At 43.9% G+C, this 284457-nt stretch overlaps 24 protein-coding genes across 38 annotated transcripts; 12 read left to right on the plus strand and 12 right to left on the minus strand.

Annotated features, from left to right (window-relative positions):
• The first annotated feature begins 335 nt into the window (after positions 1–335).
• Positions 336–5899, plus strand: LOC128304686 (uncharacterized). Its single transcript, XM_053041894.1, has 5 exons — positions 336–356; positions 4515–4582; positions 4656–4856; positions 4928–5056; positions 5128–5899. The coding sequence occupies exons 1-5, from the start codon at positions 336–338 to the stop codon at positions 5897–5899; spliced, it is 1191 nt and encodes a 396-aa protein (XP_052897854.1).
• Positions 5900–24251: 18352 nt separating this feature from the next.
• Positions 24252–42512, plus strand: LOC128301858 (protein wech). Of its 3 annotated transcripts, none has more exons than XM_053038509.1 (6): positions 24252–24438; positions 26165–26557; positions 38336–38549; positions 38631–40746; positions 40840–40992; positions 41070–42512. In XM_053038509.1, exons 3-6 carry the CDS (start codon positions 38350–38352, stop codon positions 41238–41240), a joined length of 2640 nt encoding a protein of 879 aa, XP_052894469.1. In that variant the 5' UTR covers positions 24252–24438; positions 26165–26557; positions 38336–38349; the 3' UTR covers positions 41241–42512. The 3 variants fall into 3 exon arrangements, with proteins under 3 accessions (XP_052894469.1, XP_052894470.1, XP_052894471.1); XM_053038510.1 differs by lacking the exon at positions 24252–24438 and adding an exon at positions 25314–25432; XM_053038511.1 differs by lacking the exon at positions 24252–24438 and adding an exon at positions 25955–25974.
• A 14516-nt stretch (positions 42513–57028) lies between these two features.
• Positions 57029–69954, plus strand: LOC128300891 (aldehyde dehydrogenase family 3 member B1). Of its 8 annotated transcripts, none has more exons than XM_053037133.1 (10): positions 57029–57403; positions 64005–64048; positions 64182–64240; positions 64577–64979; positions 65309–65703; positions 65777–65974; positions 66278–66393; positions 68391–68526; positions 68638–68788; positions 69488–69954. In XM_053037133.1, exons 1-10 carry the CDS (start codon positions 57055–57057, stop codon positions 69497–69499), a joined length of 1863 nt encoding a protein of 620 aa, XP_052893093.1. In that variant the 5' UTR covers positions 57029–57054; the 3' UTR covers positions 69500–69954. The 8 variants fall into 8 exon arrangements, 7 of the variants coding, with proteins under 7 accessions (XP_052893093.1, XP_052893091.1, XP_052893090.1 ...); XM_053037131.1 differs by lacking the exon at positions 69488–69954 and adding an exon at positions 68917–69204; XM_053037130.1 differs by lacking the exons at positions 66278–66393; positions 69488–69954 and adding exons at positions 66753–66868; positions 68917–69204.
• Positions 69955–71607: 1653 nt separating this feature from the next.
• On the plus strand, positions 71608–72339 carry LOC128304577 (nucleoside diphosphate kinase 6). Its single transcript, XM_053041778.1, has 3 exons — positions 71608–71813; positions 71890–72050; positions 72147–72339. Exons 1-3 carry the CDS (start codon positions 71614–71616, stop codon positions 72203–72205), a joined length of 420 nt encoding a protein of 139 aa, XP_052897738.1. The 5' UTR covers positions 71608–71613; the 3' UTR covers positions 72206–72339.
• Positions 72340–72599: 260 nt separating this feature from the next.
• On the plus strand, positions 72600–74436 carry LOC128302502 (NSFL1 cofactor p47). The gene is made up of 3 exons (XM_053039339.1): positions 72600–72830; positions 72909–73048; positions 73118–74436. The coding sequence occupies exons 1-3, from the start codon at positions 72729–72731 to the stop codon at positions 74052–74054; spliced, it is 1179 nt and encodes a 392-aa protein (XP_052895299.1). The 5' UTR covers positions 72600–72728; the 3' UTR covers positions 74055–74436.
• Positions 74437–74713: 277 nt separating this feature from the next.
• On the minus strand, positions 74714–76162 carry LOC128303492 (PRA1 family protein 3). 2 transcript variants are annotated; one of them, XM_053040465.1, is made up of 3 exons: positions 75843–76162; positions 75212–75681; positions 74714–75146 (listed from the first exon to the last, which is right to left on the minus strand). In XM_053040465.1, exons 2-3 carry the CDS (start codon positions 75648–75650, stop codon positions 75010–75012), a joined length of 576 nt encoding a protein of 191 aa, XP_052896425.1. In that variant the 5' UTR covers positions 75651–75681; positions 75843–76162; the 3' UTR covers positions 74714–75009. The 2 variants fall into 2 exon arrangements, with proteins under 2 accessions (XP_052896425.1, XP_052896424.1); XM_053040464.1 differs by having other exon boundaries at positions 75212–75685; positions 75843–76161.
• Positions 76163–76286: 124 nt separating this feature from the next.
• LOC128302079 (uncharacterized) lies at positions 76287–78817 on the plus strand. Its single transcript, XM_053038804.1, has one exon. It carries the CDS (start codon positions 76566–76568, stop codon positions 77862–77864), a length of 1299 nt encoding a protein of 432 aa, XP_052894764.1. The 5' UTR covers positions 76287–76565; the 3' UTR covers positions 77865–78817.
• Positions 78818–79187: 370 nt separating this feature from the next.
• Positions 79188–82031, plus strand: LOC128301061 (RNA polymerase II subunit A C-terminal domain phosphatase). Its single transcript, XM_053037371.1, has 4 exons — positions 79188–79408; positions 79582–79867; positions 79931–81353; positions 81419–82031. The coding sequence occupies exons 1-4, from the start codon at positions 79188–79190 to the stop codon at positions 81964–81966; spliced, it is 2478 nt and encodes an 825-aa protein (XP_052893331.1). The 3' UTR covers positions 81967–82031.
• On the minus strand, positions 82020–82781 carry LOC128301064 (28S ribosomal protein S17, mitochondrial). Its single transcript, XM_053037374.1, has 2 exons — positions 82610–82781; positions 82020–82545 (listed from the first exon to the last, which is right to left on the minus strand). Exons 1-2 carry the CDS (start codon positions 82715–82717, stop codon positions 82186–82188), a joined length of 468 nt encoding a protein of 155 aa, XP_052893334.1. The 5' UTR covers positions 82718–82781; the 3' UTR covers positions 82020–82185.
• Positions 82782–83050: 269 nt separating this feature from the next.
• Positions 83051–86702, plus strand: LOC128301063 (polyadenylate-binding protein 2). The gene is made up of 5 exons (XM_053037373.1): positions 83051–83190; positions 83394–83482; positions 84675–85216; positions 85287–85397; positions 85975–86702. The coding sequence occupies exons 2-4, from the start codon at positions 83402–83404 to the stop codon at positions 85327–85329; spliced, it is 666 nt and encodes a 221-aa protein (XP_052893333.1). The 5' UTR covers positions 83051–83190; positions 83394–83401; the 3' UTR covers positions 85330–85397; positions 85975–86702.
• LOC128301062 (SAGA-associated factor 29) lies at positions 86674–88079 on the minus strand. The gene is made up of 2 exons (XM_053037372.1): positions 87860–88079; positions 86674–87801 (listed from the first exon to the last, which is right to left on the minus strand). The coding sequence occupies exons 1-2, from the start codon at positions 87896–87898 to the stop codon at positions 86974–86976; spliced, it is 867 nt and encodes a 288-aa protein (XP_052893332.1). The 5' UTR covers positions 87899–88079; the 3' UTR covers positions 86674–86973.
• Positions 88080–88425: 346 nt separating this feature from the next.
• Positions 88426–92391, plus strand: LOC128302153 (uncharacterized). Its single transcript, XM_053038902.1, has 6 exons — positions 88426–88983; positions 89066–90132; positions 90225–90428; positions 90518–91250; positions 91328–91488; positions 91579–92391. The coding sequence occupies exons 1-6, from the start codon at positions 88930–88932 to the stop codon at positions 92162–92164; spliced, it is 2805 nt and encodes a 934-aa protein (XP_052894862.1). The 5' UTR covers positions 88426–88929; the 3' UTR covers positions 92165–92391.
• A 731-nt stretch (positions 92392–93122) lies between these two features.
• LOC128305362 (mitochondrial thiamine pyrophosphate carrier-like) lies at positions 93123–97973 on the plus strand. The gene is made up of 2 exons (XM_053042761.1): positions 93123–93274; positions 93679–97973. Exon 2 carries the CDS (start codon positions 94603–94605, stop codon positions 95524–95526), a length of 924 nt encoding a protein of 307 aa, XP_052898721.1. The 5' UTR covers positions 93123–93274; positions 93679–94602; the 3' UTR covers positions 95527–97973.
• Positions 97974–98647: 674 nt separating this feature from the next.
• On the minus strand, positions 98648–112366 carry LOC128305361 (palmitoyltransferase app). Of its 2 annotated transcripts, none has more exons than XM_053042760.1 (10): positions 112189–112362; positions 110910–111225; positions 107646–108180; positions 107207–107552; positions 107009–107120; positions 106722–106876; positions 106495–106616; positions 106290–106419; positions 105682–105766; positions 98648–100352 (listed from the first exon to the last, which is right to left on the minus strand). In XM_053042760.1, exons 3-10 carry the CDS (start codon positions 107801–107803, stop codon positions 99121–99123), a joined length of 2340 nt encoding a protein of 779 aa, XP_052898720.1. In that variant the 5' UTR covers positions 107804–108180; positions 110910–111225; positions 112189–112362; the 3' UTR covers positions 98648–99120. The 2 variants fall into 2 exon arrangements, with proteins under 2 accessions (XP_052898720.1, XP_052898719.1); XM_053042759.1 differs by lacking the exon at positions 98648–100352 and adding an exon at positions 102578–105123 and having other exon boundaries at positions 112189–112366.
• A 755-nt stretch (positions 112367–113121) lies between these two features.
• LOC128305903 (actin-related protein 3) lies at positions 113122–116121 on the minus strand. Of its 2 annotated transcripts, XM_053043538.1 has the most exons (7): positions 115996–116121; positions 115665–115921; positions 115374–115554; positions 114541–115309; positions 114382–114464; positions 114231–114314; positions 113122–114159 (listed from the first exon to the last, which is right to left on the minus strand). In XM_053043538.1, the coding sequence occupies exons 2-7, from the start codon at positions 115706–115708 to the stop codon at positions 114064–114066; spliced, it is 1257 nt and encodes a 418-aa protein (XP_052899498.1). In that variant the 5' UTR covers positions 115709–115921; positions 115996–116121; the 3' UTR covers positions 113122–114063. The 2 variants fall into 2 exon arrangements, with proteins under 2 accessions (XP_052899498.1, XP_052899497.1); XM_053043537.1 differs by having other exon boundaries at positions 115665–116043.
• Positions 116122–116410: 289 nt separating this feature from the next.
• Positions 116411–117130, plus strand: LOC128304464 (MICOS complex subunit MIC13 homolog QIL1-like). The gene is made up of 3 exons (XM_053041655.1): positions 116411–116519; positions 116609–116759; positions 116841–117130. The coding sequence occupies exons 1-3, from the start codon at positions 116512–116514 to the stop codon at positions 117054–117056; spliced, it is 375 nt and encodes a 124-aa protein (XP_052897615.1). The 5' UTR covers positions 116411–116511; the 3' UTR covers positions 117057–117130.
• Positions 117131–117235: 105 nt separating this feature from the next.
• LOC128300944 (proliferation-associated protein 2G4) lies at positions 117236–121783 on the minus strand. Its single transcript, XM_053037206.1, has 5 exons — positions 121462–121783; positions 120785–120882; positions 119407–120021; positions 118591–118723; positions 117236–118198 (listed from the first exon to the last, which is right to left on the minus strand). The coding sequence occupies exons 1-5, from the start codon at positions 121553–121555 to the stop codon at positions 117909–117911; spliced, it is 1230 nt and encodes a 409-aa protein (XP_052893166.1). The 5' UTR covers positions 121556–121783; the 3' UTR covers positions 117236–117908.
• Positions 121784–127184: 5401 nt separating this feature from the next.
• On the minus strand, positions 127185–136695 carry LOC128301860 (uncharacterized). Of its 2 annotated transcripts, XM_053038512.1 has the most exons (5): positions 136472–136695; positions 136140–136407; positions 135987–136060; positions 134326–134586; positions 127185–128320 (listed from the first exon to the last, which is right to left on the minus strand). In XM_053038512.1, the coding sequence occupies exons 1-5, from the start codon at positions 136523–136525 to the stop codon at positions 127268–127270; spliced, it is 1710 nt and encodes a 569-aa protein (XP_052894472.1). In that variant the 5' UTR covers positions 136526–136695; the 3' UTR covers positions 127185–127267. The 2 variants fall into 2 exon arrangements, with proteins under 2 accessions (XP_052894472.1, XP_052894473.1); XM_053038513.1 differs by lacking the exon at positions 134326–134586.
• Positions 136696–145216: 8521 nt separating this feature from the next.
• On the minus strand, positions 145217–155592 carry LOC128302792 (E3 SUMO-protein ligase ZBED1-like). Its single transcript, XM_053039644.1, has 5 exons — positions 155456–155592; positions 155107–155377; positions 153763–153839; positions 145302–146285; positions 145217–145222 (listed from the first exon to the last, which is right to left on the minus strand). Exons 1-5 carry the CDS (start codon positions 155507–155509, stop codon positions 145217–145219), a joined length of 1392 nt encoding a protein of 463 aa, XP_052895604.1. The 5' UTR covers positions 155510–155592.
• A 10393-nt stretch (positions 155593–165985) lies between these two features.
• LOC128304167 (uncharacterized) lies at positions 165986–168572 on the minus strand. Of its 2 annotated transcripts, none has more exons than XM_053041321.1 (4): positions 168354–168572; positions 167999–168254; positions 167211–167272; positions 165986–166861 (listed from the first exon to the last, which is right to left on the minus strand). In XM_053041321.1, the coding sequence occupies exons 1-4, from the start codon at positions 168405–168407 to the stop codon at positions 166196–166198; spliced, it is 1038 nt and encodes a 345-aa protein (XP_052897281.1). In that variant the 5' UTR covers positions 168408–168572; the 3' UTR covers positions 165986–166195. The 2 variants fall into 2 exon arrangements, with proteins under 2 accessions (XP_052897281.1, XP_052897280.1); XM_053041320.1 differs by having other exon boundaries at positions 166175–166861; positions 167999–168275.
• A 2044-nt stretch (positions 168573–170616) lies between these two features.
• On the plus strand, positions 170617–172971 carry LOC128304146 (uncharacterized). Its single transcript, XM_053041289.1, has 4 exons — positions 170617–170821; positions 170900–171176; positions 171903–171955; positions 172306–172971. The coding sequence occupies exons 1-4, from the start codon at positions 170768–170770 to the stop codon at positions 172969–172971; spliced, it is 1050 nt and encodes a 349-aa protein (XP_052897249.1). The 5' UTR covers positions 170617–170767.
• A 46342-nt stretch (positions 172972–219313) lies between these two features.
• LOC128301373 (uncharacterized) lies at positions 219314–222234 on the minus strand. The gene is made up of 2 exons (XM_053037815.1): positions 220345–222234; positions 219314–220279 (listed from the first exon to the last, which is right to left on the minus strand). Exon 1 carries the CDS (start codon positions 221863–221865, stop codon positions 220831–220833), a length of 1035 nt encoding a protein of 344 aa, XP_052893775.1. The 5' UTR covers positions 221866–222234; the 3' UTR covers positions 219314–220279; positions 220345–220830.
• A 17587-nt stretch (positions 222235–239821) lies between these two features.
• On the minus strand, positions 239822–241926 carry LOC128303814 (uncharacterized). The gene is made up of 2 exons (XM_053040885.1): positions 240908–241926; positions 239822–240837 (listed from the first exon to the last, which is right to left on the minus strand). The coding sequence occupies exons 1-2, from the start codon at positions 241911–241913 to the stop codon at positions 240725–240727; spliced, it is 1119 nt and encodes a 372-aa protein (XP_052896845.1). The 5' UTR covers positions 241914–241926; the 3' UTR covers positions 239822–240724.
• Positions 241927–244298: 2372 nt separating this feature from the next.
• On the minus strand, positions 244299–248380 carry LOC128302793 (uncharacterized). The gene is made up of 4 exons (XM_053039645.1): positions 248203–248380; positions 247900–248140; positions 244745–244821; positions 244299–244346 (listed from the first exon to the last, which is right to left on the minus strand). The coding sequence occupies exons 1-4, from the start codon at positions 248251–248253 to the stop codon at positions 244299–244301; spliced, it is 417 nt and encodes a 138-aa protein (XP_052895605.1). The 5' UTR covers positions 248254–248380.
• Positions 248381–284457: the final 36077 nt, after the last annotated feature.

Genomic DNA, 284457 nt, shown 5'->3' on the forward strand with positions numbered 1-284457 from the left:
CCAATGCTGGATGCGCCAGTACTATAGTAGACCTCGACCAGTGCAGACGGTACATAAAGAAGAACGCTAGTGTTGTGGTGTTGTGCTCCTCCCCGAGTACAAAGTATTCACTTCCGGTTGAATAGGTCGTGAACGTGTTCGTCGTTCGGTTGGAGAACTATCGAAATAACAGAGCAAAGCAAAACAGTTCCCGGCAAGTTCCATTGAGAAGTGGAGTGATACTAGACTGAGCTAAGAGAAAGTTCTAATCAATTGACTGTGCCTAAGCTGTTGTAAGGAAAGAGATTATCAGGTTTGGTGGCTAACTGATCGTAACCTAGCAACCACTGCAAACGATGAAGTACCTAGTGTTTTTGGTAAGCATTTACTGATATACTGTGTGATGGTTTAATGACTATTGAAGGTGCACAATATTGCACGCAGTTTAACAAAGAATGTATGCTTTGTATTGTTAATGTAATAGGAATAAACATACTGAGCGTTTTGTCCACGATCATTGGAGTGATCAAGGTTCTAGAAAAGCTGCTGCTAAAATTCAAAGTAACAATCGAAGCATGTGTTTCCCGTTGCTGTCAGTTTTGCTGTTGCAACAGGTTGCAACCGCAAGTATTCCAACCACGGCACACTCACACAAGCGAGGACTTCCCAGGAAATCTTCCTACAAACGCGGCGGGTGTGAGAGATTTTCACCGGCAGTTCCGAGTGTGCCTAATAATTATGCAAATAGTGTTCTACTTTCCGCGGCCTGCGACCCAATCCGGGAACCGAACGAACCAAACGCACCGTACGTACGAATGGGATTTATTTCCATGGGATTTTTCAACCCCCTTGCGTCGATTCCGTTCGTTCGTACCTCGTCGTTTTGTCGTATTGTCGAGGTTTCGTATTGGTGTCCCATTTCGGTTTCGGGGACCTGCAAGAGAAAGTTGTGTATCTGCCTGGTGGCACTGATTCTTGAGAACGGTGCGAATATGACCAACGAACGAAAAAGCGTGTAGCCATTGTAAGCCCAAGGTTTTCAACCGAGTGTGCGTCATCATGGTGATTTTCGAATTAATTTCTTTTTGCGGATAATTTTTCACCCCTTGGACGGTAGTATCACACTGCTCTAGATTGCTGTAGCTTTGGGTTGAATGCTGTTGCGCAGGGAAAGATGAATGGGCATAAAGTTTATTTTCTACCGCGATCATCAACGGTATTTCGCGGTATCGGTCATGAACGATATGTCAAGTGTGTACGAACTTCATCACTAGCCCCAAGTTCGTCCTCAAGCCTTTATAACACATGATAACAGTTCTACGACATCTCTTCAGGCCACTCCGTATTAGGATTGCCACATTCTCGCAATCATCGATGGCAGTATATGGCGTTCCGGTTCGGGGTGTATCGTTCCGCACAGTATGCACAGAGGTCTTATGCAGGTCTGAAATGTGTTTGTAGGTCAGCCTTTTGCCCGAAGAACTGTTAGCTTCGGGTTTTGCGTGTGTGCCTGTGTGAATGATGAGGTGTGAGTGTTTGTGGCTGTTTTTTTCGCTTTGCTATTCGCTTTAATTGATGAACCTTTCCTCAACGTATGGAGTGCATATTTCCGCACGCCGTCTCCTCCCGTACACGCATGCTGCGGTAAACAACGGGGTCCGGTTTACATACAGGTTCGACCCAGTAATGAACAAAAGTCGATCGCGCCCTGTGTAATGTGTGGACTTCTTTCCGAACGATCATCATCGTACCTTCCCACTGAAAAAATCACACGATGCGGACACCAGACACTAGAGCACTGGTGGCGCATCGTTAGCACGGAAACAACATTCTAATCGGTTCGTTAATAGATAATCAACCTTTGAACCGAAACCAAAGCGAAAACGGTGCTTTTCGAGCCGAAAAAACCGTTTCGTATGTCGAATCGATGTTTTCGAGCATCGGGAAAAATTACATACAACGCATTCGGAAATAACAGAAAACGAAGGAAAAGAGACAGACCTAGATAATGATGAGTGTATTTCGGAGGATGAGAATTTAATGAAAAACCATGACGAAACGAATCAACTAGAGAAAACGGGCTCGGTTAGGTTCGTCGCCTGCTTTGTGCCTTGCGGTTTGAGGAAGAAAAGCATTGAAGTCTTTTGTTTCGAGCGCTAGATAGCAAATGTACAGTTTTTGGTGCTTTTTTCGATGGCGATTTAAATATCTACACTGGTGTGTCCATCAACTGAAGTCTATCGCCTTCAAGTTGATCAGCTCTATCAATTTATAATTGTGATCTTTCAAGTTGCTTCCCTTTGTTTGCGGAATTTCAACGCCAGTAGAAAGCATTCTAAGTGTTTAGACTCGTGCTAAATCTTACAATCAAGTGCGTTAAAGTTGAATACATTCAAAACACACGGAGAGAGTTAAACAATCGTTTTGTTTGTGTTTATCGAGCAGGTACTTCCTACAGGTACACTTACCACTTCGGAATATGTAAATAAACAGCTGAGCTCCAAGAAGAGGGCTCCATGCAGGAGAAGAAACAGTAGAAGTGCACCGGGGTTCTGTGCCCATTTCGTGTAGTTGCCTTCCCCAAATAAAGCACATCCGTCGTACAAAACGGTCTCTCGCTCGGGCAAAACGGGTCGGAAGAAATGGATGGACTTAAAAATGGAACAACGCCATTACTCACGTACACATTCCGATACATTCCCGTGCTTTAAGGTAGTGTGCAGGTTTGGATTACCAAACACATGTGTGTGAGTATTTATCATGGATCGTATGGAAAGTACTGAAAAAGGCGCAAATCGCACGTGTGTCGGATCGGTACAGTGATGAGTGTCGAGCCACTGCTGGGGGAGAGTCTGGAAGCACCTGGTTGACCATAAGATTAGCATCAGAAGTGGCCTTTTCAGGGTGATCTTTTCTGCCTATTACTCGATCCCGGTCCGCGTCCATGCTCCCGGCTTCAAAATAGGCCAAAGAAATCGGGGTTGATATACTAAGAGTTTTTCCACCCATTGGCGCGTTATAGCTTCTGAATGTGGCAAACGCAACCGGTAATTGTATTGGCCGATACTTGCAACCAGCGGAAACGGCTTCCGAAGAGGTTCACCCTTCATTGAATCAGGTTTTGTTTGTGTCGCAAATCGTGCCTTGCAATTAGCCTATCATCGAACCCAGAAGTACTTTACTCGAGGAGAAATAAGCCGGCAAAAAGTGGCAGATAGAACTCGATTGAAAAGGAAAATGTAATCTATATGAAGGCAGTGGTGGAACCACTTCCGGCATTTGCATTTCACTCTCTGTCTCTCTCTCTCTCTGCCGACTCGTTTGGTATTAAATTAGGACATGATGAAAAATATCTACATGAATTGATGGGCTACAAATGGACATTTGTAACGGCATTCGAATGAATAAGTCACAAGCTTTTGCAAGCAAATGTGACGCGCGACGCGATAACCGCGGTCGTATTTTGTACTATAACGGCATCGGGTGTCCCACCATTTGCATATGTTCCATTTTCACACAAAACAATTCAATACTTAACAGCATCAGTCCCAAGGCCAGTTTTGACACTCAGTCACCAGTGCCCGGGCTGTGGTTTTCTGTTTCACATTTGGGAAATTCGTTCCGCGGCCTCTAGATTTCGGAACTGAAAGTGAAGTGCATGCGAAACTTGAGCGGTTTCTGAATCATAAGATCGCTTTTCTGCTGTTTTCTTTGCTTCGGCGTTTTTGCTGTGGTACGGTAAAATTAAGCAAACGAGCCACAAATCGATAAGAGATACACAAATTTCACCCTCGAACAGCAGAATGGCCGTAGAAAGTGGTTGTGCTGCTGCAGCAAACGTTTCCCATCCTGCTCGCCGTTCGCCGTTCGGAATTATCACTGTGAAACGTCGAGGAAGTTACAAAGGCGTGAAATGGTATTGATTTTCGAATGCGCGAAATTCTGGGGAATGTTTGGTTTGGAGAAAGAAAGAAAAAAAAGACCCCCCTTGCGCAAGGTGAGAAGTGTACAGCGGGGGAAATCATTTGCAACTGCTGACTCGAGCTCTCAATTACAAACCGGCTTGATTGGGCACCTATCATCACCACGTCATCTTAAGCTGCAGCAACGGATGCTGCTGATGACGGACGGCAGATGATCGTTGAACTAATTTGCCGGCATCTTGGCGATAGCGATTGCCACTGCCGAAGCCACCACCACCACCACCGCTTGCAATATTATGCGCCAAGCTAATTAGGGCACTGAAACAGAGAGTTTCATTGTAAGCCTTTAATTCACTCTTACGTTTAGCAGCGTATCCCGTGCATTAACGATAAAAGGAGTGAATTTCCCTTTTTTCCCCCTGATGTTGTGTATGCGCTGGAAAGTGGATAAAAATCTGGCCAACCAGTCTGCGATGCTGCGATCGTTGCAAATGATAAGACACATCAGTGTGTAAGATTGTTTTCTAATGTACTTTTCGAAATAGAAATCTAAGCATTGAACGCGAGGAAGCTTGCTCAGTATACTAACAATTCGTTTTTGTTTTCTCACAGCTACTGTTTGGATGTCAAGTACTGATCAGGGGCGATGAACTGTTGGACTCGGAAGAGCCTCCAGAGGGGTAAGTTAAACGGCAGTGCACAGATGGACAAGGTTTTTAATTCGTTCTGTTTCCATTTCGGTCCGATTCGCAGCTACTATGCGTTCATAGAATCGCCCTCTGCTGTTCCGCCAAAGGTTCGTTCGCCACCGTACACGCACATCAACATTGAGTGTAAGGAAGCGACCAACCCAAAACCCTACGTATCCGCAAACAATTTGTGCGGCGATTTGAACAAAGGAAAGATTCCACGCAATCCAATGAAGCAAAATGTACTAGGCGAACCATACCCGTTGTAAGTGTTTTGTGAAATTGTGTTTCGTTGAACCAAATCAGTTGAATTTTCTGATTCTTGTTTCACTTCAGCGAGTTAATCCGTAACCAAACGCTCAAGTTCCTGTCCAAGACATTGCCCGTGCTCAAGGCAGATGATACGCTACCGAAGGTAACGCAAATCATTCCCGATGAACCCGTGGATCAGTTCGATGATAATGGGTAAGATTGATCGTGTGCTGCGCACAGATCGCCGGTTCCCCTTTTTCTACATCGGAATGTTTGTATTTTAGCATTGGTCGCCGCATGGGGAAATCCATGCGCATGGAGGAGGAACGTCGCACGGAGGAGGACGCCCGGGCGCCGCGAAAGTTCTGCGATGGTGGTGGTGTGTTCTGTGCTTTGTACCGTGCCATCCAAGGAGAACCGATCAGCAGCAAACTGGTAGCGGAGAGGCGTGAAGAGGCAGCCGCCTATCCACCGCCACCTCGTTACGAGGGACCTCCTACGCCTTGCCCGGCCAAGGTCGAGTACGCAACGCCAGTGTTTGCTAAAAACTATCAAGGATCGTGGCGCTACGTAGTGCAAATTCCCTACGAGGGATACTTCACGCAGACGGTAGAAGTAACGCGCTGTTTACAAGCCCGTTGTCACTACCTCGACGGTGGATGTCTTTCCTCGCCACGTTGGGTCAGTTTGCTGGTGGCGGAAATATTCTACCCGAACGCGGAAGAACAGTCCACGGCACCGACGACGACCACCACAACGGCTCCATCGATTCAGGACTTCCAGGCATACCAGCAGTATCTGCAAAAGCGTGCCGGACTGCCGACGGACAACGTGTACGAAAGTGGCCTCAACGGAAGCCCACAGCAACAGCAACAGGCGCCAACTGCGGCCGCCACCACGGCCAAAGCAAACCAGCACTGCGATGGTCACGATGAGATCGGATGCTTCCAGGTGCGGCTGTACTACGACTGGTTCCTCATTCCCGGCTCATGCAAATGCTGGCGACCGGACTACTTTGCCAAATACGTGCGAAAACGACCATCGCCGGATCTGTAAGACGGAAGGTCCCGCTTATCGGATGCTCTAGCGATATAGGGTGAGATCGCGCAGCGACCCGTAAACGAGTCTTATAAATGCCCTCAAACGAACGAACTGACTGACTGACAGGCTGGCAGATTATTTATTATTTATTTCACTAAAACTCCGGTCTCCTGAGACGAGAACGAGATAGATTGGTGGGCTTTGACTGCAATAATAGTAAGACTGGACAAGCAGCAGCACGGTACGTCACCCATTCCTTGCTCCGGGGAAAAGACAAATCTGTTAATGGCACGAGCTGCTGAAGTTGCTCGATAAACTAACACAGACGTCAATGAATCGGTTGTGGTGTTCTTCTACTACATCTTTTAAACTATACTCTCGGGGAAAATCAAAGCATACACAGAGCTGCGCCCTTAGCATTTTGTCCGGCGCGCGTCCAGTTGCAAACGGAACGAATGCTAGCATTTTTTGGTCTGCTATCGCTTCGCAAGGTTAGCTATGCATTGTAGCACGGTTTAGCTATCTTGCTAACAACAAGCCTGTGTGTGTATCTGGTCGTGAGACAATGCTCCTGCTAACCTTGTGGATACGTCTTGCGCCAAAAAAGAAGAAAAAAATCTAAAAACAGCACACTTACGCACAAGCACACGAACACATACACACATTAGCGTTACTTTTACTATGTAAATAAGACGTAAACCCTTTTTAAAATATGATCGTGATTTTTTTTAAATAAATGGTTTATGACGTACAGAGAAGCATTGTGTGCACTTTTTTTTTTATTTCGTTAGAACGGCCTGGCCGTATCGACTTATTTTACCACGTAGCCGGATAGTCAGTCCTTGGTACGGGGGATTGGTCCAGATGGGATTTGGTCCGGTCCGTTCGTGTGAAGACCGGCTCTGCTACCATCATGCCACCGGGCCGCTCCATTGAGTGCATTTATTTATAGTACAAATGAAAATCTTTAACTAATAATGTTCGCTCGTAAGTATTGGTTACTGCAAAATGAAACTGACTTACTTACTTACTAATCCGTCGCTACCATCGCTTCGTAGCCTTGAGCCGATGCAGGAGTCTTCAAAATCGTTCACGATCAAGCCTCTTCGTATTCACATCTAGTATCCCGGGTATATTAGCGAATGCCCTCAATGCGCCATCACTACACCTCGATTTGGACTTATCACGCCTCCTCTGTCCAAGTGGAGATCGACCAAAAGCGATGTCATTCTTATGACATGATCACTCCACAGGAGCCTGACGAAACTAATTCTCTGTACGTAAGTGATTTCATCGTACAACTCATAGAGCTCACCAATATAGTGGCTTCTTCATTGTCCTTCCACGCATACGGGGCAATGCTAATTTAGACGTCAATATAGACCCTACACTGGTGCTTGAGGGCTCGAGCGCAGGACCAGTCATCTTGTCTCGAGTACAGCGGCGGATCAAACGGTAGGCGGTCTAAGGAAGATCTAATTAAAAAGGTAGAAAATTAGTTATCCTTGGTTAGATAATTTTTTTTTGTTTCATTAGCTATATCGGCCCGGTTACACGGCTACGCAATAGAAGTATGCAGTGTATTCAAACTCCTTCTTCTTTATCGGCACGACATCTTTAGGATGCTTAAGCCTACCATTTCTAGTTTTTTTTTAAATTTATTTACCCGTAGGATACGGAGGTTTGGTGGTCCAAATGAAATTTTTCCGTGGTCCAATCTTGTACAGACCGACTGCGCTACCAATACACCATCTGGCCGCCCCGTGAACCCTTATATGCCCTTTTACTTCAACCTATTCATGTATTCTACTTCTTGAACGGGATTTTTTCATCTGTTCGTAAATGATCCTACCGTTAGATGCTAGAATAGAAACCATGCTTATTTTCACTTCCGCAATATTCGCAAGCTATTGCCATTGCGATACTCGTGGTGTGGTATTGTTTTCTCTCCCCCATTGAACCGTGAAAATGTCCAGCCTACGTGTTTCGAAACAGTATTGTGGTGGAGTATTGTGTTTAGTATTTCGATTGTCACAATTTCTGCAATTTTGCAAGCCGGTAATGATGTTATAATTGACACAATCTGTCAGTATACTACGACAAAGCTAGCATTGTCATAGAATATGAATAAAATCATATTGCAATGATTAGAACTTTCTTTTCCGTTCGATATTTGATACTTCATTGTTCTTGGAATACCATTTCTGTCTTTCTTGATTATTACTTATTCAAAGCTGGATTGTAGGTTCAGCTTATGTCCACCCATCCCAAACTGTCCATACACTTCATCATATCCCCGTGTAGAATACTGTTCAAACTACATTGTTGTAATCTCGGTAACATTTGCATCGTTGTTAGACTGAAATTTCCAATTCTAAATCCATACGGTTTAAGATCATCACTGCGAAATCGTTGATCTAAATTAAAAAAAGAACACGAAAAAAGATACTTGAAGAAATCAATGCACACAATTGTTTTCAGATTTCCGATACCAGGAGAGCATGGTTTCCCAGAGGTGACATCTGCAGCTTGGGACAAATTTGCCCATCACAATTGCTATTGCATACTATCAAACACGTGAGAACGATCGCTAATAAGTAATATTAATAAAACGGAAAGCATCCTTCATCTCGTTCAAACTTTCCGTCGGTTGGTACGAAATTCTATACAAACCGATTTTTTCGATTTCCGATACCAGGAAAGCATCCACGGAAGAGGTAGCACCTTGTACAGCAATTTTGGTCGAAAACCGCCGAAAGGTATGCAATGTTTAAACACTAACTTTCCCGTTGGTCGTGAAAAATTTCTTCGAAAACTACCAGTTTTCGAATGTATAGTACCAGGAGAGCATCCACGGAAGAGGTAGCTCCTGGTACTACGCCGTAAGGTATGCAATGTTAATACACTAAATTTGCAACCAACTTTCCGCCGTAAGATATGCAATGTTTATACACTAACTTTGCAACCAATTTTCCGCCGTAAGGTATGCAATGTTTATACACTAACTTTTCATACAAACCAGCTGTTTTCAGAATTCCGATACCAGGAGAGCATGCTGTTCAAGAGGTAACATCTTCCATCTCCCTCCCCCCCTTCCCACCCCAAGAAGGCGACCAAGATGGCGGACACAAGATGGCGAACAACATGGCAGACCCAAGATGGCGGAAAATATGGCGGCTAAGATGGCGGACAATATGGCGGCCAAGATGGCGGCCAGGATGGCGGACAAGATGGCGGACACAAGATGGCGGACAAGATGGCGGCCAAGATGGCGGACAAGATGGCGGACCAGATGGCGGGCAAGATGGCGGACAAGATGGCGGACAAGATGGCGGACACAAGATGGCGGACACAAGATGGCGGCCAATATGGCGAACAAGATGGCGGCCACGATGGCGGACACAAGATGGCGGACAAGATGGCGGACAAGATGACGGCCAAGATGGCGGACAAGATGGCGGACAAGATGGCGGCCAAGATGGTGGACAAGATGGCGAACAAGATGGCGACCAAGATGGCGGACACAAGATGGCGGCCAAGATGGCGGACACAAGATGGCGGACAAGATGGCGGACAAGATGGCGAACAAGATGGCGAACAAGATGGCGGACAACATGGTGGACAAGATGGTGAATAAGATGGCGGACAAGATGGCAGCCAAGATGGCGGACAAGATGGCGGCCAAGATGGCAGACACAAAATAGCGGACAAGATGGCGGACAACATGGCGGACAAGATGGCGGACAAGATGGCGGCCAAGATGGCGGACAAGATGGCGGCCAGGATGGCGGACAACATGGTGGACAAGATGGCGGACAAGATGGCGGCCAAGATGGCGGCCAAGATGGCGGACACAAGATGGCGGACACAAAATGGCGAATAAGATGGCGGACAAGATGGCGGACAAGATGGCGGACAAGATGGCGGACACAAGATGGCGGACAAGATGGCGGACAAGATGGCGGACAAGATGGCGGACACAAGATGGCGGACAAGATGGCGGCCAAGATGGCGGCCAAGATGGCGGACAAGATGGCGGACAACATGGTGGACAAGATGGCGGACAAGAAAGCGGCCAAGATGGCGGACACAAGATGGCGGACAAGATGGCGGACACAAGATGGCGGACAAGATGGCGGACAAGATGGAGGACAAGATGGCGGACAAGATGGCGGACAAGATGGCGGCCAAGATGGCGGACAAGATGGCGGCCAAGATGGCGGACAAGATGGCGGACAAGATGGCGGACACAAGATGGCGGCCAAGATGGCGGCCAAGATGGTGGCCAAGATGGCGGACAAGATGGCGGACACAAGACGGCGGACAAGATGGCGGACAAGATGGCGGACAAGATGGCGGACAAGATGGCGGACAAGATGGCGGACACAAGATGGCGGACAAGATGGCGGACAAGATAGCGGACAAATTGGCGGCCAAGATGGCGGACAAGATGGCGGCCAAGATGACGAACAAGATGCCGGACAAGATGGCGAACAAGATGGCGGACACAAGATGGCGGCCAAGATGGCGGACACAAGATGGCGGACAAGATGGCGGACAAGATGGGGGACAAGATGGCGGCCACGATGGCGGACAAGATGGCGGACAATATGGCGGACACAAGATGGCGGACCAGATGGCGGACAAGATAGCGGACAAGATGGCGGCCAAGATGGCGGACACAAGATGGCGGACAAGATGGCGGACAAGATGGCGGCCAGGATGGCGGCCAGGATGGCGGCCAGGATGGCGGATAAGATGGCGGACACAAGATGGCGGACAACATGGCGGCCAAGATGGCGGACAAAATGGCGGACAAGATGGCGGACACAAGATGGCGGACACAAGATGGCGGCCAAGATGGCGGACAAGATGGCGGCCAAGATGGCGGACAAGATGGCGGACACTAGATGGCGGACAAGATGGCGGACAAGATGGTGGACAAGATGGCGGCCAAGATGGTGGACAAAATGGCGGACACAAGATGGCGGACAAGATGGCGGCCAAGATGATGGATAAGATGGCGGACAAGATGGCGGCCAAGATGGCGGACAAGATGGCGGACAAGATGGCGGACACAAGATGGTGGCCAAGATGGCGGACAAGATGGCGTCCAAGATGGCGGACAAGATGGCGGACAAGATAGCGGACAAGATGGCGGCCAAGATGGCGTACACAAGATGGCGGACACAAGATGGCAGATAAGATGGCGAACAAGATGGCGGACAAGATGGCGGCCAAGATGGCGGACAAGATGGCGGCCAAGATGGCGGACACAAAATAGCGGACAAGATGGCGGACAAGATGGCGGCCAAGATGGCGGACAAGATGGCGGACAAGATGACGGACACAAGATGGCGGACAAGATGGCGGACAAGATGGCGAACAAGATGGCGAACAAGATGGCGGACAAGATGGCGGACAAGATGGCGGACAACATGGTGGACAAGATGGCGAACAAGATGGCGGACAAGATGGTGGCCAAGATGGTGGACAAGATGGCGGACAAGATGACGGACAAGATGGCGGACAAGATGGCGGCCAAAATGGCGGCCAAGATGGCGGCCAAGATGGCGGACAAGATGGCGGCCAAAATGGCGGACACAAAATAGCGGACAAGATGGCGGACAAGATGGCGGCCAAGATGGCAGCCAAGATGGCGGACACAAGATGGTGGACAAGATGGCGGACAAGATGGCGAACAAGATGGCGGACAACATGGTGGACAAGATGGCGGACAAGATGGCGGACACAAAATAGCGGACAAGATGGCGGACAAGATGGCGGACAAGATGGCGGCCAAGATGGCGGACAAGATGGCGGCCAAGATGGCGGACAAGATGGCGGCCAAGATGGCGGACACAAAATAGCGGACAAGATGGCGGACAAGATGGCGGACAAGATGGCGGACACAAGATGGCGGACAAGATGGCGGCCAAGATGACGGACACAAGATGGCGGACAAGATGGCGGACAAGATGGCGAACAAGATGGCGGCCAAGATGGCGGACAAGATGGCGGACAACATGGTGGACAAGATGGCGAACAAGATGGCGGACAAGATGGCAGCCAAGATGGTGGACAAGATGGTGGCCAAGATGGCGGCCAAGATGGTGGACTAGATGGCGGACAAGATGACGGACAAGATGGTGGACAAGATGGCGGCCAAGATGGCGGCCAAGATGGCGGACAAGATGGCGGCCAAGATGGCGGACAAGATGGCGAACAAGATGGCGGACAAGATGGCAGCCAAGATGGTGGACAAGATGGTGGCCAAGATGGCGGCCAAGATGGTGGACTAGATGGCGGCCAAGATGACGGACACAAGATGGCGGACAAGATGGCGGACAAGATGGCGGCCAAGATGGCGGACAAGATGGCGGCCAAGATGGCGGACAACATGGTGGACAAGATGGCGAACAAGATGGCGGACAAGATGGCAGCCAAGATGGTGGACAAGATGGTGGCCAAGATGGCGGCCAAGATGGTGGACTAGATGGCGGACAAGATGACGGACAAGATGGTGGACAAGATGGCGGCCAAGATGGCGGCCAAGATGGCGGACAAGATGGCGGACAACATGGTGGACAAGATGGCGAACAAGATGGCGGACAAGATGGCAGCCAAGATGGTGGACAAGATGGTGGCCAAGATGGCGGCCAAGATGGTGGACTAGATGGCGGACAAGATGACGGACAAGATGGTGGACAAGATGGCGGCCAAGATGGCGGCCAAGATGGCGGACAAGATGGCGGACAAGATGGCGGCCAAGATGGCAGACACAAAATAGCGGACAAGATGGCGGACAAGATGGCGGCCAAGATGGCGGACAAGATGGCGGACAAGATGGCGGACAAGATGGCGGCCAAGATGGCGGACACAAAATAGCGGACAAGATGGCGGACAAGATGGCGGACAAGATGGCGGACACAAGATGGCGGACAAGATGGCGGCCAAGATGACGGACACAAGATGGCGGACAAGATGGCGGACAAGATGGCGAACAAGATGGCGGCCAAGATGGCGGACAAGATGGCGGACAACATGGTGGACAAGATGGCGAACAAGATGGCGGACAAGATGGCAGCCAAGATGGTGGACAAGATGGTGGCCAAGATGGCGGCCAAGATGGTGGACTAGATGGCGGACAAGATGACGGACAAGATGGTGGACAAGATGGCGGCCAAGATGGCGGCCAAGATGGCGGACAAGATGGCGGACACAAGATGGCGGACAAGATGGCGGCCAAGATGACGGACAATATTACCATATGACGGACATATTACTTATTAGCGATCGTTCTCACGTGTTTGATAGTATGCAATAGCAATTGTGATGGGCATATTTGTCCCAAGCTGCAGATGTCACCTCTGGGAAACCATGCTCTCCTGGTATCGGAAATCTGAAAACAATTGTGTGCGCGGCTACGGCATAGTGGTTTTCACAGTTGCCCAGCTGATTCTGTCATTGGGCAAATTTGTCAGAATTTTGTCAACTCCAGTGGCACATATTAATGTGAATTTCGATCGTTCGCTTGATTTTCGCGTATTAAGTTTGATGCTCCAATTTTAGGTCGGTTGTCCGTGAGTCAAAAAATCCAAGAATTTCTGGGCCGATCTCTTCGCTCATTGCGAAGACACTTGCGATCATTTCGTCACATTTACACTTGCACATCAGTATGAAACACACTATGTGCTCCTCAGGCACAATTTGATAGTCAGTAGCAAATTATAGGGATACAACACCACAAAGCACTCACTAATTTTTGTCAAACAAACTGAGTTTTCAATGCAAAAACCGAGACCACTTTCAGCACGCTCGACAATGTTTTAGCAAGACTATTATGATAGGTTCTTCACTAAATACATCGTTTTTATATCAATGCATACTTGTTTTCTTCAAGTATCTTTTTTCGTGCTCTTTTTTAATTTAGATCCACGATTTCGCGGCGATGATCTTCAACCGTATGGATTTCGAATTGGAAATTTTAAAACAATTTCAGTCTAACAACGATGCAAATGTTACCGAGATTACAACAATGTAGTTTGAACAGTATTCTACACGGGGATATGATGAAGTGTTTGGACAGTTTGGGATGGGTGGACATAAGCTGAACCTACAATCCAGCTTTGAATAAGTAATAATCAAGAAAGACAGAAATGGTATTCCAAGAACCATGAAGTATCAAATATCGAACGGAAAAGAAAGTTCTAATGATTGCAATATGATTTTATTCATATTCTATGACAATGCTAGCTATGTCGTAGTATACTGACACAGTGGAGGATCAATCCCCTTGGAGGCCCAGGGCGGAATTATAGTTGGGGCCTCTTATTTTAACATCGATGCAGGAGGGAAGGGGAACATTGAGGGGACTTGGAATGAGACAAGGCGAAAAGCGCAGTAAGAAAGGGCCTACTCCGCCTACCGTCTTATTCGCCGCTGGGCCACCCCTAATCATCTTTTTCAAATGGTCCGCCAGGGCCATCACCATCTTCGATTACAATAACGGAACCGGCTATATCACCACCAACACCAGTTACCACTGTACCTGCACTCTTCTAAATGGAGCTACAATCATACGTGCGCCAACTTCGAGAAGCTGCACGTGGTGGTATTTACAACTACAGCATTCAAGGAGCACTTTGCCATCGAATTGGTTCGCTCGCAGTGCTTCCGGGATATTCGCCATGCAACACTCAGTTGCAGCGGATACATGAGGACACAGTATCAAAATTCAATGATCATTGTTTGTGCTTTTGGGCAAACCAGATCTGTTCATCACCGTAACTTGTAATCCGAGTCTTGATAACAGGAATATAGTCCAGTACGATTTGCAATACAGAATGAGCGAGTTACTAAGTTGTGAATTTCGATTCTTTTATTTATTTGTTATTTAGTGGATTGTTTAACATTGTGTATCCCATTAAGCAAACAACGCAAATTTTATTTAATAATAATAGTAATTTGTGTTATGCACAGCCGGTTAGATTTGCATAGCTTTTAGCATTTGAAAACTAAAATCAAGTCAAGTTTTTGTGTTGAAAGACTACCTCCATGATCAAACAAACATCAGCAAAGTATCGAAAACAAAGTTCCCTTGCGTACAACTCAGAGTTCTATTGCGTAGCCCTGAAACGGGGCCGTTAAGCTAGTCTATATATAAACGTTTGTATGAGCTAAGGAGAACCATAACGCCACTACTTGGATCACATTTTCTACGATTTACGTACATTTACGATTCCTGATTTGTCCAACGCCTTCTACGATTTTTCGCCCAAGGTATAGTTTTCAATCGGTTTACTTCTTCAGTAACAATCATCGAATTTTCTTAGAAACCTGTTTCGCTCATGTTGATGTTTTAGGCGATGAACAGAAAAAAACGGTTGATTTCTGTGGTGAGCTCCTACTTACTAAACTTTTTCAACAATTGATCATGTTTTATAGCATTCTTTGATCCATTAGGTGCAGGGCCACGAGAGTTGCCAAAATGCTGACAAATTTGTCCAATGACCAAATCAGCTGGTCAACTGTTAAAACCACTATACCGTTGCCGCGCACACAATTGTTTTCAGATTTCCGATACCAGGAGAGCATGTTTTTCAAGAGGTGGAAAAAAATTTTCGCTGCAGGTGAAATAACCTGTCCATCACTATTGCAATCAATAATTTGCCCATCACTATTGCATTGCCTACTATCAAACCCGTGAGAGCGTTCACTAGTTTAAGAAAGATGCTGTTTTCAGATTTCCGATACCAGGAGAGCATCTACGGAAGAGCACCTAGTACAGCAATTTTGCTCGAAACCGCCGAAAGGTATGCAATGTTTAAACACTAACTTTCCCGTTGGTCGTGAAAAATTTCTTCGAAAACTTCAGTTTCCGAGTGTATAGTACCAGGAGAGCCGCCAGGAAAACCGCCGAAAGGTATGCAATATTTCAACACTAACTTTCCCGTTGGTGGAGAAAAATTTCTTCGAAAACTACCAGTTTTCGAATGTATAGTACCAGGAGAGTATCCACGGAAGAGGTAGCACCTGGTAATTTTGCCCGCCTAAAGGTATGCAATGTTTATACACTAACTTTCCATACAAACCAGCTGTTTTCAGATTTTGAATACCAGGGGAGCTTTTTCTTCAAGAGGTGACCCTCAGCCACTCAGACACCTGAGCCCCTGAGCCCCTGAGTGCCTGAGCCCCTGAGTTACTGAATGACCGGCACTGAAAAAAGGCCGTTGATTAGCCGTCAGTTAGACGTCAATAAGCCGTCAATTAGCCGTTAATTAGCCGCTAATTAGCCGTCAAATAGCTGTCAATTACCCGTTGATTAGCCGTCGATTAGACGTCGATTACCCGTCAATTAGCCGTTAATTAGCAGTCATCTCCAACCTCGTGTCACCCCCCACCTCGTGTCACCTCCCCCCTCGTGTCATCTCCCCCCTCGTGTCACCACCCACTTCCCACTGGTCACTACCCACCTCCCACGGATCACCACTCACCACCCACGTGTCACCACCCACCTCTCACGGGTCTCCACCCACCTCCCAAGTGTCACCATCCACCTCCCACGGGTCACCACTCACCTCCCACGGGTCACCACCCACCTCCCACGGGTCACCGCCCACTTCCCATGTGTCACCACTCACCTCTCACGAGCCACCATCCACCTCCTACGAGTCACCACCCGCCATCTTGGCCGTCATCTTGTCCGCCATCTTGTCCGCCTTCTTTGCCGCCATCTTGTGTACGCCATCTTGTCTGCCATCTTGGCCGCCATCTTGGCCGCCTTCTTGGCCGCCTTCTTGGCCGCCATCTTGTCCACCATCTTGTCCGCCTTCTTGGCCGCCATCTTGTCCACCATCTTGTCCGCCATCTTGTCCGCCATCTTGTCCACCATCTTGTCAGCCATCTTGTCCGCCATCTTGGCCGCCATCTTGTCCGCCATCTTGTCCTCCATCTTGGCCGCCAAATTGTTCGCCATCTTGGCCGCCATCTTGTCCGCCATCTTGGCCGCCATCTTGGCCGCCATCTTGTCCGCCATCTTGTGTCCGCCATCTTGTCCGCCATCTTGTCCGCCATCTTGTCCACCATCTTGTCCGCCATCTTGGCCGCCATCTTGTCCGCCATCTTGGCCGCCATCTTGTCCGCCATCTTGGCCGCCATCTTGGCCGCCATCTTGTCCGCCATCTTGTGTCCGCCATCTTGTCCGCCATCTTGTCCACCATCTTGTCCGCCATCTTGTCCGCCATCTTGTCCGCCATCTTGTGTCCGCCATCTTGGCCGCCATCTTGTCCGCCATCTTGTGTCCGCCATCTTGTCCGCCATCTTGTCCGCCATTTTGTCCGCCATCTTGGCCGCCATATTGTCCGCCATTTTGTGTCCGCCATCTTGTCCGCCATCTTGGCCGCCATCTTGTGTCCGCCATCTTGTCCACCATCTTGTCCGCCATCTTGCCCGCCATCTTGTCCATCATCTTGTCCGCCATCTTGTCCGCCATCTTGGCCGCCATCTTGTCCGCCATCTTGTCCGCCATCTTGTGTCCGCCATCTTGTCCGCCATCTTGTGTCCGCCATCTTGGCCGCTTTCTTGTCCGCCATCTTGTCCACCATCTTGTCCGCCATCTTGTCCGCCATCTTGGCCGCCATCTTGTCCACCATCTTGTCCGCCATCTTGTCCACCATCTTGTCAGCCATCTTGACCGCCATCTTGGCCGCCATCTTGTCCGCCATCTTGTCCACCATCTTGGCCGCCAAATTGTTCGCCATCTTGGCCGCCATCTTGTCCGCCATCTTGTCCGCCATCTTGGCCGCCATCTTGGCCGCCATCTTGTCCGCCATCTTGTCCGCCATCTTGTGTCCGCCATCTTGTCCGCCATCTTGTCCGCCATCTTGTCCACCATCTTGTCCGCCATCTTGTCCGCCATCTTGTCCGCCATCTTGGCCGCCATCTTGTCCGCCATCTTGGCCGCCATCTTGTCCGCCATCTTGTGTCCGCCATCTTGTCCGCCATCTTGTCCACCATCTTGTCCGCCATCTTGTCCGCCATCTTGTGTCCGCCATCTTGGCCGCCATCTTGTCCGCCATCTTGTGTCCGCCATCTTGTCCGCCATCTTGTCCGCCATCTTGTCCGCCATTTTGTCCGCCATCTTGGCCGCCATATTGTCCGCCATCTTGTGTCCGCCATCTTGTCCGCCATCTTGTCCGCCATCTTGGCCGCCATCTTGTGTCCGCCATCTTGTCCACCATCTTGTCCGCCATCTTGTCCGCCATCTTGTCCATCATCTTGTCCGCCATCTTGTCCGCCATCTTGTCCGCCATCTTGGCCGCCATCTTGTCCGCCATCTTGTGTCCGCCATCTTGTCCGCCATCTTGTGTCCGCCATCTTGGCCGCTTTCTTGTCCGCCATCTTGTGTCCGCCATCTTGTCCGCCATCTTGTCCGCCATCTTGTCCATCATCTTGTCCGCCATCTTGTCCGCCATCTTGTGTCCGCCATCTTGTGTCCGCCATCTTGTCCGCCATCTTGTCCGCCATCTTGTCCGCCATTTTGTGTCCGCCATCTTGGCCGCCATCTTGTCCGCCATCTTGTGTCCGCCATCTTGTCCGCCATCTTGTCCGCCATTTTGTCCGCCATCTTGGCCGCCATATTGTCCGCCATCTTGTGTCCGCCATCTTGTCCGCCATCCTTTTCCGCCATCTTGTCCGCCATCTTGGCCGCCATCTTGTCCACCATCTTGTCCGCCATCTTGTCCGCCATCTTGTGTCCGCCATCTTGTCTGCAATCCTGGCCGCCATCTTGTCCGCCATCTTGGCCGCCATCTTGTCCACCATCTTGTCCGCCATCTTGTCCGCCATCTTGTCCGCCATCTTGTCCGCCATCTTGTCCACCATCTTGTCCGCCATCTTGTCCGCCATCTTGCCCGCCATCTTGTCCGCCATCTTGTCCGCCATCTTGGCCGCCATCTTGGCCGCCATCTTGTCCGCCATCTTGTGTCCGCCATCTTGTCCGTCATCTTGTCCACCATCTTGTCCGCCATCTTGTCCGCCATCTTGTGTCCGCCATTTTGTGTCCGCCATCTTGTCCGCCATCTTGTCCGCCATCCTGGCCGCCATCTTGTCCGCCATCTTGGCCGCCATCTTGTCCGCCATATTGTTCGCCATCTTGTCCGCCATCTTGTCCACCATCTTGTCCGCCATCTTGTCCGCCATCTTGTCCGCCATCTTGGCCGCCATCTTGTCCGCCATCTTGTGTCCGCCATCTTGTCCGCCATCTTGTCCACCATGTTGTCCGCCATCTTGTTCGCCATCTTGTGTCCGCCATTTTGTGTCCGCCATCTTGGCCGCCATCTTGTCCGCCATCTTGTGTCCGCCATCTTGTCCGCCATCTTGTCCGCCATCTTATCCGCCATCTTGTCCGCCATTTTGTCCGCCATCTTGGCCGCCATATTGTCCGCCATCTTGTGTCCGCCATCTTGTCCGCCATCTTGTCCGCCATCTTGGCCGCCATCTTGTGTCCGCCATCTTGTCCACCATCTTGTCCGCCATCTTGTCCGCCATCTTGTCCATCATCTTGTCCGCCATCTTGTCCGCCATCTTGTGTCCGTCATCTTGTCCGCCATCTTGTCCGCCATCTTGTGTCCGCCATCTTGTCCGCCATCTTGTGTCCGCCATCTTGGCCGCTTTCTTGTCCGCCATCTTGTGTCCGCCATCTTGTCCGCCATCTTGTCCGCCATCTTGTCCGCCATCTTGTCCGCCATTTTGTCCGCCATCTTGGCCGCCATATTGTCCGCCATCTTGTGTCCGCCATCTTGTCCGCCATCTTGTGTCCGCCATCTTGTCCGCCATCCTGGCCGCCATCTTGTCCGCCATCTTGGCCGCCATCTTGGCCGCCATCTTGTCCACCATCTTGTCCGCCATCTTGTTCGCCATCTTGTCCGCCATCTTGTCCGCCATCTTGTCCACCATCTTGTCCGCCATCTTGTCCGCCATCTTGTCCGCCATCTTGGCCGCCATCTTGTCCGCCATCTTGTCCGCCATCTTGTGTCCGCCATCTTGGCCGCCATCTTGTCCGCCATCTTGTCCACCATCTTGTCCGCCATCTTGGCCGCCATCTTGTCCGTCATCTTGGCCGCCATGTTGTCCGTCATCTTGTCCACCATCTTGTGTCCGCCATCTTGTCCGCCATCTTGTCCGCCATCTTGTGTCCGCCATCTTGTGTCCGCCATCTTGTGTCCGCCATCTTGTCCGCCATCTTGTCCACCATCTTGTCCGCCATCTTGTCCGCCATCTTGTCCGCCATCTTGTCCGTCATCGTGGCCGCCATCTTGTCCACCATCTTGTCCGCCATTTTGTGTCCGCCATCTTGTCCGCCATCTTGTCCGCCATCTTGGCCGCCATCTTGTCCGCCATCTTGTCCGCCATCTTGGCCGCCATTTTGTCCACCATCTTGGCCGCCATCTTGTCCGCCATCTTGTCCGCCATCTTGGCCGCCATCTTGTGTCCGCCATCTTGTCCACCATCTTGGCCGCCATCTTGTCCACCATCTTGTCCGCCATCTTGGCCGCCATCTTGTCCGTCATCTTGGCCGCCATCTTGTCCGTCATCTTGTCCACCATCTTGTCCGCCATTTTGTGTCCGCCATTTTGTGTCCGCCATCTTGGCCGCCATCTTGGCCGACATCTTGTCCGCTATCTTGTGTCCGCCATCTTGGCCGCCATCTTGTCCGCCATTTTGTGTCCGTCATCTTGGCCGCCATCTTGTCCACCATTTTGTGTCCGCCATCTTGGCCGCCATATTGTGTCCGCCATCTTGTCCACCATCTTGGCCGCCATCTTGTCCACCATCTTGGCCGCCATCTTGGCCGCCATCTTGTCCGCCATCTTGTCCGCCATTTTGTGTCCGCCATCTTGTCCACCATTTTGTGTCCGCCATCTTGGCCGCCATATTGTGTCCGCCATCTTGTCCACCATCTTGGCCGCCATCTTGTCCACCATTTTGGCCGCCATCTTGGCCGCCATCTTGTCCGCCATCTTGTCCGCCATCTTGGCCGCCATCTTGGCCGCCATCTTGTGTCCGCCATTTTGTCCACCATCTTGGCCGCCATCTTGTCCGCCATCTTGTCCGCCATCTTGGCCGCCATCTTGTGTCCGCCATCTTGGCCGCCATCTTGTCCGCCATCTTGTCCGCCATCTTGTCCGCCATCTTGTCCGCCATCTTGTCCGCCATCTTGTCCGTCATCTTGTCCGCCATCTTGTCCGCCATCTTGTCCGCCATCTTGTCCGCCATCTTGTGTCCGCCATCTTGTCCGCCATCTTGTGTCCGCCATCTTGTTCGCCATCTTGTCCGCCATCTTGTCCGCCATCATGTGTCCGCCATCTTGTCCGCCATCTTGGCCGCCATCTTGGCCGCCATCTTGGTCGCCATCTTGTCCGCCATCTTGGCCGCCAGCTTGGCTGCCATTTTGAAGGGAAGGGGGGGAGGGGGATGGAAGATGGTACCTCTTGAACAACATGCGCTTCTGGTATCGGAAATCTGAAAACAGCTGGTTTGTATGAAAAGTTAGTGTATAAACATTGCATACCTTACGGCGGAAAATTGATTGCAAAGTTAGTGTATAAACATTGCATACCTTACGGCGGAAAATTGGATGCAAAGTTAGTGTATTCACATTGCATACCTTAAGGCGTAGTACCAGGAGCTACCTCTTCCGTGGATGCTCTCCTGGTACTATACATTCGGAAACTGGTCGGCATACTTTTCGGCGGTTTTCGAGCAAAATTGCTGCAAAATTTCACTCGACCCTCGGGAAAGTTAGTGTTTAAACATTGCATACCTTTCGGCGGTTTTCGACCAAAATTGCTGTACAAGGTGCTACCTTCTCCTTGGATGCTCTCCTGGTATTATACATTCGGAAACTGGTAGTTTTCGAAGAAATTTTTCACGACCAACGGGAAAGTTAGTGTTTAAACATTGCATACTTTTCGGCGGTTTTCGACCAAAATTGCTGTACTAGGTGCTACCTCTTCCGTGGATGCTTTTCTGGTATCAGAAATCGGAAAACAGCTGGTTTTGTATGGAACTTCGTACCAACCGACGCCAATTATAGGGATACAACACCACAAAGCACTCATTAATTTTTCTCAAACAAACTGACTCAAACAACAAACTGTTTCCAATGCAAAAAAATGAGACCGCTTTCAGCACGCACGACAATGTTTTAGCAAGACTTCTATGATAGGTTCTTCACTGAATACGTTTTATATCACTGCATACTTGATTTCTTCAAGTATCTTTTTTCGTGTTCTTTTTTTAATTTAGATCAACGATTTCGCGGCGATAATCTCCAACTACAGTACTCTACAAGGGGATATGATGAAATATTTGGACAGTGTGGGATGGGTAGACATAAGCTGAACCTACAATCCAGCTTCGATTAAGTAATAATCAAGAAAGACAGAAATGGTATTCCAAGAACCATGAAGTATCAAATATCGAACGGAAAAGAAAGTTCTAATGATTGCAATATGATTTTATTCATATTCTATGACAATGCTAGCTATGCCGTAGTACACTGACAGATTGTGTCAATTATAATATCATTACCGGCTTGCAAACTTGCAGAAATTGTGACAATCGAAATACTAAACACAATACTCCACCACAATACTGTTTCGAAACACGTAGGCTGGACATTTTCACGGTTCAATGGGGGAGAGAAAACAATACCACACCACGAGTATCGCAATGGCAATAGCTTGCGAATATTGCGGAAGTGAAAATAAGCATGGTTTCTATTCTAGCATCTAACGGTAGGATCATTTACGAACAGATGAAAAAATCCCGTTCAACAAATAGAATACATGAATAGGTTGAAGTAAAAGGGCATATAAGGGTTCACGGGGGGGCCAGATGGTGTATTGGTAGCGCAGTCGGTCTGCACAAGACAGGACCACGGAATAATTTCATTTGGACCACCAAACCTCCGTATCCTACGGGTAAATAAATTTAAAAAAAAACTAGAAATGGTAGGCTTAAGCATCCTAAAGATGTCGTGCCGATAAAGAAGAAGGAGTTTGAATACACTGCATACTTCTATTGCGTAGCCGTGTAACCGGGCCGATATAGCTAATGAAACAAAAAAAAATTATCTAACCAAGGATATATAAAATCCAAGGATATTTTCGAACAATTTTCTACCTTTTTAATTAGATTTTATGCTATAAATTAACTCTGCTGCTAAATTTCCAAAAATCGCACAATCGGCACAAGTTGTTTGGGGCCCCCAACACGGCGAGGCCCTAGGCGACCGCCTACTCCGCCTACCGTTTGATCCGCCGCTGGTTGAATGTAATACTCAACATTTTACCAAATAAAAAGACTAGTATTTTCAAGTTTTCAGAAAAGAAAAAGCTCATCGTCGAAAAAGTAAAGTTGGCTGTAGTACAAGATGTAATACAGTAGTAAAGAAATATACAACTTACTTCTATTTTATGAATATCTATAAAGAATTATTTCTGTCTGTAGTTGAATAGTTCAAATATCTGTACAGTAGCGCTGACCATCTTGCAATCAGCGAACTAAGGCTAATAAAACCCAGAAATGAAAAGAATAGGACGAATGCCACAAAGAAGTTATAGGTGAGGAGTAGTAAACCTCAGCAGATTCGAACCACACAATTAAGTTTTGTGTATCTGAAAGATCTAAATCTAAACGAAAAGTTCTTCAAACGTTCTTCATAAAACGTTATACGCTGTTCCTACCCATATTTGGGTTATGCTCTATGGAAATCTCTATGCACGGTTTTGATACGGGTCAAAGAGCTCTTAAAAAGCGACAGAGTTCCGGGCCGTTTTAGCGGGCTGTCTGGGAACAATTTGCCGAATAGTATTCAAATTGGACAATGCTGAGGTTTATATTAGTCGAAATAAAATCGAGGGTTGTGCGTTTGTTTGCTGTTTGATTTGGAAATAAATTTAAATAAATAAATAAATTTCCATTGAAATTTTGATGCTGACGCAGCATTTAACCGTGTTTACCATTTGTTTAGTTAGAGTGTTGAAGGATTACAACTACGGCACAAAATCAATTCACACGAAGAGAACCCATTTAATTTTTTACCAGTTAATGTACATGTACATGTAAAATTTATGCGAACTAAGAATTAATTTGAATCATTTTTTAATTTACCGTATTCGTTCGTAAACTCGCAATCCTGAATACGACTTTGTTTTTAAGCAAAACCCGATAATCCGGGCCGCTCGAATATGCTGGCCCCTTTCTCGGACCGAAAACAAAACTCATAAAGCGAGGCGGTGCTTTTGACAAGCAAAGAATTGTTTTCCTTCATTCATTCGTGATCAAACGCTTCGGAAGGGAGTGCCACTGAACCGGTGGTGTGGTGGTTTTTTTGTGTCGTAAAAAGTCCGGAAACGAAAAGACTGCTCCCGTAGAAAGGAAACTCGGCAAACATCAATGAAACCGGGGATTAACAATGTGTTTGGTGTATTATTTTGTGTTCTATGTGTAACCATCGTGCAAATGTGACAACTTGACGGCAAGAGGTAATAATAAAATCGGTAGTACTCCAACGGCACGGACATTTGCTGGCTTGGCGAACGAAACTCCATTATGGTCTCTTGGAAGGGTTCCCTTGTTCTGCAGCCCCTGAATGCGTAAAGCACATGTGTGCGTTTCTGGTGAACCTTTTGCTTAAGCAAAGGCTGAAATTGTGTGCATCCTTTATGTTTGGCTTGATGATGCATGGCGTTCGGCCACAGCGTTTAGGAGGATGATCCAAACAAGCGTGTAGAGTGTAGATAGTGAAAATAGCACGATCCACGGCTAAGAAAAAAAGAAGGCTTAACGCACGAACGTTTGGCCAATGTATAACACGCAGTAAGGCACAGCGGAAAGAGGCAATTATCCGACACTTTTGCTGGCCAGCGTAAGGGAAGGCCACGCAGTGTGTGTGGTGGTGTGTTTGCGTTTTCAGCACGTCCCGCGTTCCCGTTCCGGCGCCCGTTACACCCGGTTCGCCTAACCCTAAATCCCTCTCTCGCGCGGTTGCATTCGCTTTGTGTGCCGGATGCATTTCGGGATGCATCGTACCCAGCACCAACGGACTAGTAGACGGATACCATGTGCACCAAGAGCATTGCGATGCCGATGAGCGAGAGCGCAGGAGAGTATTTTCGTGCTATATGCTGCTGATTCCGTGGGATTACGCCGTTTTTTTCAACCGTACAATTTTATCTCCCTGGCAATAGACGGAGAAATCTATTTCGTCATCCATTTACATCGAGCCATCGCACTGTGGGGATACTCTTGCTGTCCGTACCCCGGACACGACGACCATTTTGAAACGCAACGATCGTACGGGATTGCATTGCAACCGTCGACGTTGCCCGTTTACTGTTCGCCTTTCAGATCGGCCATCGGGCTGAAGAAATCGCGATTGTTAGTGAATTGGGAATTCCAATGTTTCTTTCTTTGGTTGTTCCGCTGCAGAACATCTAAATTATAAATAAGGTATAACAAAGTTTCGTGCAGTGTGAGGTGAGTAATCGAATCGGAACAAGATACAAAATTTGGCCAGTGAAATGATTAACAGAGGAGGAGCCAGGAAACGAGGTGTACAAACTCATTTTGTTCCCATTTTGTACCGTTTTTTTCTTCTTTCTGCATTTTTTCTCATGTTTGTTAAGTAAATATACCCAGTCGTTGGTTTCGATGTCACTGCGTCACAAGCGAAGAGTGAGTAAAGAAGAGACACCCCGGTACGAGAACGAAATCCAAAGCCCCACAGGCCGGGTGCGTGATAACGCAGTGAAAGCAAACCGTTCACGGGGTGTGCGATAAGAAAACAAAGAAGCAAAGGACGAAGAGGAAAACAAAAAAGGAGCAAGTGCGCGTGCGACACATTTGAGTAAGTTGCGCCGATACACAGCTACGAACAACACCGACAAGCAACACTCTCTCGCGTCGGCGGTAGTTAGTGCGTACGTTTTTTTCCCTTCTTGTTTGGTTAGTTTGAGTTTTGGTGCCGCGCGAAGCATGAGAGCGTGCCGAGTAATGGGTGGACGGTATGATGAGAATTGGTAAATGGAAAAAAGTGAAAGTGCAGCACGACCTGATGGCAGCCATCGGCTTAATCCCAGCATCCAGCTGGAAATTGACCTCCTACAACCCGCCATACTTTTACTTCAATGCATCCCATTTACGCACGTGTGTGTAGGTGTGTTTGTGTTGATGTAGAATACTAACCCATGTAAATCATTCTTTCCGCAGTGTGAAAAGAAAGGAGTAATAGCCGCGTAAAAAAAACAGAATCAACGTAGCAGGAATGTGATAGAGAAGGAAATAACACAACCGAATAAAAGAGACGGGGGCCCGCACGTTACAAAACGTGCGCGCAAAAAGTGTGAGTGAATTACGCACGTGTGTTTATGTGTGTATGTGTGTGTGTAAGTGGTTTTAATGTCGTGGATCTTCGCGGTATCGGAGATTTATCTGTTTTTGTTCGGCGTGGTGTATGCTGTACCGCTGGTGCTTTTTCCACAACCTCGGCATCGTTTAAGCTTGTTTGTCCCCGTGCATTGATCGGAAGTAGAAGGAATCGAACCCAAGAAGCAGAGAAAAGAAACACTCAACAGGAAAAAAAGCAAACTGTCGAAACAGAAGGTAAGCGCCAATAAAACCGAAATACCTAGCAGTGGCAACTTTAATTATGCGTAAAAAAGCGTTGCAAATGTGGTTCACCAAATAAAAAGCATACTATGATCTGCTTTAATCACTGACAAGTTGCCTGGGGAACAACGGGAATTTCTCCTCACGTTTTGCACAAAATATAGATGTGTTAGTGTGCCTGTTACCGCTACACCACTGATAAAGTTTCGTTCGGCTACACAGTCCAAAGAGTGAAAGTTGTGGGAAAGCGATTGTACAGCGCAAAACAAGCACACCGGGAGTGAATGTGAAAAGTTCACAGGCACACCGCACAGGCAGACAGTGAGATTAAAACCTCACGGCAGGCAAAGAAATTGTCCGCGAAGAGAAACCCGTCTCCACAGTAAGACGTTCTTTTCCGTCCTCTACAGCTCCCATCGTTTCCCACGAACCAGTTCCTCCCACGACAGAAGAGTTGCTTTTTTTTCATTGAAAATTGTTAAAAAAAGCGAAATGCAAAGAGACTGGCCTTATTTCCTCCAAACAAAATGATGCTACCATCACGCAGCAGCGTTCAATGCTTAGTATTGCATGGATGTTGGCCAGTTTTTTGTAACAATCTGATAATATAATAAAACGAACAAATAGATTATTGAATTGAAGTTTAAGTTAAAAGCTAATTTCTCCAGCATAGAGCATGTTTTGTGGAAAATGTTGCTGGAGAAGTGCAAAATCTCTCTGCAAATTAACGGCCTGCTTAGATCGTGCCTCCCACTAAGTGGCTTTATATTTTTTTCCATGCAGTGTAATAATTCACGAGTAATGATTTAGATGAGACCATATTCACAACCTTTAACGTGCCAATACTACACCTTGGGATCTCCTCAATAATGTTAGAACCATAACTAAGTGCTCACTGTCGTTATGACATTATGAAAATGTAACTTTATGGTACCCAAAATGATTACACATGGGTCAAAGGAAGTATTACCTATGATTAGCTACACCTTTTGCGTATCTTTGCGAAAGAGCTCGAATAACATTACGGAAAACGCGTACATCTTTTAACACTATACACGAATCAAATCATTGTTTGATATCTTTATGTGACCGGAACTGCCGAATTCACAGATTATGTGTCATCGTATGAAATAAGTGATAATCGAATGTCGTTATCTGGTGAATATGATGGAAAGGGTAGAAATTCTGAAATACTGAAGAATGGCCTTATCGTGTCTAACCACGTGGTATTTTTTTTTCAATAATGCTGCATTACGCTGCAACGACTCGTAATAGATTATACCCAACTGGTCCCACCGAAAACATTGAAATTGACCATCGTTGAAGTTTTGTGGACGTCCTTCAAGCGGACGGTCGGCTACGTCGAAATCCATATGTGGTTGAGGCGACGAAACTAATTGCGCCACGTTGCTCTACTTAGAGAGCATTTTCGTAAGCTGGTTAACTTCTTACTAAATACGAAATATAGCAGTTCCCGCAAATGGCGATTTTTTATCACAAAATTAGATATTTTCAAGGAGCGTCATACGGCATAATCGCCCAATGGTTATTACTGGCGAGTTATCTACACAAATAGCTATAACTTAGTTGCACACCTAGAACGATTAAAACAGCTATCAATAAATAGTGAGGTGAAAGTAGAGAAAGAACATCATTCAACTAATTTTCTGTTGGCGTTCTTTCTGGTATCCACAGATTTACGCCACAAAACAAAACACAAAACATCTCATTTCTCAACCGTTCGCAAACGCACTTATTTTCCCCCCTTTTAGCGTGTGCGACGCAAAAGTTCAATGACCCGGTTTCTTCGTTGTTGTTTTCTTTTTTTTTTGGTAGAACATAGCATCCCTACAAATGACGACGGTTCTTCGTCCAAGATCCCCTAAGGACATTGGTGCGCGCGTCCCGAACGCAAACAAATCAACCGTTGCTGTTGCTGAATACAACAGGGGGAATCCTTGTGGTACCATCTCAAGAAACGATCCCGTTCCACTGGCCGGGTTCTGCCTTTTCCCCGTCCCCTGGATGAAAAGTCCCAAAAAAAGCCCATTCCCCTTCGGTGCGTGTTCCATTCGGCGTTTTGCCTTCAATTCTTCGTTCAATTCCTTTGCAACGTTCTTTTGCGCATCAACATTAAGAACCGTGGGCCCGGAAGACGTTTCTGGCTTCTGTTGTTATTGAAATTTCCACATTTTGCGTTGCGTTCCAATTTTCTCGCTTCTACTCGCGTATGTTCAGTTCGTTCGTTCTGTATATCCGTTTCATGCTGCGGATGTGTATAGAAAGTAGTTCACTGGTGTTGGTGGTGTTGCTGCTTGATTCAATGGTAAAGCGGCGCCGATGCTAAATGAAACGACAATCCCTCACAAATCGCTTTTCCTCCCCCAAACTGTATCGTGCTATCGCTAGGGCAAAATGTCCTTTAGGGTGTTTGCTGACTAATACCCAATGTTGTTAGGACGGGTTTTGGTGGGTGATAGCATGCTGATCCACGACCATCTCTTTAAGGGTCAATGTATCCTTCAATCCTTACCGAAAGGTTCAACAAACTTTCGGCAACGACGTTTGATTTTCGGCTATTTTCGGCAAGGTGAATGTTCCACATTTTGCCGGTGGGTTTGACTTGACGCCCCATTCGGTTCGGCTACGGCAGAAGGGAGGAAATTATACATATTGTTGCGGACGCATGCGTACGGCACCAATAACAAGCAGACCCAGCACACCAGCGACAAGCAGCGATATCAACCAAAACAACCCAAAATACACCCCTTTTGCGACAGGGAACTTACGTTGATGGGCAGAAGCATATTCGGTAGTAACGTGCACGAAACACCGATCGAAGATGGCCGGAAAAAAAGGTGTCCATGTGTTGGTGTACGAGCATCCAGCACGCAAAGCGGAACAGAACAGTAAACAAAAACAACACAACCAAAGAGAAAAAAACGGCTCCGATAAACAGTTTTTCGGTCTGTTTATGACTGTTTCCCTAAATGTGGGATGATAAAAGTGAGGGAATTTTCCGCACTATCATACCATGTCCAGTCCAGTTCATGATTTTGGTTAGGTTTTTCGGCATCAAATTATTTCTAGTTTGGAGTTGTAGACTAGAGCCATTGTAGGCCATTGAAAGAAGTCCGGACCTGTCATATTTTTACTAGTTTTGGTTATGTTTTCAATACATTTCACATTGCCACATTTTGTAAAGCTTTATTTGTGCTTATATGCAACCAAATTCCATAAAATCCTTTTTTTGGCCAATTTTGAAGGGATTGCTAATAATGAGGTCTTGATAAATTTTTACCTTAGTTTTATTTATTTATTTAGTTTATTAAGTAATGCCTGCGTAGTGACTAAACATACAAACTTATAGCTTAAATTACTTAAAATTAAGATTAAGCCTGTATTAAGAGAGGATACTTTTGGAAGGGGCTAAGAATTAAAGAGAGGATCGTAACAAGGAACGAAAGACGAAGTGTGAAAGGTGGAAATCAAACAAGCTAGACGATGAATTAAATGCACGTACAGTACGCAGCAAAGGATGATTGCGACCAACAGAGGTATGGCGTAAAGGCATAAATAAATTTCAAAGTTTTACTCTTTGCGAACATTTTCCATTTATGGGATTATTAGACTGGGAAGAACATGTTGGTGACTGCTGCAAAACCACTCGAACCGTTCATTCTTACCAAGGTTTGGCTATCTGGTTTATACTATTATTATTATACTATATTATTCTAATAGTTTAATCGCTGATGGTCCGTGCGGTAACTTCCATTGATATCGTACCATTGATATCGTTTTATTACCCTAAACCTAAAACAATTCCATCAAAATTACAATAACCGATCAAATAAACCGCCCCTATGATGGATGAACGCCTGTTTGCGGCAAATAGTATCCGATTTTTGAATCGTGCTTCATCTAGTATTGGACATCATAGCCAAAACAGATCGTTCGCAACAAAAATGCATGTACCATGAAGTGAATTTCGGTTGCAATGTTGTATTTGCGTATTATGTATCGTCAATGCACTTATAATGATGCTCATCACTGTGACATTTAAGAGCATTCATTGCAGAGAAATAATAGACGAAGAAACAGTTTTCCAATGAAAAGAAGTGACCTTCTCACTTTCCCTCGAAACGATTCTTCCTAACCAACTGTAGTGCGTTATAAAGTATATCGAAAATTCCGTTAAACACTAGATGCATGATAAGCGCGCCGTACGGTGTTGCGTGTATGTAGGTTGCGTGCAGCGAGCCTTGAGAGCCTTGGCACATCCTTGTGCCTCCGGGACACAAATTACCTGCTAAGTCAGCCAAGTTCGGTAGTATTCCTTGTTCCATCAGGCTCACACACACACACGTGCACATATGGTTCATTACCAACTTATTTATGCTGTGCCCGAATGGTGGTCGGGATTGGTAATGCCGTCATTCGCTTTTTCGCTCGTACTCCAAGAGGACTTCCAAAAGCGAAGGAAGATAAAATAGAAATAAAATGGAAGGTAAAGGCACAGGCACCGTTCAAATTCACCACTAGCCAACAGGCACAAATTTATCCAGCAGCAGCAGCAGCAGATGGTTCTTCTTTCGGCGTTTGGAGCGTCATACATAAATTTGTTTCCCCCTTTGTTTCATTCTTTTATCGTTTCGTCGTTTTTATTTTTCTTACCAGCGTGTGGAGTGGATGTTCTTTGGCTTTTGGTTGGGTGCGTTAAATGGTTAAGGTCCGGAGAACAGTTCTATTCTTGTCTAGTTTCGGTGATTTTCTTTATAATAGACATATCCACATTGTTCATTCTATTTGGCAGTGTGAGAAATATAACAAAATACTTTTTAGAACATTAAATTTAGGTGAATACTTTAAATTCCTTTAAACTTCTGTAAAGCAAAAACGGTGAGCAATGTACGGTTTTTAGGTAGCAGAAATATTGGATTGCTCCATAACTCATAATCGTGGCTTTCTGCTGTAAATCAAACAATGTCGCCAGATGTTAATGCGGTTTGCAATGCACTTGCAACACATTGCATTCTATGTGTTATCAAGATGATGGGTTGAAATGTTGTTGTTTTGTGATTTTGGATTATGTTTCTTAAAATCACGAGAACGCACGTGAACGACCGAATCGCGGTTCGTACAGAGCTATACATTTTTTTTGTTATTTTGGTGGCAGACAAATACGCAGATGATGATAGCGAATTACCAGTTGACCGGTTATGGCGGTCGCTCTGCACTGTACGTGGTGAAACCAGCGGACAGGAGACGGAAAATGTGGATGCAACTCCCGGCATAACAACATATGCATCGTCTAGAGTTGCAGCTGCCGAAAGCTAGCAGCAGGTTGTTAAATACAGTTCAAAATTGGCAGCCAGTTGCAAAATTGACCGATGGTGATGAGCGGGAGTGGTGGTGGTGGTGGTGGTGGAGTTGGTGGTACCAGTGCATCCCCAAGTACATCGACTGCTGCAACAGAAACGTGCACAACAAACAGCAGATGTTCGGACATTTGGGAGCATATTATGAGAAACACAGCCGGTCCCCACTCGCGGTCAATAAAACCTTAACCTTTGGTGTAAAAACTCTTAACCGTTGTTCTTAGACAATTGTTGTGGTTCAATGATGCCATATCAGAATCTATATATTGTTCCAATATATAACCCACTATTGGAAGTATTGTTTTTCTTGACACATCCCTTTTTGAGTAACATAAATTTGAGTCATTTAAATGTGTTATGTGGTTCAATTTTGTAAGGTTGCATTTATTGAAATGAGGCCAACAGGGTTTTACAACAAATAATATATGGCGAACCCTTCTAAACGGGAAGATAAAAGAAAGATATTCGGGAAGATAAATAGTGAAACACAAATGTTTAATAATAATTATGTTCAATAGTAACTGTTGGAATTACAATATTTTTTATTTAAAGCAGAGGTGAAGAATTCGATCTATGTATGAAAACGGGAAAGGGAAAGTTTTAGGACAAATGAGATTTTAATCTAGTAGCCATAGAGCAAAGGAAGAGAAGGAAATGAAGTTCAGTTAGTAACCTCATCCAGAGAGGATCAGACCTATAATAGATCGAAGTTCAAGTTATTAGTTAAAAATAAAGGCAACACTAGAAATCAACGGAAGGAGTTTGGATTTGTTACAAGAAAAAAGTTTTTCGTGTTTCAATACTAATCTTCCGGTTTATCTTACAGTCGTTTGCCGGTAGTTTTTGGCTCAAACGCATGAATTTTAGTCTCATGATCAACAATTTTTGGCAGTGAGCATCAATTTTTATACCTTGATGCACAATTTCTGCCGCAAGTTTTGAAGTAAAGACCAATTACTTAAATAAAGTAAAGACCAAAGTCGCTGGCAGACAATTTAAATGATTACAGCACCTGTATGGAATATTTCATATAAAACATGAAAAACAATTAAAGTTGATGTTATGTTTAACCGTTTAACTGATGTTATGTTTAACATAATCGAATACAATTGAACATAATACAATTGGAATTTAAATCGATTCTGAGCTGCGAATTAAAATAAACGGTTGCAAAGTTATTTAGATTGCAAGTTTAAACACTTTATTCACAATACATTTATTTTTATTTATGAATAAAATAAAAAAGCAGTGCATTCCGTTAGATATTACAAAATTCATGAATAAGCGACAAAAATTCGTTACTCGAAGACCTGATTGTAAAACCCTGTATTGCGTTTGTTTGCCATATTTATGTAATTACTGTTGAACTAAAAATTGCTTCAGTTAAGTAAATTGTGTCAAAATGAACACATGGTGCGATTTATTATCCCTGTTGGTGGTGCGGAACTGTTATCCAAAAAAAAACAAAGAAAAATAAACTCATAAAGGGAGCAGCTGCGCGCGCGAATAATTGTCGCCATGTGCTCCTCACCGGTCGGTACGGTGGAAAAAATGTATGCATGTTTCGCTTCCCTTTCGCGCCCTTTTTATTTACGCTTGCACGGTCGTAAGCGTGTTTTGAATGAAAAGAACAAGCGCGCACAGTTTCAGCAAATGTTGGTTTGCTTGTTGCCCATTCTTGCGATCACTCACAGCAAGGGGTCACTGAGCGGATCGCAATTCAACGCGCGTTGTGTTTATCGGCGCTGATCTGTTCACTCTCCACCTCACAACATTATGTACGTTTTCTCTCGTTTTGGACGCTTCCAGCAGTGGCCACAGCAAACAATTGCATGTGGGTGACGACGTGTCCCAAAGCACAGATATCTGTAAAGCCCGTCTCTTCTTTCGATCATTTTCTCTCTCTATTTCTCTCTTTATATCTTACTCTCTCTCTCTTTCTTTGGTCCTTTTTCTCATTCTGACGCACATTCATCTTTGGGACTACCTCAACATTTTCAATGCTCGTACATTCCACCTCCCAAAAGCAGCATATGCAACTCGCTTGCTGCTTTGTTGTCAATTTCTTTCTACAATTTTCTGTTCCTTTGTGTTTATTCGGGGCATTTCCTTCCCCCATTTTCGTGTGCCCACCCCTGGTGGTGCAACCTTTTTCTTCCCTCACCATCATCACCACCACCACCACCTATTTTATTTCACAACCGGCCGAGATCATGGGTATTCCTGAATATTGTGATATCTCTTACCTTCGCTTCTAGGTGATCCGCAGCCTCTGGTGATCATCCTCCAGCGATGGGATGTTTTGGAGCAAAGCAACTGCAAACCGATCGCACCAGACCTGTTTTTCTCCAGCGTTTTTATTCGAATTTTCTTCCATCTACTTTTATTCCTCCTAACCTTTCTGTCTGCAGTTGCGTTTGTTGTGTGTGCGAGCTGTGTACGCTTTTGAGTACCGTTCCGGTTTTCATCACAAGGTGTCCTTGGGTGGTGTAGTTTGTAGCTTCTTTTTTGTTGTATGTTTTGTCTCTCTTGTTTAGGGGTCTCTCTTGCATACAGGGCGTCATCGATCGGCAGTGCGCATCCTGGATGAATGATGGCCATCTACGGAACTGGGTTTCATGTTGCTGCATGGGTTGGTTACCATCGAGAAGGGCGAATAAACGGGACCTTCTTATTGTGGCCACATGCAGGATGTTTCTGAAACATATTAACTCGAACGAACCGCAAGGAACTTTCTCCAAAAAAATACGCTTCTTTATTGTTTCTTCACATGATTCGCATAAGAAACGGTTTATGTCAAGCTGAAGGGGAACTGCTTCGGTTTGCATCGATCAACTTTCGATTATTGGAGGTTGTTTTGAGTTGATGCATGCAGTATTATTCACCATCTTGGCACTAGTAAGCCATTGAGAGGACATTAGCAAATGATCAGTTGACATCAGTATTTGATGAAATGGAGGGTACGTAGTTATGGTAGGTTGGGTTTAAACCACAACCACATTCATTCACATCTCTCTCAATCTGATCGAATCCAGTGGTGGAAAAGACACAATGGGTTATGCTTTCATGGAACCAGTCAGGTCATAGGTCAATTTTCATAAATTTATAACGGGATAGCAACCAGCTCTTGCAAGTGTGTGTGTGTGTGTCTTCCCCCTCGGCACATTACGGGTGAGCGGAGTGGGCTTAATGCTACAAACTGCCGTGTACTTGGGTTAAGCGGGTTCAATTGTTGTCGGTTGTGTGTAAGAAAAGGAAAAAGTATGTTCTGAAAGGAAAAGGAAGTCATTGCAAGCATAAAGTATTATCCCATGGGTATGATCTTTCATTTTTCCTTCGTTGGAGTCTTATGAAATGCGTCGGTAAATTTTGAAAATAAGCAAAAAACAAAGATGTACTAGTAGAAATATATTGTTGTCCGCATAACAGAGCGAGGTTAGAAACCGTTCACATAAGAATATTAAAAGTAATAACAGTTCCATCCAGTAATGTACCAGCATATGAAACAGAAACACTAGTAAAGAATGCATGCAGGAAGATTGTTATTGCAACTAATGATCATGGACGCTCGGCCCACACGTGAGCGAACCCACACACCTTGGAGGGAGCTCCACGAAAGGCATGCGTTCTGCTGTGCACCTTAAAACACGAAACCCAATAAGCGGATAGAAATAACAATCAGTGGAAGAAACAGAAGAAAAAAAAACAATGGAAAAGTAATGCGGGTTGATGAAATGAAATCCACACCGTATCCCAAATGCCCATTCCAAGGATGCGCACATCATCCTGAGCGCTCGATTACCTAGAACCCGATGCACTCTTCAACGGCTCATTCGCTATGGTTTCTTGGTTTTAAGAGGCTTTCGGTGGTTGAAATAAAACAAAAACATACCGCATTTGGAGAGAGACATGGCAGGTAGAATACTGGTCCACCGCCACCACCGCAGGCATTACGGTACGTCATTGTAAGGACTGTTTCGTCGGTAGGACATGCAAGCAGTATGTTCAAAATGTGTTTGTGACGGATTCTAAATATACCTTTGTTTCAGACACACTATAAGCTCACTTTTTTATATATTTCACGTATTTCAGTGAAAAGATTTAAATGCTGGTTAAGCTAGAAGATAACAGCTAGAAGAGATCGATACAAATTTTGTACTGTTGTGATGAATGAATGTTATGAGAAGTGTCATCTTTTTTGGATCTTCCGATTGGAAAGATCCGCGAATTTCGGTATCTCATTAAGACTCCAAGATTTCTGGACTTATTTTCGTATCACCGACAATACCACTTTGTACGAAAGTGGTAGAAAGAGAGCGGTTTGGTTGAAATTTGAAATGGTGAATATGTTTAGAATAAAGTTTGTGATATTGCTCAAAAAATAGCATGATGAAACTAATTCAATCGATTGTGATGATGAAAGATTGTGAAATGAACAGAGATTCAGAGCCATTCATTCGACTATAAGATTCATTCTGACTCATGAATTTAAACCAGAACAGTACGAAATTCGCACTACGATCCTTGATAGCAACAGTTGCATATGGTACAGCCTGTACTCGTATAGCAACAGAAAAAAAAACCGAGAACCAGAACATAGCGATCAGGCGATAACAACACAGCATTAAGCAAACATGGGGCAAACTTGAAGGCCAACAAATGCCCAGAGACCCAATAAAGTGATGCTACATTTGCTCATTCTTATTTTTCCTCCCGTTTCTTTCGACCAGCAAATGCAACGAACCAAAGCATTTTAATGATTTTACTTACGTACACCGGATCCTATTATGTTCATGCGGAACAATTTTAGCTTATATTGCCAAAGGCTTCGTTCAACACATAAACGGAGGTCTCAGGGTGCCAGCGGGTCGTACACCGAAACGGACGACCGAAAGGTTGCCCGCGCCATAGGACGAACGAATTCGTGCCAAATCGCTACGAATGTACCATCGATCCCCCTGTACCGATCTCTGAAGGTGGTTGGGCCCATCTCTGCACGACGTCGCAAACGTCAAAAAGGGCGAGATCCGTATGAAATTTAGAAAAAAAGGAAATAAATCGGTCGTATTGGACAAATGCAGCTTTGCTAATATCGACACACATTTTATGCAGTTTCCTCTGTGTGCCTTCTCGTGTGTTGAAGGATAGGTTCAGGGGTTTTTTTTGTATGTTCTCCTAGAAGAATGTGTAAAAGCGACGCAAACGATGGGGAACAACCGAGGAGAACAGCAGTAGCAGAGAAGAAACGGACCGAAAATGCATCGTGTTAGAGTGATTGCATACACAGGCTCTTTTTGCTCTTCGCCATCCCGAAACATAACCGAACCATATGCCGTCGACAACCCCTGAGGGGTTGTGATTGCCAAAAGCGTAAGATGGTGGGCCGGTACGGTTGTAAAGTTCTTATAAAAAGAGTGCGGAGTGAAATATGCATACATGTCGCCGCTAGCTTTACCATCTACACGTATATACCTCTCCTGCGTTTCATTTGTCACAGAGATGGAAGGCATAGAGTAAGCAAAATATTCACTGGCTTATGAAAAGGCACAGGAAACGAACCCATGCCTGCCTTCCGCGTGTTTCCTTTTGCACTTAAAGTCAACTATAGCGAAGGAAAAACGGTTAAACTTCATTGTAAATCAAATGCCCTTATTGATCCTTCAGTTTGGTGTTCATTGTCCTTCCAGGAAGGAGAAAAAACGCAAAACTCTTCTAATGCTTGTAGGCATAACTTCCTTCCTTCGGCTAAAATTTTCGTCCACTTCTACTACAACCAAGTAATTCTAGTTCGCGTGTTTGAAGAAAATGAGTTTGCTTTTATAAAAAACAAAAAACTTTTCTTTTTACGCAGCAATAATGTATTGATTAGCGTGGTAGTAGTGAAGTTTTTGAATTTTTTCTCAATAACAAAAAAAATAATGTTGGCTGCGTGTAAAAACAATCCCAAACACCGTTTCTCAATGCATGAGCGTTCCATTTCCGGTGGTACACACATATCGACAAAGGAAAAGTGAGGTTATGAGTTATTGAGTGAAAGATGACACTCGGGTTCGGTTTCGGTACAAAGTACTTTTCGTGTTTCCCTCAAACCAACTAGTGATGGATGGGAAAGTAGAAACCTTATTTATTTTTCCATTTTAATTTTGTGCCTAATATTTCATTTTCCTGTGAGACAGCAAAGACACATCAGTGTAATGAATTTTTGTTTATATTTTTTGTTTTATTTTTATTAAAAATCTCACATGCAGGACTATGTTACACGATACGATGTTACACGCAAGAACTCCTTATTTATTTTAAACAAATATTTACTGCTCGATTCATGTAATTTAAACAATAATATAAACGAACATACACTAACGAATTCGATCATATTTGCTTTACTTTCCTACAGTATAAAACACGATTATGGCACTGCTATCCAATGGTGCTTCTTCGATGCAGATAACAGCACAGACGGCCAACGGTGGTCCGAACAGTGGTGGCCCCGATGGCGCAGGAGACTTCAACTCCAACGATCATATCTTCTTTTCAAGTCTATTTAACGCGTTGCCGTGCTGGGATGCACCGCACAAAACGAGCTCGGGACCGGTTATGGTTCCACAAAGGTAAGATTGTTATGAATCCCTTTCGCAAATGGATGTTTCATTAACTTTTGTTGTGTTCCTCATTTTGTTTCCTTCCCTTAGCAATAACAACACTTCGCTGGATCGTGATAGCATAAGTATTACGGAGGATATACTATTCACCAATGTTTTGGGTGCAATCGGTACGGGCAGTAGCAGTAGCGGCAGTGGAAGTGGTGGACCGCTCGGAATGGGCCATGTCGGTATCATCGGTTCATCATCCAACGGTCCAAACAGTGGCGGGCATCTCGCACATGTGGCAACCGCTTCAAATGAACTTTTCGGTGTGATAGGGTCCACATGTACGAGTCATACCCAGCTTACCCCGGGTACTTCACCACAAACCAACTCATCCAACGGCAGCCATTGTCCCTCGTCCGTAGGTGCCATCTGTGGGCGATGTGACACACACGCCTCGAGTCGCTGTCTTGATTGTAACGATGTGTTGTGTGAGGATTGTACACTACTGCACGCAAAGAATGCCTTCACGAAGGATCACTGCATGATTTCGATCAACACAATCTCACCGATCGGTTCGGCACCGTGCATGATGCAAGGAAATGGCCTTAATAGTAACGGTGGCGGACCCTCAAATGGGCCCATTCCAGGAGTCGCATTGTCCGAACCGCATTGCGATGTACATGGGGAAGTTTTGCGCTATCTTTGCGAATCCTGCAAGAAGGTTGTTTGTCAAGAGTGCACCCTGTGGGACCACAAAGATCATTCGTGCATTCCGGTGGCAAACATTTCGCACGGTGCGTCTGAAAAGATCATGTCGATTCTGGAAAGTGGAAAGTTGGGTACGAAATACATCAAGGCCAGCATTGATCGCGCTGTCACGTATTCTCAGGCCGTGGAAAGGGATGCAATGGAAGCGTCGGCTCGCATACGTAAGGCTATGCGCCACTTTATTCTAGCCGCTGAAGATCGCGAACGCACACTGCTGGACCGGGTGGACAAATTTCGGCAGCAGAAGCTAACTTCCCTGTCCGATCAGATGGCTGGTTTACGTGCCGCCCTGGCAGGGTTATCTCAGACGTCCGATATGCTAACGAAGGCCCTGGACTCCGTATCGGTGATGGGCAGCATGGAGATTGCGAAGACGCTCACAACGGGCGAAAGCCAAATGGAACAATTTGCGGCTATGTATAAGAATCTGCAACCAAAAGAAGAATTTATCACATTCGTGGCCCCAAACTTTGAGCTGCTGCAGGAAATTCGAATGCAGGGTGATGTGATGCTGGTTGGTCAACGCAGTAATTCCGTGTCGTCGAATAGCTCAGGCAATGCGAGCATACAGGGTCAGACGGGACCGAATTGCGGTGGTGGTATTAATGCGAACAATGGTGTCGGTGGAGTCGGTGTAGTGGGTTCGATCGGAAACATTTTAACACGGCGCCCAATTGTTCGCAGTACCACACCAGCGCAACGCATCGGTTCTTCAACGTGGGAACCGATGGGGAAAGGACCAGGTGGCGGTTCGTCCGTTCTGGGGTCCTCTCCGACGTCTTTCGGTATTGGTCCAATCCCTGGAGCTCCGATACTCGGGCAGTGCATTCCCGGTTGCAACAATCATGTAGCAGCTAAGTCAGCCGTTGGTCCCAGCCTTACGTTCGGTTTCGATGGCCATGAGGATGGACAGGTGTCGCGTCCATGGGGTATCACCGTTGACAAAGACGGACAGATACTAGTGGCTGATCGGCGCAATAATCGTGTGCAAATATTCTACCCCGACGGTATGTTCAAGTTAAAGTTCGGCTCGAAGGGTACGGCAAATGGTCAGTTTGATCTACCGGCCGGTATTTGCACGGACGGACAGGGACGCATCATTGTGGTCGACAAGGACAACCATCGAGTGCAGGTATTTTCGGCCGGAGGACTGTTTCTCCTCAAGTTCGGCAGCTACGGGAAGGAATGTGGCCAGTTCCAGTATCCGTGGGATGTAGCAGTGAATACAAAGGGTGAAATTTTAGTGACAGACTCACGGAACCATCGGATTCAGCTTTTTAGCCCCGATGGTCTATTCATTTCGCGCTACAGCTTCGATGGGGTGAATCACAGTCGTTATTTGAAAGGCCTGACGACTCCGCGTGGGGCTTGCTTCACACCGCAAGGAGATATTATCATATCAGACTTTGAAAACCATCGTCTGCTGCTAATCGACGCGACTCTTTCAAAGGTATGTGATCGGTTTGATTAATGTTCAATGAATGTTCAATGATACGCTATATAGTAGAATAGTGGTGGTAATGATTATCGTTGTTTATTTCAGGTACTTGCTGCAAAAGGACACGAAGGTTCAGCAGTACACGAGTTTAGTCGACCATCGGGGATTTGTTGTGACGATGATGGGCGGGTGATTGTTGCTGATTCTAAAAATCAGCGAGTACTGGTGTTTTCACCTCAGTTGGAGTTTCTCTGGGCGGTAAGTTATCCTTCATACAGAACAATCCTTACAGTGCATTTCATGATCATCCCCTTTCTCTTTATCGATTGATGCAGGTGGAAATACGTCCATCGTCGAATGGTTTACTAGCCATAGGCATGGACGAAAAAGATCGCCCCAGCGATGTCTCTTTGTTGCCAGATGGTCGACTCGTAGTCATGGTTGAAACATCACCGGATGCACGCGATCAGTGCAGTCCGCAAAAAACATTCATTCAAATTTACTAATGTATCGTGCCATCTAATCAGGCACCATGCTATGTGACCGGAGCAATATGAGCAATATGCTTTTCGAAATTGAGCATTGGAACCAAACTGCCAAAATATTGTTTGATATAATTAGTTTGCTCTATCACAACTCCTACTTATTACTGGTGAGGCTCTTAAACTAAGCATATAAGCACAAAGTGGCCGAAACACTGCAGTTGGAAACTATAAAAAAGATAGAACAAGTTAAATTCTAAGATTATATGTACCGCAACGCTGCTACCTCAAAACTCGTTTGAATTAGTTGTTACTACCGTGTTTTTAGTTTCGTCTGTTGGTCCTGGGCGACATCTCTTTGTTTCACTCTCACCATTCTCCCGAGCTTTTCGTGTGGGAGGTGATTGCAATGAAACAAATTTGAATCGTTTTGTTTTGGTTTAACTTTTACGATACAAATCCTACCCGAGATTCTGAAACCTGGAAGCTTAAAAAGAATTTAAATCAGAAACCGAAAAGTACAAGGAACAGTTTTAATAAAGCGACAAACGATAATGCATACGCAGCACGAGAAATTGACGAAACTAATTGTAAACAAAGCGATGCAAAAGGAAACAAGGCATACGTTTACGTTTCCTTTAGCCATAAGCAGTTTTAGGTTGTTTGTTAGGTGTAAATGAAATTATTGTCTTCAAAAATAGCAAATATGGATCAAATCTAAATGCCGTGGAAAAAGTGAAGAGATGATGATGCATCGTAAATATAGTACAATTTTAGTAATAGTTACGCGCCTAGTGGTGGACATGGCCATGATGAGGGCAAGCGCATTCATTGTGACACGCCGTGCACGGCACGTGTCTTTTAATTTGATATAGATGGTTTTTAATTTTCAACTTGTATAGTATAGAATGTGAATGTTCGCTAAGTTTTATCCTCTCCAAAACGCAGTTTTGATGTTTTAGTAGCAAATTTCTTAGTCAAGTCCTATAGACAATGCGTATTTAGACACTTATACAGCTCTTTTCGATACTTTGTATCTGGAGTACATAGGGATAAAGAAGAACAAATGAAAGTAACGCAGGCGATGAAAATAATTCAAACGTATATTATGAATATGATTGTAATTTATACATTATACTGAAGAACGCTACACATTTTACTCAACAAGACTGAACACTGAATGATGAACGATGAACGAGCGTCTTGAACAGTTTTTTTATATGTGTACATTGCATTAAAAAAATATGGAAACCGGAAGAAAAAAAAACACTCATATCTACGCTCACAATCGCTAAATATGTAATTGTTCCCATCTGGGTGAACGCATGACGTCAGTCACTATTTTGAGTAGTAGAAGTAAAAAGAAGTTCAAACATTTTGCATCGAAAAGAAATCCTAATTTTATCCAGTCGTAGCATAATGTGCATCCCACCAGCGTGTTTTTTGTTTCGTTAAGACTGTGGCTTTGGCTTGTATGTTGTTTGAATCTGAGTCCGTTTTCCTGGTTTAATTGTTTAAGTTGTTTAGTACCGACATCAAACACAACTATTTAGAATTGTGTTAGATAAATATTTCTTTTATTCTATTTTGCTTGTAGGTTCTAAACCAGTAGACTGATCATTTCTGAATGTGTATTTTTTTACTAGTCCAGATGGGACAGTTAGGGCACGATCGTGCAAAGATCACGATTGAATCTTTTATGTCTAACATTATCATATCGTTTAGTGTCTTTTGCCTTGACTTTATGTATTATTTCACACCTATGCGCCTGCGCGAACATTGTTCGATATTCTATGTGGAGCGCTTTTAACGTATTTAAGTATTCTTCTCATGTGTAGTGTAGTCGGTTTCCATTTGTAGTCAATTTTAGAAGTATTTCTGTGTTTTGTTCTGTTGCATCGTAATTGATAAATGTTTATGCACATGCTTTGTTCATGTGTAACAACCGGTTTCACAATTATTTTAAACATGTCTTGTTAGCAGCTAATAGTATTGTTTTATTTTTTGGACAACTTTATTCATGTACGAACGTGTCCCAGTCAAAAACGAAACCGTACCATTTTTGGTTTTCTAATGTTAATATCCTCTGACACTATTTTCTTATTTGGCGAATTGGTCATTGGATCACAAGATTTATTATTACCACAAACTCGGATAGTCTATCATCATCTGACACTATCGAGCTACAGAGAGAGGTAAACAGCTCGGTGTTGGATTACATTTTATTTGTGTACCGTTGCTTAGTGATTGAGTATAGCATGTATTGAAATACCGTCTAGCCAATGATGCTCAGTTCCAAGCATTGACATTAGTAGTAAGTTCGCATCCAAATACAACAAATGAACCGTATTGTAAAGGCTCGTTCTTATCAAAAAGATCAATTAAATTGATAAGCGACAGCACATTGAAGATCATATCTTCGAATTGATCAAACTGGTCGAAGGATTCTTTGAATCTCTACAACAAAACGATGTATTAAACAAGCAAGGAGTAAAGAAATGTAACATACTTCAGCTTTTTCTTAAGCGGAAGCAAAGTAAGATACTACCAGCAAGTTGTTCAATGTTTCGAATAATGTATAGCGTAAGCTGAATGTAGAGTAAATTGCGTTCATTTATGTATGCTTTGTACTGCAAGTGTGAAAACACTGTTCGGAATAATAGCTTAACACTAAAATACGTCTATTTTAACAGATATGTAAGCAAAATGAAACAGCAAAAGAAATGAATTGCGAAAACAGCTACCGATAATATACCACTAGCCACAGCTCATTGAAAATGACCAAAACACGGCGTTTCGAGCTACACCTAAATATATGAACACTTTTGGGTAGGATGTAACAGCCAAACAAAAATACATGTGTACACGGAGTAGGAAACTCCTTACAAAGTGTTAAACATGATAAACGGTACAAATTTATCAATAGTCTCAATTTTCAGTTCACGTGAAATCTATTTGAAAATAAATTACCACGAATATGAATAGGGACAGAAAAAGAAGCAAATATTGAAACAATGAAATTACCCTACCAGCGAATGGGTGAATGACTTCTATTCCAAAAGCGGAAATGCAATGGCAATTCAAAACTGCCACCATTTCAAAAGTTGTGATTTTGTAAGCGAAACCAAGTAGTGCAGACAGTAAAACGCGGAGAAAAACTACTGTGACACGAAAGCTACTGAAAGTATTTTGACACACAAATTAAGCAAAAATAAAATCAAGGAAAGTGATTAGACTGCAAAGGCAAAAGGACAAATGACCACAATATGGAGGAGAACGAAGTGGAAAACATAAATCCTTGCGGTAGTGGGAAATGTTTTCCAGCTAGCTCGTTGTGCTACAAAAAACGGCGCAGAAGTGAAACGAGAAACACACTAGCTTCAGAACACACCCCAACAACCGACGGCAACAACACATAGATACAGTGCAGTGAAACAATTCTCTATGAGAGAGAGAACAGCCTAAAACATTTGGCAATATTTTTTTGTTTACGTCATCGGTTCTGGTGGCATCATTAAAAACTGTAGCGTTGATAAGTTCAATCAAGAAAAATCGCTATGCGTGTAAGCGTACACGTTGCATGAATGAAATCTTTGCCCAATGAACGAGATGGTTGATGATATTTTGCAGCAGAGCACAGCGAGAAAGCGCGCTATAAACAGTAATCAAATTATTAGCAAAAGTTGCCATAAACATGTAAGGAACCGAATAATGCGATAAAACTTTATAACAACAAAAAAAAAACTAACGCGGAGTATATTTTATGTACGCTAAAATAATTAAAAAAGACTAGTGAAACAATTGCAAAATGCAGCATTAGCAACATTGAGAGTAGTGCGCGGTGTCTCAACACAAAAAGGAATGCAGAAAGGAAACAAGGAAAAAAACTGATGAAAAACATAAAAAACTTGTGACAGGTGAGGCTAAGATCTCCATAAGACAAAGAAATCATTTGATGAACTTGTGAGCGGACTAAGCTATATAAGAACGTTAGAAAAATTGTCTTTTTATATATTGGAAATATGTTTTTTTAGCATAGATTAAGCAAAGCTCATTGCTTTTTATTCTTTATACAACGTGCATAAAACGATATGCTAAAAATCACAGGCTAGTTTATAAAAAGAGTTTTCTTTTTAAAAACGCTATAATTCCAGTCTTTCTTAAATTAGCACGTAAAAATAACTATCGCTACATAAGTAAACGGTGTGCTGCACGTCTAAAACTGTGTGTTTAGTGAGAACTACAAATATGTAACATTAGGCGTTTCGTACGAAGAGCGTTTGTGTGAGACAAAATATTCTAAAATTTGGCTATCCCCAGAATTATTGAAAAAACTCTACAGATGCCAATGCACGAGCAAACTTGCTCTCTTGCTTTCTTCCTATCTCTCTCACTATAACACTTAATCCCTTTCTCGCAGGGTGTTTGATATTTCTTGTGTGGAAAGTATTGTACACTAACGCTTAATATATACATCAGAAAAATTATATGTTGAGATAAGAAATCCAATTCTAAATTAAACAAACTTTATAGTACTACCACTGTGTCACGCTTTATGCGTTGCTATCGGAAACCATTCACTCAGACTAAGCTTTGTCCCTACCGCCCAAAGGTTGTGTATGCTTTGATCAGCAATGAACTTAAACGAAACAACAACGCATCAGAAAAAAAAACTCGTATTAGACTATCAAAAAGGCTGCCCAAAGCTCATGCTTTGAACCCAAAAACATTCAAACTGAAGCATCTAAACAGCGAACAGATAACAATTAGGTTGACTGATCGAAACAAGTAAGACTGAACACAATTCGAGAATTTTGTGCGTTTTGTACAGAGGCGTTTTGTGGCATTTTGCATTTGATGCGTTGCGGCGTAGTATGATCAGCTAAATGAAACTACTTACACTCTCACACGCAAGTACACATAGCCCACGCAACACTTTACTTCTCAATACTTAAGAACACCATACCTCAAAAGCAGCAATAGATAAAGCTTTTTTCCCGATCGTTGCATTACATGTTTGGTTATTTTAATTTCCATGGTAACTAATTTGGAAGTGGCTTACTATGTCTGGCTTTCTTCGGCTTTATTTCATCCGTAGCTGGATAGTCAGTCCTGCGTACGAAGGATTGGTCTGGAGGCTTTTTTGGACCGGTCCTGTCGTGCGAAGGCTAACGCCGCTACCAAATACATCACCGGCCCGCAAAGCTCTACCGTTGCTATCTTTAAGGATTGAGTTCTATAGGCCTCTCTGGATACTCTAGAAGTTATGTTTTAATTTTACTCTAATTCTCACCTGCGTCCAGATTTTGCTCGAACTTCGACCGAACTCGTGTTCCAGCAGGTTGTTTCTATTCGAATAATAACAGTATAAATTGAAACTGAAAATTACTAAACACAACACTCTCAATAACATTCTTGACAACTAGAACGGATTTTTCTCTAAACAAAAAATCGAGTAGCAGGAGTAGCGCATGAAACACATACACATACAAATTTGTGTAGGAAGTAATCATAGCATACGATTGTGTTCGTCAAATTAGATAATTAATCGTAAAATAATGATAACGCATACTAGCAGCAGCATGTGGCTATAAACGAATATAAAATTAACAAATGTAACTGCGTCAAATAATTCCTTTCGCGGGATTTTGCGAGTATCATGTAAAGGAACACGTATAGTTATATTTTTTACAACTGTATTCAAACGTAGCGTATTTACATACGCCATTTATTATCAGTTAAATTTGAAAAGAGAACTCGTCATTTTCGTACAACACTCACACATTAATTGAAAGTACAGTTGACCAACAAAACAAAATCGATTGCGTTTGCTCTGCATCGCCCAGGCATCGCGAAACAAGGAAACAAGAGAAGAATGTAAAACACAAGCTGTTTGAAAAAGTACAACCTTAGGAAGATGTAAGAATAGTAAGCAATAGCAAACAACAAGTTTTATAAAAATTAGGACAATTCGATCGATCGTGACGATAATATATCTGTGTAAGGTAAGATGCTATGAACACGAAGAGACACCTATAAAATAACACATGCAAAGGAGTGGTTACCAACGACTGATTTATATAAAGAACGTAAACTAAAAACAAAACAAAAAGAAACCATTATGCATGCATTATTGGCACGCAAAAAGAGCAGTACTACTTATATACGAACTGAAGCAACAAGCCAATAAAATTAGCTTATCACACTGCAGACGAAAATGAACTACTATAGCCACATAAATGTCCGTACAACGGAAGAAAAGAATACAAAGAAAACAACCGCTGATAAAATAGCCGTTAAGCATCACAATCTTCTCCGTAAGCGTAATCGATTCACCAAACCGTTCGTTGTTTACCATTAAAGTTCGTGTATCATCACATCATCACATCATCATTGTCATCATCACCCTCATCATCATCACCATCATCATCATAATCATCATAAAAAAACGCTAAAACTTTCATATAGCAAGTTGCAGAAGCGAACAAGGGACGGGTGCGCAATGTTTCATATACTTTTCTTCGATTTGACGCTAGCTTTATGGCAACAACAATAGCAATTGTAAAACCAGTTCCAATACCGAAGGTAATTTTTATAACAACACCATTAGCATTAAAGCGAAGAAAATAAACCACCGGAAAAATGTACTGTAGATCAAATCGTGTTGTGTGCTGTTGTGTTGTGTGAGAAAATAGGATAAAGAAGCGGTTTTCGCGGGCGGATGGGTGGAGTTTTTGGGTGCGGCACTGAACTTCACACGACAGGATCGGTCCAACAACCCTTAATCGGAGCCAATCCCAGGAAAGAATAATCAAGCTTCAAAACTATCAAGGATTCTATTGCGCGGTTATGTCATGTTTGAAATGGTGGCCTACACTGACTCCAAGTGGACAAACAGGAACACTTTTAGCAGTGGAGGATCGATCCCCTTGCAGGCCCAGAGGGCGGAATTATAAATGGGGCCTCTAATTTTAAAAACGATGAATTGGGGGGCCGATTGAGGTCCTTAAAATGAGGCAAAGCTAAAAGCGCAGTAAGAAGGGGCTCCTGAACTCACTTTCAATCATCCCACGGGTAGTTCGCGGTCAAATTTCGCCAGGGGTCTCTTGTGGTACCCTTCGGGGCTCCCTCTAGCATAAGGAGAGGCGGTCTATGTATGCACCCTTTTACTACTACACGTTTTTTGGGGCCCCAAACACGGCGAGGCCCTAGGCGACCACCTACTCCGTCTACCGTTTGATCAGCCATTGATCCCTTTTTCTCAACTCAACCACGAATCCGAAGATCAAACTATTTATTCTATTAAATAAACTTTTATTAAACACAGAAAAGTACTGTCCACAAAATACTTCATTCAAAACGTATTTACGTAAAAGCGTTTAGAAGAAAGCGTCGCCAGCGTAAGTGGATGATTTTTGCTGTTTTGTGAAGGTAGTGTAGCGAATTCCCACATGGTTATTCTTCTTCTTGATGACAATCTTTGTTGGGGGACAACAGAGAGCAAAATGGAAAGAATTAATCACCGTTAGTGTTTAGTGTCCAGCTCACAAAAGCTAGAGGAGCACACGGTCCTCTCAGTCGTCGGTGCATATTATTTGTAAGCGCTTTTCCTTCCTTTCGTCGAAGTCTCTCCGCGCATGCAATCGGACCCGCCAGAATAGACCGGTTTTGTGATTTCTGACACCAAGAGAGCATCCACGAAAGGAGATGACATCAATCTGATCCGCACAAGGATCCGCCATGTTTGTACATGATACATCGATATCGCTTGCTCACGTTATCAGTCACTGTGATGCTATTGATCAATTAGAGATCTTCTACGATTGGCTATTAGTTACACATACTATCAAACAAGGGCCCTCTCCGGAGAGCGATCGATAGAGTAAATAGCTCAGGTGCTGTGGCGAGAATTCTCCGTCTCGTTTCATCCATCCAGTGCCTAAAGTGCGCGTCATAACTGTACTGCAGTTAAGTTTTTTAGTTATTAGGAGTAGGAAACATGGAGTGACACTAGTTTCGAAGACATTATGTATTGTTTATTGTTCGGTTATTTTCCAATATTCATATCTCTTGTCGTCATGGAATGTCCGGGGGTTTGAAAGGATTCCATACATAAATATATTCCATAAATATTCCACATTGTTATTTCCATAAAAATAATCTTGTGTATAGTTATGGTACGCACTGTGCTGTTTGGACGAACGGAAAGAGATGAAAGATCAGTTGACGGATCATGCGCTACGATCACTAGAGGGAAGGGTACAGCTAAATGAAATGATACCACGTGGTACGGAAATTTGTGCTACCTCTTCGTTTGGATGCTCTCTTGATGTCGGGAACCAAAAATTCCATCGTTTCTGAGCGTTTTCGACGGACGGATCGGCGCAAAATACGAAAGAGACGCAGGATCCGTTTTGCCTTTTCCCCCTCACTCTAATGCGTTTGATAGGAATGTGTGAGGAATGTTCTTTTATAAACCTTAATTTTCACATTCCGGTCACCAAAAAAATGAATTTATGGTAATATATGGGTATGTGCCTTGCCTTGTTATTTACTATTATTTGTTATTTTTGTTATTTTTTGTTTATTCACAACTATGAAAGAAAATAAATGTTGCATGGTTTGTTGCTACATGCTATTCAGTGCCAGTGCCAATCTTCCTATCCAAATTGCTAAACACATTTGGATTGGGTAACATTGCCAACCGGTACGATGTGTTTACCAGATGCTGTACGCAGCGTCACTACGCGAACTGTTCCGTCCTTGCCAGGATGTGCCGAAATAATACGCCCCATTGGCCACAAGGTAGGATGTATGTTGTCTTCTTTGACGATCACCAGTTGGTTTTCTTTTAGGGATACTGATCGACCATTGCAGTGCTTGGCTCGCGCTTGCAATTGCTGTAAGCAAGTGAACCGTAACTCCTTTCATGCTTTCAGCCTGAATGTAGCAGCAAGCACCATACGCCACTCTTGATGCATCTGCGAAAATGCATCTGCGGAATGCATAAATCACGCAGTGATTCTAGTGAAGAGTGAAACCTTAACCATTCATGCTGTAAGTGCGATGGGAGTTTCGCTATCCCAGTCCCATACCTTTCCATCCTTCTTAAGCGACCATAGTTGCTGCATGAATAGTTTAGCGACGATTATCGTTGGACCCAGCAAGCCGAGAGCGTCGAAGATCTTGGCTACAAAATTATCCGCTTTATCAATCCAGATGACAAAACACTCTAATGCGTTTGATAGGAATGTGACACCGACAGGCAGACGTGATTAATGCCATTATGCGAGAAAAAAAAGCTGGCCAATTCCGGGGCATTTTGTCCCAACTTTAAATTTCGCGAGGGGCCTCTTGTGGTACTCTTCGGGGGCCCCTCTACCATTGGAGACTGGGCCTATGTATACAACTACTACACACATTTCTTGGGGTCCCCAACACGGCGAGACTCTAGGCGACCGCCTACTCCGCCTACCGTTTGATCCGCCGCTGACTTTTTGTCTCACACTACAAAACAAATAACAAAACTAATGCTGTTCTAAATATAGCGTGTGATTTTCATATACATTATTCGTTATAAAAACATGATATTAACCATTTTCTTACAAATCATCCTTAGGGATGGAATTATCAATCCGCTGTCCTACTTCCACCGTGTCAGCTGTTATTTTTCTCACGCTATTCTCAACGCCACAGCAATCATCAAAATATGATGAGACAAAGACATTTATAATTGTTCTTCGTAAATTTTTTTTTTTGTGAGTGTGGGTTAGGTGGATATCAAAGCCTTGAAAACTTCTGTGCCCATTTGCCAGGTGGGAAAGCTTTCAATATGTTGAATATTATTCAACGGTCGATTCAAACGTGACAACTGGTATCGACCGTTTGGCTGTAGAGGGCGCCACTTCGAGCGGAGCAACCGATCGAGCCGAGCACGCCCGAAGTAAAAAAGATCTACGACCAGGAGTAGAGGAATCGATAAAGCTAACCCGACGAACGAGGACGTGATTTTTTAGCTCCACAAATAAAGTGTGCTAAAAGAAGTCCTGTTTGTGCGTTTTTATTATGTTTGTGCATTAGTGTTTTACGTTATTGAAAGAACGCTGTTGCTTGTCGCAACAATATGTTTATTTGATGAAAAACCAAGGGTACGGTTGGATCACATCTATCGCCCTTAAGGTTGTACCGGAACAGTGTGTGGATAATGTGCAATAGCTCGAATCAACACCCCACAATACGCCATCCCGAAATAAATCATAGACGAACTCTTTTTCTTGTTCCAGGTTTTATTTGTTTGTTCTAGATCAGGGGTCTCCAAACTTCTCAGTCTACGCATTGGCCGCATTGGTTGAAATTGCCGTGGTTGGGGGGTTGAGAAAATGTTGAGATGTTGAGTTCCTATCGTTTGTTCAACTGAAAATGTACTCTTTATATTAGTTTTTTCGTGTTACTCCAGAATTTGGCAATACAACACATATGCTACCCAGCTTGAATTGTGCAGCATCATGCGTATTTGCATTGAACGATCACCAACAAGTAGAACATTTTTATTACCGTAAGGAAGCGTATGTCATTATTTATTGACGATACTAAGCACCCTGAACCGGTTGAACTAGGTTCCGCATGATGTAATCCGTTTGTAGTTGCTCCTGTGGCAAAACGCAACAACACAATTATCTTATATTGACCACAAAACCGTAAAGGTTTGTCTAAGGGATGTAATTATCGAACAGAGGCCGAGGTTCAAGGAAACCGTAGAGCACTGGAGACAAAGCCGTGATTCCATATATATTCATATCATCCATGTGATGTCGAATATCACAATACATATAGCAAGTGTGTAAATACCTACACACTTGAAGAGCTTTTTACCTCCAGGGTAAAGACCAATGATTGAGTGTCTAAAGTCGTATAAACCTAAATAATATTGTTTGTATTATCAATTTTTGAAACGTTTGTATATAATGTTTGTATACATGAGTCAGTTCTTAAATCCCTATTGAAAGTATTCTCTTTAGTTGTTACAGTTCAATTAAAGATATAAAATATAAGTAAAAACCACTATTAGTTTCCTTTACACAACCTCCTATCAGGAGGCCAAATTTCAAATGTGAATCCCTATCTAGAAATCTGACCCTTCTCACTTAAGACGGTTACTGGTAATTACCCACGAAGTGTTTAATTTTAGACTCAACCTTGACCTACACACGCACCATACTGATAGTAAATTTGTTGCCAGGGGTCGGCAAATTTTTCAACAAATGTGATTCCATGCAATATCATTTTTGATTCCGCAGGTCAAATTGTAAGTACAAATATTTCCTTTCCCGTGATGCAGGCACCGTGTATATTACGCAGAATTTGTAATTTTTCTTATCTAACAAGTTTGTTGTAGTTTTTGTTAACGCTTTCTTTCAAAATGCCTTTATTTTCCATGCCAAAATTATTTTCCAGCGAACAGTCATTATTACAACCCCCAATAGATTATACTATAAAACAAGTAAAAAGTATAAAAATCTAGAAATGGTAGCTTAAGAGCTCTTCGTGAGATATCAAAACTTTTAGTACAGAAAAATATATAATGAAAATAACATTATAGAAAACAGAACAAATATAATGATACCATTTATAAAAACATATCATCTTATGTAAAATTAGTTCACCTGTTTTAGCTTAGCTTAGAAGCATTTTCATATGCTCCGGGACTAATTTCAAAACATTAGGGTTTTCATAAAACTCTCTCTTTAAACTTTTTTTGTACTCTTTCTTTATCATTAACCCATTTAACGCCGTATCAAAATCGTTCAAGGCGTTTTTCCATGGAGCATCAACCAAAGCCAGGTAATGTAACGCAAAACGCGTTAAAGATTTCTATTCTAATAATTGGTATTCCGTCTTCTTGACGTAACGATTGACTAGCTAGATCATGGTTGCTGTAACTGATTTACTCGACTTGTTTTTATCAAGTAAGCAGAGAATAAAGCTCTTGCTCTCAACCGTTGGGATGGAATTTAATGCCGGTCTTTTCGTGTGAGCATTCGTCACCCCTACAGCCTACACCTCCATGTAACGTGTTCTTATAGTTACAAAAATTAAATAATGAACTAGATAAGGTCTTTATCCAACACGATCCTCTTTCTACACTATAATTCGGAAAGTGTACTAGGAATGCGTAGAAAAAGTATTCAATCATGATCAATGATCATATGCGGAACAAAATGAGGGAAAAACTTGCAAAAACTTTTTCTCAGGATCTCATGATACCAAAACTAATAAAGTTAGCTGTTTCTGAAGGGTTTTCACTCCATCGCAGAGATTTCAACGAATGGAAAGAGATAACCCTTTTAAAGATAATACTACGTGTAGTAATGAACCGAAAAAACAGCATTTGCCGACCCCTGATCTAGAGAATCTAACTAGTTTAGTGGAATGCTAACTTTATAATTCTTTGTTCGACGAAGACTTTTGTTATAAGAAAAATATTTTATTTATTTTTAATTTAACAAATATTAAGTGATGCGTTTGTTTAAATGGAATGTTTATACGATGCATTGAGCCTGTTCGGGATCATTTGCCATTAACCAACTCAAGGCCACTCAGTACAAGCTGCATCCAGTGGAAGAGAAACAATTATATTCGGTATTGATTGCCGCCTCTAACGAATTATGTGGGATGACTGATGTCGATGCGCAGCAGTTAGCAGATAGAGGACGAAAGAGACAACAAAGACCGGTCGCATTTATACGGCAAGAATACCAATGACAATGCGCATTGTCTCACGCTCATTTATCCTGCGTTCAAAGCGCAAAAAAGGATGACATAAACCCGACACACCGCTAAGGCGATGACTTTTAATGACACCTAGCATAGTGAAACTTTTCGGTTTTTTTTGGCTAAGGGTCTCATTTTACTGCCACCAACTTGTTTTGTGAGACTTTTTTCCATCAAACCATCAATCTGCCTAACCTGCCACATGCAGCAGTCTTTTTCTTGGTGTTTTGGAACCCATTTAATACTTCTAATCTCTTACCTTGTGCGTCCGGTCTAAGCCAACGACATATTTTTGTAGGAACGTTTCAGCTTGTGTGCCTTTCCTGCTGTCCGTTTCGACAAGTGGTCGGTGTTAAGTTGCTTCCGTTCAACCAAATACACTCGAAAAACGCAAAACCATTGCCGGTCAACACCAATGCCTTCTTTGATGCATATCAATGTAACGCTAGCCTTCCCCGTCAAGACGCTTGTTGCGTGCTGAACGAGCATAAGTAAAAAAAAAACAAAACCCACCCGAAGTCTAAGTAAGCGTTCGTTGGATGGGAGAGAAAAGTGCAAGCATGACCCCCTGGAGGGAAACAGAGAGAGAGAGAGAGAGTGAGAGTGAAAGAGCGAGACAGCGCGCACACACAACATTGGACTTGAATTTCTTTTTGCCATTCATCCGGCCGGGGGGACAGACTCGGACCGGGACCAAATGCGATGGACCCCGCCGACCTACGCCGCTCTACGATCGTGCGAACCTGCTGCGGCTTTCGACGATGGAGAGTTTCGGGCGTCACGTCAGTATCATCGTCGATTGCGTTTCAAGTGGTTCTCTCTCCCGTGACAGTGCCTGTGGTTGGGTCTCCGAGACCCACGTAAAGCAGCACGCCTGCTGTGCCTAGATGCGGTTGATACAAAACGTCAACGGAAGATTAAATTAGTGCAAGGTTGTTTCATTATTCCTAGTAGTTTAAAGTGCACTTGTAAAGAAGGTTTGCAGCATGCAATGATGGAGATATCGCGGTCGTCGAACTTGTTGGATAATTTAGCTACTTGTGCTCACCCGTCAATCATTCAGCTAATGATTATTCAACATAATTAGGCGTCTTTTCTATCGGAAGAAGGCGAATGTAAGTGAATGGTTGTTGTATTTACAACACAGAACTGAACCCAAATCCCCACCTGCTCAATCCGTTCAGTTGCGATGGTGATCTAGTGTTGCTTTGCTTCGGGAAACAAAGGCTGAAATCAACATCAAGTGTGATCTTTGCTGCAAAAATCTACGCAACTCAGACGGCATTTAAAGCGCGTAAGCGCGGCAACAACCAACAACGTGCACTCGTCAGTGTACGCGTGCTGTACGCAAGTGTATGTGACGATCGGTGGGTGAGTCGAGTAAATTTGTATACTTTTACCCGTTCCGCAAAAAAAAGAAAAAGAAATCCATGGTGAAAACAAGGTTTGGGTTTTGCTTATATAATAACAGATTTCGAAGCCGGTAAAGGAATGTTTGCTTTTGGTAGTATTACTTTCCTTGCTACAATTTGCTTTGTGCTTTTAGGCGTGCCTCCATTTTTGCTGCTGCTGAATGTTAAATTTAGTTTAAACATAAACCTTTAGCAACCATAGCCTTGATTCGCTGTTATTCCTGTAAAACATCTCAATGAAAACGATCTGTTTGTTATTATTAGTTTCATAGTGTTATCTATCACTGTCATCAACGCAAAGTTAAAAAAGTGTAGGCAGCGATTAAAAATTTAAAATGAAATCTTTGTGTAACTTCTCTGTATATTGTACAACAGAAAAGTGATCAAATGGTGTGCTGGGATGTGTAAGTGTGTGTTTGCTTTATCTCTCAAATATTGTGCTTCGGCCTTGCACTAACGGAAATGATTAACTTTTCCAGTTGGCTTAATGTTTATAAATATTTATTTGTGTACCGAATTGTTGGTGTGCTTGCAGCCGCAAAGACTTTAGTGTAAAATACAACAATTTAAAATGTGTTAATACTGTATTTGTATTTGTTGGACCAAGCTAAGCTATCATTGTTATATTTTTGATGTGTCTTAATTATATCACAACGATAAGACACTTTTATCTACAAGATTTATGAAATAGTTGAAAAAAATCACAATTGTTTGCTTATTTACATAGCGAAATAGTTGCCTATTTTGTGCTTTTTTACGTTTCTTGTTTAAATTATAGATTTATCAAAGCATACGGTGAGCAGGAAACATTTTCGAGAACATTAAAAGCAAATATTATTTCCTCTAATGATGCAATTTTTCTGAAGTTCCTATTGCCATTCTAATAATTAACAAACAAAATGTTGTGAATAAAGTTATTGATCTCTGTTGGGAGCAAAATCTTTGCTTTTGCAAGAAGTGGAAACTGATGATTCAAGGTCGTATCGTATTTTCATTCAACTTAATAGAAGAGTTCTACAACGCGATGACAAATGAGCGGAATTTATTAATTATTTACATAATAATTTCACACCTTATGAACGAATGATATCAAATTTGCTTCCATCGGTTCGAAACGATGGTTTGTGTGAAGAGCGTAAAATATTCAACCGGTGTGTCACAAATACAATGCCAATAAAAATGTGCCGTTTCGCTTCGTAATGAAATAATACGTTATGAAATGAAATTTTACTTTTTGAAAAGTCATACATACTTCACATTAAAAGACAAAAAAACGATCATATACATCATCCAGCATAGTGTTATGATATGTTTCAATGTAGTCGATTTAGATTAATACTGCTGAAAGTTTTTTCAGCTTTATTCAACTGTCCGTTTATTTTTGGCCCTTTCTGGCCTTACATATTTTATTCATGCTTTATTTATTCTGCTTTTATAATTATTTTTCACAACTTTAGTAAAGTTTAGAATCTTCCTGTTACTGTCGTACAACAACAATGGATAAACCCACCTCCGCTTTGAGTATTGAGTCCGTTTATTTTTGGCCCTTTCTGGCCTTACATATTTTATTCATGCTTTATTTATTCTGCTTTTATAATTATTTTTCACAACTTTAGTAAAGTTTAGAATCTTCCTGTTACTGTCGTACAACAACAATGGATAAACCCACCTCCGCTTTGAGTATTACGGAAGAAACGCGTCTCTTTGGTGAAGTCCCACAGGTGCCACAGGTCACACTTTCTGGTACAGAAACACCTCTAACGGACATTGCCGAAGAAAAGATACCGGAGCTGATGGTCAACTCAAACGGAAAGCATAATGATCAGCATGATAACAAAAGTTCCGGCATAGGTAGCACCACCAGCAGCGCCATGAATGTGAACCTGAGCGTACACAAAGGCGATGGTTCACCTCGAGATGGTCAGGTTTTGGACGAATCCAGTCATGTACAGCAACTCGATTCGATGAGCACTGTTGTGATCGATATTGAACCTACAGCTGAAGGTGAGTGTAAATATTAAAACTAACAATATCTTTTTAAAACTATTAATTAAAGCTTGTGCGATTGTTAGTGTTAGTTTGCGTTTGAAAGTTTGACCTCAAATACACAACATAAGGTTAACTGTAAAAGTTGAAAGAAGTAAGTACCGATCGTTGTATATCAAATCCGGTGTGCATCTCCCTAGCAACGGCAATGTGATAAGGTTCCTGATAAAAATAAGTCCAATATGGTTTTGTCAATGATAAATGAAAAGGCAAAATGAACAAGAACATTGTAATAATGTATAATGTATAATTTTTCATCCGCATTATCTTACATATTACGAATTTACTGAATTTACGAATAAAAGCGAAAACGATGATTCAAATTGGGTACAATGTTGTTCAAATATTTTGAGCTCATTAAATTGAACAAAAATTCTTATATCAGAAGAAGGAAAATGGAGAAGAATTGTTAAAAAAAAACTAAAAGTCACGTTTCCATAGAGGAACATTAATCTATCAGAGTTCTTGAATCTTTTGAGAATCGAATCCTAACTCTGCACTGAACATTCATATGAATTACTCTTCTTAATAGTTTCATTAAGCACATCACATGTTCTGATCATTGTTTTTACAATCCTTGTCCTTCTCTTTGCCCAATTAAAATTGCTACATTTTCAGACAAATGTACTGTCCATTAAGACAAATATCCAGCACTACCACCTTGCATTCACTCCTTTTATTGCTAAACTTGTACGTCAGTGAAGAACAGGTTCTGAATTAAGTGTTTTGTCCGGATGTTGGGAACCAATTGTTTCTAGCCTTTTGTTCCATTGTTGTTTCTAAAAATTAGGTTGTTATTAAGTAATGAAGTATAGGAATCTTTAGTTTTCCAAATCTAGACGGAGAATAATCACCAAATATTTCCATCTCGTACTGAAAGATCTAAATCGATGCTTCTTAAACCCAAGCGGTATCTTTATATTTTTGCCACCATGTACGTTGCGATCACATTGCCGTTTGATATCCAACGTACGTCGGCGAAAACGTGAATTTGTTGCTTGGGTACGCCCAACGAAAAAGCTTCGCGAAAGCTTTCGACTCCATGATTGAAAGCTTCTTGCTTTCAAATCAATTAACACGCTCGTGTTCATTATCAGACGTTCACCAATCGTTTCCATTTTATTGTTAAATTAAATTGAACTATTACAAATGAAGATATAATACCGGGTACTAGAATGCATAAACCAATCGTACGCTTCTTGCTAATTTGAAGATTACATTCAAACAATTAGCTTTCATGCATTCAAACAAATGGCGAAAGGCTTGTGTGTTTCGCCGTATACCACATTCGAATCATTTACCACAAAATAGCAATTCTCTGATACGTAATTGATTAGTTTTAATTATCATTTTCTAGCCATCCAACGCACGCTTAACTTACCGGCATTAACGTCCAACCGCGCATCAAAGAGAATCGCATCGATTTGTACGCAAATAAGGTTCGCCTCATTCTGAAAAATGTATTATTTCCTTGACTCTCACTACACCCCCACACACATGCATTCGTGGTGGTTAAGCTTCAGTAAGTCTGAAAGTGAACACGCAATAACGCAACAAGCCCTACTCCATTCGCGGCGAGGAATCATCATCGCGCGCATCGAACCTCTCGCGCTCAGCAGTTCGGCTGTGCAAGAGCGTGTGCCTGCACACATATTCATTGCACGTACTTTCGCGGCAGTTCGGGGCCCGTAAGTACACTTACGTTGTAGTTGTAGTTGCGTACTTTCGGTGAGTGTACAATGGGATCTGTGTGTAGCGTACTGCAGCTCGCAATGACGACCAGTTTTGTCCCGTTCGTTCGCTGGAACAGAAGCACAAAGAAGCTCGGCTCCGAGGTTCGCGCTTGCATTCCGTGAAGTTGTTCGTATTACATTCAAATTGGGTACCGTACCGTGTGCTTTGAGGTTAGTGTTGTTCGCTTTGGTTTCAACCAGTGATTATGGAGGGAAGAGGGGTTTAAAGTTCATGTGTACGGGAAGTTTCACATCGTTTACTGTATCGCTGTGAAGCCCCAAGTCGCTAAAATACAACGAATGCTTTGATATCCCGTTTTTCCTCACGCAATGTGCAACACTGTTGTTGTGTTTAGTCCCCATTCGTGTTCATACCACTGGAAAGATGCACAAAAGTGTTTCTTCTAAGAGCCTGCTAATGTGTAGCTTTTATAATGCAATAAAATAAATGGCGCAAAAGTTATTTGAAAAAAAAACACGGTTTACCGGTGAAGTATAGTGAAGTGTTGCTAGGGTGAAACAACACTTGCTTTTTTTAAAGCACATATCCACGCAGAAAGTAAACCCACCCTATTCCGGACAAGGATCAAGTGATCAACAATCTGAGCTTCGCAGTACGGTGTCGGTGTTGGGGGAAGTTAAGTAACCTTCATTCGAGTACGCGCAACTCACACTCTCGTTGAAGATGATGACGAAGCAATGGTAAAAGCAAAGTAAAAGAACTGTCCACAATCCACAAAGCTGTCTGCCCTTCAGCTCAGTGTGTTCGTGTGTGCGTACATAACAGTTGGCTGGAACGGGAAAACGGCCCTGCCAAGGAAAGTGTCGATTGCAAGCTAAATGCCGAACTGTGCAGGGACGAGATTATTTTGGTTACATGATGTTGTAAAGAGGTTACAATACGTGCGTTTAATTTGTTGTATTCACATCTGTGAACACCATCGAACAGCCGTTCCGTAGCTAAAAGTTGTAGGAATATTTGTCTCCAAGGGGTATACATTTTTCCCTCCGTCATGATTTTGTCCGCAAACACTTTTATATCTTATCGCATTACTGGTCTATCGGTTTTAATCTTCCCTTTACCTATGTTCTGATCCCACGTTCCCTCAAGTAATCGTTATCGGGCATAATAATTTGTGCGCAAAAGGCGGCCGTATAACGATTTCACAGCAAAACCTTCTCCGATTAATGATTCCGCTTACGTCCACGAGCTTGACCTGTGGACTTTCGAACCCAACCGAGGAGGGTGTAAATAAGTCCAATCATCGTGGCAAAGCGTTTTTCCTCCGCTGTTTTCGGTTGTTTTCTCCGATTTTGGTGATCGGTGGTTGGTTGGTGATCATTACAAGAGGCAAGCACAAAACAAGCAGATTTTATTCAACGGTTAGTGATTTAGATGTGCAATGAAAGGAACTATATCAATTAGGTTATGGTTGTGAGTTTGAATGCCGGTGAGAGTAGCACTAATGTAAGCATTTCTCCCTTATATGTATTGTTGACAATCAGTCGAAAACTTTCTTGGTGACTCGAATTAGTCACGCAAAAACTAAACCTTCCATTGGAAGCAACTCAATCTGTTCAACGCTCAGCACGTTAAACAATAGAACCACTATCAACGATGACCTTTGTCAGGGCCCCTTGTATCAAAAATTCGACAATTCATGCAATCGCTTGCTGGATGACGAACAACACGAGCGCCCATACATACTTTCGCATGTGTTTGGGGAGGTTGTAAAGCACATACATACATCGGGATGATTACGAGACCTGTCATAACATCGGTGGTGTAGTTGGCCGTTATTGACCATTGACGACAATTGTGGACGCGTCTCAGTATGTAGCGAGTGGACCAGATTTTACACATACACATACAAGCTCGTTGGGGCAAAGTTTAATGGCATCATGAGGCGGTGCTGCAAGAGCAACAGCCGCAGTTGCAGTAGAGCTGCACGATAGAATTACGCTATCCAACGTTTATTTTCAATGTGCACCGTTTGTTGATTTGTTTGAACTAAAAGGATATAAAAGAAGAAAAAAACAGCAAATATGATAAAAAAGGTCCTAATGAAATCAGTTAAAATTAATTTACCATTCCCTTTACTATTGCATTTTGTTTCTTGAGACATGATACAACCTAGTGCCTAAGTGCTTAAGTGCTTAGTGTTTAAAGATTCTTTTGAGAAAAGCCATTTATATCAATTTCTAATGAGACAATTTTTAAGAGATTCATAAATCATCATAGCTTGATAATTGGATGGATAATGGATTTATGAACCCTTATAGATTAAATAGAATCAGAACGGTGCTCGCAGTTGGAAAGTTAGTTCTACTTGGGTTATTTAACCTGCATTAAAATGTAATCATAATTCCTTGGGGAATTATGGATCTTTGTAGATTTAGGAATCTATTGAGAGAATTTCTCGAAATCTCTCGGAATTCTTAAAAAATAATGAATTCTTACAATAGTGACTCTCAGTAATAGGTTTTGTTCAAAGATTAATTCAAATCCATGGGTTTGAATCAGATTCACCTAATACTAGATATAAAACGTTAAATGTAGACAAATACAATGTCATTAAATATTAAAAATGTTCTGATCGTGCTGAACTTTGAACACGTTTACACGATTGAACCAGTTTGTTCAACGTGCAGTTGGGCATAACTGGTTATACCTGTGCAAATCTTATTCCATTTTACAATTTTATTTCTTGTTCTGTAATATATTCAACAATATTTTGCATGAATGATGAACGTTGCTACCAATTGAAACATCTCCATGAGCCGGTTATGGCTGCTTCGTTTTTCTAATTTTCGGTGATTATGCTTATTCGACGTGACAGAATCGGGGAGAGTGAATACACACAAACGAGAAATCCCCCCCCCTCCCCCTCCCACTAATACCCTCCACCTCCCCCCCCCCCTCATCACCAGTGAAAGATGATGATATTCAGGTGTGCTTCTCGATGTGTTGAAAATTTGCCACTGAAACTAATTAGTAGTCAAAATTTACAAACACAATTTTGAGACTCCGTAGCACTAGACCATGCAAAACGTCCCCCCAAACAGTTACAGTAGATAATTGGCGAAATCTGCGTGATGTGCGAGTATGCGTCCCAATCGATAAATAAGTGTCTCAAGAAGCAAGAAAGAGGTTTTGTGTTGCGCTTAAACAATGCGTAAATTAAATGTATGCCTTAAATTACTGTTCATTATCCAAAATCCTCCAGGAGCTTGGTGCTTGGAGCATGGTCTTACGGTTGTTTGGTTAGGAGGGGGTTTAAATTCACATCAAGCCACCATCCACCATCAAGCCAACGTAAGTCTTTGGATGTGTCAAACCGGCAGCCAAGGTTACGCATGAATATGTGTTTCATCGGATTCGAATTCACGATCGCACTATTCCAGTGGCTTTTTCGATGGTCGGTTCGATCGCGCATTGAACAGACGACCCGTAGGTAAAACGCCGCGTAGCTCATTTTTTACATAACGATTTTTTCCTACCCAAGATGATTGCCCGCTCCTCTTCCCTTCCTACCGACCGATGTGTTTCCGTAATGGATGTCGGTCGATTACTTGAATCTACGTTATGGTCGTCGTCTTCGCCGTCGGGGTTGATTGTTTCGCACCGCACCTTCTACAATACCGGTCCACCACCTTGCTGGAGGAACTAATTGCTGGATCGGGGCTGTAATGAGTGTGTTTGGTGAAGTGTTTTGTGGGCTCCTGTCGTTGTTACCCAACGGTGTCGATTAACGCACTCGAAAATAAACCCATGAGTGTATATGTGAGTGGTGCGGTATTTATCGTGAGCGTGTGTTATAATTCCACCTTGTGTATTCATTGGAAAGATTGTTGAAAAGATCTCCCATCTCGTAATACTAGGGAACATGAAAAAGAAAATTCGTAACTTTGAAATAAATGGAGAGCGAAAAACTTACTTCTACTCTCGTACAATGTGACCATGAACTAGTGATTGTAAATTAATGCCTCGTCTGGCACAAAGGAGATCGATTAAACCTGCGGAAAAAATATGAGCAAAATGCGCAAATCTTTCCGGTATACTTTGCGCTCCACCCGTTAGTGTATCTTGTAACGGACGGTGTAACTTGCGTACCGTACGCACACTACGCGAAACCAACAAAGAGCGCGATAAGAGTTTACATTTGTGTGCGTGCCATCGAGAGGCGAACATGGACAGTCGGTTGTTTTGACATTTGTAGAAAAACAAAGCCCGGCGTCGAAAAGTAGGTTACCGAAAGTAAAAGCAGGCGTAAATTCGGAAAGCGCATTGCCAGCGGTGTGAATTTCGTACCAAAACTGTACACGGTCCGCAAAGAATATTACGGTCTTCTGCACAAAAGGCCAGAACAGTGTGAATTGTGGAGCGTAGTGGCAACAAGAAAAATAAATATTTGCGGTATGGAGCATACTTCACTGATGGGATCATTATAGAATCTACGTTATTATCGATTTTTTCGCATGGAAAGAGTGGAATCCTGGTTTGTTCCCCTTCACTAACTAATAAGCGAATGTGCCTACTATGTTTCTCTAACATACATTTTGCATACTTTTAGCGTGTGTACCACAAATGGTATTCAAACAGCACATCTATTGCTCATCATTGTACATTCAAAGGAAAATCCTTCAATTTATTTGCAATCGCACGATGTGCAATGAAACATGTGCATGCGACGAAAGAAATTCGATTAACCTGGACTTTGTTTTGAGTTTCGTGGATGTTTGTTTGTTTATTTCATTACCCCAAATTGCCCATCGTTTGTTTGACAATGCGTAATTCGTTCCGTTTCCACTTTACTCTTTTGCAGGAGGATCCATCGTGCCAAATAATTCCAACATGAGTTTTTCAGACGTACGTATAGCTATGAGCTTCCTGTTTTGTTTAAAATTTTTCTTAGCCGAAAGGAGCAAAATCAACATCAGAAGATTTTTTTTGGTTATAATTTCACACCCAACTATTACGTGTTTTATGTGCGTACACACAGGTCGTTCAGCAGCTTCGAACTACATTCAACACTGGCAAAACGAGAGATGTTGATTTCAGGTATGCAACCCTCACTCGGGCGGACAATTACGTACTCGGCATGACTCGGCATATGCTATGAAGTACATTTTCATGCACATTTTTTTAAATTATTTTTCACTTCTTTACGAGTCTTTGACCTTCAAAATTACTGTATTTTCGAGTGTACAACTCTACCTTTTGTATCCATAGTTTTTTTTTGTCGCAGGAATGGTTTTGCGGAGATTTCGTTTCGATTGAAACAAATTTTTCAACAAGTGTTCAGTTTACATTCGTTACATTTTACAAATCTAAATATTATAAGATTTTTTTGGGAAACATTACCAAATTTTGAACTAATCAATGCGCCCTTTACAGGTTGAATCAACTAAACGCACTGTTGCGATGCTACGAAGAAAACACCAACGAGATGGCGAACGTGCTAGCAGCGGATCTCCGCAAGCACAAGCAGGAAGCACATCTGCTCGAGATTGAATTCATTCTGAACGATCTTCGCAACACGCTGTTCAATCTGCGTGAATGGGTAAAGCCGGAGAAGCCCGAGAAAAGTTTGGTCAATATGATGGACGGTGTGTACATCTACAAAGACCCATTTGGCGTGGTGCTGGTGATCGGTGCCTGGAACTATCCGCTACAGCTTACACTGGTACCGGTAGCTGCGGCGATCGCTGCCGGAAACTGTGTCGTAATTAAACCGAGCGAGGTTGCATCGGCCACGGCTAAATTTATTGAAGATGTACTACCGAAATACTTATCACAGGTGGGTAGCCAATTTCCACATACATAAAAAAGAACTAAATCTACGTAATGTATGCAGCCTGTAGTGCACTACATGTTTCGCATTTCATACTAGTAACGAACATCCGCCAACATTGTGCAACAGAACGGCGATGTTACCTTCTTTATTTTGTTGAAAAGGTAAAAAAGGCACGAAGGGATGTAGAAACCGGTTAATATTGTGTAACCTGTTCCGATTCTGAACGCACTTCTGCACAAAAGCCCCTTTGCTCTGAGTGTTGCTCCATCCAAATATGTACTTGGAAATCGATTACATTACTTTTTTGCACCCTTCTCACTTTCACATTGCAGGATTGTTACAGGGTAGTGAACGGTGGACCTAAGGAAACAACCGAGCTGCTAAAGGAAAAGTTCGACTACGTATTCTATACCGGTTCCGGGCGCGTGGGCAAAATCATTCATCAGGCGTGTAGCGAAAACCTGACGCCCTGTACACTGGAGCTCGGTGGCAAAAGCCCTTGCTATCTTGACAGTACGGCCAATATTGCAATCGCTGCACGACGCATCTTGTGGGGCAAGTTTATAAATGCTGGCCAAACGTGTATCGCGCCCGACTACGTACTGTGCAGCAAGCAAGTACAAAAGCAGTTCATTGAGGAGGCCCGTAAAGTGTTGAAAGAGTGGTACGGTACCAATCCGAAGGACAGTCCCGATCTATGCCGCATTATCAACCAGAACCATTTCCAGTGAGTGATGATCGGTCGAGCTATTGGTGAATTGGTTTTGTATGTTGTACGATTTTTTTTAATTACTCCGCAGACGACTTACATCTCTTCTCAAGGGTGCCAATGTGGCTATCGGAGGCGAAACGGATCTGCAAGATCGCTACATTTCGCCAACCATTTTGATCGACGTGAAGTCTACCGATCCCGTGATGCAGGATGAAATTTTTGGCCCTATTCTACCGATTCTGAATGTGGACAATGCATACGATGCTATTAAGTTCATCAACTCGAGGTATTGAAGATTGCCGACGCTTGTACCATCGATCCGCATACCATTATTATTGACACATGTTTTCCATTCTTGTTTCATTCCTTTACATATGTTTTTGTTCAATTTTGTTATCATTATTTGACCATTCTTGTTTTGTGCTGCTGAATTCCTGGCGTTGCTCAATGTCGGTTTGATCGGTTAATATTGGCATTTTACATGATGGATTTTGTTGAACAATGCAACTGGATATGCAATTTCCATTATTGATCATTATCTGTTTGTACACACATCGACACTTTGTCCATTTGTCCCCATTGCATCTAGACCACCGCCACTGGTAATGTACATCTTTACGCTAGATACCAAAATTCAAGATCTTTTTGTAACCGGAACACGCTCGGGTAGTATGTGTCTGAATGATACGATAATGCAGTACGCCGGTAAGAATCTAAAATTGGATTTCAAATTACGCAAGGGGGTCAGGTTTTTGTCTGACTACTTACTGACTGATCTGGAAAGCATTGTTGGTGGAGGTTAATACATAGATTCAGCACTACAATTTGTAGTTACTCATTTAGGTGTTGGTATTTATCCTTATGCAGTATAGTTTACTTTCAGTATTTGTTTTATCTTCTTTGTTTGCATTCATCATCGGTTGTGGTGTTTAACCTTACCTTTGTTCAATGATGTTTTTTTATTACCAGCTTATTGTAAAGCCGCCTTAAGCTTTCCTGAACTATTTAACTCATGTTTATACGGTTTTTTTATTCTGCTAATTCCGTGGTTTTGGAATCGCTAGTGACAAACCTCTCTGCTTGTACATCTTTACCAAGAACAAACCGGACGTACGTACGATGATAGAAAACACCTCCAGCGGAGGAGTTTGCGTAAACGATACTCTTATGCATTGCGCAGGTTAGATTACATGACCTTTTAAACAACCTGGTTACAGTTAAACAACAAACTACTAACAAGAAAAAAAATGCGCTGAAAGTTTTCTTTTCGTTTTAGAACTGAATGTGACAAAACTACAATTCACAACATTCCGCTCAATCATGTTCAATGCAATCAAACGCTCAATGTTCATTGCTCGATTTGCTGTTGAGGGCTGTTATTGTTCAAATATTGCCAAGAATGCATGTTCCGCTCTCATTCCCAGCACAGAGTGTTAAGAAAAAAGCAAGATTCACGATTCGCTTAGCCTAAACCAAAATATTGTAAATTTTCGTTCTAGAGAAAAACCATTGTGTATGTATCTATTTACTGAGAACATCAAGGATCGCGATACCATCATAGCAAATACTACCAGCGGTAGTGTTTGCGTAAATGATACGTTAACTCACTATGCAGGTCAGCTATGAAGAAAACCGTTCGATTTCGATTTCAACCATATTTCAGGAATCGTCATTTTGCTGTTAACGTCCATAAAGCGATAAAACAATCCACAAATTCGTTCCAACCGTAATGGGCAAACTTCATTACTGCTTCGTGTTTTTGTGTGGTACAAGATGCTTTTTTGTGCGTGGTCTACAATACCGTTGTGTATGTTTAATGGATCGTTCACGTACACAGCTCATTTGCTTCTAATTTTCAAGAGCCAGACGGGTCATAGATGTTGCTATAATATGTTTAGTAAATGAAGTTTCCTCCCATTTGTGCTTATCCAACAGGGATAAACCGCTGAGCATTTACATCTTCAGCGAAAATGAGATGGATCGTAATAAAATTATAGAAAACACTTCGTCCGGAGGCATTTGCATTAATGATACGATGGCTCACGTTGGAGGTATCTTATTTATAACAGTTTTTTAAATCGCGTGCCATCTGAATGTGTGTACAGTATACAAACAACACAGCAAAATGACTTTATTATTCTATTGTATGAGCAACATACATTCGAAGTAAACAATGTACATTTATATAAAGGATAAACTTTCAGCGTAGTTTTTTAAAGGTTTCTTTATAAACTTATAATACAATAATAATCGATTGTGTACAAAATATGCAAAATATCATTATTTAATTGGCACTTTACACTAACAACTTTTTAATCCCATTATATCGCAGCTTATAAAATTTCACAAGCAAATTTTTGTTAATTTAGTATTAGTAAAAGTAAATGGCGCAGCTTATTTTTCATGATATCGCATGAATTTTTAAGAGTACCTTTAGTGTCATAAAAAAATTGTAGGTTATTTTTGGTTTATTGTAATGCGCAAAAAAAAATTCGGGAACTTTCGGGGACTGATTTTAGTCAAAATTCAAAAATCAAAATCAGCGAAAAATCAGAGAACAATTTAGTTATTAGAATGTTACACAAGTCGTAATGCTAACAAAATTTTGATTCGTAAATTAGATATATGATTTTAGACACTACAATTATCCGTATCGTTTCATTCCTTTCCTTACACTAATGGCTTTGTTTCATTTCTACCAGTTGAAGCATTGCCATTCGGTGGTGTTGGCCCTAGTGGTATGGGCTCGTATCATGGCAAGTACTCTTTCGACACATTCGTCCACAAGAAGAGCTGCTTGACGAAAGATTTCAACCCAATCGGCGAAAAATTGGCGGCGTAAGTTGTTTGGCTGAATTAATTTGCTGCTAGTGACAAAATCCGTTAATCCACATCGTGTTGCGTTTGTAATTTAATCCCGATTTTATTTCTTTTACTCGTTATTTTTAGTTCTCGGTATCCGCCATACTCTGATAGTAAGCTGTCCTTCCTGAGTACCTTGCTGAAGAAGCGTCAGGGAATCAACTTGCACTTTTTGCCATATCTGCTGATGTTCGGTATTGGCGTTGCCTCGACCCTCGTGGTGAGCACCCTTCTGAAGGTAAATAATCCCATCGCTCTACCAAAATGACCTAGAGACATCAGGCATCACTAGTGGACAAACGATAAACAACTTTTCGATCGCAATATAGCACCGTTGTAACGTCCTATCTTTGATCCCTCTTTCAGCGACGTTTGAAATAAACAGCCACCCTCTCCCATACGGAGACGCAGACGGGTGTTATATTGGGGTTTTAAGAAGAACGGTTACTTGAAACAATAATACGTTGCTCCAAACGACATTGCTTAAGATTTTACCACTTGTCTGATAGAAGATATTGGATTGCGGGTTCTGTATTTAGACCCGTGCTTATCGAAAATAATGTATTCACACACAAACACTCGCAACATTGTACGCAAATTTGCTAAAAATAATCAGTACTGTATTAGGGATACTTCAATAAAATTTGAATATTTTCTGTACATGAATGTTTTATTTTACTATTTGTAATTGTAAAATTGTAATGGAATATTGTAGAAAAATTGTATACTTGAATCTTGGGAATATGTTTTCTTTTTGCATATTTTAGTGGTATGCAAAATAGCCTAATGTCATTTCGTTATTTTTTTCTATTGGAACTAATTAAAAACCGTAAATCTTTAAACTAACGAATCTGACGACAAATATATGATAACCTTAAACCTTTTATTACTGATTGTATACTTACTTCCTATTCTCCATTTTTCTTTACCCTTGCAGGAAGACGATTAATGAGCATTCCAAAAATGAAAATTATCGAGACTAAAACATGGTGCCGCAAAAACAAGCTCCGGCAACATACTATTAACGCATACTGGAACAGCGTCACGAGTACGTGTCATATTTCATGATTTTTTGTTTTGTTTTTATATAGTAAATAAGGTTTTCCTTGCAAACAACACACATTGTGATGGGATTGTTTCAACACCTTTTGTTCGCAACCGGTAATGAAGGTTGATGGCGAAGTAGCAGAGAGTGCAAAAAGGAGAAAAGGATTTTTTTGTTTTACGTATAGTGACACAAATGCTTTACATCGTCCTTCGACGATGGAAAGCTCTTTTCTACTACACGACATAAGTTTTAAAAACGGATCACAAGAAGCTAGATAAATGTTCGTCAAACATGAATTCGAACAGCACAGGATGAAATGTTGGGTTCAATCAATAAATGTTGATATATGGGTAATTCTTAAATCGTTGATGTTGGGTTTGTTTTAATTCTAGAACATGTTTGGACATAATTTTCGGAAGTTAGTGTAAATAGAAGCGGTCGTTTTGAAATATCACAAAAATGTAAATGTTTCGGGCTGCGTTTTGACGTTAACGAAACATTTCAGACCGTCGTCACATACATGTCACATCAACTGTGGTATTCGTTGTTTGGTAAACACGTACCGGGTAAAGTAAATTCCCAGCATGCAAAAGACAGCCGGACGGGCTAACATTGTCGATTTACGCTACACAGTTCAAGAGTGCACGTGTTTTTAAGGCGTTTTTACTGCATTATGGTAGGCAATTTTATCTTATATGACTTTAAGAAGATTTTAACTAATTTTACAAATACGTTTTATTAACATTCAGACGATTTTTCAACTTTTTGCAAGTTTTAGCCCACCTTCGGTGGCACTGCTATTGTTGATGTTGGTACCTTGGGCAGCATATTGGTTGTCACACCTTCACCAAGAAGAAGAACAAGAAGCTCACGTAAACAACATGAGAGAAGTCGCTGCAGAAGCGAACCAATTTTTTCTGCAATTGTGTGAAATACAGTTGTTTCCATGCAGAAAATAACAGTGAGGAGTCTTCTGCAGCTTCTACCCTTGCGAATAAAGCGTCATTCGCTTCTGTATCACTACCATGTTCGTGCAACTGGTTCCACCGTCATGATCATGCTGCCGGCAGAACCAAAGGAATGGATGAAATTTATGTCGTATGAATGTGCTTTTTTACTATGCTACAGGTTCATCCTGTATCCGAAGAGGTCCTTAAACACGTAAATGACCCTGTTACATCGTACAACAGCTCCAGTGCCATCTTGCAGTGGTTAATACGGGTTATAATTTTCTTCAGCGATACCGACCTCTGAATGTGCATGTGATATTCTGCGTCATATCACATGCATGTAAAAGAGACATTATAATCGCACGAATGGTTTGCAAGCAGAGTTCTTGCTACATAATATTTGCTCTTATAATGTATTTACAATAGTTTACGCGACGATCACACGAAAACAACACGAGACAAACTCATGACGGTAATGATGATGCTGTTCCACAGGAATCAATGTCTGAAAATGAATGTTAAATACAGACTATTTATACCGCCATTAAATTCAGGAAATACTTTTCGCTGAGGCCGAGGCTTCAACGAAACCAAAATACATACCGACCTTTTACTGCAAATTCAATTGGTGCATCTAGCGCAAATTCATGACGAAGACATACACCGCAGTGCATATTTCGCTTAACTCCATCATGGGTGCTTTTATAGCCCTATATTAGCCCCCAATTCAACACAGACGTAAAAGACAAATATATAACACATTAGAGATTCAAACACATACAATACGAGTTCGATTCTAAATATAGACAGTAAAATGATTGGGGGATGCATAGAAGAAAAAAAGAACTGGTAGGGAATGGTGGGAGAGGGGCAGGATGGAACCGAAAATTTTGTTTTTGGCAGCGTTGCCAATTTTTTGGCTACTGCAAATGTCAAAACCTGCCTTAGCCATCGTTATTCGGGCGCCCGACGGTACCAATTTCGGGCGCCCTGCGGGAGCATTTTCGGGCGCCCTTTCGTGTGACGTTTGGAGCTTGGGTTCGGCTTCGATCAATCAATACAAGCATGATTACTTTAGCAATTTTTAAACCTCATTGCCTCAAAAATCCTATCGCTTATGAAACAATACAGCAAATGCTCACCGCCAACGGATTGAAGGTAATTGCAAGAAAACGTATAAGTCTTTCACGTTCTGAAGCGGAGAAATTCTATGAAGAGCATAGGAACAAATTCTTCTTTCGCCGGCTTGTATCTCTTATGACCAGGTTTGTAGCAATAAGAAACAATTTGAAAGAACTCACCTTGATGATTTTCTGTTTCGTCCGAATACATGCTTTACAGTGGACCTTCGGAAGTCGTGTTGCTGTCGGGAAATGGTGCAATTCAGCAGTGGCGCAATTTGATGGGTCCTACCAAAGTTCTCAAGTCGGTTTACACACATCCGGAATGTATCCGCAGTTGTTTCGGTTTATCGGATACACGAAACGCTACACATGGCTCGGGTACAACAACCTTATCTTTCTGAAATTGATCTGTCACTTCGGTAATTACTATTTTCGTATAATTACATTACATTTTGTTCGGTAATTACATTTCAGATTCCGAACAATCGGTAGTTGCAGAGAGAAAATTCTTCTTCGGCGACAGCAATGTATAGCATCCTGAAAGTGTTATTTCTAGTAAGGGTGTCACCCTATAGTCATGTACATACAAACTATCCAATAAACTAACGCATTTACATAATAAAGCAGCAGCTAAACAGAAGGCACTAGCCAAATATTGTAGATTATGTAGAGGAAAAAGACATTAAAAGTCCGTGTTTGGGCTGACACATTTGCTAGTAGAAATATATAATAACTGTGAGAAAAACAATTTTTTATCATTACAATGATAACTATCGACTATCAGCTGCATTTTCTTTTTATCTAAATTCGACAAATCTCCAAAACGCTGAGCCCTTCGAGTTTTGAGCATTAAACTTTTGATTATACACACACCAGTAATGTCACTGCAGAATGACAAACATAAATGCAGTTGTTGCTAGTTTCCGAGTTTGTTGCGTACGCTTTGCAAAATATATTCCGCGAAATAACTTTACACCGCATCGCAAACACGCGTTCCTTTCATCGAACAGACAGATACTTTAAGCAGAAAGATATAATCAACACTTTAAATCCAAGATGTCCAGCAATAATGAGCAGGTGAAACAGTTCGCACAGATTACCGGTGCATCGGAAGAAAGAGCAAAATTTTTCGTTGATGCAGCCAACGGCGAATTACAGGTAAAAAGGCAGTGGATGGTAATTTCAATATATGTTATACCGGTAAGCAATCTATATCATGGACCCGTTTTGGTTTAGGTTGCGCTGAGCAACTTTTACGAGGGAGAAAACGATGACGCTGATATTTCGGACGAGGAGAATCCTCCCGCGGAGCCGTCGATTCAATTTGCTCGTGCAGAAAAAACAAAGGGAAAGAAAGCGCCCAAACCACAGTCAAAGTAAGCTATTCGATTTTCTCCCTGAAAAAGTTTATTGTACTGACCGGTGTGTATATGCTTGTTTTGTAGCATTGCAACCCTGCATACACTTCATTCGTCCTCGTCGGAAGATGAAGAAGAGCAGGGCCAAGCATTCTATGCAGGTGGTTCGGAACGTTCCGGCCAGCAGGTGCTAGGTCCACCGAGAAAGAATCCGATCAAGGATTACGTGTCGGAGATTTTCCGATCCGCTCAGCAGGGTAATTTGGAAACGTTTGATCCGTCGGATGAAAGCGGTGGTTCTAGCTGGTCACTTTATGCCGGTACCGGATACCGTCTTGGGCAGACGGAAGACGATCACCAGGAAGTTGCACCTCGTGGAGCACGGACAGCAGCTAGTGCGCAAAATTTGGAAATCGTAACGCTTACTCTGTGGCGTCAAGGATTTGTAATCAACGATGGCGAGCTTCGTTTGTACGAAGATCCAGCAAACCGGGAATTTTTCGAATCCATCACCAGGGGAGAAATTCCGGAGGAACTCCGTTCGAAGGGACAAACGATGTTCCGTGTAGACTTGAAAGACAACCGTCACGAGGAGTATGTGAAGCGTAGCAAGCCGTTTAAAGCGTTTGGTGGTTCCGGTCAAACACTTGGTAGTCCTGTACCGCCTATGGCAACGGCCGGCAGTAGCAGCAGTGGCAACAGCAATACTACCAATTCCAGCAGTGTAGCCGGCAACAACGAAGAAAATGAAAAGCGCGCATCAGACGAACTTGCCCTGGACAGTAGCCAACCAACGACGATGCTCCAGATTCGATTGGCCGACGGTAGCCGGCTGTCAGCACGTTTCAACCAAACGCACACAGTTGAACACGTGCGCCGTTACATTGTAAACGCCCGGCCACAATATGGGGCTCAGAATTTCGCCCTCATGACAACGTTTCCCAGCAAGGAGCTAAGCGATGGTGCGCAATCGCTAAAGGAAGCCGGATTGCTGAATGCCGCAATAATGCAGCGATTGAACTAGTTTTGAGAGAAGAATTTTGGAACAGCAGATAATAAGCTTCATGAAGATTTTTTCCGCAGCTGTCGTACCGTGGCATGTGAGACTGTCTGCCCCCTAAATAACACTATTATTAGTATTGGTCCATTTTGGTGGAACAGAAAAGCTTAGATTTATTAATTTTGATCCAACAATGAATTCATCTCATTTTCCCCTACATCGTGAACGTGATAGATTAATCGTGTTGCCATTGGCGACATGTTGCTATTCATTGTTTCCCACGCGACAAGATGCATGATGACGAATGCGCAGCAGACCAATTCCCTGATGTTTGAGAAACAATTGTGATAAATCTGATGGAAATTTGTATCGTTGCAGCTTGTGGAAATATACGATCATGACGATGAACGGGAAGATGGCATTTGTTTTTGTTTTGTGTGATATTGTACGGTGACGCAATACCGGATAAGTTCCACGTTACTCAATGTAATTCGAGAATACGTGTTTCTTCTCAACGCGGTGCATGTGTATGTGAATCAAAATTTTTAAATATGTGTGCAAAAACTTCAAACATGATCCAGCGTATCGAACAGGAACCATCCATCTGATGTGGCCGTTTTTGTTTCATAATTAACTAATTTGTTGGTATTTTTGTTTATTTTTTTCTTACTTCATTTAAGAGCAAAAGACAAATATTATCGATCGATACATTCTGTTTTTTTTTTGACTAGCAGCTTTACAAAGGGACGTGTAACAATGGTATCTTCTTTTTTGTAATTCCATTCATACATAGCAACGGATCCATTTTCGATCAATGAGTGCTTTCTTGATTGAACTTTTGCAAATATTAATCGTAAAGGTGAAAAATCAAAATCACCATCCAATCCAAATCCACGCAACTCATTGGAGAAAAGCTGAAAAGCACACATTCTCTGTTCGTAGAACCCGCAATACCGAGCCCGTCCAAATCGGTATTTGCTTAAAATGCCGTTGGCATCAATCCCATTGCTTCCAGAAACTGTCCCATCGGTGATTGCTTCACGCCAACGATTTCCACTGCATTGGTGATTTTGTTCTTAATATTCCTCAGCCGCAACGATGCATGCACGAAAGTAACTAAAACGAAACAGTATTATTGATTATTGTCCGATTAGCTGAGGGCAGTGAATAATGATACTTACGCGAGAATGGAAGCAGTATGGCAAATGCCACAATCAGCACGGAGTCAAACAGGTACAGTACCAGGTAGCTGCCGGCAATGGTCCCAGCTAGTACGACCCACTTGTTTGGCTGCTGGTTTGGATCGGCACCGACCGAGCGGCGTGCATCCTGTGCAAAGAAGCGAACAAACACGTACACCAGCGCCACAATGATCGTCAGTCCAAGCAACACCTTCATCGGGTGGATCAACCCAACGAGCAGAAATACAGCGGCACTCATCAGGAAGTAGTTGGTTTGATAGTAGAGCAAATTGTTCACCACCCGGTTGCCCCACTTTTCCCAGTCCTGAAAGTTGGGTAGCTGAAAGCGAGCCGATTCCAGCAGGAAATCGCTTAGCGAACGAAGCGGCGCCAGATGCAGATTATCCAGCGAACCCGATCCTTGCGCGGTAGTCGTCATCTTGGGAAGTATTACGATGTACTGGGGATGGCTTTCTTATTTCCAACAAAACAATACAGCACACAGTAGGGAAACGAACAATAAAATTCGGGTCGCAAAATCCAAAGACAAAAAATGCAGTCACACTTAGAGAAAGTGTAGCTAAAAATATCACTCCCAACGCTGGCAGGAAACGTATGATGATACACTTACCAATTGAAAAGAGGTTCTTCTTCCGTTTATTATTGCACGCACCGAGAAAAGCCCACCGAGTTTGTGCACAAAGTTTGCCGTGAGTTGGTCGTTTAGAATAATTTGACAGAATGATATCATTCTTGTTTTGCACCGCAAGCTACACTTCGTGTGGATGAATTGTGTACGGACGCATATTTTCCACGCCACGGTTGGTTGGAACTATATTGGGCACGATAGCCACAAAATGGCTATTATTTAAAGAAGCTCCAAAAATTGTATCTTTTTTCAATACCTTTCGTCGAGTCTATTCATTGGAGATAATTTTTTAACCCCTCTAGGCGTTGAATGCATCGGCTGTTGTTTTGCACTACCGTGTCAACCCGTTGTCAGCTGTCAGATCCCGAAATAGACGCAGGATTGGAGAAGAGAAAAATCAAAACATAAATAACAATTTTGCAGGGTAAACGTACCGTGCGTTGGACGCGTGTGGTTACTTCGTTCGTAAATTGGTCGTACCGCATCCCATGCCCTACCCTGCATCGATGGGTGTATTTTGGCATTAAAGTATTGAACTGAAGGATCCAAAGTGTTGATCCTATCGGCGAAAAATTTCTCACCATTCAGTAAACGTAGCAACTATCGTGTGGAAGGGCCGTAGCAACGACGAGCATAAATCGAAAACCTCGTAGAAAACGGTGTTGCGTTGCAGCTACGCATCATCATCTTTCGCGCTTTACCGCAATGCGTAAGTACCAGCAGCTGGCCCTGGTGCTCCTATCGATAACGTGCGTCGTGATACTGTTGGTGTACAAAAGCGAAAATAATCGACTAAAGTATGTGCTCGAGGTGGTCAACATTTTCGGCCGCAATGATGCGGCTAGTTTGATACGCATCGATAACAGTAGCCGTTTACATAGCTCACCATACGATTTCGACAGTCCGCTACCGGCGTGGCAGCGGCTCGGGGATGGTTTCTACGTGTATTCTTCGTTCTGGCAGAAAAACGAACTCGCGGCGGGTGGAACCGTCATCAGTATAGCGGTCGGGCTCGAACACGCCGCGGTCAACTTCAAATGTCAAATACAGCACGGCACGGGGGATGTCGCTACAGGAAAGCTCCATTTTGTGCGTCTAGAACATCCGACCGGTTCGGTCAAAGCACCCAATGGTGAAGTTTTTGTGGTGTACAAGCTGCTCTGCAAGGTGGCGCGAGATTTCGGACAACCGACGGAAATCATATTTACCGACACAACGCAATCCAGCAAACGGTACATCCCGCTCCGGGTACTGGAGAGCCGATCGGTACAGCAAAGGATGACCATGACGGCCTGTGTTGATATGAGCGATTATCTGGAGCTGGAGGAAGAGTTCCGAATGCCTGCTGCTGTGCTACAGTACTTTCTGCACCACCAAATAGTCGGCGTGGAAGATTTCATCGTTTACAATAGTAATGCGTTAAACGGAGCAACCACATCACTGCTGTACAGTCACGGCATCAAAATCAACCTTTTGCCATACAATTTCCCCTTCGATGTGGCAAACAAGCAGCAGAACCGCTTGCTTATCGAAATGGACTGTCTGATGCGGAACTACAACGCGGCCAAGCTTACCTTCGTCGGTGCCATCAACGAGTACCTGTACCCGAGTTCCCGGCTGCGCGTGAACAACAAATTTCTCAAGTACGCTTCGAAAGTTTCCAGCGACGTGTCCCGCTTTGCCATCGCAAGCCGATCGGTGTGTATCGATAAACGGAAGAAAATCTTCTCCGACAACTTGCTGTATGATGTGGATGCTCATCTGAACGCACCGAACGAGCGGCCGTTCCATGTGTCCAAACCGCAGGACTACAACCGCACAGCCGGAACGCCGGATTTCGTGAAAACGCTCGACGTCGATCGAGCCATGATCTTTGTCCATCGGTACGGGGGAAAATGTAACAGCAAAACGAATCTACACGACTGGACCACCAGCCTGCAGCCTGACTTTTTACAGTACTTGACGGATGTTGGCCGAGAACTGAACAAACTTATCTTCCGATAAGTTATGTTCCGAGATGGAACCGATTGATTGGTATAACTGTGGTAGTAGCGAGGTGGAGTAAAATAGTGTCGATGAGATTAAAAGGGCCGTGGTGATATATTTGTACCTTTCTCTAGAGGCCACAGTACATCAGAAATGGCGAGGCACGATATAGGCTATTTGTAAAGACGATTCGCTCAAAATGGTACGAACGAATGGGAGTACAGAAAAATACACAAAAACCCGACAAATTACCAACCTGGTGGGCTACACAATTTCTGACGGTTTCTTCCCGTTTTCTCATGCCAGAATTTGATTAAAAAGTTCCTTTAAGTAACCCCATAGCATTATCTCTACCGAACACGGAATTACAATAACACAAGGCGACTAGTATGCTAGATGGATTATTAGTTCTCACCTAATAATCCACGTGTGTCGTTAATATATTAAAACGGTATCTCGAATTCAGTCGATTATTTATTCGGCCTCTGGAGTTGCCAGGGTCAATCAGTTCTTACACCATTCACACGTTAACATTCATGGGAATTTAGGGATATCAAAGCTAGAACCAGCCTATAAAGTGAATGATAGATCTCGGTAGGCAAAACGAATAGCTTGTAAGTAGTTTGTAGAAATAACACTATTAGAACAGCGCGACACGCGCAATGCGTGCGTCAGCAAAATGGTACAGTTTTTATCGACAACTAAAAAAGAACAATAATTATTCAATCAAAAATCATCTTCTACTTCTCTTTAAAGCAAACCAAACCAAAACGAGTTGGATGTTATCTTACACACATGTATGCATTAACGACATCCAAACGATATCAATTTATTGCATTTTTCAAATAAAAGTTGAGCAAGAATCTATGAGAATCACAAATTCACCTTAAACTTTTGCATCTACCACATTGAACAGCATCGGTAACAATTGTAAGGTGCACCACAAAGTCGTCCTGAAACTGTGGTATCCCCAAAATTAATTCGATGGAAATTAAGCCTAGTCATAATAACTGATTTCTATTCGACACTCTTTCTATTCGTATTCGGTAAAAAAGTTATCGATTTTAAAACATAAAGAAACAATATTGAACAACCGTCGAAAGAAAATCCAACGGTGACACTTAAAAATAACTGTGTTGCCTGATCAAATAATAAACCTGATATCAAAACGCTGCGAATTTATGAAAGTGTTTTTCTGGTTGCTAACCGTAACAAAAATATGCACATCTCATTCAAGGGTTATAGGAAAATGGGGCATCTGACAGGATAGCTGGCAGCACTGTCATAGCAGCATGTCACCACTTCATCGAGCATTCTGGCAGGGGCGAAAAGTGACAAAAAATGGCCGATCCAAATCAAAACATCATTTGCGCTCCGGACGATTGTGCGATAAAAATAAGCAAATGGAAAGTGCGCGAAGGATTTCCGGTGACCAATGGCAGCATTATATTGTTCTACGAGCAGCTGGATGGTAGCGACAAGGAAGTGAAGCGGTTAAAGGCCACACAGAGTGGCGTTGTAAAGAAGCGCCTAGCACGAGAAGGCGCAACCGTGGCGAAAGGGTAAGCGTACCATCCGTCGATTATGCGGATCGATGAAATCGATGAACCGTTGTTACACGCCGTGTGTTGATGATGTGTTGGTGGCGTAGTCGCAGTGGCCGATTGGTTTGAATTGGCGCTTGATCGAATGTTATTGTTGATTTTTGGTTGCATGGTCGACTTTTTGTTCGCAGAAAGCCGGTACTCGAACTTGGACAATGCAGCCATATGACGGTTATAAAGGACATGTGCGCCGATTGTGGCGCGGATCTGCGTCAGGATGAACCGAGCAGCTGCTCGAAGGCTTCAGTACCGATGATACATTCCGTGCCGGAGTTAAAGGTGACTGAAACGTTGGCAAAAAAGCTCGGTCAAGCCGATACGGAAAGGTTGCTGAGCGATCGAAAGTTGGTGCTGCTGGTGGATCTTGATCAAACGCTCATTCACACCACGAACGATAATGTGCCAAACAACTTGAAGGTAAGAAGGTTGCTTTGATGGTTGCTGGTCCATGCTAAAAATGGCTTTATTCGTTTATTTTAGGATGTATATCATTTTCAACTGTACGGCCCAAATTCGCCTTGGTACCACACGCGGCTTCGCCCGGGTGCGCTAGAGTTTTTGGCAAAGATGCACCCATACTACGAGCTGCACATATGTACCTTTGGGGCGCGCAATTACGCTCACATGATCGCACAATTTCTGGACAAGGATGGAAACTTTTTTTCCCATCGCATTCTATCCCGCGACGAGTGTTTTAATGCGACCAGTAAAACGGATAATTTGAAAGCGCTGTTTCCGTGCGGCGACTCAATGGTGTGCATTATCGATGATCGGGAAGATGTGTGGAACATGGCGTCGAACTTGATACAGGTTAAACCGTACCATTTCTTTCAACATACCGGCGATATCAACGCACCACCCGGCATGTCGAAGAACGAACTCGATGGCAAGGGTGTAGACTTCAAGGAGCTCATGAACCAGTCGTTAAAGGAGAAAAAAGCCAGAGATGCAGCAGATCAAGAACGGCCACCAACGCCGAAAATACAAACGCAGGAACAAGGTGGAAAACAACAGTGTGAGAAAAGCATGCCCGAGCATGTGCTGGACGACAAGGTTGAAGAAGAACCGGCGGCGATGGAGACGACAAAACAAAATGAAAAGAGTAAAGAGGATGAAGCGCGTCCAGAGGCTGAAAAAGCAGACATTTCTATTACAATTAGTAAGGAGGAGAAGGAAGGCGATAAAACAGAAAAGAAGATTATTGTAAAGGAAGCAAACGAAGAGCTGCTATTACACAAGGAACTGGAGAAGGATACCGAGGAGCAGCCTGCACATATGGAGCAACAAAAAGAACTTCAGACAAAAGATGGCGTAAAAGAAACTTCAACCGAAATCGATAAACCAGAAGAGCCGCCAGGTGAAACTGAGTGCTCAGCCGGAAGTGCTGCCAAAGAAGAAGATAAATCTGCCACAAATTCCAAGCAAGAGAAAGATTTAATCGAAGTGGAAGATCCAGACGATTATTTACTTTATCTCGAGCACATTTTGCTAAAGATCCATAAAACGTTCTACGAAGAGTATGATAAAACACAAACCATGTCCGATCTGAAGCAGTTAATACCGACGGTAAAGGCGCGCGTGCTGGTAGGGATGCGGCTTTGTTTTTCCGGTCTCATACCGAACAATGTAAAGCTAGAGCAAAGTAAGGCGTACCTGATAGCGCGAAGTTTGGGTGCTGTCGTAACGCAGAATCTGGAACCAACCACTACGCATCTGGTTGCGGTTACGATCGGTACCTCCAAAGTGAACAATGCTCGTAAAAGCTCAAAAATAAAAATCGTCACCCCCGAATGGCTGTGGTCGTGTGCGGAACGATGGGAACACGTGGAAGAGCTGCTGTATCCTCTGAAGGCATCAAATCCCGCCAAAATGCGTCAACCACCACCACACTGTCACAGCCCAGGTAAGAACCATCCATACAGGACACACACAGTTCGGAAATAATAACGTCTGATTTCGTTCAATTAGAGCATGCTGTGAATTATGGAACAATGGCACAGTCACGTGAAGAGCCGAAGTTTATGGACACAGTAAATCCATTGTTAAGCTTTTCGAACGACGATCTGGACGCAATGAACAACGATTTTGACGACTTTTTCGAATCGGATGATAGCAGCAGTGATGACGAACCGGTGGACATTGAAAACCCGCCAATGGAAAAGTCACTGCGTAAACGAAAACGCGTCGAAGAGATTGAAACCAATCGTGGGCGGCACAACATTTTCCGAAAGCGCGCAGAGGAAGACGAGGACGAACAGAATAAGGAGGAAAAGAGACGCATCCTGAAGTACGACAATCCCGAACATAATGACGAAAACAGTCAAACTAATGCGTCCTCAGATGATGAAGATGAAAGCCCGAGCGCAAAGTTTCGGCGTGGAGAAGATTTACCATCCGACTTGGATATGGGGTCCAACAGTGAGGGAAGCAATGAGCCGATAGACGACGTTGACGATGGAGATTGGAATATGATGGGAGCGGCACTGGAAAGGGAATTTCTAGGCTTGGATGAATAACTTAATCAAGGAGCACTAATTGAAGTAAAATGAATACAAATGAACTCGGTAAAGTCTCGGATAAATGCTGCAATCCTGTTTTTTTTCAATTCGATTAGTTTGTACTACAACCATTCTTCCGAATTTATTTTCACCTACACATCTTATTATTAGACTACTATTACTTTATTTGTAACGTACCACATATTCACATAGGATAGCAAAAGCCCACGTACCACATCACACTGCAAACGGTTGATCTTTGCCATCCTCGTGGTACTTGATGTATGTTTCACCATGAGTAAAATCACGTGTACCCTCCAACCGACCCCTTGGAGGGGCCTTAGAATAGTCAAATGCATTCTTCGATTTGCCAAACAGTCGGTTGGCTTCTTCAATATCTTCGCGATATTTGCCTACGACCACTTTCTTGCCTGTGATGGGATCGGTTATATCTCCCAAAGGGTATACAATCTCCTCGATCGAATGCGAAATGAGACGGGTAAGTTTATTGGGCAATTCCTTTATCAACACGATATCACCAGTTTTGCAACGCTTGTCTGGATCGTGGGCAAAGTAAAATTCGTCCTTTTTAAAGTACTGCAAAGGGTAAACGGAAGGTAAATGAGCATCGAGATTCCTTATGCAATCTCTATATGTTTACCATGTTCAGGTTACTATCCAGTTCCATTCGCCGCACGCGTATTTTGGATGCGTTCAATTTAACACACGGGACAACTTGTCCCAAAAGCATTGCCGCACGACTTGCCATGATTTTAAAGACGCGAATCGCGCGAGTAGGAGCTATCTGTAGAACCGGGTTGTTTTGTTTTCGGTCCTCGGTAATTCTTCCGAGGTTTTAGTCCGGATTGTCAAAATCGCGAAAAAGCAACGTGCTTTCAAGGTGAATAGATATCAGTATTATGATCCGATTTTGTTGGAAATTTGGCACAAAAATTTAATGAACATTGTAAAACTTTTTATGTAAAAGCATAATCTACGAAATAAGATCATAAAAAGGTTTTCTATTGCGTTTTGATAGGAAAAGCATATAGTTGTGGTTTGACACCCTTGAACTGTCAAGGCAAGGCTGTCAAAACCAACAAAGCTCTCATTTCGTGCACGTCACTCGAAATTGGAACTTGATCACAGCCAGTGGTCGTGTTGAAAAATCGAATTTTTTCAATTATAATAACTTCCTTTACATTCCCATTTATTCTCGAAGAATAGCAGATTAGCATTAAAGTAAGTGCAGTGGTGGTGCAATGCTGTAAAGCCGACAAAGCCGATGAAGCGATCGAATTAATTTTTGCCAACGAGAGGGCCGCCATTTTGAAGTAAAAGGCGGCGTTACCGCTTCATGTGCGGCTTTACTGTAGTGTGGGCAGCAACTTGTTCGTACTTGAATTAAACTCGTATTACAACGTACATGTTTATGGTTTTTGCAGACTCCGCAATGGCTGATGATAGTTTACTAAACGACTCCAATCTGGCCACGCTTGGCAGCAACGACGATGAAGCCGAGCTCCTGATAGAGGTAAGTGTTGCCCAATGAACTAGCTAAGGAGTCATTTTTTCATCTTCCTTTATACTGCGTTGAACCGTATCGAATTGTGTCTCTTCTGGAATGACAAACACCTCAAAAGGTTTTCTATTCTTACCTGTAGCAGGGTAATCAGTCCGACGTACAGGATGGTTTAAATAGGAAAATGATGGTACTTCACCGCCTTCCCTTTCCTTGTGAAACCTATCATTTATATTAGCCAGTACGGCCCGCGACGCTATTGTTAATTTCAATCAAAATTGTAATATTTTCTAACCATTGATGTATACATTATTGCCATAGTTGATTAAATTAAAAGGCAGCAACCAATTCGGCCTGCGGGCTGAAAAGTTCTAAGACCCCTGATTTATTACACCCTAGCGCGGTCACGAAAAATCGTTGTAAGATAGATAGATAGATATATAATCAGTAAAACAGTTCCATCCGTTTTGTCATCACCATTCTTTTTATAAATATTCGGGCAGGCACTGACAAGCGATTACTGCAGATCAATTCTCACTTTGTTTAGTTATTAGTGAATGCAAAATTAAGAATTATTGTCGATGTAACATAAATCACACGGTAATTCAATACACTAGACAGTATAAGTTTGTGTATCGATTACGGGTTTCCTTTGATAGGGAAAATCATCAGCTGATAATAATACAGCGAAATAGATAAGAAATTACAAGAATTATGATAGGGTAAGTGTACAGTGGAGCAATTAGTCAGCATACAAACGATTGGAACTCGTTGAAGGTGTTTCGAAGGTGCAAATTACGTTGTTTTAACTAAATATGATGAAAATTACATTTCTCTCCTCAAATAATGCTAACCATTTAAACCCAGATTTAACCAGCATTAAACATAGCAAATTTAATGATAAAAAAACACTTGGAAATGTTCTATGGTACCACCTACAATGGTTGTATGGTTCCTATTGTGGTGGTATTGTGTACCAATAGGGATGATTTCTTTTGTTCATCACTCTATCATTAACACTTTTCATGCAATTTTGTATGTGGTATAAAATGATTTATTTACCAAACTTTACATTTCAAAAAATCACGTTGCATTTTAATATTATAAACATAAATTTTGATAAATGTGTTGTGGTGTTTGAATCAGTGTCCACTCTCTGGCGTATCAACATAAAAACGTTTTTTCTCTTTCTGATTACTCTTAGGACGATTATTTGAAGGGTTCGGAAATGCAAATCGACCCGGAACTGGAAGCCATTAAGGCACGAGTCAAGGAGATGGAAGAAGAGGCGGAAAAGTTGAAGCAGTTACAATCAGAAGTCACGAAACAGATGACCTTGGGTTCGCCCACCGGATCGACACCCATGCTAACGGCGGAGGAAAAGGCCGAGGTGGATAACCGTTCTATCTATGTTGGAAACGTCGACTACGGTGCGACAGCTGAGGAGCTGGAAGCACATTTCCATGGATGCGGAGCGATCAATCGAGTGACGATTCTTTGCAACAAAGCAGACGGTCATCCGAAAGGATTCGCATACATTGAGTTTGGGTCGAAAGAATTCGTAGAAACTGCGCTCGCTATGAACGAAACACTATTCCGGGGCAGACAAATCAAGGTGAACCCAAAGCGTACTAACCGCCCAGGAATGTGTCAAACTAATCGGTTTCCACGAGGTGTCCGAGGTCGTGCGGCCAGAGCTTCGAGGGCCTGTTGCTACGGAGCACACCGTGGCACCAGAAGGCCTATGTGAGTAACACATCACCCAACAAACGAGTATCATTGAACTAACTTGCAGCAATTTTTTCTTCTATTTTAGCCGAGGCTATCGAGGTCGTGCCAATTATTACGCACCTTATTAATTGGTGATATTTTCTGAATCTAGAAGTATAATCACTCTAGCTATTAGGAGCATTAGCTAAACTTAGGGGTAAGTAGAACTGTTATTATTATATTTCCTGACCACCTCGCTTATACCTTTATTCGACCCTATATTTCCGATAATTTTGTATTTTAAAACTTCTTCAAAATGAGACAGTATCTTAACTTCTTTTATTAACTTTAAATTGTTTAAAGCCTTGTCAATAGTAGTTATTAAATATCGATACGTATGTGGCTTTTAATCGTCAACTAATTCTCATCTGATATTTGATGCACAAGTTTAGTTTGTGTGCCTGTAAATTCTGACTTTTTAATTCGTAGAAAAAGCTGTATATTATGTTTTAACTCCCGTAATGATGGATTGTGTATTTAGTTCTTTCGTTCCATTGTAATTCGTTACCTTACCAACTAGTTCTAGATCAAATTTACCCGTATTAGTTAGTTGGATGTGATTATACGTAAAATTTTCTTCTCTCACACATCATTAGTGGCACAATAATGTAGTTTTGAATGCTCCTTCAAATCATAGGGTTTTGTCTACATTCTCCTTCACCCAATTTCTCATTTGAGTAGTGTTGCTTTCTTGTTTTTAGATAAACATTGCCCTTTTTATCTAATTTTTACAGATAATAAAATATATATGATATTTTTCAAAAAACATTATTTGTCTTCATCACAACTCGAAAAACGCGCTTACATTGCGGCCTTAATGGCCGCCCCTTGTGAAATGCGCAAAAAAGATGCAAACATATTCAATACACCCACGATCGCAGAAATAATGTTTTTTGAAACTCAGTGCAGCAGACTTCGCATGGTGTGGAAAAAGAGTCAAGGCAAAAAAGATGTGCAAAATTGCAAAAAATAAACACACATACACAAACACCATGGCTAAAATAAAAGGAAAAAAGAGCAGACTGCGCATAAAAAAGAAAAACCATGAAAAAAATGATTGAAGCACAAAACAAGCCCTGTTCAAAAGATGATATATAAAAGAAATGCTAATGAGATACACCATCATCGGAAAAAAACAATCATTAAAAAAGGACAATGGTCCAGCAAAAGTCCCACTAAAAAGAAATGGCGCGATGAAGAAACGGAAAAAATGCTAAAACAAACCCCTAAAAATGATAAACACAACCCTGGAATACAACCAAAAAGATACAAAGAAGAGCAATATATACAAGATGAATCAACAGAAAGATGCGCCCTGAACTGAAGAAGATGAACAAAAATAAAGAGAATGAATAAATAAATTTTCGATATTTGTGTTGCGTAGTAGTACCCTCGAAAGAAGTGTGAATCTTTGATCTTAAGTTTTACCTATTGATTTTATATTTTTATTGTGTATGTTATCGCACTAATGTTGAGCTTACGATTAGTTCTCGTTATATATAAATCTAAAATGGTTCGTCGTCGTACATATTTTCTGCTACAGATTCTTGTCTCACATGTACGGCTGCAGTCGCAAGAAGTGTGCTAGAAGTAATAGCCGCATTGCCTGTCCCGGAACTGCAGTTCGTTACATTTGGAAGGTGTCCAAAGGTCACATTTGAACAGGAAGCCGTGCTTAAGCCGTTAGCACCTTGAGCATGGATAGACTGCGAATGTACGTGCTGTTGCGGTTGTCAAGAGGTTGTCTTTTTATTCTGCTTAATAGCGATAACATATCGCTGCGCAACCAACAACGGCGGCGAGTATCCGTCCGGGTATGTTGGATCTTCAAACAGTACTTCGTATTCATCGTTTGCCGTCTGGGGAAGTTGGTTGATAATGGCCTTATAGAAGCAAGTGGTTTGCGGGTAGAGTGCCATCACGGTGGTACCTTTGGGAAACAACGCCTGCCCGTCGGTTTCTGGATTAGCGCGCATCAGTGGCAGTGGCACGATTCGGCGACGGCTTAGCACATGGCGATCCTTTTGCTCTTCATCAATATCATCCACTTCGTATTTACTTGTGGAGGATACATACAGTACCACCTCGGCCAGAATCCAGTTTTCTTCGCCTTCCTCGCTCTTTACCAACGCGGCCACCATGTCACCCGGTTTGGCAATGTAGCTGCTATCTGCGGCGATGGACCCACACAGATGAGGAATTTTTTCTCCTGGTTTGCTGACAAAGAGCGGCAAAGTTTGAGCCGAAATCTGCAGCATTTTCATTAACGCGCCTCTTCGAATCGTCTCTTTGTTTCCTGCGTTACGGGCCTGAATTCTACGTTCATTGCGTATGTTTCTAATGTCCTGAATCTTCGATAGGGCTTGTCGTATAAGGTTTTCCTCCTGCAGCGCGTCCTGCAAGCCAACTTTATACAGCGTCTTGAGCTTATGGTTAAGGGCAGGCGATTTGTCTTCGCTTGCCATTTTGGTCAAGCGTATCACGTTGTTGATGTTCGTTTCATTACGTTTGCGTTCTGTATCTATTTCACAGACGAGAGATTTTAGCGACTTCAGCCGTTCCTGCAAATAATACAACGAGGTAAAATGCAAGGTTGGTGCTACAATGAACGAAACATACCTGCACTTGTAACATTGCCTGTTCTGCTGTTAATGGCATGATTGGGTCGGTTTATTTTGGGCTGTAATCGGAAAGGCAGCGACACTTTTTGCAATATACACTAAAATCGAATATATAGAAAATTGCAATCGAGAAACATCAAATTGCGTCCAAATTCACTACGTTAGCGGAATAATTCAGGAAATATGGAGCTATCTTTGCTTGCGCTATTTGTTTACAGGTTCTCTTTGCCTTTGGTATACGAAATGAAACTGTTCGAAAATGTGACAGCGTCGGATAAATGCCAATTGACGCACGCTTTACTATACATATTTCATATTTCTGCCTACAAAACGATTAGAACAAATGTGTTTTAAGAACATGGGGTATGAAGGGATTATTTTTTGTCACAATATTTTATACATTAATAGCAATGCAAAAAAGCTTCGCAATTTTTAGAATTTTCACGAACATGAACCGAGATTTTTGGTGTCACACACTGTCCGTTGTCTTGAAAGGTGTGTGTCAACCGTGCTTGATAATCGGGCTGTGATGACAGCGTATTTACGTTTGTAGCCGCAGATGGCTTAAACGAAGACGCACTTTTGTCTAGCTTAACTTTCTCCCTAGGGTAATAATAGGCTGCATTGTTCCAAATTGTGCGGTTCTCTATTCCTATTTGCAATTGAGTTAGGTATTAAGTGTGGTTAAATGAGCATTTGCGATGGACGCAGATCTTTAAAACGTGTAATTTAGTTCCTCATGGGGGTGACGTAGAACTTTACACACGTACACACACACATACATACACACGATTGAGATTGAACCCGCGCGCTAGAGTGGCATCGGTTTAGCGACATTTTCGGTATTGCGCGCACGCAGTGCAGTTGCTTAATGTGAAGATTTTCGTGATCATGCCGTTAATTGAGTGATTAGTGCATGGTAAACGTGGTTATTCTGCGACATGGTTGTTGACGGCTAAAGACCAGAAAGAGAGTTGGTTCTGATACACTTTCATTAAATTTCAGTAAATGAAAGGTTTTTTGTTCTCATCACATTAGTTTTTTGTGCATTCGTAAGTCGTATCAAGAATGATCACAAAGCTAAGATTGAGTGATAATACTTCTTTAGGTGATATTGGCACAGTAAGTATTACTCAACCCGGGGTCAATTCGCAGAGCTCATTCTTATCTTTTTTTTTTTGGACGCATTTATATCATCCGATAGCCGATAAGCGAGTGTGACACTAATACCGGAGGAACATCCTGTGAAAGTATGAACAGAGACAATCTCTGCCCCAATGACCAACAATCGAATGATTGTGGCACATATCTACAAAGATCCAATCGGAAGAAACCTGTGTTGCCTGGTTCGCTTCTTTCCGACGACAGTTGTAATGCAGTTGACAATATGCTTGGTATAGATGGCGAACGGCCACAAAAGGATTGTGAGGAACCGGAACAGAATGCTGACCTTTCGTTTAATGGTAAAATAAAATCGTTGACTAATCCCAGTCATCCACTGACGACTCCAATCGACGGCTCCAGTACGGAAACTGCTCCACAAGCGGCCGATGATGGTTGTAAAAGTGATTTGCAAACGCGGGAGGACAAGTTCAACGAATCATTTGAACTGCTGACGAAGGAGAACAATTCTTTAATTCATTACAATAACGAAAAATCGCCGGATTTGTTCGCGGACGATGATGATGATAATGATGATGGTGTGGTGGAAAGTGGCACTGGTAGAAGGAATTGTGGTTACCAGGAGAAGGAAAATTATGATTATTTGCATCGCTCATACCAACGCGTTAGTGGAGTCGGAGCGAAAGAAGCAGACTGTGAAGATGAAACCACCACGGATCGGGTTGACCGTATTCTGTTGAAACGAATGAAGATGTCCTTAGCAGGCATACCTCCACCACCAGCCTTAACCTACTCCGATATTGATGTTGGTACCATGCTTACCATCTATCGGAGCAATGTGGAATCGTGGTTAGTGAAAAACGTGTTACACAAGAACGATAATGGTGGTGATTGTGAAGCTGACAACAAACAGCAGCAGCAGTGTCTCACTAAACCAACTCATTCGACTGACGACCTAGCCAGCTTGAAATGGCCCGAACTGAAGAAGCATAGAGCACATGGACTGCATTACAATCGGTCGAGGGTGTCTGAGTCTTTTGAACTCTTAGGTTTAAAATACATAGAGCGGTACATAAGCGCAGAAACAAGCTGTTCTTTCAATATGACTATTATGCAATCGAGCGCCAAAAAACGAAACCAACGATTAAAGTAAGTGTACGGAGAGGGTTGCAAGAGATTCCACTATGTGATCATTTGTGTAGCCAACGGACTGATCTTATGTTTTTTGTTCCTCTCTCTAGACTGTTGAACCAATCGCCGGGAAGACGATTAAGCCACCTAGCTAGACGCAGGGCTACGTTTTCGTCTGAAAGTCTACTTAACACAAGCGGCAGTCAGAGTGGTAGCATAGTAAGCGCCGGAAAAGCTCCCATCAATGCGGGTGTACTGAGAAGACTAAATCCGCACCGTGTGTGCAATAATAGACAAGTGCTGTTAGATCCCAAGTAAGTTCTTTTGCATTCGCATCTTTGGTGAGCAAAACATATGCCTTACCACTTCACATTTATATTTTTTACTCTCGGTTTTTTTCCAGAAAATCAGACAATCGAAGGAAAAATAAAATTAAAACGCCCAAACGTCGAACACCAGGCGGCAGGAAATCCCCACGTCGTCGTACACCGGGTTCGTCGTCTAAAAAATTATCTTTGCTTCGTACTAGTGCCGGTAGTAAATCATCCACCCAAGTACATGTTCCCGCTACCCGTGAGTCATCCAAACGAGCTCTGTTCTTGAGCCCACAGAATAGCGGGCCGTCGTGTTCATCACGCAACGATGATCACCCTTCTCTCGGTAGCAATAGCAAACAAACGAACCGTTCGATATTTTCCGAGGCTCGAATGTTAAAATCGAAACGATCATTATTTTCCCAACCGCTCGGAACAGCGGAAAATAATTGTGAGTCGACATCTAGCTCAAATGTATGTAATGTTCCGTCCAGTACGTCTACCAACACGACATCGACCAAGCGACGACGCTCTTCCACTGCTGATGACAATGGTGTAGAAAATGCGTGCGGCGAGCGGACGGAGAAAATTCGGCGCATGGAATCTTCCGGTTTAACGGAAGAAGATTTGACGCCACGCTCGCTGAAGTTTGCTCGTAGCAAAAGTTTCTGCGTTGGCTTGCAAAGCATGACCCTCCCTTCGGCGGGATCGATCGACTGTGCACCGGTAATCGGAGGAAAATCATTAATTCGTGCGAATTCGGAAATATCCTCTGCAGATGGGCCACGTCCATTCATTACGCTGACGGAAAACCACAAAAAGGTGAGGAAACTATCGCCACTGTCTCACAAATGCTGTTAGGGGTACTCTGATATATCTTGTATCGAATATTATTACAGAAATTACTATGGGCTGTTTCGCAAGCACTTCAAAGCAAGCAAATTTCAGCAAAACACGCACTTTTTAAACAACATGCCTCCAACTTGGTGCGTGTAGTGAAGCGACTGTTTTTAGAATTTAATGATCAAACCATTAGCAGTACGAGCGAGAAGCTGCTGAAGTAAGTATGACGTTTTATACTCCCAAAGGGGCAAGACATATTTGGTTCTTGTTTACAAATGTGATATTTTTTTCCGCTTATTTCTAACAGGTTAGCAAACAAGCATGTGTACGAAGTGATACAGGGTAAAAGTGTGGATGATATTTATTTCCGTGAAAAAACGCGAATCATGAATGCACGAAACATGCCGAAATTGCAGGGTTACATCGCGCCCGAGGAATACGAACTGCGCAAGTTGAAACGGACGACTAGCATAACTTCCTTTGACGGATCGTCCCCATTCGATTGTTCGTTGAGCGTTAGCCAAAGCTGTCTGAGCCAGAGTTCCATGCTATCGCAAGGTAATTCTTTCGCCGGTTTATCACAACTGTCGCAAACAAGCAGTTTCGGACGCACCGCACATATGAAGCCTGCAGCATCGACCGGTAGCGTTAATATGGTGGGCCTAAGCACCACTACTACTGCATTGCGCGAAAATGTCGACAGTGAGCTGCGCCAACGCTCCATAAAAAAGCAACTGCTCTTCTCTGGGAAAGACCAGAAAAACGTTAGTCCTTTCCGGACGGAAAAGAATTTGACCCTGCTGGGAAGTAACGTGAATACCAACAAACTGCTGGTCGGTGGTTCGTTTAATTCGAGCATCATGAAAGCTAAGCGACAGATTTCGTTCGAGTAGTGTATTTTTGGTGTGTGGGAAAAAATAATGAACAAGAGAAATGTATGGTTTAGGCGGCCCCCTTAGGGATGCCATAGTGGCCTATTAAACAAGTTTAAAAAGATAGTGACTTGTCGTAGTTGTGTGTGTGATGGTTTAGCATAAATGAACGGCTATTACAAGAAGTAATGTCCATTGAGTTTGTAATATTATTAAGGGTTTCGTGGGTGATCGATGTGTAAAATATTTTTAACAGCAATAAATTTAAACAATGTTCTCTAAATTTCAGCAGCCGTGTTTATTGCAATGATCCTCCTCCGAGTATTTTTTCTTGTTTTCCCAAATTGGTGCAATTCATTCGACCTATCTATCGTTGGATCACTCTAAACGTGTGAGGTGTGCTGGTGACAATAGTGTGATGCTAACAACCAACAGTAGACGATCATGATCCTTGATCACATGTGAAACTCTTGCAACATCTGAAACATCTGTGAGAAATGGGAATTCTTGTTACCTCTTCTTAGGGTGATATTTTGCTGTTCAAAATAACTAATGCTGGAAAATATGACTCCAACGAGCCCACTGGGGTCAACTAATGAGCTAACGAGCTAGTTCACCATTATGAAAAAATCCAACCGTCCATTCAATTTTAAATTGCAATGCACAGTGCTCGTCTACAATCCGAAACTTGATGTGAGATGTTTGTTATAGTTTGAAAGTGATTTTTATAGATTAACTGGTTTTAGCTGAGTGTAATTTATTAATACTATCCTCCCTATGAGTAAATTGCACAGTTGGTGTACGACATTTCAGAGTGCGGTAGTTGTCAGACTTCCGGTCCAATTAAACCTCACATTCCATCTTATATGTCAGCTGTTTCTAAAGCTGTCAAAGCAAACCACTCGTAAACAAAACGAAGCAATTCTTCGTGCGCAGTAGTGCAGCTTCCTGTGTAATCCTCAAACACTTATACACCGGACGCAGGCACGCTCATTACAAGAAGAACCCGACACAACGATGGATGGTGGTGGAATTGTTTGCCTTCGCGCGATTCATTAAATTTGACCGCGACCTTGCGGTTTTTTTCATTGTTGGTGAGATCGACGAATGAACGTACACCGTGTTCACAAGGTAAGCGTAGAAAAGCTCATAGGAGGGGAATGTGTCGATGGGCAAACGTTTACGTAAACACGTACGCCCTGTGGTAAAGCCTTTTTTCGCTCCAAGTTGTGCCGTTTGTTTACATGGTGGTTCTCTGGGACAGAAAACCGGCTACGCTTATGTCACACCGAAAGGGTGTTGTTGTCTTGATTCAAACGGCGTGTGAAAATAAACTCGGCTGTGCTATTAATAGCGACGCACATGGTGAAAATGTTGAGTTGTTGTGATTGTAGCAAACGCGTCAGTTCATCTAAAAAAGGTGTCTATAGCAGTCACGAAAATCACAGCATCGGTACTGTGTGTACGAGGGCTTTATTCTAATAATCATGATAGAGAAGGGCATTCACGTATCGTTGTTATTTTACTCATTTTAGGTTAAAAGATGCGTAACCTTGAAGTGGTGGTAAGCAGGGCTGCAGTGCACGTACAGAGGCGCTTAGTGTAAGCCACCTGATAGTGTAGAAGGCGCACACGCAAGCGACATTGTAGTCCATAAGAGCAAGAAGTTAAAAACAAAACACTCACCATAAGGAGCGCTCGGAATCGAGGATGAACAAAAGCTTGCACCGTCGGTGGAGAAGACGAGCAAACGGTTGCACGATTGCACCTTGAAACGTGAGCCGATAATGGTGAAGGTGACAAACCACCCCCACTCATCCCATTCAACGAAAACAAATCAAATGAAGCGGGCTTAGTGAATTCGGCAGTGGAATGGAAGTTTTGTCCGTGCTGTCGCTGCTGTTTTGGCGTCCCAACGAAACTAAGGTTGTACTGCAGGTGGTGCGGTGCTGTGGTGGTTACAAAACCATCAACAACAACAGCAGCAGCATCTAAATTCTAACCTCGTAAACGAACTAAGGCGACTACAGCGAATAAGACGAACGTGAAAAAGAAGGTGGTGATGATATAACACCATCACTGTACGGGTAACCCAATGTGCACTATGTGAAAATTGGTTGGAGCTCCAGAAAATTGTTTGGTGCTGTTCGGGGAATACGTTCATCCGGATTAGGAAGTGTACTTTTGATGTGCCTGTGTGTGAGGGAAAAGAAAAGTAGCCAAAGAAAACGAGCGTACATGTACAAGGATCGTACAGGGCGCAAATTTTTACCTTTGTAATAGAAACGTAATGATGAATACTTTTTAGCAAATGAACCATTATTATGAAATGTGGCTATTTTGCGTTTGAATAATACTGATCAAACGCGTGTGTCCGTGAATACCACCGTTCCGCTCGTTGCGTAGCAACGCACCAGAGAACGTAATCGCATAAAAGATAGAACGAGAGCGCAAACATCATGGATCGTGACAAAAACGATACGTCGTCAAATTCTGGCATCGCAGGAGGCTTTGCTGGGTGCATAACACGCTTCATCTGTCAGCCGTTGGATGTGCTGAAGATACGCTTCCAGCTGCAGGTGGAACCGCTCAGCGAACAGCACGTAACCTCGAAGTATCGCACCATCGCCCAATCGACCCGGTTAGTGTATCGTGAAGAAGGTCTTCGTGCTTTCTGGAAAGGCCACAACCCCGCACAGGTGCTTTCGATCATTTACGGTGTGGCACAGTTTTCATCCTACGAACGATTCAATCATCTGTTACGAACGGTCGACACCTTTGAGCGGCATCAGAGTGGTCGCAACTTTGTGTGCGGTGCATTGAGCGGTACGTTCGCTACCGTGATTACATTACCACTGGATGTCGTCCGTACCCGACTGATCTCGCAAGACCCGGGCCGAGGTTACCGCAGCTCAGTTCAGGGGCTGAAGCTCATCTACACATACGAAGGCGTACGCGGACTATACCGGGGTTTAGGTCCGAGCGTGCTCCAGATTGCACCGCTTACCGGAGGCCAATTTATGTTCTACAACATCTTTGGCAGCATGTTCCGGCAGTATTTCAATATCAGCGCGAACGAGACGCTACCAGCGATCGAGCTGTTCATTTGCGGTGGACTGGCAGGGCTGTGTACGAAGCTGCTCGTGTATCCGCTGGATCTCGCCAAAAAGCGTCTACAGATTCAGGGCTTCGCTAAAAGCCGCCAAACGTACGGGCGACACTTTGTATGTGATAACATGTTCAACTGTCTGTACAATATCGCCAAGCAGGAGGGCATGATCGGACTGTACAAGGGACTGTATCCGGCGCTGCTGAAGGCGTGCTTTATGTCGGCGTTTTACTTTGCGATCTACGATGAAATGGTGCTGATTCTGAACCACTGATAGTAGGAGACCGCCTAAGCGCAACTAGAGATAAACTTCCTCGTCATGCGTTCACTCCCAGACGGCAATGTAAGCGAATACTCGATTCGAATACTTGATTAGAAGACAAACCACCCTGTCATACGCTTGTCTTCCAGTCTCCAAGTACTCAGGCAGGTTTATACATCAAAACACGGGTAATTCTAGGGGAAAAAACAGGAATCTACATATCCCTCCAGAAGGTTGAACGTATGGGAGGGATGGCAGAATGTCTAATTGATCCCAGTGAAATGCGCGACGTTCCATATCACACTTGACATGCAAAGTTGTAAACACACTTTGCCCAATGGTTTGTCCCAATTTAGGTGGGCCGTAAAGAAAAGTAACCGGGCTTACAAAACATATGGAGCCCGTTTGTTCCAACAATGCTTTACTGCTGTATCGAATAATGCGATTTCACGCTTCATCACGAATTCTATCCGGATTGGATATAGTTTAGCTAGATGTTAAGACAAGGACATACACTCGCCGCAATTGCCTAATATGCCGCTTTATTGGAGTTAGTGGACGTGATCAGAATAAAGAGATCCCCCACGCTAGAGTACGGGATAGTTTGACACGCATCGGGACAAATGACAGGTTATGTACTTACACTTTGTATCGTTTTTTGAATATCGAGATTGTTTTAGTTCCTAATATCTGATAGCTGTACGGACAACATGAGATGATTTCGCTTTGTTTATATTTACGTGTCCGTTGTATTCAGCGAGCCCCAGGAGTAATTACCTCAGGAAACGTTTACGTTACAATTAAGTGTTAAGGTCCGTTCCTTCAGGCAAAGATGAAATGGCAAATGCTCAATAAGGAAGAGTAGGTTAGTTTGTGTTTTCGAATTTATATATCCAATTGTTTGGTGCTTTAATTTTTCACGTATAGAAATGTAAATGTTTTATTCCCTCATGTTGATACATTGGCAAGGAACTATAGGCACAACAAGGAATAATAGCAAACGAGCAGTAGTAAACACACCACGGCACTATACGCACACCACCACATTACATTGTGCAGGCTCCAGTTGTACATATTGTACGGCCACAGTTGGCCACACCGTGACAAGCAAACAATTAGTAGATGAAATTGTGAATGTAGCGCTTTCGGTGCGCGCGCCCGCGGCCTGTATGCCAGAGTAAGATTGCTAACATACGAATACGAACTATTAGATAAGTATTTAAACACGGTTTTACTGGTAGCTGGATTGAAACGCAAACCACGTAAAAAAGCAAAAAAAAGTGATGAAAGGAACTATGAAAAATGTATGTGTTTGCTAATCCTAAAGAGACTAATGTAGTTGGAGTACGACAATAAAAAGACGTTATTATAGTCAATATCGCAATGTAAAATTACACTCGCTCGCCCCCCCCCCCCCCTTCACAGTTCAACAAACTTGACTGCGAAAACAATAGTCAATTGATTTGCGTACAGGGTTTGGGATAGAAAGTTTGTAGCGCTGTTGAGTCACGACTACCTAAGATAGGGCGAAAAGAAAAAAATTGTTCGGAGGAACCATTCCTGGATTTGTTAAGTTCGTTAATCATGCGCTCTTCGTAATCTAAACTACAGTGTAATTTAGTTTAGATAATTTCCTTAAAATTGATTAGTTCCGAAGCTCTTAAACTAACTATCGTTGAGCAACCCTACACATTGATCTTGATTGATGAACCTTTAACAGTAGCTATTATTAAGCTATTAAACGGCCAGTTTTTCATTTGCATAAATCAAGAGATCATGTTCTAGCAGGACGTAACACTAAATCATTCAACTTTTAAGTTGTATGAATGTTCTTTTGCTATCGGCGATCAATATCGCAGTGTTAGCAAACCTTAATTAATCATCGATGTTACAGGTAAAAATTTTCCTTTATCTATTTTTAGACGAATAAGTACTCTGTTGGTCAAATTTAACGGTTTGAAGATCCACTATTGGTCATTTGTTCGTGGATCTTTTGGTAAGATCGATGATGTCAGAGGGGAAAAGAGATATCAGCAAGCAAGACTCGAATGGGGTATATCAGTTATAATTTAGTGTTACGCCTTCCTTGGTAGTGTTCTTCTAGTATCCGGAAAGTTGAAATCTTGAATATCAAATCAATTTTGAGGATCAAAGAATCAAATTGAAAAAGTTCCTTTTTTTACAGACCAACATCTTGGAACAAAAATACTACTCCTGCCTAGATCGTCTGGCATATAGATTCATGAGCTAGCTTAATGAAAATTTCTTTAGGAACAGCTAGCCCGCGGACTTATTTTAGATGTTGCGAAGTTCAGCTGGATGCTAGTTTAGCATGGTAAAATAATGTCTGAGTACTGTGTCCAGCTTTAGGTAGTTACGACTGCGCATAAACTTAATATAAGGTCGAATGAAGATACATATTATCCTTAAAGAAAAGAACTGGGCGAAAATAAAACTAATAATTAGTAAACACAATCTTATCCTGTACATTTTTTTTATTATGGTTTATGATCAAACATATAAACTTAATCATTGAACACACACACACACACCTGTCTCATTCAATTTTCACTATCTCACTCTCTCTCTCTCTCTCTCTCTCTCTCTCTCTCTCTCTCTCTCTCTCTCTCTCTCTCTCTCTTGCTTTCACAAACAACAATTGGTATGTTTTCAACAATGTTGCATTTAGTTCACTTTTGCTTATCCCTGTCAGTACGGAAGTTGATCCTCGAGTTTCGCCCCCGTTGTTCGTATGCATCTTATAACAACACCAAAATATACATCCTATGGATTAGTGTTGTACAGCAGTTAAACACATTTTTTTTCATTCTCCGTTTTCATTTTACTCCAATTCAAATCGTTGTCTTACATCACTCTAGCAATCGGTTGAATTCACACAACCATGTAGTCATCAATCAACTTTACCTCTCAAGCGATACGACATTGGTTTACCATCCCAAACATGCAGCTTAAACCCAGAAACAAAGTTTGAATGTTCGCATTCTCTTCAAATGGTTAGTAACAGCAAGCGAAAAAGTGTAAAACATGAAAGAAATAGAATGAATAACGGAAGAGGATGTAGAAATCATTCTTCTGATTTTCTTTTACGACACACTAGTCGCACAGGTCTATCATCTCAATTCTTCTATCATATTGTTGCAGCTGGGTTGTATTGTTTTTTTTTGTAATGGCTCATTTCGAACCAATGTATTGAGGGGAACGCTGTAGTGAAACGTACGTGGATGGTTTAAAAGGATAAAACGGTGTCTATAGCAACCAGAGTTTGATCGTTACTCTGACTAACCGCTTTCTATTTGAACTAATTTTGCCAACTGTATCTACACTTTTCACTATGCCCATAACAATAGTAGGCAACGGTATTTTTTAACAAAATGTACCAACGTGTAAAATTTGACACATTGGGGGTGTTTCTTGCGGCTTTTTTTATTTGTTCATTTGTACCGAACAGTTAGTTTGGCGACGGAGTTATTATACTTCACCATTGTTTAGCGCGTTTCGTACTTGTCACGAGAAGGGCCGTAACAAACGGTTCTGGCGCATCGGAATGTACATTTCTTTGGGACGGTTTTTACTCACAGCATCCTACTACACGATGGCTGTTTTTACCAAGCAGGACTGCGAATGGTTTCCGATCGAGCCGTCCAAGCTATCGAGATCGAGCGCCGTATCGATCATTGTGGATTCCTGCAGCAATCGCATTCGGCTCGCACTCGGCGATATAAACATCGGCGATTCGCCATGGGTGTTGTTGCTATTGTTGTTGTGGTGAGTAGACGAGGATCCACCATTACTAGCCATTACATTAGTCGTCGATAGGGAGGATGCTATTGCAGGCGTGATAGTGATTGGTACGGTCCCGCCGGAGCTACTAGACGATTGCTGAATGATTACATTCGGATCGAGCGTTTTGATGACATTTTTCATCTCGATCGTAGTAATCATAGTTTGCGGCTGCTTTACATGCGGTTGTTGTTGTTGCGGTGATAATGCTGCCGTACCTCCAAGACTTACTGAGGAGGACGGTAGCATTTTCGTCATAGTGCTTATGCCTTTCGCGGTGGCAAAGGAGCTGGACAGTACCGGATCGTCCAGATCGAGATCATTGCTAATAAACGAAGAGCTGAGCAGCTGCGATGGATCGTCTAACGCTAGATGATGATGATGTGCATGATGCGTGTGCAGTTGTTGCATTGCAGTTCCATTCCCCGCAGGAACAGTGGACAGGTCCGGAATGGTTTGACCACCGACAGCACCGGTGACGTTCGAGTAAACATGCTGATAGCTACCGGAACCAACGGTCGCAGTAGTAACGTCCACCGCGGAAACATTGCTACTTCCCACACTGGACCGTTTGGGTGACAGTAGACCAACGGCCGACCCGGACGGAGAAATTTGTGCCGGTGGCACATTGCTGTACACATTCTCGTGCCCACTAACGCTACACACCATCATAAGTTCACTAACATTAATAATTTCGTCCGCACTTTGTATTTTGTCGCACTCGCTCATCATCATGTTCGAATGATGATAACTAAGCTTGCCCTGTTGGCCACTCGTCTGCCCGTTATTTGCACCGTTCGTTACCGATTCGCGAAAAAGGTTCGTGTAGCTGCCCGTCAACTTATTGCTAGATTCATCCGATGGTACACCGTTGCCTCTCGTTTCAAGCTCCATTCCATCTTCGTCGAGTAGTACAGTTGTGGTTGTCGTATCTTCTTGGCCAACGATACCAGCACCACCAGATAGCATGGAAACATTGCCAGTCGTAGAAAGGGGCGCTTCGTTTTCTACCAGATGCGCCACACTGTTGGATTTATCTGCATAAGGAAAGAAAGGAAAACAACAAATGAGCAAATTAATAAACACAAGTTTTTAATTTACAATAGCAGTCTCTGATGATTAATTTAAGCGGTAAAGATAAAATAAGATAAACAGATTAAGTAACATACTCAAACGTAAAATACTGACTCTTAACAAAGTAGCGTTGCAAGAGTTGTAAACAGTAAACGGAAAAGGTTAGAATAAAACAAATATACAAAGGAAGGACACATGCACAAACAGTTACAAATTTCAACCCAGGATGATTTTCTGCTAATATTGACAAAATGACAACCGAAATCGGCCACGCTACTAAAATCGAATAAAACAGTTTTACCTACGAAAGAGGAAAATCTCAGAAAACACAAATAAAGCAACGAATCACTAAACATTGCTGCAATATGCGCGTATATGTTTAACTTTTTTTTAAATTTACATAGTTTAATAATGGTAATTTAGTTGATTTTTTTTAAAATAGTTATTAGTTCATGATATGTAATGATTAAAATGAAAGTATCTTTTTGTATACTTTAGTTTTGTTTTTCTTAATATCTAATTTTCGAATGGCGCTTGTCGGTTTAACATTTGTTTTACCTATTCAAGCTACATGAAATGCTTTATTTAATTTTGGTATTCTTTTTCTTTTTGTATTCATATATGTTTTTGTAGTGCAATCATCTGATTTCCACTGCCAGGAACTATCCCCGAAAATATCTGCTAAGAATAAAAAATTAAGTACTAAAAAGTGAACTATAATAAATGCAATTCTTAACTTATTTAAACATGATTTTCTTTTGAAATGAAATATTAAATCAAACCATACAAAAAGCTCTACGCCGTTACAACAGCACAACGAGTGAAGAAAAACAAGCTAAATGAAACAAAAACAAAAAAAATATTCCCTTTTGAAGCAATAGGAGTGTATTAAGCTATTTAAGTTATAAAATAATCATCGCACTAAAAACAAAAAAGGTGCAAACGGAAGCCATTTTTAGACAGAGCAAAAGGTACATAGTGGTAAAAACGAATCTGTAACTTGAGAAGTTTGGAACAAAAAGTGAGAAAAATAAATGTAGAATAGGAGGAGCATATTTGCAATTGAACCGTTTTGGAGTTGTTTTATAAAAAAAGGTCGTGACACTCACCGATACCCAACGCAACACGCAAAACACTGATAACGGCACCGGTTTAGTAAATTAAGGCTCGGGACAAAGTGAGAAGTGCGAAAGTAAAGAAGAATGATTGGCTTGAGAATGGTTTGTTCCAATTGTGCGCTCTAGCAAAATGAATCTCAACCAATTGCTAAGAGAAGACGCACTTTACTGTTGCTTTGGTTATATTAGCTATAGAAAATTCTGTAACTGTTGTGTGTTGTGTATTTTGTGAAATATTGCTATATCTGTTTTGAAAAAAAAATTTCAACATAGTAATGCACTATTGATGCAACATGATTGATTTTGTTTCATTTTGTCTACTTCTATCAGAGCGATTATATTTAGGTCATTTATTATCGTTTCTGATAAGTGTGTTATACTAATTTGTGTAAACCAGTTTGATTCGCGTTCTGTTCTTTTTAACATATTTCCTATTAAGCGCATGGAACAACGCCACGTAAGGATGTTAGGGCTGTTTTATTTATTGTTTTTCTTAGTTGAGATACTGCACTAAACGAATGATTCAAGCTGTTTACGCTAACAACGCATCTGTATATGCAACAAAGCTAATAAACAAGTATTTATAAGCTACTTTAAAATAGTATTCGTTACTGACGATGCTTATCGATCTAATTCATTCAACGGTAGAAGTGTTTTTGCACTTCCAAACAAAACTGTTTACAAAAAAATCCTCAAATAAAACAACTCTGTCGACTTTTGTAGCTGGAAGATCTTGTAACAATGGTCAGGTTTTCACATTGTATTCCTTTAGAAGGAACTTTCATAAATCTAACAATTTTTATATGACATTTTTTTACCACACGACGCTGTCCTTTAAAAGGCGTGGCGAACCTTTGGTTTTCGTATCACAAATATACAATAACTGTGTGTGTATGTGGTTTCTCTTTAAGAACAAAACGATGGCAATGCTCTACGTAATTTGATCCTGTTCAAGATATTTTAGAAATTCTTTTTTGTACAAAAAATACAAAAAGAAACAAAACCAGAAACAAAACATACGACGAAACAATTTGTAAAAGAAAAAAAAAATATTACAAGCATGACTTTGATTAGAAAACAATACTTGAAGAAATGAAATGGTGTGTTTGGTGTGTGGTTTTCTTACTAGCGAACAAAGCAATACTATAAAATGAAGCCAAAGTAACTCAGAATCTCTTTCAGGAACGTTAAAATACTACTTTTTGGTTTGGAAACATAAAACCGTAACAACCGTTTGCCATCATTTAACAGACCAACTAATTGGTAACCTTTATTTTCGAGCAGGAAATAGAATGATAGTGAATGACAGCACTAAAGTTAAGCCAAAGTTTAGAATGTTCGAACGATTGATACATTTTTAGGATTCTTGTAATTTTTCCATCACATTTTCTTAGCCTTATGCATATTAATACCACTATGTGGGGCTTTGATTTGATAATAGATGCATTGTTTTATCGTGAATATGATTTGATCTAATCTTTTCAATTATAACTTTTAAAATACAAAACAAAAATTATTACTTGTTCTTTTTCTTTTTCTCTCAAATTTAAACATACAAACAGTATGTTATTTGATGTTGTATTATTATTAAACTCTGGAGAGCTCAATAAACTATAATAATAATAATAACTAAGGATAAACAATACAATAAATTTTCACTTTTAAAATATAACATTTTCTTATCAACACTGTAAAGTGATAATAACAGATTCATCGAGGAAGCTAATGTTCTCGACATAAAAAAAACAATAGTACGTCATTGTGTTATATACATACCAACAGAAAAATAAAGGAAAATTCCAACTGCATTTGTGACAAACACACGGTACAGCAAAACATGTAATATGACAAATCAATGTGTCCAAACAACAAAACCAAATAATACAAGCATGTGCCTGTGTAATGAAGCTGCGCTAGAAAGACTAAAGTCTTGACTTTTCCATTTGCAATCGAGTGTTTTCCTTTGCGTGTCCGATCAAATGTAAATGAAATTGGAATACGGTAGCGGAGAGCATTATGTGAAATTATAAAAAATTACAAAACTAAAAATGTAGTATATGCTAGGTTTCGTTCGTAGCATCCTCATGTATCGAGTTGAGATCAAAATTGTTAAATTGATACTCGAAAACGTTTGAGAAGCGCTGCTTGTCGCTTCCGCCACGCCGCTGTACGTACGGACTATTATTACCGGTATTGTTTCCCATTCCTCCTCCTCCATTTCCTATTTCTCCTCCGCCTCCTCCGCCTCCTCCTCCTCCAGTACCACCTGTTCCTTGTCCACCCATGCCAACTCCGCCAACTCCACTTCCACCACCATCACTCCCATTCATACCGTTCGTACATTCCACATAAGGCGTACTGCTGCCACCTAATGTACTGGTCGCACTTAGCATGCTGCTCCGATTGCTTGACGAAACGCAAGTGTTCGCACTCCAAAAACTGGGACTAAATTGGCTAAACGAAAGAGCCGGTGACACGGGATTGGTTCCTGGCCCATTATTACCAAATGTAGTTGGACCGGTCAAGGGCGACTGCAGTGCCAGTGGTGGTGTAGGGGATTGGGAAGATTTAATTTGATAAGATGGCCTGCGGTAGAATTTGGTGTATCCACCATTTTGTTGCTGATGGTGTCGATGGCGATGATATGCCCCGCTAGTGTGTTGTTTGCCACCTCCGCTCGTTTTCGAATGTAGCATCGGATCCAGCTCACTGCTGCAACTAGGACTACCACAGCGGATCGTCCGCGGGCTGTTTGGGCACGTGTGTGGCGTAACATTTTGCCTTTGCTGTACCTGTTGTTGCACCTGCTGTTGGTGGTGGTCGGAGAGCGTAGTGATCGTATCATAACTTGCTAGATACGAACCGGATCCCGAACCGGATGGGAGCAGATTGCTTCGACAACGTCGATCAAGCGATGAGGTAGCGGAGGATGTCGAATTGGACGATATGGTAGCGGTCGAAGCGGAGGTGGATGAAGAACCGCCCGACGATGACGACGAGGCTGACGAATCCTTTAGCATTAATCCGTTACTGTACGGAATCACGATTGGCGGCGGTCCGTTGGCCGCCGGATTGAAGTGATTGTTTAAGCTGTTCATACTACTATCGGGCACATTGCCCAAACAGTATGGGCCCGAATTGTAAGTGCCACTGCTACCGTACATCGTTTGCTTACCGTCTTCAAGCGGATGATGCTGATATATGGGAAACTGTAGATCATGAGAAGATTTGCGAATACCGATCGCTCGATTTCGATGGTACGGATAGCGGGGTAGCGTCATGTTCAAGCTCATCATATGCAACGGTTGCGTTTTTTGCTGTAGCAGCTGCTGTTGGGAAACACTGTTGGCTCCATTCGGTGTCAAAGGATGTGGCACATGTTGTGTGTTGTGAAGAAACTCAGATTGGCTCTTTAGCAGCGGCATCGGTCCACTACCGATACCACCTCTCAGCAGCACAGTGGAGGGCGATATTCCACCACCGAGAGATGACCCTAGTAGCTGACTCTGATCGCTGTAGCAATATGTGCTGCCAGCACCATTACCAATGTTTGTCCCGCTGACACTATTATACTTTGACTGTGGTGCAAAGTATTTGAAATTCGTTGGAATCGGAACTGGTGTGTCGGAAAAATGATTTGCCGGTAGCAACGATTGCAATGATACCGTAGCCGTACAGGAGGAAAGATCGTACCCGGATCGATCGATCGGTGTTTGATCGAACGTCGCGTAGTTGTTTGCGTGGTTCGAGATATTAGTAGTGGTCGTGGAAGATGGCAACAGTTGGCGTTGTTGGTGGTTGTGGCGATTGCGGAAAGACGCGTTGTTAGAGGACGAGTGGTTGATGGTATTGTTGTTGGAAGTGTTATGCGAGTGATTGAGATTGAGAAGATTGCATTTCACCGAATGGTGGTACGGATGTGGTTGTTGCGTTTGTTTTGGCGAAAGGTTCACGTAAGATAAGGATAAATTATTATATTGAGGTGTAGTTTGTGATGAAGGTTGCAGATGGTTCGGTGTTGGAGGATGGTTGTTTAAATTCGTTTTAGTCGCAGTATTAGCAGCATTAGCAGAAGTTGCTGCTGTTGCATAGTTCGAGTTAGTTACATTCAGATGGTTTAGGTTAGTGAATGCACCGTTGTTAATTGAAGAAGAAACCGGTGATGTCGACTTACCGTTTTGTAAGTTGTCGTAGCTGCGCTGCCGGTACACTCCATTGCCACCTACACCTCCTCCATTGGTTGCGTTTTGAAATTCATGCTAAAAAATAGAAATGTAATTAGGTACAGTTCGGGTTACATTTCTTGTAATGATATGATTATAATACGTTATAATGATAACGTTATGATGTTATAATAACAACACAGTGGCAGAATCAGAATTTTTACTATCAGTACTAGCACTATTATTAGTTGAGAGTAGCGGTGAGAAATGTTTCAAAAATTGAAATTGAACTATGTCACTCTGGATAAACGGCCTGGAACGGATCGGAATAACGGATCATTACATACCCTACAAAGATTACTTCTTCATACAAAACACATCCTTTACAGAAAGACGAATAGTCAAATTAACACTCATTTTATCACTTTGATTATAAATTAATTAGTCTGTGTTTTAATGTTTTAAACTATGTTTTTGGAAAACCAGATCCATAAATGAATAAATAAATCACACAATTAATACATTAACGGGCAACCTCACATCCTGGTTGGTAGAGCTAATGAGTACTAAAAATAATATGGACACGCTGTACAATTAAGTAAACAAAACTTCAACTTACATCCATACTGTAATGTTTGTTCAGTGTATCCATTCCTGGCTGCATCACAACCAACGGTGGTACAGTGGCACTATTGTATTTATCTGTCGCCTGCATTTGCGTCCGATACTCGTCCGTAACGACACCGCGTCTAAAATAAATTGCAAAAGCCAATGAACCAAAAATGTTCTTACTCCCGCCGAACGAGTGTTATTCAACGCCTTACCGATCAATCAGCGAGGGTGTTATCGGGCCGCACAGTATGTGAAAACAGTTTAAGCAAATGTTTCCCTGCGAATACGGGTTTATTGCCTGTTGGCCACCCTTTGAGCTGAATGAACCTTTTATCTGTGAACAAGACAATAAGGAAATGGAATTGTAGTAAAACGGTACTTCACAAAACAAATCGCACACCGTATTATGTTTGCCGGCAGGGTTTGTTTAGATACCTACATCTTCATTCGTTGTTTGATCACTCGTAGTAAGGTAAGTGTGAAATCCAGCCAACCCGATAACAGACCACACCGAACAGAAACAAATTATCGCTATTATCACACTGGAAGGAGTCCGCTTGACGACGTCAATGAACTGGGTATCTTCCTTTAATACTGTGTTGGATTGTAAGGTAAGTTGAGATGAAACATATAATGATTAGTTATTACCGACATATTTGACACCGCGTGTAAGAAACATTGATGAAGTGATTGGGTATGAACTGATCGCAACACAAGGACACTTACACATTACTATGTGAGTCGTTGTGCAAGAAAATATGAATACTGCTAGGAATGCCAACGAGACGATGAACATGTAGAAGAACCGATAGTTTCGCTTGCCAACGCAGTTGCCCACCTACAAGAAAACATTCGGAAATAAGCAAACCAATCGTAATTACTTCCGGCTAGACAAAAATTTTTTCGTCGACGCGTAATACCTACCCATGGACAGTGATGATCGAATCGATCAACGCAATTATCACATAAGCTGCAGTGGGAGGCGCGTGGTGGTCGGAATATTTTACACGTAAAGCAATATTTGAGCTTCACCGTTTGTCCTTTCACGAAGACCTCCTTGGTGCGAGGCGGCGGCCGATAGGTAGGGCTGTTAAGCGAGTTTGGCACCTCGATCTGCTTCTCAATGTAAGCCGCCTCGTCCTGTGAAGCACGCGGAATGATGCCAGGATCACTGAAAGCCGTCCGAAACAGGGAGCTTAGCGTGAAAATGAACAGTATACCACCGATAATGGGAATTGCTGGCGTGATTCGTTGTGCCAGAAATGGGCAGCTGCAAGCAAAGCAAATTTAAAAGAAAAAGAACAAAAAGAACATAAGTTCCTCACTCAGACTTTGGCTTCCAGAAAATCGACGCTAAACTTACTCAAACACGAAAAATAATCCACTGGTCGCGGTAATCAGTATGACCGTGAAGTAAAACACGCCCGAGTTTGGTGCCGTCATCAAGTATCCATCGCAGAAGAATTTGTTCCGACCGGCAAATATTTCCCATTTTTTCGTCACCTTCTGACTCGGAGCCATTTTCTACGTTATGAGTTCGGCCGTTTTTGTCTGCGTCTTGCGTTACTATTGTCAGGCCCGGATAGTTTCCTACTAATAACTATCTTTTATCTCCAGAAGATGGAAAATTCCCCGGTTTTACATCACCTTACACACAAACCATATCAACTATAGGATTCTTGATGATCAAGTCACAATGTTGCTAAGCAATAGTTTTTTCTTCTGCATAGCAATAACAATCGTGATCTTTCTGCAGAATGATTCAGACGTCAATTTATTTTCCTGCTAGGATGCGTCTTCTATTTTAAAACAGGATCGGTTGTTTGTTGACTACTATGGTTCCTTTCGGCAGATTTCTTCACGAACATGTCTAATCAACTATAGTTTACACTACATTTCTGTAATCAAAAGAAAAAAAAGTGAAAAAAGAATTAAAAACCAGCTGATTCACTCACCACACGAGGCGTAGTCGTGTGCTCTCTCTTCTGACTATTAGCTAATATTTAATCATAAACGATAGAATATAATCTAACAACAATGGGGTGGTGGTGATGGATATTTGTTTTTCCTTTTAGCGTGTTTCCTTGCCCCTCTAATCTATGTCTCGCACCAATTCTACACCTGTGTTAATTTATATGGTCTATTTTAAACTTAACCCTGCTGTGCTATACTACGCTGTGTTCAGCATATTTAACGAAATATATTATTTTTAAATTTTTCATAACTGGCATTGAATGAATAAACCATCTGCATTCTATTGTTAGCTCCGTTAGATCTTTTTTTGTGGTCAGTTTTTTTCTCATTACTGCACAATATAATTTATTAAATTACGATTAATACATTAGTCAATTTAGTTTAATTAATTTTACTCTAATTATTACAATTTTGTACTCCTGATTTTAGTAGTTGGTATGTGTTTAAAGGTAATATAGATAAATAAATAAACCCACGAATCGCTGCGACCGATGTTTTGGTTAGGGTTTTGCCATATGCCGACTGTGAACACAAACCCAATTAATAGACCACCGCATAGTCTAATCAAACGAATCAATTTTAAACGCATTGGACAGTATTTTAACTTCGTTATGATGATAGTTCCAGTGCTTCTTATATTAGACATGGACACACACGCATTTGTTGTCCCGCAACGTCCTGCAGAGCCAAAACAGAGCACTGCTTTCGGTGGAGCTAATCTCGACTAATTTAGCCATTCGTAACGGTACAAGAGGCCCTAAAACAGCACTGCAAAACCATTGCGTCAACGAATATTATTGTAACGCAATAGGAAAAAGACAAAATTAGAAATATTGAATGGATCATCTTTAAAAGGCTAATATCGTGAGGTTCGTTGTTGATATATTATAAGTAAAATTTACCTTCCAACCTTTAATTTCGAAAAGAAGTAACTACATAGCACAGCATTTGTTTGAATAAACTACTACATTTCAATTATTGCTTTCCGGACAATGAAACACAACATTGTACTGTACTAATCGTAATATCTCCTCAATAGGCATGGCATCATTGTTGATAGGCATGTCAATATGTACCAAATTGAAGCATTCGATAATAAGTTTAGTATGACATGTTCAAATTAGAATATCTACTCGAAACATACGGAGTATGGCTGGCACCATGGGCAAAAGAGCTACGTGAAAATCTTGGCAGCTTCGCGGGAAGCAGCACGTGACTATTTTCGACACCTTTCGCTAATTACACGATTTTGTCATTGAATCAGCTATAGCTTCGATAGCATATCTCGGGAAGTGGGTTCCTATATGGGCAGAGCCTAACAATTGTCAGGACGGAAATACTATTTTTATACGCTTGATTTTCCAAAGTACGTTCCGAACGAAGGGTATTGTTTTCCGTGCACCAACTGCACTGATGTTTGTTGATAGAGGGGAATAAAAATCCTTTTCAATCAAAGCAGGCAACATTCGAAAGCACAAAATTCCACTAGCCCATGTTTTGCCAATAAAAATCAATTGCTGTTCAGGTCGATAGGAAACGATAAAAACTTATTTTGTCCGCCATTATCTTAACACATTACTCATCATTTTTGGGGCAATAAAACAAATGCAGATAACGAAGAACTTATACACGGATGTGATAACGATAATGCGACCCATTACTAGGCGCAGTAATTTACAAATAACTTCACATTACCCATCAAGCATGTAGGGGCTTCAACATAGTTCGAAATGATAAGCCTTTTTTCTTCAACTTTTATTTGGATTCGATATCTTGTATTGATAACCATATGCCCAATAATCCGACATCGCCGATTAAACGTACGTGACGTGCGGAATGTGTGATTTTCTATATATTCAATTGGCCTGCTGTACATTTGGAGAACTTGAACCAATATGATGATTTCCTTTTATACATTTGATTATAAACAGTAAAGAAGAATGTCGGAACGTCCACAAGGAATAGCAAACAATGCTGGTTATTATCGTAGTTAACTATCTTCATAAAATACCGCGACCTTATTGATGTTGCAACTAACATCGACGTTGGCAGGAAGGAAACACAATTTTGCCCTAGTTTATGCAATAGGCACAAGGATCACACAACAACCGGGTCACAGAGGTTTTTTCCTTCATTGCTGGTAACTCTCATAGCCACCTAGTTAGCAACCAGGATCAAATGTCGACGATGCCTCCGAGCAACATCATGGAAGAGAGGAAACAAAATAAAAAAGATTCTAGTCGAAACCTTTTCTTCAAAATCTACCTTAGCTACATTTCAAGAATTTATGGATTTTATCAATTCAACTAGACTAAGATGGTAATGTTACTTTTTCCACAGTTTGTGTGCAATGCTGTGCCTGCACTAGAGCACTGCGTTGAAATGGAAAATTAAGTGAAATGAAAGAAACAAAAAACGTGACAAGGTTGTACACACCGGGGAGCAATCGATATAACTAGGCAGCGCAGATGGGCTGTGATAATACAACAAATATACGAAAGACGAGGATAGCAACAATAACATAGCATTATGCTATGACTCATGGAGGCATGCAAATAAGTAAACACATCAATAAATGTGTAGGTCACATCAATGATTTCTAAGGCCAACGGTATTGTGTTTTAAGTTGCGGGTGCGAATGTGTATTCCTTACCAGTTTTAGCAAGCCCATAAAATAAGCACGCAGTATAAAGAGGAAAGATGCAGGATGACGAACCGATACGCCAAAACGCAGCACAGACACAAACACGGCTAGATTATTCAACTACACTTTTTCACTACACAAATGCCGCAGCATGCTTTTCTTTTTTACAGGACACACTACATCCGACACGGCCTACTGCAAACAGTCTGCATTAGAAACCGCCGGATGCGGTTCGTTTAATCGGCGCACTAAAAAAACACATTCTATTTGACGGTTGTCATCACTCATCACTGGGGCACTGTGGACGAGGCTGGAAATAGACGTGCTTTCACGCAAAAACAGGAGCTACAGGATCTGTTTAAACTTCGGAATCTCTAATGCGTTTCGTTCACGTCGGAGGTCCTGGTTGAGGAGGGATCTTGACTCACAATGGCTATCGAAAACGTTATGCTTTATGGCACAAAAAGTTAATAAAGGTGTTAAGAAATTAAAGCAACGAAAGAAATAACTTTTGGACGATCCAGTCCCCAATAGCAGACAGAAATGCAAAGTTGAAAAGTAACGACAACGTAAATGCTGTATGCCTTTGTATGTAGTGGAAAACAAAGAGGGGCGATTCGATAGGAATTTGCAGCAACAGCCTTTTTATCACTAGTGAAACGCACTCGCCGCGACACGCGTATTGACCTTCGATACACAACTTTGCACCTTCTCTTTTGTTCTCCAAATCCACCACCTCCACAACTCCTCTTTGGTGGCACTAAGTAAGTACAAGCGATTTATTTCGCCACAGAAAATAGCGAATAGACCCCAAGTCAAAAATGACACTACACAACAGTAATAGCAAATCGCACCCAATTGAACCGTGTTCGAACTAGAACGTTCACGCACAGAACGCAAAGCGGAACACCACGCGTAGTGGGCAAGGTTGCAGATTGCTTGAATTTTACAGTCGAACACTTGTGCGAAACCTTAAAGCGTCGTACGCTCACGGTGTTCTACTTATTGTTATTACTCCTTACACGAGATGTGGAATGAAGTGTACGTGCGGCGGAACAGACGATATGTCGCTTCCGAAGATTCAATATTGTTCACTGTTTTCCAACGCCGCCGTCGAAACGTATTAGGCGAAAGTGGCAATACATGGATACGGGGATTACGACGGAACTTCACGTGTTTGTTGCTTTTATTGCTGCTGTTAGTATTGTTCCCCTGGTATTCGATTCGATTTGAGCAGCCCACTGTCGCGATGGAACTAGACAAAAGGTTGAACTAACTGATTAATTACCAAAGAACGCTTGGCTACTGCACTCGTACATAGACGCGCTCACTACACCGCACATTCCCGCACATTCGAACCATCTTTACACTGGATTCCAGCAGGTAGAAAGCGTCTAGAGAGCAAATTTGTCTGCAATTGTTACCAAATTCTGCTGCAGCTTTCGGGTCGCGATCACCATACATGGAAGAGCTGATGACAGAACCAATCCTGTTATGTTGCACACAGTAGGACCATCGTTGCGTGTAGGAGTGAAAGAAGCAGCTAGCTGCATTACATGTGACAGCCAAGGTGTATAAAGAGCAAGTTGTCCGAAACTTTCGATGCTGGTCGACGGATTCGCTAAACCCATCAAAATAAGTGGAAAACAACCAGTATTTTTCGTTCGTTGCAAAATTCCACAGTTGATGGACCATTTATTTATACTTCCAGCCAGATTTTACGGAATAGATACATATTACAATAGATTACATTTCATCATTCTTGCAATCTAGTCTAGGGTTCAAATGACTAAAACGGCCGAAATGAGAACCAGAAACATGAGGTGCCAAGAACTACTCGCGTAGTTAAAAGTACAAAATTTATTAAAATAAATGTTTATTGCTATGATTTACCTAAAAGGGTAGGTTTTGTATGTGGCACAGCCGTTGAATTTAATCATGCACGAACCATGCTGCTCATAGTATTATCATGCGAATTGTAATGATAAGAAAAGATAAGATTTCATTTTAGCCTGTAAAATCACTTCGATGAGTGCGGCTACTTATATGCAACAAAATGAAGCAGATATTACTGATGGATGGAAAGCACATAAAATTATAATTTCATACTAAGCATACATATTCGAAAATTTTACAACAACAGAGTTGAATAATGAATTACACAATACTTGCATGATTCCACTTACGGTATCATGTGTGAAAAGTACTTACATGACAACGTGTTGGGCCGCAGTGAAACAAAACGGCTATCTCCACTATTTTCGATATATACGTTTACTAGTGATCTGTTTAAACGCAATGAAATAAGGATCGTAACGTAACTTTATTATCGAATTACGTGCATTCATGTATTACATTTGCTGAAAACTAATTCCACCAGAGCGAAAAAAGTCAGTCTTCAGACGAGCGAATCTTAATACTCAAATTAAGCAACAAATGATGAACGGGTATGTAAAAAGCGCACAATACTGTCTATTCCGATGGAAGGTATTAATTTGTTTTGTTCAATGTTACAATACTAGCAGGTCGTTCGTACGCTATTGCTTTGTTTCTCTACCGATGTTCTTTTTTCATGAAGGAAATTGTGTTTAATTAATCCGAAAATAGTACAGTAGCTCACATTGGTAGTGTGCATTATTAGCGTAAACAACGATTTTTGGTAATCCATTTTCGGGATGAGTCTATTGCACCAAAGAAATTAAGAGAAATGGACACGTTCCAAAAATTGCAAAATGGAGTTTTAATTAGGTCTATGAAATAAATGCCCCTTGTTGCACTGTTCGTAACTATTTATCCTATTTTGTGAATTAGTTTTCTTCGCAACGACAGACGACAGCCATGGGCTACACAGAACAACACATAAACTAATCGCAAAGCGTATACCTTTTGCACAACGGAACTCGATCGAGGAAATAAAGATGGTATAAAATAATAAATGTTTAAAATGCATCCATATCGCGGACTTACTCTTACTTTCGCCAGTTTGCACTCGAAGCAAATTGACGTAACGGGGTTTGCATACGGGGATTACTTTTGGTAAATAATGTTCTAGAACAGACTTGAAGTCCTTTTCATTCAACGCTGTGGTTCATTTTACCCACCACATTCGACCTTTCAATTACGTTAGATGGGGGGCCGAAGGTATTCACATTTTGCATTTCGTCTATGTCATGGTTCCGAACACCGGATTGTGACGGCATATACCAGGACCATACTCTTCGTAGGCAGCTTTCGTGTGACACACTTGATAAAATTCAGGCTGAGGCAGAGAATTGAAAGGTTGCATGAAAATATACTCCATATATGACGGAAACACAAAGAAGTACTTACCGTAGAGGCTAGCATACTGCCCCCGAACCATACGGCATATCGCTGCATATGATGGGATATCACCGACACATCAATAGGTTTTGGCTAAAACGGTTTTACAATTATACATTATCTATTAGTACCATTCTTACCAGATTGTTTTGTACCCTACCTTTATTCTTCCTTCGCTAAGATTTTCACTAATTCTCAGCCTGGCATCAACACTGCGCTTAATATCGCGTTGCAAGCGACGTCCTAAACGAGTCAAAGTGAAAGCAATGTGTGACAAGAAATTCTAAGAAAGATTTTTAACAAACAGCTGCATATTTACCAAAATCACGGAACATGGTAGATCCACCGCTCAGCACAATATTGTTGTACAATGGTCTTCGCACATCAATCGGACAGTTTTGTATGACAGTGTCCACGATCTCCGACAATGGGGTCGTAAAGTCCGGATTCGAAAACTCGGGATGAAAGAAAATTTCCGGCCCCAAGAAACGCTCATAACCGACGTCCACACCGAACGGTTGCTTCGTAATGGCATTGATGCCCTCGTAGTGGCGCATCCACTTGGTTGGTTCCGCGTCGTACTTTGCAAACTCTTTCGCAATGTCCGGACAGATGTAGCTGTATCGCTCCTTGATTGCTTTGGCCGTCTCCAAACTCTGCTCGGGTGGAATACCTACCTCACGCTCACGCAGCAAACTCTGAATGAACGAGGTAATGTTGCGACCCGCAATAGGAATGTGCTTGATGCATGAACCGATTACATATCCTTCCGCCACGGGAATAACGTGTGTCACACCATCTCCACTGTCCACCACGATTCCGGTTAATGTGCGTTCCTCTACTGGCCGGGATGCCCAGCTGGCAGCCAGAGCTAGTACGGCCTGCACAGCGATGTACAACCCCGGTACGTTAAACGTTTCAAACATGATTTCGGCAGTGTATTCACGATTTTCCGGCGTGTTCAGCGGAGGCTCTGTTAGCAGAAAGTGGTGATCTTCCGGTTCTGCGCGAAGGTACTTGAAAATACATTGCTCCAGAAATCGTTCCATCAGGTCCCAGTCTTCGACCAAGCCATGGCGTACCGGGTACTGGAAAGCGCAAAAGATTGCATTAATCACCATCTCGATCATGAACAACAATCATGACTCATACCTTTACAGAGTATCCGGTCGCATCGAATGCTTCATCGCCGATATAGAAGTCCAAGTCTTCCACTCCCTTGGTCACACGGCGAGCGCTCTGATCGCCCACTTTGGCCGACTCTTTGATCGCAATAGCGGATGGGATGATAAATTGTGGTTCCTTGTTCGCCGCAAAGCCGAGTTTTGTGTAGCTGGAAAGATATGAAAACCATCCGGTTATCTACTACACTCATTGCTAGACACCAGGTACAGATTAGCTCTTGGTTACTTGTCGAGCCATATCACGGAGGATGACACATACCCAGTTCCTACATCGATCACACAAGCAGGAAGTCGTCCGGTCATTATTGTGCACTATTGTTTTACACCCACACGCAAATAGATAATATTTTTAAGCGAATGCTATGCTACTTCTTTCGGATACTAGAAACAGCCCATTCGCATAGAAATTTTTACAACAGTAGGAATCTCTTTTTGCGACAAAACAAAACCACACCTAAGCACTGTGGGGCCCTTCTTTGCGTGTTGAAATGTTTGCTCTTCTTCTTTTTCGTCTTCCTAAGCGGTGACAGAAGTGGAATTGTGTTTTCACGAACTCTTTACAAAATGATTTTGGTAAAACAGACCCGTACCGTGAGTAATTAGCATCCGAACGTACGAAAATTACGTGCTCTACACAATCTTCCGTTTTGCAAAAAATATCTGAATTAGTTTTTTTCGCAATAAAATTCTTCTTCTACAGCTGTCACAGTAATTTCAGCAACTTTTGAATACGTGTCAGTTTACGTGATTAGATTGGAAGTTCAACGAACAAAATATTTCTGTATTTTTATTGAATCCACTTTTCTGTTACTGATCATGTTTATTTCTCTTGTTTGTATTATCATTGTGCTATTTTGATGCAGTTTTAATGATTTTTTGTAATATATAGCGACTCCTACGTCAGTTACATATTTTCGATATCTTGTCATCCACGCAATGGTTTGAAGCGGCCGCAACATTTGGAAGTCAGCAGACAGCTGCCAGAAGTTGGCGTTTGAAATTGGTAAAAAATTACGTAAAATAAAAACACAAATCCACAATCCTTGATTTGTTTAGGACTTCACTGGCCTCCGCTGGGTATACGACTGCTTCGAGCGAAATCGGATATGTTCAGGTACTTTGTCGAAACAGCATATATTTATGGATCCCATTCATACCGAAGCTTTAACTTATTTGCTTCTTGTCTAATTTGTATATGTCTAGATTCGCAATTAAAGCTGGACTCGGTGGTAGTGCCGTGTACTACAGCAAACAGGAAGGTATATGGGATGAAAATACCGAAAAGGTATGCGAACGTTACTCTAGCGCCCTAAAGCCACATCTGGATACCGTTAAGAAACAAATTCCGTTGGATGTAAGTTTGTTATTTGGCAGTAAACTTTATTTATTTTTTTACGGGACAAAATTCTTACCGTTTACCATTCTCACATTTCAGATACCAGCGCTGCCTTCCAGCGGAGAGCTATGTTTCGTGACGAAACATTACTACAATGAAGGCGTGAAGAGTACGTTCCACTTCATTCATCGACTGCCTTGCTACGCCGGACAGTTGGTGAAAAAGAGTTCGGATGCTATCAAACAGGCATTAGATGCACAGCCAGCTCAGAAAACGGAACCGGCTGCACCGGTAGTAGCAACGACAAAGAAATAGGCCCATGACAGGCGCCGAGCTTGTTCGTTAACTGTTGATTACATGAAATAAAAAGCGGGTTGTAATCTAACTGTTAAACTGTGGTATTAATCGAAAATTTGAAAAAGTGTTAACAATAGTTTCGGATCATTAAATCGGAATCGATCAAGTCTCTTAATACAAACAGTAACCCTCAATCGTATGACAACGGATCCGATTTATTTTTTAAAAGAAATAACAAAATTTAGTTGACAAATTTAGGGATGTTTTTCCCTAGCCGGAGGGTTTTAACACAAAGTACTTTAAAAAAACATAAGCATATGGTTGTTGGAACAACTTCTGCGCTACCGAGGGCAAAAGTATAGTCTTGTCATGCATGGGATATTACAAAAGGATTAGGATAGTAACGTACCACTGCTGAGAATGATTGGTACGTTGGAAAAGAAGACAAAGCAAAAAAACGCATTAAATTTCGTAAGAGTGAACAGAAACACATTCGCTTTAAGTTATTTCGCGTTTTATCCCCTTCTAAAAGCGACAAAAACTGTTCTGTTCGCATGCTACTTCTGTCCTTCAAACGTTAGGTAGATGGACCACCCACTAGATGGCGCTATAAGATTTTACCTTACCAGAGTTCTATTTTTAGAACCACTGTACATTTCACACGAAGGAGAACGGGGAACTCCTTTCCTGGGACGCTATGCACTTTTCTCGTATAGGGCAGTGTGCACAAGTGCAAACTATTGCTATGTACGGAATAACACACCCGAATCAAACTTTAATCAGTACGGATTGGAGGGGGAACGGGTTCTGTATGCTCGAGCTTGAGGCCGTCTCTGTGAAGGCGCGGGCCGTAATAGCGATATTTTGCTGTTATGGTTTCGCATCCTTTTTATCCGCCTCTTCATCGCCACTGTCCTCCTCGGCGTCTTCGTCGGCACCGCCAGCGGCCGCTGCCTTGTTTTTGTTCCTTCTACGTCGCTTCTTCTTATCCTTGCCATGGCTACCCAGCACCAGTTCCGTAGCCAACAGTTTCTTCATTTCTTCATCCTGTACGCTGTGTTCGCTTTCGTAACAGCTCTCGTCGAACGTGTGGCCTGTTACGACCCTCAAGCCGTTGGACATGATGAGCACCGTGTATTTGAACTGAGCAACATATTCATCTAGGGAAAAGAGGACAAAAAATAGTGTTAAATTCCACAATTATTACCAACCCAGGAACTATTACACCACGAAAAAAGTATTCAAACGCAATTATTTCCATATTGTTCGAAAGCTACTCTGTGCGACACTCTGAACCTTTTTCTGTTAAATCCTACCAATATAAGTGATTAACCGGTGAATAACGGCCAGCTGTGAGCATTCGTACAAAAGTCATCCATAAACACAGACTTCTTTTGCAAGAAATACCACACAACTGAACGGGGCATCAAGAGTCGTTGGATTCGCTATGGCAAGGTGTCTGGTCGTGAAGCCTAAGCAACTACAGCGACACGCAATTCTCCTTGCCTGTTGTATTCTGTCCTTATTGAATATCAACGCATGCCATACTTACTATGCTTTTCGTATAATACTTGGAAGGGTTCAACCATCTTATGCGCCACGCATTCGTTGACGCCCAGCTTGGCCTTTGCTTCTTCCTCAAAGTTTCGTAAGTTGAAAGGCATCGATCCGTACTTCCTTTTAACCTGGCGGGGTTGTTATATGATGTGTAGCGGAAACATGTAACAAAATAGAAATGAAAAATAGATTGAAACAAACATCAACATCAACATCATGATCAAAGATCAACCATATGCACTAAAATTGAGGTATAGAAGGATATGATAAAAAAAATTAAATTAACCCCACTACTGTGTGTGTTCTTTTATAGATATCCGTTTACCCTCAGCTCTCATAATCTTATACTGCTCATTGGGCGTTACAGCAAAGCTTTGAGCTTACAGTTTTTGCTCCCCTACTTTCCACATGCAGAGAAGATCAAATACGTGCTACAAATATTTAAACGCCATCCTTGCGCGTAACACCATGGAGAGTTACAAACTCAGGGTATAAACTGTTTTGTAGCACATATTTTCTCGTCTATTCTGCATTGAGAAAGAGGAAAACAAGCCTTATCACTCTCGGCTTTAAGAACTATCCCTCGAGTGCGTAGGTTCTAATCATTGGGTAAAGGAATTTTGTTGTTATAATCACACACTGTTTTTCAAACACACGCGCGCACAAAGCATACATTATTAAACTCAGGATTTGAACTCAGGACCTCGAGCACAATGCTATCACAACTCGAAAACATCCTTTCGTCCGAATCGGTCAAAGCATTACGCTACGCAGTAGCATGTGTTGCCATGGTGCTACCATGCGTACTTACCTCTCCGAAGAACGCACGGGATGCTTTCAACTTAAGCATATAATTTTCGTCCGTCTTCTTATAGATTGCCACCCGCGTATCCAGCTCCTTGCCGAGTCCTTCGCCCGTACTGATGAGCACATCCATCGCGTACACTTCGTACTTTTCAAATTCACACTTCTCGTGTTCCTTCTTTTGTGCAACCGTTGGGTTCTGGATGATCGTCTTCTCGCCATCAATTTTGAACTGTTTCAGCTGATGGCTCAGCATACCCTCGATCGGTTTGCACTTGAAGTCGGACGCGATTTTTTGTACCGCATCCGTGACAGCATAGTTACCGGTGCCATCCTTTAGCAGTCGAAGCGCGGCCTGGCTAGCGTGATATGCCGCTAGGACAACGTCGGCCGCGCGGCCCTTGCACTTATTCTCCGGCGTTGCACCGACCACGATCGTGTGGGCCATGACCGCAATGAAACCATCGATGTGTGCCCCCATGTCTATCTTGACCACGTCGTTCTCCTTCAGCAGATAGTCCGGATCGTTGCGCGCTGGAGAGAAGTGGCAAATGCAGTTGTTCACCGAGAGACACGTCGGGAAGGCGACGCCCTTCTTCATATCTTCTTCGTTTTTGTATTTCTACCCAGCAGAGAATCAAAATAGAGTATCGAAATTAGTTAGTAAAAAAATCATGCTTTTTCTGTAATAAAAAAAAAACATCTTATGGGTATTGTGTGTGTGTCCTCATATATCATTGTGTATGATCAGCGAATTTTCAGATACTATCTAGATTGAATTGGCTCTTCAAAGCATTTTTAATCATTGGACATAACACACACAACCCACACGCAACATAATAATCAGAGACTCTAGAATTATGTTTATAGGAAAGGAAGAAGATCTTCACGTTGGGAGAAAAATTCGTTGTGTTTTCTTCTCTCGAAAACGAGATTCGAACTCGCAAACACCACTATATTTGTCAACAAACGAGGAGTCAACTTAAGTGACTTAACCATACGGCTAACATACTCTCCCGATTGCCACATCGTTAACACTGCTCAAAACCCAACAACACTAATATTGAGCGTTGAAGACGTGATTGCTAATGAAGTTTTTGTCTCTTTCGACAGCATTAATCTCTTTTTGTAATTAGAATAAGTAATTTTTGGAAATAAGTACATCTGTCGGTAAAGGTCGTTTTTTTTTTGGAGGAATTTTAAGAGATTTCTTTGGCAAGCAGGATTATCGGATAGAATATAATCTATGTTGTGTGCAATATTGCATTAAGTGCGTTGTGCTGAGTAGCCGTAGCAGTCTGTTAATATGTGCGCTTTGAGCATTGAAGGATTATTATTTTTTATTATGACATCAGCGACCAGAAGTGCGCCTCTTACACATTTACCTTTACTGCATCCTGCGCCATCATGTTGTCACCCTTCAGGCAGATCTCTTTCACTGATGCGCCAACAACACATGCTCGGATTATTGTTTGAAGAGTTTCTAGAAGCAAAAAAAAAATATATCAGGCCTCTCATTGTTTAGAATACGTTTCAATAAATGGACTACACCGAACAGCTAATTTTTAAACTTTAAACAGTCTCTACACATGAACATTTTCCTGATAATCGGCCCAGATCACTTTCGCTGATGCGAGTGCGAGTAGTACAAATTTTAGAGGTTATGAAAGATTGATGAACTTTATCATGTCTGCGGCTATGTTAGGCTTATCGTAAGCGGGCGAATGGGTAAGAGAAAGTAATATGTGAACATTAAGAAAAACATCAACATTCTCTTTTCCCTACTTTTCTGTAAATGCAACAAAAGGTCCCTTTCCGGAAAACGTGGCTTCCTGTGACAGGAAACCGGAGCGCGTTTTGTGTAACACCGCCTTGTTCACGTGCTCGGATGTGGTAGTAAGACATTTTTTCACCAGATGTAGGCAAGCAAAAGGTAGCTGCCGATGACACTACACCAGATGCAATCAAGCTGCAACGTACGCACGTTTTGCGGGCCAATTTATGGCACCGTTTTACGATAAGCCCTGGATTTCGGAGCGTAAATTCACAAACAAACACTTACTATTCACGATATCACCCGCAATTTTGTACTTTTCGACCACAGTCGGATCTTCAATCGTCGATTCCTGGTCGGTCTGCTTTTCAACTGGAGCCATTGTTACGGCAGCGCTGCGTTTCTATTCCAACCAAGATGTTCTATCGTACTGTCCGTTTTTTTATATGTCACACGTTCTAGTCGCTTCCACAAAGGAAATCTACTGAATGCCTCACGGAAAACAAACCACTTTCGAGATTAACAATTGCGGAAATGTACGCCAATTCGTACGCACGTTTTGCTTTTGACGCGGCAGATTTTCACTTCTTCTTGTTTTGCAAGCAAGACTGATGGTGAGATGGTGTTAGTGTGACATTCTCTAGATAGAAAGAAACCCGAAGTTTGACGATGTACACCGATAGGCAGGTGCGTCAAACAAGGGTCAAATAAAGGTTCGAATGCTAAACAAGTTTCGAACATTGATATTTTTTTTTAATGTTTACACATTTTTGCTGCACTGATTTTTCATAGCCGCCGTAGCTATTGCGAGTCTGTAACGATGCTGTGAATACTTTATTATAGAAAGACTAGTTTAAGTGGAAGGAAAGAAAACATCGAAAAATATGTACATTTGTTAACCTTGGCCAACGTCAATCAAGATATACACATGTCCAAATCTTGGAGTCTGTCAAAAGGTTAGCAAAACCCGCCAGCACAATCAAAAACTTAAAATGTTGAGATTCCAACGAATAAATATCATGTGATACTGTCGTTTGCTTTTAGTTCGTTAAGCCTTCGGTAACTCTATATAAAAAAAAATTTATTCTATTTACACGATTGTTCATTTACATTGTTTTGCCGGTCATTATTTCATAAACAAATACCAAATAATTAAAATATTAGCAGGTAAAGAATGTGTTGGATTTTTCAACCTCACATGACCATAATGGGTTTCGACCATCCGGGTTTCGACGAGAGTTAGTTAATCTTGCAGGAGAGATTGTTGGTACTACTCAGATATTTAGCGACTGGTGAATCTTATACAGCTCCGCAATGTTGGTTTCGCGTAAGCAAACGAGAATGTATAGTCCTGATTAACGTTTGTATCCTATCCTTTCGTATTTAATTGTAGATATTCCAAAAGATTCATCCGTCAAATGGTTCCAAACGTATGTAGGGTATGTATTCCATCATTGCGGTCATCAACAACTGTTACTGAATTAATATGGAATGAACTAATGTAACGGTCTAAGTTACTTTGATCCGGCATGATCGCAGAAGTTTATTAAGTCCGTGATACGCAGACTTTCGGTTGGCTTTGGTCATATTCTGCATAAGATGCATTATGGCACGTCCATATTGTAACACATCTTGATCAAATGTGTATTGATTGTGGACATTTTCTATCATTTTGTTAAACAAAATCTTTCGCCTTTCTGGAGCTACATTTTTGACTATTTCGGATACCGTATGCCCAAATTGAATAGCTTCGCTATCCGCTGTCGTGTGGTTGGTTAAGGTTAAGGGTCAGCGGCGGATCAAACGGTAGGCGGTGTAGGCAGTCGCCTAGGGCCTCGCCGTGTCGGGGGCCCCAAAAAAATTGTGTAGTAGTAAAATTTGACCGCGAATTAACAGCAGAGTTAATTAATAAATTGTGCGATAGCACAAAATCTAATTAAAAAGGTAAAAAATATCGAAAATATCTTCCTTGGTTATATAAAACATTTGTTTCTATTTGACTAGCTATATCGGCCCAGTGTACTCAAACTTATCGGCCCGGCATCCTCAGGATGTTGAAGCCTACCATTCCTGACTTTTTTTTACTTTACTAGTCAATGCTGCGTACGGAGATTTGGTGGTGCAGATGAAATTTTTCCGTGGTCCTGTCTTGTGCAGACCGGCTGCGCTACCAATACACCTGACCGCCCCGTGAACCCTTATATTTCCTTTTACTTCAACCTATTCGTGTATTCTATTTGTTGAACGGGATTTTCGAGCTAAAGATTTTCATATTTCATATTTCCATTTTTTTCATCTGTTCGTAAATGATTCTATCGTTAGATGCTAGAATAGAAACCATTCTTGTTTTCACTTCCGTAATATTCGCCAGCTATTGCCATTGCGATACTCGTGGAGTGGTATTCTTTTCTCTCACCGATTGTACCGTTAAAATGACCTGCCTGCGTGTTTCGGAACGGTATTGCGGTGGAGTATTGTGTTTAGAATTCCGATTGCCACAATTTTTGCAAGTTTGCAAGCCGGTAATGATGTTATAACCGACACAATCTGTCAGTGTACTACGACATAGCTAGCATTGTCATAGAATATGAATGAAATCATATTGCAATCATTAGAACTCTCTTTTCCATTTGATATTACAACCTCATTTGAATACCATTTCTGACTTTCTTGATTTTTACTTATTCGAAGCTGGATTGTAGGTCCAGCTTATAGACTCAATATCTTTGGAAAAATGGATACACATACACAGTGTTGGTGGTGAAATAGCCGGTTCCGTTATTGTATTCGAAGATGATGATGGCCCTAGCGGACCATTTGAAGAAGATGATTAGGGGCGGCCCAGCGGCAGATCAAACGGTAGGCGGAGTAGACCCCTTCTTACTGCGCTTTTCGCTTTGTCTCATTTCAAGGGCCTCAATGCCACCCCCCCCTCCTTCATAGTTTTTAAAATTAGAGGCCCCAACTATAATTCCGCCCTGGGCCTTCAAGCGGATTGATCCTCCACAGGATCCAACTGATGTCAAAATATAATTAAGTGTACCAAAGCGTTAAGTTTAAAGCGTAGAACAAAAAAGGGGAAATATACACTACATATGCATTAAACTGATGGACTGATTTTGGCGATTATTTATAATCGATCATTTAGTGGACTAACGATTGGAAACTTGGAACATGGAACTGCAGATCCCTTACGACACCCGGAAGTACCCGCATTCTTGCGGACGAGGTGAGGGCCCGCGGCTTCGGAGTTTTAGCACTAGGAGGTGCGATGGAAAGGATTTACGGAGCGCCCCTATCGCAGTGATTGCATGATCTACCAAAGTGGTGGGGAAAAGCATGAGCTCGGTACGGCGTTGCTGGTCATAGGTGAGATGCGAAAGCGAGTGATCGGATGGTGGCCGATCAATGAAAGTATGTGAAGGTTGAGGATCCGGGGGAGGTTCTTCAATTTGAGCATTATTAATGTGCATAGTTCGCACCTTGGAAGTACCGATGACGATAAGGAGAACTTTTATATGCAGCTGGAGAAAGAGAGTACGACCGCTGTCCACAACACGACCTCAACATTATCATCGGAGATTTTAACGCTACACCTGGAGATCACCACAGCAGACATATTCCCAGATTGACCACGTTCTCATTGATGGAAGGTACTTATTATCGACGTACGGACATATAGAGGAGCAAACGTCGACTCAGACCATTTCCTGGTTATGGTCAAGTTACGCCAGAAACTGGGCGTAGCCAATAAGCTGCGCTATCAGCCAACCCCAAGGCTCAACACAGATCGGCTGAGGCAAGCTGATGTGGCGAGAGATTTAGCGATCGCGCTCGGGGAAGCACTGCCGGAGGACACCACTACCGAGGCGAAATCCCTCAACGACCACTGGCGTATAGTGGAGCAAGCCATCAGCAGCACGGCCGAGCGAACAATTGGCCGCGTTACACGTAACCAGAGGAAGGAATGGTTTGATGATGAGTGCAGGCGAGCACTATCCGAAAAGAACGCGGCGCGTACCCGAATGCTCCAGCGCGAGACCCGGCAGAACGTGGAAAACTACAAACGACTGAGAAGACAGCAGACCCGACTCTTTCAAGAGAAGAAGCGCAGCTTTGAAGAGTCGGATGAGCAACTGATGCAGCAGCTATCTCAGTCGGGGAAAACTCGCCAGTTTTACAGGATGCTGAATGGCGGTTTTACTCCCATAATCGCAATGTGCCGCAACGTGGAGGGAGATATCCTGTCGGACGAGCGAGAGGTGATCGACAGGTGAAAGTGCTACTTCGACGGACATCTGAACGGAGCGGATACAGCACATACAGGACGAGGAACAGAAAGCAGAATTGAGCAGCAGAATGGCAGCCAACATGACGAAGACAAAGTGCCCCCTGGCAGCGATGGACTGGTGGCAGAACTGTTCAAGATGGGACCGGACAGGCTTGCCGTTATTATGCATAGGCTGATCCTAAGGATTTGGGACTAGGAAGAACTACCGGACGAGTACACCCGACTGAAACGCGAGGCCGCTAGGATTGAATTGAGGATCAATGCGACGAAGACAAAGTACCTGCTTGCCGGGGGCTCTGATCGTGATAGAACCCGACTCGGAAGCAGAGTATCAGTTGACGGTGACGATCTCGAGGTGGTAGAGGAGTTCTGCTACCTTGGCACGATCGTAACTTCGGACAACAACGTAAGCAGCGAAATCCGAAGGCGCATTGTTCAGGGAAATCGTGCATACTACGGGCTCCACAAACTCCTGCAATGCAGAAGGCTCCAACAACACACGAAATGCACGATATATCGCACACTGATACGTCCGGTAGTCCTCTATAGCCATGAGTCATGGACAATACGGGCGGAGGATGCCAACGCTCTCGCCATTTTCGAGCGGTGGATGCTACGGAATACCTTTAGCAGTAGTTTTGAGCAGGGAGTGTGGAGACGGAAAATGAACCACGAGCTAGCTGAGCTGTTTGGCGGAGCAGACATCCTAACGGTGGCTAAGGCCGGAAGGATACGATGGCTGGGGCACGTGATGAGGATGCCGGACTCATGCCACACCAGGAAGGTGCTCGCCAGTGACCCGTTCGGCACGAGGCGCAGAGGAGCGCAGCGAGTTCGTTGGCTGTATCAAGTGGAGCAAGACCTGTCGGAGATCGGGTGCAGCCGGGGGTGGAGGAATGCAGCCTTGGACCGAGTTTTCTGGAAACGGATGGGTGACCTGGCCATGTCAGCACAACGTTCTCAACTGTGAGCGGGCCAAGAAGAAGAAGTCATTTAGCGGAGAGACCAGCATCTATTTGCCGTGGTTCGTTGCTATTCGGTTGTGCACGGTCAAAATAGGACAACGTCCTATTTCTGTTAATTTAACGAAACCGATACTACGAAACGGATGACCCGGTGGTGTCTTGGTAGCGGCACGGGTTTTCACACGACAGGACAGATCAAAATCACATCCGGACCATAATCCCCCGTCCATTGACTGTCCAGCTACGGGTAAAAAAGTCAAGTAATCCAAAGGGGTTTCTTGTGGCGATAAGGAAGAAGAAATTATTAAAAAAATACTCTCAAACAAAAGAAGTCCTGTGCTGGCGTCGTGATCGTAAAGTACAATGGAATGTAAAGATGATGATCCAAGGCAAGGTGATCTCATCGATCTCTCTGTGGAAGTTAAAGCTATAGACAAAGTGAATGGACAAAATGGACTTCGTTATTGTTACTCAGAAGGCACTGAGAAGTGGAGGAGTCCGCTATCAGCACTGTTTGGAGTAAATCTGAAAAGAGGATGATATAATTCTATAGTTTCGATTACAATATCGGGAGACACAGAGACCAACAAAAAGCTAAACTAAATGCTAAAACATTCATGCTAATGGGTAGCGTTAGCTAAGCCTCTGACCTGCTGATGCAGGCACGTTCCCGATGCATTCTTCGTGGAGGCTTATATTTAAACATCAAATGTAAAGGGAACTTTTATTTCAATTATTTAAAATGGTTTATTTCTTCACAGTATTTCAACAGTAATTCAACGTTAGTCCATTCTTGTAATGCATACGTATCGTATGCAGCATCAATCCACAAAAAAGTCTATTCAACAATATGCACTCTTTTTATATGACAGGTAGGTTTACGAAAACCCTGCATGTTTAATCTCTGCTTCGATTGTTTAAGTTTCTTAATGAAGAAAACTTCCACATCTGTACGAGATACGATGGCCTTCCGAGTGCTTCCGATCACTTTAAACAGTTGAAGCAAATTCCTGCGGCATCTTATTGGTGCCTTCTGTGTGTTACCTCTGCCCCTACCAGTCCAACTGCACATGTTAACAAACACCTTGTCAAACAGCAGATCGAGTGCTGCCAACATTCGGTTTCCGCAGTTCGTTTCCGTGATGAGTGAGTTTAGCCAGTTGTATGCTTCCTTAAAGTACTCGGAATCACTTAAACGCTTCTCGAATTCGATTAACTCTTCCTCGGACTCCATCCGGGAGAAGCTAAACAATTGCACCTCCTCCGGATACTCTCCCATATGCTGGTGTGGTTCTGCTTGATGTTGTATATGCCGCATCTCAAACGCATACTCCGGGAGCTGAACGAATTCATTAGCATCCGCGGGGGAATGTGTCAACTCTCCTGTTTGCTCCTGTTCGTGCCTAACTTCCAATCGGTTGGTTTGATTTGCTAGATTTGTTTCTATCTGCTGGAGCTTATCCATGATGGATCGATGTGCTTTAAACATATCGTTAACGATCTTTTGCTGTTTGACCAAAAATTGGTCTACCTTTCTATTGTGTTCGGTAACAAATTTGTCAAAACAAGCACAATGTGCGCAATTTTTCGTGTTTGGTGTATCGTGCTTTGTAACCGGAGCTTGTTTTATGCTACTGCTAGCCGTGTTCGTAGAGTACTTAGCTTTCATATTACAATTTAGTATGTTGGGTGTCAGTACCTTCAATCTTTCCTTCGGTTGTGTCTGTTCGGTTGCTACATTCGGTGCGTTGTTTAGTACTTCGATGACGTATGTACAATTCTCCGCACCTTGCCCATTCATCGGGGCACTGGATTTGGAAGGTTGTGGTGTTGGCGGTTTTTTGGCGGTATGAGCGGAATCGGCATTCCGTACTATGTTGGAGTACAAAGTCTGAAACGGACCAATTTTGTGAAAAACACATAACGATTAGTAATATAAGAAGTTATAGTATTTGCTGGTGAAAAAAAAATAATTTTAAGTAATTAAAAAGTCAATAAATGGATAATAAGCGATTAATAATAATTAAGTGACTGATTTCATTGCTGTGAATTATTTCGGATGCTAATACCAAATGGTAATAGAAAAATCGATTGTAGCTTCGATGATACGATAACACGATACGGTTTCAATTTTCCAAAATAGCCTTATTGATATACTAAGGCTACTGTACAGCATTTCTAGAAAATGAGATTAAAAGAATAAACATGTACTTGAAGGATCGAAACATACATTTTGTGTACCAACAGTTCAACAATGGCAATTGTACGTGTGTAGAATCTTTTCGTTCCTATTTTCGAAACTATGACGCTTTATTTGCGAATCTAGCAACATACACTGATTTACGACAGTACCGGACGAGCTAGGATCATGCATTGCCCGAAAGACCCTTTATTAGTATACGAGCTAAGTCAGCGATTGCAGCTTCGAAATGTGTACTTTTGCATAGTAAATCAGATGTTGTTCTTGTTCAAAATGTTAACTAAAAGGCCCACGTGCGAGAGCAAGAAATTTTTTTGTGCCGATGCTATTTTGGTAGTAGAGACGAAGTTTTGTAACACTGTCGCGGTCTGATCCATCGCGAGCCAATCATTGCTTTTCAGTGAATTCGGCATTTGCATAGTGTTCAAACACGCTTCTAATGGAGCTTTGTTCTTGTAAAAGCTTTCATTCATGACGCACGTGGAAGTTCATCGATGTAGTTGATCTTGTTCTAGTTAATAGTGACGAATATGGTTAATAGATCCAATTGGCGCCTGTACTTCTGCGAATTTGCTGCTAGTTGTAATGTTTTCTATGCAGCAGGTGATTATTTCCTTAATCCTTTTGAGCATATCGCCACATGTGTCCGTGAGGGAATTGGTTTGGTGATTCAATTTAATGTGTGCGCAAAACATGGAATATGTTTTACATTTAAATTCCGTACCGCGGCTATCATGTGTGGTAGGTTCTCTGTTACGGTAACAGCTATATCCATTGGACAATAATGCACTCTGTACGTGGAACAGACAGTTCCGAACATTCTAGCAAGTTAGAGCAAAATGTATAGTTGCAAACTATATATTGGGCTGTCAATGCATAATAACTCCTACTATCCATGTTCGTCCATTCGTCTAATGTTAGTGCATTTTTTACTCTTTGCAGAATCATATAGATATTAAAAATATTAGTCTATAAAACTTATCACATTTTTCTTGTTTACATCCGTAGGATAGTAAGTTTTGGGTGCGCTTGGGAGTTTGTCAGGAATATAGGAGTTATACATGAGCATTACCAAGCGCAGTCCGGTGGTGTATTGATAGCGGTCTTCACACGACAGGACCGAGCAAATCCCAACCGGCTTCCTAGCTAGGACTGACCGGCTACGTTTTAAAACAAGATGATACGGTTCTTCTCTATAGAGGTCACCTGAAAAATTAAAACAAGAACGCAACCATCTAAGTAACCTAAACTCTTACGATAGTGCCTTAGTTACTATTAAGGTATGCAGTTCATTTACAGTCACAAACTATAGAGTCACGATAGCGTGACAACGTGATATCATGATTTGAATTTAAATTTAATGCTCTTACGTTCAAACCTCAAATCTACTCTGTGCTTAGTAGAGCTTATGGGACGCGGGCATGATAAAATAGACTGCTGCTCGCGACTTCTCCGATGCTCTATGCTTGAAAATTTTGTTCTGCTCTCTGGTCAGACTGATCTCAGAGTTGTGAAGACACCGTCAGCAAAGGCTCACATTGAATGACATCATTCTTCAGATTTTCGGTAAGTCAATCCCTCGGTTCACTATCCTCTCATCTGTCTCGGTATAAGAGATCAGTTGCTATTGGACTTTCTAATATTCCTTATATGTTTAGTTGTAGCAGGGTAGTCAGTTCCGTAAAGACCGAATCGGGGTTTGTTCCGGAACTTTTTAACTTATCTTTAAAATATACGTTGAAATTTTCGAGCTGGGCATATTGATTCCTTTTTAAAGGTATGACCGAGTAGTCAATTTCTTTCGGGGACTACTTTTAACAATAAGAGAAAAAAAAGGTAAGAAAATCTTGATTTTCTATTGCCTGTTGATGACAATCAAGTTTGCTTCGTTTAATTTTGGTTTTCATGTTTATTCCATAATTTTTCCACAATGTTTGTGTTCATAATTACATAACTTTTATTAACGTAATAAAAAGCGTTACGATACATCATTGTTTAAATGGTGGTCGAAACTCGTTTTGCTGCGCTTTAATCATTGTTGTGTTCCACTAGAACGCATTTTCCACTCTTAGTACTGTGTACAAAATCGCTTATTGGATGTTGTACCAGCCATAATTATGCTTTTTTTGTTCGATGACTGATTTTTCGGCAAACGCTTTTTATACTACCGGTTGACCTGGCATGGCTTTTGGCATTATTTAACTTAGTTCTAATGAACTTTTCTACAAACGCGTCAGATACAATGCTTTGGCTATCTGTCGTTGCTATGTCCCTGAGCAAATGTAGCGCATTTTGGTAATTTCTAAATGCTATTGTTTCGTCCAGCGCAATCGCCCCTTTCCTGCCCGTCCAGCTGCAACTGATAAGAAACAATGCGTCGAACAGGAGATAAAATGCATCGTGCATTCGTTGGTTAGATGCAATGGATTTCACTACACCAGACAGCCACTGGTGCATTTGCCGGAACTTAACTGGATCAGCCAGATGAGCTTCGAACGCGTCGAACTCTTCCTTCGATGAAACTTGCGATGCCGCAAATGCTGGACGTTGTGGTTTGGGCCCAGTGGTCATTATGATTTTTGCAGACAAGTCGCCACCAGATGGAATAACCCTGCTCTGCAACACAGCTAATTGAGTTTTAATTTCACTCACTGCCTTGTTCAACTGTATTATTTGCCGGTAGTTGAATTCCGTCATCCGTCGCACTTTCTCGATTGTCGATATTTCCCGACTGCTGATTCCATTTTCGTTACATACCATTATTATCTGCAATGTGAGCAGTGCATAATTTTATAACAATGGTGAGATTTGTGAATATGCTTACCCATTGTTTTCCCGCTATATAACAACACAATAAGAATTGCATCTACAACATTTTTCACACGACAGGACTGTTCCAAAATCCCATTCGAACCAATCCCCCGTACGCTGTACTGACTATACAACGGGTAAATAAACAAATAACCCCAGAAATGGTAGGCCTTTGACCTGTTGAGGTTGATGTAGGATGAAAAAAAAATCATAATTCTTGTGATACAAGTGTAGAAAAAATGATATCGACAACATGCGGAAAAATTCGTGATTATATTCACTTTCTTCTCTTGGATTCTAATACCAAAACAAGCACGTACCGTGTTATCGAATTGATACATAAAAGACTCCTTAAACACGTCACAAGACAATAGCTTGTGTTGTAAAGAGAATTAAGTAACACAAAATAACACTAGAAAAAGTATAATGATAATGATAAAGCAAGGTTGTGTGTGTCTGTGCTTTAGATGTGACCAGCACGTGGGTTGATTGCACCTGTTGTAGGTAAAAAACAAGACATGGACCAGCTCGATTGCAGATTGCCTGTGTCAAAAACGAACGCTCAGTAATTGCTTTTATAGGTATAGATTATATCGATTTTCCAATACACACGGAAGTAAATTCAGTTAATGTTTATTTTTCTTAAATAATATTACATAGTCTAAATCACTTTTTACATATACCAGCATACGATACGGTAGCTTATTATTTCCTAAACAACTATGCTGATGTTTAAAAATCCTGTACAAAGAAATTTTGGGGGACAATATGTGATACGGTTACAAATCCATCTAACCATTATTACACTACTTTTCTTTACTGAATTACTATATATTTACATTTTCGGTTCGCACCATGCAATTTTGTTGTTTGAACGAATAGATCCTATAACAAGTCCTTTACATGGTACGGAACAATATATTATGCCATTACAGATGCCACAAACAAGTCAATACTTGAGTTGTCCATTTTAACTTTAACTGCACACACACATTAACTATTACAGTATATGTATGTTTATTGTTTTAAATGTAATAATAAGATAGCAAAATGACTAGACTTTTAAGAATCTGACGATCAATCCAATTTGTTTGATTTTTTACACTGAATTAAGCCATGCAAAGGAAAATCGAATCCAATACGAGGACTTTGAAATCATGCTATAATACTCCATGGAGTGGCAATGCCTTTAGAAAGATTCCGATCAACTGAAAGCGTCTAAAAGAAAATCCTTAACCATGGGAAACTCTCTTTGTGATAGCTTCAAACGAACACTTCCTTAAGGGCACACGTTTCGCAGGTAGGTCATACGATTACTACATGTTTTTGTCGATATGCTGCAAGAGCAGTATTTGGGACATAGTTTTCGGAGAAAGCTTGGATCGTTTTTCGGAAAATATTTGACCCCGTTTAGAGAAAATGCGCTCGCATGGAGCCGAAGTCGCTGGTATACAAAACAGATTTTGAACTATTTGCGACAGAGCCGGAAATTTGAGTTCGTACGCTTTCCACCACTGAAGAGGATCTTCAGTTAGTTCTATGCAGTCCATTTTTAAATATTCATCAAGTTCCAATTTTGCCGCATCTTCTGGATTATTGTTGCTCTTAACTCGTTTGATGCTTGTTGCAAAATCGCTAAACAGGCTTTGATGGCAACGATCAGTAAACGGTTTCCGAGTGGTTGGTTCCAGCGCTGAAGTATTTGGTGTCTTCAGTGGTGTAATCATCTCAATTAAATGCTGATACGTTTGTTCATACCTCTGTACATCATTTTCGAAGCTGTGTCCCTTCATTCTAGGATCTAACATCATTGTGCAACTCACTAGTTTACTTTTCCAGTACGGCTTACACCCATCGGAAAGTCCTTGGATTAAGGAGGATGTCAGTTTTTTCACTGATTCATCCATACCGTCACTCAAGGCTGCTTGCGTTTTCGTTAATAGGATGTTTGATAACAAACCTATCTGTGAAAGTGGGACTGATTTTTCCGCCGACAGCACTTTTGTGGCATGGTCAAAGTTTAAAAGCACTTCAATGCTTTGCTCTATAACAGTCCAGTCGTTATCTGCTAAATTACTATTCTCCTTCAATGTATCCAAGCATGAGAGAATTGGTACTTTATTCTTATGGAATTGTTCCATCATATCGAACGTTGAATTCCATCTGGTCCCTACTTCTGGTTTCAATTTCAAATTGGATGAACCATGTTTGCTTTGCACTTCTTCAATTATTTGCATTGCATTGTTGTTGTTTTTGAAAAAAAATACCATTTCTTTAACTTTATCGACTATAGCCTTTATGGATTGTTGTATAGCATTTTGGACGAGAGAGTTCAGTGTGTGGGCGAAACATGGAAGATGCTGAACGTTCATCTCGTTTATTGCAATCTGCATGTTGGATGCATTGTCTGTAACTAGTGCTTGCATTTTGTTTTCGATATTGTACTTTAGCGTAACTTGTTTAAGCCAGTCAGCTATGTTGCGACCCGTATGCTCGTTTGAATATACAGAACACTCCAACAGATTGGAGCACACAATGAAATCGTCATTGATATAGTACGCCGTTATTGCTAAGCAGTTTGTATTGTTGGAGTTCAGCCAACTTTCTGCGGTGAGTGCTACGGATTTTATGTGAACAAAATTTGTGCTTATCTTTTCTAATGCTTCTAAGTAATTACTCGTAAGCAAACCGTTCGAGAGCATTTTACGATTAGGCAATTCGTATTTTGGATTTAACAAACGTATAAACTTCTTGAACTTTTCTCCTTCTACTATGTTAAACGGTAAGCATTCGTCGCAAATCATTTGAAACAAAGCTTCATCCAATTGACGGTTTTGCATTAATGTCAATGGTTTGCATGGTTCAACAACGTTTGTGATGCTTACCGGATGGGATTTTAGATTCTTAGAAGTGCCTGGCTCAAGCGTGGTAATTTCATCCTTTGATGTTGAAGAAGTTGCCTCCATTGTTGCAGCTCTATGAATTGGAATGGAAGGATGCAAGGTTTTCATGTGCCGCTTTAAATTCGAAGTTGATCTATTCGACATGGAGATGAATTTACCACAGTAACGGCATTTGGCTCCTTTGCCCTGTATTATGAAATGTAGCCAAACGTGACTAAATTTGTTTGTTGACATTGGTACAATCTAAAGAAACGAAGGATTTATAAAAGAAATTAATAACTGCTGTTGTGATCCATAATGTTTAATGATTGTGGGCTTAACTGTTTTGTCATTGCTATACATATGCGATATTCGATTTCAACTATTACCCTGTATTCCAATATCAACGCAGGCATAACAAACAAGCTGGCATGTCTTATAACTTACATATAGGGGGTAGAATTAGTGCATTGTGATCATTCAAAAGGATACTCATGCTCCCAATTCTAGTATCTAGTTTGATACCGTTTCTTGGATGACGGTTTACGTTTAAACTTAAGTATAATATTATCTCGACGCGTTTGACTCGTTAGACTATGTGAAATGTGGCTGAAATAATTTGAAGGCTTACGAGAAACATCTCCACTCCATACCTCCATGCGCCATACAAGCCACGAGCAGAATGACCCGTTCGACACCTGTTCGATTTTGACGGCACTCTTTCCCACTTCCGTTTTCGTGATTCGTGAATCAACTAAATGTTTATCTATTTATTTGAAGTTGATGGTCGTGCCATGCAATCAACGCCATAATAATAATAATATAACCGATATTGTCGTTTAATTAAAAACAAACGTAATTTGTAATAGTACCCCTCGTACTAAGATACGGTTTGCAGATAGAATATTAACCCCCCACTCCCTCTCTTTCTCTCACTCTCTCTCTCTAACGTATGACCTAAGTCAGATATAGTCAAATATAAATCTTTATGCCAGAGACCCCAAGACAAAGAGCGGTCGTTAAAGAATATAATTATGTCGGTAAAGATCATTCCCCTACCTAGATCGACGAAGATGAAACCACATAAGAAGATGCCATCTTTTTAATTACAAACGGCAAGCAAACATTTTTTTGCAAACAGTTTTGTGATTTTGGTACTATTCTAATGTTAGGTTTAACAGAAAGAATAGATTTTTTTCTTCTTCCTGCGAAACCGAGCAATTATTCCTGCATTTAATTGGGGTTGGTTTTGATTTTTTTTAAACACAATATTCACCATGTTAAAAGATAAAAATTTCCTATAAGTTTCAATTTTAAAACGAAACTTAAGTATATCATGGCAAAATCATATGTAGGTAGTTTAACTAAACTCAAGGTACGATATATTTTCATACGTAACGTATCTTGAGGGATTGGAATACCCGATCCTTCCACACATTTAATTATTTTTCAAATAACCAGAGGGTTATTTGTTTAACACGTTCAGCCCCGCATCACCCAAATGTGGGTGATACTTTATGGAAATTGCCTTGAACTTTTTTGACATGGCGCTGAACGTGTTAATAACATAAAATGTAAACAATTAAAACATATTTACCTCACAAGAGGGAGAAACAATGCATTTATATATGAAATGAGGTACGCTAGAAAAACTTGTAACTTACGGATTGCCGTGAACTTCTCGCTGCGCCCAGCTCATCGCCAGAATCTTCATCGCACGTTTTTCTTCTCTTTGTGCCTATACGTATTGAACATGATAAAACATAAATAACTGCACCATGCGACCGCAAAAATACATTCTTCTCGATGTAACTTACTGGAACCAACAATATCACTGTTGTCTTCAATTTCATCTGCAATAATGTTTTCGGTTTTGATTTCATTTCCCACTACATTGAAAAATGCGTTCTGAAATGAAATGCCTGTTTCGCCGAATTCGATTTCTTCTGCTAGTGGGTCCCGGCTGCTACAGTTCGATGAGCTTGCTTCCTGGAAGGTTGCTGTACTTGGTTCTTTGGATTGACTATGAGAAGCGTCTTCATCGAGAGGTTCTTGCTTTATCGTGGTTGATGCTTCAACCAATTCCTGTTAAATAGGGAAACAAAGCATTAAGACAATCGCTTCAACATGCCATTTACTCAAGACTTACCGCCGGGGTACCTCCTGATATTGTACCAAAGCGATTGTGTGTTGAATCGCCCATGATGCCAAGCTATGAAACACAAAGAATTTAAGCCACAGCAGGAAGATACACAGAAAGACACTGTGTTTAACGGATTTATCGATTACTGCTTAAAATTGCAGATTTCTCCCAACAATTTGTCCTATTTCACGAAGTATTCACGGAAAGCATCATATGCGCTCGGTTTCGGTTTGCTTCACACTTTCATTTCGGGGTAAGACACAACTGACAGCTGTAGTTTTTTTTTGCTCTGCCTCATTAATGCTCGTTTACACTGAACGAAAAGGCTTTTTACTGCACATAGGAGAATTGTATTACCATGTGAGTATTTCTTTTTGAAAATTTTAGCACTGAAGATGGCTTGCTGATCACAATTGGCGTGTACTTACCGAATTGCTACGGGAGTTTGGGATTATACCTCAATCCTATCGTGTGAAGACTAGTGGTGGGTCATACGATTCATTTTACGACCCGACCCGGAGTCGGGTGCGAGCTAGGGATGGGTTGATCCGATCTTTTGCCGGATCGGATCAATCCGGTATGCTCCGGGGCCGGAGCGCGCTCCGGATCATGATTCCGCGCTCCGGATTTTAATTTCAGGCTTTGCGGCTTTTGCGTCCCGTTACTTATACCAATATGCTATTCCATACATAAGTTTTATAAAAAAAAATAGAAACATGGCGACGTAATACTGAAACAAATATTTGTCAATAAACTCACCATGGTTATCAACAGCATAACCTAGCAAAACAATGCAATGCAACCCCGTGCAATGCAAAACAATGCAGTGCAATGGACCGAATTAGTAAAGTAACCTTACACTTCAAGAACTTTTATGATATCTAATGTTCCCTGTGAAATCTATAGTGGGCAGTTGTAACATTCCATTGAGTAGTAATTGTAACAGGAGCATTTGTGTGAATATTTAACACTTAACATTCTTTAATCGATCGATAACATGTTTGTTTCTTTTTATTACAGATATTAATTAGCTTGTAAAGCGTAAATTTGTTAATGGAAGCAAGAATCTAACGCAAATTTATTAAATATATTTTTGATCTTGTAGCAAAAATACTAACACCCCAATGCGCATTATCAACGTGTTAAGAATTAATAAAAAAGGAGAGAGCTTACGAGAGAGACGAACGAGAACAAACAATTTTGAGCGCAAATAGTCTGACACGTGTATATGAAACGGCCGCTCGGCGTGCTTTAACATACGTGTGCAAATAGGAAAGATATACACTTCAGGTTGAGCAACAGGAGGACCATGAGATCGTTTCTTCCTTGCTCTCCGCTTATGCTCTCAAATTGTGTGTGCTCTCACCTAGTTCATCTCACATGGGAAACATTCTCACTATAGGCGCTCCGACTGATCCACGAAATTTCATACAAAATTGGATGATCCGGACTCAAAACAGTCGGACCTAGTGGAATCATTCTCACTATAGAAACTCCGGCTGCTCCGGATCTTCATACAAAAGCCGGACTCAAAACAGCCGGACCTAGTGGAATTATTCTCACTATAGAAACTCCGGCTGCTCCGGATCTTCATACAAAAGCCGGATTCAAAACAGCCGGACCTAGTGGAATTATTCTCACTATGAAAACTCCGGCTGATCCGGATCGCCGGATCTATCATGTGTGCGTTGCTTTGCGGCGTTCTGTTGTAATTTTACTTTGACTGTTATTATTGTATTTTACTTATTGTCGGTAATTATCGATTTTATTATAGATTTATATGAAAATTAAGCGGTTTTTGAGGGGGTTAAGCAAAAAATTTTAAAATTATTTCCAAGTGGCAAAAATTTTCATGTACTTAAAAAAAGTCTCAGTGATTTATAATCAAAATTGAACGAATTTGAGTTCGCCAAACTAATTTCAGCAATATTTTCTTGGGTTAATTTGACTTTTTTTGTATTGTTGAGTATGTTTGCTAAGCAGTTTTGGCAGTATGCGAGATCCATCAGTTTTCTTCGAGGTTTATGTTATAAATTATCTTTAAATCAACTTTCTATGAGTAGTTGTGCTAAATCGCATGATCTACAGTTTTGTTGTTTAAAAATAGTCCAGTAGTTCCAGCGATTTTTAAAAAATGTCCTATGGTTTTCTTGTCGTTTTCACATGTTTTCAATGCATTTAAATCCCTTTTTAGCTTATTATAACCCTGATCGAAAGCGTTCTCACTATAAAAAAATTTCCTGAACTATTATTGCAAGCATGTTGATTGAAACCGGATCACTCGGACTCAATCGGAATCACTTTTATAGATCGGATCGGACTCAGTACTGCATCGGATCGGATCGGAATCATGATTCCGGCCCGGAGCGCTCATCTCTAGTGCGAGCCCATCGGAATCGATTCCGACCCGTGGGTGCAGCGAGTTCGAGCTTAATTCTTATTGTTGACCTTTTTTGGCAAACACCATGTGATTCGATAGAAAAATCTAAACTCCCTCTGGCAACCACTGTCAAGCGCTCTGGATACGGGATAGGATCACAAGCCTCTTGAATACGAAGAAGCCATGGGGGATTGTGGGCAGGGCCAGTCACTCTGCCTCGAGTATCACTGTGACTATGGAAAGCTTAAGGAATACGATCCACGACACGCTACGTCCCCGGACTACGATTTTTATGGGATCATGGGACGTACGCACTCTGTATAGAGCCGAAGCCTTTTAACAATTAGATGACGCTCTAGCCACATTGAACATGGGCCTCGTAGCTCTACAAGAAATCCGGTGGTTATAGAATATTGTGCAGAACAGTCATCAACTATGACATCTACTACAGCTGCCACGACTGCCACCACATGCTCGAAACGGGTTTCGCCGTAGTTTCCCGGTTGAAAACCGAAATCGGCTCCGAGTGGCTATTGATGACAGGCTATGCACTCTGCGCAAGCGAGGCGGATTCTTCAACATCAGCTTTGTTGGAGACGTGAACGCCACACGGATAAACGCGGTTGCTTGGCAATCAGTCAGTGCAATAGAGTTCCGTGATGACGACAGTAGACGCGCACCTTTTCCAGATTAGTAGCCTCAGGCTTAATACGTGTTGCATAATCATTAAGAAAATATATTGTATTCGAAGGTGCAACAGTGGCGACGAGGAGTCTAAAAATGTCGAACCCAACGGTTGAACAAAACACGGAAAGGATCGTCCAAATGTTCAAGCAGCAACAGCAAATGCTTACACAGCAACAGCAAATGCTGAACAGTGTGCTGTCGGTGATCAAATCAAAGGATGAAGTGTGCCCTGAAAAAGCAGTTGATGCCATCGCCGGACAGATAAAGGAATTTCATCATACAGAATATACAGAATATGAAGGTTTAGTTAAACTTTTCGTTTATTTAAAAGACATAAAAAAAATAACTTTTATTTTTCTTCACTTAAAGCCTAATTACAACAACTGTCTTCGACTATGGTTACTCTGCAACTGTTCTTAATTTCGGAGCACTTGTTGGCTGCTACCTGCTCCGGAATGTACGGAAATTGCTGATGCACGGTTCCCACGGTGACGCAGTCACGTTGCCGATCGGGTGACTGGGTGTTTGATTTATAAGCGTGGCCGGTGTTGTCTAACGTCTGCCCTTGGGACGCTAAACGGTCTGCGGACGTTGTTATTTTTCTGTTTCGTGGCCGGCCGGGAAGTTACTGTGTTCTAACTGTTTGTTCCTGGATGACGCGAAGCGGTTGGATGATGAAGCGAAGCTTCGTCTTCTTTTTCGGAAGATAGGAGTAGCGGAGCACGAGCGGTACATAAGCTCCATCATGCCGAAACAATCGAAAGACTTCGATTTCACCACCACCGTGGAAAAACTGAAAAAGCTGTTCGGAGACCGTGAATCTACCGTTTGCAAACGTTTTAAGTGCCTGCAGCTGGTCAAAGAGCCTCACGAGGAGTACGGAGCGTACGCGTGCCGCGTGAACAAGAAGGTTGTCGAAGCTAAGCTGGCGAGGATCGCAGAGGAGGAGAACAAATGTCTGTTATTCGTATGTGGTCTTAAGAGAGATGCGGATGCCGATGTTCGAGTTCGGTTGCTCTCAAAGATGGAAGACAAAGCAGACATTACGCTGGACCAACTAAGTGGCGAATCTCAACGACTGCTGAACCTGCGCCAAGACAGCAAGCTGATTTCTAACACTGCACAGGATGTGAAGGCTGTGAGAAAGGAAAATCGCAGCATCCCTAAAAGTAGTAAGGAACCTGGTGGAAAGGTGAGTTGCTGGCTATGTGGTGAACCACATTTTGCTCGAGAATGTTCTTTTGTGACGCACAAATGTAAGGACAGCAGCAAAGTTGGCCATAAAGAGGGATTTTGTATGACGGCGAACCGTAACCGTAAGCTCTTCAGCCACATCAGTACCTTTTGCCAATACCGCAAGACATCTTTACAGCTATTGGAAAGTCGGTCATGTTTAGCCAAATTGACTTGGCTGAAGCTTTCCTTCAAGTGGAAGTGTGCGAGAAAAGCTGTGAGTTGTTGACGATTAACACTCACAAGGGGCTTTATCGTTTCAATAGGTTACCGCCGGGAGTAAAGACAGCACCTGGTGCGTTTCAGTAGATCGTTGAGTCTATGCTAAATGGGTTGGAACGTGTTGCAGGATATATGGACGACATAATCGTAGGTGGTGCAGATGTGAAAAGCCATCTGAAGAATCTGCGAGCAGTTCTGTCTCGTATCGAGGAATTTGGGTTCAAACTACGTGCGGAAAAATGTTCATTTCTGAAGTCACAAATCCGATACCTAGGACATTTGGTGGACGAGAAAGGCCTACGACTAGGCCCAGCGAAAGTAGAAGCCATTTTGAAAATGCCAGCGCCAACGCAGTTAAGTCAGGTACTTTCATATCTTGGTGCTATTAATTATTACGGTAAATTCGTACCACAGATGCAGGATCTACGGTACCCGCTAGACCTTTAGTTGAAAAAGGGGGGAGAATTCAAGTGGACAGCCAAATGCCAGAGAAGTTTTGAGAAGTTTAAGGTGATTTTGAGTTCCGACCTGCTTCTGACTCATTATGATCCGTCGAAGGATATAATTGTGTCAGCGAATGCTTCATCAGTAAACCTACTACAATCAGCTAGGGAGCTACAATCAGCCATCGGTTTCCGGATGGGCGTGTAAAGGTGATTCAGCATGCTGCTCGAGCGTTAACAAAAGTGGAAATGAACTATAGTCAGTCGGATCGCGAAGGACTCGTAATTATTTTCGTAGTGACGAAGTTCCACCGCATGCTGTTCGGACGTAAATTCACGCTTCAAACCGATCACCAGCCACTCCTCAGAATCTTCGGCTCACGTAAAGGAATTCCGTTATATACAGCGAACAGACTTCAGCGTTGGGCGTTAGCGCTTCTTCTTTATGATTTCACAATAGAATACGTAGCGACAGACAAGTTCGGCAATGCTGACATCCTTTCTATGAATCGAATCGTCATGAAAAACCGGAGACGGATTATGTTATAGCAAGTATCCAGCTGGAAGACGATATAAATCATCTGGTGATCAGTGTAATTCAAGCCCTGCCGTTGAGTTTCAAGGATTTGGAGCGTGGTACACAAACTGATCCTGTGTTAAGGAAGGTGTTCCAGTTCGTCCAAAAAGGATGGCCGAAAGGTGAAGAGAGACACGAGTTAAAGCAATTCTACGCACGACGGGAGGCCTTGTCTACTGTGAGAAACTGCCTCTTATTTGGAGAACGGGTTGTGATTCCAGTAGAACTACAGCAGCGAGTGCTCAAACTCATGCATAAAGAACATCCGTGAATGTCTCGTATGAAGTCGCTAGCGAGAGGTTATGAATATTGGCTAAGGATGGATAGCGAAATCGAAGACGTTGTTAAGACGTGTCAGTCTTGTGCAAGTGCAGCGAAGTCGCCAGAGCATTGTACACCGGTGTTCGGAGTTTGGGGACTTTTGTGTTCAAAACGGTATCCATCATATGCGGACTGCGCCGTATCATCCGCAATCAAACGGCCAAGCCGAAAGGTTTGTTGATACGTTCAAGAGAGCAGTTAAAAAGATCCGAGAAGGTAATGGAGGAAAACATGAGGCCCTAGACGAGTTTCTGTTGGCATACAGGAGCACGCCGAACAAGACACTGGAGCAGAAATCGCCTGAGGAGATGATGCTGAACCCGAAAGTTCGAACCGCTTTAGAGATTTTACGACCATCTTTTCGCGGTTTATCGAGAGAACCAGTGTTGGATGACAGTCTCGTCGGAAGGAGTTTTCGCGTGAACGACAAGGTTTACATGAAGAAGTATCATCGGAACGGCTGGAAATGGGTATCTGGAGTAGTAACCAGTCGCGTGGGTAATGTGATGTATATAATCGCCGTTATTGCGTTATTGGATGCCTGGGACATGCCTGACGGAACAGAACCGGCATCCTCATCTATCGTTCCGACAACTACAGAACCTGTTGAAGATGTGAGTACCCAGCACACCTGCTCAGAGGCAACTCCACGACGTTTAACCAGATCGAGGAAGCAGCCTGCTTGGCTGCTACTGATAGTTTAGTCTTCTTCTTCTTTATCGGCACAACAATCTCGAGAGCTCTAAGTCTGGTAACTGACCAAATTTCCATCCTTATTTCGACAACAGGTCACCTTAGGTCTGAAGTTGTTTCGGTGACCTTCTATCTCTTGATAAAACTTTCTTCAGGGCACTTTGATTTGTTGAAGTTCCTGCATTCGCTGTTGCTCCCAGAGTTGTTTTTTAGGCATTAAAAAAAATCAATTCCACATACAAAATTACACGAACTGTAAAATTTGAAGATTCGCCTATCTCGAGTTGGCGTAACTCGAGTGTAGCGTAACTCGGGAAATGACTGTACATCTTTTTACTTACTTTTACTAAAACTTTGAACGACTTATGTTAGACTCATGTAACACAACTCTAATAACTATCAAAAGCATTTTAGTGTGAAAATTTTATAAAGAACTCAAAAAAATATTTCAGAAGATTCTTACATTTCATTTTAAAAAATCGTATCAACTTTGAAGAGCTGTATCATGAAAACGTGTTTGAGTTGAGACGGCTTATTAATAGTAATGTAAACTAAAAGAGTTAAATTAGTTTTCATCTGAACATTGCATCGATATTGGATTACATTTCCAAAGTTATAAGCCTTTAAACTTTCTGGCTAGCCCGGTTGCCAGGAATAGGGTGTTTTTTGTTATCAGTGACAAGGTTTTTGTTTTATCATTTACCTTCGCTTTATTTCATTTCATTTCTGCTCATTTATGTATCAATGCACAACGTTTAAAATGTCATGCTCCATGCAGCGGCGGATCAAACGGTAGGCGGAATAGGCGGTCGCCTCGTCATGTTGGGACCCCAAAAATTTTGGAAATGGCGATCCCATGCGCTCCGGGTTAACTATTTGGGATCATCCAGCATTGTTTATTTTGGGGTTTAGGTATTGAAAGCCATTAACCATTTTGAAATTGTTTTTATATCAGGTTTTATGCTTTGAATTAGTTGTTGGTGTGAATTTCAGTTTGATATCTTTAGCAAAGAACTATTATCTATTTTTCGTTAATGTAGTTTTTATAAACCTAGTGCCTGGGTATCCCCCAGGTAAGATGGTAATCTTGAATGATCAGATGCGGTTCAACTCGTCCAGTGAAATGAACGCGTGTGGTGATTCTGCGCACGCCCAAGATACGGTATGCTTTTTATTAATTTTTACAATACTAATTAAATGCGCTGTAAAATGAAATCAAACTATTAATTAATAATACAAAAAAGTTCAATGTTTTCTGGCTATTTCTATTATTTTTAGACTATTATGCATGTATTTTTTGACAATAGCTTAAATTGGAGTTCAATCGTGCAAAATTTAAAATATGGTATAAAGAACTCATTAAACTAAAAGTTCATAATAATTCACTCTTAGAAACTTCTTAAAGTACCTCCTCTATACTTAAAAGCCATTATGCTGAAGGAACAATAGCTCAGTTAGATTTTTCGAATCTAATCGAGATCTTTTTTCACTATAAATTTGTCCACCCTTCGAGAATACTCGTTCGCAGGGCACAGAAGTGGCCGGTATACAGAAAATACTCTGTACTAATTTGTATAGATTCGGAAACCGAGATTGATTTTGTGTCCACCAAGCCAATGGATCTGATCCTAATTCCACGTATCCAGAGGCAATATATTCATCTAACTCCAGCTTTGCCTTAGTTTTAGGATCGGATGCTTCTTCTCCAATGGTTATTTTGCTAGCAAATTCTCCAAATAAGTGTTGACGATAGTGATCGTTTTCTTTTTTATCACCTTGAGTTTGATAATATGAAGTAGCTGGGGCATTGTGATTGTGATACGGAATTATTGCATCCAAAACACATTCATACGATTCTTTGTACCTGTCGTCTTCGTTTTCGAAGCTATGGCGTTTCATTCGCGGATCGAGTAACATTGCCTGATTTACAATCATGTTTCGTAACAGGGGATCAAACCGTTCAGTCAGACCCTGAATCAAACAATTTCCTAACTGTCGCACAGAACTTTCTAGCTCTTCATTCAGCAAATTAGTGGTTTTTCTAGTGAGAACTTTAATTAAGAGGCCCATGTGTGACAATGTTACGACCTTTTCGGCTGAAGCAATTTTCGTGGCACAATCAAAGTTTTCCAACATTTTAATGGTTTGCTCCAGCACAATCCAATCATTATTTTCAAGCGAAGTTTTCATTTTAATTAAATCTAAACAGGATAGCAGTGGAATTTTGTTCTTAAAAAATCTTTCGATCATATCGTATGTAGAATTCCACCGCGTAGCTACACCTTGTTTTAATTTGAGATTTGGATAATTCAATTGGTTTTGAACATCATACAGTTTTTCGGTAGCAGTAGTACTGTTCCTGAAGTACGTAACTATTCGCATTACTTCTTTTACAATGGTTTCGATTGCATTTTGGATGGACTTTATTACCACTAGATTTAAGGTATGTGCAAAACAAGGGAGATGGTTCACTTTAAGCTCTTTCGCAGCAGATGACAAATTACTCGCATTATCCGTTACTAAAGCAACTACCTTGCTGGTTATGTTGAACTGCTCCGTTACTTTGGCTATCCAATCAGCCATATTACGTTCCGAATGCGGAATCGAAAATTCCGAACATTGTAGAAAATTGGAATGAAAAATATTATTTTTATCAATGTAATGCGCTGTTATTGCATAAAACGTATTATTATTGATGTTTGTCCATCCGTCTAAGGTTATTGCTACTTTTGAGGTGTTTTCTAATGCACTTTTTACTCTATGAAAACTTTTGTTGAATTCTCGTGACAGTATTGCTTCGGAAACCGTTTTCCTGCTAGGTATGACATAATTGGGATTGAGACCATAAGTGTAATTTTTGAATGCCTCACTCTCGGTTATCGAAAATGGTAGGAATTCTTGACATATAAGTTGCAACAAAAGTTCATCCTGATTTCTGTGCTGGACATCAACTGGTAGTGGTTTCATTGCAGGAGAGAACGTGTCCATTACGGGCGGTCGAGCAATTGCAGATGACGATTGTTGTTTTGCTGAAGAATATTCTTCATGAGTTTTGGAATTAGACTCTCCATTCGATGAGCAATACGCTGCACGTTGTAAAGTTATCCCCACATGCTTTGCATGAAGATGGCGTTTTAAATTAGATAACGATCCTTTACTGTGCCGAATGACCTTCGCACAGTATAAACACTTCCCGGAATTCTGCATCTTTTCAAAATGTTGCCACACACTGCTTGTTCCTTTCATCGACCTCATCTCAAAAACCTTGAATGATAATTGGAATGTAAACAGTATTAGTTATTATTTTTGCCTTCCTTGTGAAAAGGTTACTAATCTTTGAATAATAGAAAAACGTAAAGACGTTAATCATGTCCATTTGCTTCACATTACCACTGCTATAAAACGATTCGGGATAATGTGATTTGCCACTGCTTAGTTGTTATTATGCGTTACAAGTAGAGATGTGCTTTTATACTATTTTAAAATAGTGGTTCACAACTAGTCACTCTGTTAAACGAGTTGAATCCCCAATCATTTTTTTTTTAATTCCTGGATCGATTACATCGATCAACTTTCAACTTTCATCGATCATCAACTTTCTTGTCGCATAAAAATTACTTATATCACATAATATCATGAAAGATTAATTCTCTTTTATTACCAAATTACCAAATACCATAGGATCCTGATTGAAATCCTGCAGTGGTTCTTTCAGATACTTCTCTAATTCAACTTTGGCTGCTGAATTAGGATTTCGTCGAAACTCCCAGGTCCTGGTTGATTCATTTATGAACGAACGTTAAAAATAACGAATTTGCTGCCACTGTTCTTTGCGGTGCATGAACTTCTACATGTTCATCATTTAACGGAGTTACTTCCTTCAAAATTGCAGCATAAGCCGCTTGAAAATTGTCAACTTCGTTTTCCAAACTCTGTTTATTCATTCTAGGATCTAAAATCATAGCTTAGAGAACTGTAACATCGCTTTTAAAATGTTTTAATTTATCTGATATACCGTTAGCCAAATAAGACAACAATTTTTGTACTTCTGATGATAAATTTGCATTGGAATTTTGGAAGTTCAATATACGTTCCTCAAGCAATCTTATTATCAAACCCATTTTGGAAAGTGTAACGGATTTTTCGGCTGACATGTGCTTTGTTGCTTCATCAAAATATGCGAGTACTTGAACAGACTGTTCAATTGTCATCCAATCCTCAAATTTCATATTTGTAGATAAATGCAACGAATGAGCACACAAGTCTATGGGAACCCTATTTTTAATAAATTTGTCCAACATTTCAAATATTGAGTTCCAACGCGTTGGAACCTCACATTTAAGTTAATTTTTTTCCAAACTTAATATTTCTTGCGTTTCTATGAGCTTTCTGGTGGCAGTACAGCTTTTATTGAAATGTAAGACATTTTGTTTTACTTTTTCAACTATGTGGGTGATGCTATTTTTGGTATCATTTTTTTACAATCAAATTTAAACAATGTGCAAAACAGTTAAAGTGTTTTAATTTTAGCTTTGAAGAGGCAGCTACCATATTTGTCGCATTAACGGTAGTAATACTGATCACCCTCTCTTTCTGACCGAATTTTGCAACAACTTGCTTGACCCATTCGGCAATATTGTCGCTTGTGTGAGTGTCGGCAAATTCCGAGCATTCTAACAAACAAGAAGAAAGCTGGAATTCATCATCAATGAAGTGCACCGTGATTGCGTTGAAGCTAGTATTGTTAAAATTAGTCCAACCATCTACTGTTATTGAAATTGCTTCGGCTTTGTTCAGTTTATCCAAAACTTTTCCTTTGGTTTCAGTGTGAATACGTTCTAGTAGTGCGTTACTAATATACTTCCTCGATGGAAGCCTATACTGAGCGTTTAAATGGTGAATAAAATCTTTGAAATATTTACTATCGACGATTGAAAAGAGATTTCCATCTTTAACTAAAGCAATCATCAAAAGTTTGTCTAACTTTTCCTGAGTATCCGAAGAAACGGGTCTTGCGATAAATGAGCCAATTGATCTTGTGGCATTTACCAACTTGAGAAAATTCGTTAAATGTGCAGATGTTCCAGGTTCTTCGTTGCAAGTTGTAGTGGTTTCAGCTCTGGTTTGTAGTGGTATTCCTACATGCTTATTGCGAATATGGCTTTGCAATATCTACATACTCCTCCTTCAGGCGTTCTTTCGAAATGCATCCAAACGTCGCTTTTTTTTAGCTTTGCATTTTAATAATCTGAAACATCAGGAGATTTAAAAAAAAGCTTTTAGTTTGACTGCATTTTATCGTAGCATCGTCATAAATTGATTAATTTAAAAACAAGTTAATTGATAGTGCCATGAACAAGCAAATTATGAATAAATTGGGCTGTTTTGGAGATAATCCTGCCCAGCAATTTTTATCATTTCATTTTTTTTATTTGAAAACTAATTCATAGTTCGTAACTCCGAAAGAATTGCTTTTAGAAAACATAAAGAGTTAATGCACTCACTCATTAAACAGAATTGCTCAGATTATAGAACTAATTAATTTTTGCACATCTCTAGTTATAAGTATTTTCTTCTAATAATAATTTATTTATCATTTACAGTTCTCATTAAATGTCATTTTCGCAAAACTGAAACATAAAAGAGAACAAAAAATATGCAGCAAGAATTCCGGGTAATATGGCAAACCATGTATAGTAGATTACTTTTACAGCAACACAATTTCAGTAGCAAAATTCAGTGAGTGGTGCACACTAGAGATTGGTAAAACCCACAAAAAAGCCGGAGTTGATTCCGCACGATTTCAAACATGTTCGGAATCAGCTTCAGAAGGTAGGTGTAATTAGAACCGACGGAACTGCCTGGAATTGTCTGAAATCGATGGAACCGCCATTAATTCCCCGGAACCGTCCGGAGCTCTCGAACTCGTCCAGAATCGACCGAAATCAACAGAATTGACTGAAATCTCCGGTAATGACTTAACATAAAATTTTTCCTACAGATTTTCGATTCCGATCGAACAATATCGCTGTTACTAAATCACGAATTAAGCTATTGAGATACCAACTATCGAGAAACCCAACAGTTGTTCGATTTTTTTTCATTAAGAACGGCCTGACCATATTGCGTAAATCTATAGGAATCCTAATGTAAGGTACATTAGCAGAAGATGTGTAATTGGTAGGTCCTCCAAATTCTTCACCCGGAAATTATTGTCAACTGGCCGTGCTCTGTCAAACCTTGGTATATCCAACCATCTTCGAGATTTCTTACGAATCTGTTGATATTTTAGAGCACCGTTGGTAGAAGCAATCAGAAAATCCAAAATTAAGTTTCTACAAATAAAATTGAAATGTATTGCTTTTTGAATCACTGTCCGAGCTACAACGTTCGAGACGTCCTTTTGGTCGGGGCCCCAGCGACCGCGTAGTCCGCTTATAGGAAGTTCCGCTAATGGTCATCCTTTTTAAATTAAATTATCTAAAGTTATGACTAGTGAGTGGGTTGGATACATGCGGGATACACGTCGTTATTCCTTCATTGGTTTCTCTAAGTAATGGTTTAAAAACATTATTTCTTGCAGTTTCCATACAGTCGCGCAGTCCAGCGCAGGAATGTTCAGTGTATATTTGTCCGCTCTTGGAAAATATTCTTTCGTACGGAACGGAAGTTGCAGGAATGCATAATCTTTCCAACATTATTTTGTACAAATTGGAACAACAAACAGAGGATATGCCTTTCGTTCTAAATGTAAAGCCTTAAAATAATTTTTTACTTCTCGAATGGCTAAGGCTAGCGGAAGAACTGTAATTGTTTTACTGCTAGTAGTTGAATTGTATTCTTCCCATATATTGTCTGTTGTGGAACAATCTGTTGAAGATGACTCATCCGCAAACGTTTGCACCGTAGACTGTTCTTTGACAATATTAGTTTCAACATTTGCAATCAGCTGCTCTTTTATTTCTTTAAATTTCTCATTTTCACGCATAAATTTAACTTCCTTGCAACTTGGATCCAAAAAAATGGCCTCACATACTAAATTATTGTCTTTGATTGGCCCAATCTTATCGTTGCTACCTATTAGTAATGCCTAGATGAGATCTGATACTTCAGGATCAAAAGTGGGTACGTTTAAAAAAATAATTAAAAAATAAATAAAAAAATACCTGTATTCTAGGTTTGGTCTTATATTTATTAAGTTACAAGTTGCCAGTAATGATTTCTTATTTCGTAGAAATCTGTCCAATATGGCAAAAGTAACATTCCATCTAGTAGGCACATCCTGTTTTAGTTTCAGAACTGGATATGTCAGGTTGATTTTACATTTCTACGAGTTTTGCTGCTGCCTTGGAACTTTTTTGAAGTGATTTACGATACGTTTAACATCTTCTACAACAGGTTTCATGGTTGAACCAATTGAACCGTTAAGAATAATATTCAGGGTTGTGCAAAACATGGCAAATGAGCAACTGACATGCCAGACACAGCAGTTTTCATATTTGCAGCATTGTTCGTAATTATTATAACTAATTTATCAGGCATATTGAAAGACGCGACCTTCCGATGTTAACCTATCTGATAAGTTTTTCCAGTATGGTTTAATGAGAATTATGGACATTTCAGTAAGTATAAGTGAAAGTGGCTAGTATCGTCAATAAACGGTGTTAAAAATCGCATGATTAAAGTTGGTCCAAGAATCGACAGTTAGTGTGACTGCTTTTGCTGAAGTCACTGTGTTTCGTACGATCTCTAAATTTTCTTTATACATAAATGGAATTTACGAGTGTGTAGTTTTTCTACAGCTGGAAGCTGGAAGTTCGGCCAAAAATGTTTAATTAGTCCAATAAATCCTGGTTCCTCGACTATGGATAACGGGTGGAATCCCTTAACTATCAATTTTGATATTTTGAAATTTGCTTCCCGTTTTGCATCTACAGTGGAAGGTTTGATCATGAAACTTTTATTTTTATTCTCCGTTAGTTGAAATGGAGCTACCACTGCAGAAGTTAATATGGATGTGGGTGAAACAGAGCGTGGTTTCAACTAAAGGCCTATTCCTAATCATTTGAACTCTTTGTTGGGACTGTGCGGTGCTTACGTTGCATATGCTTCTTTAAATTTGACGTTGTACCATGGCTATAAAGCAATACTTTGCTTCTTGATTGGCATGCTTCTTGATGCCAGGGCCATTTTCTGTTTAAGAAAAAATAACACAACCTCATTAATCAAACTTACTATTGTTATCTACCTGCTTGAAGGTATATAATAATATTTATAAACCCGGCATAAGCTATCCTTTCACTGTTTGGAGAAGGAAATGTCTTCAAACGAATGTGAACTATGTCTTAGATTGAGTTACCTTTAGTTTTAAGCAGATAATTTAATCACTTTGTCTTAATGCTTGGAAAGTGGAGGACTAAACAGAAAACAATATTTTAGATTATGCATTAGAAATGCTGAAGTTTTAAGACTTTACACTGCGATAATGATTAGCCTATTATATCACATAACGGCTCTAACTATCTCTTACTAACTAACTTTGCGCTTCAGCTTGAGGGCTGGCTCACAGCATGCTTTTATGATGTTAATGTGGTGAAGCTAATGTGATTAGCTTAGGAGAGACATCTCGGGTCATTCAGAACCAAGGTCCAAGGATATCATGGGAGGATCATCTAGGATCACCTGTTGATGGGATCTCAGTTAAACGTGACTTAACGAGGAAGTCATGCGACTTGACGGGACAAAACGTAGTCGCTTTGCTTTGTCTTGCCACAGCTAATTTATCTGTGTAATTAGGCAGCTTGTACTCTAAAGGAGAATAATTATTTTACTTCATTAATAAACAAACTCTTGAGACTCAAACAAGATGCACCAAACAAGTAAAGACTTAAAAAAAACCATGATTCATTAGAGGGACAAGGATGCGATTTTCCAAGCGGTTTTCAACAGTTTGCCAATAACAATGTGGATCATTAAACTCGTTTTGGAAAATAGTTTGGAGGATGTGATACAGCAACAACATCGACGAGACAGGTTTTTAAATTTGCACACAAATTTTTGTCCTAATTTCGTGCCAGATGCGCATAATTCGTCATGCCGGAGGCTATTCTAAATTGTTATTATTATTATTATTTATTTCAACAAATAATTTCAACAATAATTTTCAACAATAAGTTAAAACTCCACATTGTAATTCTATGTTGTCACTATTTTGAAGCTTGGCAAAGCGTAAAAAAAGACATGACTCATATCGTCCAGTTTTTTGTGTAATCGTTTATGAGGAAACTACTTGAAAAGATGATTTATTTTCCTTTAGAAGTATGGTTGGAATCCAACAACCTTCTTTCAGATACCAAGTTTGGTTTCCGTAAAACAGACATATAGCAATCACCGACAATTGCTTTCATGGAGCATCCGATACGCAGCTTCAGAAAGACCACTGAAGCCTTCTTCTAATTGAGGCTATCATGTACCATGTTCACAGCTAAATTGATTGATCTTTAACAAGGCGTTTAGAATATCCCTAATATCGGTCATGTTTCATTCTGATATTCCTGCTAATGCGAAAGCAGACTAGCGGATGCCAAACAGACAATAGACGCCAATGTAGATACAATGCAGGTTAGGGCGGTCCGGTGGTGTATTAATAGCGGCGCCGGTTTTCACACGATAGAACCGGTCCAAAATCCCGTACGCAGAACTGATTATCCGGCTATGGGTAAATAAAGCCAAGAAAGGCATACATGGCAGGCTTTGACCTCTTGAGGTTGTTGTGCCAATAACGAAGAAGAAGAATGTAGACTAAACAAGCTGTCTAGTTTAAGTTTGATAAATGCAGCTTTTAAAACATAAAGGAAGGGCGAAAGGAAGGCGAGAATTAGCAATGAAGAAACTTTGCGTGTCCTGGTTCGAGAGTCCACTCAGCATCAATACACGGAAGAATCTTTTTAAAATCTGCACATAAAATAAGTTAAATAAATACGATTTTTTTTATTAAACTACTCTAATTTTAGGTTGACTTCGTAGAAAATAAAAACACTGTCATTTTTGGAATAAGCGATAAGTGTGGGACCAGGCCGTTCTAACGAAAATTAAACAAACTCAGGGGTCTCCAAATTTTTTAGCTCGTGGAGCCGCATTGATGGAAACTACCATAGCTCAATTACTCCATGATTTCGCTGTCATCGATGTGCTCACAAGATTTCGTTTCGCAAGTGTTATGCAGAAAAAAAGATCATATACATTATTTTAGTCTGTTCAAACCCGCCGTGAAACGTTTATTTATTTCTACCAATATGAAAAGTTTATGATTATGAGAAATTTTTGACCAAACCGCAGTTTTTCTCCGGCAACACGTGAACGTTAACGAAATAAATTGATGGATCCGGATTCGTATGAATGGATTCGTGGGTAAACGACAAGGAACAGTATTAAGTGCTAGCAGGTGATTCAAATTCATAATTAATATACTTATAGCCCTGTAAATCGAGGGACAATTTTTAAATTTTGAATTGACGATAATCATAATGGCCCATTTAATCGTGACCGACTTTTTGTGCTGGATCAATACCGCAGAACAATTGCGTGTTTATGACAAGTGTTCGTGATTGCAGATATTGACGATGTTTAAAATGTTATATTCACATATAGCTTCAATTAACGCATTTCGGAAACTAACTAAGGTATATCTAAACAGAGTATCGGAATATGCATTTGTATATAAAATGAATAAATTACTTACCGAATTTCGTACCTTCTTCGATACATGTGAATTTGTTCCTGATTCTACCAGATCGTCTATTTTCATTCTTTTTAAATCTTAAAATATAAGAAAAAACAAGGGATTATTAAAGAAAGACAATTGCTCTTAATAATAGTATTGAAAGGATCGGAATATGTATGAAGTGGTTCTGTCATTTTTTATTTTTTTGTTTCTTTTTGGGAATATCACTGCGGGCCATTCGAATTCAATGAATTCTAACGTAATCGGTTACTGCATCTTTGAAATAAGAACTAGATGGATGAAAATTACCGAATCTAAACCGTATTTGGCATTTGCGAACATCAGAAGATCAGTGCTCCCTAACCTTTTCAGTAGCAAGTATCACTATGGATCAGCATATGTATATCGCGGCCTACATTTGTAGGACATGAGCTGCGGCTGCCAATAAAACATGTTAAAAGATTGATGAAAGTGTCAAATTAGCTTACAATCATTTGCTTAGTATAATAAATATATATGTCACTGTAAATTAACTCCACCGAACAAAGTTTCGTGGCATGGTGTTTAACTTTCATTTCAATGGCCACCTACCCGTTTATGTTTTGCACTTTTAGTTTTAAATATCATTTGATACAATAGAGATACCGGTTTGAAACTTAAGAAATGCTTAGAAAAACATGTTTTTTATCATGGAAGTGAGAACCCATATCTTTGCATTTTTTTTAAATATGCTTTTAATTCAACATTCAATTTGTACCCTTTACTTCTATAACCACCTGCTCGGGTAGGTCATAGATTCTGTTTGAGAGTTTACACTTTTCTGAGTTGAAATTCGTATATTTTTAGCCGGTATAATGGTTTTATATTTTCAGATTTAATGGCAGCTAAAATCGAAGGTTTACACACTTTAACGTGCACGCTTACCAAGTCATTCCAAATGTATGACCCTGCTAGGTGGTTGTATGAGGTACCATTTTTTAAATTGTTATTGTTTTTTGGTAAATGTTAACGCAATTTCACTCAAAACGCTAGGGATTATATCAGCTATAAACGACATTATTCGTATTTCTGCACAGATAGTTGCAAAATCTCGTACTGTATGACCTACACGGGTAGGTAGTTATAGAAGTAAGGGTGAATTTATGGTCATTGAAATAAAGGTTAAAGTGATAGCGATTGGTTCAACGATCAAACAATTTCTGTCGCGAGCATTTCTACTTGTAAAGCTTCGGGTAAATAAAATCAAAGGACACCTAAATGACAGAACTAGGCCTCTTGATATATTAAGACCCCTAAAAAAGGAAAATAATGTTTTTGATCCGGTCTATCCACTGCGTGTCTGATACACTTCTTAAAACTTACTTGATTCATGCATATCGTCATCGTCTTCAATTTCTTCGTTGGCATCAGCTGTTGTTGGTTCAGCTTTGATTTCTTGTATCGTGAAAAGTGCATCCTGAAATGTTAAGCCCGTTTCACCAACTTCAACTTCATCTGTTAATAGGTCCTTACTGCTGCAATTCGATGAGCTTGCTTCCTGGAAATCTACCATATTCGATTCCACGGTGTGTAGATGGAAATTGGCTTCATTGCGAAGTTCTTGTTTAATTGCACTCGATCGGCCAACTGATTGCTATAATTAAGAAAATAAATAACGCATCAAGGTTTATGTTTCTTTTTGTCCTGAAACACGAATTTTCTGATAACTTACCGCTGGAGTGTCTGATGATCTTGTACCGTAGCGTTTGTTTGGTAGATCTCCCATTATTACAGGCAGTAAAGAAATCCTTGCCACCGAAGAACAATGCACAAATTACTCTTTTTAGTAGGATCGTTCGTTTCGTATCTCTGAGCTTTCTTTGCCAAATTTCAAACAGAAACACAAAAACTGTCCGACGCGATTGTTTTGCGGAAATGTTTTGTTTACTGTTGTGTTCATATGAAGTTTAACCACGATTGACAGCTGAATTACTGCCCCTTGAGGAACGTCTACACCACGCGAAAAGGCTTTACTGCTCACGGTAAAGGTGTAATTTAGTACTGTTTAGTACTTTAGTACTGTTAGTAATTTAGTAACAGTTTTGCAAACTCTTTACACCTTGTGCTCAATTTTAGCATTCGCTTCTAAAATTGTCACCTATTTATTTCGGGTCTTTCTTTTGATTTTAGAAATCGCTTTAAAATTGACATCAATTTTTTCATCGAATTTTACCGGGGATCGCGGCAGGGGGACAGATTTCCTTTCTGCTAGTTAGTATAACTCTGTTTCATGAGAAGTTACAATACTCCCGCCATTTTCGATCGATGGGTACTTTTGTGTCTTTTTGTGGGTAAAAACTTATTTATTAACACTTAACAACGCCGTACATAAAAACACTTATTAAAACGAGTACAACGATCAGCGATTGTGCCGCGCGCTAGATCCACGTCCTTGCAGCCTGTCGATCACGAACCGAATCTTCTCCCGCCGCATCACAGGACGTAATTGTACCAGCAGGGAGAGAGCTAAACCACAGCTAGCGACAGAGACGACTATATCCGCTACGCATCGGATGCTGTCAGTTCCCAGACAACACCGAGCGTGCGGATAAGCTGTGTCGCGGCTGCAACGTCAGGCTGCAACAGGTACTGAGTACTATCTTTGGCAGTATTTGTGAGCAGGGCGAGTGGAGGCGGAGAATGGACCACAACCTGACCAGCTGTTTAGCGGACCAGACAGCGAGACGGTGGCGAAGGCCGTAAGGATACAATGGCTGGGGCACGTGATAAGGATGGCGGACTAATGCCCTACCAGGAAGGTGCTCGACAGCGATTTGTTCGCTACGAGGTGTTGAGGAGCGCATTGCGCTCGTTGGCTAGATCAAGTTAAACACGACCTGTCGGAGAGTGGATGCAGCCAAGGGTGGAGCAGAACAGCCCTTAACTGAGTTTCCTGCAAACGGATTGATGACCTGGACATGTCATCAAGACGCGTAAAATTTACATCTTATCCAGGACATGCGCTACCTATTTGTGATGCGCGGGTCGACTTGAACTTAACGGGTCAGAGCCATCCGTAAGCAAACCGAGTAGGTTTGGGTCGACCCCGCACCCGTAGGTACAAGTAGGTTCAGTAGGTGTAACGATTCCAATAGGTGTAGGGGAAATAGATTTTTATTTCACTTGTTTCAGTGCTTGGGAGCTTTGAAGCACGTTTAAAGTATTCCGCTTTTTTATATAGGAGTTCTAGATTTTTTTTGCGAGTTCAAGAGGAATACCTTCGGAGTGGAGCTCCAGACTACATGTGGTTCGCTGAGGCTTGTTGCCGCATATTGTCCGAGGCGATGTAACAAAAGAAACGGCTTGCAGTATCACTGTAACGTGTTCGCATCAACATCACGAGGCCTCGATCACGGTTCATTGTTCGATGTGACCTCAACGCCCGGCATCTCACATGGAACAACAGAAGCCGTAACATCAATGGAGCTGTTTTTTCAACCACGTGCAACAGGGGCACTATGCCATCGAGTATCCCCATGCTCCCGAAGTACAGCAGCACGCTGGATGTCTGCCTCTCCAACGTCGCCATCGGGCAACCAAAAACGTTGGATCGGCAGATGTTTTGTCTGTTTTGAGGTGTCCGAGATAGTTTTGGTGGCTTAGTTTAAATTACCACACTATGACTGTAGACACAAACGATAGAAATAATTTATTACGGTTTTAGAGTTTTACACGCACCGCCTGTAGCACACCGAACGCTAACACTTTCTGAACCCACGCTTAGCTCCTGCCGATTGCGCGCTGAGCCGATCCTGGGGTCAGCGGCCTTCGGGTACTCACGCACTCATCGCACGTGACAACCATAGCCGAACGGCTGTCAGTGCGTGGCGCTAGCAATCAGGTTGGACCATAACAGCAGATTAGTTGATAGCGAAGTAGTGACAACGGAGGTCCAAATCGTTGAAGACATTGACTCCGCGATCCGAGGCCTTTTATTTTGTTAAAGGGGAGGGAACCTTCAAGAGGTACCCACCTAGAGGGGCTTATCGCGGCTAGACACCGTCCCTCGAGATGGGTTATGTGGGATTCATCTTGACGCTTGATCCGTGAAGCGAGTCAAGCAGCCGATGCGACCGCACTAAACCACTCCTCGAACTGTTCCGAACCCTGCCGATGCCCTGATGTGCGTAGTACTCTTCTGGCTTTGGAGGCTTTTGAAGATTGTCCGTGCGGCAGTCCGGACTGCTTCCCATGTACTGCGGCTGGCACATATTTCCGTGGCAGGGTTGGTTGTCCATCGTCAAGTGGGTGTGGCTTTGTTGCTGCACCTCGTGTTCTGCTCGGGCGAACCGTGGACAGTGGAACATCAAATGGTCGACATCTTCCACGTCACGCTCACACACCCGGCAGTTAGGCGAGCCCTCCTAACTTGTTGACGCCTTTGTTGACGAAGTAGCTCCGCAGGAACTCATGTCCCGTTAGGTCTTGGGTAAGATAGAAATCAATTTCCCTGTGCTTGCGGCCAACCCATGAACTGATGTCCGGGATCAGCCTCCTTGTCTTCAAACCTGGCGAACTTTGCTGCTATGCGCCGGTTGTCTACTAGCGTTGCCAGCGCTCCATGGTCTCTTCTCGCTGCCGCTTCCGTATGTCTGGTGCTGGACCTCCCCTCGCTGCCTTTTCGTCGTGGCAGCGAATGTTCTCCTCTAGGAGGAGAACCAACGGGATGGTGCTTGCAACCACGCAGGCGGCGTCGTATGAAACCGTTTGGAAGGCGCTGGCCATTCGAAACACTCCGGTGCGATGCGTCCTCTGGACTGTGGTGTGGTGAATGTCCCTCTGTAGAATCTCCCCTCTTCCGTCTCCACTCTGGCGCAGCGTAGCGGACAATGCTATTCTTGACGTTGACCAGGGGTCTCCTTCTGCTGTTTTTTGGGCCACACTTGTTCGGCATCAGGGCGGTCAAAACGTTCGTGATACGAGTCGCCTTGCTGCAAACCTCCTCTAGATGTCGGCCGTGGTGCTGTTTGCGGCAGAGCTCACCCCCAAGGTACTTGAGCGTTTCAGCGGATTCGATCGTGTGTGTCCCCGCTCGTAGTTGACCTATCTGCGGGGTGTGATGGGTGCAGAAGATCATGTAGTCGGTCTTATGATGGGCCAGCTGCAAACCACTCCTCCCATTGAACGCTCGATCGTCTCCAGGTTTCTCGTAGCAACGGCGCTGATGTCTTACGTGTCTCTCCCAATAAAGGTGAATGTCACATCGGCAGCAAACCCTATGATGTCCTCTTGCGTCCCGAACAGCTCCAGACGGAGAAGATCGTCGTACACGACGTTCCACAGTGTTGACCCTAGCATGCCTGCTGACACTGGCAGCGAGACCAATCCTTCATCCGTATCGTATTAGAGCGTACGATTCTCGAAGTAGTTCCGCAGCATCGCCAGGAAATACAGTGGCGTGTTCCTTCACTGAAGAGCCTCTCCGATCGCTGTCCAGTTGGCCGTGTTGAAGGCGTTCTTCACGTCGATTGTCACCATCGCAAACAGTCGGTCGCCTTTGCGCTTCTTGTCGAGCGCAACCTTTCCGTTGGCGAGCTCCCTGTTAATGGCGTCCATAGTAGAGCGTCCCTTTCGAAATCCGTACTGGGCGTCAGACAGACCACCCGTCACATCAAGATGCTCCGTGATTCTGCGCTGAATGAGTCGCTCCAGTACTTTCCCGAGGACGCTCAGTATGCAGATTGGCCGGTACGACGACGGTTCCCCGGGTGGTTTCCCCTTCTTGGAGAACAGCACTAACCGTTGCCTCTTCCATTCGTCCGGGAAGTAGCCTGTTCGGATATAGTGCTGGAACGTTCTCCTGAAGACAAAGGAAAGGCCGTCATCGCCGCTATCAGGGCCACGTTCGGGATATTGTCGTCGCCCGGGGCTCGCTACGGGTTGAGCGATTTTGCAATGTTCAACAGCTCCCCCTCGGTGACAGGATCCCGATCGATGTCCTCGTCCGACAATCTGGCCGCTGTGGGACACTCCATGGGCGGTCGCTCCGGAAAAAGTTTGCCGACGATGTGCTGAAGCTTCGCTGGGTCCCGTTCCATCGGTACGCGCGCTCCAGTCCACTGCTGCTTCCGGATCTTGTAGCCCGGCCCGAATCCGTGGGACCCTAGCTGTTCGGGTAGCTGTTCGCCGTACTCCCCCTTGCTTCGCTTGACCGCTTGCTCCAATGCTGCTCTGGCTGCTGTACAGGCCGGCCGTCGTTCCTCTCGCTGCGCCTCGTTGCCCCTATTCAACAGGACCAGTCCCAGCGACGCCGCTGCGTCCATCACCACCGCGCCTCTGTGCACTCGCTCTCCATCGTTACTTCTGGGTTGCATGCCCCACGCTCTTGACCAGGCGTTGACGTCGCCGTCAATCACGATGTCCCGGTTCCGCGGTACGCAATCTCTGTCCATTTGCGCCGGAAATCCTCTACAGTCGAATCGGGACCCACTGGTGGTAGGTACAGGGAGCAGAAAACGATGCCACGCATCTCGACCACGACGTAGCGATCCCGTCGATTCTCGATAATGCGTTGGATGGGGTACCTTCCTGTCGATACTGCTGCCACCTTGCCCGTCGGGTCCGCAACACAGTTGCCGTTGTTCTCGGGGATCCGGTATTGGTCCGATATCAGCAGTATGTCGCAACCTTCCGATCGGGCCGTTTGCAACAGCATGTCCTGAGCCAGCTGGCTGTGGTTGAGGTTCTGCTGGAGTAACTTAACCATTGTACCCCAAGGAAGCGTTCTTAGTCCTCTTTTATTTATCCTATTTATAAATGGCTGTATTAATGTTTTACCTTATATCGGACCCTTGCTGTATGCCGACGATATCAAAATATTTCTTCCTGTGTCTTCGACAAATTTGTTAATTTGTTAATTTATTTATTCAATGAGCCTCATATGGCCCCTTTGAAGCTTGGGTATAAAAGTACATTTAACACGTAGTTGGTCGCACAGAACGAATTCAATTTAAGAATAATAAACGCGACATGTCAGGTTCAAAACGATCACAAACAGCGTTAAACTCTCGGCACATGGACAATAACGGATCAGAGGAACCAAAACGACCACGACGTTCCTCCACGTCAAGTAATAGTCTGGCACGGAGCGACCTCGCCGGAACGTAGATGTTGAGCCTGGATAGTAGTGCCGGCGAGTCGATCCGATGGTCAAGTAGCCCTGCGACAAATAATCTCTGCGCGTTACAGTTTCGCTCCAGCCCCAGTAACGCGCAGCGTCCGTTGTAGTCAACTTAGACGCTCCAGGAACGCAGAGCAAACCGCGTATACTTGCGCTGGATGGACTCCAGACGAGCCAGAGGACACGCAGCCGTAGGCCACCACACCACAGATGCCTACTCCATCACCGAACGTACTAAGGAACAATAGAGCGCCTTAGTACAGACCGGATCAGTGATGTCGCGCGTTAACTTCTTCAGCAGGCCAATTTGCTGGTTGCCCTTAGTGGCAACATGCTCAAGCTAGTCGTGGAAGCTCAACTTAGCATCAAGGAGCACTCCAAGGTCCCTGACGCAGCTTTGGCGCACAAGGGCAGATCGATTAATGGCGCACTCAAATAACAGCGGGCTGCGTTTTCTAGTGAACGTTATTATAGCACACTTGTCGGTGCAAAGCTCTAGGCCATTCGTGGAACATCAGGACCGGAACACGTTCAGAGCCGTCTGAAGAAGCGAATGGTCTGCTTGGGTGCGGATCGGGGAAAACAGCTTCGCATCATCGGCATACAGCAAGTGACTACCTAGTGGATGCACCCGCGACACGTCGTTGATGTAGATGATGTATGTCTGCTTCAATCCTACCTTGACTCTTTCTTTTCGTGGTGTATGGGCTTGAACTTTGCGCGCAAAAATGCTATTCTATATCCTTTGGACGTCACAACGCTAGGAAAACAATCACAAACTATTCACTTCTCAACGCTACCGTACAACGAGTGTCTGTTGTAAAAGATCTCGGCGAATGGCTTGATGAGTCATTGTTCTTTAAGGTACATATAGACAGTGTAGTGGCTATAGCTCGCAAAGTTCTGGGACTTTTATGTCGGCTTTCAACTGATATTCGTGACCCGCTCTATTTAAAGCGCTGTATTGCTGCTGGATAAGATCTACTATTATACAGGCAGTCCCGAGGTACGCTATTATAGTGGACCGCTATAACCCGAGAAAAATCCGCGTAACTCGAATTTCCGCGTAAGTCGAATCCTGGTGCAATTTCGTTTATACCTCAAAGTCACAGAGTCGACTTCTTCCTCTGCATTTAATTAAGGTAGCGAATCAGGCGAGTTTTAGAAAGATTACATTGAAATAAGTTAAAAAAAAATATTTAAAGTGACATAAAAGGTATTTTCGATGGAGCGGCCCGGTGGCATGATGGTAGCGGAGCCGGTCTTCACACGAACGGACCGGACCAAATCCGATCCGGACCAATCCCCCGTAGCAAGGACTGACTATCCGGCTACGTGGTAAAATAAGTCGATACGGCCAGGCCGTTCTAACGAAACAAAAAAAAAGAAAAAGGTATTTTCGACCAATTTTTCATCATTTTGCTTAAATTTTGTTGTTACGTTTTATAACCTTTATTCTTTAAAAACATAAAACACGTCTTACTTGGAAGCCGATAAGAATAGAAGAGAACGTGCATGGCGCTGACGTTCAAACTGTCACCTTTGGCAGTGCTGCCAGAACATTTGTGCTATAAACTAGCTCTGCTGTCAAATTCCCAAAACCCGCGTATCTCGGGGACTGCCTGTATATGCCTGTGAGATCTGGGCTCCGGCCGGTGTCACCGCTCTTCAAAGAGTAGTTAACATAGAAAAAAGTTTACTAGAATTGCAATCGGATCATTGATCCGACATTCCATTCGTTACAGAATGCTGGGAATTGTAGATCTAAAATCAATCACTAAAATCTGTGATCCTCACATACGCAAGCTATTTTCATCGCTAAGATTCTCCTCAGCAATATTGATGCCCCATCCTTAACATCTATGCCTATATGTTCCTTGTCGTCGTCTCCGTTCCCGTCCTCCTTTATTCATTCCGGCGCGCCTTACCTATTACGGTCAAAATGATCCTTTTCTGCGAGCTATGAAATCTGTCAACTGCGTTTTTTATCATTTCGATTATAACATCTCGGTATCTGCTTTTCAGGCCCGACTAATTAATGACTCCTTGTAATCCTCTATGTATAGTTTGTTTCCTCCTCCTCCTCTGTCGCGTTATTAGATTTAAGATTAGACTATAAAATTACTTTTGTTAAGCCTTATGGGCGGACAAATTATTTTCCGTAAAATAATAATAATAATTGCAGGGCCGGCTGATGACCCCTCATCCTACTTGGCGGCAGTTGCGCTGGCTGAACGTTTGCATCCGGGCCCTCCTTGCCGCGGCAGTTGATGGCGATGTGGCCGAATTCATAGCATCGGTAGCACTGGCGCTTCGTCTCCACCTTCCTTAGTCTGCAGCACCGACTTAGCCCGATGACGTGCTGCGTCTGCAGCGCCTCCTCCGTCGCGACCGCCTCTGGCAACCGAAGAACGCGACCAACGTACCGTAGTTCGACTTTACGGTCGTAATCTCGTCCGCGTAAATAGTCACTCTCAAGGCGGTGCTAAGATCCGTGGCGAAATCCTCTGTTGTGCAGCTGGGCCGGAAGTTCGTACAGGTGAGCCGAACAGTGGGGGTCCGCGGATGGGCTTTCGCTTTGCCGTCGAGTGCTGCGGACACCTTTCTCCACATGTCCAGAGTTTCGATGTGGGTATTGCAGGACCCCAAGATTCCCTTGGAAGTTAGTCCGCACTCGCTCCACTACCTTCCTGTCGTCGCCCAGCTTCTCCTTTACTACGAGCAATATCTCGTCCGGCGTGGTGTCGTTTATCGCCTCCAACTCCAGGGCGTCCGGGACTCGATATGCGTGTTTATTGGTCAGCGTCGGTGGTAGCTGGTGCTCCGGCTGATGTTGTTGACCTACTTCTGCCGCTGCCTGCTGCTTCCGCTGCTTCTTCCTCATCCGCCGTTTCGCTTGCTTGCTGAGGACCTTCGTCCATCCGGATTCCGGTTCTTTTGGATGGTCCTCCTGTTGTCCGTTCTCGTTTGCCTTATTTTTGTTCCTGGTCCGTCGCCGTTTCCGCTTGTTGATTTCGTTTGTGTTTGTTTGTTCGTTTTCGACTATTGCAGTTGTGTTGTTGTGTTGGTTATCTGGTATGGTGTTTATTTTGGCGCGATCCGAGGCCTAGAGGAGGCTATTAGACGCGCTGAAGCCAAATGCGTTAGGGAGCACTCTGTATCAGGCGAGTATATTGCTCTTGATTGTCTCGCCATTGCGCAGCTGAGGACCTGTTGCTGTTGCTCCCTTAATCTCTCCAACTAACCGGACCGCTTTAGTTACTCTCTTGGCCAAGGCTGAGACTCGTTCAGAACAGTTCGCTACAGCGCTTTCTCTTGGCGGCAATATTCCAAGCCCTTTTGAGGCAGCTGTTTCTGCCACCTTGCCCATGGTTGATGAGGCGCAGACCATGGTTCCTTCAGATGGTAGTGCTACTACCGGTCGGTTCCTAACAGCATTGAAACGGCTAAACACTTGAAGGCTCCTGGGTTCGATGGGATTTTTAATCTGCTATTAAAGAAGCTCCAGGAGAAAGACATGTGCCTTTTCCCTAGCATCTTTCAGTGGTGTCTTGAGCTTATCTCCTGGGAGCAGTTTGAATTCCGATTCCGGGGAATCATGCTCATATGTGCATCGCCAAAAGGTGTAGCTGATGTAGCTGTGTAGCTTAACAAAATGATGCAAATTTTAACATAACATGATCGCTATACAAGAAACTCATTGTTTTATGATATGTGCGAGGTAAAACTTATAAATGAAGAAATCGAGCGCCAACAGGCTAGGCTATTAAACAAGTATAGTTATTCTACTCATAGCGCGCTACGCAAAATCGCCTTAAATGCTATTACAGGCTTCAACTAGCCTAATTTTTCTTACATAAAAATTTTAGGTTAGGCAAAGTTAGGTTACATTAGTTTTAAGTTAAATAAGTTAAGTAAGTACGTACGTTACACAAGCTTTTTGCTTATTTCGGTTCTTGTACACAGGTCAAAGAAAAACCGATCTGATCGATATGCCAGACTAGAATGAGAGTTATCTATCGATTTATTCGATCGTAAATCTATACTTACATTACTCTTCGTACGAACTTCATGTGAGTCTAAGGGCTACCACACTTACTTCCTCACAAGTGAAGACCTAAGGTCAAAATTTTCCCAACGTTTAAAAAACAACATTTACGTGGCAAACCAAGTCACCATAAAAAAATCCTTGCAAAGCACACGTGCTGTATCTTGTAAACCCATGTGATATTTCTACATTTATTTCCATTATTGGAATCAAATTTTATCAAAAAATATGTTAATAGTAGTAAAATGTTACTTGTTTTTTTGAAAATTTAAATTACACGAACACGAACTGCCTAAATTTTGAGATTCTCGTATCTCGAATTCGCGTAACTCGGGAAATGACTATAGTATGAAACAATAAAAAAATACATTTTGATAATTCTAAGCTCTATCGGTTCTGCCGGTTTTTTAAATGTTTTATATTTTTTGCATTACTGTTTTGTTTTTCGTTCCAATCTTATTTGACTCAAGAAACTTAGAATACCTGCGGAATGTGCGAAAAACTTTGCTTTCCTACGGATTTTGAATTTTGATTTTTTTTCCGTGAATCGTTTTGACCGAATTAATTGGTTGGAAAAAAATGACCAAAGAAATTTAGATGAAAAATGTAGACAAATATGACACACACACACAAATATGACACAGGGAACCGTCGATGATGAATCACATATATTTTATTAGTGCTGTGGTGAAGAGATCTTGTGTTGTTTGTAAGGTCTTTCCAAAATTTCTACCGGGCCGGATAAAATCTATTTGCGCGCCGGATTTTGACCCGTGGACCCGTGAACCGCACTTTCTATACTTAATTTTACAACGTAGCCGGATGGTCAATACTTGCTACATAATATTGGTATTGGGGATTGATACGGATGACACTGCGTTAAATGAGATAGAAAGAAAATAATGCACGATTTACGTATGGAAGATACAGGGAACCGCTAAAGAAAAGATACAGCGAACACACTTTACTAAATTGGCAAAATTGAACGTTGCATCGTATACACAGTTTATTATTTGCTTGATGTTTCCCTTAGCCGTTGAACATTTTCAACTAATCTTATCTTAAAGATCTTATTCAATTAAAAAAAATAGAAAAATTTGAATAAAAACACAGAACAATGAATTAATAATGAAACCACATAAAAAATATAAACCAAAAATATATATTAATACCCACATCATCGTCAATCACCTAATGAAAACATAAACCAGTGACAATTAAAAAAAAAAAACAAACATATTCCGTTAGTCATCAGTTTTATTCCGCCTCGTTCTACAACTGCTTCTTCGAGTAAAAGAGTTTTTCGTCCGCGCACTAGCGTGTTTCAATTTAAGTTTAAGAAAGCTGCTAACTGCATCAATGGTCGGTATCCCGTAGTCGCACCTACCGGTAAATCTGATCAATTCAAACACATTTGTTTTATCAGAAAACCTGACTTTTGGACCAGTTCTACCGTAGCCTGTCCATGTACAACGGCCAAAAAAATATTTATCAAACAGCAAGTCCAAGCAGTCATGCATTCGGTTCGACGGATGGTCGCGTCTGATGCGACTAGTTAACCACGATAACATAGATTCAAAATACGCCTCGGTCGCTAAACGTTCCTCAAAGCTAACTAATTCTTCTTCTGATTTTATGATTTCGAAATCAAAATGATTCCTCGTTGACACCTCGTTGAATACCTCAGAAGTACTATTCGTACCGGAATTTATCAATGTCTTGATTTCGTTAAACTTGGATTTTAGCGTTTGTCTTAATTCTTTAATTTCATTTTCCATCCACCGGAGATATTGCAAGATAACTTCGTTTGTTAAGCTGTCATTGTTGGGAAGAGTTGAAGTAGTTTTCGGTACTTTATGCCTTGTTTGGGTTCTTGTTGATGATTCTGATGAAAATGCTGCAATAGAAAACTACGAGAAAATTCGAATATTTACATTAGAATCGTTTCCTGTTCACTTCCAGAAGGTCATATTTGAATTCTATATAAAAGAAATAGAAACTTGAAACAATATAATCGTTGCGCACTAGATTTAATCTTTTTCAGAGAACGGATGCTTGGACAACGTGTATGACGATATGAACCGCGGAGGTCATCGAAAAGGTTGTAGTGCAGGTTATGTTTGCAACTAAATTTAGTTGTCCATGACCTGAACAATTAAATATTATTATAAAGTCTAAGCTAATGTACAATGACTTATGCAAACATAGCATTGCAATATGCAAAAATATATAACTTACAGATGGTAATTTTCCACTTACATTCGATTCTTGCGAATTTACGTCCGTTTCATCTTTATCATCGCGTTTTCTTCTCTTTGGGCCTTTGAATATTAAAAAAAAAAAAGAAATAATAGAAATGTTACCAATTGTTCTTAGCAATAATATTTAAGGGACCGCTATAGCAGGTGGTTCCGTGATCGTAATTTTTTCACCCAAACACTAACTTGCTCGGTACCAATCGCTTGTAGATATTTCTGATTGTTCAACAGATGGTAGACCGAGGAAGGATTTGCTTCACTTCCACCATTACAGTTAAAATCTATCATCATTATCAAATCTAAAAGTGTAATCCCAGTTTTGGCATTTAAGAAAAAAAAACTGTATTACACCACAAGCATCGAATGTTGTATTGTTGTAACTGTGAATAAACTGAACTATAAAATAAAGTAGATCCAAATAGTCATGCATCCGGTGCCTAGCTCAGACGAAATTTACACAATAGAATTGAATGAGATAATAATTTTCATGGTGCAGAACATTGTTTTTGCCTAGAAACTGTCTAATATATGCATACTAGGGATGGATCGTCCTTTCATAAATCGTGCTAGCTCGGGAGCCAATTGTGATCCGATTCGGGAGTGCAGCGACAACCAGTAAGACAACTGTCGACCGAAGAAATACCGGCCCACCGAACCGAACCGACCGAATGTCGACCGCCCCCTACATGTAGGGATAGCGAGGCGAACCGCTCTCAATTAATATTTACCCCATAATCTGTACTAATTTATACAACCCATCGTACCCAATTGTTCCTTCATATAACTTACTTGTTTCAAGGATATCGTCATTGTCTTCAATTCTTTTCTTGGTATCAACAGTTATTGGTTCTGCTTTGATATCGAAGTCGTGTATCGTAAATATTGCCTGCTGAAAAGTAATGCCTGTGTCGCCGATTTCTATTTCGTCTGTCAATGGGTCCTTGTTGCTACAAGACGAAGAGCTTGCTTCCTCTAAATCTACCATTTGCTGTTCCACAGTGTGATCGTTGAAAATGTCTTCATCGGGAAATTCTTCTTTCACAACCTTCGATGGATCAAAAGATTGCTACAATTTAGAACAACGAGTAAAAACGACGTATCGAGGTTTATGTTTCTGTAAAATACGAATATTTTAATAACTTACCGCTGAAGTGTCTGATGCTCTTGCACCGTAACGTTTGTTTGGTAGATCTCCCATTATTACAGGCAGTAAAATATGCGAAGAAATCCTAGCCACCGAAGAACAATGCACAAATTACTGTTTTTAGTAGGATAATCGTTCGTTTCGTATCTCTGAGCTTTCTTTGCCAAATTTCAAACAGAAGCACAAAAACTGTCCGACGCGATTGTTTTGCGGAAATGTATTGTTGACTGTTGTGTTCATGTGAAGTTCAGCCACAAATGACAGCTGAAGTACTGCCCCTTGAGGTACGTCTACACCACGCGAAAGGCTTTACTGCTCATAGCAAAGGTGTAATTTAGTACTAACAGTTTTGTAAACTCTTTACACCTTGTGCTAAATTTAGCATTCGCTTTTAAAATCGAAGTCAGGCCGTATTGCAGGGTCATGATCGGTCATGAACATGATTGAGAGTTGTTATAGAACAAAAGTTTGGGAATATATTAAAAAAAACATGCAGCAGATCTCTGACCCGCTGGTCTATGAAAAGTGTTTGCCAAACATAAAGTGTCGATCGTATGGAGAAACTGTCAAAATTCTGTTTGGCAAACTGCGGAATACAAAATAATTTGTTTGCCGAAAAAATGTTTGGCATACAAATTGACACTCCTTTGACAAACTTTTGTTTGGCAAACACTTTTCATAGACCAGCGGGTCAGAGAACTGCTGCATGTTTGTGTTTCTTTTTTTTAATATTTTCTCAACCTTTTGTTCTATAACAACTCTCAATCATGTTCATGACCGATCATGACCCTGTAATACGGCCTGGCCGTTCTTCTGGAATAAGAAAAAACCAATCATGTTCTCTCAGTTTCTCGTACGAAATGATGACTAGCGTGCCGTTATAATATCACTTAACTTCTATCGAACCTCTTTCGTTTGGATAATCCAAAAACATCATCAACTGTACATTTTATGATAATCCTATTATGCTTATTGATCTAAGATCCGATCCGTAAGCCATACGACATAAATAGGCAACAACACTTTTCATGATGGATGGATTGCCCCACGGGTCGGGTCCGTATGATCGCAAACTTCTTCGTCTTTTGGTTCGCTTACAATTGAGCACGACATGCTGACATTGCTCAGGTCGTCAATCCGTTTGCAAGGATCTCAGATAATTCTTCAGTGCAATTCTTCTCCATCCCTGGCTGCATCAACTCTGTTCCCCTTGATCCAGCCAACGAACTCGCTGCGCTTCTCTCGCTTCGCGGCGAGTGGGTCGCTGACGAGCACCTTCCTGGTATGGCATGAGTCAGCTGTTTAGCTAGGACACGAAACGCAACACCTAAGGAGAATAGGGTGAACTAATAAGATGATAGTTGAGAAGTTTGTCAGGTCAAGACGAGAACCATGAAGTCCTTGTTTGTAGTGGGGCAAACATGAGAATCGGTACGACTAGACCAAAGGGACCGGAATCCACGGAACATGTATTTCGAGGAAAAGAGGACACACATATCGACACATAAGAGGTATCACATGGTACAAAAAACGGTAGCGTGTCCATACCAAAATCAGTTTTCGTTCTGTACTCCGACGGGGAGTTTAAGTTATCGTTTTGCACTCCGACGGGGAGTTTCCGTCCAATCTTCGATCAAAGTCCAAATGGTAAAGTTAGTAGAAAACGTGCGCATTGTACCCAGCAACCAAGAATGGTAAATAAAAGTAGGATCGAACTTCGTTTCGAGAATATCCTAAATCCCCATTGCGTATCCCAGCCATCGCATCCTTCGCCATCGTACCAAAGTAGCAGAACTCCTCTACTACCTTAAGATCGCCACCGTCAACTGATCCCACGTACTTTGTCTTTGCCGCATTGATCCTAAATCCAATTCTTAAGGTTTCACGTTTCGGTTGGGTAGCCTCATATATCTGTCCGATGATGTCGATGTTATCCGCAAATCCAAAGAAATGAAGTGACCGTGTGAAAATTATGCCGTGGATATCGAAGCCCACGCATCTCATGACTTCATCCAGAGCTGTAGCAGAAAGGAGAGTCCGTCCTCCTGCTGCAGTCTCCGATGAGATTCGATTTTAAAAGCGAATGCTAAATTTAGCACAAGGTGTAAAGAGTTTACAAAACTGTTAGTACTAAATTACACCTTTGCTATGAGCAGTAAAGCCTTTCGCGTGGTGTAGACGTACCTCAAGGGGCAGTACTTCAGCTGTCATTTGTGGCTGAACTTCACATGAACACAACAGTCAACAATACATTTCCGCAAAACAATCGCGTCGGACAGTTTTTGTGCTTCTGTTTGAAATTTGGCAAAGAAAGCTCAGAGATACGAAACGAACGATTATCCTACTAAAAACAGTAATTTGTGCATTGTTCTTCTGTGGCTAGGATTTCTTCGCATATTTTACTGCCTGTAATAATGGGAGATCTACCAAACAAACGTTACGGTGCAAGAGCATCAGACACTTCAGCGGTAAGTTATTAAAATATTCGTATTTTACAGAAACATAAACCTCGATACGTCGTTTTTACTCGTTGTTCTAAATTGTAGCAATCTTTTGATCCATCGAAGGTTGTGAAAGAAGAATTTCCCGATGAAGACATTTTCAACGATCACACTGTGGAACAGCAAATGGTAGATTTAGAGGAAGCAAGCTCTTCGTCTTGTAGCAACAAGGACCCATTGACAGACGAAATAGAAATCGGCGACACAGGCATTACTTTTCAGCAGGCAATATTTACGATACACGACTTCGATATCAAAGCAGAACCAATAACTGTTGATACCAAGAAAAGAATTGAAGACAATGACGATATCCTTGAAACAAGTAAGTTATATGAAGGAACAATTGGGTACGATGGGTTGTATAAATTAGTACAGATTATGGGGTAAATATTAATTGAGAGCGGTTCGCCTCGCTATCCCTACATGTAGGGGGCGGTCGACATTCGGTCGGTTCGGTTCGGTGGGCCGGTATTTCTTCGGTCGACAGTTGTCTTACTGGTTGTCGCTGCACTCCCGAATCGGATCACAATTGGCTCCCGAGCTAGCACGATTTATGAAAGGACGATCCATCCCTAGTATGCATATATTAGACAGTTTCTAGGCAAAAACAATGTTCTGCACCATGAAAATTATTATCTCATTCAAGGCTATTGTGTAAATTTCGTCTGAGCTAGGCACCGGATGCATGACTATTTGGATCTACTTTATTTTATAGTTCAGTTTATTCACAGTTACAACAATACAACATTCGATGCTTGTGGTGTAATACAGTTTTTTTTTCTTAAATGCCAAAACTGGGATTACACTTTTAGATTTGATAATGATGATAGATTTTAACTGTAATGGTGGAAGTGAAGCAAATCCTTCCTCGGTCTACCATCTGTTGAACAATCAGAAATATCTACAAGCGATTGGTACCGAGCAAGTTAGTGTTTGGGTGAAAAAATTACGATCACGGAACCACCTGCTATAGCGGTCCCTTAAATATTATTGCTAAGAACAATTGGTAACATTTCTATTATTTCTTTTTTTTTTTTAATATTCAAAGGCCCAAAGAGAAGAAAACGCGATGAAACGGACGCAAATACGCAAGAATCGAATGTAAGTGGAAAATTACCATCTGTAAGTTATATATTTTTGCATATTGCAATGCTATGTTTGCATAAGTCATTGTACATTAGCTTAGACTTTATAATAATATTTAATTGTTCAGGTCATGGACAACTAAATTTAGTTTGCAAACATAACCTGCACTACAACCTTTTCGATGACCTCCGCGGTTCATATCGTCGTACACGTTGTCCAAGCATTCATTCTCTGAAAAAGATTAAATCTAGTGCGCAACGATTATATTGTTTCAAGTTTCTATTTCTTTTATATAGAATTCAAATATGACCTTCTGGAAGTGAACAGGAAACGATTCTAATGTAAATATTCGAATTTTCTCGTAGTTTTCTATTGCAGCATTTTCATCAGAATCATCAACAAGAACCGAACCAAGGCATAAAGTACCGAAAACTACTTCAACTCTTCCCAACAATGACAGCTCAATAAACGAAGCTATCTTGCAATATCTCCGGCGGATGGAAAATGAAATTAAAGAATTAAGACAAACGCTAAAATCCAAGTTTAACGAAATCAAGACATTGATAAATTCCGGTACGAATAGTACTTCTGAGGTATTCAACGAGGTGTCAACGAGGAATCATTTTGATTTCGAAATCATAAAATCAGAAGAAGAATTAGTTAGCTTTGAGGAACGTTTAGCGACCGAGGAGTATTTTGAATCTATATTATCGTGGTTAACTAGTCGCATCAAACGCGACCATCCGTCGAACCGAATGCATGACTGCTTGGACTTGCTGTTTGATAAATATTTTTTTGGCCGTTGTACATGGACAGGCTACGGTAGAACTGGTCCAAAAGTCAAGTTTTCAGATAAAACAAATGTGTTTAAATTGATCAGATTTACCGGTAGGTGCGACTACGGGATACCGACCATTGATGCAGTTAGCAGCTTTCTTAAACTTAAATTGAAACACGCTAGTGCGCGGACGAAAAACTCTTTTACTCGAAGAAGCAGTTGTATAATGAGGCGGAATAAAACTAATGACTAACGGAATATGTTTGTTTTTTTTTAATCGTCACTGGTTTATGTTTTCATTAGGTGATTGACGATGATGTAGGTATTAATATATATTTTTGGTTTATATTTTTATGTGGTTTCATTATTAATTCATTGTTCTGTGTTTTTATTCAAATTTTTCTATTTTTTTTAATTGAATAAGATCTTTAAGATAAGATTAGTTGAAAATGTTCAACGGCTAAGGGAAACATCAAGCAAATAATAAACTGTGTATACGATGCAACGTTCAATTTTGCCAATTTAGTAAAGTGTGTTCGCTGTATCTTTTCTTTAGCGGTTCCCTGTATCTTCCATACGTAAATCGTGCATTATTTTCTTTCTATCTCATTTAACGCAGTGTCATCCGTATCAATCCCCAATACCAATATTATGTAGCAAGTATTGACATCCGGCTACGTTGTAAAATTAAGTCTAGAAAGTGCGGTTCACGGGTCCACAGGTCAAAATCCGGCGCGCAAATAGATTTTATCCGGCCCGGTAGAAATTTTGGAAAGACCTTACAAACAACACAAGATCTCTTCACCATAGCACTAATAAAATATATGTGATTCATCATCGACGGTTCCCTGTGTCATATTTGCGTGTGTGTGTGTGTGTCATATTTGTCTACATTTTTCATCTAAATTTCTTTGGTCATTTTTTTCCAACCAATTAATTCGGTCAAAACGATTCACGGAAAAAAAATCAAAATTCAAAATTCGTAGGAAAAGGAAAGTTTTTCGCACATTCCACAGGTATTCTAAGTTTCTTGAGTCAAATAAGATTGGAACGAAAAACAAAACAGTAATACAAAAAATATAAAACATTTAAAAAACCGGCAGAACCGATAGAGCTTCTTTCTTTTGGATTGTCGGAGGAGAGAATCTTCATAGAGAACCAACATCCTTGCCACGGAAGCCTGTTAATACAGGAACCACCACAGTCAGGGAACTGTCCGATTCGCCGGAGCGCCTACGGACTAACAACTCCTCAAGCCTCAGAAATCCATACCGGATGGTCCGTTAAGACATTTACGTCAGCATGGGCCCTCTGGGTACATATGCCCCACGGCGCCGCTCGATGATCATTGGTTAAATGTCGGCATCCACACGGGAGTAATGAAACTATCCGTGCTTCAGCCAACTCTCCTCGCGATTGGCAAAGCACGGTCCGCGTATAGACTACATGGTGGAGGGGCTAATGGTGCTCCTCCATGGTTCCACATAGTCACCCTTCGCGCACTCAACCTCACGAGTCTGATGCTGCAGTGGCGGGATTGCCCACGTGGCGCACCCCTACAGCGGCGCATACCACGATGTCTACGACCGAAAACTTCCAACAAGGAGTATGTTAACGGCCTCAAGCGTTCAAACCCAACGTAGACACCGATTTGTACACTTGCCACACGATACACCTGTCAACTACCGCCGTTGACTTATGCGTTCAAAAGCCGGTTAGTGTACCTGCGACCACTCAATTTTTGTGAAAGGGGGTTCTGTGTGCGGGGAGCTAACAGTGAGGACTTTAGGTAAAGTAGAACAAAAGGGGACCGTCACCCTTCCAGTACCATTCGTCTCACATTATGTTAGCTTGGCCATGACACCTTGACCTTAAGCCCACAACAGAGAGGAGATACGGCGCATTGGCACCCTGGTGGCACCGCGCTTATCTCCAACCTTTACACTGCGCTTCATACAGATCAAGGTCGTAGTTGTATAAGCGAGACTCCGGATAACTAGTCCATTAGGAGAACTCACTGGCCTACTGCCGAGGATACGGCGCATTGGCACCAGGCGGCACCGCGCTTATCCCCTATCCCTGCAAAGGCCTCACATGACTGCGGAGGTGGTGCGCAGTCAATAGCGTACAAAAACAACTACTCCCAAGATTGCATATTTCTGCCCCGGCTGGAGCCATGATATGGCCTACTTATAGTGGTTGGATCGTTAAGGGCCGGGCCGGAAGCCTCCGGTTCCCGGTTTACACCCGTTCACGTTAACCTCTATATTTCGGCTCCACACCTACAGGACACGACGCATTTCAGACTGGACAATAAAGTCCATCTCCAACATCCTCCAAGCTCGGTCCTGCTGCAGACGCGGCATAATTGGGTTTGAACGTAAGGCTGCTGCGCCCCCATGGGTGCAGCCCACCATACCGTTCCCAACACTCACGCCTGCGAAGACACAACGGATTTACGGGTTGACCTTTCATGTGGCACTGCAATTACCCGTGCTTGCTTGGATTTCTTCACGTTGACGTCCGAGCCCCGTGCAGATGCCTCCACTTCCAGTTCCAAATATCTCGCGGTCTCCTGCAGACACAACGGATTTTAGGGTAGACCTTCCAGCAGCCGCTCAAACTGCCTTCTAGTTCCTACATCTCGCGGCCCGCAACCGTCCCAACTTAGTTAGGGCATACCGAGTTAGTGAGGCCCAGTATGTCCGTATCCAGGAGCGCCACGCGGAGGCGTGGGATCGGACTTTTGCCGGCGACTACTCGCGTTAGGTATCAGATCGCACGAGCACTTCACCGAGGGGAGGATAAGCACACCTCCCCCTGCCAACCGATAGAGCTTAGAATTATCAAAATGTATTTTTTTATTGTTTCATACTATAGTCATTTCCCGAGTTACGCGAATTCGAGATACGAGAATCTCGAAATTTAGGCAGTTCGTGTTCGTGTAATTTCAATTTTCAAAAAAACAAGTAACATTTTACTACTATTAACATATTTTTTGATAAAATTTGATTCCAATAATGGAAATAAATGTAGAAATATCACATGGGTTTACAAGATACAGCACGTGTGCTTTGCAAGGATTTTTTTATGGTGACTTGGTTTGCCACGTAAATGTTGTTTTTTAAACGTTGGGAAAATTTTGACCTTAGGTCTTCACTCGTGAGGAAGTAAGTGTGGTAGCCCTTAGACTCACATGAAGTTCGTACGAAGAGTAATGTAAGTATAGATTTACGATCGAATAAATCGATAGATAACTCTCATTCTAGTCTGGCATATCGATCAGATCGTTTTTTCTTTGACCTGTGTACAAGAACCGAAATAAGCAAAAAGCTTGTGTAACGTACGTACTTACTTAACTTATTTAACTTAAAACTAATGCAACCTAACTTTGCCTTGTTATGGACCACCCTATAACACATCGGTGGATCCGACACAGTAACTCACCGCTGACAAGCAACGGTCAGCGGTCGATGGTGTAAGTGTAATCCACCGGTGCTAACTGTTAGCAAAGAAAGACACGTGTTGACGGGATTCAGGATACAAGGAGAAAGAGGGTTTTATTCGCTTCGCGTTCGTTCTTATATACATCGCACTCATTCCAACAATTCTGACATTTGACATTAGTGACAATATATTCAAGCCAGGTTGGATCATTTCTCACACTCCTCCTCTTGAATATATTCTTCAAGTCCGATTCCCTTTGAGAACTCCTTTATCTTTTGCGCTCCTAAAGGCTTTGTTAATATGTCCGCTAACATTTCTCCGGAGGCACAATAATTCAATTTAATTATTTGCTTTGCACATAGATCTTTTGTATAATGGTATTTAGTATCTATGTGCTTTGATTTTCGTTTTACATAATCCAAGGAAGTAAAATCAATGCAACTTCTATTATCTTCATTAATTAATGTTGCCCCTTTCTGTTCTAAATCCATTTCTTTTAACAATTTTCGCAACCATACTGCTTGTTGAACTGCTTCAGATAAAGCTATATACTCTGCTTCCATGGTAGACATGGATACACAAGTTTGTTTTCTGCTTGCCCAGTGTAGTGACTTGAGGAGGAAATACATTTTTCGGATCACACTAAAACGCAACACAATCGGAATACATCTATTCCAGCTGACAGTTCTAACTCAACTGAATCATTTATTTTGTCTTCATGTCTTTTCTCCTATTCCGCTGATGTATATATTCGTTTCTCTCTCCCTCTTCTCTTCTCCCTATACCTCATAACCCCTACAATCTACCTCTCCTCTACTCTTCAGTACTGAATAATTCGTTACTAATGTTATGTAAAAAATATTATAAAAATATAAGAGAAGAAAAAAAATAAAAAAAATCCTTGATTGTGGAACAAAACAATACAGGAATCTAATATAACTCCATATCGTCTAACCAGACTGGTTTACGAGACTGGCGTTGAGGCCTTTCCATCCCTATCCTATTGCTTGAACATGGAACAGGCGATGAATCTATTACCTCTTCGTTATCTTGGGTATTTTCATCTGTTCTTAAGTCATGCCATTGTGCATTGCTAGGTATTAATTTCACATCTCGCACATTTCTCGAGAATTGAGTCCCATTTTCACCACGAATCACTACTTTTGCACCCTCTCTCGCTAATACTGTGAATGATTCTTTAGAGAATGAACGATCTGTCTTCGTCTTCTGTGGTATATAGACTACAACCTTGTCGCCTACCTTAATGCAACTTTCTTTAGCGCCTCGACGTTCATCCGCATATTTCTTACTAACCAGCTTAGCATGAGAATCGTCTTCTCGCACAACTGCTCTATCAAGGTCTCTTCTAGCATCCCATAAACTAGGAAAAGTGCCCCTGTAGCGCCATCCGACAACAAGCTCAAAAGGAGTAATGCCTAACCTTGAGTGATGTTTGCGGGTGTTATGCAAATGTACATATTCCTCGAGAGCTACACGCCAGTTTCGTTTGTCGATTTTAGCTGCTGTTATGGCTTTGATGATTCCTTGATTTTGCCGTTCAACAGCACCGTTAGATTGAGCACTTAAAGGAATGGATTTACGCACCTTTACTCCCTTATTCTCCCAAAATTCTACAAACTCCTTACTTTTGAAGGGGGGGCCATTATCACTTTGAATAGCAAGTGGTAAACCCCATGTCTTGAAAATCTTACACAGTGCTGCATTTGTTGAACTTGCATCGATAAGTTTCACTTCAACAACATATATAAAACGAGAATAGGTATCTACGCAAACCAATAAATGTTCTGAACCCTGATTACCTTGTACTGAAAGAAAATCAATTTGCAGTATCTCCCATGGGCCTTCCGGAAGGTTACGGCTTATTAGAGGAACCGGTGGATTTCTTTGAGAAATGGCTAGACAGGTCATACAGTTAGTAACGTAATTCTGGGCCTCTTTGGACATATTAGGCCACCAGAAATGGTCCCGTAAAATTCTTTTGGTGGCCACGCTGCCAACATGACCTTCGTGTGCTGTTGATAGAGCCCTTTCTCTTAACGATTTGGGTAGAACAACTAGATCGTCTTTGAACACTAGGGCATCAAGAGTCCTCAGCTGCTTTGCCAAACATTCATAACGACCCAGATGTCGAGGCCATTTTCCTGATTCTACACCAAGCCGTACTTCTGCTAACTCTTCGTCCTTTTCTGATGCTAGCTGGATATCTGCCCATGACATACTCATATTTAACGTGTCGAGCGCGTATAACATATGCCTTTCGTTATCGTCTTCGAATGGCTCATCTACTTGAGATTCATTTATCAGACGAGACAAAACATCTGCAATGTTCTGATCTCCGGGAACACACTTAATTTGGAAGTTAAACGGTAAAAGACGAAGGGCCCATGTTTCCGCGCGAGTAATTGATCTTTTCCCGGACCTGTATTGGCTGCCAAAGATAAATTTGTTGGCTTCCGAATCAGTCCAAATACAGAAGCTGATATTTGTAAGGTAGTAACTAAATCTTTCGACTGCCCATACTATGGCCAACGCCTCCTTCTGAGTGTGAGGGTAACGTTTTTCTACTTTAGTTAACGACTTTGAGATACAAGCTATTATTCGAGGTTTTTCAACTTCATCGAACTGAACCAGCACCGCTCCTAAACCAAATGGTGAGGCATCCACAAATAACTCGGTCCTGTCTTTGTGGTCAAAGTATCCTAGTTTAACGATTGAGTTTAAGGCTATTCTTTTTATCTCCTCGAACTCAAAATCTTCATCCTCCGTCCAGTAAAACATATCCGAATTCGCTACTGCTCTTAACTTTTCCGTCTTTTCAGCTCTACTGGGAGTAAATCTTTCGATAAAATTTATAAGACCCAAAAAGCTTTTCACCTCTTGAATAGTTTTTGGTGTACGGAATCCTGTTATAGCTTTCTTTTTATCTTCATTGACTCTCCAGCCGTCGTGAGAGAGGAGGAAGCCTAAAAATTTAACGGATTGTTTACCAAAAACACATTTAGCCGGGTTTAACAAGACATTATGCTGTCTTAAACGAGACAAAACTTCATCAAGATTACGGTCATGTTCTTCTTTAGTTTTCCCAAATATGAGAATATCATCAAGGTAATTCACCGTGCCAGAGCAATTTGCTAACACAACTGTCTGCAGAATTTCCTGGAATATGTCCGGGGCATTGCACAGACCAAAAGGTAAGCGTATGAATCGAAATGTATCCCTTCCCGAGAAAAAGTTAGTTAAGTGTCGACACGACTCGTCTAGAACGATATGATAGAAAGCGTTGGTCAGGTCGATGGTTGAAAACCAGTGAGCCCCTCGGAGTTTAGCAAGAATTTCCTCCAAAGTAGGCATCCTGAATGGAGTTCTTATGACGCATTTGTTTGGGCCTCTCAAATCTACGACTAATCTTATGTCTTGCTTTCCCTTTGGCACTACCAATAGAGAAGAGCAGAATGATCTATCCATTTCACTGGTAACCTTCTCTATTATATCGGATAATAATAAGTCCTGCAATCTATTCTCAACATCTGCCTTGAATGCCGGAGGAATATTTGTAAACACTTTTCTTGATGGTGGCAAACTCTTATCGTGGCAAAGTAATACTGGTGGCACATTAAACTTTGGAAAATGGGTTTGTGCATCTACAACACACATTTCTCGTTGAGTTGCATCAAGCTTCGTTCCTTCCGCCTCTAGGATTGGTACATGCAGGCCCGTTTGTAGCACGCTATACCTAGTTGCTGTGCTACGCCCTAACAGTGCTTTCGCTCCTGGAACCACATAAAATTTTTCAAGTAACCGAGGCCTGTCTGGTGTGATCACAAACTCGGCTAAGAATGAAGCCAAAACTCGTATTGGCTGAGTGGTTGCGTATGCCTTCAACGGTTTGTCCGTTCCTTCCTTCATAGCGTAAATTGGATGAGATTTGGGATCACTCATAAGCCGATTGAAAACGTCGTCTCCGATAGTGTTCACCTCCGCTCCCGAGTCTATCAAAAATTTAACAGCAACTCCAGCCACGGAACCTATGATTGAACCCGCACTCTCCATATGACGCAGGTCCAACGAACACATCACGTATTCTTCTTCGTTCCTTGCATCTGGTGTATTGTCAAACGATACTGTGGCATGATCGATCATATCGAATGTATGTGCTTCCGGTTCTGCATCAACCTTGGGAACACCCATCCCCTGACCAATGGTACTTATGGGCCCGGACGTGTTTCCACTGATAGTTTTGCTCGTTTTACTTTCTGGTAAATATGATGTTATATTCTAAAATTAAACAATAAAAGTATCAATACAGAAGGTCTTTTCTTTTATTAATAAGTAAACTCATATGGACAATCCATTTTGAATGATGAACAAGCGAAAAATGTCTCTTCAAGGAAGATTAGCACCTTCAAATCCAGCACTTACAATTTGCTCGTTCAATTCAGCCGACAGTGCTGCAATTTTCCGTGTTTTGGGCAACGGAGTTGTCTCTTTTTCTTCAGTGCTTTCCCGCTTCATACCCTGAGATGTACATGCCCTTTGAATGTGGCCCTTTGTTTGACAGCGATGACAGAATTTGTCGATAGCGAAGCAGTTGTCTGGACGATGACCCGCACTAGTGCAACGCCAACAAGGCTTATTCGTAGAAAAATTAGGCACATTTGTACGAGGAAATCCTCCTCGATTCCGCGGAAAATAACCCCGTCCTCGAAAGCTCGGTGTTGATCTGCGTAGCAATCGAGGGTCTGTATAGGACACTGCCATTACACTCGCCATATCTTTCTCAGGATGATTTTTGTTAAAAATCTCCTCAGCCTGCTTATCAATCTCTGTACTTCGTACCCAGTCTACAAGCTCCTGTAGTGAGCTTCCCTTACGAGTAGCTTTTCTGGCAACGTCTCGCACTTTCCGGTTATTCGCGTTGTGTTGGATCACATCAGCAACCGTTTCCACGAGTTGATCCTTCACATAACCGCAAAGTTTAGCTACTGACGCCACACGTCGCACGTATTTGAGATCTGGTTCATCCGTACCCTGCGGCATGGATCGAAGTTTCTGTCGTTGGAACAAAACATAATCTCGCGAACCAAAATACTCTTGAAGTCGATGAATTGCGTTCGAATATGGCTTAGAGACCGCATCAGGTCCGTTCTTGCCCAAAGTACCATCGAGCATATCCAGCAACTTAGAACCAGCTTTCATCTTAAAGATGTTGGCCTTTACGGATTCTTCCTTGATGCCCGCCAACGCCATGGAGGATTCCAAAACGTCGAGCCATCTATCGAAAGTAATTTTATCGATCTCTTCTTCTCCTTCCATCGGTTTACATTCGCCAATCTGGAGCGTAGCGAATGGTAAAGAAGATAACACTGGAGGTGCCACGCTGCACATGGCTGATTTTCCAAACTCTGACGAACTAGGTGCATCGTCCTTGTTGAGATCATCTTCAACCAACCATCCTGAACTCTCCTTCTTATAAGTCTTTTTCACAAAACCACGCTTCATTATGCTTCAACTTTATGTTCCGCGACTAACTATATTTTCTGATATCCTTGCCGAACGATCGAAATACAACTGTTCGTTATCCGATTAGCGGAAATCGATGAAACTAGTCTATGTAAAGCAATACCACTACTACGAAATAATCGCCTGACCAACACTACTAAAATTGATCCCATCACAATAGTGTGTGTGATGAGTGTGTCAACACTCATCTACTGGCATCGATTCCATTAAGGAATGTGTGTGAATCCGTTTGTCCGTCTATACGAATCAATCTAGTTTATAAGTGAGCGTGTACTTGGTTGCATCGATCTCCGTAAGGATGTACTCTACTAGTTCTTTATAATTGCATGGATCCCCGTAGGAATGTGTTTATTTAGTTGTTTATACTTACATCGATCCCCGTAGGAATGTGTTTATTTAGTTGTTTATACTTACATCGATCCCCGTAGGAATGTGCTTTACTGGTATATTACACTCGCATCGATCCCATAAAGGAATGTGCATTACGATTACTTTCATCGACATCGATTCATGTAAAGGAATGTGTGTGAATCCGTAAATTCGTGTATAAGCGACTTGCTTAAATGTGTGTACTCTTGTTTGCATCGAATCCCGTAGGAATGTGCTTATTTAGGTGTTTATACTTGCATCGATCCCCGTAGGAATGTGCTTTACTGGTATATTACACTCGCATCGATCCCCGTAGGAATGTGCTTAAACTAATCCTTTTTACTTGCATCGATCCCATAAAAGAATGTGCATTACGATTACTTTCATCGACATCGATTCCTGTAAAGGAATGTGTGTGAATCCGTAAATTCGTGTATGAGCGACTTGCTTAAATGTGTGTACTCTTGTTTGCATCGAATCCCGTAGGAATGTGCTTATTTAGTTGTTTATACTTGCATCGATCCCCGTAGGAATGTGCTTTACTGGTATATTACACTCGCATCGATCCCCGTAGGAATGTGCTTAAATTAATCCTTTTTACTTGCATCGATCCCATGAAGGAATGTGCATTACGATTACTTTCATCGACATCGATTCCTGTAAAGGAATGTGTGTGAATCCGCAAATTCGTGTATGAGCGACTTGCTTAAACGTGTGTCCCTTGTTTGCATCGAATCCCGTAGGAATGTGCCTTCTAGTTCTTTCTACTTGCATCGATCCCCTGAAGGAATGTGCGTTACCGTCACTTTTACCGACATCGTCTCCATGACGCACGAAAATCAGTAAATCAACTTACTTATATTGTTAATGCATATATCTTCCACAATACTGACTCGTATACCTCCTAACTGCGCCATTGTAGTGACTTGAGGAGGAAATACATTTTTCGGATCACACTAAAACGCAACACAATCGGAATACATCTATTCCAGCTGACAGTTCTAACTCAACTGAATCATTTATTTTGTCTTCATGTCTTTTCTCCTATTCCGCTGATGTATATATTCGTTTCTCTCTCCCTCTTCTCTTCTCCCTATACCTCATAACCCCTACACCCAGCATATAGTTCATCCTCCTAAACGATACAAGTATCCACTGCATGATTTTCTGTCACTTGTATCTCCAGCCCAATCTGCATCGCAATATCCTACTAGCTTAAGCTCTTGATCATTAGGACTTCCGAGTTTTAAACCGTAACCAATTGTATACAGTAAGTAGCGTACTACTCTTTTAGCTTCTAGCCAGTCAGCTTCTGTCGGATTGCTGACAAATCGACTTAGTATTCCTGTAACTGCTGCTATATCTGGACGTGTGTATGTAGCTAAATATAGTAAACTTCCTATCAGTTTATGGTACTTTTCGTTATCTTTCATTTCATCACTGTCCAATCTATTGTTAAAATGATTAGGGTCCATAGGATACTTTGAACATTTGGTCTGGTCTAATCCGAAACGTATTGCCAAAGTTCTTATGAAATTATCTTGTATTATACTGTAGAAACCATCACTGTTTTTTATTACTCGCATTCCTAGGAACCAATTATCTTCGCCTAGTGATGAAACTTGCAAAATTTTACTTATATTCTCAACAATCATATTGATAGATTCTTCATAATTTCCTGCAATGATTATATCATCTACATACAACAGTAAATAAATGGTTTCCCTTTTTTGGATCTTTTTGAACAAGCATGTATCAGATGTACATTTTTCAAAACCTATTTGCTTTAAAATTTCTTCTATAGTCTTATACCATACTCGAGCTGCCTGTTTCAACCCATACATACTTTTCTTTAATCTACAAACCATTTTTTCATTTCCCTTTTTTGTGAAACCCTGTGGCTGATACATGTATATGGTCTCATCAAGAACGCCATATAAATATGCGGTTTTTATATCTAGATGTTTCACACAAAATTTCTTATGCCCTGCGACAACTAATAACATTCTGAACGTTGATTGGTTTGCAACGGGTGCAGAAACCTCATCATAATCACAACCTTTTCGCTGTCCAAAACCTTGCGCTACAAGTCGTGCCTTATACCTTTCAACATTTCCATTAGCGTCTATTTTTTTCTTAAACACCCACTTGCATCCAATCACATTGCTGTCCTTTGGAGGATAAGTAAGTTCCCACGTGTTGTTCTTCTTTAGCGATTTGTACTCCTCATTAATTGCCTCCAGCCATCTGTCCTTGTCGAGAGAGGTTACCGCTTCGTTATAGGAAGTTGGTTCACTCATGTCAGTCGACACTAAACCTAAAAAATAATCATTTAGTTTAGCTGGTAGTTTACCTCTTGTCGATCGTTTCAAATTTAGGTTAGTAGCTAGTTGATGTTGTTCGTCTGAACTACACGGCGAGGAAGAGTCGTCTTCATCTGCTGTATTATAATGCTCCTCCTGCTCGTTGCTCGATTCACTTTCTTCATCGACATCGCCCTGTTGGTATCGATCCGGTTCAACATCGACAATAATTTCATCAGCTGGGAGTTCATTACTGCGCTCGGATGATGTTTCGTTAAACACGACGTCACGACTAATTACAACACGATCTGTGCTTGTATCTACAAGCCTGTACGCTTTTTCTTGGATGGAATATCCGACGAATACCAATCGCTTTGCTTTAGGTTCCATCTTGCCTCGTTTTTCTTTAGGTATTTGAACCCATGCTTCACATCCGAATACTTTGAAATGTTTGTAGGATGGCTTTCTGCCGAACCACTTTTCAAAAGGGGACATACCTATTGTCTTCGATGGTAGTCGATTCTGTGTGTATGTAGCTGTAAGTATTGCTTCGCCCCAATACTTGCTTTCCATGTGTGCATCTTGTAACATACACAATGCCATTTCTTGAAGATATCTGTTTCTTCTCTCGGCGACGCCATTTTGTTGTGGCGAGTACGGTACTGTTAGTTGACTCATAATACCTTCTTCTTTAAAGAACTTTTGCAGCTCTTTCCCAGTATATTCACCACCGTTGTCCGATCTTATTGCTTTAGGGGTCTTCCCGAACTGTGTTTTACAAAATGCCACAAAATTTCGAATAAATCGTTCTGCCTCAGATTTCTGTTTCATTAAAAACACAAACGCCATTCTCGAGTGATCGTCGATAAAGGTGATGAAATACTTGTTACCACTTGGAGTAAGTGGGAATGGCCCGCATACATCTGTGTGCACAATATCAAGAATCGTGTCACTTATTTTGTTTGATCTTTTAAACGGTGATCGTATCATCTTTCCTTCAAGGCAGCTTTTGCACGCATTATTTGGACCGAACTCTTTCATTTCCGACTTATCGTTGAACAGTTGTTTTATTATTTGCGGATCTCGATGCCCCAGCCTTCTATGCCACAAATGTTGACATTCATTATTCACTGTACTCACCAGCGCATTTTTTTCGACGCGTAGTTTGTATAAATTGCCGCTCTGTTAGAGTATACAACCCCTGTAGTCTTGTGTCACTTTGACACAACGTTAATTGGGAACTGATATCTTTTGTAAAGATAGGTTGGCAATCCTATCTGCGTTTGTTTGTTACATGTACTCTCTTTCCGGTTCGCTTTATAATAAACCAGATTCACTTTTAACTAAGCAAAACCATCATCGTTTATTAGGTTATGGGCCCAGATACGTTGGCGATCAAAGGGCAGTGAAAATTAGTGAATATTGTTTCTTGTATCGATCACTCATCGCTTATTATCGTGATGGAGCTTCTTACTGAGAAAAACGATCGTCATTTTCTCCCGTTGTTCGATGGCTCAAACTATACCGCATGGAAGTATAGGATGACAATTCTCCTGGAGGAGCATGAGCTCTTGGAGTGTGTTAACACTGATGCTGATGGATTGGAGGCGCTGAAGGACGAGACAGGAGATAGTGAGACGATAGCGAAGGTGAAGAAGCTGAACCGTGAAGCACGTGCCAAAAAGGATCGGCGTTGCAAGTCGCTATTGATATCACGGATACACGATTCGCAGCTCGAATATGTGCAGGATAAAAACACACCGAAGGACGTGTGGGACGCCTTGAAACGTGTTTTTGAGAGGCACAGTATTGCAAGCAGAATGCACCTGAAGCGGCAGTTAGTGTTTCTACGTTTCAATAGTGGGACGCTACAGGAACATTTCTTGAAACTTGACCGTTTAGTGCGGGACTATAGAGCTACCGGTGCCACGTTGGATGAACTCGACGTAGTATGCTACTTGATGATTTCAGTCGAATCCTCATATTCGACCGTAGTAACAACCATCGAATCGCTACCATCGGAAATTCTAAATCTGGAATTCGTTAAGTGTAGGTTGCTGGATGAGGAAACGAAAAGGAAATGTGTGGACCTGTCCTTGCCGAAAAGTGAAGCGGCATTTTCCAGTGAAAAGCAACCTCGAAAACCAAATCAGAAAAATAAGGTTAAGTGTTTTGGCTGCAAAATGGAGGGACATAAGCTGAATGAGTGCCCTAGCAAAAGAAAACGTGTCACTAACACATCGAAGGCTCATATGAGCAAAGCAAGCGTAAGCTTTGTCGGTGTGAAAGCGGAATCATTTAACAGTATGGAATGGTTCATTGATTCTGGTTGCTCGGAACATTTAGTAAACGATAAAACATTTTTCCTAAATTTGACACGTTTAAAGCATCCCATAGATATTGCCATCGCCAAAGATGATGTAACGATTAGAGCAGAATTTTCCGGAACAGTCAACGTTGTGAGCAATGTGTACGGGAAGAAAATTAACTGTTTTGTAAATAATGTTCTATACGTGCCAGATTTGCGATGCAACTTGTTCTCGGTCATGCGAGTGGATGAAGCCGGAATGACAGTGGTATACAAAAATGGGACCGTTGAAATTCATCGTGGCGATGAAATCGTAGCATGTGGAACACGTATCGGAAAATTATACAAGCTGGATTTTTGTTACCAACGGCGAAATGAAAACTCAATGTTAACGACAGGTAGAGTGCCCAAAGATTTGGAGATATGGCATAAGAGACTTGGTCATCTGAATACGCGCAGTATTGAAAAATTGGTTCGGAACAACATGGTTACTGGGATTAATATCAGTCATTCGGACAAAGATAGTATTGTTTGTGAGTCTTGTTTGGTGGGAAAACAAACTCGAAACCCATATCCATCGCGTAAAGAGAAAAGGTCGTCGCGAGTGTTAGAACTAATACATTCGGATGTATGTGGTCCGGTAACTCCTGTTGGTATGAGTGGTGCTAGGTACTTCGTCACTTTCATCGATGATTGGAGTCATTTTTGCATGGTGTTTCTGATGAACAGTAAGGATGAGGTATACAACTATTTTCGTGACTATGAAGCTGCAGTCACTGCAAAATTTGGTAAGCGGATCAGCCGTTTGCGATGTGACAATGGCGGTGAATATCGCAGTAAGCAGTTCGACGTCTTCCTAAAGCAGAAAGGCATCATGGCAGAATGGACGACTCCACATACACCTCAACAGAACGGGGTAAGTGAAAGGATGAACCGCACCTTAACTGATAAGGCTCGTACCATGTTGCAGGATTCTGGAATCGACAAGCGGTTTTGGGGGCAAGCCGTCCAGACGGCAGCGTTTCTTCTCAACCGCAGCCCCACGAATGCTATCGATAGCAACGAGACTCCGTACGAACGATGGGAAGGCAAGAAACCCAACGTAGCGAAGCTGAGAACATTTGGATGTCAAGTATACACACATATTCCAAAGGAGCAACGTATGAAGTTGGATGCGAAAGCTTGGAAAGGAATATTTGTTGGCTACACCGCGAATGGATATCTTGTTTGGAATCCGCAAAAATGTAAAATAGTTCATGCACGTGATGTAATATTCTTGGAAGACTCTCAAATCACTACCACAACAGTGAAAAAGATATGGGCTGATGATTTCTTCTCAACGAAAGTGATTGACGACGGTTCAGCACAAGGATCAGTTGAGAATGAATTGGGCAATGAATCAGAGGTAGTTGACGATAGTTCATCACGAGGCTCAACTGAGAGAGAACTGCAAATTAAAACGGGGGGCTCCGAACAAGGCAACGAATCAGAAGGAGAATATGATACGGCTCCTAACTCTGATGCTGAAGTTGAAGCAGTTTCTGAAGGTGAATCTTCAAAACGGAAGCGAAATCCTCCCATCTGGCATAAAGACTATGACATGCAGTATGCAACATACGCGTTGAGTGCTACTAACTATGTGGAAAATCTGCCGAATTCATTAGCTGAGGCTCGTAAACGCGAAGACTGGTCCAAATGGAAGATCGCTGTGGATGAAGAAATCCAATCTCTGAAGAAGAATGAAACCTGGGAGTTGGTGAAACTACCCGAAGGTCGGAAACCTATTACATGCAAATGGGTGTTTGCTATAAAAAGAGGTATTGATGGCAAGCCTTGTCGTTACAAAGCCCGTTTAGTGGCTAGAGGTTTTAGCCAAAAGTATGGTTTCGATTATAATGAAACTTATTCACCGGTTGCTAGACTAGACACACTTCGCATGGTTTTGGCGATTGCAAACGAAAAGAAAATGGTGATACATCAAATGGATGTTCGTACAGCTTTCTTGAATGGTAAAATTCAAGAAGAACTTTATATGATGCAACCTGAGGGGTTCCAGAAGGATGGAGATCTAGTGTGTCGATTACGAAAATCTCTATATGGTTTAAAGCAGGCTTCTAAAGCATGGAACGATCGTTTCGATACTTTCATCCGTGGGCGTTTAGGTTTCAGACGAAGCCTAAATGATCAGTGTCTTTATACGCAGACAACGAAGAACGATATCGTTATCATCGTTTTGTACGTAGATGACCTCGTGATTGCTGGTTCAACGTTGGAAGTTGTACTAGACTTGAAGAAATGTCTGGCGAATGAGTTCGAAATGAGTGATATTGGTGAAATCAAATGTTTCCTCGGAATGAATGTCAGCTACAACAGAGAAGAAGGCGTGATGCAGATTCATCAGCAGCATTATCTTCAAGATGTCTTGCACCGGTTCAAAATGGAGACATGCAAGCCCTGTTCCACACCAATTGAGAATCGGCTGAAACTGTCTAAAGGCAAAGAAGAAAACCGTACTACGCAACCTTATCGTGAGTTGACAGGTTGTCTGATGTATGCAGCTCAGACAACAAGGCCTGATTTGGCTGCTGCAGTGAACTTCTACAGCCAATTTCAGAGTTGTCCGACGGATGAGCATTGGTCACATTTGAAGAGAATTCTACGCTATGTAAAAGGATCATTAAATGTGGGTCTTATATATCGCCGAGGTGGAGGAAAAACTCTGGAGGTATATTCGGATGCAGACTGGGCTAATGACCCCAACGATAGACGGTCAGTGAGCGGAAGCGTTTTCAAAACGTTTGGATCAACTGTGGCGTGGATCACTAGGAAACAGCAAACTGTAGCACTGTCTTCGACGGAAGCTGAACTAGCTGCTTTGTGTGTTGCTGTTCGTCACGGATTGTGGATGTCGCGTTTGTTTCGCGATTTTGGATGTAAGGTGGATTTTCCTGTGACTTATTTTGAAGATAATCAATCAACGATTAGCATCGTCGAAGACTCCAGAGGGTTCGGAAGATTGAAGCACATTGACGTGAAATTATTCTTCCTGAAAGATTTAGTGAAGGAAAAGCAAATCACCCTTAAATATATTCCAACGACGAACCAACAGGCAGACATGATGACTAAGGGTCTACCGATCGCAGCATTTAAAAGAAATTGTCTAGCCATTGGATTAGCAAGTTGCAGCGGTTGAGCGGGGGTGTTAGAGTATACAACCCCTGTAGTCTTGTGTCACTTTGACACAACGTTAATTGGGAACTGATATCTTTTGTAAAGATAGGTTGGCAATCCTATCTGCGTTTGTTTGTTACATGTACTCTCTTTCCGGTTCGCTTTATAATAAACCAGATTCACTTTTCACTAAGCAAAACCATCATCGTTTATTACGCTCTTCTCCGCAACAGCAATTACTCGATCCATTTTCTTCACTTGGCAGCCATTTTCTTCGAAAATCACTTTCATACCCATTTTTACTAGACTGCTCACGGATATCAGACCACTTGCTAGTGTTGGTACGTACAGGACATCACTGATTTGCACTATGGCTTTACCGCCATCTTGAGACACGCATACAAGTGTACCCGAACCGACGCCTTCGACTTTGGCTTTGCTACCGTCTGCCAGTATCACATACATTTCTGCACAATGTTTGATTTCTTCGAAGAACGCTTTGTCACTTGTCATGTGACGCGATGCACCACTGTCTATATACCAATTTCCTGGTAATCCACCGAATGCAATCCATGCAAACGGCCCATCCTCACCACCCATAGCTACAACCTTTGCTGAATCATTTGTACTTTTGTTTTGCACGTGTGTGCGACTTAACAAACGACAATTTCGTTTAAAATGTCCAGCCTTACCGCAATGATAGCACACCACATTTGAGTTTTTGTTACGCTCACTCACTTTGTTATTTCTTGTCGAAACATGAAAACTTTGTCCTGTGCATTTTTACCAGAACGTTCCCGTCGCCTTTCGCTTTCGGCAAGCAATTTGCTTTTTACGTGCTCCAGTGTGAGTAGATTTGGCGAAATCTGCTCCAACGCCGTGCGAATGGGATCGTACGATTCCGGTAGCGAGCAAAATAAAAGAGATATTTGAACTCGCTTGGGTAAAGGTTCATAAATGTCCGCAATCTGTTGTAAAAGACTTGAGAAAGTCTGTAGATGACTTTCCATATCTCCTCCTTCCTCCAAGTCCAAACGCGTTATACGCTTTAGCAAATACGTATCTGAACCGGCCTCGTGGTACTTCTTCAAAGCTTCCCACGCATCCTTGGCCGATTTCGCATCACGCACCAAACTCACTTGGTCGTCGTCGACACACAAACCGATTGTTGCCCGTGCACGGGAATCCTTCTGTAACCACACCGAGGTTACAGTTTCAGGTTTTGGTTCAACTATAGTTGACCAAACCTCATCGCGCACTAGCAACATCTCCATTTTGAATTTCCATGAGTTATAATTGTTATTATTTAATTTCGGAACACTAAAACGTTGTAACTCGGCCATTTCGACTGGGCCCATAACCTGTTAGCAAAGAAAGGCACGTGTTGACGGGATTCAGGATACAAGGAGAAAGAGGGTTTTATTCGCTTCGCGTTCGTTCTTATATACATCGCACTCATTCCAACAATTCTGACATTTGACATTAGTGACAATATATTCAAGCCAGGTTGGATCATTTCTCACACTAACGAGAGGTCACCGCACGGGCGCGCGCGGTCGACACTTCGGTTCGGGCATGCTATGAGCGATGAGCTTTGCGGGAGCGTGAATATTGTAACGTGTTGAGTTTTACGTGTAAAATATATAGTTTGTAATACGTGTTGTAACGGGTCACGTGTCCAGTTCATTCGGTGTTGTATGGTGTCCTTCCGTGGCAAAGAAACATAAAAGCCTAACCTAAAATTTTTATGTAAGAAAAATTAGGCTAGTTGAAGCCTGTAATAGCATTTAAGGCGATTTTGCGTAGCGCGCTATGAGTAGAATAACTATACTTGTTTAATAGCCTAGCCTGTTGGCGCTCGATTTCTTCATTTATAAGTTTTACCTCGCACATATCATAAAACAATGAGTTTCTTGTATAGCGATCATGTTATGTTAAAATTTGCAACATTTTGTTAAGCTACACAGCTACATCAGCTACACCTTTTGGCGATGCACATATGAGCATGATTCCCCGGAATCGGAATTCAAACTGCTCCCAGGAGATAAGCTCAAGACACCACTGAAAGATGCTAGGGAAAAGGCACATGTCTCTCTCCTGGAGCTTCTTTAATAGCAGATTAAAAATCCCATCGAACCCAGGAGCCTTCAAGTGTTTAGCCGTTTCAATGCTGTTAGGAACCGAGCGGTAGTAGCACTACCATCTGAAGGAACCATGGTCTGCGCCTCATCAACCATGGGCAAGATGGCAGAAACAGCTGCCTCAAAAGGGCTTGGAATATTGCCGCCAAGAGAAAGCGCTGTAGCGAACTGTTCTGAACGAGTCTCAGCCTTGGTCAAGGGAGTAACTACAGCGGTCCGGTTAGTTGGAGAGATTAAGGGAGCAACAGCAACAGGCCCTCAGCTGCGCAATGGCGAGACAATCAAGAGCAATATACTCGCCTGATACAGAGTGCTCCCTAACGCATTTGGCTTCAGCGCGTCTAATAGCCTCCTTTAGGCCTCGGATCGCGCCAAAATAACCACCATACCAGATAACCAACACAACAACACAACTGCAATAGTCGAAAACGAACAAACAAACACAAACGAAATCAACAAACGGAAACGGCGACGGACCAGGAACAAAAATAAGGCAAACGAGAACGGACAACAGGAGGACCATCCAAAAGAACCGGAATCCGGATGGACGAAGGTCCTCAGCAAGCAAGCGAAACGGCGGATGAGGAAGAAGCAGCGGAAGCAGCAGGCAGCGGCAGAAGTAGGTCAACAACATCAGCCGGAGCACCAGCAACCACCGACGCTGACCAATAAACACGCATATCGAGTCCCGGACGCCCTGGAGTTGGAGGCGATAAACGACACCACGCCGGACGAGATATTGCTCGTAGTAAAGGAGAACGACAGGAAGGTAGTGGAGCGAGTGCGGACTAACTTCCAAGGGAATCTTGGGGTCCTGCAATACCCACATCGAAACTCTGGACATGTGGAGAAAGGTGTCCGCAGCACTCGACGGCAAAGCGAAAGCCCGTCCGCGGACCCCCACTGTTCGGCTCACCTGTACGAACTTCCGGCCCAGCGGCACAACAGAGGATTTCGCCACGGATCTTAGCACCGCCTTGAGAGTGACTATTTACGCGGACCAGATTACGACCGTAAAGTCGAACTACGGTACGTTGGTCGCGTTCTTCGGTTGTCAGAGGCGGTCGCGACGGAGGAGGCGCTGCAGACGCTAGTGGTGGGTCATACGATTCATTTTGCGACCCGACCCGGAGTCGGGTGCGAACCCATCGGAATCGATTCCGACCCGTGGGTGCAACGGGTTCGGGTAGGAATCGGATCCAACCCAAGTAGCCAGATTTGCTTAAGCAGCCAATTTGGCAACGCTAAAGATCGATCTTTAAATAGGTTGTTTGCAGTAGATAACCAGCCTCGAAGTTCCGCGAACTTTTAAGCAACCTTTAAGCAGCCCTCGGCCAAAACGTCAAAAAATGTGAATGCCTGACTACACGGTGGAGCTGTTCATATCTATGGCTTTATGTTGCTTTTTTCTTATTTATTAAGTATCGTTTTCTGAGATTCGAACCTAGGGGTTTTCAGAGACAGCAGAACAACTACTTTACTAATTCGGCCATTTAGTTTTATTACGTCACATCCTAGAAAATACACATATAAATGATACCAATCTAAATGGAAAAAGTTAACATTTTCGTGTACATTCTTTTTCATGTTTTGTCTATTTAGGTATCAATTGTTATTTCGGATTTTATTTTTTTGGAAACTATTGCAAAATAATTGTATATATAGATTTATGTATCGTTGACTTTTTATTACACAATAACACAAAACAAACGAATGCCACTTATTATCACTTTCAATCGGCGGGTGCTACGAACTTTGCCGTAGTTTGTGAGCCTTAATCACAGAAGAGTATGCGCTACGAACTATGTTGCAGGAGCAGATAACCTCGCGATCGCAAGGATATGATGACTGGAGTACATAAGGAGGACCCTCATCCTTAATCGTACGCATAAATCAGATGCGAATTGGAATCCAGCACGTTGATTTAATACACCTTTACGTGGATTAAAACCATTTTATTTTCACTTACAACTTCCCGAAACGGATGGCGTCGTTTGCGGAGCCGTCATTTGACAGTAGAGCTATCATATTGTAAACAAAGTTCCAACGAGTACCGTGTGCTTCCAAAAGAACCGCATAGTTCCGTCGGGAACTTTTAACCGACTACTTTGGAACTCACGAGTTCCATCGTGCGCTGCGTGCGGTTTAAGCAACCCCAAGGTTCACACATGGTTCGCTTTTTCACTAAGCAGCCCTCTAGCAGCGTTATGGTTCGATTTCAAACGTTTCAGGCTATTTGGGAAGTAGGTTCAGTAGGTGCAACGATTCCGGTAGGTGCAAGCGACTCCGACCCGTGGGTGCAGCGAGTTCGGGTCGGAATCGGGCCAAGTAGGTTCAGTAGGTGCAACGATTCCGGTAGGTGCAAGCGCCCATAAGCGACTCCGACCCGTGGGTGCAGCGAGTTCGGGTCGGAATCGGGCCAAGTAGGTTCAGTAGGTTCAACGATTCCGGTAGGTGCAAGCGCCCATAAGCGACTCCGACCCGTGGGTGCAGCGAGTTCGGGTCGGAATCGGATCCAAGTAGGTTCAGTAGGTGCAACGATTCCGGTAGGTGCAAGCGCCCATAAGCGACTCCGACCCGTGGGTGCAGCGAGTTCGGGTCGGAATCGCTTATGCTTGCTTGCACCTACCGGAATCGTTGCACCTACTTGTACCTACGGGTCGACCCGAACGGGTTCGGGTCGCTTATGGAGCGCTCCGACCCGGTAGGTTCGGGTCGACCCGCACATCACTAGTCCAAACGCGTTATACGCTTTAGCAGATACGTATCTGAACCGGCCTCGTGGTACTTCTTCAAAGCTTCCCACGCATCCTTGGCTGATTTCGCATCACGCACTAAACTCCCCACCTGGCAAAATCCCACCCATACATATATAAAACCTTCTCAATAATTTCTCAATACCTTCGCGAAAGGCGTCGTTATTGAGAAGGTTTTGAACATGTGTGCGTGTTCGTGTCCCTCCGGCGTTCGTGTCCTCTTCGGGTATCGAGACACTTCTTTCCATGTGTTAGTGTTAGTTTTCCCTTTCATTTCTTTCGTTCTGTTCGGCGACGAAGGAAACACAGTCGATACACAACACTTGCAACACGAAATAATTAATTTTATTTTTAATATAAAAATATTTGTTACATCACTTTTACACTATTTTCACTGCACTTTGAACAACCAAAACCAAGAAATAAACGAACAAAAATTTTCACTATTACGGCTGTACGAAAGCAGCCTTCCTTCGCTGTGCACATGACTGTGCGGATGACGCTTCCAATGACGCCGTCGGTCGCTCCTGGAATCGTCGTCTGAAACACAAGGAACCAGAAAAAATGATATTAGAAAAGGTCCCAAACATTATCTTACACTTTATCTTACTTTATGCAACATGATGCACTAATATTTCACTGCTCCACGGCCGACTTACAAGCGTCCATCTTGCAAGCTGCTTCACCACAGCTGAGCACAACATTTACCGACGGCCTCACGGACTGTGTGCATGAGTGTGTTCTTCTTTCACTTTCGATCTTTTCCGATCGCGGCTGCAATTGCCACTACACATTGACAAAACGAGTAAAAAAACACATCCGTATTGCTCGATACGGTAAATTCGACACCAACACCAGAGCAAACGCGCTAAATTTCGTGTCCGTACAGCAAAAACCGAAGGCAAACTTCGGGAAATGTCATATGGGTCACTTGGTCATCGTCAACACACAACCCGATTGTTGCCCGTGCACGGGAATCCTTTTGTAACCACAACGAGATTACAGTTTAAGGTTTTGATTCAACTATAGTTGACCAAACCTCATCGCGCACTAGTAGCATCTCCATTTTAAACTTCCACGCGTTATAATTTTTATTATTTATTTTCGGAACACTAAAACGTTGTAATTCGGCCATTTCGACTGGGCCCATAACCTGTTAGCAAAGAAAGACACGTGTTGACGGGATTCAGGATTCGTTCTTATATACATCGCACTCATTCCAACAATTCTTACATTTGACATTAGTGACAATATATTCAAGCCAGGTTGGATCATTTCTCACACAAAATACCTACAAACATTTGCCAACGAGACCAAACTGTCGCATCCAGTAGAGTCAAACAAAGCTACTAGCAGCGTTTGGACTTAAGTACCACAAAATATACTTACATTTTGTGTTGCAGCCGAGACCACAGCTTATCCGCACGCTCGATGTTGTCTGGGAACTGACAGCAACCGATGCGTAGCGGATATAGTCATCTCTGTCTCTAGCTGTGGTGTAGTTCTCTCCCTGCTGGTAACATTACGTCCTGTGATGTAGCGAGAGATGATTTGGATTGTGATCGACAGGCTACAAGGACGTGGATTTAGCGCGCGGCACGATCGCTGATCGTTGTGTTCGTTCAATAAGTGATTTTATGTATGGAATTGTTATAAGTTTTAATAAATAACTTTCACCTCCAAAAAGACACAAAATTTTGTCTCCCAAAATGGAATAATGAAGAGCAATTCAGTAAACGGAATGTTGTATCAGATGCAGCTCGCTTATACGATCCTTTGGGACTGATCGGACCAGTCATCGTTATGGCAAAATGTTGCTTGCAAGTTCTTTGGGAAAGAACGGTTAATTGGGATGACCCATTGGATGAGGTGCTACGAGATAAATGGATGCAGTTTAAACGAAGGATAGCAGATATAGAAGAGATTGTGGTTCCACGTCGAGAAGTTCCAAACGAAACAGATATCGTAGACTTGGCGAAAAACAAAGAAGAGTAACGTTACCAAGACTAGAGATGAATGCTGTCTTACTGTTATGTCATCTGTCGCAAAAGAACGAGTTAAGCATAAACCGCGAAATGAATTGTGTATTATTTCGCAATACGTGTTGTTTGAATTTGTTTGTATTGGACGTTGAACGGCATACTGAATTTAAAAAGAATTCTTTTCTGACTAAAGCCAGGTTGAGCAGCCAATAGGGGAACGGTTCTGCGAAATAACAGTAAAGAATAGGAGGCAGCTCGTGCGGGGCTTAAGGCATCGTGCTTCTGTAGTGAGAGTTCAGTAGCATAGCAGAAGCGATCGGGCAAAGACGTCTCAGACTAATAAAGTAAAAAAAAAATAACACAACGTAGGTCCAAATGTTTCTTTGGCTCCGAAATTAAACATTGGTGTAGAATAGAGCATTATACCAACATAAAATTTGGTGCCGTAGTGACCAGGATTCTTTTCGAACATAAACACCTAGTGCCGTGGATCAAGACTTTATAACCATTTTCCGGTGCATAGTGAACAAGTCTACGTAATTCGGTGTTGTAAAATCAAACTGAAAATGTCGTCGTTAGAATCCGAAGATAATTTCCATGGCTTTTCTGAGGATAGTCCTCAGCAAACAGTGGTTGGCTCGATCGCCAAGGAGCTTGCTCTCGCAAGGGCAGAAAGAGATAGCTTGTTACGTTGCGTGACAAGAATAGAAGCGTTTGCAAAGGATCCTCAAAGGGGATCACGCGAACTAGTGATTGCGCGTGTGCATCGGTTGGAAGAGTGCTGGAAAAGCTTCCAGAATGTTACACGTAAAGTACGCCGTTTGAGTGGCCAAGTAAGCGTCGAAGAAGACGAGGCCCTGCTCGACGAGGTCGACGAAAGGGTTACGGTTTTGATGGGGCGGTTAAAGGCACTCGCGGGAATCGAATGCAATGTAAAAACGGAATCCGTGTCAATGAAGGAAATGCATGGCAATTTGAAGTTGCCACGGATTACATTACCGAACTTCGCTGGTAATTATGACTCTTGGATGCAATTTCATGATATGTATCTCGTGCAGATACATAATTCTACAAAGTTGAGTGAAGTGGAAAAGTTGTTCTACTTAAAGAGCTCGTTGAAAGGAGAGGCTTTGAAAATAGTGGAAGCTTTTAAAACATGCGCAGCGAGCTACGAGGCCGCATGGAGTGCGTTAGTTAACAGGTACGCTAATCCATATTTACAGAAAAAACGTCACGTCAACGAGTTGCTAAACTGGCCAAAAATCAAAAAGATCAGTGCTATCCACGTGAATGCGTTAATAGAAGGTTTCGAGCGTCACACCAAGCTGCTAAGCAGTTAGGTGAAGGGCCAGAGTTGTGGGGTGTGCTATTAGTCCAACTGCTTGTGTCGAAGCTCTATGATACAACCCAGCGCGAATGGGAACGTTCGGTTGAGGAAAAAGGCAGCACGGATTATACGAGTTTGATAAGTTTTCTTCGCGGGCAAGTGAAAATTATGGAAGCTTCCAATGAGAACAAGTCAGAGCAAAAACCCGTACAAACGGCTTCGAACCAATCGAAAGCGATAGTGCATGTTCCACTGGAGCAAGCTCATCAAAATGTGTAATCTGCAATGGTGACCATAATATTTCCAAATGCAAGGAGTTCGTAAATAGTGCTGTGAAAGACCGTTACAATTTTGTGCGTAGCAAAGGGCTGTGAGGTAATTGTTTGACACCAGGTCATTTTAAGGACAAGTGTATATCAAAGGGGCGTTGCCGTGCATGCAATCGAAACCATCATTCGCTGCTCCATTCCTGGTCGCCAGTGCAGAATGAATCCAAGAACGAACATATTGATGCGCGTTATGTTGAACCGGCTAAAGAAGCAATGATTAGCAGTGTGGCTTGCCCTGAAGCATCTCCAGCCAGAGGTAGACTATCGACAGCTATTATTCACATCGCGACAGACAATGGCCACGTGCTTGCGGCTCGAGCCTTGCTGGATAGTGGTTCCCAATTGAATTTGCTGAGTCAGCGGCTGTGTCGTAAGTTAAAATTGCCAGTGCGTACGTGCGACATTAAGTTAACGGGAATCGGTCAGTGTGAGGTAGGGGGAAGCGCAATGGTAACAACAATCGTGAGTTCTAGGAACAGTAGCTATTCAAGAGCGATGGACTTTGTAGTGTTGGAAAGTATTATGGGCACTATTTTTCCAATGCAACCGCTTGCATTGAAAGAACTTCCTGATAATTTGGTAGCAGCCGATCCTGAAATAGAAAAAGGTGGTGAAGTTGACGTGCTGCTAGGTTCGGAGTTCTTCTTTGAATTCTTGACAATGGATGGCGGCTGGCCGCAGATCGTAAAAGACGACAACGGGAATCCAGTGTTCCTGAACACCGTTTTCGGCTGGATAGCGATTGGCTCAAAGAAACAGGTTCAAGGAACAGACAACGTTGCAACATTATGTTCTCAAGCCAGCTTAGAGAAGCAAATTGAAAAATTTTGGAACATTGAAGAAATTCATGTTGCATCGAAACTAACGCAACAAGAAAAGGATTGCGAGCAACATTTTCGGCAATTTCACTCTCGAGATGAACAAGGGCGATACATTGTACAACTGCCCTTCAAGGCAGGAGGATTGCAAATGATCGATGATTCCAAGAAAACCGCATTAAGGCGATTTTCGCAGCTTGAACGTAGGTTCAAAAAGGAGGAAGGCCTTAGACGTGAGTACGCAAAAGTCATACAAGAATATTTGTCGCTGGGATTTCTTGTAGAGGTTCAGGACAGGTCGGCTGACCTTTCGTTCTATCTTCCGCATCATCCCGTTATAAAGATGTCCAGTACAAGCACCAAAGTAAGGCCGGTTTTCGATGGTTCTGCTAAATCCACCTCTGGGTTTTCGTTAAATGACAGTCTCATGATTGGTCCTACTGTGCAAGATCCGTTGTTCGACTTGATACTCCGATTTCGTGTACATTCAATAGCACTTGTAGCAGACATCGAAAAGATGAACCTCCAAGTAAAAGTGCACCAGGAACATACGCCATATCAACGGATATTGTGGAGATTCTCCGAAGCAGAGTCTATAAAGGCGTACGAGTTGCAACGTGTTACGTTTGGTCTTGGTCCTTCAGCATTTCTAGCTACCAGAGTGTTACAACAATTGGCTGAAGACGAAGGAGAAGCGTTGCCTTTCGGAAAGCGGGCACTGCTCGAAAACTTTTACGTGGACGATTACATAGGAGGTGCTGACGACGAAAACCAAGCCTTGCGGCTGGTACGAGAGCTGTGTGAATTACTGCTGAAAGGGGGTTTCGTCTTAAAAAAGTGGATTTCAAATCGACCGTCTGTGCTGAGTGAGTTGTCGTCCGACGAAAAGGCAGTTTCTGATTTCGTAGATTTGGGAGCGGAAAACCAAGTTAAGGCGTTGGGAGTCTGTTGGAGCCCAACTACGGACGAGCTCAATATTGCGGTAAAGGTTCAGGTGGCATCAGATGAATTATTTACCAAGAGGAAAATATATTCGTTAATTGCGCAGCTATTTGATCCACTTGGAATAATTGGACCGATTGTATCGTGGGCCAAAATAAGAATGCAGCACCTATGGATCGCTAAGAGCGATTGGGATGATCCTGTATCAGATGAAACCAACAATACATGGAACCAATTTCGACAGCAACTATATCTACTAACCAGCATAAAGGTAGCTCGTCATGCTTTCTTTAATAATGGTGTGTTGCTACAGCTACATTGTTTCTGCGATGCTTCGGAAGCAGCATATGGAGCATGCGTTTATGCTAGATCGGTTAATGCTGACGGGATCGTAAAAGTAGAGCTGCTTACATCGAAATCAAGACCAGCGCCTTTAAAACGTGTTTTACTGGCAAGGTTAGAACTTTGTGCTGCGGTCATCGGATCGAGATTATGCGATGCAGCTATTAAGGCGCTAAAACTAACATCAGCGGAGGCGTTTTTCTGGTCTGATTCGACGATCGTACTGGATTGGCTGGCATCACCTGCATACAGCTGGACAACTTACGTTGCAAATCGAGTGTCAGAGGTGCAGGAGTTGACCAAGGGCAGTAAGTGGTTGCACGTTAAAAGAGAAGATAATCCAGCAGACGATATCTCGAGAGGATTGCTGCCAAAAGATTTGATCAATCGGCACCGCTGGTTTCATGGACCTTTGTGGTTAAAGCAACCTGGAGCAGTTTTTAACGACGAACCCAGAAAACGGACTTCAGCTGATAAAATTCCCGAAAGGAAGAAAGTGGTATTAATGACAGCCTCGACAGAAAGCCAGTTTCCTTTGTTTCAAAAGTTCTCATCATATTGGAAATCCTTAAGAGTGGCCGTATATTGCCTAAGATTTATACGGCGCTGTCAACACAAAGACACTGAAAATGGATTCATTAAATGTAATGAATATACTGAAGCTAAACGAACTCTTATTAAAGCATTACAGCATAAGGAGTTTAAAGAAGAAATTAGGTGCTTATCAAAGGAGCAACCAATACCAGCTGGATCGAAATTGAAACAGTTGCGCCCGTTTTTGGATAAGGATAGAATTTTGCGCGTTGGTGGTCGATTAAGAAACGCCAACATTAAGTACGCTGCAAAACATCCCATGATTCTGCCTGGAAAATGCCACTTCACTCGAACAGTGGCAGTAGCTTATCATGAGATGATTTTACATGGAGGACCACAACTAACACTGGCTGCCTTAAGACAGGAGTTTTGGCCATTAAATGGTAAAACGCTAGTGAACTTCGTTTGCAGAAGATGCCATATCTGCTTCAAGACAAATCCCGTTGCAGTTCGACAACCTCCAGGGCAGCTCCCTGAGCAAAGAACATCCCCTGCCAGACCATTTTCGATCGTAGGAGTTGACTATTGCGGTCCAATGATTCTGAAACCACCGCATCGTAAATCGACCTGCCACAAAGCATACGTAGCCATATTTGTATGTTTTTTCTCCAAGGCAGTTCACATCGACATAGTAGAGGATTTATCTACATCTGCCTTTATGGCGTGCTTTCGGCGATTCGTCTCAAGACGAGGCATACCGGTTGAGGTATACTCGGACAACGGATTGAACTTCAAAGGGGCTGGTCGAGAAATACGTGAGTTTTATGCGCTAATCAATGAAGATTCATTTCAGGCGACTGTACAAGAATATGGATCAAGAAGAGGAATAACATGGCACTTTATTCCTCCAAGAGCGCCTAACTTCGGTGGCCTATGGGAGGCTGCCGTAAAATCGGCTAAGCGGACCTTATGCAAAATCTTGGGATGCAGACAGTTGTCTTTCCAGGAGATGGTAACTGTATTGGTACAGATCGAGGCGCAGATGAATTCACGTCCTTTAACGCCGCTATCTGATGACCCTGGAGAACTGGATGTCCTCACGCCGGGTCATTTTCTAATTGGCCAACCCTTGTTGGCGCTGCCCGATGTAGATCGTAGTGAGATTCCTGCTAACCGTCTAAAGGGTTATGAACAACTGCAGCAATTAGTTCAGCATCATTGGCGTAGATGGCGAAACGAATATTTAACGGAACTTCATAATGTATCTCAATGTATACCACGTGGTGAACGTTTACGAATTGGACAGATGGTGATTTTAAAGGAGCAAGAAAAATTAAAAAACGAATGGTATCTCGGTAGAATTGTAGACGTATATCCTGGTAGGGACAATGTAGTTCGAGTTGTATCGCTTAAAACGGCTAAGGGAATTTACAAGAGACCAACTTCTAAAATTTGCGTATTGCCGTTTGAAAAATTTGATGCAGAAGGTTGAGTGCATTAGATTCGTCAGGTTTATTTGATTTTCAATCCATTTCTTAAAAATTAGATTTTTAAGGCGGCCGGTATGTTTGAATTTGTTTGTATTGGACGTTGAACGGCATACTGAATTTAAAAAGAATTCTTTTCTGACTAAAGCCAGGTTGAGCAGCAAATAGGGGAACGGTTCTGCGAAATAACAGTAAAGAATAGGAGGCAGCTCGTGCGGGGCTTAAGGCATCGTGCTTCTGTAGTGTGAGTTCAGTAGCATAGCAGAAGCGATCGGGCAAAGACGTCTCAGACTAATAAAGTAAAAAAATAACACAACGTAGGTCCAAATGTTTCTTTGGCTCCGAAATTAAAAATTGGTGTAGTGAATAGAGCATTATACCAACACGTGTTGTAAACGGGTAACGTGTCTAATTTATTCGGTGCATGTATGGTGTCCTCCCATGGCTGAGAAAGAAACATAAGGCCGTCTCCAAATGGGCCGCGTTTTCCACGGTACCGCGGAAAACGCGTATAACTTGTATGCCACTTCGCCGCGGTCGCCTGCCAAATCTCCGCGGCAGGCTGTCAATCTCGGCGGCAGACTGTCAAACAGGCGCGGAAACGCAGCTTTGTTCAAGATGGACAAGTCTGCGGAACCGTTCACAACCGCGGAGATTGACATCCAGCCGCGGAGATTTGACAGCCGAACGCGGCAAGGTGGCATACAATCGTTGTTAAATCTTCCGCGCTCTGCCGCGGAGATTTGGCAGGCGACCGGCGAAGTGGCATACAAGTTATACGCGTTTTCCGTGGTACCGCGTAAAACGCGGCCCATGTGGAGACGGCCTAACACTTTTTAAATTACATACGATATAGTACATTCGTCTTCCCAGTGCGAAAGGTAACACTATCCGTCGAATGACATTCAATAATCATTTTAATTTATTTCGACGACGCCTAAACTAGCTTACACAAAAATTCAATTACTAAAAAAACTAAATGTTAATAATTCCTGTATTCTTTCTTCTAAAGTTAACTAAAGTTAATTCTTCTGCCGACAAATGCTTTTTTGGCTTTGTTTGAAGCGTTTGCTGCGTTTCGCATTAGATATGTTCATTTTAAAAATCTTCTCAAACTCCGCTTTTCTTAGCGTGTGCACACTATCCTCTGCTAAAAGTCGTAGCAGATTTTGCAAATTTACGTACTTTTGAAGACCTATCCTTGTTCTGCATTTACCTTCACCCAACCAACTGCATTGGGCTAAAAGTTCATCACTAACTAAAATATGAAGAGCTTCGCTAAAACGACTTACAGCGCCCTGTGCAGACATTAACCTGTTCAAGCGTTTCGCCATGTTTTGCATATTGCAGTCAGTGTTGAGAATTTCCTCCAACTCATCCAACTCCTTCTTTGATTTAACTGTTGAAATTGCCATAATCGACCCAGCCTCTGGCGAAATTTCCGTAGTTGATGTAGCCTTTGGTGAAATTTCCGAAGTTGACCCAGTGTTCGTAACAGGGTCCCTGGAGTGACTTTCGTGGGTATTTGATGTTTTTGTTACGCGCTTTTTAAATCTACAACTGCTTTTCCTCATATCTTTGAAGCGTAATCTATTTTTAGCGTTCTTCAATCTAGATCTCAAAATTTGCTCATAGTCAGTCTTATCCAGACTGTTAAGACCTTTGTCTGCCACAATTCGTAGCAAGTTATGCACATTTACGTACCGATTGAAAGCTATTTTTGGTCCGTCCTTGCCACTACCCCCCCAACTGCACTGGATCAAAAACTTATCATTAACTACAATGTAAAGAGCTTCGCAGTAACGATTTGCCGCGTCTTCCGTAGTCAGTAAGCTGCTTAAGCATCTTACCATACTCTGCAAGTTACTCTCAGTGTTGAGAAATTCTTCCAGGATATCCAACTCTTCCTGGGATTTGACTGATGTAATTTCCATAGACGACTCAGTATCGATAGATACTGGATTAGTAGAATGAGCACCGTGGGTATTTGAACTGTTGGTAACGCGCTTTTTAAATCTACAAGCTCTTTTCCTCATATCTTTGAAGCGCAATCTATTTTTAGCGTACTTCAGCCTTAATCTTAAAATTTTCTCATAGTCAACCCTGTCCAGTCTGTTTATACCATCGTTTGCCACAATTCGTAGTAAATTTTGCAATTTTACATATCGATTAAAAGCTATCTTTGGCCCGTCTTGGCCACCTCCTCCCCAACTGCATTGGATTAAGAACATGTCGTTAACAACAATATAAAGAGCTTCGCAGAAACGGTTCGCTGCGTCGTCCGTAGTCAGTAAGCTGCTTAGGCGTCCTACCATACTCTGCAAGTTGCTCTCAGTACTAAGAAATTCTTCGAGCTTATCCAACTCCTCCTTGGATTTGACCGGAGTTATTTCTATAACTGCCCCAGTTTCGTTTGCTGGATTACGGGAGCAGGTTTCGTGGGTGCTTTTTACATATGGGTTGAGTTTCTTAAACTTACAAAAGCGTTTCCTGACGTTTTGGTTGCGTAATCTACATTTTGCGTTCTTAATTTTTAATCGCAATATTCTCTCAAAATCCTTCCTTTCAAGCCTGTTAACACTCTCTTCTGCCACAAGCCGAAGAAGACTTTGCAACTTTACGTACCGTCGCACAGCTATCTTTGGCCCGTTTCTACCACCACCCATCCAGCTGCACTGAATTAAAAACGTCTCACAAACTAATATAAAAAGAGCTTCACAGAAACGGTTTGCAGCGTCTTGCGCTGTAATTAACCAGTTTAGGTGTTTTGCCATACTCTGCATATTGCTCTCAGTGCTAAGAAATTCTTCCAGCCTATCCAGCTCCTCCTTCGATTTAACTGGCGAAATTTCCATAGTCAACGCAGGATCCACCACTCGGTCGCGGTAGTTTGCTTCTTGGATGCATAAGCTGTTCGAATTTGGATTTCTATATCTACAAACACTGTGTGTGTTATTCTTCAAGCGCAATCTGCCTTCAACGCTAAATATTTTTGACTTCAACATCTGCTCAAATTCTTTCTTTTCCAAATTGTGCACACCATTCTCTGCTACAAGCAACAGAAGATATTGGATATTTACGCATCGTTTTAGTCCTATCATGGGCTTGCGTCTAATATGGGCCATCCAGCTGCACCGCGCTAAAAAGTCAACTCGCATAACCAAACGAAGAGCTTCGTTCAAACGATTTTCAGCGTCTTCAGCAGAAATGAGGCTGTTCAAGCGTTCCATCATGCTCTGTATATTGCTATCAGTGTTGAGAAATTCCTCCAGCCTATTCAACTCCTCCTTGGACGTGACTGGTATAATTTCCGTAGGCGACACAATATCGAAGAATGGGTCATTTGACTGGGATATCCGCTTAATTTTACAGAAGGCTTTTTTCATATTTTTGTAGCGTAATCTATTTTTAGCGTTCTTCAGCCTTAATCTTAAAATTTTCTCATAGGCAATCCGTTCCAGGCTATTCAAACCTTCGTCTGCCACAATTCGTAGCAAGTTATGCACATTTACGTACCGATTGAAAGCTATTTTTGGTCCGTCCTTGCCACTACCCCCCCAACTGCACTGGATCAAAAACTTATCATTAACTATAATATAAAGAGCTTCGCAGAAACGGTTCGCTGCGTCGTCCGTAGTCAGTAAGCTGCTTAAGCATCTTACCATACTCTGCAAGTTACTCTCAGTGTTGAGAAATTCTTCCAGGATATCCAACTCTTCTCGGGATTTGACTGATGAAATTTCCGTAAATGACCCTGTGTGGATGAATGGCTTAAACTCTAAAGATTCGATATTTCTATCTGCTGGCAATTCCTCTATGCGTTGAACAAAACTGGACGAAACAACGGTTGTGGCCCTGAACTGTTGCGGTGGTGCGATATGGCCGATATGTGGCTGAGACGTTGGTTTTGCAACAGTCAAAGAGCACCCGGCTGCAGGAACGCAATCTTGATCCGCAAGAGGATCGTTATTTCCGTAAGTACCACTGCCGCAGGCGATGTTGGACGACGAATAAACTAGTGGAATGCTTTTGTTAACGCTTTGTCCACCCATGTCCTGCCAAGTCCATGATTCCACGTTAGAACAGTAAAGTATTTCATCGCTAGAATATTCCTGTAATAAAAAATTGTTTGAATAAGTTAGGCTACTCTCACTTTCTAATCACTATAGCTGCCACGATCGCCACTACGTGCTCGTAACGAGTTTTGCCGTAGGTCTCCGGCTGAAATACAAAATAATCGGCTTCAATGCTGTTATTGATGTCAGGTCAATCAATTTGCGCATACGAAGAGGAGATCTTCAATTCACCATGGGGGACTTCAATGCAAAAATCCAATGTACCTTCAATACTTTGGAGTCTGCGTGAGAACAGCAACGACAATGGCAATAGATTGGTCCACTTGCAGTAACAAACAATATGGTTGTTCGCAGTACAAAATTTGCGCGACGGGATATCTACAAAGCCAGGAGGGTTTATCTGGATGGAGCTACCAGGAATCAAATCGACCACGTGTTGATAAGCCGCGAAGACAATCGAGCCTGTTAAAGGTCAGACCCTATTCAACATCGATATCGATCGAGATGCCAACATCGATGGTATCGATCGGAGCGAAAAATCGGAGCGAAAGAAAATGACATTGATAATGTGCTTGAAAACACAGGCATGAGCGAAATGGGAACAATAATGTAAAGGAGCGTCCAGACTGTAGACCATAACAGTTATACGTAACAAAATTTTGTTATGTTATACTTGTTACGCGTAACAAAAACAGAATGGCGAAATGTCGAATCCGTACCGTAACATATGCTCGAATTTAGCAAATTCGAGTTGTTTTGCACCGGAAACAATTTTTAAACATTGGCGGTTGATCTAAGCACGGAATTAAACTTTTTCCCATGGTCTTTGTGCGAAAATAATGTATTTCAGCAATAAAATAGATTCTTGTTACGCTACGCGGGGGATTTTGCGTCCACACTTGTTACGGTCCGTTCAGTGTTGCCAAATCATCCTAAAACGCAATTTTATGTCAATTTGGTTGCCAGAAACGCCGATTTTCTGCTCGAAAACCATTCGAGCGTATGTTACGCTTACAGTCTGGACGCTCCTTAAAGGAGCGTCCAGACTTTAGACCATAACAGTTATACGTAACAAAATTTTGTTATGTTATACTTGTTACGCGTAACAAGTACAGTGGAGCGCCGATTATCCGGGCATCGGGACTCAATGGTGGCCGGATAATGGAATAACACGGATAAAAGTTTCATATAGTTTGGTTGACAGATATGCGTTTATACAACACAATTCAATGGTTTGGGAGTTTGTATCAAAACAAAGATAATTTTATTCAAAATTTGTACATACAGTTATTAGGTATTCGTAAAGAAGTCTGTGACTTTCGTTTGGACTTGATTTTGCATCATGCTGATAATATTTGCTCTTATTTTTCGAACAGCTAGTTTATCACTGTAACAAAAACCCTTGCTGTCCATGAATTCTAACAACCCATCAGCATGCGATTTTGCAGTGTTGAAATCTATAGAGTTTTAGGATATATCGAACCGATAGTTCGATCCTAATTTTATTTATCCTTCCTAGTTGTAGCGTTGTGTGCCACACGTTTTCCACGACTTGGAATCTCCCCGTCGGAGTGTAAAACGATTACTGCTCGTCGGAGTGCGGAGCGATAACTAACTTTGTTCGGACATGCCACCGCTTTTATATTGTGCTGGCCATGTCTCGAACTTTTCTATCACCGCATAATTCGTGCTCGATCCTGTCTGTGTTTTCGTTGTTCGCCTATTCCACGAAATGTATTTCACTATCCCTTTGTTTGGGTGATTCTCCTACAAACAAGGATCTTATTGTTCTCCCGTTGACCTAACAACTTCCCAACTATCATTTTAACAGTTCATCCAAATTCTCCCTAGGTGTCGCGTTTTCGTGTCCTAGCTAACAAGTCTTGTCGCTACAGTACTCCCCTCCTAGAGCGGTGTTACCAGAAACTGCGTGTGACTAGGAAACACCGATCGAAAGATTCCGCCAGGAAGTAGCGACGAAGGACGGCACATTGGTGATGTGATCGGGCAACGGTTGTCGCGAAGCGGGATGTCGCGGAGCGGGATTGTCGCGAAGCGGGATGTTGCGGAGCAGGATGTCGCGGAGCAGGATGTTGCGGAACGGGAAGTCGTGGAGCGGGAAGTCGTGGAGCGGGATGTCGCGTTGATCCCTACACGTACACGACTATGTGTAGGTAGCAGCATTTACGGGCCGAGGAGGTGGGTACGTGGTGGTACCGGATGGTTTGATGCTGCTGGTGTTGGTCCTCGGCTGCGGAGTTATCGCTCCTTTCACCTTCGTCCTTCGATGTTGGCGTCGTTCAGCACGTGGCGTAAAAAAATGGCGGCGTTCGGAGATCGTCACCGTTCACAGCGATCGTGCAGATTGGGTTCGTCGTGCGGGGAAACGGCGTAGGGTGGTACGGCGTGTACGGACACAAGGCCTGGCATGTACGGGTCGGCGTCGGAGAAACGGCGTGTACGGGCGTCATACTCAACAGTGTTGGTACGGGACGACGTCGGAGAAGCGGCGTGTACGGGCGTCATACTCAACAGTGTTGGTACGGGACGGCGTTGGAGAAGCGGCGTGGACGGGCGTCATACTCAACAGTGTTGGTACGGGACGGCGTCGGATGAAGAGGTTTGTGCGTATCCTGTACACTAACACGTACGTACCGTAAGGAAACCGGATGGTTCCTCGGTACCCATGTGGATCCTGGGTGCAGTGGTGTGGCACTCTACAGGCCTGATCGAAGACGGCCAGCGGAAGGAATCACGTCGGGGTCACCAGTTTTAGGATATATCGAACCGATAGTTCGATCCTAATTTTATTTATCCTTCCTAGTTGTAGCGTTGTGTGCCACACGTTTTCCACGACTTGGAATCTCCCCGTCGGAGTGTAAAACGATTACTGCTCGTCGGAGTGCGGAGCGATAACTAACTTTGTTCGGACATGCCACCGCTTTTATATTGTGCTGGCCATGTCTCGAACTTTTCTATCACCGCATAATTCGTGCTCGATCCTGTCTGTGTTTTCGTTGTTCGCCTATTCCACGAAATGTATTTCGCTATCCCTTTGTTTGGGTGATTCTCCTACAAACAAGGATCTTATTGTTCTCCCGTTGACCTAACAACTTCCCAACTATCATTTTAACAGTTCATCCAAATTCTCCCTAGGTGTCGCGTTTTCGTGTCCTAGCTAACAAGTCTTGTCGCTACAGAGTCTTTCAGACACTCATTTTCCGATTCTGAATTAGATTCATCGTCTGTATTGCATCTTGTTTCCATAATAATATCTGTGTCGCTTTTGAATTCATATCCAGGATCATTAGAATCAATTAGTATCCACTCCTCAACGCTTTTCTCGCTTACATGTTCAAAACATGATAATTTTTTAAGATCCTTACACAATTCAATTTCTTCACAATCTTTTTTCTCTGGTAAAATATTATACCAAGAACGAAGAAGAGTTACATCCGGAATCTTCTCCCAAGCCTGAGACAATGAAAATATGGCATCAACAACAGTCATTTTTTTCCAGAACGCTAATACTTGGTCGTCCTGATCTAAAAGGTTTTTGAGAATAGATGCTCTATAAAAACGTTTTAACAGGCATATCACTCCTTGATCCATAGGTAGGATTAAGCTCGTTACGTTTGGAGGTAGAAATTTTGCCTTCATCATACCGTTATGCATCGTCAGAATTGATTCGTTAGGATGTGAAGGAGCATTGTCTAATATCAAAAGTGCTTTTTGGGGTAGATCTTTAGATGCTAAAAAGGATGCAACCTCTGGTGCCCATACGTCTTTAAACCAATTGAGAAATATATCTTTAGTCATCCATGCACTTTTTTGGCTATGATAATGAAACGGTAAATCGCTTACATTAATGTATCTAAAAGCTCTAGGGTTTTTAGATTTTCCGATCACTAGCAATTTTAACTTATGGGTTCCTGTAGCATTTGAGCAACACATTACGGTGACACGCTCCTTTGAAGCTTTAAACCCATACGCAGATTTTTCTTTGCCACCTACTAATGTGTGTTTTGGAAGACATTTTCAGTTTAGCCCTGTTTCATCTACATTGTACACCTGATCTAAACACAACTCTTCTCTGCTTAGAATTTCCTCTAACTCTTCACAAAACTTATGAGCACTTTCACCACATGCACTAAGTATTTCTCCTTGGGTAGACATCATTCTGATGCCATATCTGTTTTTGAATCGCCGGAGCCAACCACTTGATGCTTTAAAATCGACCTGATTACCCATGCATGCATGAAAAAACTTAGCTCTTTCTGTTAACACTTTGTTGACGGGGGACGGACATGTCCGTCCTCGCTCAGCCGAACGTTGTTGACGGGTGACGGGCATGTTCGTTCTCGCTTAGCCGAACGTTGTTGACGGGGAACGGACATGTCCGTCCTGAAGACCGGCGCATCGATGAAAGACGCGCGCGCACATACATGCACACGGGATATTTCTGATTGTGTAGTTGTTTTCTGTGTTGTGTTCTTTTCTGGATTTTTTTATGGACGTTCTAAGCTAATGATGAAAGATTTCAGGTAATGAATGACATCGTGCGACGGAACACGCTAAGCTCTCCAGCGCCTAAGACAACAAATGTTTGCGGCGATACCAGCACGTTCTGGCTAAAAATCGCCCCTCAACAAAGTGTTAATATAGGTCCACTTATAGGTATTCCTTTTGCTCGTTTTTTATTGAACCAAGTAAGGACGGCTGTGTCCAATTGTTGGTTTATGGAGTGTTTCATTGTTTTACGCTGCGATGGACCAGCTGAGCTATCACAGTCGCGAACAAAAGCTTCCAGCGATAATTTTTGTTTGATGATATCGCGAACCGTCTGTTTACCAATCTTGTAGTCCAACGCAAGATTACATACAGATGTTCCCTTCTCAAATTGGGTGATCAGCTCCAACTTTTGCTCTAAGGACAGAACTTTTTTTTTGCGTTTGCTTCTGGTTGGTTGCTGCATTTTACTCAAATTCTGCAATTCAAGTTTACATCATTAAAATTTCAGGATTCCAACTTAAACTGTACTAAATATCTACCCTTTAACCCTCTCTGTGAACACATTATCGCGATATTGGTTTTTATCCACGTTATATTCGCTAATTAACAAATCTGCACGGCTTCGAAATTTGCACTGTTTCCAGATTTGGGAACTTTTGTGTTCGCGTAGGGGAGTTTGGTGATAGTACAAACGTTATAATATCAATAAAACAATGAACACAAATGACAGGATAAAACACTATATTAAAACATAACTACATTAAAACATAAACTCCTCGCGCACACGCAACACGAACACACCACGCACGTCTCCTCTTGTCGGCAGCTTAGGATCAAGTCCCGCTTTTAGGTGCCAACGTCCTGGCCTGCAGGATGACACCAAAATGGGTGCGCCCTTATCCTGTCGCACGTGGGACAGCTGACACCTGTCATCAAAGGGCTGTCGCGCGACACGAGCGACCCAGATAACAATGTTGCGCGTCGGTCAGCATGTCCACAACAGGAACAATAAGAATGGTTCCACGAAAATCAGTTTTTTAGCAAGTTCAAACCAGTAAAAACATCGCTTTTCTTTTTATCTCACAGGTCAGTCCATTACGTCAGACCAGGTGCGTGGACATTTTTGATTCACGATTAAAAATATATATATAAACTAGTAAAAATTTATGAAAAATACGCAAAAAAATGATAAAAAATTCTATTTTCTTATTGGGGATGTTTTTGTTTGCTAACTGCAATGCTCTGAAATGTTTTTATTGCCTTTCAAGCGTTGTATAAGGACCGTGCAACTGTTGCTTTAATAGTTAAAATCAAAATGTCGTCATGTTCATTAGTAAGTACGCATGGGTATAAACGCACAAAAAAGCACATTTGAATGTATATAAACAAGGCAGGATACGATATGAAAATGTCATTTTTGAGAAGCACGAATAATGGGACAGCCGGATAAAAGGTACCCGGATAAACGGCGCTCCACTGTATAACATAACAAAATTTTGTTACGTATAACTGTCATGGTCTACAGTCTGGACGCTCCTTAAATTGTAATGCTAGTTATGAATTGTTTTTTTCCCAAAACATTGAATAGTATACACGCGAAAATATGGTACGTATAAAAACTAAATGTAATACTTACAGGCTGGTGTGGGGTTTTCACTACGTCCAAATCAGCTTCAGATTTTATTGCATCATTTGATTTTCCGGATTTTGTGCCTAAAAGTATAAAGAAAGAAATTAATAATACTGTTTATTTAAAAACAAATACAACCACAAACAAGAAAAAAAAAATCTTTTTATTTCGATTGAATATCGCGATTTACATTTCGCTTATTTTCTCCGTCTAATTTGGTTTTTTCTTGATGATCTTCCAAGGATTGGATAGATACATCTCCACTTCTACCTTCATATCGCAAAATTGAACGATCTAAGCGATAGATCAAAATATGAGACCTGATCCAGTTGCAGGGTTTCCAAGTTACTCTACAATGAAAGTTGAATATTTCTTTGGACGTGAGATATAATTCCTTGTTCGTGAGATGTATTTTCATTTATGCGAAGCATCTCGTTTCCGTTGAAATGTAGTTCCATTTGTACGCTGTACGCTTTAGTTTGAACACATTACGCTTTGCGTATGAAATTTCATACAGTGCGTTGTATGATGTTAAAGCTTTATTTTTATTAAGCTTCCAACGCCACTAGTTCAATTACATTATTCTGTCGAATGCAACAACGTTATTGGGTACGTATGAATGAAAACAAATACCACCTTTTCAATAAAGTGAAGTTGACAGTTAAAATGTATTTATACAGAGTTTGCTTTAGATAGCAATATATACATATATGTAACAGTATCCTACGACTGTTCTATTAAACATTCTCATATAATATACGTAGCAGATAAAAGCTTAGTCTCTACTGGTACACTTAAACTAATAGATTCTAATTATTATTCTAAGTTGCAGCTGCTACACCAGCAGCACCGTTCGGTATTTTTATTACTTTGATAACATTACCAGTTAAACCCATAGCTATATCCAACAGAATATGATGGACATTATCAGTGATTTGCGATTTGACGACCATTAAGCACTACAAGAACAAATAGCCCGAACGATTGACAGTGAGGTAAATATCCCATCATTTATGTACACTGCACTCTGATACCCGTAACTCTCAGATCTGGTTAATCTGTAATTACTTCTCCTAAGATACATCTTTCTATGTATTGAGACATATTACAAAAGTAACCTTCGCAATCCTGCATCGTTGTTAGAGAAGCTCCTTTATTGAACGCTCCTGCTCACTTTGTGGATTTGCCCTTTTGACTATATTTTTCAAATCATCAAAAAAGCCTTCGACAGGGTTGAGAAATGGTGGTAGATATTTTACCTTACACCCTTCGGCACTGATCGTTTCAAGTATGGCTATGTATTTCTGAAATGCGGCATCGTCTATGATGATGAATGGCTGATTTCCTGCATCTTGTCCATCCAAATTTGTCTTTAATTGTTTAATGAACTCCACGAACAACTCCTGATTTGTGATCCTGTTCCTGACGGTGTAGTGCAAAATACCTGCACGATTCATTGCACACACAATTGAAATGTTTCTTAAACGGAGAACAACTTTTCCCGCTGCTGTTCTAGTAATCATCGTTTCGATCGTCGATCGTTGAGCGCATAGTAATATTAAATGCCACTTCACCGATGAATACTATAGCGGCTTTAGGGAAGCGTTGAGTAATACGATTGCGCGACAATGCATATTGTTTTCGTTCTTCTGGAACCGGATTACTACGACGCTCGGGAAGGACTTTCACTCTTTTAAATGAATAGTTGAAGTTTCTAAGTTCCCGAGAGATAGTTGTGGCACTCACTCGAATTTTATGACATTCCCATGTTCTTTGTGCTAATTTGTTCAATGAGATTGAACAGTTCTCTTCTATCCACGATTTCAAGTCCACGATAGCAGCACTTAGTTTAGTTTTTTCGGTTTTATACCACCACGCTTTGCAGCTTCATATTCGCCAGTTTTCCAATACTTTCTCAAAATAGTATAGACGGCTCAGCTATCATGCTAGTAAACCAGAAATGGCAGGCATATGTTTTAAAGGCATAAGACAAATAAAGTTTTGAATCGTTCGAAAAAAAGTCTATATTTTAATTAAACCTTTGGGCGCATGTCTTATTTTGAATGCAATGCCAAGCAAGTATTTATTCAAACTTGAATTCGTAGGAACATAACATAAGGAGATATTAAGGAGTAATATTAAAATTCACAGTTTGTTTCATAATTCACAGATAACTCAATAAAATTGGTAATTAGGATTTAATCTAATCTAATCTGGTCTAATAGAAAAAAATAAAAAAAGTACAGAGGAGAAATTAGTCTAATATTGGCTCTCCATTCAAACATCTGTTAAGGTATGACCACATGTTGTGGACATAACCTTCGCAATCTTGCTCCGTTATTAGCGAAGCGCCGTTATCAATGGCGGTCATAAGGTCTAGTTCATTTTCGGGATTGGCACGTTTGACTATGTTCTTCCACTTACTGAACATGTTCTCGATAGGATTCAGAAATGGCGAGTAAGGTGGCAGGTAAATCAATGTACTATTGGTGTGCTGGGTGATGCATTTCTTCACTTCGTTGCATTTATGGAATGCCACATTGTCCATGACCATCACCGGTTGATTTATTACTAACTCGATGATGAATTCTTTGAAAGAAATTCGTTCAATCGCACTCGTTTTGGCTACATAATGCAAAAGACCATGCCTAGCCATGGCACAGACGATGGAAATATTGCGGCTGCGGAGTTGTGGTATAACTACTACAGCGGGTTTGCCGACTGCCGAACGCCCCATTGTTGAACGCATACTTACGTTCATGCTTACTTCATCTATGTAGATGATATTCCTCTCACTGAATTGAGGAGGAAGTGACATGAAATGTGTTGAGGATCAATATCTGCAGCGGGACCACTGTGCGGTTATCCCATAGTGGCTGTGAAGTTTGTAGCTGACGTTTCTTGTTCCGTGTGACACTTCAGCGGAAGTTGTTACAACGTGTTTGATCCTTTCCTTTGAGAGTTGTAATAAAGTAAGATCTGTAAATAGGCAACTCGTTGCAGACGGTGTTTTATCTTTTCCTCAACAAACTGAACGGCACATGTTCGCCGTACTTCAATATTATTTGGGGCTTTTTTTTCTCTCGGGGTGTCTATTAACACGTTTGAAGGAGTATTGAAACCCGTCGATCGCTCGTGCTATGGTGGATATGCTGACTTGTATGTTGTTCTCCTGCTGTAACTTTTGCTGCATTTTACGCAGACTTACTGTACAATCCTCGTCAATCCAATGCCTGATGTTTTCTATTGCTTCATTCGACAGTTTCTTGGGTTTGATCCCACCACGTTTGCCAGCTTCCACTATACCAGTTAGTCTCACTTTGCGCAAGATGCCGTATACCGTAAAACGGTTCAAACCAAACATTGCACATATGTTTGGCACCGTTTGCCCTCTTTCATATGCGGCGACAACTCTCTTCCTATCGTCAAGGGAAGTACTTTTACGCCTGAAAGTCGTTGGCTGCTCTTCTTCCGCATCACTATCCGGAACTATCGCTTCTTGCGACATGGCTAAAACATAAAAGGATAATCACTATTTTTACTTTCAACGCTAAGTAACTTTATATGTTTGAGGATAAAGACGATCTTTTTCTTTAATACAGTATGTTGCAGGTTTCAGTTCCTTTTAGTATTTGATTTGACAAGAAACATTAAGCAACATGTATACGAAACAACGATTCTCGTTTACCACTAACGATCGATTTTTCAATTTGCTTTCTTTCATAGCTATTAGTAATAAAAACTCAATCGCAGAACTCATTTCGATATCATAAACTAAGCAATCTAGAAAAGCAGGTATACATGTGCCTGTACATGATAAAGATATAGCTTGAATGACAAAGATGACAGTTGTTCAATTGAAATTGACAATTGTGTTAATCATCTGGACAGAGTAGCTTACGCTGTGTGTCGTGTGTACAAGTGGTAGACAGTGGTGACTAATCAAAGAGACGGTTGTTATAATCAAGTGGACAGTTGTTTTCAGGACTGTTAAACCCTGTAACAAGGGCAAGTTGGTGAACGCCCTGCGAACTCAGGCGTTCTTTTAGTTCTACGATGAACTCATGATATGTTTGTCTATTTACAGCCCGCTTATGGCAAACATAATGCACAATGCCATGTTTCGACATGGCGCAAATTATAGATACTGGTACTTCTGTTGTTGCACGGTTCCCTTTCAATGAACGTCCCATCGATGCTCGCATACTGATGTTGAAGCCTACTTCATCAATGAAAATGATTCCTAAATCGGACACTCGTTGCGAAAGTTCATAGAAAAAAGTAGCGTACTGCTTTCTTTCTTCTATTGTACCTGTCGTATTTCTGCGTTCAGGCAACTTATGCACCCGTTTAAAAGTGTAATGAAAGCCACTAACTTCTCGGGCTACCGTAGAAACACTAACTTGTACATTGTACTGCGAAAAAATTTTATCAGCTAATCTCTTTAAGCTTACGGTACAATCCTCATCAATCCATGCACGAATGCTGCTAGCCATTTCACTCGACAGTTTTCGTGGTTTAGTTCCTCCTCGGGCCGATGCTGTGGATTCTCCCGTAAGCCGTAACCTTTTCAAGATGTTGTGGACAGTTGATCGGGGCATCCCGAACAATTGGCTTATATAGTTTATGCTCCCTCCATTTTCATAAGCTGTTACGATGCGTTCTCTATCATAGTTGCTGGTAGTTTTGTTACGATGATGATTAGGCTCCGCGGATGTTTCGTCGCCTTTCTGAACTGAATGATTTGTACCTATGAAAAGAAATAGCAATACTAAGCACTCTCAATTCTCTTTGCGATTTCATAACATTTTAACTATACTAACTTTGCGGCTGAGCCATCTTCAAGAATCGATTACTGAAGTTAAAAAGTACAACAGTTTACTAACTACTGAATCTTGCAGTACAGAAACACTTGTTACACTCTTCCTGCGATGCTAGTAAAGCGTCTATCTGCTTACGCCAAAGATTACAAGAACGCTTCTTGCGTTTATACAATCGAGTAAAAAGATCCTAGAATATAACCAACTAGCCAAATCGTCATGCTTTCTTGCTCTAACAAAGCAACTAACAAACCATCACAACAATTTGTTACATCTTTATGTTTAAATAAGATAACGAATCGAAAATTTAACAACATTTCATGCCTTGTCATGTTATAAAATGCTTGAGAGTACGATCGATAAATCGATCGATCGTCCCGATGTAAGGAGTACCAATACACTAAAAAACTTAACAAACGCATTATTATTTAACTTAAGAATACAATACTTAACTTATGTAATAAATTAAGAATGAATTATTTAGATTTAACAGATCCGCACGGATACCCATTTTGAGCAATACGCCATGGCCGTTATATTAAAAAAAGCCCATTTTATTCACCCCCACCCCCTCCCTCCTTTCATTATCTCTAGCATACTGCCCGGAAACAATGAAACATATTTCATATTTCCATAAAGATCTTTTTAAACATACATCATAACCAACCAACAACGTTTTTTTTTAATTTATTTTGAATCATCTTCAGTCGCGATTACACCCGCTTGTTTACACGGAAGACGTGTTTACACCCCGCCGCTGTCAAATTTAGCCCATTTTGAATGAGAAGCATCCCATTTCGTGTGAAGCTGATCCCAGCAGCCTGAAGCCTGTCCCATTTCGGCTGAAGGAGATCCCAAACGGTTTGATGGTGATCCAATCCAACGGATTTCGATCCCAACTGGCCCGAGAAACAGTGTAAGATTGTAGCCGAAATGGCGAAGATGACAGTTGTTCAAAATACACCTCATACCAACGACACATGTAACTCCGTTTAAAAAGTGACTAGATAAACCCTATGGTGTCATTTGTCGACAATCAAATGACATAACTTCGTGGTTATTATTCGTCATTTGCTTATTCTATTACTCTCATTTCAATATTTACTTACAAGCGTATGCTAGGGCTAATGAGACTAACTCATTACGGTAAGCGGCTCATTACGGTAAGCACAAGATAGAACAAACAAAATCTGCGCTTATTGGTGATTGATTATACAGGGTTTTACACTTTAGTTTTGACTGGCAGCACACATTTTTTTACGCGCCGTACTCGATTCCTTGTCGCCGGCGCACATTTTTTATTGTAAGCACCGGATTTTTTATAAATTATGATAAGATGTATAAAACATGTATTGGGTTACGTATTACTTCATAGTAGTACTTGAAGTATTACGTAATACTGCTGCTGTTCGTCTGAAATTCTCTAGTTCACTCACGATCTTGTTTGCAGGTAACACACAGGTATCACAACGTGTTACACATTTAGAACACATTTCAAGCTACGCATTCCAAATAGGTAGTGTCCAAGATCACATCGGTAATACACATAAAGTAGTTCATGAAATTTAAAATGACAAATAATTAAAGTAATAATCAAATTTATTTACAATATAGAATTAAATATCCTAGTAACTAATGAATAGATACTGTTTATACTTCTAATGATATTGGAGGTACGTAAATAATAATCTAATCATCTATCACCTCACTTCGCAAACACCGGGGCAAATAAGTCCCCATGTTTCGGAAGTATCCTTCGCAATCCTGGGAATTTACTAGAGATGAACAATCAGCAATGGCTTCCATCAACGCCTGTTCGTTCTGTACATTGGCCCGTCTCACTAAATTTTTCCAATTGCTAAATAGATTTTCTATCGGGTTTAGGAAGGGCGAATAAGACGGCAGGTACAATGGTTTGTCTTCTTCTTCGCCGATAGTTTGCTTTACATCTGCACATTTGTGAAAAGGCACGTTATCCATAATCATATAAGAACGATTGATTCCGCGCGTTCTTAATATGTCCTTGAGCTCTATAATGAATTGTTTGAATAGCTCGCGGTTTACAGCCCTGGTATGCGCCTTGTAATGAACTATGCCGTACTTGTTCATTGCGCACATGATGGATATATTTTTCGATCTCCACTGTGGCGTTACGACGGTTGGAGTTGTTCCCTTCCGTGATCGACCTTGCGATGTCCTCATTCTTAGATTGAATCCTACTTCGCCGAGGAAAATAATGCCGGTATCGGTAATCTCCAGTGCCAATTCATAAAACATCACAGTATACGACCTACGTTCCGCAATTGTATCTTCTGTGTTACGTCGTTCGGGTATTTTGTGCATTCTTTTGAAGGTATAGTTGAATCCTTTTATTTGTCGTGCAATTGTTGTCGTACTGACATGCACGCCATATTGGTTATACACCTTCTCCGCTAACTCCTTCAATGTCAACGTGCAATCGTCATCTATCCACAAGCGAATGCTATTTACTGCATCATATGGCAAGAGCTTAGGACGGTTACCTCCACGTTTTGCAGCCGCAACCTGCCATGTCTTTTGATACTTCTTAATAATGCTGTAAACTGTTCCTCGATTAATATTTAGCATATCTGCAATATCTTTGCCGGATGCACCATTTTCGTACGCTGTAACAACACGGTTTCGATCTTCGTCAGACGTAGTTTTGTTACGCCGTCGAGGTACAGCCTCCGATGTATCCATGTTTGCTGTAGAATTATTATGTAAACAAAATTATTTGCTTGTTGTATTGCAAGGATAAAATATACACTACCTATTTGGAATGCGTAGCTTGAAATGTGTTCCAATTGTGTAACACGTTGTGATACCTGTGTAATACCTGCAAACAAGATCGTGAATGAGCTAGAGAATTTCGGACGCACAATTTGGTCGTCCAACAACAACAACAAATATATGAATTTGGTGTATATGCTGGTTCCGTGGTATGGGTTGATTAACTGGTTTCTAAATACCATGAATAAGTACAGAAAGTAGTTGTATAAGTCACCGGTATTGCTTAAATCAAGCACATTATTGTTAACTTTGTGGTATAAAAACTGTAAATGAAATTCTTGCAACCAATATGTAACCCAGCATAGGAAATATAGGATAGGAAAATGACTGATATATAGTTATAAATATACTGAACCCTAACGTAAAAATATAATAGAAAAAGTAATATCATCTGTAACGAATCGTCATACGAACGTATTTACATATTACATCTAAATAACTAGTGTTTAAACATAACAATCTATACCTAATCTAATATAGTTTCACCTCTAACACAGCGTGAAATGTAATGCCACATATTTCTAATATAACCCTCGCAATCATGTGCAGTGACGTACTGTGCTCCGTTCCTAATTGTTTCTGTTAGTTCGTCCTGGTTATTGGGACCAGCTCTTTTTACATAATTTTTCCACTGACTGAACATGTTCTCTATGGGGTTTAAAAAGGGTGAATAAGATGGTAAATAAATTGCTTCGTCGTGTCCATCTTCGATGGTTTCTATCACAGAGTTGCATTTATGAAACGCAACATTATCCATCACGAAGTAACTTCTAGATATATCATTAGCTCGCAAAATGTCTTTTAGCTCTATAATAAATCCGGTAAATAGTTCCTTGTTTACCGCGCGATTATATGCCTGGTAGTGAACAATGCCGGACGCGTTCATGGCACAGATAATTGATACGTTTCTGGTGCGTAGTTGAGGAACAACAACTGTAGCTGGCGTTCCTTTCCTTGATCGTCCTTTGGATGTCCGCATACTCACGTTGAATCCAACATCGTCCAAATACACCAGCCCATTTACAGGAACCTCACGAGCAATATCGTAGAATCTGGCGGCATATGCTGTTCGCTCCTCGATAGTTGCGGCTGTGTTACGACGTTCTGGCACCCTTTGAATCATTTTGAACGAATAATTGAATTCCTTCACTTCCTTGGCAATGGTTGAAGCGACCACGCGTACGCCGTATTGCTGGAACACTTTCTCGGCCAGCGCTTTCAGGGTGATAGTACAATCTTCGTCGATCCAGTCTCGAATACTGTCCACGGCTTCACTCGACAATGATTTAGCACGATGACCGCCGCGCTTTTTCGATTCAATTTGCCAGGTGTCCTTATATCGCTTGATGATCCCGTACACGGTGCTCTTGTTTATGTTTAGCATATTGCCTATTGATGCTGGTGTTGCACCACTTTCATATGCCGTTATGATGCGTTGCCTATCCTCATCGCTGGTAGTTTTTAAAGCACGCCGAGGTGCAGAGCTTGTACTGGCATCCATGACTGGAAAAATGTAACGTTGTGATTACCAATTCGAAATGTTCCTCATCATGTCCACAAACATAATATATGTAACTCACCTAATTTTGTGAAACTTTTATTGCTCACTTTTCTTTACTTGCTTGCAAAATTATTATTTTGTATAAAACGGCTTACACAGTTTGCGTCGCTTGCTTTGAAAAACTTTCTACAAGTGATCATTTTTTCACTACCTGTTCAAATTATACCAATTGACAGAAGCTGTTTTGAAGGCTTTTGTTTATAACCACTGCCTCGAATTCTTTCGAAACATTGTTTTGTATGCATATACAATAATCATTATTGTTTTTACTACCAATTATCAGCCTAAAATATGTTATTTAAATTTCATTTTATTATCTAAACTGTCATTTTAAATTCAAACATCTGTCATGCTTAAAGCTTTCCCGTTGACAAAAAGCTTGCCGCGAAGCGTCACAAATATTTCGGTACAGATTGCGACAACAGACTCCGCTTCCTTTTGAGCAGGGTCCAGATGGCGCACCTGAGTCCAGATGCAAACTGGATACAAACTCTAGATAAATGTGAACCGTGGCTAGAATAAGCTCTTACGTTGCCAGATAAGATCGTAAACCCTCGTAACTCGTAAAGATCGTAACTAATACCGATTCTGCTTCGTGAGCTCAAGCAGTGCTCCTTCTACTTCTGTCATGAATATGATATCCGAAACCCTCTCGGACAAAAAGCAGAATAATAATGTTTTCCTTGTTCGAAAAGATCTCGAGAGAAAATAGATAAGCGCATAAAACTTACTTGAATATACGGAATCGCCATAGTCCTCAATTTCTTCAGCTTCTTCTGTTTTTGGTTCAGCTTTTATACCAGGTTCTTGTATCATGAAAAACGGGTCCTGAACTGCTAGGCCTGTTTCGCCGATTTCTATTTCTTCCTTTAATGGGTCGATGCAATCCCAAGAGCTTGCCAGTTCTAGATCTTCTACCATGGGCTCCTTAAAGTCCTCGACAACAGGTTCCTGTTTTATCTCAGTTGATGGCTCCAACGATTGCTATCATCGGGGAAAAGTCACACATAGGAGTTAACGACGCAATAAAAAAAGCGACGCCATGGTCGAGAGCACCTACCATTGGAGTTCGTTTATTTCCGCCGCGTTGGTTCAATGGATCTTCCATGGTTGCAGATCACAAAACACCAAAATTCAGCGTTACAGGAAGAGATTGGGGTTTTGTTTACAGAGTTTCAGCGTTACAATCTAATTCGTCTTGTTTGCGTTAGAGAATGGTCTCACGTTACTCTCGTTAACAAACGAATGGGTTGCTTAGACAAGTTTTACTTTTGTATGAAATTTCCTTATTTCACGACACAATCACTGAGAGCACCTGGCGTGGTTCTTCTTCTTCTTCTTCTTCTGTCGACAGTGTTTACCTCCTCTGATGCCAGGTTGGCTCATAATCAGAGTTTTACTGTCTCTTTAGATTAGACCTGTCAGTCTATTTCTCTTTCTTTTTTGTGTTTGGAATTGCCGTTGGTAGTTTAGATTCTTTGCCTTTTTTTCTATCTATCTATTTTCTTTTCTTCATTATGTTTGTTCTGTGGGTCTTCTACTCAATTGTTTTTTTTTTACCTTCTTGTTTGACTATGCTTTGACTTTTTTTTAACTACCATGTGTTTTGCTGTGCAAAAGGCATGTAGTTAGAGTCTCTGTCTATTTATTTATTTTTTTCCTGCATTTTTATTTCATTTTTTTCTCTTTGATTTATTTATTTATTTTTGGTTTGGCGTGGTTGATTTTTCAGAATGTATTAAATTGTTTTTCATTCGACGGCCTTGTTGTGTTGTTGACAGTTGCACTTTATTTTGGTAATGATTGTTAAGCCGCGTGTACACGAAGCCAAAAGGCATAATTACTGCATTTAACTGCATACAGTCTTTGTCCGAGTTATGCGAAAAATAGTGCCTGAGCAATTCGCGTACTGGCAGTCCCCGAGATACGCTATTATAGCGGACCGCTATAACCCGTGAAAAATCCGCGTATCACGAATTTCTGCGTAAGTCGAATCCTGGTGCAATTTCGTTCATACTTCAAAGTCACAGAGTCGACTTGTTTCTCTGCACTTAATTTATGCACCGAATCAGGCTATTTTTAGAAAGATTACATTAAAATAAGTGAGAAGAAAATGTTTTATGTTGCAAAAAATGGTATTTTCTACCAATGTTCACCTTTTTACTTAGATTTTGTGTTATAAACAAGCTCAGCTGTCAAATTAAAAAAAAACGCGTATAATAGGAACCGCGTATCTCGCGGACTGCCTGTATCTCGAGTTTCCTTTATGCAGGCAGTCCCTGAGATACGCGGTTAATCTTATACGCGGATTCGGAGATACGCGGTTTTTTTTAAATTTGACAGATGAGATAGTTTATAGCACAAAATCTAAGCAAAAAGATGAAAATTGGTCGAAAATAACGTTTTTTGTCACATTAAACATTTCTTTCTAATTTATTCTAATGTATTCTTTCTTAAAATCGCCTGATTCGGTGAAAAAATTAACTCCAGAGAAGAAAGTCGACTCTGTGACTTTGAAGTATAAACGAAATTGCACCAGGATTCGACTTACGCGGAAATTCGAGTTACGCGGATTTTTCCCGGATTATAGCAGTCCGCTTTTTTAGCGTATCTCGGGGACTGCCTGTAATATCGTTTATACAGGTGGTTGCCGAGATGCGGTATTATAGCGGACCGCTACAAGCCTGGAAAAATCCGCGTATCTCGAATTTCCGCGCAAGTCTAATCCTGGTGCAAAATCGTTTATACTTCAAAGTCACAGAGTCGAATTCCTTCTCTGCACTTGGTTTATTTAGCGAATCAGGCGATTTTTAGAAAGATTGCATTAAAATAAGTTAAAACCATACGTTTTATATGACGAAAAAGGTATTTTCGACCAAATTTTCACCTTTTTGCTTAGATTATGTGCTATAAACTCTGTCATCTGTCAAATTTCCAAAAACCGCGTATAAGAGGAACAGCGTATCTCGGGGACTGCCTTTACTTAATCTGTTCATTAAATTAAAATCAAATAAAAACCAAATATTTTATATGCTAAAGGAAGGTATGTTTGGCCTAATTTTCCCATTTTTGATTTTATTTTGTGCTATAAACTATTCATCTGCCAAATTTACAAAAATCGCGTATCTCGGGGACTGACCTAGAGATACGCTGTTCCTCTTGTACCCCCAAGCATCGCATCTTTCCCCAGCCATCGTATCCTGCCAGCCTTCGCCACCGTCACGATGACAGGTTCGCCATACTCCTGAAAAAGCTCGTGGTTCATTCTTCTTCCCCACACTCCATGTCCAAAACGTTTGCATCCTCCGCTTGGATGGTTCAAGAGTCGTGTCAATAGAGGAAAACTGGACGAATAAATGTGCAATATATCTTACATTTCGAGCGGTCTCGAAGTCTTCTGGTTCTCATTAGTTGGTAAAGCACACAGTATCAGTACAGTACAGTTCACCTGTACAATTCACCTGCGTCTTCGGATTTCAATGCTGCTGTCGTTGTTCAAAGTAGCAACCGTCAAAGATAGCAGAACTAATCTACCACCTCGAAGTTGTAGCTGTCAACCGATACGCGGTCTCCCAATTGAACCCTATCTCGGGCTGAGTTTCCGGCAAGCAGGTGTTTCGTCTTTGTCGCATTCAATCAATCTAATTCTTGCTGTTTTACGTTTGAGTCCGGTGTTAGTTTCACATGCCTTCACCTTCTAAAGCAATATTGAAGAAAAGACTGGAGAGTTCATCGCCTTGCCTCAGACCCCAGTAATATTCGAAAGATTCCGACAACATATATGTTACGTTTTTTAACCTTTAGTCTTTAACCATAAAACACGTCTCACTTGGATGCCGATGTCCTTCGAAGTAGCACTTCTACCCTTGGATTACTTCCTGCTCGTCTGTCAGGAGGTTTCCTTCCGCATCTCGGCACATTGCGATTTTAGGAGCAAATCCAATCCTTTCAATCTCCTGTATAACAACGGGGTGTCCTCCAACAGGAAAAGCTGCAGTTTATCTGGCTTTTCAAAACGGCGCTTCTTGTTTTGAAAATCTGCAGGGTCTGCTGTTTGGAGATTCGACTTCGACTTTCGAAAGCGACCATAGCAGGCTACTAGGATTGAACGTAATCCAAATCCAATCCAAACTCTTCCCTTTGATTTCTTCTGTGTTTTTAATTGCAATATCGCCGCCGTCAAATCGTGTACAACTTATCCTTCACGGGCAGTAGCTACATACTGTTTTTTTTCTATCTCTTCTTAGCTAAAGGGTGTTCCCGAAAGTATAAGCACGATTTCTAAATGACGTATCTAGTAAACGCATGAAGTTGTAGCGACCGTGATAACGGTCAACGAGATTTGCGACTGTGGTGACAGTAGCTGTCACGCCGAACAAGCGATGCAAGACGCTAACTGTCAGGAGCAGACGTTTCCTGGAAGACGCAAGGATCAGCCTTCCTTCTCAAGTGGCAAGAGAGAACGACACGTGATTTCGCGAATAGTGAAGAAAAAAGTGCGTTAAGCAAATTACGAGATCTAAATATAAAAAAAAGCTTTATACAGAAGCTAAAACTGGTGACCCCTGTAGGGATTAAGTATGGAAAGGAAGCCAGAAATAAAAAGACGCAATTAGAAGTTTAGTTTTGAACATAACGTAACGGTAAATTCAAAAGGCACGTTAGGCGAAAAGACGAACTGAGAAGGAAATAGAGAGTGAGAGCGAAAAAGGTATCAAAGCGAAGCTAATTGTGACAGCGCGATGAGGTAAGGAGCGAAAGACTCAGTCTTGTGATTGAACGCATAGAAGATAGACGGAATACGATCAGCGGAAGCAAATAAAAAAAAATAAAAATAAAATAGATAAAGAATTGAAAATATATATATATATATAAAAAAAAAAAGAAAAATATATATAAAGATGTCTGCAAATCACGACAATGGCGCAAGTCGGTAAGATAGTCAATATATAGGTTGCTCTAGAGATCGTCGTATTGACTGATTATATAGAGGGTACGTACACAATGTTTAATTGTGTTTTTCTGTTGCGGTGTGAAGTTCTTGAAGAGGACAATTCAGGCAATCGTATTGCAGGAAAATAGGGCGACCCTCATACAGAGAAAGTGAATATGAAGTGGTTTAACAATGCAAGAAGGAGAACCTCGAGCGGTTCTAGTGAGAATGATCCTGGTGTGTGTGTGTGTATGTTAACACGCGCAATGCTATGGTTGTTCTAAGTATCGATTTCGGTCCGGTATTGTTGTGACGCGTTTGAACATGTGTATGATGCTCACTCGCTGTCGATTTTGGTAAAAATGCGCGAGAAAAGTAGAGAAGCGCGAGCGGTTCATGGCAATTTGTAATTCACATATGACAAAAGGGAACCTCGAGTGGTTCAAGTGAAAATAGGTGTAGTGAATATTGACACGTTGAACTATATGGCTTTTCCACAAGACCTTTTTGAAGAAAAGTTCGGGCTCCCAAAAATGTTTTCTTTGCATCGTTCTGCTAAAATATGACATGTTTGAGCGTGTATGCGCCGCTCGTTCGCTGTCTGGTGCTGGTAGAATCGAAGACAGTGGAAGACAAACGTAGTGCTCAACGTGACAAAACAAGACTCACCAATGTTAAAAAAAAGATCCTCGAGCGGTTCTAGTGAAAATGATCCGGGTGTGTGTGTGTATGTTAACACGCGCAGCGCTACGGTTGTTCTAAGTAGCCGTTTCGGTTCGGTATTGTTGTGACGCGTTTGAGCATGTGTGTGATGCTCACTCGCTGTCGATTTTTGTCATTCAATGCACGAGAGGAATACAGAAGCGCAAGCGGTTCGTGACAAATCACAATTATTATTTAAAAAAGGGAACCTAGAGCGGTTCATGATGTTACTGAATCCTAAAGGACAAAGAGAGAACCTCGAGCGGTTCAAGACGATTTTTAACAAAAAAAAAAAAAGGAACCTCGAGCGGTTCATGATGTTACTGAGTCCTTATGGTAAAGAGAGAACCTCGAACGGTTCAAGACGACTTATAACAAAAAAAGGGAACCTCGAGCGGTTCATGATGTTATAAAATCCTTATGTAAAAAGAGAGAACCTCGAGCGGTTCAAGACAATTTTTAACAAAAAAAGAGAACTTCGAGCGGTTCAAGACGACTTATAACAAAAAAAGGGAACCTCGAGCGGTTCATGATGTTATAAAATCCTTATGTAAAAAGAGAGAACCTCGAGCGGTTCAAGACGACTTATAACAAAAAAAGGGAACCTCGAGCGGTTCATGATGTTACTAAATCCTTATGTAAAAAGAGAGAACCTCGAGCGGTTCAAGACAATTTTTAACAAAAAAAAGAGAACCTCGAGCGGTTCAAGACGACTTATAACAAAAAAAGGGAACCTCGAGCGGTTCATGATGTTATAAAATCCTTATGTAAAAAGAGAGAACCTCGAGCGGTTCAAGACAATTTTTAACAAAAAAAGAGAACTTCGAGCGGTTCAAGACGACTTATAACAAAAAAAGGGAACCTCGAGCGGTTCATGATGTTATAAAATCCTTATGTAAAAAGAGAGAACCTCGAGCGGTTCAAGACGACTTATAACAAAAAAAGGGAACCTCGAGCGGTTCATGATGTTACTAAATCCTTATGTAAAAAGAGAGAACCTCGAGCGGTTCAAGACAATTTTTAACAAAAAAAAGAGAACCTCGAGCGGTTCAAGACGACTTATAACAAAAAAAGGGAACCTCGAGCGGTTCATGATGTTATAAAATCCTTATGTAAAAAGAGAGAACCTCGAGCGGTTCAAGACAATTTTTAACAAAAAAGGGAACCTCGAGCGGTTCATGATGTTATTAAATCCTTATGGAAAAGAGAGAACCTCGAGCGGTTCAAGACGACTTATAACGAAAAAAGGGAACCTCGAGCGGTTCATGATGTTATTAAATCCTTATGTAAAAAGAGAGAACCTCGAGCGGTTCATGTCACGGAAAATATAGTTCCTTAGAGGTTCGAATTTAATAACTATGAGATGGAAAATATACTAACACTACAGTTTTCTGAGTATTTGTTTCGTATAGATCGGACCGAGTAAACACACGAAGCGAGTTCGAACACAAGATAATACGGAAATTTGGTCATTCCATTGTATTCTCGTTTGTCTCTTCAGCAAGGGCGATATCTCAAAAGCAGAGGTGAACGCCTTGATCAAGGCTTTAAAGAAGGAGAAGGAAAAGAATTCCTTGCTAGAGTCGCAGCTGGAGTAAGTGCGCGCGAGCTCTACCAAACGACGAAATGACTGGATTGAAGAAGCATCTGATGATCAGTTATTCCGAATCTCTCCACGAGGCTCTTCAACAATGCTAGAACTCGGCATACAAACCAACAACGAGGTTTCCATGTTGGCGTCTATGTCTTTCGCGACACTACAAATACAAGCTTGTCATCCCAAGGAGGAAAAAGAAGAGGTGGATAAAACGACCTTTGAACGATGGAAGGAACAATTCGATGCGGCAATGGAATTTGCGGGAATTTCGAGTGAATCTCTAAAAATGAGTGCTTTTAAAATGAAAGCAGGCACTGCGTTGTTGGACATACTGGAAACATCAGCGCCAATTCAATCTGAGAAAGATGCGGATCTTTATCCGTACACAAATGCAATTGATAGATTGGATCAATATTACGGATCTCATCTATACGTTTTTCGTCAGCGTCAAAAGTTGCGAACGATGAAACAAATCAAAGGAGAATCTGACTATAAGTTCGTTAAACGAGTGATTGAATTTGGCAAGACTTGCAATTACAAAGATGAGCAGTTAATCGAGACCATTGCGGACGTGATTCAGGTGCATGCAGTTAATCCCAAGGTACGCAAAGCAGGATGGAAAATCCTTAAGAAACGCGGGACGATTAGCGAGCTGTTGGATAGAGTGCGGGCTTGTGAAATTGAGGCGATCAATGAGAATATTCTTGATAGAAATCAACAGCCGATTCGACCTACGGCTGAGGTCTCTGCTGTTTCGTACGGTGCTTACCCAAAAACGGCGCCTCGCCCAGGGGAGTTTCAACGCGATAAATTGACGTACCGACAAAAACATTGGGGAATGCAGGAAGCTAGAGGATTCAACAAAAGTGGTTTTTCCGGATTTGCAACAAATCGATCTTTTGGAATTCGTCGTATTGTATGTTGGAGATGTAACAGCAATCTGCATCGGCCGGAGAATTGTTACGCTATCGACAAGAGGTGCCGAGGCTGCCAGACGGTAGGACATATCGAACGAGCGTGTCGTCCTGAGCTGCAAAATAAGGCGGTAAAACGTTACTCAACAGAGGGCGAACCGTCTCATTCAAGTAAAACTCGGAAGATTGCAGCAATCACGGATGGTGATGATGCAGATAAATCCGATTGCGAACAAAAGACTGTTACATTGAAGCCTGCTCCAAAAACTTATGGTATTGACGCGGTTCATTTAAGAACCAACGACGATCAGTTGTATGTGCTAAACCAAGGCGCAATCGATCAAGGATCAGTTGTAGGTTATGTAGCAGGCGTTCCCATTAACTTTATGATTGATTCCGGTGCTGACGTTAACACCATCAGCGAAGATAATTTTGATTGTTTATCTAGAAATGATCCTAAACAAACAAAACTTTTCAGCATTAGAAACGGAACAGATCGTTCCTTGAAAGCTTACGGCATGAAAGACGAAATACCGGTAGTAGCGTCATTCGTAGCTGAACTATACATTTCTGAAGAACGACCTCGTTACATGGAAAAATTCTATGTAGTTCAAGGACAAGCGAGGGCTCTTCTCAGCAGGTGTACATCTCTGAGGTATAGCGTATTACAACTTGGAATTAACGTGCCTATTAAGAAACTGTCGGCAGATATAGCTCTAAAGATGTCACCCGGCGAAATTTCTATAATATCCGACCAGAACGAATTTCCCAAGTTTAATGTACCCCCAGTTATGATCACATATGATACGAACATGCCGCCGTCAAGGAGAATCTTCACAAACATTCCAACGGCATTTAAAGACGAAACAGAGAGACGTTTAGAAGACCTTCTTGCTTCCGGAATAATAGAACGAGTAACCAATGAAATGGATCGATCATTCTGCTCGTCATTGCTCGTAGTCCCTAAAGGAAAAAATGACATTCGGCTTGTCGTTGATCTCCGAGGTCCAAATAGAAACATAATAAGAACACCCTTTAGAATGCCTACTTTAGAAGCAATCCTCTCTCAACTGAACGGAGCATCCTGGTTTTCAACGATCGACCTTACCAGTGCATTCTTCCACGTCGAACTAAACGAAAAATGTCGGCATCTCACCAATTTCTTTGCAGGAAATGGAACTTATCGATTTAAACGACTCCCATTCGGTCTTTGTAATTCTCCCGACATTTTCCAGGAGATATTGCAGACTGTTGTATTAGCAGATTGTCCTGGATCCTTGAACTACCTTGACGATATCCTTGTATTTGGCACAACGATAGAGGAGCACAATAGGAACCTTCAAACGACTCTACAAAAACTACAAAATCACAACGTTCGATTAAATCCCAACAAGTGCATTTTCGGAGCACAAACGGTAAAGTTCCTTGGATTCAACCTTTCCGCAGACGGTTGGAGCGTAGAGGACGATAAAAGGAAAGCTATACAAAATTTCCGTAGACCGGAATCACTAACAGAAGTTAAAAGTTTCCTGGGCCTGATTAATTTCACCGAGCGATTCATTCGTAACAGATAATTAAACTTGGCTACTTTGATCGCAATGATACTACGGAGCTTTTTGTGGACGCATCTCCAATAGGGCTGGGGGCAGTATTAGTCCAATTCAACGGAAAAGGATGTCCTCGAATTATAGCTTGTGCCTCTAAATCCTTGACAACAACCGAACAAAAGTATCCACAAACACAGAAGGAGGCATTAGCAATCGTATGGAGCGTAGAAAGATTTACTTACTACTTAATTAACAAACAATTCATTATTAGAACAGACTCTGAAGCAAATCAATTCATATTCAGCGGGCTACATCGCAGCGGCAGACGATCCATAACAAGAGCGGAATCTTGGGCCTTAAGACTACTACCTTACCACTTTAGCATCGAGAGAGTCCCCGGTCACCTTAACGTAGCCGACGCTCTCTCTAGACTTATCAGCACAGCTCAAATTGACGACGCATTCGACGAAGACGACGAAAAACATCTGCTTTATTCATTAGATGCAAGTGATATGAATATTACCTGGTCGGAGTTACAGACTGCTTCGGAAAACGACAAAGAATTGGAAGAGGTCAAAATCAGCATTCAAACTGGTAAATGGTCCAAAAACCTTAGACGCTATGAGTCTGAGAAGAAGAGCTTAAGAACGCTGGGACCAATTATTTTCAAAGATGATCGAATTATCCTACCAGCGATCCTGCGCGAGAAAGCTCTACGGTCAGCTCATCAAGGTCACGTGGGATGCGGAGCAACCAAACGGATTCTTCGAGAATTTTTCTGGTGGCCAAACATGTCAAAACATACCATCGAATTCGTAAATAATTGTGATACGTGTATCGCAATTTCAAGGAAGAACCCGCCAATACCTCTCTCTTCTCGGATACTCCCAAACGGACCATGGGAAATTTTGCAAATAGATTTTTTGAGTCTGCAAGGATGCGGGTCAGGAGAATTTCTTCTAGTTGTAGATACGTATTCCCGATATTTACATGCCTCAGAGATGAGACAAACGGATGCAAAAAGTACGATAGTTGCTCTTTGCAAAATGTTTACCGTTTGGGGCTTACCTCTTGTAATCCAAAGCGATAACGGACCTCCTTTCCAAAGTTCGGAATTTGTCAACTATTGGGAAGAGAAAGGCGTAAGGATAAGGAAATCCATTCCTCTAAGTGCCCAATCAAATGGAGCCGTAGAACGTCAGAACCAAGGTGTCATTAAAGCAATATCAGCTGTAAAAAAGGAAAACCGAAATTGGAGAGTATCGATGGAAGAATACATACACCTACATAATACACGCAAACACCATTCGAGATTGGGCGTAACACCGTTTGAGTTACTTGTCGGCTGGCGATACCGTGGAACCTTCCCCTGTCTTTGGGAATCCAAGAACAATCTAGATCGGGTAGCCGTTCGAGAAGACGACACTTTTGCAAAGTTGGTTAGCAAGCAGTTTGCAGATAATCATCGCGGGGCAAAGGAAAGCTCGATTTGCGTTGGCGACATAGTAGTTGTAGCAATACCACAGAAGACAAAAACCGACCCAAAATTTTCTAACGAGAGATACACTGTACTAGCTAGAGAAGGAGCGAAAATAGTAATTACAAATGAAAAAGGGGTAAAATTAACGAGGAGTGTTAATGATGTAAAACGCGTGAAATTCATTCAGGATGCGGCGTCAAACAGCGATGATGAGTCTTCGGAAGTAGTGACCAGTTCAGTTAAATCTTCTCTTACTAGACCGATAAGAAATATTCGAAAACCGGAGAGGTTTAAAGATTCAGTATTGTATTAACGTAATACCACGTAAGAGTAGGCGAAGGGGAAAATGTAGGGATTAAGTATGGAAAGGAAGCCAGAAATAAAAAGACGCAATTAGAAGTTTAGTTTTGAACATAACGTAACGGTAAATTCAAAAGGCACGTTAGGCGAAAAGACGAACTGAGAAGGAAATAGAGAGTGAGAGCGAAAAAGGTATCAAAGCGAAGCTAATTGTGACAGCGCGATGAGGGAAGGAGCGAAAGACTCAGTCTTGTGATTGAACGCATAGAAGATAGACGGAATACGATCAGCGGAAGCAAATAAAAAAAAATAAAAATAAAATAGAATAAAGAATTGAAAATATATATATATATATAAAAAAAAAAAGAAAAATATATATAAAGATGTCTGCAAATCACGACAACCCCGACGTGATCTCGGGAATAGCGACGTTCACTTTTTCTTAGTTACCCCGTGGTTTCGACCTGATGCGAAAAAAGATGATGCAGCACAGCCCTACGAAGGAAAGCGATGCTGCAACGACGCCCAGCACAAAAACCAGTGGTACCTCCAGCGGCCAAATGGTCGTTCCCCCCACGGAGACGGCCATGGGAAACCCGGTTGACGCTGTCAACGCCTTCCGACTCAACATGCCGGAGATGAACACCGGTGACATGCCTTCCTACTTTTTCGCGCTTGAACACTGGTTCGCGGCATCTGGCATCAATGAGAAGATGGACGTGAAGCGCTATCACATCGTGATGGCGCAAATACCCATCAGTGTGCTGCCCGAGCTTCAACCCCTGCTCGAACCTGTGCCCTCGACGGATCGGTACTCGTTCGTTAAGACGGTGCTCCTTGCGCATTTTGCGGAAACGCAACGCAGCCGGTTGAGCAGACTGATGTACGGGTTAGAGCTAGGAGACCGCAAGCCTTCGAAGCTCTTAGCGGAGATGCGACGTGTGGCCAACAACACCATGGCCGAGAGCATGCTCGTCGATCTGTGGATCGCACGGCTCCCAACACACGTCCAATCGGCTGTGATAGCAGCACGTGGAAGCACATCAGAAAAGGCTGCCGTAACTGACGCGGTAATGGAGTGCGTGGTTTCACACAACGCCTCTACCAGCAACGCGTTGAACGAAGTCCGTACACCAGATAGTTTCGAACAGCGTATTTCACGTGAGGTAGCAGCTCTCAATCGGAAGCTTTCCGAGTTCATGGAGGAGACACGTCGCCACGATCTGTCCCGCATGCGACCTCACCCGCGTACTCCGATACGTGACGTTACTGGAACTTCAGGAGAGTGTTTCTACCACCGTCGTTTTGGAGCAGCCGCTCGCTCCTGCCGACAGCCTTGCACCTTCACAGTCTCCACCGGCACTAACTCACGACAACCACCATCATCATTTTGAGGACACGTAGGGGATATCGGCCCGCAGGTGGACACCATCACACCTGTGAGCAACCGGTTGATCGTCATCGATCGTAGCACTAAACAGCGTTACCTGATCGATACCGGTGCCGATGTCTCCGTAATTCCGAAGTCGCCTGGTTATGTCTCGTCCAAACCGTCGACGATGCTCTTGTTTGCTGCCAATGGATCGCCGATTACGGTATATGGTGAGACCCTTCAAACGCTTGACCTCAGTTTGCGTCGCTCTTTCCTCTGGAATTTTATTATAGCGGATGTAAACTCTGCGATCATCGGAGCGGATTTTCTCAGCCACTACCATCTCGTCGTCGATCTCCACAAGCGCTGCTTAGTGGACGCGTTGACCAACCTCACTGTTCCGGGCTTGCCAGATGCTACACGCCAGCCTACCGTCAAGGTATGTGACGCGACGTCACCCGTGGCAGACCTTCTTAGCGAATTCCCAGGCATAACTGCTACGAATACGCCGGGAACCACGATGCAGTCTGAGGTAACGCATCGCATTGAGACTACGGGACCTCCAACATTCGCCCGCTCACGTCGACTCCCGCCCGACAAGTACGCCGCTGCTCGAGCCGAATTCGAGTCGCTAATGCAACTGGGAGTATGCCGACCTTCTAGTAGCAGCTGGGCCAGTCCCCTGCACATGGTCAAGAAGGCGGATGGTACCTGGCGTCCATGCGGCGACTATCGAGCGCTCAATGCGAACACCGTTCCTGATCGGTATCCGCTTCCGTTTATGCAGGATTTCACTATGCAGTTGCAAGGGAAGAACATCTTTTCCAAAGTGGACCTGCAGAAGGCGTACCATCAAATACCAATACATCCGACCGATGTTCCGAAGACAGCGATTACTACGCCCTTTGGATTATTCGAATTCACCACCATGCCGTTCGGTCTACGCAATGCTGCCCAAACTTTCCAACGGGTCATTCACGACGTTTTACGGGGTTTGCATTTTGTATTTCCGTACATCGATGACATCATCGTAGCGTCGACGACTCTCGAAGAACATCGTGAGCATTTACGGCAGCTCTTTGCTCGTCTCGCACAGCACAGACTAACGATCAACGTGGCGAAATGTGATTTTTTCCAGTCGGAAATTTCTTTCCTTGGACATCGCGTTACGACCGAAGGAATCCGTCCGCTAGAAGAGAAGGTAGCAACCGTGGAGAAGTTTCCTAAACCTGAAACCATCATGGGCCTAAAGAAGTTTTTGGCCATGATAAATTTCTACCGGCGCTTCATCCCACATGCTCTGGAAGCCCAAGGACCGCTCTTAGAGATGATTCCAGGTAACAAACGGAACGACAAGACACCGCTTACCTGGACTTCTGCTACGACCACCGCCTTCGAGGAATGCAAACGCCAGCTCACTCAAGCCACCATGTTGGCGCATCCTGACAAGACTGCCGAGTTATCACTGTGGTGTGACGCGTCCGACTTTGCTGCTGGAGCCGCCCTTCATCAGGTCGTCGACGGAGAGATGCAACCGCTTGGTTTCTTCTCCAAGAAATTCGACAAAGCGCAACAAAAGTATTGTACATATGATAGGGAGTTGACGGCCATGTATCTCGCCGTTAAACACTTCCGTCATTGGTTGGAAGGACGCACTTTCCACATTTATACAGACCATAAACCACTGGTTTATGCGTTCAAACAGTCCCTGGACAAAGCGTCTCCAAGACAGGCTCGTCACCTCGACTTCATTGGACAGTTCTCCACGGACATTCGTCATGTGGAGGGAAAGGAAAACGTCACTGCTGACCTGCTATCGCGTATAGAAACTGTACAACACACACCAACAATCGACTTTGTTAAATTGACCGAGGATCAGCTCCGCGATCCTGAACTCAACGACGTTTTAAGCGGTAAAACCAGGACGGATCTGGTTCTTCAACGTATGCCAATCCCAGGTAGCACAAGTACATTGTATTGTGATTGTCCCACAGGTATCACGCGTCCATACGTGACCAAACCCTTCCGCCAACAACTGCTTCATGCGGTCCATGACATGAGTCATCCAGGCGCAAAAACCACAGCTAGACTGATGACGGAAAGATTCGTCTGGCTAAATATCCGCCGAGATACCCGAGAATTCGTACGAAATTGCTTGGCGTGCCAAACAACAAAGGTGCATCGTCACACGCACAGCCCCCTCGAACGCTACCCGGCGCCAGAGACCAGATTCTCACACGTCAACATTGACATCGTTGGACCGTTCCCAATCAGCAACGGATTTCGTTACTGTCTTACTATCATTGATCGCTTCACTCGCTGGCCTGAAGCTATTCCGATAGCAGACATAACAGCGCCAGCGGTAGCATCTGCTCTGCTTAGCGGCTGGATATCTCGTTTCGGCGTTCCCGAGTTTATTACTACGGACCAGGGAAGACAGTTCGAATCAGCTTTGTTCACCGAGCTCATGAAGGCGCTGGGCACTAAGCACTTGCGAACGACGGCGTACCATCCGCAGGCCAATGGTCTGATCGAGCGTTGGCACCGTACTTTAAAGGCCGCCATCTGTAGTAAGGACACTACACATTGGGTAGATCATCTGCCCTTAATCCTACTAGGATTGCGAACCTCTTTTAAGGACGACATTAAGGCGTCATCGGCCGAACTCGTCTATGGCAGCACGCTGAGGATTCCTGCAGAGTTCTTCCACAGTAGCCCACTGACGAAGTTACCCGACACTACTGAGTTCACCCAGGCGTTGAGGAAGGCGATGGACAACATAAAGCCTACGCAGACATCCTGGCACGAGAAAAGAGCGACCTTCGTACATTCGGATTTACGATCATGTACGCACGTTTTCGTACGTGTCGACACTGTCCGGCCAGCGCTCACTCCACCATACCAGGGTCCTTACAAGGTTTTAGGACGTACCGGCAAGTCGTTCCAAGTCCTAATCAACGGTAGGACCAACAACATCTCCATCGACCGCCTGAAACCCTACTACTTCGTGCAGGAACCTTCCTCTCCGGTGCAAGCACCACAGACTTCTACAGATCCACGGCCGGATTATTCGACTGGTGTTACACGATCGCAGCGTCGTGTTACCATCCCTCTTCGCTATCGGTAACACCAGTCTGATAGGGGAGTACTGTAGCGACCGTGATAACGGTCAACGAGATTTGCGACTGTGGTGACAGTAGCTGTCACGCCGAACAAGCGATGCAAGACGCTAACTGTCAGGAGCAGACGTTTCCTGGAAGACGCAAGGATCAGCCTTCCTTCTCAAGTGGCAAGAGAGAACGACACGTGATTTCGCGAATAGTGAAGAAAAAAGTGCGTTAAGCAAATTACGAGATCTAAATATAAAAAAAAGCTTTATACAGAAGCTAAAAAGTAAAACAGCTGATTTTTGATATGCTTGATTGTTTACAATCAGAGCTACTAGCTAGTGCATTAAAACAATTTTTTTCCAATAGCGTCTGTTGAAATGCGAGGCATTTCCATCGAAAAGCGCAAAAGCATTCCGCATGGTGCTCGACACCTAACATTTCGCTGAGTCAATTGGCGAAATCGGAAGGTGTGAGTATCGGAGCCGTACGAACCGCCATCCAAAAGTTTCGGGAGGAGTTCGAGCTTCGAATATACGCCGCCGAATATACGCCAGCTTCGAGAATACGCTGAAAAGTGTCCGAAATCCTGGTCCTGTCGATCAGCGGTTGGACCGGGACATAGCAAAAGCGCTCAAGCAAAGAAAGGAAAGATCTATTCGCGATGTGGCTCAAAAACAGGGTACATCAAAAAGTAACATCCAACGTGCCAAGGCAAGATTGAATTTATAAACGTATAAGAAACCAAAGAAACCGAAACGGAGTACAAAACAGGCCACATGCGTTGAATATCGGGCTCGGAAGCTGTACTGTGTTCTGTCACCAATTCTCATGCATCGTGATGGACGATGAGTCGTACGTAAATTTTGACTACAAAACTCTTCCGGGGAGTCAATATTACACCGTGCCTGAAAGCCAGAACATCCAAGAAGCCGACAAATCTATTTTTCCCGAAAAAAAAGGAAAAAAAAGGCGATGGTGTGGCAAACCATTTGCGAAAGCGGAATGATGTCCGAACCGTTTGTGACAACGGAGACGATGAGGACCGATTCCGACATTCGGGAGTGTTTGAATCGACGTTAGCTGCCCATAAAACATGCTGATCCAGTGATGTTTTGGCCGGATTTGGCCTCTGTTTACTATGCCCAAGACACGATCGCATGGTATGTAGAACATGACGTACGGTACGTGCCGAAGGTAATGAATCCCCCGAACTGCCCTGAAACCAGACCGATTGAGTTATTTTGGACGCAAACCAAGGCGCACTTGAGAAAGCATTTTAAAGCTGCGGAGGACAGTTTTCAAACAGACTGGAAGAAAGAGTCTGAATCTTCTAAAATGAACCTGAAGATGCTTTCAAAACTTTTGAAATTCCAACAAGAACATTTACGAAAAAAATATATTTTTTTAAATGCGCTATGTTTAATGGTGGATATCGTTGATTTTCAAGATAGAAATGTAAATTCTATTATATTTTGTTGAAACATCAAAATTTGCTTCTTTTCAACACTTCCCAAAGTTATATATGTTTTTAAGAGATGAAAGAATTCCTTCGAAATTCAAAGTCTCTTAAAGCCATAAAACAATAAGTTATTTTTTTGCCCCCGACGAGAGAGTTCTCTCCCACGTACTAATGAACAGTATTATTTTTCATCTGGCGTCAAAAGTCTCTAGCGTAGTAGTCAAATCTGAATAAGTACTCAAGTCTTGGACCAACTCAGCAACAAGGAAGGATAAATCAAAATAGAAATCAAGTCGGTTGGTCAGAAAGAAAGGAGAAATAGAAAATTGAAAATTAGATCATATTCAATAGAATATATAACAGCTTTTGAAGTCGTATAAAATTAGGACTGGACATTCTACAGTCTGAGGAAACTTCTCTATTTATAACAAGCTTATAAACAACATACAACAACATATTTTATTTATAAAGTCATCTTAAAAATATTTTATTAATTCATTGTGAAAAGCTAAATCCAGTAAGTAGAAATTATCGAATTTCCAGAAAACGAATTGTATTGTTTTCTAACTGATTTGTGCATTTTTCTTCCTACAATTTCTATTTTTGTTGTTTGGTGCGTTTCCTGGGTTTAGCGTGATATATGTTTATTTTGAAAAACTTCTCCAGATCCGCTTTTCTCATGGTGTGCACACTATCCTCTGCCAACAGTCGTAGCAGACTTTGAAAATTCGCATAATTTTGTAATCCTATCGTTAATCTACTACCCCCCCAACTACACTGAGTTAAAAAATCAACTCCCATCACCAAATTAAGAGCTTCGTTGAAACGATTCTCAACGCCTTGCGCAGACATTAACCTGTTTAGGCGTTTCGCCATGCTCTGCATATTGTTCTCAGAGTTCAGGAATTCCTCCAGCGTATCCAACTCTTCCTTGCTTTTGATATCTGATATTATCGAATTCGACCCAGCATCAGGTGAAACCTTTGTAGTCTTTCTAGTTTCTAGTGACATTTGCCTAGTTGACCTAGTTTCTAGTGGGATTCCAATAGTAGATCTACTCTCTGTTGAAATTGTACAAGTCGAACCAGCATACATAATTGGGCCCATCGATTGCGTTTGCGGGATGAAATCGCTGTTTTGTTTTGTCAATTCTGGTAAAATTTCTTTAGTAGACATAGTCTGTGATGATACTTTCGAAGTCGACCCAGCGTGCATAATTGGGGTACTAGATTGAATTTGGGGGACGATAGTGCAGTTTCTGTTTGTAAATGTCAGTAAAATATCGTCAATAGATCTAGTCTCTGGTGAAATTTTTGAAGTCGACCTACAGTACATAGCTGGTTCAATCGATTGGGTTTGGGGGATAATATCGCTGTTTTGTTTTGTCAATTCTGGTAAAATTTCTTTAGTAGACATAGTCTGTGATGATACTTTCGAAGTCGACCCAGCGTGCATAATTGGGGTACTCGATTGAATTTGGGGGACGATAGTGCAGTTTCTGTTTGTAAATGTCAGTAAAATATCGTCAATAGATCTAGTCTCTAGTGAAATTTTTGAAGTCGACCTACCGTACATAGCTGGTTCAATCGATTGGGTTTGGGGGATGATATCGCTGTTTTGTTTTGTCAATTCTGGTAAAATTTCTTTAGTAGACATAGTCTGTGATGATACTTTCGAAGTCGACCCAGCGTGCATAATTGGGGTACTCGATTGAATTTGGGGGACGATAGTGCAGTTTCTGTTTGTAAATGTCAGTAAAATATCGTCAATAGATCTAGTCTCTGGTGAAATTTTTGAAGTCGACCTGCCGTACATAGCTGGTTCAATCGATTGGGTTTGGGGGATGATATCGCTGTTTGTTTTTGTAAGTGCTGATAAAATTTCTTTAGTAGACCTAGTCGCTGATGAAAGTTTCGAAGTCGACCCAGCGTACGTGGTTGGGATCGATTGCGTTTGGGGGATGAAAGCGCTGTTTGAAATTTCCTTAGTAGACCTAGTCGCCAGTGCATTTTTCGAAGTCGATGCAGTGTCTATAACTGAGTCAATCGGGTGAATTTTGTGAAAGCTTGTGCTGTTTGTTTTGCGTTGTCTGAATCTACAAACGCTCTTTCTCATATTCTTGCATCGTAATCTGTCTTTAGCGTGAAATATTTTTGATTTTAAAATCATCTCAAACTCCTTCCTTTCCAAGCTGTACACACCGTCTTCTGCCGCAAGCCGTAGTAATTTTTGCAAATTTATGTACCGTTTTAAACCTATCTTTGTCCCGTCTCTACTACCACCTAGCCAACTACATTGCACCAAAAACTTATCATTAAGAACAATATAAAGAGCTTCGCTCAAACGATTTACAACGTCATTAGCAGTCAAAAAGCTTTTTATGCGTTCTACCATGCTCTGCATATTGTGCTCTGTGTTGAGAAATTCCTCCAACTTATCCAACTCTTCCTTGGTTACGACAGGTGAAATTTTCTCACCAGACTCATTATAAATGACCTGATTCTTGAAGTTGCGTTTTTTTAAATTTGCTGAACGTAATTGGCATTTAGTATTTGTTATGATTGATTTTAACATCTTTTCAAAATTCGCCCTTTCCAGATTGCGCATACCATCTTCTGCTACAAGATGTAGAAGGTTTTGAAATTTATCGTACCATTTCAAAGCTCCAATCCAACTAAACTTGGTTAAAAATTCATCGTCCACAACAATACGAAGAGCATCTTTCAAACGACTTCGAACGTCATACACAGTCAGTGAACTGCTTATTTGTTCTACCATACTCTGCATATTATTTTCAGTGTTGAGAAATCTTTCTAGCCTATCCAACTCTTTCGTGGATGTGACTGGTATAATTTCCGTAGTTGACACAATATCGAAGAATGGGTCAAGGAAGTGGGTTTCCTCATTGATTTTTGTGCGCAGTTTTTTAAATCTACAAACGCTCTTTCTCATATTCTTGCATCGTAATCTGTCTTTAGCGTGAAATATTTTTGATTTTAAAATCATCTCAAACTCCTTCCTTTCCAAGCTGTACACACCGTTTTCTGCCGCAATCCGTAGCAGGATTAGCAAATTTAAGTACTGTTTTATACCTATCTTTGTCCCGTCTCTACTACCACCTAGCCAACTACATTGCACCAAAAACTTATCATTAAGAACAATATAAAGAGCTTCACTCAAACGATTTACAACGTCATTAGCAGTCAAAAAGCTTTTTATGCGTTCTACCATGCTCTGCATATTGTGCTCTGTGTTGAGAAATTCCTCCAACTTATCCAACTCTTCCTTGGTTACGACAGGTGAAATTTTCTCACCAGACTCATTATAAATGACCTGATTCTTGAAGTTGTGTTTTTTTAAATTTGCTGAACGTAATTGCCATTTAATATTATTTATAGTTGAATTTAAAATCTTTTCAAAATTGGCCCTTTCTAGGTTGTGCATACCATCTTCTGCTACAAGATGTAGAAGGCTTTGAAATTTATCGTAACGTTTCCAAGCTCCAATCCAACTAAACTTGGTTAAAAATTCAACTCCCACGACCATACGAAGAGTATCTTTCAAACGACTTCGAACGTCATACACAGTCAGTGAACTGCTTATTTGTTGTACCAAACTCTGCATATTATTTTCAGTGTTGAGAAATCTTTCTAGCCTATCCAACTCTTTCGTGGATGTGACTGGTATAATTTCCGTAGTTGACACAATATCGAAGAATGGGTCAAGGAAGTGGGTTTCCTCATTGATTTTTGTGCGCAGTTTTTTAAATCTACAAACGCTCTTCCTCATATTTTTGCATCGTAATCTGTCTTTAGCGTGATATATTTTTGATTTTAAAATCATCTCAAACTCCTTCCTTTCCAAGCTGTACACACCGTCTTCTGCCGCAATCCGTAGCAAGTTTAGCAAATTTAAGTACTGTTTTATACCTATCTTTGTCCCGTCTTTACTACCACCTAGCCAACTACATTGCACCAAAAACTTATCATTAAGAACAATATAAAGAGCTTCACTCAAACGATTTACAGCGTCATCCGCAGTCAGTAAATTTTTTAGGCGTTTCGCCATGCTCTGCATATTTCTCTCGGAGCTGAGAGATTCCTCCAGCCTATCCAACTCCTCCTTTGATTTGACTGGTTTAATTTCCACAGTTGTTTCAGTGTCAGTGGTTGAGTCACTTCTATCTGCACGTAAATCTTGTGAACGTTGAACAGGACTGGGTGTAAGGACGGTCGTTGCCATATATTTTTGTGGCAGCTCAACATGAGCACTGAAGTACACTAGCGGAGGAGGTGACGTAGGTCTCGCAACAGCACGGGGGTATCTAGCAAAGTTGGACGCTGAATGGACTATTCGAATGATATTTTTAACTTTGTACGATGTCCTTGTTTCCACGTTGGAGCCAGAAAGTATTTCTTTGTTAGAATATTCCTATAAAAAATAATTTAATCAATTTTAGTTCACGCAAGATTCATAAATGCTCATAGATTCACACTTCTAACAATCCAGACGCAACCAGACGCTAAACTGAACTGCCACAAGACCCTCAAGAGTTATTTGGGGGCTTGAGCGCAGGGCCAGTCACCCTGCCTCAAGTAACAAACAGACTACTGAAAGCAGAAGGATTTCTCGACATGGACTTAACGGTAACCGTCCCACGAGACGCCCTCGGACTACGATTTTTATGGGCTCTTGGAACGTACGCACTCTGTATAGAGCCGGAGCCTTGAAGCAACTAGATGACACCTGTGGCGACGAAATGTTCGACGACCCTGGCGTTGCGACATCCCTGGCGCGGTAACAGACGACAGGATGAAAACGATCACAACGTCAGGGACAGACATAAACCAACCGAATACGTAAACAAGAAGGAGCAAGCACAAGCTAGGAAGTTAGGAAATTTAAAAAAAACCTCCCTGGAAATAAAGCATAGGTATGAAAAGCTTCCACAACAACACCCTAGTCGCACTGAATATGGACCTCGTAGCTCTTCAAGAAATCCGGTGGCTAGGGAATGATATGAACAGACATCGACTACGACACATCTACTACAGCTACCACGACCGTCACCACATATTCGAAACGGATTTCGCCATAGGTCCCCGGGTGAAATCCGAGTTCATCGGCTTCAAGGCTATAGATGACAGGCTATGCACTCTGCGCAAGCGAGGCAGATTCTTCAACATCATTTATGTTAATGTTAATGTTCATACCCCTACCAAAAAAAACGAAGAGGAGAAGGACCTTTTGGTTTTTTGCAGAAAAATCTGCAATTGTATTCCAGTAAATAAAATACAAAACATCTATAATTTACATGTTTCTTAATAAAGAACGTAAACATAAATATCTGAACATAATACATACATAACATAATATATAGAACATAAACATAAATTCATACTTACAATCAGATGCGGACTGTTGATGACATTGATATTGCCTCCAGAATCGATTTCATCACACAATATGCTCATGTCTGTGTCTGTAAGTATGAAAACAAAAATATTTGAAAACAAATTAAAAAGATATATTCCAATGTCGCGATGCCTCCCTAGTCTATCCGTTGTAGAATGCTGTCAATAGTGGATGTTCAATTATACCTCTTTTATGAGCAAGGTATTTTCATCGTTAAGATTCTGCTCAACTATGTTGATACCCCATTTTTACTATCCTGATTAAACCAATATGATCCTTGTCGTCGTATGCGGTCCCTCCTCTGCTCATTCCAGCCCGCATTAGCTCAAAATGATCCAGTTTTGCGAGCGATGAAATCATTCAATGGATTTGCTCACCTTTTCGATTACAACATTTCAATTCCTGCTTTCCGGGCCCGACTAATCAATAACTCCTTGTATTTCTATATGTTTACCTTGTGTTTCTATGTTGTTATGTTCGGGTTCTGTTTCAAGCTATTTTAAAAAGTTGCAGCATCGAGTTAAAAACAGTTAGATAACAACGCAAAAGGTTATTGTCGAAGGTAAGTTCGTTATTAGTTTGAAAGTTATATTATTCACCTCCGAAAATGAAAAAAAAAACGATAGTGCAATTGTCAACGACCATTTCGGGAGCAGTAATAACCTGTTATAGGACATAAGTTAGCTGAAGAGATATGTAAGCTTAAGAAAATATTTATGTAAAAAAAGAAAAAAAGAGTTTGTCACCCTTTGGAGAGTGACGTGAGGGACCGAGGAACTCAACCATAACCCAAACCCAAAAGAGGAAGAAAGGAATCATTCGTATCCTGGACGCCGTTGTTACTGCTCGTCTTTATACGCTCCTAATACTAAAATTTACATTTATTATCCATGGACGATGAACAGTGGTTACAAAGACGTTGTGAGAGACGGAACCACGCAAGGCGTAAATTTTATCGTTAATCGCAATTATCTTGTTGTTTTCCTTCATGCTGATGTTGATAATGCTTTACAAAAACATAATGTGCTGTTCGTGATGGCCTCGGAGTTGGGGCAGTCTGCTGTTGGTTTTCTAATACAACAACTTCTACAATATGGTCATTAACCGAGGCATAAGGGATCCGAACAGCTACTGCTGTTGCTGCTACGCTGGATAAATCAATTGATGGCTCTGAAGCTTCTTCTTGGCGCTGCAAATTGCTTGTCGTTTTCTAGCCAATCTTGCCTTACGTTCAAATGGCGTTTCTTCTGGTGGGGTTGGATATTTTGCAGCGATTTTCATTCGGATGGATTGGTCATATACTTCATATAGTTCATATAGTTGTTTCCTCCCCAGATGCTGCTGTTGTTGTTGCTGTCCAATTACAGCAAGTCCTGCCGTTGCAGGGTTTAAAGTCGATGCAGCTTGCTGTTGGTCCTGTATTACAGCAGTTACTACTGTATGCTTATCGACCGAGGCATTAGGAAGCTGATCAACTGCTGCGGCTGCTGTTCCTCTGGAAAAATCAATCGAAGTTTGACGCTTCTTGGCTCTGTAAATTGCCTGTCGTTTTGTAGCCAATCTTGCCTTACGTTCAAATTGCGTTTCTTCTGCTGAAGTGGGAAATTTTGCAGCGAACTCTACTTGGATAGTATCTCCCGTATCTTGTTTTGGTTCCTCATGCTGTTGCTGGTGATGCTCTCCAAATATGGTCTGTGATGCTGGTAAAACTGCTACTATAGCATGATCAACTGTTGCTCTTCCAGAAAAAACAATCGATTCAATTCGCTTTCGGGCTCTGTAAACTGCCGATCGTTTTCTTGCGAGCCTTGCCTTCTTTTCCTCAATTGTTTCCACCTCTGGGGTAGGGTATCTTGCAGCGACTGCAATTTCCATTGCGGATATGTTTCTGCGAATTTCATCGGACATTGCTGTAGACGTAGATGGTACACACGAATATGCATATAAATAACTTATGGACATCACCAGATAAATAACTTTTGCAGTCCCGAGTCAAAAACTGGTCCTGGTAAATCCACATAATGTTATTACCGGTAATAGGGGTACCAATGTTGCAAATCTTCTCTTCATGCCTAACCAGTTACAGAAACGCTCAGTTATAATCATATGCGTTAAAAAGTAAGGCTCGGTGTTTCGACCCATTATGTCTTCCTTCATTCGTGCACGTGTTCGCGGTTGGACCGATATTGTTCGGTTCATGATTGATTGGATTATTTGGGGGGTAAACCGCGTTCTATGGATGTACCAAGAGCAGTTTTTATTACTGAGTTTCAATAGCTCAATAGTTCTTTGTCAGGATATGTGGAGAACGAATTGAATATTTCTTTTCGGGCAAAGTTTAGGCTGTCTACGTGAACAGTACATCAGTATTACAAGAAAATATCAACAAATTTTCTGCCGCTTCGTGGTACACATTCTACCCGAACCATTGTCCCGCACCTATAACCAACTACAGGTAAATCAATATGCAGTAAATCAAAGCAAAATAGTAGTATGGTATACCACGAAATCCTATACCATACACATGGCATACCACCGCAATCTGCAATGAACAACTCAATTCCCTTAGACCGACCACTGCTGAATTGTCATTTCATTGGATTCAGAGCGACCGATTTATTAAGGTATTCTAATACATAAAATCCACACTTAACCATGACCGTTTCCGAAAACATACCTAAAACTAACTTTCACTGTGGTAACCGTACTGTTGCCGGTATGGGATAACCGCAATATAGGGATTTTACTTGACAATCATATCCATCAATGAATTCCTATAGTATTTCTAATAGTGAAGGAGGTATTGTTCATTTGTGGCGCTTTTAGTGTGTTTGACACACTAAAAATATATGTATATACCCAAAAAAACACTTACATAAAAACGTCGATTATCCGGGACCTGATTAACCGGCGGTCGGATTATTCATGAATTAAAAAATAACAGCTAGTAGAAAAGTTTTGAATTTTTTTTACCGTTTAAACGGGTAGGAGAGGAGCTAGAGAGTATTCTTTGAAGAGTTTCGCTAGTAGTAACTCCCTGGAAAATGACCGGTATTGCTCATAATCAACAACTTGTAATATTAAAAACATAGTTTTGACTTTCAACATTGACCTGTCATAAACCAGATAAATGGATAAAACTTACTTGAATCAATATCATATATGTTGTCCTCAGTATCTTCAATTTCTTCTGCTTTTAGTTGAGTTTTGAAGGCAGTTTCTTGTACCGTGGAAAGCGGATCCTGAGCTGTTACGCGCGTTTCGCCGATTTCGATTTCTTCCTTTAATGGATCATTGATGTTGAAATCCCATGAGCATGCTTGCTGCAGCAATTCCATATCCAGTTCCGGTTCTTGTTTTATCTCAGCTGATGCCTCCACCTGTTGCTGTTAAAAAAACATATTTGAAGACTAGAAACTTTATAACATTGGACATCTCGATCACCTACCGGAGTTGGAGTTCTTATTATTCTGCCGCGTTGGTTCAATGGATCTTCCATGGTTGCAGGTCACAAAACACCGAAACTCAGCGTCAAGCATGTGATTTTGTTTACAGACTTTCAATGTTATAACTTAATTCGTCACGTTACAGAAAGAGAATGGCCTCAAATCGTTAACAAAAGTGTGGGTTGCTTAGAAATGCTTTTCTTTTGTATGATATTTCCTTATTTCACGATACAATCACGGAGAGCGTCTGGCTTGGTTGGTTTTCCAGAATGTTTTGAATTGGTTTCGTACGATGACCCAGTTGACAGTTGCAGTTTATTTTGGTAATGATTGTTAAGGCGCGTGTACACCAAGCCAAACGGCACAACTGCCTATAGAAACAATGCAGATTAGCACTAAGGCAGCGCGTTGCAAAGAACCAAACAAACACGACAAACACGACACTGTTCGAGAGGTGCACTCTCAACAGTCGTGCCGAACTGTCACTCTACCAAACAGACCACAGTGGGCGAAAACCGGGTTAATTTTTTTTATTTTTTTAGATATCGATACTCTCAGTATGTTTATGTCAAAGAGGATGCTTGTACATGCAAGCTTGTAATGCTTGCACATTTTATCCCGAAAATCGAAAAAGTAACAGGATCGAGGAACACGCCTAAAGGTAACATTTTATTAATTTTTCAAACCAACTTCAGTATGTTTATCACCCGTGATCGGACACTTCGATCGGACGAAAATGTTATCCCGAAACACGAAAAAGTAATAGGAGCGCAGAACACGCGTTGAGGAGACATTTTATTAATTTTCAAACCAACTTCAGCATGTTTAACACCCGTGATCGAACACTTCGATCGGAAGGAAATTTTACCCGCAAATCGAAAAAGTAACAGAAGCAAAGAACAAACAGTTGACAAACTGGTCATTTTTAGCGAGTTTTCTGTCTCGATCGACACGGAAAAAGCATCCTCCTGCGTTGGATGCTCTCCTGGTATCAGAGCATGACAAACTGGTAATTTCTGGCGAGTTTTCTGTCTCGATAAACACGGAAAAAGCATCCTCCTGCGTTGGATGCTTTCCTGGTATCAGAGCTTGACAAACTGGTCATTTTTGGCGAGTTTTCTGTCTCGATAAACACGGAAAAAGAATCCTCCTGCGTTGGGTGCTCTCCTGGTATCAGGAGCTTGACAAACTGGTCATTTTTGGCGAGTTTTCTGTCTCGATAAACACGGAAAAAGCATCCTCCTGCGTTGGATGCTCTCCTGGGTTTCGAGCTTGACAGACTGGTCATTTTTGGTGAGTTTTCTGTCTCGATAAACACGGAAAAAGAATCCTCCTGCGTTGGGTGCTCTCCTGGTATCAGAGCTTGACAAACTGGTCATTTTTGGCGATTTTTCTGTCTCGATAAACACGGAAAAAGAATCCTCCTGCGTTGGATGCTCTCCTGGTATCAGAGCTTGACAAACTGGTCATTTTTGGCGATTTTTTGTCTCAATCGACACGGTAAAAGCATCCTCCTGCATTGGATGCTCTCCTGGTATCAGAGCTTGACAAACTGGTCATTTTTGGCGCGTTTTCTGACTCAATCGACACGGTAAAAGCATCTTCCTACGTTGGATGCTCTCCTGGTATCCAGTGGAGGATCAATCCCCTTGGTGGCCCAGGGTGGAATTTTAGATGGGGCTTCTAATTTAAAAAACGGTGCAGGAGAGAAGAGGGACATTGAGGGGACTTGAAATGAGACAAGGCGAAAAGCGCAGTAAGAAGGGGCCTACTCCGCCTACCGTTTGATCCGCCGCTGGGCCGTCCCTAACCATCTTCTTCAAATGGTCCGCCAGGGCCATCACCATCTTCGAATCGGAACCGATTATATCATATATCGGAACCGGTTATATCACCACCAACAACAGTTATTGCTGTACCTGCACTCTTCTAAATGGAGCTACAATCATACGTGCGCCAACATCGAGAAGCTGCATGTGGTGGTCGGCGTTCAGGCGGTGGTCACTCTCCTCTCCTTCGCAACCAAGGAGCCCGAGCGTTCCGACCTGCTGTGTTCGACATTTGGCAGGGTTCCCCTTCTGTCCGCATAGGCCCCCGCAAGCTTGGGGCAACTAGCTGGAAGGCAGTCGCTGCGAAGCGCGAACCCTGTCGGTGAAGACACCGCAGTTGGACTCATGGTATGTTTAAGATACGTCGCCGAGAAAGACAGCCGAAACAATCGAGCACGGGGACAAACACAGATAGTGGTGACGTCATCAATGAGAATGATCCCCAGATGGAGCCGAATGCAGAGGAAAATTCTTCCAATCAAATTACTCCACGTAAATAAGCCGCGTATATATTGCATATCCTGGCGGGATATCGCTCATTCTCTGATGCATTGTGAAGGGTAATCACCTGTCATACGTTTTGCAATACAGAATGAGCGAGTTACTAATTTGTGAATTTCGATTGTTTTGTTTATTTATTAGTTAGTGGATTGTTTAACATAGTGTATCCCATTAAACAAGCAACGCAAATTTTATATAATAATAATAATTTGTGTTATGCACAGTCGGTTAGATTTGCATTGCTTTTAGCATTTGAAAACTAAAATGCTAGGTCAAGTTTTTGTGTTGAAAGACTACCTCCATGATCATTTGCTCACGTCGATGTTTTAGGTGATGAACAAAAATTAACGGTTGATTTCTGTGGTGGGCTTCTACTCATTGAACTATTTCAACAATTGATTATGTTTTATAGCATTCTTTGATCCATTAGGTGCAGAGCCACGAGAGTTGACAAAATGCTGACGTATTTGTCCAATGACCAAATGAACTGGTCAACTGTGAAAACCACTATACCGTTGCCGCGCACACAATTGTTTTCAGATTTCCGATACCAGGAGAGCATGTTTTTCAAGAGGTGGAAAAAAATTTGCGCTGCAGGTGAAATAACCTGCCCATCACTATTGCAATAAATAATTTGCCCATCACTATTGCATTGCCTACTATCAAACCCGTGAGAGCGTTCACTAGTTTAAGGAAGATGCTATTTTCAGATTTCCGATACCAGGAGAGCATCCACGGAAGAGCACCTAGTACAGCAATTTTGCTCGAAATCGCCGAATGGTATGCAATGTTTAAACACTAACTTTCCCGTTGGTCGTGAAAAATTTCTTCGAAAACTCCAGTTTCCGAGTGTATAGTACCAGAAGAGCATCCACGGAAGAGGTAGCACCTTGTACAGCAATTTGGTCGAAAACCGCCGAAAGCCGTCGATTAGCCGTCAATTAGCCGTCAATTAGCAGTCATCTCCCCCCTCGTGTTACCTTCCCCCTCGTGTAACCTCCCCCCTCGTGTCATCTCCATCCTCCCACGTGTCACCACCGACCTCCCACGTGTCACCTCCTACCTCCCACGTGTCACCACCCACCTCCAACAAGAAACCACTCACCTCCCACGGGTAACCACCCACCTCCCACGGGCCCCCACACACCTCCCACGAGTCACCACCTACCACCCGTCATCTTGTCCGCTATCTTGTCCGCCTTCTTGTCCGCCATCTTGTGTCCGCCATCTTATCCGCCATCTTGTCCGCCATCTTGTCCGCCATCTTGACCGCCATCTTGGCCGCCATATTGTCCGCCTTCTTGTCCGCCACATTATCCGTCATCTTGGCCGCCATCTTGTCCGCCATCTTGTGTTCGGCATCTTATCCGCCATCTTGTCCGCCATCTTGTCCGCCATCCTGTCCGCCATCTTGTCCGCCATCTTGTCCGCCATTTAGGCCGCCATCTTGTTCGCCATCTTGTCCGTCATCTTGGCAGCCATCTTGTCCGCCATTTTGGCCGCCATCTTGTCCGCCATCTTGTGTCCGCCATCTTGTCCGCCATCTTGTCCGCCATTTTGGCCGGCAACTTGTGTCCGCCATCTTGTGTCCGCCAACTTGGCCACCATCTTGACCGCCAACTTGTCCGCCATCTTGTATCCGCCATCTTGTCCGCCATCTTGTCCGCCATCTTGTCCGCCATCTTGGCCGCCATTTCGTGTCCGCCATCTTGGCCGCCATCTTGTCCGCCATCTTGTCCGCCATCTTGTCCGCCATCTTGTCTGCCATTTTGGCCGCCATCTTGTCCGCCATCTTGTCCGCCAACTTGTGTCCACCAACTTGGCCTTCATCTTGGCCGCCATCTTGTCCGCGATTTTGGTCGCCATTTTGGCCGCCATCTTGTCCGCCATCTTGGCCGCCATTTTGTGTCCGCCATCTTGTCCGCCATCTTGGCCGCCATCTTGTGCACCATCTTGTCCGCCATCTTGGCCGCCATCTTGTCCGCCATCTTGTCCGCCATCTTGGCCGCCATCTTGTGTCCGCCATCTTGGCCGCCATCTTGTGTCCGCCATCTTGGCCGCCATCTTGGCCACCATCTTGTCCGCCTTCTTGTCCGCCATCTTGGCCGCCATCTTAGCCGCCATAGTGTCCGCCATCTTGTCCGCCATCTTGTCCACCATCTTGTATCCGCCATCTTGTCCGCCATCTTGGCCGCCATCTTGTCCGCCATCTTGTCCGCCATCTTGGCCGCAATCTTGATCGCCATCTTGTCCGCCATCTTGTCCGCCATTTTTGCCGCCATCTTGTCCGCCATCTTGTGTCCGCCATCTTGGCCGCCATCTTGGCCGCCATCTTGTCCGCAATCTTGGCCGCCATCTTGTGTCCGCCATCTTGTATCCGCCATTTTGGCCGCCATCTTGTCCGCCATCTTGTCCGCCATCTTGGCCGCCATCTTGGCCGCCATCTTGTCCGCCATCTTGTCCGCCATTTCGGCCGTCATTTTGGCCGCCATCTTGGCCGCCATCTTATCCGCCATCTTGTCCGCCATCTTGTCCGCCATCTTGTCCGCCATCTTGTCCGCCATCTTGTCCGCCATCTTGTCTGCCATTTTGGCCGCCATCTTGTCCGCCTTCTTGGCCGCCATCTTGGCCACCATCTTGTGTCCACCATCTTGTGTCCGCCATCTTGTCCGCCTTCCTGTCCACCCTCTTGTCCGCCATCTTGGCCGCCATTTAGGCCGCTATCTTGTCCGCCATCTTGTTTCCGCCAACTTGGCCGCCATCTTGTCCGCCATCTTGGCCACCATCTTGTGTCCACCATCTTGTGTCCGCCATCTTGTCCGCCATCTTGGCCGCCATCTTGTCCGCCATCTTGTCCGCCATCTTGTCCGCCATTTTGGCCGCCATCTTGTCCGCCAACTTGTCCGCCATCTTGGCCGCCATCTTGTATCCGCCATCTTGTCCGCCATCTTGTCCACCATTTAGGCCGCCATCTTGGCCGCCATAGTGTCCGCCATCTTGTCCGCCATCTTGTCCACCATCTTGTGTCCGCCATCTTGTCCGCCATCTTGGCCGCCATCTTGTCCGCCATCTTGTGCACCATCTTGGCCGCAATCTTGATCGCCATTTTGGCCGCCATTTTGTGTCCGCCATCTTGTCCGCCTTCTTGTCCGCCATCTTGGCCGCCATCTTGTCCGCCATCTTGTCCGCCATCTTGGCCGCCATCTTGTGTCCGCCATCTTGTCCGCCTTCTTGTCCGCCATCTTGGCCGCCATCTTGTCCGCCATCTTGGCCGCCATCTTGTCCGCCATTTAGGCCGCCATCTTGTCCGCCATCTTGGCCGCCATCTTGTCTGCCATTTTGGCCGCCATCTTGTCCGCCATCTTGTCCGCCATTTAGGCCGCCATCTTGTCCGCCATCTTGTCCGCCATCTTGTCCGCCATTTAGGCCGCCATCTTGTCCGCCATCTTGGCCGCCATCTTGGCCGCCATCTTGGCCGCCATTTCGTGTCCGCCATCTTGGCCGCCATCTTGTCCGCCATTTAGGCCGCCATCTTGTCCGCCATCTTGGCCGCCATCTTGTCTGCCATTTTGGCCGCCATCTTGTCCGCCATCTTGTCCGCCATTTAGGCCGCCATCTTGGCCGCCATAGTGTCCGCCATCTTGTCCGCCATCTTGTCCGCCATCTTGTGTCCACCATCTTGTGTCCGCCATCTTGTCCGCCATCTTGGCCGCCATCTTGTCCGCCATCTTGTCCGCCATCTTGTCCGCCATTTTGGCTGCCATCTTGTCCGCCAACTTGTCCGCCATCTTGGCCGCCATCTTGTATCCGCCATCTTGTCCGCCATCTTGTCCACCATTTAGGCTGCCATCTTGGCCGCCATAGTGTCCGCCATCTTGTCCGCCATCTTGTCCGCCATCTTGTGTCCGCCATCTTGTCCGCCATCTTGTCCGCCATTTTGGCCGGCAACTTGTGTCCGCCATCTTGTGTCCGCCAACTTGGCCACCATCTTGACCGCCAACTTGTCCGCCATCTTGTATCCGCCATCTTGTCCGCCATCTTGTCCGCCATCTTGTCCGCCATCTTGGCCGCCATTTCGTGTCCGCCATCTTGGCCGCCATCTTGTCCGCCATTTAGGCCGCCATCTTGTCCGCCATCTTGGCCGCCATCTTGTCTGCCATTTTGGCCGCCATCTTGTCCGCCATCTTGTCCGCCAACTTGTGTCCACCAACTTGGCCTTCATCTTGGCCGCCATCTTGTCCGCGATTTTGGTCGCCATTTTGGCCGCCATCTTGTCCGCCATCTTGGCCGCCATTTTGTGTCCGCCATCTTGTCCGCCATCTTGTCCGCCATCTTGGCCGCCATCTTGTGCACCATCTTGTCCGCCATCTTGGCCGCCATCTTGTCCGCCATCTTGTCCGCCATCTTGGCCGCCATCTTGTGTCCGCCATCTTGGCCGCCATCTTGTGTCCGCCATCTTGGCCGCCATCTTGGCCACCATCTTGTCCGCCTTCTTGTCCGCCATCTTGGCCGCCATCTTAGCCGCCATAGTGTCCGCCATCTTGTCCGCCATCTTGTCCACCATCTTGTATCCGCCATCTTGTCCGCCATCTTGGCCGCCATCTTGTCCGCCATCTTGTCCGCCATCTTGGCCGCAATCTTGATCGCCATCTTGTCCGCCATCTTGTCCGCCATTTTTGCCGCCATCTTGTCCGCCATCTTGTGTCCGCCATCTTGGCCGCCATCTTGTCCGCCATCTTGTCCGCCATTTTGGCCGCCATCTTGTCCGCCAACTTGTCCGCCATCTTGGCCGCCATCTTGTATCCGCCATCTTGTCCGCCATCTTGTCCACCATTTAGGCCGCCATCTTGGCCGCCATAGTGTCCGCCATCTTGTCCGCCATCTTGTCCACCATCTTGTGTCCGCCATCTTGTCCGCCATCTTGGCCGCCATCTTGTCCGCCATCTTGTCCGCCATCTTGGCCGCAATCTTGATCGCCATTTTGGCCGCCATTTTGTGTCCGCCATCTTGTCCGCCTTCTTGTCCGCCATCTTGGCCGCCATCTTGTCCGCCATCTTGTCCGCCATCTTGGCCGCCATCTTGTGTCCGCCATCTTGTCCGCCTTCTTGTCCGCCATCTTGGCCGCCATCTTGTCCGCCATCTTGGCCGCCATCTTGTCCGCCATTTAGGCCGCCATCTTGTCCGCCATCTTGGCCGCCATCTTGTCTGCCATTTTGGCCGCCATCTTGTCCGCAATCTTGTCCGCCATTTAGGCCGCCATCTTGGCCGCCATAGTGTCCGCCATCTTGTCCGCCATCTTGTCCGCCATCTTGTGTCCACCATCTTGTGTCCGCCATCTTGTCCGCCATCTTGGCCGCCATCTTGTCCGCCATCTTGTCCGCCATCTTGTCCGCCATTTTGGCCGCCATCTTGTCCGCCAACTTGTCCGCCATCTTGGCCGCCATCTTGTATCCGCCATCTTGTCCGCCATCTTGTCCACCATTTAGGCCGCCATCTTGGCCGCCATAGTGTCCGCCATCTTGTCCGCCATCTTGTCCGCCATCTTGTGTCCGCCATCTTGTCCGCCATCTTGTCCGCCATTTTGGCCGGCAACTTGTGTCCGCCATCTTGTGTCCGCCAACTTGGCCACCACCTTGACCGCCGACTTGTCCGCCATCTTGTATCCGCCATCTTGTCCGCCATCTTGTCCGCCATCTTGTCCGCCATCTTGGCCGCCATTTCGTGTCAGCCATCTTGGCCGCCATCTTGTCCGCCATTTAGGCCGCCATCTTGTCCGCCATCTTGGCCGCCATCTTGTCTGCCATTTTGGCCGCCATCTTGTCCGCCATCTTGTCCGCCAACTTGTGTCCACCAACTTGGCCTTCATCTTGGCCGCCATCTTGTCCGCGATTTTGGTCGCCATTTTGGCCGCCATCTTGTCCGCCATCTTGGCCGCCATTTTGTGTCCGCCATCTTGTCCGCCATCTTGTCCGCCATCTTGGCCGCCATCTTGTGCACCATCTTGTCCGCCATCTTGGCCGCCATCTTGTCCGCCATCTTGTCCGCCATCTTGTCCGCCATCTTGGCCGCCATCTTGTGTCCGCCATCTTGGCCGCCATCTTGGCCACCATCTTGTCCGCCTTCTTGTCCGCCATCTTGGCCGCCATCTTAGCCGCCATAGTGTCCGCCATCTTGTCCGCCATCTTGTCCACCATCTTGTATCCGCCATCTTGTCCGCCATCTTGGCCGCCATCTTGTCCGCCATCTTGTCCGCCATCTTGGCCGCAATCTTGATCGCCATCTTGTCCGCCATCTTGTCCGCCATTTTTGCCGCCATCTTGTCCGCCATCTTGTGTCCGCCATCTTGGCCGCCATCTTGGCCGCCATCTTGTCCGCAATCTTGGCCGCCATCTTGTGTCCGCCATCTTGTATCCGCCATTTTGGCCGCCATCTTGTCCGCCATCTTGTCCGCCATCTTGGCCGCCATCTTGGCCGCCATCTTGTCCGCCATCTTGTCCGCCATTTCGGCCGTCATTTTGGCCGCCATCTTGGCCGCCATCTTGTGTTCGGCATCTTATCCGCCATCTTGTCCGCCATCTTGTCCGCCATCTTGTCCGCCATCTTGTCCGCCATCTTGTCCGCCATCTTGTCTGCCATTTTGGCCGCCATCTTGTCCGCCTTCTTGGCCGCCATCTTGGCCACCATCTTGTGTCCACCATCTTGTGTCCGTCATCTTGTCCGCCTTCCTGTCCACCCTCTTGTCCGCCATCTTGTCCGCCATCTTGGCCGCAATCTTGATCGCCATTTTGGCCGCCATTTTGTGTCCGCCATCTTGTCCGCCATCTTGTCCGCCATCTTGTCCGCCATCTTGTCCGCCAGCTTGACCGCCATCTTGTCCGCCATCTTGTCTGCCATTTTGTCCGCCATCTTGGTCGCCATCTTGTCCGCCATTTAGGCCGCCATCTTGTCCGCCATCTTGTGTCCGCCAACTTGGCCACCATCTTTGCCGCCATCTTGTCCGCCATCTTGGCCGCTATCTTGTATCCGCCATCTTGTCCGCCATTCAGGCCGCCATCTTGTCCGCAATCTTGTGTCCGCCAACTTGGCCACCATCTTGGCCGCCATCTTGTCCGCCATCTTGTATCCGCCATCTTGTCCGCCATCTTGTCCCCCATCTTGTCCGCCATCTTGGCCGCCATCTTGGCCGCCATCTTGTCCGCTATCTTTTCCGCCATCCTGTCCGCCATCTTGTCCGCCATCTTGTCCGCCATTTAGGCCGCCATCTTGTTCGCCATCTTGTCCGTCATCTTGGCAGCCATCTTGTCCGCCATTTTGGCCGAAATCTTGTCCGCCATCTTGTGTCCGCCATCTTGTCCGCCATCTTGTCCGCCATTTTGGCCGGCAACTTGTGTCCGCCATCTTGTGTCCGCCAACTTGGCCACCATCTTGACCGCCAACTTGTCCGCCATCTTGGCCGCCATCTTGTATCCGCCATCTTGTCCGCCATCTTGTCCGCCATCTTGTCCGCCATCTTGGCCGCCATTTTGTGTCCGCCATCTTGGCCGCCATCTTGTCCGCCATCTTGTCCGCCATTTAGGCCGCCATCTTGTCCGCCATCTTGGCCGCCATCTTGTCCGCCATCTTGTCCGCCAACTTGTGTCCACCAACTTGGCCTTCATCTTGGCCGCCATCTTGTCCGCGATTTTGGTCGCCATTTTGGCCGCCATCTTGTCCGCCATTTTGGCCGCCATTTTGTGTCCGCCATCTTGTCCGCCATCTTGTCCGCCATCTTGGCCGCCATTTTGTGTCCGCCATCTTGTCCGCCATCTTGTCCGCCATCTTGTCTGCCATTTTGGCCGCCATCTTGTCCGCCATCTTGTCCCCCGTCTTGGCCGCCATCTTGTCCGCCTTCTTGGCCGCCATCTTGTCCGCCATCTTGTCCGCCTTCTTGTCCGCCATCTTGTCCGCCATCTTGTCCGCCATCTTGTCCGCCATTTTGGCCGCCATCTTGGCCGCCATCTTGTCCACCATCTTGTGTCCGCCATCTTGTCCGCCATCTTGTCCGCCATCTTGTCCGCCTTCTTGTCCGCCATCTTGGCCGCCATCTTGGCCGCCATCTTGTCCGCCATCTTGTCCGCCATCTTGGCCACCATCTTGTGTCCACCATCTTGTGTCCGCCATCTTGTCCGCCATCTTGGCCGCCATCTTGTCCGCCATCTTGTCCGCCATCTTGTCCGCCATTTTGGCCGCCATCTTGTCCGCCATCTTGGCCGCCATCTTGTATCCGCCATCTTGTCCGCCATCTTGTCCGCCATCTTGTCCACCATTTAGGCCGCCATTTTGGCCGCCATCTTGGCCGCCATAGTGTCCGCCATCTTGTCCGCCATCTTGTCCACCATCTTGTGTCCGCCATCTTGTCCGCCATCTTGGCCGCCATCTTGTCCGCCATCTTGTCCGCCATCTTGGCCGCAATCTTGATCGCCATTTTGGCCGCCATTTTGTGTCCGCCATCTTGTCCGCCTTCTTGTCCGCCATCTTGGCCGCCATCTTGTCCGCCATCTTGGCCGCCATCTTGTGTCCGCCATCTTGTCCGCCATCTTGGCCGCCATCTTGTGCACCATCTTGTCCGCCATCTTGGCCGCCATCTTGTCCGCCATCTTGTCCGCCATCTTGTCCGCCATCTTGGCCGCCATCTTGTGTCCGCCATCTTGTCCGCCATCTTGGCCGCCATCTTGTGTCCGCCATCTTGGCCGCCATCTTGTGCACCATCTTGTCCGCCATCTTGGCCGCCATCTTGTCCGCCATCTTGTCCGCCATCTTGTCCGCCATCTTGTCCGCCATCTTGTCCGCCTTCTTGTCCGCCATCTTGGCCGCCATCTTGGCCGCCATCTTGTCCGCCATCTTGTCCGCCATCTTGGCCACCATCTTGTGTCCACCATCTTGTGTCCGCCATCTTGTCCGCCATCTTGGCCGCCATCTTGTCCGCCATCTTGTCCGCCATCTTGTCCGCCATTTTGGCCGCCATCTTGTCCGCCATCTTGGCCGCCATCTTGTCCGCCATCTTGTCCACCATTTAGGCCGCCATTTTGGCCGCCATCTTGGCCGCCATAGTGTCCGCCATCTTGTCCGCCATCTTGTCCACCATCTTGTGTCCGCCATCTTGTCCGCCATCTTGGCCGCCATCTTGTCCGCCATCTTGTCCGCCATCTTGGCCGCAATCTTGATCGCCATTTTGGCCGCCATTTTGTGTCCGTTATCTTGTCCGCCTTCTTGTCCGCCATCTTGGCCGCCATCTTGTCCGCCATCTTGGCCGCCATCTTGTGTCCGCCATCTTGTCCGCCATCTTGGCCGCCATCTTGTGCACCATCTTGTCCGCCATCTTGGCCGCCATCTTGTCCGCCATCTTGTCCGCCATCTTGTCCGCCATCTTGGCCACCATCTTGTGTCCGCCATCTTGTCCGCCATCTTGGCCGCCATCTGGTGTCCGCCATCTTGGCCGCCATCTTGGCCGCCATCTTGTCCGCCTTCTTGTCCGCCATCTTGGCCGCCATCTTGGCCGCCATCTTGTGTCCGCCATCTTGTCCGCCATCTTGTCCACCATCTTGTGTCCGCCATCTTGTCCGCCATCTTGGCCGCCATCTTGTCCGCCATCTTGTCCGCCATTTAGGCCGCCATCTTGTCCGCCATCTTGGCCGCCATCTTGTCTGCCATTTTGGCCGCCATCTTGTCCGCCATCTTGTCCGCCAACTTGTGTCCACCAACTTGGCCTTCATCTTGGCCGCCATCTTGTCCGCGATTTTGGTCGCCATTTTGGCCGCCATCTTGTCCGCCATTTTGGCCGCCATTTTGTGTCCGCCATCTTGTCCGCCATCTTGTCCGCCATCTTGGCCGCCATCTTGTGTCCGCCATCTTGTCCGCCATCTTGTCCGCCATCTTGTCTGCCATTTTGGCCGCCATCTTGTCCGCCATCTTGTCCCCCGTCTTGGCCGCCATCTTGTCCGCCTTCTTGGCCGCCATCTTGTCCGCCATCTTGTCCGCCTTCTTGACCGCCATCTTGTCCGCCATCTTGTCCGCCATCTTGTCCGCCATTTTGGCCGCCATCTTGGCCGCCATCTTGTCCGCCATCTTGTGTCCGCCATCTTGTCCGCCATCTTGTCCGCCATCTTGTCCGCCTTCTTGTCCGCCATCTTGGCCGCCATCTTGGCCGCCATCTTGTCCGCCATCTTGTCCGCCATCTTGGCCACCATCTTGTGTCCACCATCTTGTGTCCGCCATCTTGTCCGCCATATTGTCCGCCATCTTGTCCGCCATCTTGGCCGCCATCTTGTCCGCCATCTTGGCCGCCATCTTGTATCCGCCATCTTGTCCGCCATCTTGTCCACCATTTAGGCCGCCATTTTGGCCGCCATCTTGGCCGCCATAGTGTCCGCCATCTTGTCCGCCATCTTGTCCACCATCTTGTGTCCGCCATCTTGTCCGCCATCTTGGCCGCCATCTTGTCCGCCATCTTGTCCGCCATCTTGGCCGCAATCTTGATCGCCATTTTGGCCGCCATTTTGTGTCCGCCATCCGGTCCGCCTTCTTGTCCGCCATCTTGGCCGCCATCTTGTCCGCCATCTTGGCCGCCATCTTGTGTCCGCCATCTTGTCCGCCATCTTGGCCGCCATCTTGTGCACCATCTTGTCCGCCATCTTGGCCGCCATCTTGTCCGCCATCTTGTCCGCCATCTTGTCCGCCATCTTGGCCGCCATCTTGTGTCCGCCATCTTGTCCGCCATCTTGGCCGCCATCTTGTGTCCGCCATCTTGGCCGCCATCTTGTGCACCATCTTGTCCGCCATCTTGGCCGCCATCTTGTCCGCCATCTTGTCCGCCATCTTGTCCGCCATCTTGTCCGCCTTCTTGTCCGCCATCTTGGCCGCCATCTTGGCCGCCATCTTGTCCGCCATCTTGTCCGCCATCTTGGCCACCATCTTGTGTCCACCATCTTGTGTCCGCCATCTTGTCCGCCATCTTGGCCGCCATCTTGTCCGCCATCTTGTCCGCCATTTTGGCCGCCATCTTGTCCGCCATCTTGGCCGCCATCTTGTATCCGCCATCTTGTCCGCCATCTTGTCCACCATTTAGGCCGCCATTTTGGCCGCCATCTTGGCCGCCTTCTTGTCCGCCATCTTGGCCGCCATCTTGTCCGCCATCTTGGCCGCCATCTTGTGTCCGCCATCTTGTCCGCCATCTTGGCCGCCATCTTGTGCACCATCTTGTCCGCCATCTTGGCCGCCATCTTGTCCGCCATCTTGTCCGCCATCTTGTCCGCCATCTTGGCCGCCATCTTGTGTCCACCATCTTGTCCGCCATCTTGGCCGCCATCTTGTGTCCGCCATCTTGGCCGCCATCTTGGCCGCCATCTTGTCCGCCTTCTTGTCCGCCATCTTGGCCGCCATCTTGGCCGCCATCTTGTGTCCGCCATCTTGTCCGCCATCTTGTCCACCATCTTGTGTCCGCCATCTTGTCCGCCATCTTGGCCGCCATCTTGTCCGCCATCTTGTCCGCCATCTTGGCCGCAATCTTGATCGCCATCTTGTCCGCCATCTTGTCCGCCATTTTTGCCGCCATCTTGTCCGCCATCTTGTGTCCGCCATCTTGGCCGCCATCTTGGCCGCCATCTTGTCCGCAATCTTGGCCGCCATCTTGTGTCCGCCATCTTGTATCCGCCATTTTGGCCGCCATCTTGTCCGCCATCTTGTCCGCCATCTTGGCCACCATCTTGTGTCCACCATCTTGTGTCCGCCATCTTGTCCGCCATCTTGGCCGCCATCTTGTCCGCCATCTTGGCCGCCATCTTGTCCGCCATCTTGTCCGCCATCTTGTCCGCCATTTTGGCCGCCATCTTGTCCGCCATCTTGGCCGCCATCTTGTGTCCGCCATCTTGTCCGCCATCTTGTCCACCATTTAGGCCGCCATTTTGGCCGCCATTTTGGCCGCCATCTTGGCCGCCATAGTGTCCGCCATCTTGTCCGCCATCTTGTCCACCATCTTGTGTCCGCCATCTTGTCCGCCATCTTGGCCGCCATCTTGTCCGCCATCTTGTCCGCCATCTTGGCCGCCATCTTGTGTCCGCCATCTTGGCCGCCATCTTGTGTCCGCCATCTTGGCCGCCATCTTGTGCACCATCTTTTCCGCCATCTTGGCCGCCATCTTGTCCGCCATCTTGTCCGCCATCTTGTCCGCCATCTTGTCCGCCTTCTTGTCCGCCATCTTGGCCGCCATCTTGTGTCCGCCATCTTGGCCGCCATCTTGGCCGCCATCTTGTCCGCCTTCTTGTCCGCCATCTTGGCCGCCATCTTGGCCGCCATCTTGTGTCCGCCATCTTGTCCGCCATCTTGTCCACCATCTTGTGTCCGCCATCTTGTCCGCCATCTTGGCCGCCATCTTGTCCGCCATCTTGTCCGCCATCTTGGCCGCAATCTTGATCGCCATCTTGTCCGCCATCTTGTCCGCCATTTTTGCCGCCATCTTGTCCGCCATCTTGTGTCCGCCATCTTGGCCGCCATCTTGGCCGCCATCTTGTCCGCAATCTTGGCCGCCATCTTGTGTCTGCCATCTTGTATCCGCCATTTTGGCCGCCATCTTGTCCGCCATCTTGTCCGCCATCTTGGCCACCATCTTGTGTCCACCATCTTGTGTCCGCCATCTTGTCCGCCATCTTGGCCGCCATCTTGTCCGCCATCTTGTCCGCCATCTTGTCCGCCATTTTGGCCGCCATCTTGTCCGCCATCTTGGCCGCCATCTTGTATCCGCCATCTTGTCCGCCATCTTGTCCACCATTTAGGCCGCCATTTTGGCCGCCATCTTGGCCGCCATAGTGTCCGCCATCTTGTCCGCCATCTTGTCCACCATCTTGTGTCCGCCATCTTGTCCGCCATCTTGGCCGCCATCTTGTCCGCCATCTTGTCCGCCATCTTGGCCGCCATCTTGTGTCCGCCATCTTGTCCGCCATCTTGTGTCCGCCAACTTGGCCGCCATCTTGTGCACCATCTTGTCCGCCATCTTGGCCGCCATCTTGTCCGCCATCTTGTCCGCCATCTTGTCCGCCATCTTGTCCGCCATCTTGTCCGCCTTCTTGTCCGCCATCTTGGCCGCCATCTTGTTCGCCATCTTGTCCGTCATCTTGGCAGCCATCTTGTCCGCCATTTTGGCCGCCATCTTGTCCGCCATCTTGTGTCCGCCATCTTGTCCGCCATCTTGTCCGCCATTTTGGCCGGCAACTTGTGTCCGCCATCTTGTGTCCGCCAACTTGGCCACCATCTTGACCGCCAACTTGTCCGCCATCTTGTCCGCCATCTTGTCCGCCATCTTGGCCACCATCTTGTGTCCACCATCTTGTGTCCGCCATCTTGTCCGCCATCTTGACCGCCATCTTGTCCGCCATATTGTCCGCCATCTTGTCCGCCATCTTGGCCGCCATCTTGTCCGCCATCTTGGCCGCCATCTTGTATCCGCCATCTTGTCCGCCATCTTGTCCACCATTTAGGCCGCCATTTTGGCCGCCATCTTGGCCGCCATAGTGTCCGCCATCTTGTCCGCCATCTTGTCCACCATCTTGTCCGCCATCTTGTCCGCCATCTTGTCCGCCATCTTGTCCGCCTTCTTGTCCGCCATCTTGGCCGCCATCTTGGCCGCCATCTTGTCCGCCATCTTGTCCGCCATCTTGGCCACCATCTTGTGTCCACCATCTTGTGTCCGCCATCTTGTCCGCCATCTTGGCCGCCATCTTGTCCGCCATCTTGTCCGCCATCTTGTCCGCCATTTTGGCCGCCATCTTGTCCGCCATCTTGGCCGCCATCTTGTATCCGCCATCTTGTCCGCCATCTTGTCCACCATTTAGGCCGCCATTTTGGCCGCCATCTTGGCCGCCATCTTGGCCGCCATAGTGTCCGCCATCTTGTCCGCCATCTTGTCCGCCATCTTGTCCGCCATCTTGGCCGCCATCTTGTCCGCCATCTTGGCCGCAATCTTGATCGCCATTTTGGCCGCCATTTTGTGTCCGCCATCTTGTCCGCCTTCTTGTCCGCCATCTTGTCCGCCATCTTGGCCGCCATCTTGGCCGCCATCTTGTCCGCCATCTTGGCCGCCATCTTGTATCCGCCATCTTGTCCGCCATCTTGTCCACCGTTTAGGCCGCCATTTTGGCCGCCATCTTGGCCGCCATAGTGTCCGCCATCTTGTCCGCCATCTTGTCCACCATCTTGTGTCCGCCATCTTGGCCGCCATCTTGGCCGCCATCTTGTCCGCAATCTTGGCCGCCATCTTGTGTCCGCCATCTTGTATCCGCCATTTTGGCCGCCATCTTGTCCGCCATCTTGTCCGCCATCTTGGCCACCATCTTGTGTCCACCATCTTGTGTCCGAAATCTTGTCCGCCATCTTGGCCGCCATCTTGTCCGCCATCTTGTCCGCCATCTTGTCCGCCATTTTGGCCGCCATCTTGTCCGCCATCTTGGCCGCCATCTTGTATCCGCCATCTTGTCCGCCATCTTGTCCACCATTTAGGCCGCCATTTTGGCCGCCATCTTGGCCGCCATCTTGTCCGCCATCTTGTCCACCATCTTGTGTCCGCCATCTTGTCCGCCATCTTGACCGCCATCTTGTCCGCCATCTTGTCCGCCATCTTGGCCGCAATCTTGATCGCCATTTTGGCCGCCATTTTGTGTCCGCCATCTTGTCCGCCTTCTTGTCCGCCATCTTGGCCGCCATCTTGTCCGCCATCTTGGCCGCCATCTTGTGTCCGCCATCTTGTCCGCCATCTTGGCCGCCATCTTGTGCACCATCTTGTCCGCCATCTTGTCCGCCATCTTGTCCGCCATCTTGGCCGCCATCTTGTGTCCGCCATCTTGTCCGCCTTCTTGTCCGCCATCTTGGCCGCCATCTTGGCCGCCATCTTGTCCGCCATCTTGTCCGCCATCTTGGCCACCATCTTGTGTCCACCATCTTGTGTCCGCCATCTTGTCCGCCATCTTGGCCGCCATCTTGTCCGCCATCTTGTCCGCCATCTTGTCCGCCATCTTGTCCGCCATCTTGGCCGCCATCTTGTGTCCGCCATCTTGTCCGCCATCTTGGCCGCCATCTTGTGTCCGCCATCTTGGCCGCCATCTTGTGCACCATCTTGTCCGCCATCTTGGCCGCCATCTTGTCCGCCATCTTGTCCGCCATCTTGTCCGCCATCTTGTCCGCCATCTTGTCCGCCTTCTTGTCCGCCATCTTGGCCGCCATCTTGGCCGCCATCTTGTCCGCCATCTTGTCCGCCATCTTGGCCACCATCTTGTGTCCACCATCTTGTGTCCGCCATCTTGTCCGCCATCTTGGCCGCCATCTTGTGCACCATCTTGTCCGCCATCTTGGCCGCCATCTTGTCCGCCATCTTGTCCGCCATCTTGTCCGCCATCTTGTCCGCCATCTTGTCCGCCTTCTTGTCCGCCATCTTGGCCGCCATCTTGGCCGCCATCTTGTCCGCCATCTTGTCCGCCATCTTGGCCACCATCTTGTGTCCACCATCTTGTGTCCGCCATCTTGTCCGCCATCTTGGCCGCCATCTTGTCCGCCATCTTGTCCGCCATCTTGGCCGCCATCTTGTGTCCGCCATCTTGGCCGCCATCTTGTGCACCATCTTGTCCGCCATCTTGGCCGCCATCTTGTCCGCCATCTTGTCCGCCATCTTGTCCGCCATCTTGTCCGCCATCTTGTCCGCCATCTTGTCCGCCATCTTGTCCGCCTTCTTGTCCGCCATCTTGTCCGCCATCTTGTCCGCCATCTTGTCCGCCATCTTGGCCGCCATCTTGTGTCCGCCATCTTGTCCGCCATCTTGGCCGCCATCTTGTGTCCGCCATCTTGGCCGCCATCTTGTGCACCATCTTGTCCGCCATCTTGGCCGCCATCTTGTCCGCCATCTTGTCCGCCATCTTGTCCGCCATCTTGTCCGCCATCTTGTCCGCCTTCTTGTCCGCCATTTTGGCCGCCATCTTGGCCGCCATCTTGTCCGCCATCTTGTCCGCCATCTTGGCCACCATCTTGTGTCCACCATCTTGTGTCCGCCATCTTGTCCGCCATCTTGGCCGCCATCTTGTCCGCCATCTTGTCCGCCATCTTGTCCGCCATCTTGGCCGCCATCTTGTCCGCCATCTTGGCCGCCATCTTGTATCCGCCATCTTGTCCGCCATCTTGTCCACCATTTAGGCTGCCATTTTGGCCGCCATCTTGGCCGCCATAGTGTCCGCCATCTTGTCCGCCATCTTGTCCACCATCTTGTGTCCGCCATCTTGTCCGCCATCTTGGCCGCCATCTTGTCCGCCATCTTGTCCGCCATCTTGGCCGCCATCTTGTGTCCGCCATCTTGGCCGCCATCTTGTGCACCATCTTGTCCGCCATCTTGGCCGCCATCTTGTCCGCCATCTTGTCCGCCATCTTGTCCGCCATCTTGTCCGCCATCTTGTCCGCCATCTTGTCCGCCATCTTGTCCGCCTTCTTGTCCGCCATCTTGGCCGCCATCTTGTGTCCGCCATCTTGGCCGCCATCTTGGCCGCCATCTTGTCCGCCTTCTTGTCCGCCATCTTGGCCGCCATCTTGGCCGCCATCTTGTGTCCGCCATCTTGTCCGCCATCTTGTCCACCATCTTGTGTCCGCCATCTTGTCCGCCATCTTGGCCGCCATCTTGTCCGCCATCTTGTCCGCCATCTTGGCCGCAATCTTGATCGCCATCTTGTCCGCCATTTTTGCCGCCATCTTGTCCGCCATCTTGTGTCCGCCATCTTGGCCGCCATCTTGGCCGCCATCTTGTCCGCAATCTTGGCCGCCATCTTGTGTCCGCCATCTTGTATCCGCCATTTTGGCCGCCATCTTGTCCGCCATCTTGTCCGCCATCTTGGCCACCATCTTGTGTCCACCATCTTGTGTCCGCCATCTTGTCCGCCATCTTGGCCGCCATCTTGTCCGCCATCTTGTCCGCCATCTTGTCCGCCATTTTGGCCGCCATCTTGTCCGCCATCTTGGCCGCCATCTTGTATCCGCCATCTTGTCCGTCATCTTGTCCACCATTTAGGCCGCCATTTTGGCCGCCATCTTGGCCGCCATAGTGTCCGCCATCTTGTCCGCCATCTTGTGTCCGCCATCTTGTCCGCCATCTTGGCCGCCATCTTGTCCGCCATCTTGTCCGCCATCTTGGCCGCCATCTTGTGTCCGCCATCTTGTCCGCCATCTTGGCCGCCATCTTGTGTCCGCCATCTTGGCCGCCATCTTGTGCACCATCTTGTCCGCCATCTTGGCCGCCATCTTGTCCGCCATCTTGTCCGCCATCTTGTCCGCCATCTTGTCCGCCTTCTTGTCCGCCATCTTGGCCGCCATCTTGTTCGCCATCTTGTCCGTCATCTTGGCAGCCATCTTGTCCGCCATTTTGGCCGCCATCTTGTCCGCCATCTTGTGTCCGCCATCTTGTCCGCCATCTTGTCCGCCATCTTGTCCGCCATTTTGGCCGCCATCTTGTCCGCCATCTTGGCCGCCATCTTGTATCCGCCATCTTGTCCGCCATCTTGTCCACCATTTAGGCCGCCATTTTGGCCGCCATCTTGGCCGCCATCTTGTCCGCCATCTTGTCCGCCATCTTGGCCGCCATCTTGTGTCCGCCATCTTGTCCGCCATCTTGGCCGCCATCTTGTGTCCGCCATCTTGGCCGCCATCTTGTGCACCATCTTGTCCGCCATCTTGGCCGCCATCTTGTCCGCCATCTTGTCCGCCATCTTGTCCGCCATCTTGGCCGCCATCTTGTGTCCGCCATCTTGTCCGCCATCTTGGCCGCCATCTTGTGTCCGCCATCTTGGCCGCCATCTTGTGCACCATCTTGTCCGCCATCTTGGCCGCCATCTTGTCCGCCATCTTGTCCGCCATCTTGTCCGCCATCTTGTCCGCCTTCTTGTCCGCCATCTTGGCCGCCATCTTGGCCGCCATCTTGTCCGCCATCTTGTTCGCCATCTTGGCCGCCATCTTGTGTCCGCCATCTTGTCCGCCATCTTGGCCGCCATCTTGTCCGCCATCTTGTCCGCCATCTTGTCCGCCATTTTGGCCGCCATCTTGTCCGCCATCTTGGCCGCCATCTTGTATCCGCCATCTTGTCCGCCATCTTGTCCACCATTTAGGCCGCCATTTTGGCCGCCATCTTGGCCGCCATAGTGTCCGCCATCTTGTCCGCCATCTTGTCCACCATCTTGTGTCCGCCATCTTGTCCGCCATCTTGTCCGCCATCTTGTCCGCCATCTTGTCCGCCATCTTGGCCGCAATCTTGATCGCCATTTTGGCCGCCATTTTGTGTCCGCCATCTTGTCCGCCTTCTTGTCCGCCATCTTGGCCGCCATCTTGTCCGCCATCTTGGCCGCCATCTTGTGTCCGCCATCTTGTCCGCCATCTTGGCCGCCATCTTGTGCACCATCTTGTCCGCCATCTTGGCCGCCATCTTGTCCGCCATCTTGTCCGCCATCTTGGCCGCCATCTTGTGTCCGCCATCTTGTCCGCCATCTTGGCCGCCATCTTGTGTCCGCCATCTTGGCCGCCATCTTGGCCGCCATCTTGTCCGCCTTCTTGTCCGCCATCTTGGCCGCCATCTTGTCCGCCATCTTGTCCGCCATCTTGGCCGCAATCTTGATCGCCATTTTGGCCGCCATTTTGTGTCCGCCATCTTGTCCGCCTTCTTGTCCGCCATCTTGGCCGCCATCTTGTCCGCCATCTTGGCCGCCATCTTGTGTCCGCCATCTTGTCCGCCATCTTGGCCGCCATCTTGTGCACCATCTTGTCCGCCATCTTGGCCGCCATCTTGTCCGCCATCTTGTCCGCCATCTTGTCCGCCATCTTGGCCGCCATCTTGTGTCCGCCATCTTGTCCGCCATCTTGGCCGCCATCTTGTGTCCGCCATCTTGGCCGCCATCTTGTGCACCATCTTGTCCGCCATCTTGGCCGCCATCTTGTCCGCCATCTTGTCCGCCATCTTGTCCGCCATCTTGTCCGCCATCTTGTCCGCCTTCTTGTCCGCCATCTTGGCCGCCATCTTGGCCGCCATCTTGTCCGCCATCTTGTCCGCCATCTTGGCCACCATCTTGTGTCCACCATCTTGTGTCCGCCATCTTGTCCGCCATCTTGGCCGCCATCTTGGCCGCCATCTTGTCCGCCATCTTGTCCGCCATCTTGTCCGCCATTTTGGCCGCCATCTTGTCCGCCATCTTGGCCGCCATCTTGTCCGCCATCTTGTCCACCATTTAGGCCGCCATTTTGGCCGCCATCTTGGCCGCCATAGTGTCCGCCATCTTGTCCGCCATCTTGTCCACCATCTTGTGTCCGCCATCTTGTCCGCCATCTTGGCCGCCATCTTGTCCGCCATCTTGTCCGCCATCTTGGCCGCAATCTTGATCGCCATTTTGGCCGCCATTTTGTGTCCGTTATCTTGTCCGCCTTCTTGTCCGCCATCTTGGCCGCCATCTTGTCCGCCATCTTGGCCGCCATCTTGTGTCCGCCATCTTGTCCGCCATCTTGGCCGCCATCTTGTGCACCATCTTGTCCGCCATCTTGGCCGCCATCTTGTCCGCCATCTTGTCCGCCATCTTGTCCGCCATCTTGGCCACCATCTTGTGTCCGCCATCTTGTCCGCCATCTTGGCCGCCATCTGGTGTCCGCCATCTTGGCCGCCATCTTGGCCGCCATCTTGTCCGCCTTCTTGTCCGCCATCTTGGCCGCCATCTTGGCCGCCATCTTGTGTCCGCCATCTTGTCCGCCATCTTGTCCACCATCTTGTGTCCGCCATCTTGTCCGCCATCTTGGCCGCCATCTTGTCCGCCATCTTGTCCGCCATTTAGGCCGCCATCTTGTCCGCCATCTTGGCCGCCATCTTGTCTGCCATTTTGGCCGCCATCTTGTCCGCCATCTTGTCCGCCAACTTGTGTCCACCAACTTGGCCTTCATCTTGGCCGCCATCTTGTCCGCGATTTTGGTCGCCATTTTGGCCGCCATCTTGTCCGCCATTTTGGCCGCCATTTTGTGTCCGCCATCTTGTCCGCCATCTTGTCCGCCATCTTGGCCGCCATCTTGTGTCCGCCATCTTGTCCGCCATCTTGTCCGCCATCTTGTCTGCCATTTTGGCCGCCATCTTGTCCGCCATCTTGTCCCCCGTCTTGGCCGCCATCTTGTCCGCCTTCTTGGCCGCCATCTTGTCCGCCATCTTGTCCGCCTTCTTGACCGCCATCTTGTCCGCCATCTTGTCCGCCATCTTGTCCGCCATTTTGGCCGCCATCTTGGCCGCCATCTTGTCCGCCATCTTGTGTCCGCCATCTTGTCCGCCATCTTGTCCGCCATCTTGTCCGCCTTCTTGTCCGCCATCTTGGCCGCCATCTTGGCCGCCATCTTGTCCGCCATCTTGTCCGCCATCTTGGCCACCATCTTGTGTCCACCATCTTGTGTCCGCCATCTTGTCCGCCATATTGTCCGCCATCTTGTCCGCCATCTTGGCCGCCATCTTGTCCGCCATCTTGGCCGCCATCTTGTATCCGCCATCTTGTCCGCCATCTTGTCCACCATTTAGGCCGCCATTTTGGCCGCCATCTTGGCCGCCATAGTGTCCGCCATCTTGTCCGCCATCTTGTCCACCATCTTGTGTCCGCCATCTTGTCCGCCATCTTGGCCGCCATCTTGTCCGCCATCTTGTCCGCCATCTTGGCCGCAATCTTGATCGCCATTTTGGCCGCCATTTTGTGTCCGCCATCCGGTCCGCCTTCTTGTCCGCCATCTTGGCCGCCATCTTGTCCGCCATCTTGGCCGCCATCTTGTGTCCGCCATCTTGTCCGCCATCTTGGCCGCCATCTTGTGCACCATCTTGTCCGCCATCTTGGCCGCCATCTTGTCCGCCATCTTGTCCGCCATCTTGTCCGCCATCTTGGCCGCCATCTTGTGTCCGCCATCTTGTCCGCCATCTTGGCCGCCATCTTGTGTCCGCCATCTTGGCCGCCATCTTGTGCACCATCTTGTCCGCCATCTTGGCCGCCATCTTGTCCGCCATCTTGTCCGCCATCTTGTCCGCCATCTTGTCCGCCTTCTTGTCCGCCATCTTGGCCGCCATCTTGGCCGCCATCTTGTCCGCCATCTTGTCCGCCATCTTGGCCACCATCTTGTGTCCACCATCTTGTGTCCGCCATCTTGTCCGCCATCTTGGCCGCCATCTTGTCCGCCATCTTGTCCGCCATTTTGGCCGCCATCTTGTCCGCCATCTTGGCCGCCATCTTGTATCCGCCATCTTGTCCGCCATCTTGTCCACCATTTAGGCCGCCATTTTGGCCGCCATCTTGGCCGCCTTCTTGTCCGCCATCTTGGCCGCCATCTTGTCCGCCATCTTGGCCGCCATCTTGTGTCCGCCATCTTGTCCGCCATCTTGGCCGCCATCTTGTGCACCATCTTGTCCGCCATCTTGGCCGCCATCTTGTCCGCCATCTTGTCCGCCATCTTGTCCGCCATCTTGGCCGCCATCTTGTGTCCACCATCTTGTCCGCCATCTTGGCCGCCATCTTGTGTCCGCCATCTTGGCCGCCATCTTGGCCGCCATCTTGTCCGCCTTCTTGTCCGCCATCTTGGCCGCCATCTTGGCCGCCATCTTGTGTCCGCCATCTTGTCCGCCATCTTGTCCACCATCTTGTGTCCGCCATCTTGTCCGCCATCTTGGCCGCCATCTTGTCCGCCATCTTGTCCGCCATCTTGGCCGCAATCTTGATCGCCATCTTGTCCGCCATCTTGTCCGCCATTTTTGCCGCCATCTTGTCCGCCATCTTGTGTCCGCCATCTTGGCCGCCATCTTGGCCGCCATCTTGTCCGCAATCTTGGCCGCCATCTTGTGTCCGCCATCTTGTATCCGCCATTTTGGCCGCCATCTTGTCCGCCATCTTGTCCGCCATCTTGGCCACCATCTTGTGTCCACCATCTTGTGTCCGCCATCTTGTCCGCCATCTTGGCCGCCATCTTGTCCGCCATCTTGGCCGCCATCTTGTCCGCCATCTTGTCCGCCATCTTGTCCGCCATTTTGGCCGCCATCTTGTCCGCCATCTTGGCCGCCATCTTGTGTCCGCCATCTTGTCCGCCATCTTGTCCACCATTTAGGCCGCCATTTTGGCCGCCATTTTGGCCGCCATCTTGGCCGCCATAGTGTCCGCCATCTTGTCCGCCATCTTGTCCACCATCTTGTGTCCGCCATCTTGTCCGCCATCTTGGCCGCCATCTTGTCCGCCATCTTGTCCGCCATCTTGGCCGCCATCTTGTGTCCGCCATCTTGGCCGCCATCTTGTGTCCGCCATCTTGGCCGCCATCTTGTGCACCATCTTTTCCGCCATCTTGGCCGCCATCTTGTCCGCCATCTTGTCCGCCATCTTGTCCGCCATCTTGTCCGCCTTCTTGTCCGCCATCTTGGCCGCCATCTTGTGTCCGCCATCTTGGCCGCCATCTTGGCCGCCATCTTGTCCGCCTTCTTGTCCGCCATCTTGGCCGCCATCTTGGCCGCCATCTTGTGTCCGCCATCTTGTCCGCCATCTTGTCCACCATCTTGTGTCCGCCATCTTGTCCGCCATCTTGGCCGCCATCTTGTCCGCCATCTTGTCCGCCATCTTGGCCGCAATCTTGATCGCCATCTTGTCCGCCATCTTGTCCGCCATTTTTGCCGCCATCTTGTCCGCCATCTTGTGTCCGCCATCTTGGCCGCCATCTTGGCCGCCATCTTGTCCGCAATCTTGGCCGCCATCTTGTGTCTGCCATCTTGTATCCGCCATTTTGGCCGCCATCTTGTCCGCCATCTTGTCCGCCATCTTGGCCACCATCTTGTGTCCACCATCTTGTGTCCGCCATCTTGTCCGCCATCTTGGCCGCCATCTTGTCCGCCATCTTGTCCGCCATCTTGTCCGCCATTTTGGCCGCCATCTTGTCCGCCATCTTGGCCGCCATCTTGTATCCGCCATCTTGTCCGCCATCTTGTCCACCATTTAGGCCGCCATTTTGGCCGCCATCTTGGCCGCCATAGTGTCCGCCATCTTGTCCGCCATCTTGTCCACCATCTTGTGTCCGCCATCTTGTCCGCCATCTTGGCCGCCATCTTGTCCGCCATCTTGTCCGCCATCTTGGCCGCCATCTTGTGTCCGCCATCTTGTCCGCCATCTTGTGTCCGCCAACTTGGCCGCCATCTTGTGCACCATCTTGTCCGCCATCTTGGCCGCCATCTTGTCCGCCATCTTGTCCGCCATCTTGTCCGCCATCTTGTCCGCCATCTTGTCCGCCTTCTTGTCCGCCATCTTGGCCGCCATCTTGTTCGCCATCTTGTCCGTCATCTTGGCAGCCATCTTGTCCGCCATTTTGGCCGCCATCTTGTCCGCCATCTTGTGTCCGCCATCTTGTCCGCCATCTTGTCCGCCATTTTGGCCGGCAACTTGTGTCCGCCATCTTGTGTCCGCCAACTTGGCCACCATCTTGACCGCCAACTTGTCCGCCATCTTGTCCGCCATCTTGTCCGCCATCTTGGCCACCATCTTGTGTCCACCATCTTGTGTCCGCCATCTTGTCCGCCATCTTGACCGCCATCTTGTCCGCCATATTGTCCGCCATCTTGTCCGCCATCTTGGCCGCCATCTTGTCCGCCATCTTGGCCGCCATCTTGTATCCGCCATCTTGTCCGCCATCTTGTCCACCATTTAGGCCGCCATTTTGGCCGCCATCTTGGCCGCCATAGTGTCCGCCATCTTGTCCGCCATCTTGTCCACCATCTTGTCCGCCATCTTGTCCGCCATCTTGTCCGCCATCTTGTCCGCCTTCTTGTCCGCCATCTTGGCCGCCATCTTGGCCGCCATCTTGTCCGCCATCTTGTCCGCCATCTTGGCCACCATCTTGTGTCCACCATCTTGTGTCCGCCATCTTGTCCGCCATCTTGGCCGCCATCTTGTCCGCCATCTTGTCCGCCATCTTGTCCGCCATTTTGGCCGCCATCTTGTCCGCCATCTTGGCCGCCATCTTGTATCCGCCATCTTGTCCGCCATCTTGTCCACCATTTAGGCCGCCATTTTGGCCGCCATCTTGGCCGCCATCTTGGCCGCCATAGTGTCCGCCATCTTGTCCGCCATCTTGTCCGCCATCTTGTCCGCCATCTTGGCCGCCATCTTGTCCGCCATCTTGGCCGCAATCTTGATCGCCATTTTGGCCGCCATTTTGTGTCCGCCATCTTGTCCGCCTTCTTGTCCGCCATCTTGTCCGCCATCTTGGCCGCCATCTTGGCCGCCATCTTGTCCGCCATCTTGGCCGCCATCTTGTATCCGCCATCTTGTCCGCCATCTTGTCCACCGTTTAGGCCGCCATTTTGGCCGCCATCTTGGCCGCCATAGTGTCCGCCATCTTGTCCGCCATCTTGTCCACCATCTTGTGTCCGCCATCTTGGCCGCCATCTTGGCCGCCATCTTGTACGCAATCTTGGCCGCCATCTTGTGTCCGCCATCTTGTATCCGCCATTTTGGCCGCCATCTTGTCCGCCATCTTGTCCGCCATCTTGGCCACCATCTTGTGTCCACCATCTTGTGTCCGAAATCTTGTCCGCCATCTTGGCCGCCATCTTGTCCGCCATCTTGTCCGCCATCTTGTCCGCCATTTTGGCCGCCATCTTGTCCGCCATCTTGGCCGCCATCTTGTATCCGCCATCTTGTCCGCCATCTTGTCCACCATTTAGGCCGCCATTTTGGCCGCCATCTTGGCCGCCATCTTGTCCGCCATCTTGTCCACCATCTTGTGTCCGCCATCTTGTCCGCCATCTTGACCGCCATCTTGTCCGCCATCTTGTCCGCCATCTTGGCCGCAATCTTGATCGCCATTTTGGCCGCCATTTTGTGTCCGCCATCTTGTCCGCCTTCTTGTCCGCCATCTTGGCCGCCATCTTGTCCGCCATCTTGGCCGCCATCTTGTGTCCGCCATCTTGTCCGCCATCTTGGCCGCCATCTTGTGCACCATCTTGTCCGCCATCTTGTCCGCCATCTTGTCCGCCATCTTGGCCGCCATCTTGTGTCCGCCATCTTGTCCGCCTTCTTGTCCGCCATCTTGGCCGCCATCTTGGCCGCCATCTTGTCCGCCATCTTGTCCGCCATCTTGGCCACCATCTTGTGTCCACCATCTTGTGTCCGCCATCTTGTCCGCCATCTTGGCCGCCATCTTGTCCGCCATCTTGTCCGCCATCTTGTCCGCCATCTTGTCCGCCATCTTGGCCGCCATCTTGTGTCCGCCATCTTGTCCGCCATCTTGGCCGCCATCTTGTGTCCGCCATCTTGGCCGCCATCTTGTGCACCATCTTGTCCGCCATCTTGGCCGCCATCTTGTCCGCCATCTTGTCCGCCATCTTGTCCGCCATCTTGTCCGCCATCTTGTCCGCCTTCTTGTCCGCCATCTTGGCCGCCATCTTGGCCGCCATCTTGTCCGCCATCTTGTCCGCCATCTTGGCCACCATCTTGTGTCCACCATCTTGTGTCCGCCATCTTGTCCGCCATCTTGGCCGCCATCTTGTGCACCATCTTGTCCGCCATCTTGGCCGCCATCTTGTCCGCCATCTTGTCCGCCATCTTGTCCGCCATCTTGTCCGCCATCTTGTCCGCCTTCTTGTCCGCCATCTTGGCCGCCATCTTGGCCGCCATCTTGTCCGCCATCTTGTCCGCCATCTTGGCCACCATCTTGTGTCCACCATCTTGTGTCCGCCATCTTGTCCGCCATCTTGGCCGCCATCTTGTCCGCCATCTTGTCCGCCATCTTGGCCGCCATCTTGTGTCCGCCATCTTGGCCGCCATCTTGTGCACCATCTTGTCCGCCATCTTGGCCGCCATCTTGTCCGCCATCTTGTCCGCCATCTTGTCCGCCATCTTGTCCGCCATCTTGTCCGCCATCTTGTCCGCCATCTTGTCCGCCTTCTTGTCCGCCATCTTGTCCGCCATCTTGTCCGCCATCTTGTCCGCCATCTTGGCCGCCATCTTGTGTCCGCCATCTTGTCCGCCATCTTGGCCGCCATCTTGTGTCCGCCATCTTGGCCGCCATCTTGTGCACCATCTTGTCCGCCATCTTGGCCGCCATCTTGTCCGCCATCTTGTCCGCCATCTTGTCCGCCATCTTGTCCGCCATCTTGTCCGCCTTCTTGTCCGCCATTTTGGCCGCCATCTTGGCCGCCATCTTGTCCGCCATCTTGTCCGCCATCTTGGCCACCATCTTGTGTCCACCATCTTGTGTCCGCCATCTTGTCCGCCATCTTGGCCGCCATCTTGTCCGCCATCTTGTCCGCCATCTTGTCCGCCATCTTGGCCGCCATCTTGTCCGCCATCTTGGCCGCCATCTTGTATCCGCCATCTTGTCCGCCATCTTGTCCACCATTTAGGCTGCCATTTTGGCCGCCATCTTGGCCGCCATAGTGTCCGCCATCTTGTCCGCCATCTTGTCCACCATCTTGTGTCCGCCATCTTGTCCGCCATCTTGGCCGCCATCTTGTCCGCCATCTTGTCCGCCATCTTGGCCGCCATCTTGTGTCCGCCATCTTGGCCGCCATCTTGTGCACCATCTTGTCCGCCATCTTGGCCGCCATCTTGTCCGCCATCTTGTCCGCCATCTTGTCCGCCATCTTGTCCGCCATCTTGTCCGCCATCTTGTCCGCCATCTTGTCCGCCTTCTTGTCCGCCATCTTGGCCGCCATCTTGTGTCCGCCATCTTGGCCGCCATCTTGGCCGCCATCTTGTCCGCCTTCTTGTCCGCCATCTTGGCCGCCATCTTGGCCGCCATCTTGTGTCCGCCATCTTGTCCGCCATCTTGTCCACCATCTTGTGTCCGCCATCTTGTCCGCCATCTTGGCCGCCATCTTGTCCGCCATCTTGTCCGCCATCTTGGCCGCAATCTTGATCGCCATCTTGTCCGCCATTTTTGCCGCCATCTTGTCCGCCATCTTGTGTCCGCCATCTTGGCCGCCATCTTGGCCGCCATCTTGTCCGCAATCTTGGCCGCCATCTTGTGTCCGCCATCTTGTATCCGCCATTTTGGCCGCCATCTTGTCCGCCATCTTGTCCGCCATCTTGGCCACCATCTTGTGTCCACCATCTTGTGTCCGCCATCTTGTCCGCCATCTTGGCCGCCATCTTGTCCGCCATCTTGTCCGCCATCTTGTCCGCCATTTTGGCCGCCATCTTGTCCGCCATCTTGGCCGCCATCTTGTATCCGCCATCTTGTCCGTCATCTTGTCCACCATTTAGGCCGCCATTTTGGCCGCCATCTTGGCCGCCATAGTGTCCGCCATCTTGTCCGCCATCTTGTGTCCGCCATCTTGTCCGCCATCTTGGCCGCCATCTTGTCCGCCATCTTGTCCGCCATCTTGGCCGCCATCTTGTGTCCGCCATCTTGTCCGCCATCTTGGCCGCCATCTTGTGTCCGCCATCTTGGCCGCCATCTTGTGCACCATCTTGTCCGCCATCTTGGCCGCCATCTTGTCCGCCATCTTGTCCGCCATCTTGTCCGCCATCTTGTCCGCCTTCTTGTCCGCCATCTTGGCCGCCATCTTGTTCGCCATCTTGTCCGTCATCTTGGCAGCCATCTTGTCCGCCATTTTGGCCGCCATCTTGTCCGCCATCTTGTGTCCGCCATCTTGTCCGCCATCTTGTCCGCCATCTTGTCCGCCATTTTGGCCGCCATCTTGTCCGCCATCTTGGCCGCCATCTTGTATCCGCCATCTTGTCCGCCATCTTGTCCACCATTTAGGCCGCCATTTTGGCCGCCATCTTGGCCGCCATCTTGTCCGCCATCTTGTCCGCCATCTTGGCCGCCATCTTGTGTCCGCCATCTTGTCCGCCATCTTGGCCGCCATCTTGTGTCCGCCATCTTGGCCGCCATCTTGTGCACCATCTTGTCCGCCATCTTGGCCGCCATCTTGTCCGCCATCTTGTCCGCCATCTTGTCCGCCATCTTGGCCGCCATCTTGTGTCCGCCATCTTGTCCGCCATCTTGGCCGCCATCTTGTGTCCGCCATCTTGGCCGCCATCTTGTGCACCATCTTGTCCGCCATCTTGGCCGCCATCTTGTCCGCCATCTTGTCCGCCATCTTGTCCGCCATCTTGTCCGCCTTCTTGTCCGCCATCTTGGCCGCCATCTTGGCCGCCATCTTGTCCGCCATCTTGTTCGCCATCTTGGCCGCCATCTTGTGTCCGCCATCTTGTCCGCCATCTTGGCCGCCATCTTGTCCGCCATCTTGTCCGCCATCTTGTCCGCCATTTTGGCCGCCATCTTGTCCGCCATCTTGGCCGCCATCTTGTATCCGCCATCTTGTCCGCCATCTTGTCCACCATTTAGGCCGCCATTTTGGCCGCCATCTTGGCCGCCATAGTGTCCGCCATCTTGTCCGCCATCTTGTCCACCATCTTGTGTCCGCCATCTTGTCCGCCATCTTGTCCGCCATCTTGTCCGCCATCTTGTCCGCCATCTTGGCCGCAATCTTGATCGCCATTTTGGCCGCCATTTTGTGTCCGCCATCTTGTCCGCCTTCTTGTCCGCCATCTTGGCCGCCATCTTGTCCGCCATCTTGGCCGCCATCTTGTGTCCGCCATCTTGTCCGCCATCTTGGCCGCCATCTTGTGCACCATCTTGTCCGCCATCTTGGCCGCCATCTTGTCCGCCATCTTGTCCGCCATCTTGGCCGCCATCTTGTGTCCGCCATCTTGTCCGCCATCTTGGCCGCCATCTTGTGTCCGCCATCTTGGCCGCCATCTTGGCCGCCATCTTGTCCGCCTTCTTGTCCGCCATCTTGGCCGCCATCTTGGCCGCCATCTTGTGTCCGCCATCTTGTGTCCGCCATCTTGTCCGCCATCTTGGCCGCCATCTTGTGCACCATCTTGTCCGCCATCTTGGCCGCCATCTTGTCCGCCATCTTGTCCGCCATCTTGTCCGCCATCTTGGCCGCCATCTTGTGTCCGCCATCTTGTCCGCCATCTTGGCCGCCATCTTGTGTCCGCCATCTTGTCCGCCATCTTGGCCGCCATCTTGTGTCCGCCATCTTGGCCGCCATCTTGGCCGCCATCTTGTCCGCCTTCTTGTCCGCCATCTTGGCCGCCATCTTGGCCGCCATCTTGTGTCTGCCATCTTGTCCGCCATCTTGTCCACCATCTTGTGTCCGCCATCTTGTCCGCCATCTTGGCCGCCATCTTGTCCGCCATCTTGTCCGCCATCTTGGCCGCAATCTTGATCGCCATCTTGTCTGCCATCTTGTCCGCCATTTTTGCCGCCATCTTGTCCGCCATCTTGTGTCCGCCATCTTGGCCGCCATCTTGGCCGCCATCTTGTCCGCAATCTTGGCCGCCATCTTGTGTCCGCCATCTTGTATCCGCCATTTTGGCCGCCATCTTGTCCGCCATCTTGTCCGCCATCTTGGCCACCATCTTGTGTCCACCATCTTGTGTCCGCCATCTTGTCCGCCATCTTGGCCGCCATCTTGTCCACCATCTTGTCCGCCATCTTGTCCGCCATTTTGGCCGCCATCTTGTCCGCCATCTTGGCCGCCATCTTGTATCCGCCATCTTGTCCGCCATCTTGTCCACCATTTAGGCCGCCATTTTGGCCGCCATCTTGGCCGCCATAGTGTCCGCCATCTTGTCCGCCATCTTGTCCACCATCTTGTGTCCGTCATCTTGTCCGCCATCTTGGCCGCCATCTTGTCCGCCATCTTGTCCGCCATCTTGGCCGCAATCTTGATCGCCATTTTGGCCGCCATTTTGTGTCCGCCATCTTGTCCGCCTTCTTGTCCGCCATCTTGGCCGCCATCTTGTCCGCCATCTTGGCCGCCATCTTGTGTTCGCCATCTTGTCCGCCATCTTGGCCGCCATCTTGTGCACCATCTTGTCCGCCATCTTGGCCGCCATCTTGTCCGCCATCTTGTCCGCCATCTTGTCCGCCATCTTGTGTCCGCCATCTTGTCCGCCATCTTGGCCGCCATCTTGTGTCCGCCATCTTGGCCGCCATCTTGTGCACCATCTTGTCCGCCATCTTGGCCGCCATCTTGTCCGCCATCTTGTCCGCCATCTTGTCCGCCATCTTGTCCGCCATCTTGTCCGCCTTCTTGTCCGCCATCTTGGCCGCCATCTTGGCCGCCATCTTGTCCGCCATCTTGTCCGCCATCTTGGCCACCATCTTGTGTCCACCATCTTGTGTCCGCCATCTTGTCCGCCATCTTGGCCGCCATCTTGTCCGCCATCTTGTCCGCCATCTTGTCCGCCATTTTGGCCGCCATCTTGTCCGCCATCTTGGCCGCCATCTTGTATCCGCCATCTTGTCCGCCATCTTGTCCACCATTTAGGCCGCCATTTTGGCCGCCATCTTGGCCGCCATAGTGTCCGCCATCTTGTCCGCCATCTTGTCCACCATCTTGTGTCCGCCATCTTGTCCGCCATCTTGGCCGCCATCTTGTCCGCCATCTTGTCCGCCATCTTGGCCGCAATCTTGATCGCCATTTTGGCCGCCATTTTGTGTCCGCCATCTTGTCCGCCTTCTTGTCCGCCATCTTGGCCGCCATCTTGTCCGCCATCTTCTTCTTCTTCTTTATTTTATCGAGGAGGAAGATCTTCATAGAGAACCAACATCCCAGAAGGGGAAGCCTGATCGAATTCAGGAACCGCCGTGGTCATGGAACTGCCCGATTTGCTTTTGCACCTACGGACTAGAAGCCCCTCTATCCTCAGATCTGTTGACGGATCGCCGATAAGGCATTACTTCACCAACAGACCTATAGGGTACGTTCGAAACCCACAATGACGAACCTCCCACGGCAGCGCACTGTGGCCCTTGGCTAGAGGGCCAGGCGAAAATAGACGGCTACACAGCAATAGCAAGATGAAAATGCAATCAACCACTAGAGCAGGTGCCATCAGCCAGCTACTTGGCTACCGCTAGGGCAGCTAGTTTACCAACTACGAAAACAGGTCAGCTCAGGTGACACACGGATGCATCACACGTGAACTAACCCGACTTAGCTTTGCGCAAGCCGGCGTTCATTGCGTATTGCACGCTGTTGAAGCCTGACCATAACAATTCTGATCCCTCCGTTTACTATCACCCAGGCATCTTTGCTGCTGAGTAGTAGAGCAATGATATTGCTCGGGGTGATAGATGCACCCAATGCCCGCTCAACCCGGACTCGCATAGCAGCAGAACTCTCGCAGCAGAATATTGCATGTTCCGACGTTTCTGCCACATCACACGTCGGACACATGGCAGATGAGATGAAGTTCATCCGCTGGAGAAACTCGTTATGAAAACCATGCCCAGTAAGGAACTGGGTAAGGTAGAAGTCCACCTCCCCATGTTTCCGATCCAGCCACGCTTTCACCTCTGGAATCATAACTCGAGTCCACATTCCATGGACAGAGGAGCTCCACTCCCGCTGCCATTGAAGGATCGAGGACTCTCGTTCGACATTTCTGACTAGTTCGTAGTCTTCTCCTGTCGCTAAACGCCGATAGTAGACTCGAGAGTCTTCATCTATCAGGATGTGCAGTGGCACCATGCACGCGACCACACAAGAGGCATCATGTGATGCAGTACGGAAGGCGCTGGACACACGATGTGCCAGGATCCGGTAAAATCGCCTTAGCCACTGTCGGCGACACTCGACTTGTCCGCCATCTTGGCCGCCATCTTGTGTCCGCCATCTTGTCCGCCATCTTGGCCGCCATCTTGTGCACCATCTTGTCCGCCATCTTGGCCGCCATCTTGTCCGCCATCTTGTCCGCCATCTTGTCCGCCATCTTGGCCGCCATCTTGTGTCCGCCATCTTGTCCGCCATCTTGGCCGCCATCTTGTGTCCGCCATCTTGGCCGCCATCTTGGCCGCCATCTTGTCCGCCTTCTTGTCCGCCATCTTGGCCGCCATCTTGGCCGCCATCTTGTGTCCGCCATCTTGTCCGCCATCTTGTCCACCATCTTGTGTCCGCCATCTTGTCCGCCATCTTGGCCGCCATCTTGTCCGCCATCTTGTCCGCCATTTAGGCCGCCATCTTGTCCGCCATCTTGGCCGCCATCTTGTCTGCCATTTTGGCCGCCATCTTGTCCGCCATCTTGTCCGCCAACTTGTGTCCACCAACTTGGCCTTCATCTTGGCCGCCATCTTGTCCGCGATTTTGGTCGCCGTTTTGGCCGCCATCTTGTCCGCCATTTTGGCCGCCATTTTGTGTCCGCCATCTTGTCCGCCATCTTGTCCTCCATCTTGGCCGCCATCTTGTGTCCGCCATCTTGTCCGCCATCTTGTCCGCCATCTTGTCTGCCATTTTGGCCGCCATCTTGTCCGCCATCTTGTCCCCCGTCTTGGCCGCCATCTTGTCCGCCTTCTTAGCCGCCATCTTGTCCGCCATCTTGTCCGCCTTCTTGTCCGCCATCTTGTCCGCCATCTTGTCCGCCATCTTGTCCGCCATTTTGGCCGCCATCTTGGCCGCCATCTTGTCCGCCATCTTGTGTCCGCCATCTTGTCCGCCATCTTGTCCGCCATCTTGTCCGCCTTCTTGTCCGCCATCTTGACCGCCATCTTGGCCGCCATCTTGTCCGCCATCTTGTCCGCCATCTTGGCCACCATCTTGTGTCCACCATCTTGTGTCCGCCATCTTGTCCGCCATCTTGGCCGCCATCTTGTCCGCCATCTTGTCCGCCATCTTGTCCGCCATTTTGGCCGCCATCTTGTCCGCCATCTTGGCCGCCATCTTGTATCCGCCATCTTGTCCGCCATCTTGTCCACCATTTAGGCCGCCATTTTGGCCGCCATCTTGGCCGCCATAGTGTCCGCCATCTTGTCCGCCATCTTGTCCACCATCTTGTGTCCGCCATCTTGTCCGCCATCTTGGCCGCCATCTTGTCCGCCATCTTGTCCGCCATCTTGGCCGCAATCTTGATCGCCATTTTGGCCGCCATTTTGTGTCCGCCATCTTGTCCGCCTTCTTGTCCGCCATCTTGGCCGCCATCTTGTCCGCCATCTTGGCCGCCATCTTGTGTCCGCCATCTTGTCCGCCATCTTGGCCGCCATCTTGTGCACCATCTTGTCCGCCATCTTGGCCGCCATCTTGTCCGCCATCTTGTCCGCCATCTTGTCCGCCATCTTGGCCGCCATCTTGTGTCCGCCATCTTGTCCGCCATCTTGGCCGCCATCTTGTGTCCGCCATCTTGGCCGCCATCTTGTGCACCATCTTGTCCGCCATCTTGGCCGCCATCTTGTCCGCCATCTTGTCCGCCATCTTGTCCGCCATCTTGTCCGCCATCTTGTCCGCCTTCTTGTCCGCCATCTTGGCCGCCATCTTGGCCGCCATCTTGTCCGCCATCTTGTCCGCCATCTTGGCCACCATCTTGTGTCCACCATCTTGTGTCCGCCATCTTGTCCGCCATCTTGGCCGCCATCTTGTCCGCCATCTTGTCCGCCATTTTGGCCGCCATCTTGTCCGCCATCTTGGCCGCCATCTTGTATCCGCCATCTTGTCCGCCATCTTGTCCACCATTTAGGCCGCCATTTTGGCCGCCATCTTGGCCGCCATAGTGTCCGCCATCTTGTCCGCCATCTTGTCCACCATCTTGTGTCCGCCATCTTGTCCGCCATCTTGGCCGCCATCTTGTCCGCCATCTTGTCCGCCATCTTGGCCGCAATCTTGATCGCCATTTTGGCCGCCATTTTGTGTCCGCCATCTTGTCCGCAATCTTGGCCGCCATCTTGTGTCCGCCATCTTGTATCCGCCATTTTGTCTGCCATCTTGTCCGCCATCTTGGCCGCCATCTTGTCCGCCATTTCGGCCGTCATTTTGGCCGCCATCTTGGCCGCCATCTTGGCCGCCATCTTGTCCGCCATCTTGTCCGCCATCTAGGCCGCCATCTTGGCCGCCAT

Source organism: Anopheles moucheti, chromosome 3 (assembly GCF_943734755.1).
Source record: "Anopheles moucheti chromosome 3, idAnoMoucSN_F20_07, whole genome shotgun sequence".
Lineage (NCBI taxonomy): Eukaryota > Metazoa > Arthropoda > Insecta > Diptera > Culicidae > Anopheles > Anopheles moucheti.

Excerpts from the sequence above, each read along its gene's own strand:
- LOC128300944 (XM_053037206.1), bottom strand. The coding sequence starts at position 121,555 with ATGGCTCCAGTTGAAAAGCAGACCGACCAGGAATCGACGATTGAAGAT. Across the intron at positions 120,022-120,784 it reads TGGCGCAGGATGCAGTAAAG|AAATACAAAAACGAAGAAGA; the intron begins GTAAATGTGTAA and ends TCTGCTGGGTAG. Across the intron at positions 118,199-118,590 it reads AGTATTATACGAAAAGCATA|ATGAATATGTTGCTCAGTTC; the intron begins GTAAGTATGGCA and ends TCTTTTCCCTAG.
- LOC128301858 (XM_053038509.1), top strand. The coding sequence starts at position 38,350 with ATGGCACTGCTATCCAATGGTGCTTCTTCGATGCAGATAACAGCACAG. Across the intron at positions 38,550-38,630 it reads CCGGTTATGGTTCCACAAAG|CAATAACAACACTTCGCTGG; the intron begins GTAAGATTGTTA and ends TCCTTCCCTTAG. Across the intron at positions 40,747-40,839 it reads TCGACGCGACTCTTTCAAAG|GTACTTGCTGCAAAAGGACA; the intron begins GTATGTGATCGG and ends TGTTTATTTCAG.
- LOC128301061 (XM_053037371.1), top strand. The coding sequence starts at position 79,188 with ATGGCCGATCCAAATCAAAACATCATTTGCGCTCCGGACGATTGTGCG. Across the intron at positions 79,409-79,581 it reads GGCGCAACCGTGGCGAAAGG|AAAGCCGGTACTCGAACTTG; the intron begins GTAAGCGTACCA and ends TTTTGTTCGCAG. Across the intron at positions 79,868-79,930 it reads ATGTGCCAAACAACTTGAAG|GATGTATATCATTTTCAACT; the intron begins GTAAGAAGGTTG and ends CGTTTATTTTAG.
- LOC128301063 (XM_053037373.1), top strand. The coding sequence starts at position 83,402 with ATGGCTGATGATAGTTTACTAAACGACTCCAATCTGGCCACGCTTGGC. Across the intron at positions 83,483-84,674 it reads AAGCCGAGCTCCTGATAGAG|GACGATTATTTGAAGGGTTC; the intron begins GTAAGTGTTGCC and ends GATTACTCTTAG. Across the intron at positions 85,217-85,286 it reads CGTGGCACCAGAAGGCCTAT|CCGAGGCTATCGAGGTCGTG; the intron begins GTGAGTAACACA and ends CTTCTATTTTAG.
- LOC128304464 (XM_053041655.1), top strand. Across the intron at positions 116,760-116,840 it reads AGAAACAAATTCCGTTGGAT|ATACCAGCGCTGCCTTCCAG; the intron begins GTAAGTTTGTTA and ends CTCACATTTCAG.
- LOC128301062 (XM_053037372.1), bottom strand. The coding sequence starts at position 87,898 with ATGCCATTAACAGCAGAACAGGCAATGTTACAAGTGCAG. Across the intron at positions 87,802-87,859 it reads AGGCAATGTTACAAGTGCAG|GAACGGCTGAAGTCGCTAAA; the intron begins GTATGTTTCGTT and ends TATTATTTGCAG.
- LOC128304577 (XM_053041778.1), top strand. The coding sequence starts at position 71,614 with ATGATTACTTTAGCAATTTTTAAACCTCATTGCCTCAAAAATCCTATC. Across the intron at positions 71,814-71,889 it reads CTTGTATCTCTTATGACCAG|TGGACCTTCGGAAGTCGTGT; the intron begins GTTTGTAGCAAT and ends CATGCTTTACAG. Across the intron at positions 72,051-72,146 it reads AAACGCTACACATGGCTCGG|ATTCCGAACAATCGGTAGTT; the intron begins GTACAACAACCT and ends ATTACATTTCAG.
- LOC128301860 (XM_053038512.1), bottom strand. The coding sequence starts at position 136,525 with ATGGGCGATTCAACACACAATCGCTTTGGTACAATATCAGGAGGTACC. Across the intron at positions 136,408-136,471 it reads TATCAGGAGGTACCCCGGCG|GAATTGGTTGAAGCATCAAC; the intron begins GTAAGTCTTGAG and ends CCTATTTAACAG. Across the intron at positions 128,321-134,325 it reads AGAATCTAAAATCCCATCCG|ACTTTGTACTCCAACATAGT; the intron begins GTAAGCATCACA and ends GGTCCGTTTCAG.
- LOC128305903 (XM_053043538.1), bottom strand. The coding sequence starts at position 115,708 with ATGACCGGACGACTTCCTGCTTGTGTGATCGATGTAGGAACTGG. Across the intron at positions 115,555-115,664 it reads GTGATCGATGTAGGAACTGG|CTACACAAAACTCGGCTTTG; the intron begins GTATGTGTCATC and ends ATATCTTTCCAG. Across the intron at positions 114,160-114,230 it reads GCAGTATGCTAGCCTCTACG|CCTGAATTTTATCAAGTGTG; the intron begins GTAAGTACTTCT and ends TCTCTGCCTCAG.
- LOC128302153 (XM_053038902.1), top strand. The coding sequence starts at position 88,930 with ATGATCACAAAGCTAAGATTGAGTGATAATACTTCTTTAGGTGATATT. Across the intron at positions 88,984-89,065 it reads CTTTAGGTGATATTGGCACA|CCGATAAGCGAGTGTGACAC; the intron begins GTAAGTATTACT and ends ATCATCCGATAG. Across the intron at positions 90,133-90,224 it reads AAACGAAACCAACGATTAAA|ACTGTTGAACCAATCGCCGG; the intron begins GTAAGTGTACGG and ends TCCTCTCTCTAG.
- LOC128302502 (XM_053039339.1), top strand. The coding sequence starts at position 72,729 with ATGTCCAGCAATAATGAGCAGGTGAAACAGTTCGCACAGATTACCGGT. Across the intron at positions 72,831-72,908 it reads CAGCCAACGGCGAATTACAG|GTTGCGCTGAGCAACTTTTA; the intron begins GTAAAAAGGCAG and ends GTTTTGGTTTAG. Across the intron at positions 73,049-73,117 it reads GCGCCCAAACCACAGTCAAA|CATTGCAACCCTGCATACAC; the intron begins GTAAGCTATTCG and ends CTTGTTTTGTAG.
- LOC128304167 (XM_053041320.1), bottom strand. The coding sequence starts at position 168,407 with ATGGGAGATCTACCAAACAAACGTTACGGTGCAAGAGCATCAGACACT. Across the intron at positions 168,276-168,353 it reads GAGCATCAGACACTTCAGCG|CAATCTTTTGATCCATCGAA; the intron begins GTAAGTTATTAA and ends TCTAAATTGTAG. Across the intron at positions 166,862-167,210 it reads TAAATTCGCAAGAATCGAAT|TTTTCTATTGCAGCATTTTC; the intron begins GTAAGTGGAAAA and ends ATTTTCTCGTAG.
- LOC128302079 (XM_053038804.1), top strand. The coding sequence starts at position 76,566 with ATGCGTAAGTACCAGCAGCTGGCCCTGGTGCTCCTATCGATAACGTGC.
- LOC128303814 (XM_053040885.1), bottom strand. The coding sequence starts at position 241,913 with ATGTTAAAATCAATCATAACAAATACTAAATGCCAATTACGTTCAGCA. Across the intron at positions 240,838-240,907 it reads GATTGAACCAGCTATGTACG|AAACTGCACTATCGTCCCCC; the intron begins GTAGGTCGACTT and ends ATTTACAAACAG.
- LOC128303492 (XM_053040465.1), bottom strand. The coding sequence starts at position 75,650 with ATGACGACTACCGCGCAAGGATCGGGTTCGCTGGATAATCTGCATCTG. Across the intron at positions 75,147-75,211 it reads CATACTGCTTCCATTCTCGC|TTACTTTCGTGCATGCATCG; the intron begins GTAAGTATCATT and ends GTTTCGTTTTAG.
- LOC128304146 (XM_053041289.1), top strand. The coding sequence starts at position 170,768 with ATGGGAGATCTACCAAACAAACGTTACGGTGCAAGAGCATCAGACACT. Across the intron at positions 170,822-170,899 it reads GAGCATCAGACACTTCAGCG|CAATCTTTTGATCCATCGAA; the intron begins GTAAGTTATTAA and ends TCTAAATTGTAG. Across the intron at positions 171,177-171,902 it reads TGACGATATCCTTGAAACAA|GCCCAAAGAGAAGAAAACGC; the intron begins GTAAGTTATATG and ends TAATATTCAAAG.
- LOC128301373 (XM_053037815.1), bottom strand. The coding sequence starts at position 221,865 with ATGGATGCCAGTACAAGCTCTGCACCTCGGCGTGCTTTAAAAACTACC.
- LOC128302792 (XM_053039644.1), bottom strand. The coding sequence starts at position 155,509 with ATGGGAGATCTACCAAACAAACGCTACGGTACAAGATCATCAGACACT. Across the intron at positions 155,378-155,455 it reads GATCATCAGACACTCCAGCG|CAATCAGTTGGCCGATCGAG; the intron begins GTAAGTTATCAG and ends TCTTAATTATAG. Across the intron at positions 146,286-153,762 it reads CGAAGAAGGTACGAAATTCG|GTTTTTGAGATGAGGTCGAT; the intron begins GTAAGTAATTTA and ends TTATCATTCAAG.
- LOC128305361 (XM_053042759.1), bottom strand. The coding sequence starts at position 107,803 with ATGGCTCCGAGTCAGAAGGTGACGAAAAAATGGGAAATATTTGCCGGT. Across the intron at positions 107,553-107,645 it reads GGATTATTTTTCGTGTTTGA|CTGCCCATTTCTGGCACAAC; the intron begins GTAAGTTTAGCG and ends CTTTGCTTGCAG. Across the intron at positions 106,420-106,494 it reads ACACCCTCGCTGATTGATCG|ACGCGGTGTCGTTACGGACG; the intron begins GTAAGGCGTTGA and ends AATTTATTTTAG.
- LOC128302793 (XM_053039645.1), bottom strand. The coding sequence starts at position 248,253 with ATGGAAGATCCATTGAACCAACGCGGCAGAATAATAAGAACTCCAACT. Across the intron at positions 248,141-248,202 it reads TAATAAGAACTCCAACTCCG|CAACAGGTGGAGGCATCAGC; the intron begins GTAGGTGATCGA and ends TTTTTTTAACAG. Across the intron at positions 244,822-247,899 it reads CATATATGATATTGATTCAA|ACACAGACATGAGCATATTG; the intron begins GTAAGTTTTATC and ends TCATACTTACAG.
- LOC128300891 (XM_053037131.1), top strand. The coding sequence starts at position 57,055 with ATGGATAAACCCACCTCCGCTTTGAGTATTACGGAAGAAACGCGTCTC. Across the intron at positions 66,394-68,390 it reads TACGATAATGCAGTACGCCG|TTGAAGCATTGCCATTCGGT; the intron begins GTAAGAATCTAA and ends CATTTCTACCAG. Across the intron at positions 68,527-68,637 it reads ATCGGCGAAAAATTGGCGGC|TTCTCGGTATCCGCCATACT; the intron begins GTAAGTTGTTTG and ends CGTTATTTTTAG.
- LOC128301064 (XM_053037374.1), bottom strand. The coding sequence starts at position 82,717 with ATGGCAAGTCGTGCGGCAATGCTTTTGGGACAAGTTGTCCCGTGTGTT. Across the intron at positions 82,546-82,609 it reads TGGATAGTAACCTGAACATG|TACTTTAAAAAGGACGAATT; the intron begins GTAAACATATAG and ends TACCCTTTGCAG.
- LOC128305362 (XM_053042761.1), top strand. The coding sequence starts at position 94,603 with ATGGATCGTGACAAAAACGATACGTCGTCAAATTCTGGCATCGCAGGA.
- LOC128304686 (XM_053041894.1), top strand. The coding sequence starts at position 336 with ATGAAGTACCTAGTGTTTTTG. Across the intron at positions 4,857-4,927 it reads CTAGGCGAACCATACCCGTT|CGAGTTAATCCGTAACCAAA; the intron begins GTAAGTGTTTTG and ends GTTTCACTTCAG. Across the intron at positions 5,057-5,127 it reads GATCAGTTCGATGATAATGG|CATTGGTCGCCGCATGGGGA; the intron begins GTAAGATTGATC and ends TTTGTATTTTAG.